Source organism: Ctenopharyngodon idella, chromosome 24 (assembly GCF_019924925.1).
Source record: "Ctenopharyngodon idella isolate HZGC_01 chromosome 24, HZGC01, whole genome shotgun sequence".
Classification (NCBI taxonomy): Eukaryota; Metazoa; Chordata; class Actinopteri; order Cypriniformes; family Xenocyprididae; genus Ctenopharyngodon; species Ctenopharyngodon idella.
Genome location: NC_067243.1, coordinates 20,435,615 through 20,721,570, shown reverse-complemented (window position 1 = coordinate 20,721,570; position 285,956 = coordinate 20,435,615). Strand labels below are relative to the sequence as shown.

The 285,956-nt window shown below is 37.6% G+C and overlaps 7 protein-coding genes across 20 annotated transcripts in view; 2 read left to right on the top strand and 5 right to left on the bottom strand.

Annotated features, from left to right (window-relative positions):
• The first annotated feature begins 48,372 nt into the window (after window positions 1-48,372).
• On the top strand, window positions 48,373-172,495 carry tjp1b (tight junction protein 1b). Of its 7 annotated transcripts, XM_051885082.1 has the most exons (31): window positions 48,373-48,899; window positions 60,987-61,028; window positions 61,137-61,296; window positions 130,645-130,701; window positions 133,036-133,160; window positions 134,893-134,995; window positions 135,250-135,583; window positions 137,251-137,357; window positions 137,542-137,710; window positions 139,136-139,280; window positions 139,991-140,026; window positions 146,422-146,549; window positions 146,784-146,889; window positions 146,975-147,125; window positions 148,794-148,902; window positions 150,369-150,588; window positions 150,683-150,867; window positions 151,018-151,113; window positions 151,204-151,286; window positions 151,394-151,604; window positions 151,945-152,045; window positions 153,988-154,341; window positions 155,069-155,299; window positions 159,962-160,882; window positions 162,118-162,209; window positions 162,752-162,973; window positions 163,068-163,207; window positions 164,143-164,566; window positions 164,657-164,874; window positions 166,791-166,934; window positions 170,639-172,495. In XM_051885082.1, exons 1-31 carry the CDS (start codon window positions 48,802-48,804, stop codon window positions 170,731-170,733), a joined length of 5,607 nt encoding a protein of 1,868 aa, XP_051741042.1. In that variant the 5' UTR covers window positions 48,373-48,801; the 3' UTR covers window positions 170,734-172,495. The 7 variants fall into 7 exon arrangements, with proteins under 7 accessions (XP_051741042.1, XP_051741048.1, XP_051741047.1 ...); XM_051885088.1 differs by lacking the exon at window positions 139,991-140,026 and having other exon boundaries at window positions 48,374-48,899; window positions 137,254-137,357; window positions 166,791-166,874; XM_051885087.1 differs by lacking the exon at window positions 139,991-140,026 and having other exon boundaries at window positions 48,374-48,899; window positions 137,254-137,357; window positions 166,791-166,895.
• A 2,319-nt stretch (window positions 172,496-174,814) lies between these two features.
• zgc:101540 (hsFATP2a_ACSVL_like domain-containing protein) lies at window positions 174,815-183,904 on the bottom strand. Its single transcript, XM_051885089.1, has 10 exons — window positions 183,278-183,904; window positions 182,599-182,808; window positions 182,254-182,412; window positions 182,046-182,170; window positions 178,347-178,541; window positions 178,174-178,264; window positions 177,755-177,953; window positions 177,571-177,668; window positions 175,364-175,494; window positions 174,815-175,253 (listed from the first exon to the last, which is right to left on the bottom strand). Exons 1-10 carry the CDS (start codon window positions 183,753-183,755, stop codon window positions 175,077-175,079), a joined length of 1,863 nt encoding a protein of 620 aa, XP_051741049.1. The 5' UTR covers window positions 183,756-183,904; the 3' UTR covers window positions 174,815-175,076.
• A 2,518-nt stretch (window positions 183,905-186,422) lies between these two features.
• On the bottom strand, window positions 186,423-200,235 carry slc27a2b (solute carrier family 27 member 2b). The gene is made up of 10 exons (XM_051885090.1): window positions 199,713-200,235; window positions 194,126-194,335; window positions 193,811-193,969; window positions 193,496-193,620; window positions 189,044-189,238; window positions 188,829-188,919; window positions 188,542-188,740; window positions 188,325-188,422; window positions 188,086-188,216; window positions 186,423-187,960 (listed from the first exon to the last, which is right to left on the bottom strand). Exons 1-10 carry the CDS (start codon window positions 200,176-200,178, stop codon window positions 187,784-187,786), a joined length of 1,851 nt encoding a protein of 616 aa, XP_051741050.1. The 5' UTR covers window positions 200,179-200,235; the 3' UTR covers window positions 186,423-187,783.
• A 2,472-nt stretch (window positions 200,236-202,707) lies between these two features.
• Window positions 202,708-230,005, bottom strand: cep152 (centrosomal protein 152). The gene is made up of 28 exons (XM_051885091.1): window positions 229,910-230,005; window positions 221,909-222,018; window positions 221,224-221,281; window positions 220,818-221,135; window positions 220,577-220,739; window positions 219,936-220,076; window positions 217,478-217,617; window positions 217,148-217,348; window positions 216,814-216,961; window positions 215,106-215,197; window positions 214,841-215,004; window positions 214,556-214,748; window positions 214,362-214,475; window positions 212,706-212,836; window positions 212,484-212,612; window positions 212,248-212,383; window positions 211,919-212,104; window positions 211,387-211,659; window positions 209,194-209,334; window positions 208,752-209,107; window positions 207,615-207,816; window positions 207,370-207,433; window positions 207,135-207,290; window positions 205,918-206,011; window positions 205,732-205,814; window positions 205,186-205,342; window positions 205,005-205,111; window positions 202,708-203,694 (listed from the first exon to the last, which is right to left on the bottom strand). Exons 1-28 carry the CDS (start codon window positions 229,994-229,996, stop codon window positions 202,901-202,903), a joined length of 4,938 nt encoding a protein of 1,645 aa, XP_051741051.1. The 5' UTR covers window positions 229,997-230,005; the 3' UTR covers window positions 202,708-202,900.
• A 1,681-nt stretch (window positions 230,006-231,686) lies between these two features.
• cops2 (COP9 signalosome subunit 2) lies at window positions 231,687-237,777 on the bottom strand. 2 transcript variants are annotated; one of them, XM_051884827.1, is made up of 14 exons: window positions 237,557-237,777; window positions 236,901-237,014; window positions 236,751-236,828; window positions 236,482-236,607; window positions 235,539-235,592; window positions 235,316-235,405; window positions 235,014-235,091; window positions 234,749-234,923; window positions 233,676-233,854; window positions 233,340-233,392; window positions 233,120-233,217; window positions 232,921-233,003; window positions 232,767-232,825; window positions 231,687-232,414 (listed from the first exon to the last, which is right to left on the bottom strand). In XM_051884827.1, exons 1-14 carry the CDS (start codon window positions 237,608-237,610, stop codon window positions 232,270-232,272), a joined length of 1,386 nt encoding a protein of 461 aa, XP_051740787.1. In that variant the 5' UTR covers window positions 237,611-237,777; the 3' UTR covers window positions 231,687-232,269. The 2 variants fall into 2 exon arrangements, with proteins under 2 accessions (XP_051740787.1, XP_051740788.1); XM_051884828.1 differs by lacking the exon at window positions 235,539-235,592.
• galk2 (galactokinase 2) lies at window positions 237,722-245,999 on the top strand. Its single transcript, XM_051884829.1, has 10 exons — window positions 237,722-237,929; window positions 238,099-238,187; window positions 238,271-238,394; window positions 239,724-239,814; window positions 239,901-240,047; window positions 240,131-240,229; window positions 241,261-241,413; window positions 243,233-243,443; window positions 244,861-245,062; window positions 245,472-245,999. Exons 1-10 carry the CDS (start codon window positions 237,880-237,882, stop codon window positions 245,677-245,679), a joined length of 1,374 nt encoding a protein of 457 aa, XP_051740789.1. The 5' UTR covers window positions 237,722-237,879; the 3' UTR covers window positions 245,680-245,999.
• A 1,926-nt stretch (window positions 246,000-247,925) lies between these two features.
• Window positions 247,926-285,956, bottom strand: part of atp8b4 (ATPase phospholipid transporting 8B4) — a 44,313-nt gene continuing 6,282 nt past the window's right edge. For 2 of the 7 annotated variants that reach the window (XM_051884818.1, XM_051884821.1), the window contains exons 3-28: window positions 276,952-277,010; window positions 273,692-273,805; window positions 273,161-273,259; window positions 272,963-273,024; window positions 272,735-272,807; window positions 268,679-268,749; window positions 268,444-268,526; window positions 266,534-266,692; window positions 266,230-266,318; window positions 265,532-265,728; window positions 262,133-262,341; window positions 262,013-262,056; window positions 261,737-261,902; window positions 261,422-261,610; window positions 261,035-261,150; window positions 258,276-258,440; window positions 256,787-256,898; window positions 256,579-256,684; window positions 256,219-256,366; window positions 255,178-255,361; window positions 253,690-253,913; window positions 253,519-253,602; window positions 253,178-253,423; window positions 251,545-251,683; window positions 251,083-251,213; window positions 247,926-249,674 (exon numbers count right to left, since the gene is read on the bottom strand). In XM_051884818.1, the coding sequence (XP_051740778.1) occupies window positions 249,345-249,674; window positions 251,083-251,213; window positions 251,545-251,683; window positions 253,178-253,423; window positions 253,519-253,602; window positions 253,690-253,913; window positions 255,178-255,361; window positions 256,219-256,366; window positions 256,579-256,684; window positions 256,787-256,898; window positions 258,276-258,440; window positions 261,035-261,150; window positions 261,422-261,610; window positions 261,737-261,902; window positions 262,013-262,056; window positions 262,133-262,341; window positions 265,532-265,728; window positions 266,230-266,318; window positions 266,534-266,692; window positions 268,444-268,526; window positions 268,679-268,749; window positions 272,735-272,807; window positions 272,963-273,024; window positions 273,161-273,259; window positions 273,692-273,805; window positions 276,952-277,010 (3,599 nt within the window). In that variant the 3' untranslated portion in view covers window positions 247,926-249,344. Of the gene's footprint in view, window positions 249,675-251,082; window positions 251,214-251,544; window positions 251,684-253,177; window positions 253,424-253,518; window positions 253,603-253,689; window positions 253,914-255,177; window positions 255,362-256,218; window positions 256,367-256,578; window positions 256,685-256,786; window positions 256,899-258,275; window positions 258,441-261,034; window positions 261,151-261,421; window positions 261,611-261,736; window positions 261,903-262,012; window positions 262,057-262,132; window positions 262,342-265,531; window positions 265,729-266,229; window positions 266,319-266,533; window positions 266,693-268,443; window positions 268,527-268,678; window positions 268,750-272,734; window positions 272,810-272,962; window positions 273,025-273,160; window positions 273,260-273,691; window positions 273,806-276,951; window positions 277,011-277,458; window positions 277,555-282,394; window positions 282,802-285,347; window positions 285,687-285,956 lie in introns of those variants that run through there. The other 5 variants (XM_051884819.1, XM_051884824.1, XM_051884820.1 and 2 more) reach the window with 5 other exon arrangements.

Genomic DNA, 285,956 nt, shown 5'->3' with positions numbered 1-285,956 from the left:
GTGTCAAAAGCAGCAGCGAGATCCAGCAATATGAGTACTGATGATAGGCTGCTTTTGCCAGTAAGTAACTGAGAGCAAGGCAGTCTCAGTTGAGTGGCCGCTTTTGAAACCAGACTGGCTGTTGTCCAGGGGTGTGTTTCCCATACAACGACATAACTCGTTGCTTCAATAGTACGATGCATCGTTGAACAAATCAAGTAGCCAGTCACGACTGTTTCCCGAAACCTGTTGTTCAGCCACATTGGTGAATGATGTCGCGCAGGTGGTGGAGTAATAACTTCTTTTTAATGCTAGATTTCCGCTATAAATTACGGACATGGCATCTGAGGACTAATTCTCATTTTTCTCAGTTATTTTGTTTTATTTCCAGATTCAAACATAGGCTTGTTGTTATGTACCAGAGCACGTACGCACATGCGCACTCTTCAAAAACGGTGGTTTAAATCTCTTGACAAACTAAAATATGTACATGACATTTGTATATATTCAAAATAAAAGATATACATTGTACTTCATATCAGCTTATTTTGCTCAAGATAACAATTTTAAGTCCACATGTCATAAAAACAAGAAACTATGCTTCCAACCACAGCTCGAGAGCTGTCGCTCCAACCACACAAGTTTGCGATGCAGTTTGCGAATGTTCGTTTGAATTATGGTTTCAGGAAACACCAAATCGTTGAACTATGTTAGTAACGACAAAACTTGCGATGCTTTTGAGAAATGCAACCCAGGAGGTTGTTCTGTGTAAGAAAGGTAGAGACTTGGTTGAACATGACTTGTTTAAGTGTCTTAGAAATGAATGGAAGAAGGGATACTAGTCCGTAGTTTTCTGAAAGTTCTGGATTTAGAGTGGGTTTCTTAAGCAGTGGGGTTATCAAAGCCTGCTTAAATGCTGGAAAGGTACCAGTGTGAAGAGAGGTGTTTATTATGTGAGTGAGTGCAGGTAAAACTGAAGAAGAAATGGCTTGAAGGGGATGAGTGGGGATAGGATCAAGTGGACACTTAGTGGGGTGATAGGAAAGGATAAGTTTCTGCCTCCGAGGAGGAGAGAATGTATGTGTTTGCCATTAAGATGTGTTTGTCAGTATGTGGTGAGAAGAATTGGCTGCTGATGGTTGTTGTTTTACTTATGGAATCAGAGGTAGAGTTGTGTGTCATCAGCATAGCAGTGATAGGAAAAAACATGTTTTTGAATGAACGATCCTAGTAATGAAATTTAGATGGAGAAGAGAAGTGGTCCAAGCACGGAGCCCTGAGGTACCCCAGTAGCAAGATGTTGTGACTTAAGGCTGATTTATAATTCTGCGTCGAGTGTACGCCGTAGCTACAGCGTAGGCTGTGTGTAGCACGCGTAGCCTATGACGTAGCCTGACGTGCACCTCTTCAAAAATGTAACAACGCGTCAATTCTACGCGGACCGCAAGCACTGTGATTGGTCTGCTAGAACCCCTCCCTCAGGTCAAAAAACTGGCGTGGAGCAATCGGAGAAGAGCGAGCGTTTTCAACTTCCATATGAATAAAAAAACACTGTTTCAGGAGACACATTCAGTCAAACTGCAACAAAAGTTGGTACCTATTTCCTGCTCTATTTGTAAGCTTCTCTGACAACATACATGACAAGCTGCTTCTTCTTCGGCTTTTGCCTTGATCCTCAACATGACCGCGGACACTGCCTCTTAGTGGTCTGCATGCACGTCGACGCGGACAACAACGCAGAAGTATAAATGAAAATAGACGCATAGCCTACGGCGCAAAGAATTTGAAATTTATATCTAGTGGAACATCAGTGGAACTTGAATAGAAGATTTTATTTAGTATTTTATTAAAAAAAAAAAAATTAAACAATATAGTTAAACCTGGGTAAGGTATTTATCTGACAAAATAATTTGGCAAAAAAAAGGCAAACTACAGCTAAAGGTTTTATTTCACTATGCAAAAAAGCTCAAAGGAAAAAGCATACATTGACTACAACATAATCAGTTATTCATATTTCATTGGCTCTCTCTTGTTTTTGCATGTGGTCATAATTTCTTTGTATGACAACCTGGCCAAAAATGATGTCCGTACAATTTGACGTTTCATTGTGTTATGACAAAGTGACTCATTTCCATAAAAAGTGTCTCGATTTACGGGAAGAGCAAGCGGCAGACGTGCAGCAATGAACGTGTGACTGTACACAAGGCCTTTGACATGGTAATAAAATATGACAAGATCTCATAGTTAAACTGTGTCAGAAAAAATTTATCTCAATTATGTCAGATAACACTTAGGCAAAACATGGTCAGGTCACAGTGTCTGAATAATTTTTGGTTCCAAATTTTTATTAATTTTACTGGTAGTCCACTGTATGAAGAATTCTTGTGTATAAATACCACAGTTTACTTTATTTTGCTATCCACACTTACATAAATTAACTGTAGTTTCCTGCACCCACTAGTAAAAATATATCAAAAATATAATTTTTGGTTTGACCGTATATATATATATATATATATACACACACACACACACACACACACATTTGAATGTAACAAATACACAACTTTTGCAATAAAAAAACATAAAAAAAAAAAAATATATTAAAATAAAACCATTCATACTGTAACCATTCATAAAAGCTTGAAGTTTAATGCCAATCATGAAAGACATATTAAAACTAATCAATTCAAGCATTAATCATAAACCAAGACTTTCGAAAAGTCAATAGTTATACTGGTAATGATGTAACAATAAATAATTTACAGCGGCAATAACTCAAGCCTGATAGTGACACTGTAAAGGTGAACAAATTTTCCTGAAGAAACTTCCTGATCTGTAATAAAGGAGGCATATTACTGAAAATCAAACATTTTAGTGAAACACCTTTTTTATTATTGTCTGGAACTGATATCTCAGGGTTGGGTCGGACACGTATGCATCCTGGAACATTATTCAGTGAAATATTACCCAGTTGATTCACTTTCCACTGCAGTGGAAATCAATGCAGCATCAATGTGAAATACCCATAATTTTTCACTCTTAAATGATGGTATCATGAAGCTTTTATAATGTGTGATAACCAGCCTGTTGTCTGTTAGTACTGAGCACTTCATAATAGCATAGTCAGGGTTGGTCTTATTTTTGTACCATTACATTCAGTATTGTTGCTTTCAATTTTGCACACATAACACATTTGCCTAAATTAGTGCCTAAAGAAATTGTAAATAATTGTGAAATTGCTATAGACCTACTGTATTGTGTGACATTATTTAGTGTTTACTGGAACTGAATATCTGAGTCAGAGCGACAGCATGAGGTTTATATAAAAGGGAGGATTCAGTGAGATACATGCTAAAATAATACAGATAAGATCAAGTTATCAGGGAGCCTGATGTCCCAGATGTTTTTTGTTATGTTTCATGAAGTGAGTCATGTTATTTTTATTTAATTATTCCGATAACACTTTACAATGAGGTTTCATTTGTAAACATTAGTTAACTATGAAAAATACGTCTTTAACTAACTTTACTAACGGGACCAACCTTTATTGTGAACTGTTGCCGATTTAATGCATTTGTCTTTTTTTTTTTTTTTTTCTGTTGTTTCTGTAGTTTATTTATTTTCTGTGCTTTTATGTGACCTGATTGAAAATGAATCAATTAAAATGAAAAATCAATAATAATGGAGCATGTTTTGTGAGTGTGATATTCTTTTTATATGGCCGTAACGATTCTGAACTGTAAAAAGCCTTCCCATGCTTGTAGAACTTGTAGTTTACAATGTGTAAACTCGTAATTTTCGGAGAGTTACAACCTTTTACCATGTGCATAAGCCAAATGTTCCTAACAAAGCTCTATTAACAAATGCTTTGATAAAATCATTAAACACACAAAAACTGATCAGGTAACATAAGAAAAAATAATAGGCTACATAAATAATGACCATTTTCAAAGTCATAAGTTAACACAGTTTAACACATTCTTATAGGGTGAATGCAAGTAAAGTGGGCCACTTTTTGTTAAACGTGTAATTTAGATACCTAGGCGTTTTTTCTTATCACTTTTGTTAACTTTAAAGGTGAAATATGTAAAATTTAGGAGGATCTATTGACAGAAATGCAATATAATATACATAACTATGTTTTCAGTGGTGTATAAAGACCTTACATAGTAAACCGTTATGTTGTATTACCTTAGAATGAGCCATTTCAATCTACAAACATGACAGGTCCCCTTACATGTTGAGTCGCCATTTTGCGCCGGCATGTTTCTATAGTAGCCCTAAATGCACAAACTTCTCTACAGAGCGCGTTTTGTCACTATGTTGTTTTTCTTCTTATCTTTGGTGTTTTTAGAGGCAGCTTGCATCGTCACTACTTTGAGTAGTGACTCAAGTGACTCATTTCTATAAAAAGCATCTCAATTTACAGGAAGAACAAGTGGCAGACGTGCAGCAATGAACGTGCGACTGGACACAGCCTTTGACGTCAACAACAAAAGATGTGGGAAAGGTTTTCTCCAGATATCTTGAAATGTAATATATACAGTATCTCACAGAAGTGAGTACACCCCTCACATTTTTGTAAATCTTTTCATGTGACAACACTGAAGAAATGACACTTTGCTACAATGTAAAGTAGTGAGTGTTCAGCTTGTATAACAGTGTAAATTTGCTGTCCCCTCAAAATATCTCAACACACAGCCATTAATGTCTAAACCGCTGGCTACAAAAGTGAGTACACCCCTAAGTGAAAATGTCCAAATTGGGCCCAATTAGCCATTTTCTCTCCCCGGTGTCATGTGACTCGTTAGTGTTACAAGGTCTCAGGTGTGAATGGGGAGCAGGTGTGTTAAATTTGGTGTTATCGCTCTCACTATCTCATACTGGTCACTGGAAGTTCAACATGGCACCTCATGGCAAAGAACTCTCTGAGCATCTGAAAAAAAGAATTGTTGCTCTACATAAAGATGGCGTAGGCTATAAGAAGATTGCCAAGACCCTGAAACTGAGCTGCAGCACGGTGGCCAAGACCATACAGCGGTTTAACAGGACAGGTTCCACTCAGAACAGGCCTCGCCATGGTCGACCAAAGAAGTTGAGTGCACGTGCTTAGTGTCATATCCAGAGGTTGTGTTTGGGAAATAGACGTATGAGTGCTGCCAGCATTGCTGCAGAGGTTGAAGGGGTGGGGGGTCAGCCTGTCAGTGCTCAGACCATACGCCGCATACTGCATCAAATTGGTCTGCGTGGCTGTCATCCCAGAAGGAAGCCTCTTCTAAAAATGATGCACAAGAAAGCCCGTAAACAGTTTGCTGAGGACAAGCAGACTAAGGACATGGATTACTGGAACCATGTCCTGTGGTCTGATGAGACCAAGATAAACTTATTTGGTTCAGATGGTGTCAAGCGTGTGTGGCGGCAACCAGGTGAGGAGTACAAAGACAAGTGTGTCTTGCCTACAGTCAAGTATGGTGGTGGAGTGTCATGGTCTGGGGCTGCATGAGTGCTGCCGGCACTGGGGAGCTACAGGTCATTGAGGGAACCATGAACGCCAACATGTACTGTGACATACTGAAGCAGAGCATGATCCCCTCCCTTCAGAGACTGGGCCTTAGGGCAGCATTCCAACATGATAAGGACCCCAAACACACCTCTAAGATGACCACTGCCTTGCTAAAGAAGCTGAGGGTACCTAAACCCTATTGAGCATCTGTGGGGCATCCTCAAACGGAAGGTGGAGGAGCACAAGGTCTCTAACATCCACCAGCTCCGTGATGTCGTCATGGAGGAGTGGAAGAGGACTCCAGTGGCAACCTGTGAAGCTCTGGTGAACTCCATGCCCAAGAGGGTTAAGGCAGTGCTGGAAAATAATGGTGGCCTGTCACGGTTCATGGGTTCACTGACTCGCCCTCGTGTGGTTGTTTTAGGATGTGCGTGAGTATGTGTGTGGGCGTTACCTTGTTTATGACTGATTGTCATCTGTGTCAGCTGTGTCTTGTTTCGGCGTCCTATTTAATGTGTGTGCCAACGTGTCGTGTTTGTCAGATCATTGCAGGCTGTCCTGGTGTGTTCACCTCTCCCTGGTTTTTCTTCCCGGACTCTGGATTCTATGGACTGTTCGTGTTTTGCCCTGCTTTCTGGGTTGGATTATCCCTCGGTATCTGGTACTCATTGCAGCCCTGCGTCACCCAGCACACCACCTGCGCCTCATCGCCTGCCTGCATTCTCTTGCTTATTGTTCAGTGTTAATCTGTCAATAAATCCGGATCTTCTGTCCTTTTGTCACGAGACCTGACAGAACGATCTGACCCCGATGGATCCAGCGAGATCGTCCGATTTACAGGAGTATCTGAGCAAGAATGCCTAGCGCATGGACCAGCAAGATGAACAGGTGCTGGCCACTGCTAGAGCTGTACAGGTTTTGGTGACGCAGGTGGCCGAGTTATCTACCCAAGTTCAACATCTATCATCACCCACTGCTCCAGCCCCACCGTCTGTTCCCCACCCACCAGTGAACATTGACAACTAACACACACCACAGGATCTTTGACAGTCATCACGTCCGGTAATCACACTGAACAGATTTATTTTTTCATCTCCAGGTCTCCGCTCATGCCAGTTGTTTTGGGTCATCCGTGGCTGGTCAAGCACAGACCCAAGATCAATTGGGGCCAGGGTTCGGTGGCGGAATGGAGTGATCACTGTCATGCGTCTTGTTTGTTGTCTGCTTGTTCTTCTGTGTCTCGTTCTGTGTTACAGGAGGAGTCTGTCAAACGTGCCAGAGAACTACCTCGACCTGAAGGAAGTGTTCAGTAAGTCCCGGGCTGCTTCTCTCCCTCCGCATCGTCCCTATGACTGTGCTATAGAGTTATTGCCAGGGACTTCTCCGCCTAAAGGCAAGTTATATTCACTTTCTAATCCGGAAAGGGAGATCATGGAGAAATACATTTCTGATTCTTTGGCAGCTGGGATCATCCGCCCTTCCTCGTCTCCCGCGGGGGCAGGTTTTTTTTTTGTGGGTAAGAAGGATGGGTCGCTGTGGCCGTGCATTGATTACAGAGGACTGAACAACATCACGGTAAAGAATACTTATCCTTTGCTGTTGATGTCTTCTGCCTTTGAATGGTTGCAGGAAGCGTCTCTTTTCACGAAATTAGACCTGCGCAACGCTTATCATTTGGTTCGCATAAGGGAGGGGGATGAGTGGAAAACGGCATTTAATACCCCCAGAGGGCACTCTGAATACTTGGTTATGCCCTTCAGCCTTTCCAACTCGCCTGCCGTTTTCCAAGCACTCGTCAACGATATGTTGAGAGACATGGTCGACCAGTTCATTTATGTCTACCTGGACGACATATTGATATTTTCTTCTTCTCTCTTTCTTCTATTTTCGACTCCTCTCCAGGAACATGTGCAACACGTCAGACGAGTGCTCCAGAGGCTGTTGGAGAATGGGCTTTTTGTCAAGGCGGAGAAGTGCGTATTTCATGCACAGTCAGTTCCGTTTTTGGGTTATATCGTTTCGTCCGAGGGGGTATGCATGGATCCTGACAAGGTTAAGGCTGTGGTGGATTGGCCAGTCCCAGATTCCCGTAAGGCCCTGCAGAGGTTTTTGGGATTCGGCAATTTTTACCTGCGTTTTATTCGCAATTTCAGCCAACTAGCCGCTCCTCTGACCGTCTTGACCTCCACCGCGACTACGTTCAGGTTCAGCTGCATTTTGCAGCTGCATTTTCCAACCTCAAGAGCCGCTGTGTTTCAGCTCCCATTCTTGTAGCCCCTGATCCGTCAAGTCAGTTTGTGGTGGAGGTTGATGCGTCAGAGGTGGGGGTAGGCGCAGTTCTCTCCCAGCGCACCGCCGCGGACGACAAGATGCAAGATTTTTTTCTCATCGTTTATTCGCTGCCGAACGCAATTATGACATTGGTAACAGAGAGTTGCTGGCAGTCAAGTTAGCATTGGAGGAGTGGCGTCACTGGTTGGAGGGGTCGGGGGTACCGTTTATCGTCTGGACCAATCACAAGAATCTGGAATACATCAGGTCCACTAAACAACTTAACTCTAGGCAGGCTCGGTGGGCTCTTTTTTTCGGTCGTTTCGATTTTTCCCTATCATATCGTCCCGGGTCTAAGAACATCAAACCTGATGCGTTATCTCATATTTTTGATCGTTCCGAATGCCCGTCTACTCCCGAGTGCATTTTACCTGAGAGACTTATTGTCTCTTCACTCACATGGGAGGTTGAATCGAAGGTCCTCACGGCCTTAGAAGGGGTAACGCCTCCGCCCGGGTGCCCACCGAGTCGTTTATTTGTGCCAGAGAGGTTGCGGTCAGACGTTATCCAGTGGGGTCATGATTCCAATCTGGCTTGTCATCCAGGAGTCAGTCGTACCAGTTTTTTGGTTAAACAACAATTTTGGTGGCCCTGCATGGCTCGTGACATTTGCAGTTTTGTTTTGGCTTGCTCAGTCTGTGCTCGTGGTAAGACTTCCAATCGTCCCCCTGATGGGCTTCTTCAACCGCTGTCTGTCCCTTCGAGACCCTGGTCCCACATAGCGCTAGATTTCGTCACAGGCCTCCCTCCTTCACAGGGTAATACAGTAATTTTAACCGTAGTGGACCGGTTCTCGAAGGCGGCACACTTTATTCCCTTGCCCAAATTACCTTCAGCCAAGGAGACAGCGGTTACTGTCATAGATCATGTTTTCCGTATTCATGGCCTCCCGGTAGACGTGGTCTCTGACAGGGGATCTCAGTTTACCTCCAAATTTTGGAAGGAATTTTGTCATTTACTGGGAGCGACTGTCAGTTTATCATCTGGGTTCCATCCCCAGAGTAACAGGCAAGCTGAGAGAGCCAACCAGGACTTGGAGAGAATGTTACGATGTCGGGTTGCTCAGAATCCTTCCTCCTGGAGCCAGCAGCTCTCATGGGTGAAGTACGCCTACAATTCGGTACCAGTGTCTGCCACGGGCCTGTCGCCTTTTCAGTGTAGTTTAGGGTACCAGAGCCACCTATTTTTCCTAGTCTGGAATCCGAAGTCGCAGTCCTCTCCGCCCACGCCTTTGTCCAGAGGTGTCGTCACACATGGAGAAGAGCCCGTGAGACTCTTCTTCAGGTGGGAGCGCGCACCAAGGCTCAGGAATGTTCTAAGAACATTCCTCTTCGCTCCGTTTGTAATAAACTTGCACCCAAATTCATTGGCCCGTTTCCTGTCACTAAGATCCTTAGTCCAGTGACAGTCTGCCTTAAATTTCCTCCGGCGTACAGGAGAATCCATCCCGTGTTCCACGTTTCCAAAATCAAACCTGTTTTTCATTCCCACATTAATCCGCCGGTTCCAGTTCCCCCCTGCCGCGTCTCGTAGATGGGGAACCTGCTTATTCGGTTCATCGTATTTTGGACACTAGACGGAGGGGACGCGGATTTCAGTACTCGGTGGACTGGGAAGGTTACGGTCCGGATGAGAGAAGTTGGGTCCCTGCCAGGGACATCCTGGATCACTCTCTGATTGATGATTACAATCAACAGGTAGGTTCTCCTGGGAATGCCAGGAGGCATTCCTAGGAGAGGGGGTACTGTCACGGTTCATGGGTTTACTGACTCGCCCTCGTGTGGTTGTTTTAGGATGTGCGTGAGTATGTGTGTGGGCGTTACCTTGTTTATGACTGATTGTCATCTGTGTCAGCTGTGTCTTGTTTCAGCGTCCTATTTAATGTGTGTGCCAACGTGTAGTGTTTGTCAGATCGTTGCAGGCTGTCCTGGTGTGTTCACCTCTCCCTGGTTTTTCTTTCCGGACTCTGGATTCTATGGACTGTTCGTGTTTTGCCCTGCTTTCTGGGTTGGATTATCCCTCGGTATCTGGTACTCATTGCAGCCCTGCGTCACCCAGCACACCACCTGCGCCTCATCGCCTGCCTGCATTCTCTTGCTTATTGTTCAGTGTTAATCTGTCAATAAATCTGTGTTTACTTGCATTTGGATCTTCTGTCCTTGTGTCACGAGACCTGACATGGCCACACAAAATATTGACACTTTGGGCCCAATTTGGACATTTTCACTTAGGGGTGTACTCACTTTTGTGGCCAGCGGTTTAGACATTAATGGCTGTGTGTTGAGTTATTTTGAGGGGACAGCAAATTTACACTGTTATATAAACTCTACACTCACTATATACATATATATATATATATATATACACACACACACACACACACACACAAACAAACACATTTGAATTAACAAATACACAAGTTTGGTATTAAAAACAAAAAATGGTAACACTTTACAATAAGGTTCATTAGTTAAACATTGGTTAATGTATTAACTAACATGAACTAACCATGAACAATACTGTATTTACTAATCTTCGTTAACGTTAATTAATGAAAATAAAGTTGTTCATTGTTTGTTCATGTTAGTTCAGTGCATTAACTAATGCATTAACAAGATTTTAATAATGTATTAGTAAATGTTGAAATTAAATTTAACAAAGATCAATAAATGCTGTATAAGTGCAGTTCATTATTAGTTCATGCTAATGTAGTTAACTAATGTTAACTAATGAACCTTATTGTAAAGTGTTACCCAAAAATATATATATAAAATTAAAATAAATCACACTGTAACCATTCATAAAAGCAGCTTGCGTCGTCACTATTTGAGTATGCATGAAGAAGAAGAAGAAGATGAAGTAGTAGTAGTCGTCTGGTTTATTAGAAGCAGAGACCGTACTTTGTTAGAAGTAAGAAGAAACCTCATTGCTTGACTGGCCACTATCTGCGGTCTCAGATGACGACATCTTTGTCCTGTGTCCGTAGCTTCTCTACGTGTTTCGAAAGGGAGGGGTGAGCAGTGGACTGAGCAATTCGCAACCTCACCGCTAGATGCCGCTAAAACTGACACACTGCACCTTTAAGGTCTAGCTTTATTATTTCAATTTGAATACAGTTGATATAATGTGCTATCATATATCAAAATATCCTGTATCTTAAATAAAAACACATGATTTATTAACACATATTATCAAACAAACATATTCAACAACATATTTAAAGGGTTAGTTCACCCAAAAATGAAAATTCTGTCAATAAGATATTTTTGATAAAATCCGATGGCTCAGTGAGGCCTCCATTGACAGCAAGATAATTAACACTTTCAATGCCCAGAAAGGTACTAATGACATATTTAAAACAGTTCATGTGACTACAGTGGTTCATGAAGCGGCCAGAATACTTTTTGTGCACCAAAAAAACAAAATAACGACTTTATTCAACAATATCTAGTGATGGGCGATTTCAAAACACTGCTTCATGAAGCTTCGAAGCTTTACAAATCTTTTGTTTCGAATCAGTGGTTCGAAGCATGTATCAAACAGACAGCTGCCTTCTAACAATCAATATCCTTACAAACGCTTTGAACAACTCAGAACGTCACTGGAGAAAGGCATATATAGTTCATCATAACATCGTAATATACATCATACACCGACATATTGCTAAATCTACCCGATTTTTCATATGAACAGTTCCTGTGAAAAACTGTTCCAGTGGTGGAGTATACATGAATATTCCTGATATTTTCCCTGTTGTGGGCGTGGCCTTGAGACAACGTGCAATCAAAAGAAACTGAAAATATTAGTGCTCAAATCGCAACTCGTTTAATGGATTATTTCAAAAAGGTAATGAAGTTTCAGTGTTAAGCACTAACTGCAACAGTTCACATGTTCAAAACAATGAATAGTTTGTGTAATATGATAAATCGTCTGTGCTGTTTTGCCTGATTGATTACAGACATTCAGATAAATAGGCAAGGACACGGCAGAGCAAACAATGAGCGTATAACCTATGCTCGTCTAGGCTAGTACAGTTTATTACTTGTGCCCTATTAAAATGTTTATAAGCTAGCCTGTTGTGAGTCATCTGTAATTTCTTGTTTATTTTGTATATAGCCAGTGTTTCTGTTAACTAAATAAACAACATACCAGAGGAAAATGTTTTATTAATCTTGTAGTCATCATAAACATTGCAAGTTGTACTTTATTACATAATACAGTGCATAAACCTTTAAAGCATTGTTCTGATGGCCCACTTTTCTTAGATATAGGCCAGCAAAACATCAAATAGTAATAAAATGTACTAGCCTAGACGAGCATAGGTTATACGCTCATTGTTTGCTCTGCCGTGTCCTTGCCTATTTATCTGAATGTCTGTAATCAATCAGGCAAAACAGCATAGACGATTTATCATATTACACAAACTATTCATTGTTTTGAACATGTGAACTGTTGCAGGTAATGCTTAACACTGAAACTTCATTACCTTTTCGAAATAATCCATTAAACGAGTTGCGATTTGAGCAGTAATATTTTCAGTTCCTTTCGTTTGTGCGTTTCTCAGAAGTGGAAGTTGTCGTAGTTGGGTAAAATTTTATAGCAGTGAATGAGAGACTTCGTTAAGGGGGGGGGGGGGGGGGGGGGGGGAATAATGAATTAATGAAATCACTACATTCGTGTTGTTTACATTATATGCACTTAGGCGCCTATTGCCAACAAATCAGACATTTGAAGCCGTTTTACTCACCACCTGCAGTTCCGACTCATGACCGGGATCATTATCGCTGTGACTGTTCAATCTTTCAGTTTCAAACGATCTGTAAATCCAGCGTAGAACTGGGCCTTGTTTATGAAACCATAAGCACCGCCAATCCTGAGGGCTCGAGCAGCCACGGAAAAACACAAGATATTCTCCATTCATTTTAACCAATAAAAAAGTGATTGCAACTATCAGTTTCTATGGTTATTTTAATAACAAATATCGAGAGCGCATTAATGTAATGCGTGAGCACAAAACTCTCAGCTCAACTTAACGCTGGATTCTTTGGGAAACAAGGTTATCTTTCCCTCACAACCAAAAACACACTTCTTTGGTGACATTGTTGATTTCGTGAAGTCCTGTGACCTGTGCAGCGCTGCCGACGACTTCCGTAAAGCCGAACACACGTTGATGGGCGTGCTCTTGCTCTCTGGTCGATGTGTGAGTGTCTTCCGGGAGAAGTGCCTGTACAAGGAATTCCGACCTTTCTGATGTCACACAGCCCCATACTCGAAAAAAGACCGCGAACTTTATGAGGATTTGGAAGAATATTTTTGGCACAGAAATACTCCGTCATACGTCCAACTCGTGTTTTAAAACTTGTTTAGCATGAGAATCCAACTCTTTAACAGTGTAAATAAGTCAGAACACATGAAATAGCATTATACCCCACCTTTAAATCTTTTTTTTTGCGTTTCTATTTGCACAAATAGCATAAGAAAAACTCCATAATAGTGTTTTTACAACTTTCAAAAAGAGGAAAAAAATAGAGAGCAACTGATAACGGCAGTCAGAAGAGAGATGTAATTTTTACTGTCACTTCCATAGCCACTGTATTAGAAACACCCTCACAGCAGTGTTAACTAGTCTTTTGTAATTTGATGCAAATGTAATATAGTACTAAGTATAGTGTTATAAATGTACATACATTTAAAAAAAAAAAATGAAAATATAATAAACTTTGCAGGATTTACGATATTGATGACCATTAACCCTTTCACACGTAAGTTTAAAATATTCTGGCTGACCCCCCCAGCGTGACTTTTTTAAGGTTAATTAGAACGTATCTTTATTTTTCCATGGTGACGCGTCATTGCTTGTCACGTAACACACCACAGCGTTGTATCTGCTTTTATTTAAGTTTTCCTTTTTTATTCAAAATATTCACAAATTTGTTAACTATAGCATGAAATATCTGATATTCCGATTATCAAATATGTGCAAGTGGATGTGTTTTGCTGTTTGAACACCTTTATAACGATCGCGTTAGTTGAGATACATGCGCGATGGGCACCGCCATGTTAGTTTGCGCAGCAGTACAAAGAATCGGATCTGTTGGATTTACAACATGTGAATTCATCCACTTCTCCTGAAATACATGAAAGTAAGTGAGTTGGTGAAATGGGGAAGAATAGAGTAAGCTTTAAAGTTACTTTCACAATGTGTATCTGATATGAATGAAACGTGTCGCCTAATTATAATGGAAAGGGTTATTTCTGCTTCTGTATCATTGTGTATTATACAAACTCTAAATATATTGTTTTGTTAGTACTCATGTGTATTTAAATGTCTGAAACCTAAAATAAACATTTGGTTGAAAACACTGCATATATGTGATATATGAAAAGCACTGCGCGCGTCCGTCTCTGGTTTAGCGCCAGCCAAAGCGCGCAAGCACATTTGAATTTGGCAGTTGATCACGTGATGCACTGAACGTTCTGTGATCGTACGCTCCAGGGACCAGCCAACACTGATCACACCGGTGTGATCGTACGTGTCAAAGGGTTAAAATGTGTTATCACAGTCTGTGAAAAGGGTCTATTATACAACACCGACACGTTGATGTGATTGGTTACAAGGTAGTTCCCTTTCGATACTACACTCGTACTGCGTCGTAGGCCGTTAAGGCTAAGACGCATTGGGGGAAACTCCTTTTCTCCGATTTCTGAAGCCTTTTTCAATCATACAGTGAAACTGCACAGCCACTGGTTCGTGAAGTTGAATAGAAACGAACCAATGACGGCGTGGCAGAGCTGCGCGAGCCTATGGCGAGCGAGCTCGAGCCCGCCACAAGGGGCGGGGTATCAGGCTATATAAGCGGGCGTCTCACCTAGGCAGACTGATTAATTCTCCTTCAGCGACGACGATCTCTTCTCCTCGCTGGATCTCGAGACTTGAAGCTGCTGACAAGTCGTTGCTTGTCACGTAACACACCACAGCGCTGTATGACTGATGAATGACTGTATGACTGCAGGAGCAAGCTGATCAGCTCGCCGCTCTGCAGCAGCCGGATCAACCCGCTTCTCCTCTGCTTGCAGCCCTCTGCTCGCCGCTCTCAAGCAGCTCTGATCAGCGTGCCGCTTCTCAGCAGCTGAAACAGTCGCCGCTTTCTAGCAGCCCCGGTCAGCGTTTCGCTCACGAGCCGCCTGCAGGGTCGAGAGCGCTTGTGTCAGTGCTTCCCCTGCCACGGTCTGGCGAATATAACAGCGCCTGCTCTTCCTCAGTTGATCGCGCCGCTCACGAGCTGCCTTCATCGTCCTCGAGTACCTGTTTCAGCTCATCCAACCTGCCGTCTTCCATCAGGTGAGCATATAGAGCTTAATTTTACTAAGGCATATTCTCACTGGCGTTTGTTTTAAAATGCCAAGCCTCTGTGCGCGTCTTTTGCCGGTTCTGCCCTGCAAGCCGCATTCACTGAGGACGAGTGCTCTCACTACTATCAGTGCTCAGCTGAATATGACATGATGTGCTTTCCTAACTCAGGCAAGACTCATGGTATATTTTCACTCTGAAAGAGCATATTTCTCCGGCGTTTGTTGCAAAATGCCGAATCTCTGAGCGTGTTGCTTGCCGGTCCTGCCCCCACAAGCCACGTTCATTGAGAACGAGCGCTCTCACTATGAGGGCGCGAGAGCAAACTCAATGTTGACAGCGCTCAGCTGAATATGACATGATGCTCTCCCCTGACTCAGGTGAGACTCATGATATATATTCAATCTGAAAGAGCATATTTCTCTAGCGTTTGTTGTAAAACGCCCAATCTCTTAGCGTGTCGCTTGCCGGCCACGCCCCCGCAAGCCGCGCTCATTGAGGCCGTGTGTTCTCACTACGAGGGCACGAGAACAGGCTCAATGCTGACGCCGCTCAGTTGAATATGACATGACGCTCTCCCCTGTCTCAGGTGAGACTCATTGAATATATTAACTCTGAAAACATATTTCTCTGGTGTTTGTAATTAAATGCCGAACCTCTGAGCATTTCGCTTGCCGGCCCCGCCCTTGCAAGCCGCGTTTATTGAGAACGAGCGCTCTCACTATGAGAGCGCGAGCTGAGTGCGTCACTTGCCGGCCCCGTCCCCGCAAGCCGCCTCCATTGAAGATGGACTCTCTCACCATGAGAGCGTGAGTCTTGCCTCGCTGCGTTCACAGACCGCTTCTCTGAAGACGGCTCTTCCTCTTGATCTCCACTGTTCTTTTTACCTCTGGCTTAAGACAAAAGAACAATGCAATCACAAAAATAATTGAATGGGGTTAAGTGAGCTCACGCCGGTCTATTCCCGCGTGTCTCATCCTCCCGGCAGCAAGGGGATTCCCCAGCTCTATGCACGCTGCGAGAGCAAGCACAGCACTGACAGCACTCAGCTGAATGCAGTGCTAACAGCTTGTTACTGTATGATGTTCTCCCTTATGACTAAGTGGAGACTCATACAGTATAACTATTTTCTCTAAAGAGCTATCTTCATGATTTTTTATGCCACCTAACACCCCGTTCAGTTCCGGGTGCTGGAGACAATGTGTTTGTTAGCACTGGGCCCGCTCAAGTTCCCACGCCCATGCAACTAATTGCTGTTATAGCGACAAGATAAATCAAACATATCAGGAGCGTCGGGTCCCCTCGCAGTGACCCATCGCCCGAACCAATTTAACCCCTTGCCACATGGGTCGAGGCCTGGCTGGCCGTCCCCGGAGTGTCAAAATGGGTATTGGGTATAATAAAACGAGGTTATGTACTCCAGCTCGCTCAAAGGGCCCTGTTATTCAACAGCGTGGTCCTCACCTCCATGAAGAACAAGGACTTTAACGTCCTGCACTCCGAGATGAACACTATGCTGGCAAAAAGAGCCAAAGAAACGGTTCCTCCAGCTCAGAGCGAGTCAGGCTTCTACAGCCGTTACTTCCTTATCCCAAAGAAGGACGGTTGTCTCAGACCTATCCTCGACCTCAGACATCTGAACCAGGCCCTAATAAAGCGCTCATTCAGAATGCTTACTGTGAAACAGATCCTCTCGCAAATGCGGCCAGGGGACTGGTTCTTTCTCGCTGAGAGCAGCGCATGTACAGGCGTTTTGAACAAAGGGGCGGACATGCTGTCTCGGAGTAACCTCCCTTCAGAGGAATGGACGTTCCACCCCCATACAGTTCAGAAAATTTGGGACATCTTCGCCTCCGAAGACAACTATCATTGACTATCACCCAACCTATTTCTCAAAGAACAGAGATGTTCTGGCCTACGACTGGCCCAGTCTTCTCCTTTATGCTTTTCCCCCGATCACTCTGATCCCCCAGGTCATCAGACGAGTCAGTGAGGGTGCTCACATGGTCCTCCTGGTGGCCCCTATGTGGAGGAGCCAACCATGGTTCTCAGACCTGTCTCAGCTGTCGTCAGCGGAGCCATGGCCGATTTCCTTGAGATGGGATCTCCTCTCTCAAGTGAACGGAACGATATGGCATCCCAGACCCGAGCTGTGGGCTCTACATGTATGGCCTCTTGATGAGAGCCTGCAGGCCTCCCCAAGAGCATCCTGAATACCATCTCACAGGCTAGAGCTCCGTCCACGAGACGTCTCTACACCCTTAAGTGGTCAGTCTTCACTGCCTGGTGCACAGCCCGGGGTGAAGACCCATTCACTTGTGACATATCTCAGATATTGTCTTTACTCCAAGACTTAATGGATAGGGGCCGTACTCCATCTACCCTTAAGGTCTATGTCACAGCTATAGCAACCTCTCATGCTCCTTTGGCCGGGCAGTCTATGGGTAAGAACAACCTCATTGTCCGTTTCCTGAAGGGGTCCAGGAGGCTGAACCCTCCTCGCCCCTTCACGGTCCCTACTTGGGACCTATCCACGGTTCTTAGAGGCCTCAAAGGCCCCCCTTTTGAGCCGCTTCAGACTGCTGACTTACGCCCCCTGTCACTAAAAACCGCCCTGCTATTGGCTTTTGCATCAGTTAAGCGAGTGGGAGACTTACAGGCGCTCTCTGTGAGCCCCTCTTGTCTTGAGTTCGGGCCTAACGACTCCAAAGTCGTCCTGAAACCAGGACACGGATACGTCCCTAAGGTTCTCTCTACTCCATTCGGGGTGCAGGTTGTCATTCTCTCCGCACTTCCTCCTTCTCAGGATGATCAGAAGTTGAACTTACTTTGTCCTGTCAGAACCCTAAGGACCTACATTGACTGTTCCGCCTTGTTTCATCAGTCGGAACAGCTCTTTGTTTGCTTCGGAGGCTGCACCAAAGGTCACTCGGTCACGAAGCCCAAACTATCCAGATGGATAGTTGATGCGATAGCACTCGTCTACTCCTCTTTAGGGCTGCAATGTCCTATAGGTGATAGAGTGCATTTTTACGAGATGCATGGCCTCCTCTTGGGCATGGTCCAGTGGTGTGTCTATCGCAGAAATTTGTGCGGTGGCTGGCTGGGCCTCGCCGTCCACATTTGTCAGGTTTTATAACCTGGATGTCCCTGCGTTACAGACGCAGGTCCTTTTTGCATAAGCCTCACCATGATGATCGGCTTTTCGTAGACTCCCACCTAAGATCCCGACTACGTCTGGGCCCTTGGCTCTAACTTTGTTTTTCTCTACGCACCCTCGGCCCCCTTGGCGCTTGGGCCATATGAGGTCATTGGGATGACTGTTGTAACCTCTACCGTCCCCGACTCGGTCCAGGTCATCTTTTGTCCTATACGTATTCGTTACAAGCCCCTTTTAGTGCTCTGGACGAATACTCGGTCATCCCTCCTTCATAGCACGGCATGAATGTATTGTCCCCAATGCGTCTTAGCCTTAACGGCTTACGACGCAGTACGAGTGTAGTATCGAAAGGGAACGTACTCGGTTACTAATGTAACCTCGGTTCCCTTAGATACGGAACGAGTACTGCGTACTTTGCCGTGCTATTCGCAGGACGCCTCATGTCATCACTTCAGTCGAATTAAATCAGTCTGCCTAGTTGAGACACCCGCTTATATAGCCTGATACACCTTTTGGTGGGCTCAGGCGAGCTCGCGCACCATAGGCTCACGCGGCTCTGCTGTGCCGTCATTGGTTCGTTTCTATTCAACTCCACGAACCAATGGCTGTGCAGTTTTACTGCGCGATTGAAAAAGGCTTCAGAAAGGGAACCGAGGTTACGTTAGTAACCGAGTAAGTTTATTACCTTGGTATTTTATTACCAAGGTAGAACGTCATAGACACCAGCGATTTCAAACCGCGGGTTTGAGACTTTTTGAGTCATATTAAAAAATATAAATATAAAAAAAGCATGTTAAAAAACACCACATAGACATATAAACAACGTTAAAAAGGGGTCTTTAAAAGACCCTAAAATAAAGTGTTACCAAAACTTAAAACTGACTTTATTTCAGCTAGTTGCCAAGGCAACATTTCTCATTTTCTTTTAGTTTAACTTGATGTAATAAAATAACTAAAACTGAAATAAAATGTGAATAAAAACTATAGACATATTAAAAAAAACGAATAAAAATGACAAAAACACCAAAAAATTAACTAAAATGAAAATGAAAATGCAAAATAGGAAATAAAAACAAATTCAAAATATCAAAGTATCTCAAAGATACTAAAATATCCTGGTTCAGTGTTTTATCTTGGACAAATGAACAGCAGAACCAGCAGTCAAGACTGAGACTGCACCGCCCTCTACTGGTAGAGTCTACTACTGCACACATGATATTTTCTGACTATAGTACATACACTGTATATCCAGTAAACATAAGATGAAGTGTGTTAATTAGGCTAAAACTATACAAAAAAACTATACAAATTCAAATGTCACATTTCATATACATTTATGTTTTCCAAACTAGCGATAGACAGAGCAACCTACCCTAACCTCGTCTGCTTAACACCAAGCTAATCCTATTACTGTCTGTAAGTACCAAGCACGTATTTTGTGTCTGTCCAGATTGTCCTGCTGTTCCAGACACTTTGGGTGTCATAACAAATGCTATATTTACAAGGGGAGAACACAAAGGCATGATCGTGTATTGGTTGTAAAAATATGCACTTTCCTTTCTTTGATGGAACTGCTCAAGATGTCTTAGTGGGAATCCTCAATGTAAAGATGTTTGGAAGTGGCACTAAGAAGTGGTTTATCAAGAAGAATAAAAAACAGAGGGTTAAAGGAAGAAAACCTGTCAACAGGAGGAGAAAGAAATGGGTCGCCAAGGTCCTGAAACAGCACAGGGAGATGATTCTGAAGGAACTGGATGTCAACAAGGTGCTGCCGTACCTGGTGTATGACAAAGTGTTTTCTCTTGGGGAATACAAAGAGATATTGGGTCAAGACTCCAGCAAGAAACGAGCTGAGCTGTTCTTGGATCAGCTGTCCCAGAAGGGCCCGTGTGCCTTCAACGCCTTCTGCTCCGTGCTGGAGGAAGTGTGTCCTCACCTGCTTACCTGCTTTCTGCTGGATTGTGAAGGTAAATCAGACTTTCAGAAACTATTAGCTGACTATTTAGATCACAGGTGGACAAATCTCATGAAAACATCTTTACTCAGGTCTCATTTCACTCCTAAAAAACTAACTAACTAACTAACTATTGAATTTGATAACACATTAGTTAATGTATTAACTAACATGAACTAACCATGAGCAATAAGCTACATTTGTTACTGTATTTACTAATCTTTGCTAATGTTAGTTAATGAAAATACAGTTGTTCATTGTTTGTTCATGTTAGTTCACAGTGCATTAACTAATGTCAACAAGATTTTAATAATGTGTTAGTGCATGTTGAAATTAACAAATATTAATAAATGCTGTATAATTGCAGTTCAATATTAGTTCATGTTAACTAATGTAGTTAACTAATGTAAACTAATGAACCTTATTGTAAAGTGTTACCTTGAATTTTTTTAAATAAATAAATATTTGTTTATTGGTTTAAATGAATTAACAAATATTATTTATTTATAAATAAGTAAATATAGAAATGATTATTTATTTTAAAAATAAATAAACAAATAAAACAAATTTTAAATAGTTTAAACATTTTTATAAATAAATAAATAATGAAAGAAAGGAAAACTATTTTTAAATATTTATTTATTTATTTAAACAATGTAATTAATAAAAATAAAAATTAAATAATATACTTACTATAGTAATATGCTTATTAGTATAATATATAATGTGTATATAATGTTTAAATAAATAAATAAATGTATTCATTTTTAAAGAAAGAATCAAAATTATAATATTATAAATATTATAAGAAGGGAAAACTATTTTGAAATATTTATTTATTTATTTATTTATTTAAATAATGTAATTAATAAAAATAAAAATTAAATAATATACTTACTATAATAATATACTTATTAGTATAATATATAATGTATAATATATATTATTTAAATAAATGCATAAATATTTTATTTATTTATTTTTAGAAAAAAGAAAGAAAATTTATTTTTTAAATATTTATTTAAACAATATAATTAATAAATATAAAAATAAATAATATACTTACTATAGTAATATGCTTATTAGTATAATATATAATGTGTATATAATGTTTAAAAAATAAATAAATGTATTCATTTTTAAAGAAAGAAACAAAATTCTTTCTAGAAAAAAAGTCTTTTTATTAGTAATTTTTTCTTAAATATATATATATACATATGTTCCATTGTTCTCAATGATGGTTCTTATATGATTTTTAATAATAATGAAAATATATCTTTTTTGATGTTGTTTTGAATTACAACAATGAGAGTGAGAGTTGTTTTTTTTTTTTTGTTTTTTTTTGCAATACAGTAATGGAAAATTTGAAGAAACCGCAAACAAAATCATGTTCATGTTCAGTCAAATCATATACTTTGATTTGACTTTTAATTCATATACTTTACTTTTTATGATTTATTTTGTCACATTACAGTAATGAGAATGCTATTTTTGCATTATGGTAATGACAATATTGAGAGAAATGGGCTTATAGTTTTTTTGTTTGTTTGTTATGTTTTTTTTACAATCACTACGACCCATTTATTAGTTCACTTTATTTTATTTATTGAGCACAACATCAGTATATGTGGGCTAAACTGTGGATCATTTATCATTGCGTTCAATGACTATATCTTTCAAATGGCAGGAATTCAGTCAAACACAACCACCTCAAAACTACATGTACCTACAGGCTTTGCATACTTTTTTCAAAACTGTTAAACTTAGTTTTTCTCAGTCGCTTTGGTGCATTTCTCAGATCACAACTGAAACTCACAAAACTACTTGTTCTAGTCACTTCTGTAGATCATAAACGCAGTTTCTCATTATTTTGAACGAATTGCAAATGCTTTGGTACATACAACTGTCTGCTGTTTCCTACATTATCAATTGCTAATGTCATGTTGATTAAAATATATTATACTGGTTCTCTGTTGAATAGTCTTACCCTTCAAAACATCTAGGCATTTGTTAATCACGTAAGTCATTAAATGCAGAATGGTTGAACACGTTTCTACTGAAATAAGCCCGCTATTGTGGACTGTGTTCTCAATATTGACCTTACAATGGCCAAGGCGGGTTAAAAGGTACAGCCGAATGCTGGGAGAACGACCGTTTCCTCAATAATTCAAACGTTTTTAGACAGAACAGGTATGTATTTCAACAAAGTGCACTGTACTCTAATACTACTTCAGTGCTTTATATTACAGTACCATTTTTACACTTACATCAGCATATTACACTTTCATTTTACAGTATATAGTAAATACACTGTATATATGTATATAGTATCTGTATAAAGTTTATGTATAAGTAGGCTTGTCTTTTATATATTGCAATGACATTGTAATTTGTTGACAGACTAACAGTAAAAGTGTAACTGTGAATCCTGCAGTCTCTTGTCCAGTAATGTGTCAATTTGTACTGTTAAAACTGATAAATGCCTTACAGATAAAGTGCAGTCTTGTGCATTTTCAGTCATTGTCATCAAAATCGTCGCCATAGTTTACATGGTAATACTGTCAGAGTACACTGTTATATTGACAACATGACTAAGCATTTTGACTATCTTGTTTGTAAACAATGACACAAAGACTTGTCATTTTGATGGCACAGATATGTTCACTTGATTTTGAGAGATGAACTAAGGATTCTGAGCAAGTTACAGGCTTTTGCAGGTAATCCATTGTGTGGTGCTGTTTGTACGAGTTGTTTTGAGAAATGCACTGACTGGTTTGCAAATTTTAAGGGTGATTCGAGAAATGGACCAAAGCGACTGAGAAAAACTGTAAGTTCAATACCTAACAGGATACCAAACTGAATAGGACATCAATTTGCTACATTTCTCCAGTATTAATGCCATATTGAAATATATTCAGAATCTAAAATTGTAAATACTATCAAAACAATTAGATGCAGCAGAATAGTTAGTCTTTCAATTTCATTACCATCTGTACAAAAGGCGAAACTTAAGAGGAATGTAATGTAAACATGAATCATGTGACATGCAGTCAGTTCTAAAGAGTAGAGAGTGTCATTCTTGTTTTGTATTGTGTCATGTTGTATAATGCTGCCTGTTGTTAGTGTTTTTAGGTCATTGTTTTATGAGTGGCAAAGTGTGTTTGTTGGGTGAAAACCTTTGCTAGCGTTATGGAAGAATGAGTTGATTTGAGACATTGAATGAAGTGTTTTAGTTGTTTTAGTGCAGTTTGAAATTCACTGCTCTGTGCCAAACAGAAAGTTGATTAGGAAAACTATGTGAAAAGTTTGGAAAAAGTGCCCTAAGTATTGAGAAATGGGTCCTAGTGACTGTTTAAAAATAATGTCATAAAATGATTAATAATTCAAAAATAATACAATTATTTATAAAATACAAAAGTTATAAATAATCCTATAGGTTAATAATGTAGGTTTCATTTTCATTAGACAGACAACAGACAAATCAAAATAGATCAATAGATAGATAGATAGGTCAATAGATAGATAGATAGACAGACAGACAGACAGACAAACAGACAGACTGATCGATAGATAGACAGATAGATAGACAGACAGACAGACAGACAGACAGATAGATAGATAGATAGATAGATAGATAGATAGATAGATAGACAGACAGACCACCTGACTGACCGACCGACCAACCAACAGACAGACAGGTAGACCGATTGATGGATAGATAGAGAGACAGACAGATAGACAGATCGATTGATCGATCGATCGATAGACAGATCGATAGATTGATAGATATAAAGATAAACCGACCGACCGACCAACCAACAGATAGATAGATAGATAGATAGATCGATTGATCGACAGACAGACAGACCAATCGATCGAGATAGATATAAAGATATCTTATCCATTTCTTTATTTCTTCACCATTCTCCCATGTATGATCAACTGTCCAGTCAAGGATAACCTATGCCATATCAAGGGGTGTCAGAAATCATAGGGAAATGCATTAATTTTTTTTTTTTTTTTTAAGTAAACATACAGTAAATTAGGTTAATTGCATAAATGCCTCAGTACCTTCACAAACACCTTTGCAAATCGCTGAGGTCTGTTATCTTAATCTAATCTTAAAGTGTAGTTAAAGCCCATGCTGACTACCATAGAAGTAGACACCAACCCAGTCTGTAAGGCACAGAAATATCAGTTTAAGCCACTGCGTCCCACTAAGAGCTGGCAGAAAATAGCCCGCTTAAATCCGCCCCTCTGAGGAGATTACCGGCTAGCCTGGGCTACAAACAGTGACGGGCAAAACCCAGCATATGGCCTCAAACTAAACAGTCTAGGTTAAGCTTGTCAGCTAATTTAACTTAATCTTGCATTTTAATGAATGGAGATTAATGTGAGGATGATAAACAGGCCAAAATATCAGGATAGCTCAGCTATTACTCAAAGATAGGGGTCTTATGATTTATTCATGCAATTAGTCTACAGTCTTTACCCTTACAGAAGACCTTGGTACAACGTTTTTAGCAATTTAACTCTCAATCTTGTGTTACAGACTTCGTTAAAGACAGGCTTCGTGATTTTATATTAACGGTAGCAGTTTGATTTGGCACCTGAAGGAGGCGCTCTATATGTTTGGTATAAAGACCTGCTGTATATTTTCTTACAGCCTCGGATTTAGAAACAATTAGTGATGTAAAAACGTGATGTAATGTTATATCATAAACTTATTTAATTTCTTTACTTACCTTTTTTATTAGGCCTACTGGTAAACATTTGACTTGAATGAGTCTGCTAACAGCCGTTCACCTAAAAATAACACATAATTTTGACATTATAAAGACTTTTGCCAACATTTCACAATAACTTTAATTAATAACATTAACAAACTATATTATATATTATCTAATGCTTTAGTCAAAACCTTAGAAATGTAAATGTAAACATAATGAACTAGCGATATATTCATATTAAGTGTGTTTGCTTATGTGTTTTATATAGCTAATAATGCTAACTTCTTTAAATGATTGGATTATCCTTTGATTTGGCAGACCAAAGTTGTTCAAATATTAATAAGCAAATTAATGTATTTTTTTGAATAAACTAGATTTTGTTTGATATCTTTTGCCAGCAGGCTAAACGACGCTGATCCAGAAACATGTCTGATCTTCACTAAATGATTCCAAAATACTTCCGTTCAGAGTAGAAAATGAATCATTACATTACTATTCAGATACTGAAGTCAAAGTAAACTTTTCAAAGGTGTCTGAAAGATTTTTGTCTCCTAAAAGTCCACTGTTTCTCTCTGACGTTTCTCGCTCACAGATGGCTCAGCTGGAGGAAACAAGAAGCAAGGACAAACTAAACCAGCTCACGGCCAAGAGAACGATCTGTCCAAGGGACAAGACACGGGTTGTTTTCTACCTATGTACACAGACCCACTTTTTGACACGAGGTAAGATATCCCATCGCCTGTGCTGTAATTGCCGCAATCTGTCCGCTCCAGCTCCCTCGGGGTTGTTTTGCATAATGAATGAATGAATGAGAGCCTGAAAGGGCCTATACTCCAGTTCTATGTAGAGCACAATGTCAGACTTTTAACTGCTGGTTTAATGTAAGTCACTTCTCCTTTTATGTCATTTGACTTTAAGTTGCGGTAACGCCATTTTGTAATTACGTTCTACTCGGAGCTGTTCATGTCGGTCTCGGGAATTATGCGTTTCTATCAACGTCAAAATGAATCTTAGATATTCGGTAAGTTAACTTGCTTTCTGGAATAGGCTACACCTCAGGTCTCCTCTGGCAGACCCTTTTCGTTTTAACGGTCATCAGCATCGTAAATCTCGCAAAGTTTTTTATATTTTCATTTTTTTTTTAAATGTATGTACATTTATAACACTATACTTGGTATTATATTACATTTTCATAAAATTACAAAAAAATTAAGTTAACGCTGCTGTGAGGGTGTTTCTAATACAGCAGCGATGGGAGACGGTAAAGTTGACATCTTTCTCTTTTCTGACGGCCGTTATCAATCTCTCTATTTTTTTTTTTCATCTTTTTGAAAGTTCTGAAAACAGTGTTGTTGAGTTTTGCTATTTGAGAACATGGGAACACAAAATAATGTAATATAATATAATAATGCAACTATAGGCCTTACTTCCTCTTCTGAGAAGCCCAGAAATGTGAAAAGGGTCTTTGGTAGAATTGGCTAGGTGGGACAAAAACACTAGGGTCCTAGAACAGCGGTCCTGAAACTGCAGATGTAGGATTATAGTATTGCCTTTATTGGCCACAGTCTGTCAATGGAGGGCGTCGTGGTGGCTGTTGGAAAAAACTATGAATAAAGCGAGATCAGGCAAATGGCTTTTTGCTTGGCATCAACACAATTGGATAGATAGGCAGAGATGCTGAGGATGCTGCTGTTTGTCTCTTGATGTGTGAATCCTTCTCATCAGTCTTCCGTATTTCTGGAGTCTCTGGAGACATTGACCTTTTCTGTTCAGGATGCTTATCAGGCCTGAAGGAATGTCCGCATTTCTGTGCCCTTTCAGTGGCATTTCTTTATTTGTTTAACTGCAGATACTGTACATGTAGTAATTAATGCAACGTGTATCAGTTGCTGTAAGCGCGTAAAACTAATTATAAAATGACACATAAAAATTCAATTAAAATGAAATCTGATATAAAACTACACAAAAATAAAGCCCATGTACTGTGTTAATATGAAAGTTAATATGAATATGATAGTTTCCATATTGATTTTTCACTGGTGTTTTACCTGTGTTTTGACGCAATGCATTGCATCGTAAGGAAATGTCCGTAAACTTTTCTGCCAGGACATTAACCATTTTTCAGCATTTTTTAATTGTAAAAGCTAATTTAAAATATTAATAAATACTATATGCATGATACTAAAATAACACTGTTTGTAACATAAATACCAAGTTCTGTCATGAAACTCTAGATGGCGCAGGCTGATGAACACAACCTGCTGACAATTACATCGTTAACTACACGGCACAAGCGGATTGGTTCCCGGTGCTTCTGCAGCCAATGGGCTTGCTGCTCAACATTTAAATAGTTGGTCAGTGTTTGCTGTAGCAGTTTGCAGCACGCTTTCAGAGTTGCTCTGAAACCGTCCACCTTCCCCAGCTCCACCTGTATTGATCTGCTACGGGTAATTTCATATATGCTATTTGTGTCTCTGTACTTGCTCTGCAGAAGCAGCAGCAGCAATAATCAACAGCAGCAGCAAAAGCAGCTTAGCCAAGACCAAATATATTAATATTGTTATGTCCATTACCATGCTAAACTCTTCCGAGAGTTGTCATGATAGAAATGAAGTTAAATACTTAGGGTTGAGGGTTGCATTGGGATCCTTTGGGATTGGTTCCAAATTGTGAAGTACAAATCAATATGTACAATTATGTTTCATTCCCTGAATTCCAACACAATGTTTGAATAAATTATGTGTTCAAACTAACTCTTTATTAAAAATCACTGGACTACATAAAAAGGAATGACAAGACATTTTGGTGTTCATCCAAACATCATCCTCAGTTGTAAAAGCACAGGAAGTAACTTGATTGTACTCTTGATTGTTTCATCCCTCTTTTGTATGGGTTTTAATAAATGCCCAATCTGGATAACCACAGTCCTTCAGTGCATGTTTAATGTAGTTATTTTCTTGTTCCCTGGCCTCGGGATACGTGGATACGTGGATGTTGCAAAGTATAAATCACACCACCAACGGGTGGTGTGAATCAAACAGAAGATACTAGTCTGCATTGGTGGGCTTCCCATTTTCCTTCACTTTTATGGCACAGTCTAAAAATGGAAGTTTGTTCTCACACATCTCTTTAGTGAACTTGATGTGAAACAGGGGGTGAAACAACCAAAAAGGGTATATATTGTCCAGAAATATCATGTGGTTATCAGTGTTAGGGAAAGTTACTTTTAAAAGTAATGTGTTTCAATATTGCGTTACTCCCTTAAAAAGTAACTAATTGTGTTACTTAGTTACTTTTTATGGAAAGTAATGCGTTACTTTCTTTTTGTCACCTGAGCAGGGCTAGTTTGTTTGTTTTTAATAACAAAACAAGTTATATTTTTGGCAAATGTAAAGGTCCTTTCACACCAAAAGTGAAATAAATAATCCTCAAGTTGAAGGCAATGCAAATTCACACCTGTACAGTAGAGTGCGCAGCTGAAACAAAACTTTCAGCTGTGCTGCCATTCTGGATCGCAGAAGAATAGGATGCAGGAGTAAACATTTCAACCTTCTGGCTACGTCCAAAATCTTGTTGCATCTGACTTTTTGCCTCGCTGCCTTATCAGGCAGTGACTTTGCATATGAAGGCACCTCACGAAACTGATTTAGGACAGACTTCTGATGTAGTGTAACAGTTAATGATCTAAGTTAAAGGGTTGGGTGATTATGATTTCACTTTTTAACGTTAGTTAGTGTGTAATGTTGCTGTTTGAGCATAAAAAACGTCTGCAAAGTTACAACCCGAACTCCATAAAAGTTGGGAGGTTTTTTAAATTTGAATAAAATGAAAACTAAAAGACTTTCAAATCACATGAGCCAATATTTTATTCACAATAGAACATAGATAACATAACAAATGTTTAAACTGTGAAATTTTACAATTTTATGCATAAATTACAAATTTGATGCCTGCTACAGGTCTCAAAATAGTTGGCATAATTACCATGGTGTAGCATCTCCTCTTCTTTACAAAACAGTTTGAAGACTTCTGGGCATCAAGGTTATGAGTTTCTGGAGTTTTGGTGTTGGAATTTGGTACCATTCTTGCCTGATATAGGTTTCCAGCTGCTGAAGAGTTCGTCGTCGTCTTTGACGTATTTTTCATTTAATGTTGCTCTAAAACCTTTTATATACCTTTCAGCATTTATAATGCCTTCCAAAACATGCAAGCTGCCCATACAGTATGCACTTATGTACCCCCATACCATCAGAGATGCTGGCTTTTGAACTGAACGCTGATAACACGCTGGAAGGTCTCCCTCCTCTTTAGCCCGGAGGACACAGCGTCCATGATTTCCAACAAGAATGTCAAATTTGGACTCGTCTGACCATAGAACAATTTTCCACTTTGAAACAGTCCATTTTAAATGAGCCTTGGTCCACAGGACACGACGGCGCTTCTGGATCATGTTCACATATGGGTTCCTTTTTGCATGATAGAGCTTTAGTTGGCATCTGCAGATGGCACGGCGGATTGTGTTTACTGACAGTGGTTTCTGGAAGTATTCCTGAGCCCATTTAGTAATGTCACTGACACAATCATGCCGATAAGTGATGCAGTGTCGTCTGAGGGCCTGAAGACCACGCTCATCCAATAAAGGTCTTCGGCCTTGTCCCTTACGCACAGAGATTTCTCCAGTTTCTCTGCATCTTTTGATGATGTTATGCACTGTAGATGATGAGATTTGCAAAACCTTTGCAATTTGACGTTGAGGAACATTGTTTTTAAAGTATTCCACAATCTTTTTACACACTCTTTCACAGATTGCCCATCTTTACTTCTGAGAGACTCTGCCTCTCTAAGACATCCCTTTTATAGCTAATCATGTTACAGACCTGATATCAATTAACTTAATTAGCTGCTAGATGTTCTCCCATCTGAATCTTTTCAAAATTTCTTGCTTTTTCAGCCATTTGTTGCCCCCGTGCCAACTTTTTTGAGACCTGTAGCAGGCATCAAATTTGAAATTAGCTCATTTAGTGGATAAAAGTGTAAAATTTCTCCATTTAAACATTTATGTTATCTATGTTCTATTGTGAATAAAACATTGGCTCATGTGATTTGAAAGTCTTTTAGTTTTCATTTTATTCAAATTTAAAAAAATATCCCAACATTTCCGGAATTCGGGTTGTATTTTCTTTTAAAGAATTCTCTGTTTAAGGACTACAACAAACGGCTGGTAGGGACTACAACAAGCTTCTTCCTGGGTTAGTGACATCACTAACCTTAACATTTACATAAACCCTGCCCCCGAGAACACGCAACAAAGGGGGCGAGGCCATGTTGGGCTGCTTTAGAGAAGAGGAAGAGTTGTTGTAGTAGAGTGTTGTTACCATGCAGTTATTTTATGCCGGACTGCTTCACAAACGAGGGTCAATTCAACGCTGGATTTGCACAAAAGATTAACATGACGGCACATGCTAGTCGATGAGTTGAATCAACTCCACAGCAACTACATAAATTTATCCAATAACCATAAGGCTGAACACCATTACTGACAATCGTCATTTTGGCTGCGTGAGATTCTCCACCTTTGTTGTTGTTGAGCAACCGAAGCGCGAGCTGTTAAAGCTCCGCCCTCTTCTGGAAAGGGGGCCGGGAGCAGCAGCTCATTTGCATTTAAAGGGACACACACAAAAACGATAACAGAAACCAATGACTACATTGAGACAACGTTTGGTTAGGTGTTAGCTGTATATTTGTTATAGTTACTTCCTGTGTTTTACAACTGAGGATGGTGTTTGGATGAACACCGAAACATCTTGTTATTCCTTTTATGCAGTCCATTGATTTTTAGTAAAGAGTTTGTTTGAACATTTTATTACCTAGATGTTTTAGGAAATCATGAATTTACATATTTCAAATTAGGTCTATATTTTGTTATACCTGCAGTGTGGAGTGTCCTGTTGCCACGTATATCAAAATTTTTGCCTTTGACTGTGAATAATTGCTGACATCACTGTTACAAGTTTGCTTATCTCATCTCCCTTATGTAAACCGACTTCACCTGTCTGTGTAATAGGAAGACAGTGCATCTGTTTGTTACTTGTATACAGCCATAATTGGACACTTCGCCTCAACCTTGTCTTTTAAACATGAAGAATTTTGACAAGCACCAATACATTATTTTAAGGCTAAGGAAAGTGTGCTGAGACTCCAGATGTAGTATGCATGAGACAGAGAGTAAAGCTCGCCAGAGGCTCCGGCAGTCGTGCGTTTGAAGCTGCTTTATTTGTGGTGTCAGCGCGCTGTTTGATCAGGGAGACTAATAGCTGACAGTGATTGTGAGTGTGTGCTGTGTATATTAGTGAGTGGGATGTGACATGAACAGCCTGCAGGGCCAATAGGAGAGGAAGGTGTGCGTATTTCAGGTGTCTGTACATGGTGTGATGGAAGATGAGGTAAAAATAGGAAATGGGGCCTTCGCCCAGCAAGTGTTGTGTGCACTTCTGAATTAAATGGAGAACTCTTTTTAAATCTGGTGTGCAGGATGGTCATTTGAATTTAAGGAATTAGAATTAGAATGTAATGAAATTTGAAGAAATGCTGTAAGTGCCGTTATTCATTTAATGTTTTTTTAATCTTTTTAATTTATATTCAATTATAATTAAATATATTTATTTAAATGTATATATATATGAGATAAATATATAGGCTAAATATATTTGTTTTAAATAAATATAAATGTATTTAAAAAATAAATTACATTAAATTAAAAATCTGTTTCATTTTATTATATATGATATAATATTTTAATTATATATTAATTTTGGACTGCAATTGTAAAATCTTTTTAATTTGTAAAATTATATATATATATATATATATATATATATATATATATATATATATATACACATGGGATAAATATATAAATATGTTTTGAATAAATATAAATGTATTTAAAAATAAATTACATTAAATTAAAAATGTTTCATTTTATTATATACAATACAATACAATAATTAGGATATGTAAATTAACTGTCTTTTAATTAAATATATGTTAGATAAATACATAAATATATTTGCTTTAAATAAATATAAATATTTAAAAAAAATACATTAAATTACAAAATTTATTTATTTCATTTTATTATATATATGATATAATATTTTAATTATAGAATAATTTTGGACCGCGATTGTAAAATCTTTTTAATTTGTAAAATAATATACTATATAAATATATAATTTCAATATGTATATAAAATAATTATATATAAATATATAATTAGAATATGTAAATTAACTGTCTTTTAATTATAATGAAATATATTTAAATATATATGAGATAAATATATAAATATATTTGTTTTAAATAAATATAAATACGTTTAAAAATTAATCTATTTAATTTTATTATATAATAATATTTAATTATAGATTAATTTGGACATTGTAAAATCTTTTTAATTTGTAAAATTAAATGTATTGAATTAAATATATGTGAAAGATAAATGTACAAATGTGTTTATATTATATTATTTTTTCATTTTATTTTTTATATATAATATTTTAATTATAAAAATAAATTTTGGATTGTGACTGTAGAATCTTATATAATATATAAAATATAATTAGAATATTTAATATATTGAATATATAATATTTTAATCATGAAATAAATATACAGTCTTTAAATTGTAAATAAAATGCAAAATTTGTGATTTTTTTTTTTTTTTTTTTTTAAATTGCAATTCAAATCTCACTTCCATTTCAACTTCCAATTTACCTAATAGATTGAAAGGCCCCTAATTCTTATATTCTGAATTTAAATTTGACCTGGTTAATGCACAGATAGTTTTGGCCCTGTGAAATCAGGCTAGATCCAATCTGGGCTTGAAATAGAGGACGTGGGCTCACAGTGGGGGAGGACAGACATCGCAAAGATGAATCTCTGTGAGGTGAAGGCACACTCAGGCGTATTGTTCGCTAAAGTAGGCCTCCTTCATGTCTGACTGACAGCAAAGTCATGTTGGAGACGACAGCGCCACTGGTTTGACCCAGAGCTGGAACACACATCAAACACACAGTCACTGACGTGGCAATATGACAAAATCATTTTGGGTCACACAAGTTACAGACAGACACACAAAGGAGCTGGACGGTTTGAAAACCGCAGACACGGTAACAGCACAGAGCAGAGAGGCATGATCACGGACACCATGACGGGAACGCAGCGTTATGGCCACTGTATGTAAGTACGCGGTTTAAGACAATGAAGATGTTTCAGGTGCGAAAGGTCAAGGGAGAGGTCAAGGCTCGTTTGAAATGTGTAGGAAAAAGAAGAACGCATGAGAACGATGTTGAATATGTATGAGGAGTACAGAATGCAAGAACATCTAATTCGTTATGATATTTTCCATTTACATATATACATATTTATAAGGTAAAGTTATATAACCTATCGTACATGCTATGAGTGAGTCTCTAAGTTGACTTTGATTCAGATAGATAAAAATAGATGAAGTGAGCCACAATCTGAGCAGACGTCTCTATGATGATGCATTAGTGCCTGGGGATTGTCACGTTTTATGAAAACTTGTGTTTTTCAAATAAAGAGTAAACAGAGCTTTTAGCTAAACAATGTCTTTAGAAATGTTGGCGAGTGAGGCTAACTGGGCAATTTGTGTGTTTGAGTTGCCGTTCTTTGTGGAAGTAGGACACATCCTGCCTCTAGCTGGGCTTCATGACATTTGAATACAAACATAACTAGTGTGTAGATTTTTTCCCCGTCTTGTTTGCCTGTAATGGGCGCGTGTTTGTATGTGGCTCATGGTAAAAAAGAACCATTTTTTCTAAGAGTGAAGAACTTTTGAATCTAAAAAAAAAAAAAAAATGGAATGTGCAATGGAATGTTTCCATAGATGTTAAAAGTTCTTCATGGAACTATTGATGCCAATAAAGAACCTTTGTTCATAAGAGTGTAATAAGAAAAGTGCTGCAGTCTGTAATTTCAAACGGCTTACAGTAAAAAGCACAAGGGTCAATGATGATGCTCATTTTTTTGTTTGGAATCTATTCATTTATTCAAAAATACATTAAAATGCAATTCATACACACAATGATTTGATTGAGCATGTTTTTTAAAATTCATTTTGATATTTTTGGGGGGAATCAGAGTTATGTGTTGGACCAACAATGTGCAGATCTTCATTATGGTGTCAATAAGCCTCTTAAAATGTCAGATAATTTGTTAAAATGTCGTTCAGTTTGTCTCACCAAAAAGATAATGATATCTATGAATTAAGTAAGCAATAAGGTACAAGAGGCTGTGCTGTATCGTGAATAAGTCACGGCTGAAGGGCGTTTAGGCACGACGCAAAGCCGTGACTTATTCACAATACAGCCTCGAGTACCTTATTGCTTTTATAAAACGGTTACCACACAATACAAATATTAAAGCTAAAAATATGTATCAATGCAACTTTCATGAAGCAACTGTCACTAAAAGCCTTCCTTCCGCCGGAAAAAATAGTCCCTGACCGTGAACAGCAACAGAAATTACATTATTATGCCATTAGATGGCGGCAAAGACTGTCTTTATGAGTGTGTCAGTCAGTAGCGAAGACTTTTATATTGAAAAGACTGAATTGTTGTGAACACGAAACAAGACGCAACTGACAAATGCTTTGACTGGCGCTGTCAGTCACGGGAAAACCCCTTAATTGTTAAAAGGACAAGATAATACATCGGACATTTAAACAGATTTGTTTATTATGAACATAGGACTGACCTGAAGGAAAATGCTAAATCTGAATGCAGGTAATAAACTCGTTCACTCGATCTCTTTCTCACAATACTCTTCTACATAATACAGTAAGCTTCAATGAACAATATCAATTGAGAACATACAGTTTACGTTGCTAAGAGTGGTTGCTAAGGGTGTTGTGTAGTGATACACAGAACCGTTGGGTGAAGTGGTCATAGCCGTGTTTTATCGTGAATAAAACACAGCTATTGACCAATCAGAATCAAGTACAGGAACTAACCATTTTATAATGTTTTATAATACACTAAGGTGCAAATAGTATCTGCCACCATTTGCACTAAGTATAAATAGCACCTAACTATGGCAAGCCGTTTTGACTTTTATTCATTCTCAGGATATGAATTCTTGATATCAGGAATTTAATTTCCACTAGTAACAATGTTAATTCTTGATATCAGTAATTCAATTCTTGATATCAACAATTCCAATTCTTGATATCTGTAATTGTATTTTCACTAGTGAAATGTCTCCATAGGCTGCCATTCAAATTCAATTGCTGATATCAAGAATTGATTTCTTACTAGTTGAAATTCCAATTTCACATATCAGAAATACAATTTTTACTAGTAAAAATCATAATTTTTGATATCATTAATTACTTTGTTAGTAGTGCAAATATCTATTCTTGATATCAACAATTGAATTGCTACTAGTTAATTTATTTTCATAAATTAACATTGTTAAGTTATGAAATTTGGCACACAGTTAAAGGACCATCTGAAATGTCACCATAGCAATTTTCCGTCATGAAAATTTTTCCGCCAATTTCAATTTTCCAAAAAAAAAAAAAAAACTTTTTCGAACTCCTCCTAGGCCGTTGCTCCAATTTTCACCAAAATTGAACCAGATCATCTTCAGACCATGCAGACAAAAAAAGCTATAGAATTCAAGTCCATTTTGTCAAACCGTTTTCGAATAACGTGCAAACGAATTTTAAGTAGCGCTTGCGAAAATAGACGTAAGGCTGTACATGTCATCAGAAGCATGGCCTGAGGTTACATGCTGCGTTTCGGCGCAGTGCCACCTACTGGTCTGGAGATATGAAAAATGGCTATTTTTGCTTATAACTTGAAAGGTTTGAACGGGTTAAATGTGAAAGCTTTGCCCAAACATTATAAAAGTGGTCTCGTTAGATTCGGGGCATCATGTCAAGTCGAATGATATCCAATTTTCCCATATCGGCCATTTTGGGAGTCGGCCACTTTGAATTTTGTCGTAAAATGTTGTATTTTATGAACGCATTACTGTATCATTACAAAACTCGCTATGTGTCTTCTGCACCATGCCCTGACAGTACTCAAAAAGTTTCAGGGCAGTGCCACCTTGTGTTCAAAGTTATAATGAAAGTTCCAAAAATGCTAATAGCTTTTGATTAAATTAGCCTATTGTAATGAAATTGGTCTTAATAGATTCATGGTCATGCCGAGAACATAGATACCAATTTCTGCCATATTTGGCCAAACTTCCTGTCCGCCATTTTGATTTTCTTTCAAAACCTAGTTTTTTAAACTCCTCCTAGACTGTTTGTCCGATTTTCACCTAAATCGAATCGTATCACCTTCAGACTGTGCCGACAAAAAGTTATGGATTCCGTGTTGATAGACGCAACCGTTTTTGTATACCGCAGCAACAAATTTTAGGCATGATGCCAAAATGACTCTTGAGGCTGTATCTCTGCAATGCTTTAACATAGTTTTTAGCAAGTTTGACACCAAACTTTGCATGTGTCGTTGTCACCTCTCTCTGACCACACCACATCAATTTGGTCACAATGCCACCTATTGGTTAAAAGTGATAATTCATTAAATCAAATTATTAGTGACTGTATTTGCTTTTTCAGTCATTTTGCCTAAAATGATCTTAACATGTCTTTAATTGCTCATTGTTGCAGTCAGTCTGATACTCCCAGCCGTGCTGGCATGATTTGTCATGCCTTCTTTGTGCTTGGCCCCTTAATTGCTGCTTGCAGCTATAGTTATATTTGTTGTCTTCATTTATGTCTGTAGAATTGTATAACTGTGTATTACCAACTATGACGACTTCTGCTTCTGAGAACCCCGGAAATGTCAAGTCCATTCTTGAAATAAAATGGCATAAAAGTTTTTCAAAACCATGTGAAACCACCATAAATATGAAGAGTACATTGGCACGTTTTAAACTAGATTTTTAAAGATTTTCTTTATCGCCTTTATAAGACTTTCTTTATCGTGGACACTCCTATTTGTCACTGACCCACAAATCTCATACGCACACACACGGGCTCTTGCTGAATAGAAACCCAATTGATTGATCACCAGATTAAGTTCTGGTGTTGTACCAGAGGATATGGTATTTATCTGTTGAGCTCTCACTTTGTCTGTGTCCGTCTAATAGTTTTCAGTTTCTTGCTGACTTCGAGCAAACGCTCCATTCTAAATCATAGGCCAAAGCCGATCTCCACTGGACCGTGCGACCATAAAAGGACCGGGTCTGGCTGGGCTGATCCTTGACCATCAACGTTAACTACTATAATGATTTCCAATTATAGAGTTCTGTTGTGGAGCTAATGCATTAAATTAGGTATGCAGTTAGATTAGGTTTTTGCTAGCGTCGTGTTTTTGTATCACCGCATGTGAGTTAAAAGTTAGCAAACGTATAACTTAATATTCAATGCCTGTGAGGCAACTGCAGTTGGAAATAGAGATACAGTATTACACAACGTAATCAAAAATGTAACCGTCTTCTCACGTGCCCTTTGCAGATGCTTTGATCCAAGCGGTCACTTCAGGCCCCTTTTTGAGGCATTAAAAGCACTGTAAACAAAATAAAGTGAAAGTAAAGTGAAATTTTTGTTGAAAGAAAAAGATTTTGCTCATTTATAAGCTAATGGCTGAAGTAACCATCTTATGAACTCTCACATGCACTTTGAAGATACTCTGATCAAAAGGTCTGCTTTCAGTTACGATTTCATGCTACATTTCACTCCAAGGCTCTTTTTGAGGTGTTAAAACCGCCATAAGAAAGGCAAAGATTTTGCTTGTTTTGTAGGATAATGCTTAAAGTAGTAATTGTCTAACAAACTCTCATGTCTACTGTGCACGTTTTGATCAAAACGGTCTGCATACGGTTGGTAAGGAGCATCTCATGCTATGTTTCACTTAAAGCCTCTAATAAAACCACCATCAGCAAAATTAAATGAAATTAAATTGAAATATGCTTGTTGAAAGAGACAGAATAGGCTAATAGCTAAAGTAGAAACCACCTAGCAAACCTGCATGCAGTGTTATTGTAGTGTTATTAAAGTAATTATTAACATTTTGATTATCTTTAAGTTAATATTTTCATTTTTCATTTAAATTTTAGAACTTTTATGTGCTTTTGTCATTTTTATTAATTTTTGTATAATTCTATTTAACCTTTCATTTATTTTTATTTCATTTTTAGTTTAAGTAATTTTAGTACTTCAATTTATTTTATTTCAGTTACTTGCCAAGACAAAATTTCTCATTTTCGAAGTTGCGCTAGTCTTTTCTTCCCTTTTGTGATGTTCTGTTTATCTGAGTGAAACAGCTTCTTGAACAAGAATAAATGTAGGGAGGGACTTGATTTTGTCTGTCAGGAATTGATTGGATGGTTGTGTTTGCTATTGGTCGATCTCATGTGAGTGACAGGTTGCCCCGCCCTCGCGCCAGGAAACACGTCATCAAAAATTTTTCAGACAGCTGTGTTTAACCAGTTAAGAGTTTTGGGGAATTCTGTTGGTCTAATATGGGCTTTTATGTAGTTTGAAGTAATTCATAATTCTGAGTAGTTGTGACTCAAAGAGCCTCGCAAATTGGTAACTTTTTGAAGTTTTGCTGGGTTCAGACTACACAGTATCAACCCGATTTTGACATGATCCATTTGACGTAGGGTGTCGTGGTGATTCGTAAACAACAATGGGCTTTGGGAAGCAAGATTTGATTGTTTTTTGATTGCCTCACAACGTCCCTACAGAAAGACTAAGGTCCTCCACAACAGGTTCCGTCAAATATGTGACGGAAGCTCTTCCATACACAGCTTTCAAACATGACGAAATGAAAAAGATTCAATGGTATTTGTATATACTCCCACCTTTATGATGTTTCCTCAAGAGACGTTTACCACGACAGGGTGAAAAAATGATAAATGCTGGTGAATGATAGTGAAGGCGCTTCAGCAACACGGTGAGTACATTTATTTTGATTTTACTACTGGTTAAAAAAATAAATAAATAACTAAATTTTAGCTCAAGTTCGCTTTGGAGGATTGACAGCCCATCTTCATACAATCCAGGAACGTGTCCACTGTTAGGTTTTCTTTGTTTTTGTGGGGCTTTTCTGACACCAAGACACTAAGCTAGTGCTACTTCGGTAGCCATTGTTTGTTTACACTCACAACACCAGTTTTCAGTTGATAGTTCTCGATGACATCACACACGTCGTTGAAGACGGCAAGCGATGATTGGTCGGAAAGCAACGTGTAGTCTGACATGTTTCTTGTCCACAACACAACAACAATTTAGGAGTCAAAATCACATAATCTGACACAGTGACTATCATAACAGACAAAAATATTGTGTAGCCTGAACCTGAATAGCATATACGGAGCCCCTAAAGAGACATGGTGGTGGGGGAAAAAATGTGATTGGAGGAAAAATAGTCAAAGTCAATGTTTTTGTCATGATCACCGTCTGTTCCTGTCAGTTCCTGGACTCCATTTCCCATAATCCTCCCTTCCAATCACATGCACACTCCACACCAATCACCAATTGCCACACACACCTGCAGATCATTACCTGGACTATTTAAGTCACACACACACACTCTCTCACCGCGAAGTCTTGATTTGCCCCGGTGATCATTTCTAAGCATTTTCTGCGGATTGTTATACTGTTGCCGTTTGGACTGTTTACTTCTTGTGATTCTCTGCTGCCTGCCTTGATCCTTGCCTGCTTACTGGACTGTGTTTGTTTGCCGCCTGCCCTGATCTCTGCCTGCTTCCTGATACCGTTTGTCTGCCGCCTGCCTCGACCATTGCCTGTCCCCGTTTACGTCTCTGCCTCTGCCCTTACCTGTGTATATACTATTCTTAATAAAAGCTGCAAATGGATCCCCGCTCTGCCGACCCTTCATTACAGCTTTTGAGTTCTCTCGCAAATTTTTTGCGTTCCCCTGAGAAACTTTGCGTTCTCTCGCAAATGTTTTGTGTTGCCCCTGAGAAACTTTGCGTTCAAACTCTTTGCGAGTGAACGCAAAGTTTCTTGGGGCAACACAAAACATTTGCGAGAGAAAGCAAAAGCACTGACAAATAATATTTCCTCCATCTCATATTTTTTCCTTCACTATGTCCCTTTAGGGGCTCTGTAAGCATTAACAACTGGCTAAAGTAGCAAACATGTCTCCGTACTTTAAGTGAATACGTTTCTGTGTAGTAATGAAGGAACATTTCATGTTATGTTTCACTTCAAGCCTTTTTCTTGAAGTTGTTAAAGCAATATTTTGGTTAGAAAAGACATTTTGCTTGTTTTGTCGAGTAACCAGCAAACGTGTTATGTGATATATAATTGAACATGTAGCCGTTTTCTCTCACATGTACTTTGCTGATGCTATGATCAAATTGCTAAACTAATGTAATGCTAGGCTAAGTTTTGCTTCAAAAAAGCAAGATAAGCTAAATATAGTGAAATATGTTTGTTGAATTGTGCTTGTTTAGCAATCTAACCAATAAATATCTTAACTTGTGGCAGAAAATACCATGAAACGTGAGATTTTAGTGTCTTGATTTTTCTCTGGCAGAACTGCTCCTACATCCCAGCCATGGAGAATTCAGCTCATTATTGGTTAAAAATAACCAGAATGAAATCCTAGTCTGTCAGGTTAGCAAAGAAAAGAAGAGGAGAGAGAGGAAGATTAAAGTGGCTGGGTTACGCTACAGCCGACGGATGACTCACCTCACAGCACACAGGGAAAAAACACTGCGACAGCACTGAAGAGTGACTTGAAGTGTGTGTTTAAAGAGGAAAAAAGAGTTTATGTGTTACTTTATGCATGCATAAGTGTTGTTGCTGTGTTAGCATTGTTTGAGTTGAATGTGTTTAGCTGTGTATGTTGGGATAGGCGAATCACACGCTCCCATGTGCATATGTTGGAACCTCCCTCTCTTGTGTCTCTAAGTGTGTCCTCTCTCCTGGTGCAGTGAGCTCATGTGTGAAGGAACGCCTTCTTTTTTTTTTTTTTTTTACCTCATTTCTCCTCTTTGTTCGCTTGCGAAAAGTCATAAATCAAGCCGCCCCAGCTAAAGAGGGTTCTTGCAGCGCGGGTCCAACTCTCCCTCCTTGGGGAACGAGCTTTGAATCTTATAACCCATTCCTGGACCCACATTTTTCTGTTTGTGGAAGACCAAAGAAGGAGGGCACTCCTAACTTGTCCTATTTCACGGATGCACACTCCACATCACACTGGTGTAGTTAACGGCCACGCTGGGCTTGGGGAAGAAAGGTCCTTGACCAACTTAGATTGGTGGGCGTCCTGAAATAGATCTGTGAATGTTTGAATTTGTGTCCTATATAGAAGGAAGGAGACGATGTCCCGTACAAATGTGTGTTGAGAGAAGGGCTGGGTGATATATTGAACATCATGTTACATTTGGCTGACCAAATACAATTAAGCAGCATTGTGAATATTGCAAGATGTTGTGTTAAAGGCCAAGGATGTCACGATCACACCAATATAACAATATCTATAAAGTTTTAATAATTGTTTATGAGAAAAGTCTATGAGAATAGGAGAGTCAACACCACAGCTACACTCTTAGGCCCTGTTTACACCTGGTATTAATATGCGTTTTGGTCGATCGGATCACAAGTAGACATTCCTGTTCACACCTGGTGTTTTAATCCGTCTCTTTTGTCCACTTTCGACCACTTTTGTCCTGAATTCTTCAAGGGGAGGGTCTATGGGCAGGTAAATATATTGAGTTTTTCAGATCTTTCGATCTAATGGATGAAATGAGCTCACGGCATTTACATATAAGTGTGATTAGAGAGGACAGAAAAACATACAGAGAGCATGAGCTTTCGTTTTTTGCTCTGACAGCCGCAAGACCAGCTGAACGCAGTGAGTGAGTGTTAGAAATCAGGAATGGTGAGAGAACATTGTGCTTGGTACATTTTTCATCTTCAAACCAAACTTGGGTCTTCAGTCGACAAAGTTTAAATCCCGTCCCATAATGTTTACGCATTAGTTCAGTAGGCGGAGAGCAGGTGGTCTTTAGCGGCTGTCCAAACACATTAGCGTCTACGCTACGAAAGAAATGCATTTTCAACTACCTCTGGAAGTGGTCGAAAGTGGACAAGCTCAAAACATTTTAGACCCCGTTTACACTTGTATTTAGCGTCGACCACTTGTGATCCAATCGACCAAAACGCTTCTTAATACCAGGTTGTAAACAGTCTTAGGCCCAGTTTCCACCTGGTATTAAAGGGTTTGTTCACCCAAAAATGAAATTTCTCATGTCGTCCCAAACCTGTAAGACCTTCGTTCATCTTCGGAACACAAATTAAGAAATTTTTGATGAAATCCGACAACAGCTGACAAGAGTCTACATCCGAACGGCGACTCATTTTTCATATATTTAAATATATTAGTAAAAGTGGTAGGTTTAGGGTTAGGGGATAATTATACAGATTGTACAGTATAAAAATCATTATATCTATGGAATGTCCCTATAAAACATGGAAACCCAACATGTGTGTGTGAGACTCATGGGATTATTGCGAGATGCAGGTGAGTGTGAAATGATGGTGCTGCAGTAAAAAGTGTGCCATGCTCAAGATGCATTAGGCCGCCAGACTGTAGAAACAGTTTTGCATATCCTTTTAGCCATCAGTAGCACCAATGCAGAAATTTTTTACATTATATCATTCTGTTCTGCGATATAATAGTAGATCTGTTGCACTAACACAAACACCCCACATTGTGATCCGATACGTTTGCTAACTTCCTTTGCACTCTGCTGATATACACCAATCAGGCATAACATTATGACCACCTTCCTAATATTGTGTTGATCTCCCTTTTGCTGCCAAAACAGCCCTGACCCATCGAGGCATGGACTCCGCTAGACCCCTGAAGGTGTGCTGTTGTATCTGGCACCAAGATGTTAGCAGCAGATCCTTTAAGTCCAGTAAGTTGCGAGGTGGGACCTCCATGGATCGGACTTGTTTGTTCAGCACATCCCACAGATGCTCGATTGATTGAGATCTGGGGAATCTGGAGACCAAGTCAACACCTCAAACTCGTTGTTGTGCTCCTCAAATCATTCCTGAACCATTTTTGCTTTGTGGCAGGGTGCATTATCCTGCTGAAAGAGGCCACAGCCACCAGGGAATACCGTTTCCATGAAAGGGTGTACATGGTCTGCAACAATGCTTAGGTAGGTGGTACATGTTAAAGTAACATCCACATTGATGGCAGGACCCAAGGTTTCCCAGCAGAACATTGCCCAAAGTATCACACTGCCTCCGCCGGCTTGCCTTCTTCCCATAGTGCATCCAGGTGCCACGTGTTCCCCAGGTAAGGTATCCACGTGATGTAAATGAAAATGTGATTCATCAGACCAGGCCACCTTCTTCCATTGCTCCGTGGTCCAGTTCTGATGCTCACATGCCCACTGTTGGCACTTTTGGCGGTGGACAGGGGTCAGCATGGGCACCCTGACTGATCTGCGGCTATGCAGCCCCATACGCAACAAACTGTGATACACTGTGTATTCTGACACCTTTCTATCAAAACCAGCATTAACTTCTTGAGCAATTTGAGCTACAGTAGCTCGTCTGTTGGATCGGACCACACGGGCCAGCCTTCACTCCCCACGTGTATCAATGAGCCTTGGCTGCCCATGACCCTGTCGCCGGTTCACCACTGTTCCTTCCTTCGACCACTTTTCATAGATACTGACCACTGTAGATCGGGAACACCCCACAAGAGCTGCAGCTTTGGAGATGCTCTGACCCAGTTGTCTAGCCATCACAATTTGGCCCTTGTCAAACTCGCTTAAATCCTTACGCTTGCTCATTTTTCCTGCTTCTAACACATCAACTTTGAGGACAAAATGTTCACTTGCTGCTTAAAATATCCCACCCACTAACAGGTGCCGTAATGAAGAAATAATCAGTGTTATTCACTTCACCTGTCAGTGGTCATAATGTTATGCCTGATCGGTGTATACACCATATATCATTTTATATACACTATATTGCCAAAAGTATTGGGACACCCCTCCAAATCATTGAATTCAGCTGTTCCAATCACATCCATGGCCACAGGTGTAAAATCAAGCATCTAGACATGCAGACTGCTTCTACAAACATTTGTGAAAGAATGGGTCGCTCTCAGGAGCTCAGTGAATTTGAGCGTGGTACTGTGATAGGTTGCCACCTGTGCAATAAGTCCATTTGTGAAATTTCCTCACTACTAAATATTCCACGGTCAACTGTTAGTGGTATCATAACAAAGTGGAAGCAATTGGGAACAACAGCAACTCAGCCGCGAAGTGGTAGGCCACGTAAAATCACAGAGCGGGGTCAGCGCATGCTGAGGCACACAGTGCGCAGAAGTTGCCAACTTTCTGCAGAGTCAAAAACTACAGACCTCCAAACTCCGTGTGGCCTTCAGATTAGTTCAAGAACAGTGCGTAGCTTCATGGAGTGGGTTTCCATGGCCGAGCAGCTGCATCCAAGCCTTACATCACCAAGTGCAATGCAAAGCGTTGGATGCAGTGGTGTAAAGCTCACCGCCACTGGACTCTAGAACAGTGGACACGTGTTCTCTGGAGTGACGAATCACGCTTCTCTGTCTGGGAATCTGATGGACGAGTCTGGGTTTGGTGGTTGCCAGGAGAACAGTACTTACCTGACTGCTTTGTACCAAGTGTAAAGTTTGGTGGAGGGGGGATTATGGTGTGGGGTTGTTTTTCAGGGGTTGGGCTTGGCCCCTTAGTTCCAGTGAAAGGAACACTTACTGCTTCAGCATACCAAGACATTTTGGACAATTTCATGCTCCCAATGTTGTGGGAACAGTTTGGGGATGGCCCCTTCCAACTCCATATTAAACCCTACGGATTAAGAATGGGATGTCATTTAAGTTCATGTGCACGTAAAGGCAGGCATCCCAAAACTTTTGGCAATATAGTGTATTTTCTGGAGCTCTGCAACCTGAGTCAAGCACAGCTTTAAAGGTTTCAAGTATGAATTCCAGTCCAAATAATTTGTGATGAAAGAATTTTTCTCATGCAAACAAGCCGTCAACATCTCTTTTATGAATTTCAGTCACTAAAGAGCACAGAGCTGTAAAAAACGTAGTTTGCCATCTATTTATTCTTCTATTCGGATGTCATTGTTTGAATGCAAGCCCATTTTCTGCATGTCACAGACAAAAAAAAAAAAAGTAATTACCCTTTGATAATTGGAGATGAAACACTGGTGCACGATTCAGTGGGTTGACAGCGCTAGTGACGTCACGACCATAATTACAACCTGCACAAGATTCAGCACCAACTCTTTGTGTTCTATCTAGCCCATTATTCTGCACATATCTAGCACAATCATCATTGCACATTACATCAAAAAAATTTGCTTAAAGAACTGGGTGATCTAACTCATGTGTGGAACGCTGTCTTGATACTGACAGTAAGAATCATTGCAGCCATGTCCAAGAATAGATCCTGAGTAACTGAAAATGGGAATCACTGCAAATTAGCTCTGCACCACCAGCCCAGTCTGAGGCTGTCTGAAAAGTAAATTATTCCCCAAACAACACGAGTTGGCTAAATTGAATGTCCCACATTGAAATCAAATGAAGCAGGCTGCAGTTTTGAGCTACAGTATGAATGGATGTTGCATGGGTGTTTATTAAAGTGTCACGGCTGTTCTCCAGTTATGCATTTATAGATTCCTTTGCATTTGCCTAATTAATAAGGGAAATCTTTATCTGACAAATGCTTTCATTAACTCCATTTAGACATTTTATTTTCATGAATGAGGCGCTGCAGCTATTGGCCCTGCCTGGCACGTTGTTAGCCCTGGCTCACACTGGCCAACAGTGTAAGACATGGTCTCGGCTTTATTAAACCCTACTCTCTTTGACCACTATGAGAGAGCATTTCATTTCTGTCATAGTGGGATAGTCCATTTAAGCACCATTACACAGTTTTGTGAAGGTCATTGTGCACATATTATGTTATATACATTTATATAGGGCACATATGAAAATAATTTTTTGTAATACATCTAAATAATAGATGTGTAAAAACTATTTGAAAGGTGGTGGACGCAAATAATGCTTGCTTAAAAGTTGCTTAATGCTTAATACATTTTTACTCAACCTCGTTTACTTCCATTTTAAAGTGAAATATTCCTCTAGACAATTTCATATAGCCATGAAGAAATGTGTTATTAGTGTTATAAGGGTTAGTTCACCCAAAAATGAAATTTCCTCATGTCGTTCCACACCCATAAGACCTTCGTTCATCTTTGGAACACAAATTAAGATATTTTGTATGAAATCCGAGAGGTTTCTGACCCCTCCATAGACAGCAATGTCGTAGAACCTGGAAGCACTGCACAATGTTAACAGCGTAGGAGACTGACAAGGAAAAGAAGAAATTGTTGAATAAAGTCGTTATTTTTGTTTTGGTTTCGCATACAAAAAGTATTCTCGGTGCTTCATAACATTAAGGATGAACCACTGTAGTCGCATGGACTATTTTAACCATGTCTTTAGTACCTTTCTGGGCCTTGAAAGTTGCAGTGACATTGCTGCCTATGGGTGGTTCAGGAACCTCTCGGATTTCATCGAAAATATCTTAATTTGTGTTCCGAAGATGAACGAAGGTCTTACGGGTGTAGAACGACATGAGTCCTTAATGACAGATATTTCATTTTTGGGTGAACTAACCCTTTAACTGTATCTTATTTAACATGTAATAGGTATAATACACCCATATTCGGGGAAAAAAATCATTTGTCCTCAAGCCATTTCAAACCCATATTGACTTTCTGTCTGGTGTGGGACACAAGCAAACAAATGTCTTTGTTGTACAGTATGTAATGAAAATGAATGACGACTGAAGGTGTCAAGCCTCAAAAGGACAAACAGTGGTCTGTACAATATGTTTGTGAACTATATATAAGTCTTCTAAAGCCATATGATAGCTTTGTGCGAAGAACAGGCAAAAATTTTAATAATTAATTATTGAGATCAGTCCAAATCATTCATTGGTTTGTTTCCCCAAAGCATCATTAGCCAACTATGGTTGCAAGTTCTGTCATTATCCCATAACCTTCCATATATATATATATATATTATATTATATTGATATATTATATTATATTGATATATTATATTTATAAATCCCATTATATTGATAAACCAACATGGTTTGAACAATGGATGTGCAAAAAAGTTACTACAGTTTCAGGAAACTATTTCTCCAATGATGGTAGTTAAGCAGCATATTATGTTGTTGTACAAAACAAAATCAGCCCAGATCAGTATTGTGAAGTAGAGAAAATGATTCATTAAAATGATTCATTCACAAGTAAAAATATTGCATGAACAAAGGAGAGAATGGATAACGAAAATTTTTGGTGAATAACAACTTAAAGTTTACACATATGGACTACTTTTATGGCGATTTTTGCATTGCTTTTGAAGCTTTAAAGTACAAGTCCCCATTCATTGTTATTGTATGGAAAAGAGTGACTAGCACATTATTCAAAACTTCTCCTTCGCAGAAAAACTAAAGTCTTACGTTTATTTGTAAAACAACATGAGGGTAAATGGCTATGTTTCCTTCCAAAGTTGCTAATTTAACTATATGCGCAACATTGGGATATCGCATAAAACATTTGCGAATAAAGCACTGTATATGACACACAAAAAAACACAGTCATGTTATCTGTCATGTCATGTTATAGTTCTGGGAGGTACTTAACAACTTCTTTTTCAAAAATGATGTTTAAAATGTTCGGACCTCGTCGTCCATCCAAACATACCTCTCGCTTTCTGCCATTTTTGTGATCACATGATCTGTTGAGGCACAGTCATATTACTTTTTTGTTGCACATCGAGTGATTTACAACAAGTTTGGTTCAACGTAGCATGTTGAGGCCATGACATATTAACTCGTGATATGTAGTGGCCATAAGATCATATTGTTGAGGGAACAACATCCTTTTCTCGTGGCCGTGCGTAAACAAAACTGCGTAGCAACCTGGGATTATCAAAAAATGGATAGTATAAGAACCATAAGAGACCCTTTCCGGTCACCGTACATAAGTTTCCTCTATTCATTTTTGGATTTTACACACTTCTTGGCATTTACATCTAGTGTTTTTTATGCGGTATTCAAAAATTTGCATAGAAATAGGTGAATGGAAACGGCTAATGATGACAGGATTTTAATTTTTGGGTGAGCTGTCCCTTTAAATCACCCCCTCCAGTCCAAACTCCACACACATACACACACACCACACACACACACCTACACAGACTCCCCTAGCTACCTCACGCACGGACGCGTGGACGCTGCAGCGCGCGAGAGAGAGAGACAGGAGAGAGAGAGAGCGCGCGTTCTAAGCAAAGTGGCAGCACGCGCGAGTGGCGGGAAAAGAATGCCCATCTCGTGACTAATAACGAATGGATTGGCGCGCTTTCCGTTCTTAGAGGTAATACGAGCAGACTGTCATTGTAGTGATGGGTGGCAGCGGCGTGCTCCCTCGCGGGGAGTGTTTTCCCTGTCAGTGCTGCTACTGCTGCTGCTGGAAATGGCGCTGTGATGTCCAACAAGGAAGACGCAGTTGAAGCCGATGCCAGGGAGTAGGAGGAGAAGGAGGAGAGAATAAATTGTTATTATTAGTAGTACCTGCGCTTCTGGTGCGGATTTTTGTGTTTCAAAAAAGCGGTGAACAGTACCATGGTGAATTACCAGAAATACATTACTGTAATGCAGCTGGCTCTAGGGGTGACTGCCATCAACAGAGAGCGTAGCCTGCCTCCCAGAAAACATATGTGGTGAGTATATATACATATGGATGTGTGAGGGGCTATTCGGCACTGCAGCTTGCTGGGAAGAAAGACTGTCGTGACCATTTACTTTATAACCATGTACATTTTTACATTTTAATATTTAAATCTTGTTGACCGACTGCAGGCTGCGTGAGCAAAGTTTGTGTTCATAAAGCTATCCTGTTATCCTTTTCACTCGTGTGTCATTTCATTCATGATTCACTCTACTACAAACCCAAGCATGTCACATAATTCATATGCGTATGTCTACTATGTGCACTTTAAAATTAAATAAAAAGTTAAGGCATGGACGTGTGTTTCTTTGCATTGATTTGTGTGTGTTTTCTGTCATTGTCACTGTGTGTGTTTTTTTTTATTTTTTTTTATTTGGTAAGTTTCTCATTCATTTCCATTCATAGTGCCTCCTCCAGCACTTCTTCTCAGTGTGCTTCTATAATGACTACAGGATTACACTTCGAGTTGAATAGACGACACAGCCGTTAATTAACTTGTATTGGTGGCTATCTCCATTTTCATGTGAGATAAGCATGAATGTCACCTCTACACTCACGTCAGGTCAGTAGGTTTTCGGCTTTCACAAGGTCAACATAGAAACAACCAACGTACGCCGATGCTTGTTTTCTCTCCATAGGTTTTCAATAAGATTCAGACCTTGATTATTGATTGGAGATTTTCATTAACCTCAAACCTCTTTCAGTGTGCATCTTTGGACCACAGTGATTTTATTTTTCTGTGTGTCAGAACTGGATGTATTCACATTTCATTCTCATAATTACCATATTCCACAACGTCATAACCTTTTGACATCATCTCATCCTCATACTCCTTTTTATTACTTTGCAGTCTTGAAATAAAAAGGAAATTGGAGCGTATTGTGGCGAGCCTCACAGTATATGTCATTTTTAGTTGAGGAATGTCGGTTTGTCGTTAGGACTGAGGGTTTTTCAGTGTGTTCTCTGGGCTCAGCAGGTCTGTAGGCCTCGCAATGTATAGCAGACTTACTCAGCTGCTACTACAATCTTGAAAATAAAGGCTCCTTATTGGCATTTATGGTTCCATGAAGGACTTTTGACATCCTGGGAACCTTTCCATTGCACAGATGGCTCTTTAGATTATTAAAATGTTCTTCACAGACGTTCACTCTAAAAAGGGGTTCTTTTAAGAACTGTTTACTGAAAAATGATTTGGGTAACCAAAATGGTTTTTCTAGGGCATAATTGCGAAACCTCCCTTTTGGAACCTTAATTTTTAAGCATGTATGGGGTTAATGAGGCGAAAAGATTCTCAAAGGCCACTGAAATTACACGCTGAAAAATCAAAGAAAATATAGTGAGAGAACCAAAATGTTTTGAAGGATTAGTTCACTTCAGAATTAAAATCTCCTGATAATTTACTCACCCCCATGTCATCCAAGATGTTCATGTCTTTCTTTCTTCAGTCGAAAAGAAATTAAGGTTTTTGAGGAAAACATTCCTGGATTTTTCTCCATATAGTGGACTTCAAATTGCAGTTTCAATAGAGCTTCAAAGGGCTCTACACGATCCCAGACGAGGAATAAGGGTCTTGTCTAGCGCAACCATTGGTCATTTTCAAAAATAAACAATTATATCCTTTTTAACCACAAATGCACGTCTTGCACTAGCTCTACAATCCGTCACGCATTACGTAATCACGGAAAGGTCACACGTGACGTAGGCAGAAGTACCGATTGAGTGTCTACAAAGCGAACGTGCAAAAACTAAAAGTCAAAACAGTCTTTACAAAAAAAAAGGTAAAACAACAATGTCGGACAATTTTGAAGTAGGAGAAAATGAGATTGAGTTTTTCGCCCTACCGTGGTACTTCCGCCTATGTCACGCGTGACCTTTCCAAAGTGATTACGCTATGTGTGGCGCATCGCAGAGCAGTGCAAGATGAGTATTTGTGGTCAAAAAGTATATCAATTTTAATTTTTTTTTAGAAAATGACCGATCATTTTGCTAAATAAGACCCTTATTCCTCGGCTGGGATCGTGTAGAGCCCTTTGAAGCTGCATTGAAACTGCAATTTGGACCTTCAACCCGTTGGTAACCGTTGAAGTCCACTATATGGAGAAAAATCCTGGAATATTTTCCTTAAAAACCTTAATTTCTTTTTGGCTGAAGAAAGAAAGACATAAACATCTTGGATGACGTGGGGGTGAGTAAATTATCAGGAAATTTTAATTCTGAAGTGAACTAATCCTTTAATGTTCATGTAAAGTAAAACACGTAATTGGCATAACAAACCTTAGGTCTTTGTTGTAATAGCATTGAAAAAAGATCTAAAAATGTCAAATGTTGTCCTTAAAGTGCTTTTATAAATTAAAGTTCTGTTTGCAGATGGTCGGCCTGTAATGATTCAACAGCCGTAGGCATTTTGTGCCCCTTGGGGTCAGTAAAGGTTGCTAATTTGAGTGTTGCATGCTGGGTAATTCATTTGTAACTAATTAGGAGCTAGTTGTGAGTACCCAGATTTTTCATCTCGTTTTCATTGTCATTAAACATACCCCTGGCTCTTGTAGCAGCCTGCTCACTCCTTTAGGTTTATTTTGTAAGATTTTCCCCTTAAATTGAGGTCAGCTTGTTTTACTTCATGTCAGCAGTATACCGCAATAGTTGACGCTTAAAGGAGAATCAAAGCCATTACAAGGAGCCACGTGTGCTACATCAGAGCGACAAATCAACCAAGCAAGTGAATGTAATTTACTATCGAGATTAGGTACTTAACACAACCAGCTCCATATAACTATAAAACTTGCCAAATCCACATAAATCCAGAATGATGATGAGGCACCTTAAACCCTGAGAGACGTCCTTGAGATGGTTGGATGTTGGTACTCAGCTTGTTTGAGTAATGGTTAATTATTCATGGATTTTGAAACTTGATATCACTCCTGTTTACAGAAACGTTCTCACCTCACAGCTGTAGTGGGATTTGTGTCACATGTAAACAAAAGTGGCATCACAGTAAATTAAACAAATTGAGATTAAATATTTAAGTCTAGAACATTTCCTGGTCACATTTAACCCCAATTTTTTTTTCCCCCCAAATATCATTACTCTAATGCATGTCTTTAATTATGATCATGAGAACTAGGAAAGAATCATAATGCAATGCAAGCATTTTAATGGTACTGAAGCTTCATTTCCGTTTTTGTGAGATAAGTGTGAATGTCTTCAAATCCTTGTTTTTTCTTTTGATTTCGGCGTAAAATGCGACCCAGACACAGACCCAGAACAGCTTGACAGTGATTAGTTGCTGGGAGAATTGTGGATATCCTTATTATAAAGGATTCTCATTACTGATAAACAGTAACTTTTACCTTATTGCTTAAATATTGTAATACAATATGCTTTTTTTGTTTTAAATTTAAATCTGACATTTAATGCATTTAAATATCATATAATTGTTTTATGGGGTTTGTTTTTTGCATTAGGTTAATGAGAATTTTTTTTTTTTTTTTTTTTTTTGCCTTAAGATGAGAGCTAAGGAGGGAAATTTACCTCAATTTAGGCCTACCTAAAAATAATGTCACAATGTAATACATCTGCCAGCTTTGGTTGCAACAAAGATGAAAAACGCCAGGAACTAATTGCAGCACTTTTATTAAACTTAAACTCAAAACAAAATACTAGAAATACTCAGACTAGAAACCCACGAACAGAACAACAGGAGGAAAGCACTGAGAGCTGAACAAAACAGGGCATAAATACCGAAGCAAACTAATCAACAAAATGAACAACAGGTGCACATCATAATCACATCAATGATAAAACATACAAACAAACCCAGGGGCCAATTGTATAAAAGTAATGTGATCAGATTTTGGCTATCGGATTGGCTCAAATCTTGAAAATGGGTAGTTCAAAAGGAAAAACAGGATACTGAAATCAGATTATATCACAAAATCCAATCTTGGTATTGATCTGGATAAAATCATCAGTTTGTGGTGTTGAAAACTTTTTAGTAAGATTGGGATATCTTTGATCCAAAAATTCTGGATTATATTGATCCCATCAGAAGGGTGGATTTCAAATAAAACTGGTCAAAAAATAAAAACATTTTTATCATGTAATATACATGCACACATTTTTTATTTTGCTCTTGATTAGTTTAACTATTAAAGTAATAAATTAAAAGTAGACATTAGGCTACATATTTAGCCTTTCGGTAGCCTACTATAAAGTAAAAAAGAGATTTTGGTGCCATAAAATATTCCCCAAACAGCTGTAAATATCAAAAATATATTTAATTCAAAAAACCCCTATCTCATTTTCTTTCTATCAACATGTCCCTTTAGGGGCTCCGTAGAGCACTAGTAATCCAGATTTGGTAATGTGAAAAAGTGTGTATCTGGATCAGGGTGATCCAATCTAATTTTGCTTTGAAAAACCAGCACAAAAGTAAAATGGATTACCTGATCCTAGACAGCAAAATATGGGATTTCCAAATCCAGATCATTCTGATCCAGATTAAACTTTTTGAACAACTGGCCCCAGGAAAAAGAACTAAAACCAACCCAAAACAGACATAAAACATGGGCTGTGTTTGAAATCGCCCCCTACTGTATACCCTCATTCACTATTCCCTACATTAGTCCACTAATATAGTCCACTTGAAGGAGTGAATGAAAACGAGTGAATTCAGACACTGAGTGCGCCAGAAGGGCTGCCACTTTCGCATAGTTTGTGTTTGCTGTTTAATAATCATTTGCAAATTAGTGAACTAGCAGCTCCAGTAGTAATGAAAAGATTTGTTTTGAACTCTGCCATGGAAACTAGCATGTATAAACCTTAATTAAACAATTTAATAATCAATTACAAATTAATTTATACCTGTATTATATTACGCTCTACCCACATTGGACCAGCGGTTTGGAAAATGGATGGATGAATGATTCAGCTGCGGGTACAATCTTCTGGCGAGAAGTGGGAATTCATTGGGTGCGACCCTCACAGTGCATTATGGGTATTCTCTAGCTGTTGAGTTATTGTGGTGCATTATGGGATTGAATGAGTGCACTCGATAACATCCACTATGGTTTTGAGTTCCCTCAAACAGTGCCCTATTTAACAGTATAGGGGGTGATTTCGGACACAGCCATGATCACCCGTAACAATATCAAAATGGTACTAAAAATAGGCTTCACGTACATTAAGAAAAATTGAATTCCTTTTGATTTTGGGGTGAAATGTTACCCAGATATGTTCTTAACAGTCATTAATTGAAAAATTGTGGATCTCACATTTTGCATACTTAGTATGAAAGAGCATTCACAATACTAGAGACTCTGACCAGAGATTGCTTAAGAATTTCTCGTCTTTGAGAGTTGCTACATTCGATTTGTTTCTAGGTGAGCCTCCCTGCCTGTGGTTAAAAATCTGTCCACTTTCACCCAGAAGACTTCAGGATCAATCCAGGAAAAGAGGTAATAGGAGAAACATAGTGGAGATGAGTTCTCATGAGGCAAGTGAAGATTGCTATAAAGGGCCCTTGTGGATGATAATGGACAGGCAACATGCTTCGGTTTTTGCTGTATATGATATCAAAAGATTGACTCAAATATGAAACATGGCTGCGTAAATATCTAGTAACTTGATCAGTTGACTCTGTGGGATGTGACTGTAATAAGCCACGTCTAATTTGTCTTTGATCAAAGAAAATGTCAGATGCCTCTACAGTCATAAAGACAGGGCTGTTCATTTCTGACCACCCTTAGTGTTCATTACCAGAGAATTAATGGAAATGACATTTCTAAACCCTCAGTATTGCCCGTAATGAGTGGGAAAAGAGAAGTTCAGAGAATGATGTCTGTTCCGAGTCCTGGAAACACAGCAGATGGTCTTCTTCCCCCGCAGTCGCACAAACTATTCCAGAGCTTAGCTTTAACCTGGCGTAATGAAATAGGCGGCAGTTGCCCACCCCGAGGCCTTTTTACACGTGCTTTTTAGCATTTACACACTCTTTTAAATGTGAGCAAAGTGCACATTTGACTGATGGGAAGCCACAGAGTTCAGAAGAAGCATCTCGAGCACGTTTCATGCTAATCTCTGGGTTTCCCCACACAATTTTCGCCCCTCCTTTCCAATAAAAATAAAAAAAAATACTGATTGAAACTCTTTGTAAGTACCTCTCCTCCATGAAGCCAAATAAATGTCTTCGCCTTCCACTTTCATCCCCATCCAGAGTGATTATTTCCTTCATTAACGGTTGACGGTTGTAAACCAAGAGCATGCTAATAGGAAACCCTCTCTAGTAGCCTCGGCAGGACCCACACGACTGCATTTGTTCCTGGCTCTCGCTGTGGTGCCCTTGGGCCATACTGTGCTGGATGAAAAGAAAATCATATTAACGTTTGTGATAAAGGCAGCAAAGATCATTTTGATGTCATTCGTAGTGGTCAGCATTGTCTATTTGTGTCTAAACTGTTCTACTGACTTGAGGCCCAATGCTAACATAGATATTGACTTGCTGATCAAGCAGTATCTTTGCTTCTATATCTAATTGTGCCTGATAGCTTTATGAGGCACACAGGAAGGGGTTGGGGGACAGCAAAAACTAGCCAAGTTGATTATAGACCTTTTTGTTGGCTTTTGTTTGTGGCTGTAAAAGCGCTAAGCATCTTATTTGGACATCAAAATTAGTGTATTAGTATATGGCTGCATATGAAAGCTTAGACAGCTGCTCTATCAGGCAATGACTAAAGTAAGTACCATTTTTATTTTTTAACTTAACTGTCACAGAATCAAATGCACAGGATTGTGGGATATCATAAGCAGCGAAGGATACATCTATGCTGCTTTCAAAAATCAATCAGATGAAGGGACTAAACAGGATGTGACACAAGCCTTGGATTCAGATGTGCCTAGTTGCCTTTCTACCTCCTTATGCTGCCAGCGGAGGCAGCATTTTTCAGCTTTCGGATGCAGCTTTTGGTGCTGGCATCATAAATGCGTATTGCTAATCACTTTCAATCGAAGTTGTCTTTTCAAAAATGCACTTTGGTCTGAAACTTTGAAAGTACATAAAAACAAGTACTTATAGTAATGCTTGTATTCTCAGTGTTGCCGCAAGTTAGCAAGAATAGTAGGAATTTTTAGTAGTAGTATATTTAGGATTTTTTTTTCTTCTACACCCAGTTTCTCTTTCAGATGAATTACTTTCATGGTGGATAAACAGTGTAAAGAAAATCTTGCTGCACGTTAGCTATAGCTACTTAATAGTCTCGCGTAACCAGACCTTCAGACTTGACAGCAGTAGGTCTGGACTCTATCGCAGCTTTCATTGGCCAAGGACCGCCCAAGAGGACATTTGACTGACATGTAACACAACCAATCACAGATGACTTTGAAAATCTTGTGTTACTCACCGTCATGCCGTTCCACACCCGTAAGACCTTCGTTCATCTTCGGAACACAAATTAAGATATTTTTGTTGAAATCCGATGGCTCAGTGAGGCCTGCATAGCCAGCAATGACATTTCCTCTTCATTAAGCTTCCGAGCGTTATGAATCTTTTGTGTCGAATCATGATTCGGATCGCGTCAAACCGCCAAACTGCTGAAATCACGTGACTTTGGCGCTCCGAACCGCTGATTCGACACAAAAGATTCATAACTCTCCGAAGCTTCATGAAGCAGTGTTTTGAAATCGGCCAAGTCGTTATTTTGTTTTTTTGGCGCACCAAAAATATTCTCGTCGCTTTATAATATTAATATTGAACCACTGTACTCACATGAACTGATTTAAATATGTTTTTAGTACATTAATGGATCTTGAGAGAGGAAATGTCATTGCTGGCTATGCAGGCCTCACTGAGCCATCGGATTTCAACAAAAATATCTTAATTTGTGTTCCGAAGATTAACGAAGGTCTTATGGGTCTGGAACAGCATGACGGTGAGTAATAAATGACAGAATTTTCATTTTTGGGTGAACTAACCATTTAAGTGTACCATATGCATCAGACGTTCAGCCAACGGTCTGGTGGGCATGGCATCTGAAGCTGAGACTACTTAATTAATAACACTTTTGGTTTAATGGTTTAAAGATAACTCTATCGCCCTCTTGAGTATTGGAGTCTGCTCAAGGTTTGGCTGGCTAAGCCCAAAGTATACTTCAGTTTTGACATGAATGTTTAGCTCAGTTTAACTCTAACCCTAATGAAGCAGCTAATCAATCAGATAATCAAGCTCTTCAGTATTACTAAAAACTTCCAGGCAGGTGTTTTGGAGCTAGTTGGAGCTACACTCTGCAGGACAGTGACCCTCCAGGAACTGAGTTTGACACCCCTGGCTTAAATGCCTGGTATAGAGCCCTTTCAGTTAGTAAACATTGTGATATTTTTTTGTAAGCAGAGCTTAGGTGGAGGCAGAACGATTCCCCAGACCACTTCGCTAATGCTAGCTAGCTAGTTTTGTCAGCTTGATTTTTAACAATGACTGGAGAAAACCTGATTTTATCTGAATACGTAAGGTCACTCATGTCCGGGTCCGCGATTGTTATTTGAAAAAGTTAACTTTAACAGACTGAACCAGACTGGCCGACCCGTACACACTTACTCAATGGATGAACGAGCATTTTTGATGATCGTTTCTGTCCAGTCCGCATGTTTTATTGCGTTTAACCACAGCTGTCGTCGTTTTTTTGTCTGGCAGTGGTAGCAGATAAGCAATAAAATTTCAAATTGGAGCCTGTACTCTATCGATTCTGGCACTCATCAACACAACAAGATGACATTTTAAGCTCTTTATGTAGCCGCGACTGTACTGGCTTGGCTTGCAAACTCAGTTTTCCCTTTGTTTTGCCTCCAGCTAACACTGTGGTCTACACTTCATTTTCCACATTCCGCTCCATCTCGTGGACAGTTGAGTGCACAAGACTTTCAAAGTATACTCCTTGGCTGTGAGCATAGAAAGACGTGTTCGACACATGCACACTATCTAGTGGACTCAATTCGGGAGTGGTCAATTCGCTCGCACGTGCGTCGTTGTACGCAAAAATTGTCCAGTACATGGACGGTGTGCGCGGATGTCCACGGACCCTCTTGATGGCAAAAATTACGTCATGCGGACCATTGATAGTGTGCATGAACGCTGGTGCTCAACACGTACACTAGAAAGTTTCATACTTGTCCAATATTTCTTACTAGAAATTATGAGCAATTAAAAATGTGTCTTGTACACGTTTAAACTAGAGTTGCATTCGTCTCCCCTTGTACAAGCGCATATCAACATGAGCATCTATTGTTGCTGCGTCTTTGGTAGTTTGATGTTGTTGCTGTTGCTTCATTTTCGATTGCGAAACAATGGCAAGTGTTGCCACCTTGTGGACTGACTAATTAGTGCAAAAACACAAAGCACACATTGTTAGAAATGTACGTACATTGTTAGTGCAACTGAAGTACGTACATTTCTATGTGTAGCATATGCATAAAAAAGTATACTTGAGGCTTTAGATGGTACCCCTGATGGTAGATTTGGTTGTTTCACGTCACAGTTTAGAGGAAAGTCACTAGTGTAGCTCTGAATGTTTTTCAGCCAATTAGCACTGTCAAAATGTCAATTGCTTGTGGCTCAAGAATGATTAGCATTTACAGCCCAGGAGATTAACTGAAAAACATGAGCAAAAATGGCAGAATTCGAATCGCGTATTTGCAATGGATGGAAGTACTAACAGATAGCTTTGCGTACTTGAATATTGTATGTTTCTTTTTATGGTACACTCTGTATATGTGCACACATACCAGAAACTTTGTCCTTGAACTCGTTCCCAGGTGATTTAAATGTATTTGACTTAAAAAGGTTAACTGAAGGTGAGACCTCACTCGGTTTCCTCAGGCCAACATCAACCTCATTGTCACGTTAATGTCTTTGTCCTCTCATTAGTCTTCTCTGCCGCTCTCGTTTAACACTCTAAATTACAAATGTTTTAGACACTTCTTTAATTCTTGTTCATTTTCTGCTATTCTTGAAAACCAGTAGCTATCAGCAGCCCAGGAGGCTTCCTTAATCTACCACTTAATATGGAAATGAGGTCTCCTTTTCATCAGTGCCCCATCCAGCGCGTTGAAACAGAAGATTTGCCGTATTGAATTTCGTTTTGCAGGGTTTTCCAGCAAATCCTACTCACAAACATGGTGCGAACGCTACGGTACGAGGTATGCCTCTCCTACTGTACAGGGACTGTCTTACATACAACCACAGCTACTGTAAACCATGTGCTCTAGGAATATTATATAACCTCCCCCCAACCTCTGCAAGGTCAGGTCTTTCCTTTTTTATGTTAAGGTGAACAATGTAAACTGAAAATAAACAGATTTTTAGGTTCCATATAGAAACTTACCATACTATATATATATATATATATATATATATATATAATTGCACTGAGGGTTTGTCTTTTACATGATCTATGGTTTGTTTGGTGCAGTGCTTTCATGTCTTGAAATATAACTGCATTAAATGACATGATCATATGAGTCTTCATGAATAATATATATATCCTCTGGATGGAAGATACTTTAGGATTCTGACAGAGCAGATGGGGCACTAATAATTAATAAAATGATTTAAATATAAAATGTGGGTGGTATCATGACTATTCTGACCATGGCGATCATTATATTTGGATTATTGATATCAAACACTGGATTTTGTCTTTGTACACTGTAAAAAAAAATATTTTCATGATTTGTCAAATCAACTTAGATAATTAATGTGGTTCGGATAACATAATATTTTGAGTTTCTGTTGATTAAACCAATCGCCTTCATTGTATTAACTCAAATTTTGAATTTCAATGAACTCAAAATTTTAAGGCAACCAGGTAACTTACTTTTTTAAGTTAAACCAACAGTTCTTTTTACAGTGTAGGGTTTGTTGAACTGTTGGTTTTGTGTGCTGTGGGTGTATTGATGGTTACTGGGACATTTTTCATCAAATATCCTGTTTTGCTTCGATGTACGTCACACCTCTAGAGTTCATTTATCTAGTGAACTAACATGATGTGGACATTAAATGACTTGCCTGAGGTAAATGTGATGCTATGTGAGATATTATCCTTAAGCTGTTTTATTGATGTCTTTCTGCAGTTAAAACATTGGTTGAGAGGTACGATATGTCTAATATGGACGAACGACTGGATATGTGCCATAATAGCATTTGTTTTTCATCGAATATCCTGTTTTTCTTTGAAGTACGTCACATTACATGTCGTTTCATGTTGAGTTTAAACATGATTTGTTCAGTAAAAGCGGATCCCCAGTCAGTAAAATGTTTATTTTTACATTACACATACTGCAGAATGTAAATTTGCCTCGCTTAAATGTTTCACGTTTAAACCTACAAAGCCAACAGCATTTTCGGTTTCCCAGAACTTCTTATTATGCATTGAAATACAGTAAAGCCCAATGGGCAAAATGAAAGCCTCTGCAACTATTTTTTCCTTAGTTTCAATCTTTAATATCTCTCTTTTTTTGTCTTTGATTAATCTTAGTACTGCAAAGATACATGGCATATTGTCCTAACAATATACATCATATGAATGTATGGTGCAGCATGACATTTCATATGCTTTTTAGCTCAAGCAATTGAATATTTAAACATTGTCGCGTTGGACGTCTTTATGTAGTTTATGCAAATGTCTTATATTTGATGATCCTGCATGTATGTATTTCAAGGTGAAATGTGTAATTTCTATCCTAAAAGTTTGCCATCAAACGTAACTACAAAAAAATAATGGTTTGGAAAAGTATTTAACATTGAGAAAATGATACAGTTCACCCAAAAAATGAGATTTCTGTCATCATTTACTCACCCTAATGTAGTTTCTTATTTTTTTCTGTGCAACAGATGATAATAAAAGGACAAAACCATTTTTCAAGACCTGAAACTTTCTTCAAAATATCTTTTTATGTGTTCCTCAGAAGAATAACAGAATTTCCCATTTTTAGACGAACTATCTCTTTAAATGTGTCTCTTTTCATTGTTTTTCATTGTCATTTTTGGCTGAAAATTAATATTCTCTCTCTTTCTCTTGTGCTTTAATCTCAGGGTCTTCCCCAAGCACGACAAAGACAAATACGGGCCTGCAGTGTAAGCATTTTAAACCCTTTTCACTCCATTTCACTAACGAAACTCATCTTTTTAATGGAGATTAAATTCACACCACAGTCTAACACACACTGTCTGTCACTTTCTTAGTTACTATCCCAAGATCCACGCCTTCGTCCCCACCCCAGAAACTATCTCCCTGCTGGATGAATCTGAGGGATCGGCCCACGGCAAACCATCCCTGCGCAGAATCAAGGGCCGAATCCACCGCAGCAAGAGCCTGGACAGCATCGACCTGCTGGACTCCAACGTGAGTTAAAGACTGCATCCACTGCAGTAATGCTTCCGTGTGTGGTGGGGTGGGGGTGGGGAATGTGTGGGGGTGTGTGTGTGAGATTGCGCCCCTAGATGTTGTGTGTCAGCGCTCGGTGCGCACGTATGCATGTATATGAAAAGCGATTCCATCGCTGTGTGTGTGTAAGTGTGCGTGTTTGTTTATGAAAATGCTCATGTACCAGTATGTCTGCATTGCTGCTCTAGGGAATTTCTGCAAGAGTGAACATGACATGCACAATTGTATAAGTCCACTTATTCACAATTATTGCATACATTATTAACAAACACACAGATGGAGTTAATTAGTAAGTGTTCATAAAAGCATTACAAGAGTCAATGGAGATGGAAGAAGATCTTTTAAAGGGACAGTTCACTCATACATATTAAAATTGTAATCATTTACTCACCTTCATGTCATTCTAAAGCCATTAGGGGTGTAACGGTACACAAACATGACGGTTCGGTACGTACCTCGGTATTGAGGTCACGGTTCGGTATGGCGGGGGGAAGAAAACTAAAATCTAAAAAACTAAAATCTAAAAATCTAAGTAATCTATCTTTCTCTAGTGAACTAACATGCTGCGGACACTAAATGACTTGCCTGAGGTAAATGTGATGCTACGTGAGATATTATTCTAGCTGTCTTTCCGCGGTTGAAACGCCAGTTGAGAGATTACACATAAACATATCTATACATAGATCATCTGTTCTTCTTCTTCTGTGCTTTTTCCTGTTGTCGCGGTTAGCAAACAGCGTTGCATTACGGCGCGCGCCCCCTTCTGGATTGGAGTGTGGATCGCCTGTGACCGACTGTATTTGTCGTCTGACTGTATGCACCAAACCGTGATGTCCATACCGTGACAGTTCGGGATGAATACATGTACCGTTACACCCCTAAAATCCATAATTGGGACTTTTTTCAATTTTTGTTAAGATTCTTTTAGATTTTCTTCCATTGAACCTTTCTTTAGGAGAGTGTTCAAGCTGTTCTTTTCCATATAATGGAAGTAGATCGGGACTGGGGCTGTTGAGATCTAAAAATGATGAAAAACAACCATGAAAGTAATCCTTACAATTCCTGTATTATATTGCATGTCTTCTGAAGCTATATAATAGCATTGTGTGCATAAAAAGATTGAAATTTAGTAGTTATTCACAGAAAATCTTGCAAATAAAGGGAACATTTTCAGCATGTAATGGCTTACGTTTAGGTTTGTTCCTAACAAAAAGCTACCATATAGCTTCAGAACACTTGAAATATCATGCAAAAGTTGTATATTTTTGGTACTTTTCTGACATTTTTGGAGCTCAACAGCCCCAGTCCCCATTCACTTCCATTGTATGGTAAACATTTTGCTAAACACCTACGTTTGTGTTCCATGGAAAAAATAAAGTTTAGTACTACATGAGGGTGATTAAATGATGAAAGACTTTACAATTTTTGGGTGAACTATTCCTTGCATTCTGTGTATCTCTCATCCAACAAATCTCTAATCTAAAATCTCTTCTTTTGAAAATTACATTTCCGACCATGAATGTTACATGAGGCTGTCATGTTCACACTGTGTAGACTGTCTGAATGCCTCATAGATACTTCATGGGCTCATACTTAATGCAACACCTTACTGAATCTGATTCCTGCGCTGGGATACCCCGGAGTGGGTTTCTGTTTGCATATATAACACTTGGGATTTGAAGTACATCAGGATGTCTCACAAATTGCTTCGCCTCCTCCGAGGAAATGCACTCTAACACGATTATTATTCTAATGAGCTTTGAGTAGGACTTCTGTGAGTAAATTCCACTTGTTTGAGTCCCTCGCACTTTGCAATTATGGAAGAAATTATGTCTTTCTGGTTGAACATGTTTTTCTAAAGGGAAATCCTCAGTTGTCGGATGTTTTTTTTTTTCAGTTCATAATAAAAATGCTCCATTTGGATTAAGTTTGAATAGGCTTGTTTATACTTGAAACATACTTGTAGTGATAGACGTGTGGGAGTTTTTTAAGCAAAGTTAATGATGAATATCATCTTAGCCTCTCAGACTTGTCAGTTACATAATGGTACCATGCAATGCAATCAGTTAACTCAGATTGTACATTATGTATTCATTGATGTCTTCATATTATTTTAAAATTAAGCCACAACACTTATATGTTACTTTATTATACGTCATTAATCATTTATGACTATCTTAACTGAAATTAATACAAATGTTTAGTGTATTTTCTTGTTTACTAACAAATGATTGTGATAATTCCGTCTTGCTTATTCGCTTTGGTCTAGTTCTACACTGTAAAAAAATTTTTTCACGATTTGTTATCACAACATTTTTTCTTTTGTCAAATCAACTTAGATAATTAATGTGGTTCAGATAACATAATATTTTGAGCTTCTGTTGATTAAACCAATTGCCTTCATTATATTAACTCAATTTTTTTATTTAAATGAACTCAAAATTTTAAGGCAACTTACTTTTTTAAGTTAAACCAACAATTCTTTTTTACAATGTACTCTAAAATTATGGCGCTTTGCTTGTCCATTGCATAAACTGGGGATCTGTTTGGAAACCTAGTGGGTTGCCTATTTAGGCTGAATTTCTGGGGATCAAACACACTTTATTATTTGAATCAAATGTTCAAACTCTCGAATGATGCCCCAAAATGGTGTCTAGATTAGATTATGTGAATTCAAACGCTTATAAAGCTCACAAATTAAAACTAAAGAAGAATTCACACTGACAGCAATTAAATCGCTGGAGGTCAACAAGTCAAAAAAGATGTCTTTACAAAGCCAAGTTAAGGCTGAACTCTGCCTGCTAAAAATTCAGACATAAAAGCCAAACTAAATTATGCCTGCTCTGACCCACCTGATCCCCTAGTATCAAAGTATAAAGTTGATATTGCTGTGTAAATGCATTCATGCCACCTCTGAGCAGCATTGAACAGTCTGTGAAAAGGCATTTTGTCAAGTTAGACGCGTTCCTGGGTCAACATATTTTGATTATTATTATGTGTCAACATACTCATAAGCTAAAATCAGAGTGAAATGATAGGTGAATAACACTGATGTAGAAGCACCTAACCATGGTTGTAAGCCTAAACTTGACATAAACTTTAAACTTGTCCCTCAAATCTGATTGGTTGATTGGAATGTTGTTCCAGGATCAACAAAGATGTTGATTCAGGAACATGTTGTACTTGGTGAAATCAGGTTCTGCCTGCAAATGCTGGCTTAAAAAGGGTTGTTTTGACCCAACAGTTGGGTTAAATGTTTGTTAAATGTAATTTATTAAACATATTAATAAAATGTTAATTTCCAACCTATTTTGGGTTCATTTTAGGCGAGCAATATAGTAATTTTTAAACAATAGTTGAGTTAAATAAAACTATCCAGCAGGTTGGGTCAAACATTTAGCCCAACCGCTGGGTCAAAACAACCCAATCGCTGGGTTTGTCCATTTTTAACCCAAATTGGGTTATTTTTAACCCAGCATTTTTTAGTGTGTGTGAAAAGACAACTAAATGCCAGTTCAGAGGCACTTCTGTGCCACCTTTGCGATGTACACTCTAAACAATGCTGGGTTAAAACAACCTAATTTGGGTTAAAAATGGACAAACCCAGCGATTGGGTTGTTTTAACCCAGTGGTTGGGTTAAATGTTTTCCCAGCATGCTGGGCAGTTTTATTTAACCCAACTATTGTCTTAAAATGAACCCAAAATAGGTTGGAAATTAAAAATCAAACACATAATTACTAGTGGCAACAATAATAATTAAAAGGTGAACATTTATTAATAAGCAATTTAATAAATGTTTATTGTTTTATTATTATTCATTAAACTTATTAATAAATGTTAATTTCCAACATACTTTGGGTTCATTTTAACCAGAAAAACAGAAGTTGAGTTAAATAATAGTTAAATAAAACATTTAACCCAACCACTGGTTTAAAATTGCTGGGTTTGTCCATTTTCAGCCCAACTTGGGTTGTTTTTAACCCAGCATTTTTTAGAGTGTAAATTTGTTTGTTCTGCTGGGATGGTTCACTGAAGAAAAAAAAAGAAAAGAAAATTTTGTCATCATTTACTCACCCTAATATCTTTTTAAATCTGTATGACTTTATTTTGTGGAACACTGAAGAAAATATGTTAAGAAATATATATTTTTTACACAATGAAAGTCAGTGGGGTATATAGTATATAATATATAAAATTAAAAGTTTATAAATAATACTAAAATAACACTGGTTCACATGAGCTCCACTGTCTGCGCTCCCATTGGTGGTCGCTGAATTGTGTCACTGCTCATTTGCATAAAGTTGCATTGTTGGACACTCATTGGCCACTCATGTAATCTCAATCTGACAATTCTCATTCGAAACGAATGACTTGTGAATGAGTTTCACAAATTGCATTCAGCCCCCATTCTCCCCTTTAGAAATAACATTAAATTCAAACAAATCTGGGTCTAAAAAGATGCTGTCTAGGTAGGGAGCTCAAACACAGCCTGGATGCTGATATCACAGAGGCACAGACGCGATTGAAAGGCTAAAAGAGGCCGGGTTAGTTCAGTGCCAAGTGACTGAGCAAATGTGCATTTCAACAAAGCTTCCTCTACAAAGGCTGTCGGCTTTAGTGGACCGGTTCATTAAACCTCTTTAAAACGCTGTTGCTCTGCCTGTGCTGAAAATGTCTCACCTATCCAGAGCATCTCAGTGAAATAAGGGGGTACCACCGTCCTGGTCCCTGCTCTTTAATACTGTACATATTTCTCCTTTAACAGAGCACACACACACGCACACACACACATACACAGGCCGGAGGAAAGTTGCTGACTGGGCCCGAATGCCAGCCGCAGCTGATGAGAGTAACGTTCCGGCTCACAGTGAGTGATGATGCCGCAGCAATGCTTGAGTGAAGACCTCTCTACTGCTGCCACTCCATCTACTGAAAGACAGAACAGAGAAAAGCCACCCACTGCAGAGGGCTTAATAAATACAAACTCATTGCTACAATGCTAAGGTGTTGCTAGGCTGTTGCTATATGGTTGATAAGGTGCCCGAGGTTGTTGCTAGAGCTTTGCTTGGTTGTTTTTGAAGGTTTGGTTCCTGATTGGTTGTTTGCTGGACCAGTCTCCATTTTGTCATCCGCCAGACTAAATTCTTATACCTGATTGGTTTGAAACAGTAATAGCACATAATCTGAGGAATCATTCACATTGGTCACATGGTGCGAGGTGAGTTATGCGCCAACTTTTACTAAGTTGCAACAGGCCTGTAACTAAACAGGCACTAAAACGCTGTTGCTTTGTCAGTTCATCGCGATCTCACAAAGTTCCGTTATAATCAATGGAGCTGCGCACAATGCACAATAAATCTCTTACTTACATCGTGTCTACACTTTGTTTGTTAATGAGAAGTTTCGCGAGCCTGCATAACTGAATAAAATTGAGGGGTGAGTGGATTCTGACTAACTTAAACACCTCTGATTGGCCATTGCGTTCAAGAGATCAACAGCTATGTCTGTGATCGGCTACATTGCTCACCTCTGCAAAAACATGTTGTAAATAGAAAGCTTTGACGTTCTCCAGAGCGCAAACACAAATAAGCTCTGAAGTGTTTGCCAAATCTGTTTCGCTAATATATTATTACAGTATCAACTGAGGGTGCTCTTGCTTGAGTTTGAGGGTGCTTAGCACCCTATAGACCTGGGTATACCTCGTACGCGCACAGTTGAACACACAGCCTTGCAAAGTATACTTCATTTGACTCGTACGCGTACACAGGCGTTCGACGCATACACAGTTTTGAACAATCTCTTGCCACGAGTTACAGCCCATGAAAATATATTTGTATTCTTTTATGCTAGAGTTGTACAAATGAGGGCACTTTCTAACCTCTTCGCACAATCTCTCATCTATGTAGGCCTCCATTGTCGCTGTAGCTTGCATGCGTTCCGATCCGTTCTGTTTATGCAGGTTTTCTTCGACTACCTTGTGAATCGATGCCCCTCAGGGCAGGGTTGCCACCTTGTAGATAAACTAATTATTGCAAAAAAAATTAAATGCGCATGTGTGACCAGCGCGTACAGAGTATGCGCGGTTACAAAAATCTGGAGGTGTGTGTACACTACGCGCATACATACTGATGATGAAATTCGCATCACGCACACTGTACGCTGACCCTCACGTACGCGTTAAGTATACTTTGGGCTTACTGTTACTGTTGTCCAACAAGCCATGGCGCACTCACACCACACCTTTTCACAGTGTGAAAAATACATTGCGGAGAAAAGAGGACAAAGACAAGACAGAGAAGGTTACTTTTGGTTTGAAACAAAGTCTCAGCTTTTTTTAAAGAAATTCAAACATTAAAGCGTCTGTGATAGCGTCTCAGCTCAAGCGGCACGTGAATCGATCATCTCTTTCTACTAGTAATAAACATGAATTAACATTAGAAGGTATGTTGTTTCAGCCACAGAAAGACATCAATACACACCATTTTTTAAGTTCAAGTCCACCGACTTTAATTTATTAACTCTCCTGTCTGGTTCATCTATCCGACAAAATGACAGATTCAGTGTCATGATTGGTCAGATCGCCTGTCAATCAAATTCCCAGTGAAGGGTAAATTACATTTCAATGCTTTGTGCTTTCTTTTGCAAAACTTTTGTGTTCCCAGAGAAACATTGCATTCATTTTGTGTTTGCTTGGAAAGCTTTTGAGTTCCTGCAGAAAAATTGAGTTTGCTCGTAAAACATGATATATGGGGGGGGGGAATATGTATATCATGGCCACGAATTAACAATTTGTTCCCACGAATTACTAATACGTCAGCACGTTTTATTAACTTGTTCCCTTGTTTTATGTAAATCGTGCACACAATATAATAGTTTGTTCCCTCAATTTACTAATTCATGACCACGTTGTAATAATCCCTTGTTTTAGTTAAGTCAAAACGATGGGACAAATTAGTTCAACATGGCCATGATTTACTAAAACAAATTGAAATATACGAAATATAATTTCATATTTTTGTCCCCTTATGGACTCCATACAAATCTGTGCAGGTTGAGATCTCTTCTGAAACTCTAGAGGAGACATAATTAATTAACTCATTGCAGAGAAAACTGTGGCTTTTTTCCCAGGAGAAATATCTTACTCTCTATTTAATCTTATTGTTGTCTAGGAAGAACAATTTAAATATTACCATGCATGTCATCATAACATAAATGTAACATAATTTTTTATTATTATTAGGCTATTATTTAAACATCATTTAATCAACAGGAGTAGAAAATGTAGGGCAGGACTTTAATCTTATCAGTCTGTAATTGATTGCATAATGAAAAGAAAATACATAATATTGTGCAGAATAAGCAGCGTTTGAAGCATGGATGTTTTGATTCCGATTTATGCATGTGCATGCAATAAAATTGGAGTGTTTGAAGTCACGTTATTTGGCAGAGAGCCCAATCCTGCTGTCATTTGTGTTGGCGAGTGCCAGTCTCTCTCTCATGGAGAGCATGAATCAGTTGTTAGTGCATAGGCTGCAGAAAACTGCATAGCGAGAGGAGGGGGGGGGGGCAAAGGAGAAATGCAGCACCGTGAAATGCATCACATAACTCTGGTCAAGTGAGACTCTCTCTCTCTCTTCCAATCTTTCCTTCTTTCCATCTCTTCATCTCATGGATGGTCTCGTTTTTGCCGATATCAGCTCTCCACCTCTCATCTCCATTCAATCACTCCATTCATTTTTTTTCATTCACCTTGAAAGCCAATATTAAAGGCACGGGAGCAGAAATTATTATATGACGTAAATTGATATCACTACCATTTTGCCTCGCTTCAGTAACTCCTCTGAGGCTTTCCGCGCTTTTTTTAGGGTAACTGTAAAACACATTAGCCATTTTCACAATGCATAATCATTCATCCTCCTGAATTTGTGCGAATAAAAGGGTTATATCTTTTTAAAAGGGGATAGTTCACAAACACAAAAACAAATTCTGTCATTATCTACTCACTCACATGTTGTTCCAGATGAAATGATAGTATGTCTTTTGTGAAATGCTAATTTTTGAAGAATATTCTGGTCACTATTTTTATATAATAATTGGGGACTGGGGCTGACAAGATTCAAAATGACAAAAAGCTATGTCATCTGCCATGTTTTTATGTGTTTAATGAGTAAATTTGTTACTGATTGGCTTTACACAACAACAACGTACTAAAAACAGAAAAGTTTTTCCTTTCCGTTTTTCATGAACGATTCCCGTTCACACGGATCCGCAAAAACAACTAAAAACACTGTATTATTCATGCCAGGCCAGTAGATGGCGATGTCACTTTTTAAAGAAACACAACGCGCCTATAGACTGAACATGTAATCCGACGTCACCGTTTTCACGAATTCACTTTTTTGTAGTTTACACAGAGATGATAACGTATTTAAAAAGCTTGCACTGTGCTAAAACGCATACAAAGTTTTTCATTTTTAGTTGAAAATGGTGTCGTATAAACGGCCCCTTAGAATATAAGGAATTTAGCACACAAGTTGTATGTGTCAGGTTTCTGTTTAGTTTCATTGCGTTTTTGTTCATGTGTTTAGGTTTCTTGTATATCATGTATCCTTTCCCTAGTTAGTTTCCTTGGTTACTCATTAGTTAATGATTAAGTTCACCTGTTTAATGTTTAGTTCCCTTGTTCACTATGGTTGCATCCAAAATCGTTTACTCTCTTGAGTAGGTACTTATTTTGAATAAGTAAGTACTTCATGGGCGCTAAAAAGGTATGTTCTATATAATATGAGTGTGAATATGTGTGTATAACTGTAATCTTGATGTCCTACATTCTACAATAGTACAAAAATACAATAGTACTACAATATTAGTTAAAAACTATCAAGCTTAAAAATGTATGTTTTATAAAATTAATCAGTAAGATTATTTTTTACACAGGTTTTTAAAGGTTTTTTCTGTTGTTGTTTTTTTAGTGTTTTTTATTATTATTTGAGTTTTTCTTAACTATTTCAGATATACCCATTACTACTAGACATGTAAAAACAGGGCATTTGGAGACTGGACAGATTGGGAAATAATAATCAAAATATTGTAATGAATTACAATGTAAATTTGGGATTGTCCTTTATGCAAGGTATCGTATGGCTTCAGATGTCTTGGAATTCAGCGCACAAGTCATATCAAAGACTATAGAATAGCATAAGATGCGTAACTGGTATTGTTTTGATTGGGAGAAAGTGCAACGTGCAAAATGGTGGAATAAGTCCCGCCTTCTAAATAAGAGCCAATCGCTGATTGGTAAAGTCATCGCATCACTGCAGCGGCTGTTAGAAGCTCCGGTTCCTATAGAAACAGTCAGACGCGCACTTAGGACTGTGCATGCACATTAGCTTGATCCAGCCTAAAAAATACAATTTTTTTGTCATGATTCGAGCACTTAGAAACAGCATTTATGAGACAGTTGTTGTCAGATTTCATTGGTGATTTCAAATATGAAATTTAATCGAAAGCTTGGCAAACAGCTTTGGAGAATTTTAAGTTTCCCCAATCAAAGAGAATGGGCATTTCAAAGATGACCGCCGAGTTGAAATTACTTGTCTTAAAGCGACTTTGGTCATATGAAAGACTTTTATTGTGCATTTTTTAAATCATAACAGTCCCCTTCACTTCCATTATATGAAAAGCGGTGCTCAAGACATTTGTCAAAACTTTTTTGTGATACACAGAACACAGAAAATCATATGGATTTGGAACAACATGAAGGTGAGTGTATGATGACACAATTTAATTTTTTTTTTGGTGAACTGTACCTTTAAATTTTGCTTGCTAGTTGTTACAGTCATAATCTCAGGGACATGATTACAAAGGGACACGTACGCGATATATATTTTTATACAGCATTTTTCTGGCTCTCTCAGCTGTTCTGCAGTCTGAAAAAGTGTTTTGCTGCAAAAGCCACATGGACATAGCTGCAAACAAAGCTAATGCTAATCTTAAAGCTAATCCAAATAGTGCTATTGAATCCAGAATGATTTTGCTAAATACTAAAGTTGCTAACCTAGTGCTCACAAGAACTGATGTAAAATTTATTAGGCTACATCTTAATCAGTTACATGTTAATCTGTTGTTAGCATGCTAATCTGACCTTTTAGAACTAAAACATCAAATAGCGGCACACATTTAGGCTGCAGTATATGAACAGGAGCGCTTGCTGTCCTCGCCAAAAAACACCAGCGTAAGCACTTAGCGCCCAGCTCAGTGTGGCAAAAGTGCTGCAGCTGCAATTGCAGCGGAGATGAGACTGCAGTTGAATTAACCAATCTGCATATTCAGAGATCTATTTGAGAGACAGAGAGAGTGAGAGGGCTGAGAAAGGTAATACAGGAATGGGGACAGAGGTGTCCCAGCACGTGAGGGGTGAGGAGAGGGGGGCTACCCTTGAATGAGGTGCATATGGTGAGAAGGGGTGGATGCAGGGGTAGAAAAGACACAAAGAGAAGGAGGAGCAGGAGGGAGGGAGGTATATCTCACCTATATGTCATAGAGACAGTAGAGGAGGGGAATGAGTACAGGAGAAGGTGTTTTTTTCTCTTCGGATTGGGGTGACGTTACCTTGAGTGTCGCTGGATGCTCAACACTATGGCGTGAGGATCCCTAGAGCATGATGGGATAGAGAGAGAGAGTGGGAGGAGAACATTTTGTTCTGTGCGGCATTAGAAGGGGACTGTGTGCGTGCATATGTATAGAGAGTGTGTGTTGTGTTTGATCAGTGAAAGATGAGATAGAGCGTGTTTACTGTGTCATCAGGTCATTCTATGAAACAGGTGCTGTGTTCCTCACACGTTTGTGTAAAAAAAAAAAAGATTAACAATAAAAATCATAATACTAGGCTGTTTTTTATGTTTTTCTCTTTTTTTTCATCGCAAAGAAGCCGTTTTTGGCCTGTTTCCACGCTGTATTTCCAAATTCTCGATCTATATTAGCAAATGTAAATGCTTTGATGAAACACAATATATGGAAATATTTATACTGTAAATATAGTTAGATTTTAGTTGGTATAATGTGCTATTAAAAACCTTTGAAGTTCCAAGTTGTGTGTCAACCCTGTTACTATCATATTTTCCCCTTTTTTAAAGCCATTAACTGTTTCATAAATTGAAAAAAAAAAAGTTTCATAATGGCATCAACATTTCAAGAAGTAAACCTTTCAAGGACGTTGAAGTGTCCTGTTTTTATCAATTTGTTCAAATTTGTATTAAAATGTCAACCCTGTTACCTTGATTTTATATAACAAAAACATTTCACAAGTTCACATATCCATATAATTAAATAGAGTAAAGTTATGCGTATTTGGCGTGCTGTCCAGGGAGAGGGCTCCGAGCTCGGAATTTTGGCCCAAACCCAGAGTACTCCCCCGGTGTGGTAAAAGTAAATAGAACTAGAAGTGAGGAGATGGGGTGGAGGAGGGATGCTGATAAACTCTCAGATGAACAGAAGTCTGCTGAATTTATACCTCTTGACATTGGTTGAGTTGATTAACTGAATGCTCTCCACCTGTGCTAATTAGGTTAATTATCTGAACTTGTTAATAACTTTGTTAATAAAACATCATTTGATGATTAAAAAGTGGATTTTTTCAATAAAAACAGCATTAAATTCTCTCTAATAAGCACCTTGTATGACATTTTGAACAAAACTTGTAATCTCAAATTAAACTGTCAACCCTGTTAGCTTTTATGAGAACATAGTTATATCTAACCTGTATCAGATTGTATGAATTTAAATTAATCTGTCATCTCAAGCTAAATTCATTTGAATTTATGAGACATAATTATGTCCCTTAGAAAAAAGAAACAGGGTTGACAGTTAACACATTAAAACTTTGTCATAATGACATCAACATTTCAAGAAGTAAACCTTTCAAGGAAGTTGAAGTATTCTCTTTTTATCACTTTTTGCAAGTTTGTCAGTATGAGACAATATTACAATGTCAACCCTGTTACCTTTGAGGAAAGCTCTAGCTAAATTCCTAGAGTCATAATTACATGCTTAAAAAAGGAACAGGGTTGACAGACAGTTGACACATTTTCTGATGGACTGTATAAAATATTACAAAGGGTTGCTTTAAAAATCAGAAAAAAATTGGAAACAATATATTTTAAGATTTTATATTTCTAACCTATCAGACATGTTTGTGTGTGTATTCTGATAAGTGAATAAATACCAGACATGGTGACCCTGAACATGTTTGAACGTGCATTTCAAAGACATTGTGAACAAACCTTGTAATCTCAAATAAATATGTAAAACTGTCATCCCTGTTATCTTGCTAGGAAGAACATAATAATATCCTAACATTTAATAAAATGTAAAAGTTTAAATTGAGCTGGCATCTCAAACTAAATTAATTTAAATTTATGTCAAGACATAAGCCTCAGAAATGTAACAGAGTTGAAAGACAGTTTTCTGACAGACTGTATAAAATCTTACAAAAGTTTACTTTAAGAAATCAAGTCAAAACTCGAAATGACATCCATTTCATAAATTTAGCCCATTGCCAATGTAATTTTCCACCCTATCAGATGTGTGTGTGTATTCTGATAAATAAATACCAGACATGGTGACCCTGAACGTGCTTGAATGTGTATTTCAGAGCATGCCTGTGTGCAGAAATGGAATGTCAGGGGACATTTGTAATGCACTTATAGTGCATATTGGCCTCCCTACTGTGAAAACCCATTTACAGAAGTGTGCAGTGTGTGTGTGTGTGTGTGTGTGTATGAGTGTATGTGTTCTGTGCTGTGTGGTAAAAAAAAAATGACATCATCATTTTGAATAAGTAAACCTTTCAAAGGCAAGTTCAAGTATCCTCTTTTTATCACTTTTTTCATGTTCGCCAGTACTTAAAATGCCAACCCTGTTACCTTGAATTTGTATAGCAAACATCCGATAATTGAAAAGTGGATATTTGCAGAAACATCAGCATTAAATTTTCTTTCTAACAAACTTATACAGTAGTTCCATGACATTGTAAACACACCTTGTAATCTCAAATTAACTTTCAACCCTGTTACCTTTCTAAGAACATAATAATATCCTAAAATATATTAAAATGTATGAATTTAAATTGACCTGTGCCATCTCAAGCTAAATTAAATTTAATTTGCTGAGACATAAGCCTCAAAAAAGTAACAGGGTTGACAGGGTTAGCACACGGACTGTAAAACATTTTACAAACATTTACTTTAAAAGTCAACATTCCAAGCTATATTCACCCCATTGCTAATATAATATTTTCACCCTATCAGATGTTTTCGTGTGTGTATTCTGAAAAGTGAGTAACTACCAGACACGGTGAACCTGAACGTGCATTTCAGAACATGCATGTGTGCAGAAATGGTATGTTAGAGGACATTTGTAATACAGGCCTCCCTACTGTGAAAACCCATTTACAGAAGTGTGCAGTGTGTGTCAGTATGTATGTGTGTTTTGTGATGTGCATGTTGGATGTCCATATGTTCAGTGTTAGTATGCAGTACTGAATTCATGTGTTTCTGGTGTGTTAATGTTGTGTGTATGCACGTGGTTTACTAGAGCCCTGCTGAGAGCGATCCAGCTGTCAGGTCAGAGTCTGAAAATCAGAAGGTCCATGTGACCACGTGTGTCCCCCCAAGCTTCCACAAACCTCAACATATGGCGCAGCGCTTCAAGAAATCTGTCTGCAGATAATACACACACTTCTAGTAACAGTCCACACATGCTTGCTATTGCAGTTGTGAAATTTTGTATCATCTATTCCGTGAGGTCATTGTTTTTAATCACCTGTGGTTACTCTGCTAGTCAAACAACTGTAGGAACTTGGGGGGAACTGACTTCATAAATCTACTAAAATTACTGACACCAGTTTAAAGGGTGGTTGATTATGATTTCACTTTTTTAACTTTAGTTAGTGTGTAATGTTGCTGTTTCAGCATAAACAACATCTGCAAAGTTATGACACTCAATGTTCAATGCAAAGGGAAATATTTTCTTTTAAAGAATTCGCTGTTTAAGGACTACAACAAACAGCTAGTAGGGACTACAATGAGTGACATCACTAACCCTAAAATTTACATAAACCCTGCCCCCGAGAACATGCAAGAAAGTGGGAGAGGCCATGTTGGGCTGCTTTAAGGCCGGAACACACCAAGCCGACGCCGATGAACTAGTGGCGACGAAAGCAGACTGCGGGGTTGGCTCACGTCGGCAGTGTCTGTGTCCAAAGTTGCCCTGACACACCAAACCGACGCTCGACACCCGACGGCCAAGTAGCACGTCATTCTGCGCCTGCGCAAGATGAAATGCATTTCCATACCAGCAGGTGGCAGTAGCTGAACGGCCAATCAGAATGATCAGATGGCCCGACGGACCGACGAGCTCCGACGCCGTTTCAACCTTTCGAATCGGCCAAAAAAAGCAGATGGTGCGGAACACACTGAGAAAACTTAGTCGGCCGACGAACAAAAACTGCCCGACGGCCGATCGTCGGCTTGGTGTGTTCCGGCCTTTAGAGAAGAAGAAGTTGTTGTAGAAGAGTGTTGTTACCATGCCGTCATTTGACGCCAGACTGCTTCACAAACGAGGGTCAATTCAATGCTGGATTTGCACAAAAGATTAACATGACAGCACACGCTAGTCGATGAGTTGAATCAACTCCACAGCAACTACATAAATTTATCCACTAACCGTTCAGAAACGTCCAGTTTCATTCTAAAAGTTGTAACTTCTTCCTGAGTCTCTCCATCAGTGTCCGACTCCGGTTTGAACAATGTAAGGCTGAACACCGTTGCTGACAATCGTCATTTTGGCTGCGTGAGATTCTCCTGCTTTGTTGTTGTTGAGCAACCGAAGCTCGAGCTGTTAAAGCTCCGCCCTCTTCTGGAAAGCGGGCCGGGAGCAGCAGCTCATTTGCGTTTAAAGGGACACACACAAAAACGGTGTGTTTTTGCTCACACCCAAATAGGGGTGAATTTGACAAGCTATAATAAATGATCTGTGGGGTATTTTGAGCTGAAACTTCACAGACACATTCTGGAGACACCAGAGACTTATATTACATCTTGTAAAAGGGGCATTATAGGTCCCCTTTAAAAATCATTACCAAAGTAGCTCAGCAAATGTGATGCACTAGGAAAAGATACTCGAGCGGACCAGTTTCATTGCACAGCATCTCAAATGTTGGTTTGCTTGAGCCAAAGTCTGTCATCAAAATGGTTTGGTATAATTACCTCCCAGAAGCGTCTCTCACGAGTTTACAGCGTTTCATCTGCGCGCTCTGAGGCGCAAGTAATTTATGATGTCCAAAAAAGAGCCACAGTTTCTTCCCTGATTGCAGCAACTTCTATTTATATTACAGATATTTTGCACCAATTTCCCAGGAAGTGACGATTTTGTTCTCTTGAACACATGGGATGGAAATTTTGCGCATAAGTTAACAACTTTGACATTGACAACTTTGGAAGGAAACATAGCTAGTGTCTAGAGTTTTACTGGTGATAGAATTCCTTGTGTGTTTTTATTCATGATATAGCCTGCAGTCTGACAGCTCTTTAATACGATCTTGCTGACTAGACTGTCAGTTCTTATTTATGTCACCATCAATACTGTATATATTGGCCCATTTTTACATCAACTGTTAAGATTATGTAAGATTACAGCTCACACTAACAAAGAAACTCCTACTAAGGGAATTTTCTGCTTCATAGCACATGGTTGTGTAAGATTTATTTGATTCAGTTGCTGTTTTAGCATCATCATACATTATCAAAACTTTATTTAAGTTTACTTTATATCTCATACTGCCAATTTTCAAATAAAATAGACCTATGACACCGGATAATAGCGCTGGGAAATCAGTGTAATTTCCGTTGAAAGTAAATTCTGTTTATGATTTATCAATTTATCGATTTATTTTTTAGTGAATCTGTCTTTCAGTGAACCAGTTAAAAAATTATTCATTTGAGTTATCATTTAAAGATACTACTGAAGTTCCAGCAGCCTACGCATGATCTTACTTGTCAAAATTGTTGATTTGTTGTTCCCAAACTAAACCCAAACATCTGAGTGATTTACGAACGATCTGTGAGTCGGTTTGACCCAATCATTTAAAGGAATTGGCTCAACAGAGAGAAATGGACATTAAGAAAGTACACACATTAGTCAGTTCACAGGTCAACAAGATTTCAAGGACAAATGTAAGTAGTTTTTATTGATACTGAAGGATCTTATTGACACCAATTATCTACTCACCTCCCTCTGTGGCAGCTAGTGAGGTACAGAAACCGGCATTGCAGTACAAGCCATCTAAATAACCGAGGAATAATTCTAGTAAGAAAACTGTTACATGCCAAACACATCAGCTTGTGTTCTGTAATGGCATTCTTTGTTAGAGCTTATTCCGTGCCTCAGAGTTTTAAATGTCTTATTTTAGACGTTCAGATTCCTTTTAAACAACACATTGTATTGTCTACAATCAATTTCACTTAACAGAAAAAGGGAGTGAATTGATTCCTGATGATAAAATCTAGAGATCCAGTCCTTGTCCTCCAGGTTTGCTAGAACGGCACGTGTGAAGGTCATCTGCTTCCATTTATCGCTCTACCATGAAAGCACACATCAATACATACATTACAATATGTGGAGGACAAAACCTGTTAAAAAAAAAAATAATAATAAACAAAAATAAAAAATGAATAAATGAGGAAATGAACATGATAAATTATATGAAATAAATAAAAGCAGAAATTATATTATATATATAGAAATTAAATTTTAAATTACATAATAAATTAAAATAATACGTGGAAATGTGAATTATATATATATATATATATATATATATATATATATAAAACCAAAAAGTATTCAGACATTTTTTATATTTTTGGTATATTTTTACTAGTGGGTGCAGGACACTATAGGTCATTTATGTAAGTGAGGATAGCAAAATAAAGTAAACTGTGACATATTATACCCAAAAATTCTTCATACAGTGGACTACCAGTAAAATTGATAAAAAATTTGGAACCAAAAATTATTCAGACACTTTGACCTGAACATGTTTTGATTAAGTGTTATCTGACATAATTAAGATTTTTTCTGATACAGTTTAACTCTGAGATCTTGTCATATTTTATTAACATTTTTTAAACTATAGTGAATAAACTGTATTAATGAATTAAATGTTCAAGATGTGTCAGAATAAATTTTGGTTTGACTGTGTATATATATATATATATATATATATATATATATATATATATATATATATATTTTTTTTTTTTTTTTTTCACTTGTTTTTGTGTTTCAGCATTAATTTATGAATGTACATAAATTGATGTGTTACTGTGTTCTGTAATTTTGTATTTATTTATTTATGCAGGTTTCATTCCCAATAAACACTGCAATTTATTTTCTAAAATGGTTATCTAAGAGCTGAATAATCATACAAAGAAAAGAAAAAATTTTTGGTTTAAAGTTATGAAGAGTTTTTAATCAGGGTTATTGTCATTAAACTAAAACTAAAACCATAAAAAGACATTTTCGTTACACTGTGTAAAAAAAAAAAAAAAAAAACAGTCAAATGACTGGCAGCTATGGCTGCCAAACAAAAAAATGTAAAATTAAAGTAAAATATCTTAATTCAAAAAAGTGCAAAAACAATAATTTTACCAAAATTTTCATTAAAAGTTTTAGTGAAAACAATGTTATTTTACAGATTTTTCCGTGTTTAAATTAAGATATTTTACTTTAATTTTACAGTTTTTGTTTGGCAGCCATCGCTGCCAGTAATTTGATCGTTTTTTTATGATTTTTTTATTTTTTTTTTACAGTGTAATTAAAACAAAGTCGACGTTAACTGAAATATATACATAGTTCAGCCATGAAACTCTATATGGCACAGGCTGATGATAATTACAGCGTTAACGACTGGCACAAGCTGATTGGTCCATGTCACATCTGCAGCCAATGAGCTTGTTGCTCACACATTTAAATGGCTGGTTACATTCACTGTAGCAGTTTGCAGCGCGCTACAGAGTTCTTGTAAAACCCTCCACCTTCCCCAGCTCCACCTGTATAGATCTGCTATGGGTCATTGATATATGCTATTTGTGCAGCAGCACTATGTTTTACTCCCAGCAGCGTATCGGCATATGTATTGGCAGTAATTGGCAATAATCTACAACAACAGCTATAATCTACAGCAGCAGCAGCATAGCAGATATATTCCGCCAAGACCGGAATACATTAACATTCCCACATTGCTCTCTGTGACAAACTTGTAAACATAAGAGGTCAGATGTAAATCCTAGTGATGATATTGGCATCCATGCTGGATTTATGGAATTTAGGGCAGTTTAGGGCAAAGGATCAGCTGGGTTGCAGTCAACGCTTTGCAAACGTAGACTGGTCCAAAAAAAAAATCAAATCAAGCTTGTGGGTTTGATTTTTACTTCAGCGTGCGCAAGAAAACAAATCAATCTAAAACCTCTGGTGTGTCGTCAGATGACTCATGCTATTGATCTGTTATTGATCAGCGGTCAGAACTGAGCACAGATTAGATTCAAACGCAAATGAACCTTCTTTTAACTTCTTCTCAGGTATATTGTTCAAGGTCCGTGTGTAGTGAGTGAGGTAGCAGGTACGTCACTGTAGCGATCTGCTAACATCAGTTTTATTTGATGAGCAGATTTTGGTGAGCGTTCAGTTAAATGTTTACTGCTGACCCCCCACCAGCCCGTGTTGTTGTTAATTTGGTCTAATGGAAGGGATTCTGCTTCCTCAGCTGAATAGTATTAAGCCCCCTGGAGATCTCAGACACAAAGGCTCAGACTGAGCAATGCTTTCCCACCATATACTGTACCAGTGCGTCTCTTTTCTCTCTTTTTAATTGAACATGCTTGTCTTTGTGTGAACGTTCACCTCTGATGTCATTGGACCTCGTTCATGAAACACGAGCAGAATAATTTCTGAGTATATCCATTTTTTACCCAATTTTTACACATTTAATTCAATCTGACAATATATGTACAGTAAGCATGGTTTTATGAATAATTTACAAAGAAATGAATTCTCGTATTCTGAATATATATATATATATATATATATATTCAGAATACAGCATATTATCAAACATTTTGCAAGCACTATACGAGAATTCATTTATTTATTTATATATATATATATATATATATTAATTTAAAATAATACTAATTTAAATACATTAATATTTAAATGTTGTATAATAATATTTATATGTAATATGTATATATAAAATTATATTTTTAAATTATTTATTTAAATTAGTATATATTAATATATATGCTAATTTATATATATTAATTTAATACAATTCTAATTCATATATTATATTATATTATAATATAATATAATATAATATAATATAATATCAGTAAAGAGCCAAAGCATAGTAATAAGTTATTTAATACTATTATATATTTAATTATTTTTAAATAATAATTATATTATATTATATTATATTATATTATCAGTAAAGAGCCAAAGCATAGTAATAAGTTATTTAATACTATTATATATTTAATTATTTTTAAATAATAATTATATTATATTATATTATATTATATTATCAGTAAAGAGCCAAAGCATAATAATAAATTATTTAACAATAATAGTAAATATTTAATTATTTTTAAATAATCATTAATAATAATAATAATATTATTATATAATATTTTGATATAATATGAATAATAATATTTATTATATTATATTATACTATATTATATTATCAGTAAAGAGTCAAAGCATAATAATAAATTATTTAATAATAATTAATTATATTTAAATAATCATTATTACTAATATTATTATACAATATTAATAATAATATTAAATATTTACTCATTTTTAAATAATCATTAATAATAATATTATATTTTAAAATATTATTATTATTATTATTATTATTATTATATATTAATAATAATATGTATTATATTATATTATTATATGATAATATTTCAGTGATATCTCCATAGCATGTTAAAAAAAAAACTTATGGTAAAAAATAAATGCTTTTTAAAATATTTATATGTGAATTTTAAGTTAATTTAAAATAATAATGTATTAATAGTTTGATAATTAAAGTACAATTAAAATTTAAATAATAATAATAATAATAATTTAATTTGTGCATTTGATTTCAGCAATTTTATCTATATATAATTTCCTAACAGTAAGCTGTATTTTGGCATTATTTCTGCCATCCCACCCTCTAGATATTGGCAGTGGTCATTTAAAACCCTTTGCTGGTCGACTACTACTAACAAGAGTACTGGCATGAGAATTGAGACGAGCATTTGGACTGGAATCACCCCAGAATTCATCATTTGGTGCACTGCAATTTAGCCTGAGGACTGTGTGTGTGTGTGGCCAAAAATCTGTTGGACTTTAGCCACGGCCACATTTGTTTCATTCACTACATTCTTAATGTCTTTGTTTATTTGATGTTCTGTCATTTTAGCCTTTACTTTAGTCTCTGTGTTTGTGTGTGTCAGGCTGGGCTTGTTTATGCCGTGTTTCATGTGTGAGATCTAAATGAAGCTCCCGCTGAGGCGCCATATGCTGCTGAGACCATAGCGTCTCCTCATCCAGGCAAACCCGTGGGTTACAGCGAACGACTGCACACTCAAAAACACACTCATGCTTCATGTTGAACGAGATTTGATTTCTTCCCCTCCTTTTTTGATCCTGCCCAGTGCGTTCCCAGGCAGTTTGTCTTTTTGAAGGACATATAGGGTGTGCGGAAGCATTTGCCTCAAGGTAAAACTCTCATTTTTCTTTACAATGTGCTTTTAAATGTCTCGTTTTAAGCTTATTTTTCTGCTAGTATTTTTTAAATTCAATAATAACCATCATAACCAATTTAGACATAAATTGCAATATTATATAATAAAAACACAGTAGTAATTGTTATTATGATGCTTTGATGAGGGAATGACCTCTCTGCACCCTCTAAAGCTCATTTCTGTGTGAATGGCTTTGTGTTTGTGGAGTGAGGTCATACAGCCTTCCTCCTGTAGAGGGCAGAGTTTTACTGTGTGACTGTGACCTCACTGCTCAAGCTGCTCTCTGAGGGATGCTGGCTTATACAAAAGCATTAGTCTCACCTTCCTACAGCAAGTTACATAACAGAGCTTCTTCTGTCATGGCGTATCAAGCTTTGAAAGAGCACTGCGCACTGTCATACAGGGAGAATATCAGGAGATGGGTTCTTCTTTAAAAAGTATAGCGCTGTATAATTATGAGGAAGAGTTTGTTTGCCACTGTAAAGGGCTGTAAGTGGATTCATTCATTAAAAAGTGGATTCTGGCTGGTTGCTAGGATGTTCTGGGTAATTGCTATGGTGTTGCTAGCTGCTTGCTACAGTGTTCTGGGTGGTTACTAGGGCCTTCTGGATTATTGCTAAGTTGTTGCTACCTGGTTACTAGGGAGTTCTGGGTGGGTGGTTGCTAAGATGTTGCTATGTGGTTCCCTTACAAAAAAAAAGAAGTTTATTTAAGTGTGCTATTAGCATACTTCTTTTAAACTAAAAATAAGAAAGTATACTTTCAGTCTACTTTTTATATACTTCTCAGAAATATACTTAAAATTGCACTTAAGTATACTTGATAAAATTAACTTGAAGTATACATTTTTTTCGTAAGGGTTGCTAGGATGTTCTGGGTGGTTACTCCTTGCTAGGGTGATTCTATCTGGTTGTTAGGGTGTTCTGGGTGGTTGCTAGGGCGTTGCTAACTGGTTACTAGGGAGTTCTGGGTGGTTGGTTGCTAAGATGTTCCTATGTAGTTGCTAAGGTGTTCTTGCTGGTTTTTAAGGTGTTCTGGGTGGTTACTACTTGCTAGGGTGTTTCTAGCTGGTTGTTAGGGTGTTCTGAGTGGTTGCTAGGGTTTTGCTAGCTGGTTACTTGGGAGTTCTGGGTGGGTGGTTGCTAAGATGTTGCTATGTAGTTGCTAGGGTGTTCTGGCTGGTTTTTAAGGTATTATGGGTGGTTACTTCTTGCTAGGGTGATTCTGTCTGGTTGTTAGGGTGTTCTGGATGGTTGCTAGGCTGTTACTAGCTGGTTACTTGGGAGTTCTGGGTAGGTGGTTGCTAAGATGTTGCTAGGGTGTTCTGGTTGGTTTCTAAGGTATTATGGGTGGTTACTTCTTGATAGGGTGATTCTATCTGGTTTTTAGGGTGTTCTGGGTGGTTGCTAGGATGTTGCTAGCTGGTTACTAGCGAGTTCTGGTTGGGCGGTTGCTAAAATGTTGCTATGTAGTTGCTAGGCTGTTCTTGCTGGTTTTTAATATGTTCTGGGTGGTTACTACTTGCCAGGGTGTTTCTATTTGGTTGTTAAAGTGTTCTGGGTGGTTACTAGGGTGTTGCTAGCTAGTTACTAGGGAGTTCTGGGTGGGTGGTTGCTAAGATGTTGCTATGTAGTTGCTAGGGTGTTCTGGCTGGTTTTTAAGGTGTTCTGGGTGGTTACTTCTTGCTAGGGTGATTCTATCTGGTTGTTAGGGTGTTCTGGGTGGGTGGTTGCTAAAATGTTGCTATGTAGTTGCTAGGCTGTTCTTGCTGGTTTTTAATATGTTCTGGGTGGTTACTACTTGCCAGGGTGTTTCTATTTGGTTGTTAAGGTGTTCTGGGTGGTTGCTAGGGTGTTGCTAGCTAGTTACTAGGGAGTTCTGGGTGGGTGGTTGCTAAGATGTTGCTATGTAGTTGCTAGGGTGTTCTGGCTGGTTTTTAAGGTGTTCTGGGTGGTTACTTCTTGCTAGGGTGATTCTATCTGGTTGTTAGGGTGTTCTGGGTGGTTGCTAGGGTGTTCTGGGTGGGTGGTTGCTAAGATGTTTCTATGTAGTCACTAAGGTGTTCTTGCTGGCTTTTAAGGTATTCTGGGTGGTTACTACTTGCTAAGGTGTTTCTAGCTAGTTGTTAGGGTGTTCTGGGGGGTTGCTAGGGTGTTGCTAGCTGGTTACTAGGGAGTTCTGGGTGGGTGGTTGTTAAGATGTTGCTATGTAGTTGCCTGGGTGTTCTGGCTAGTTTTTAAGGTGTTTTGGGTGGTTACATCTTGCTAGGGTGATTCTATCTCGTTGTTAGGGTGTTCTGGGTGGTTGCTAAGGTGTTCTTGCTGGTTTTTAAGGTGTTCTGGGTGGTTACTACTTGCTAAGGTGTTACTAGCTGGTTGTTAAGGTGTTCTGGGGGTTGCTAGTGTGTTGCCACCTGGTTACTTGGGAGTTCTGTGTGGGTGGTTGCCAAGATGTTGCTATGTAGTTGCTAAGGGTGTTCTTGGTAATTGCTCCAATATAGTTTTCTGGCTGTTTGTTAGGGTGGCTGGTTGCTAGGGCCTTCTGGATGATTGCTAGGGTATTGCTAGCTGGTTGCTAAGGTGTTCTGGGTGGCTGCTATAGGTGATTTCTTACGGGCTCAAGTCAAAAGAGCCCACTCTCAAGTCTCTGTCATATTCTGGTCTCTAGATACGACTTCAATGTCAGTGAGATTTTCTTCATCACATATTTTTATATGACATCAGGCCTTTTTATGTTTTCCACGTGTGTCATTCCAGAAAAGGCAAGGTTGTCCTTTACTGTCACTCCGATGGATGTTCATATGAAGGACATTCATGGCCATACAGGAAAACATCATTCATGTTTATGGGATTGAAGAAAACAACTTAAAGTGATTGTCGACATGTTCCGTGTAATTGCTTCAGGTCGATTTAATCCTAGAAATTCATTTTCCCATCTGAAATTCCAGATGATGTATGGAATGAAGTGTTTTTAAGCACTTGATTACGTAATTTGTGAGTAAGGGCATGACAGGAGGTCTTTTCTTGGAATGGGATGTGGACAGGAAGAGGCATTTTTAATGCACCTGTCACTCTTTGAGGAATGACTCACTCTGTGTTTACCGCTGCCCTCTGGTGACTAATGTAACCCAACTGCTTGGACACACACAAACACACACATTTACTTGGATTCCCATCTCTACTTTCTCTTTACTTCATCTGGATGGAGACTGAAACATCTAGACCTTCTCTTAAACACAATCCTTCCATGGGAATCACGTGGGAATTCATGGAATTGATTCGCGACGAGGAAGAGATTTATTGCATTGTGTATTTTTGCGCAGTGCGGTAGATTAACTCCCAGCTGATTTCTCTTCCCTCACCTCTGCGCTTTTACCCCCAACTACCCCCCTTCCGCCGACCAATAGGAGCGCCTTACTCTGCCATGTTTGTTAATTGCTTTCCCTCAGCGCTTAAACACAGTCCTCTTAATGGCACTTGGAGTTTGCGTCAAACAAGACATTGTAAAATCCATCTTTACTTCATTTACAGCATGAGAAATTTGTCGAGAGGATAAATGTGTTGAGTGATTTAGAGGCTGCTGTTGAAAAGACCAGCTTGATGTGTTTCGGATGCTGGCAGGGGCCCATTTGTTGGGGGGCAGGCAACACAAACTTTAGCCCCATAAAAACAACAACAAAAAACATCCACAAGTGCAATAGAGACACATCTGCCGAAACCAGTCAACAATTTAAGTGACCTTAAAACACTGTATACAATATGGGGGAAAAAATCTAATTAGAAATGTGAAAAATGTTCTTAATATAATGTAAAAAATAATGGCACTATTAAAATGAACACACACACACATATGTGGGTCAATGACATGACGGGTCATTTTTTTGTCCAAAGGCCTTAATAATAATAAAAAAACAAAGACATGACATCCAAAGGTAGTACAACTAGATCTCTTTTATTGAATCCAAAAGGTTTTAATTATATTTTGCTACATATAAAGGTATTTTAAAGATTTTGAAGTGTCAAAAGGTCATTCGGTTTAACCATCCAAAAGCCAATACAGCCATTTCATTTGTGATTAAATTATATATTAAAATGTAATAAATGTATATATTTTTTTATTCTGACATGATTTTATAACATCATATATCAACATAGTGCAAAATGGTATTAAAATTATGTGTAGAAGTCGTTGCTTTGTTATGAGAAAGAATGTCCGGAAAAATGAATTTCATTGATGTCATTCGGAGTAACCAATATAAAGGGACCATTTTGGATCAAGTCATGCGGTCAATATCATGTGACAGGACATGACATCATTCACCTGCAAAGGACGACATGGTCGTGAAGCAAAGTAACTACCTCTCTCTTAACTATTTGAAAAATTCATGTTTTCACTTGCTCATACGCATGTCCCGAAACATCAGGTCATTCGGTACAACCGCTATAAAACATGGAAAATGTTGTAATATTTTAAAAACTTGTACTAAATATAAAAATGTTTAATTGTCCTTTTGCTTGCTAGCTAGATATCAGCATGTTAGCATTGTCCGAAAATATTGTCATTCAGTATAACCAAAAGTGTTATACTAGCGCTCCAGTACAGGATTTAAGTTAAATATAGCCTAAATATAAAGTTATAAAATTAAATTTTCCCCTTAACCCAAATCTTTTTGCTCTGGAACAAGTAATAGATTGATAAGACAAAGATTGCTTGTTTAATATACCCCAAATGAATTATTTTTTAACCACTATCTACATAAGAGCCAGCAGCAAATACCCGAAGCACTGGCCGAGATGAAGCTGTTCTCAGTGGGTACACGAGCACTGAACAGCCGCTGACGGCCTGGAGCTCACATCTGTGAAAGCGTCAAAACAAATAGTAAAATAGGCACTGTTTATATGTCACATATTTGAGGTCTAAATAACTACATTCTCACCTAAAAACTCTTTAAACTACATTTCGTGACATAACAACAGTAGTATTTATAAAAGATATGGTGGATTTGCTTGACCGCCATGACAGTCGCCGCAAGCGAAGTGATAAAAATGGTGAAGCGGTACCAGTGCTGATACTGGGAGAATATCGCACGGCTCTCAGCCAATCAGATTCGAGAACCAGAAAGAACTGTTGTATATAATATAATATATTTATTATGTTTATAATACTATAAATTATTATATATAATTTTATATATAATAACAATATTAATTATTATATTATCATCTCTATATTATTCTGGTCTATATAAAACTTATAATACAAATATTAAAATATTTTTTCCCTTCCTGCTGGATTTTTTGTAGTCCAGTATGTATATACTGTTGCATATGAGTTGTATAGACTGACCGAAGTTCATGAAAGTTCATGATGTCTAATAGTTAGTGTCTTATAGTTATAGAAAAAAAAGTTTTTCAAAGAATTCAAATAGCCGGGAAGTGCAAAGTTTGCCAACAAATCCCTTGAGCACAATTGTATATTCTGCTTCGTTTTCAATGTTATGTCTTTAAAATATTCAGTACTTATTGCATATGGATGGAGGGAAGCTCGGACTAAAGTCGGCACACTTTCTTCAATGTCTGCAGAACAGAAAGCTGCGAGAATTTAAATGAGCTTCCACTTTGTTGCAGAATAAGCTACAGGCATCTAGTTGGGATGTGATGATATTCATGTATGTTGTGCATACAAGCTCATTTAAAAATATTTTTCTTTCTTTCTGGTTATTATTCAGGTTTTATAGCATGCAAAAATATTATTTTGGTGCCCCCTTACATGTGGCTCCCCCTTCAGCTTCAACCTAGCATCTTCACCAGAAAGTCCACACTGGTTGACCGACTTAGTTTTTCAGCACCTACTAAAACTAACTAGCTTCAAGCAGCATGGAAATGAATTATTTCCCACCACATCACAGTGTCTGTTATCAGAATCACCAAGAGGGAGCTAGAGACTGCGTTTTAGCCGTATATCCTTTCTCTAGATCCTTTCATGCCAACTTTATCCCCAACATCCATTGTTTCTCATCTCCTTATCATTTAGGAATAGCTATTGTGTTTACCCAGATATCCCAGGCTGCCTTGAAGCCAGAGTGAAGTGAACGGTATCTCTGAAGGATTATTATTGGTTGGAGGATATGATCTGAACAATGTACGTTCAAATCGTTTGGCCCCAAGCTCATGAGGCTAATTAAAAGTGCTTAATTAATCTACTGTCTCCCTCTGATGAATTTGAGTCTCTAGCTAACACTGCTAACTCTAACACTGTGTTTAACACGGAATGCCATGTTTTAAAACATTAAAACAAGAATTATTTTAGTATTGTGTATATTATAGTTTTTATTAATATTAATATTAGAGTATAGTTTGATTTTGTTATGTGCTTTTGTCTTTTTTTTTTTTTTTTTTAAATATTACTATTTAGGTTTGTTTTATTTATTTTTTATGTCAGTGTTAGTTTTAGTTTTTATTTATTTCCAGTTAGTCATTTTGGTGCTTAAACTTGACAATGCAAGAGTTTTAATTTTCATTTCCAAATTTGAGTTTGTCATCAAATATTTATTTTATTTTAGCTTTATTTGTTTTTATTAGTTTTAGTTTTAGTTAACAATAATAACTCTGATTAAAATTACATATTTGTGTTTGTGTCATACTTGGACATAATACGTATCTGACGTACTGCTTTTGGTTCACAATATAGTAGGGAAGTAGTGCATTCCATTTGTCCTCGGATATGGGAAATTCCTTGTTCCTAGTAGGAACTTTTAATTGGAATGCCCCCTCAAGTCAGAGATGGGGGAAGGGCAACAACCCCCACTTCAGAATCCAATATGGCTGCTCAGCGCATCTGCCATAGTGAAACATAACTGTGAAACATAACTGACTGTGTTTACGTGAATACTCACCAAGACCAGCATTTTGACATTATTTTGTGTGTATTTGACTGGTTAAGTGCAATAAGCAGCGAAAAACAACTTAATTTAGTACTGAGAGGCGACTTAATGTGTGTGCACTTTAGGTGTGAACACAAAATGTGCGGGAATGAGTCAAATTATTCGCAATACGTGCAATCTCACACCGAAATTCAAGCCCTGTAACACCAACAATATTTATCCGGAGCAAATTAAACTAGTGAGTGAGGGGAGGCGGGTTTGTGTGCCAACTCGCTGTCTGAGAGATTTGAGTGCGAGAAAATTTAAAACAAAATATCTAAGTTACTTTTTCAAATAAGTAATGCAAGTTTAGAAATAAGATTTAGAAATAAGAGTGTTGAACTTCCTTCTCCTGTATCCTATTCTTCTTTAATCCAGAATGGCAACACAGCTGAAAGGTTTGTTTTAGCTGCGCCCTCTACTGTACAGGCGTAAATTTGCTTTTCCTTCAGCCTGAGGCTTATTTATTTCACTTTTGGTGTGAAAGGGCCTTAATATTTGCCAAAAATATAACTATTTTTGTTGTTATTAAAAAACCAAACAAGCAAGCCCAGCCCAGGTGAAAAAAGTAACGCAAAAGTAATGTAATGCATTACTTTTCATAAAAGTAACTAACGCAATTAGTTACTTTTTTAGGGAGTAACGCAATATTGTAACCAATATAAAGGGACCATTTTGGATCAAGTCATGCGGCCAATATCATGTGACAGGATGTGACACCATTCAGACACCTGCAAAGGACCATATGGTCATGAAGCAAAGTAACTAACTCTCTCTTAACTATTTGAAAAATTCATGTTTTCTCTTGCTCATACGCATGTCCCGAAACATCAGGTCATTTGGTACAACCACTATAAAACATGGAAAATGTTGTAATATTTCAAAAACTTGTACTAAATATAAAATGTTTGTTTGTCCTTTTGCTAGCTAGCTAGATATCAGCCTGTTAGTATTGTTTGAAAATATCGTCATTTGGTATAACCAAAAGTGTCATTCGGTAAAACCGATATTTTGGTTAAACGGAATGACTTTTTTGGTGACAAATGTTGTCCATCTTGTAAAAAATGAAAAAAAGGGGTGTTAATTGATTATAAAAAACACAATCTCATTGTTAACACTTAAAACTTCAAAATTAATGATATCTCCATTATGTTTTTTTACACTTTTAAAAACCTTATTTGTCAATGACCCATATACAGCATGGAAATCCAATTCGCTATATTCCCACTCGATTTCAACCTGACCTGACTCTTGTGCGCTCCTATCCTTCAAACTTTCCATCAAAGCTTTCTGTAGTGTGTAAGCTTTTAAAATCGATATAGTTCAACCTCCAACATTCATATCGTTTGGATTTCAATGCCGGCCTCCCCAAAGTCAGAGTAAGTTTGCTCTCCTCTCAGTCTTTCGGACTGCGTAACCCCCAAACCGCTGCTCCCTGGTGGTTTGGAGTCTAGATGTGGATTTTGATGATGGATACGAAGGCAGAAGAAGGTGGAGGATGAAGCAGAGATTCCTCTTCTCAGACACAAGCAAATGTCTGCTTTAAAAGCTGGATACATCATACATCGTTGAAAGTGATGATATCAAATAATGTCATCAAGCTTGTTGAGAACTTCAGCCTGCTTCTACCGACAACATCTCTTGAGCCGTTAGCCCAGTTTTGATTGGACTTTGTGAAAATCGGTGCACCTAAATTAGAACATCCGGCGTCATCCCAACAATCAATATACAACAGCAGAATCATCCAGCATTTATTTCCTGTAGATCGTGTGTGTAAGATAAGCTGTTGGAAAGAAGATCCCTAGTTGAATTGGGGCTAAAAATAATAATAATGACTAAATCATTCCCCTTTGAGCTATCGACAGGCCAGTAAGCACAAAATGAGTCTTCTCCAGATCAATTGCTTAATTGCTTTACAGAGTAGCTGCCATATAAGAGCTGACGGGACAGAATCCCGTCCAGTAAGACCTGCTTGTCCAATACTGGTGAAAACAAAATCGAAAAGGGGCAAAATATCAAGTGCATAAACTTCATTAGTTACCCTCTGCTTTGACTAGATGTTTCTAAAATATTGACCTTTCCATGAGACGTCTTAATGAATGGACTAAAATGAGTGAATAAACCACAGATGACAACGCACACATACACGCAAAGAGATTTTTCGGTTACACTTTACAATAAGGTTTCATTTGTTAACAGTTAAAATGAGCTAAGAATAATTCTACAGCATTTATTAATCTTAGGTAATGCTCATTTCTACATTTACTAATACATTATTAAAATCTAAAGTATTTTTGCTGTATGATTTTTTTTTACTGTACTAAAGCATAAAAATACCATAATATATTTGCAGATATTTAGTTCACATACTTGTTTCTCTGAAAAACAATGCTACAGCCAGTTATTCTACTTTGAAATGTGTGTTCCATGTCAAAATGTCTGTTTTTGTTTTGGTGTGTGTGATCCCACCCACTGCCAATTTACCCAATGGTATTTCGACACCCCGGGTTGCCAGTTGGCTAAAAAACAGCATGTAAGCCAGCGAACGAACTGGGTCAGAGATTGCAGATTCTATCTGAACTAAAAAGCCTCTGCATCCATCTAAAATCTCTATTAACAGGAGCTTATTAAAACGCGGATAAATCAACTCATCAGTTTACAGTGTGTAAGTCTCCTCGCCTTCCGTTTTCACGCTCGTTCCTGTTGCGTTTCTTTAATCTGGCAACCCACGTGAGAGTCAAGTCTGAAGACTGATTTATACTTCTGCATCGAACCTATATGCTGTATGCTACGCGTCGGTTTTCATTTATACTTCTGCGTCGTTGTCCGCATCGATTTTTTTCTTTGACCCGAGGGAGGGGTTCTAGCAGACCAATCACAGCGCTTGTGGTGAGCGTAGAATTGACGCGTTGTTACATTTTTGGAGAGGTGCACGTCAGGAACACAGCGTAGGTTCGATGCAGAAGTATAAATCAGCCTTGACGTGCACCTCTAATTGTCAATTCTGAGCGGATCCCAAGCTCTGTGATTGGTCTGCTAGAACCCTCCCTCAGATCAAAAAGAAAAATCGATGCGGACAACGACGCAGAAGTATAAATGAAAACTGACGTGTAGCATACGGCATAGAGGCTACGGCGTAGGTTTGACGCAAAAGTATAAATCAGCCTTGAGGAGGAGGGGGTGGGGAAACAACGCTCTCCAATATTTTGAATTTGGACTGCAGTACCTATTTCAACCACTAGCTGTAAATATTATGTACTGCACCTTTAATGAGCAGTGTTGCCAAGTCTGTGGATTTCCCGCGGAATTGTGCTACTTTATCACTGTTGCCGCAGGTTGTTTTTCATGTCCCTATTTAGCCCCTTGAATGCGAATTTTACCAGAGGAACCCTGCCAAAAACGTGGATTTACCACCAGGAACGTGATACCAGGGGACCTTAACCCATTTACTTTTGACCGTGAAAATTCGGCAAGCAACCATATTGTGGCCACACCTTCATTTTTAAATGTGTGATGTTCCAAAGTAAGTCACTATTCAGGGTCTATTTTGTTTAAAGGGATAGTTCACCCAAAAATGAAATTTCTGTCATCATATACTCACCCTCAACACCCCCAAACCTGTATGAATTTCTTTCTTCTGTTGAACACAAAAGAAGATATTTTGTTCCAAACAGTTAATGGGTCCTATTGACTTCCATAGTATTTTTTTCCATACTACAGAAGTCAATGGGGTCCTGGGCCTGTTTGGTTACCCATATTCTTCAAAATATCTTCTTTTCTGTTCAGCAAAAGAAAGAAATGATGACAGAATTTTCATTTTTGGGTGAACTATCCCTTTAACATGCTGCCTTATAAGAAAGCTACGTATATAAGAAAGTTATGTAGACAGTAGACAGCAAGGTAGTTTTTGGTTTTGGAACAGACATATTAGCTCATTATAGCCTAGAGTGTAAATTTTAAAAGTGTATATATGCTAATGGTTCATTTTGAATCATTGGACTTTTAGGAGCACATTAGCATATGTAGCTTCAAAGCTAATGCACATGTGGCCTAAAAGCCAAACCCTTGTTGTTAGAGCATATGTAACGGAGGCCAGCTAGTAGTCGCTGTGCAAGTAAAACCTCACTCCTCTGATCTTAAGAGATGCTCTAGCGACTGACGCTAGAGGTTGTATCCTTTAGCCTCCTCGTTAGAGCGTCCGACTCCCATGCCAGAGACCCAGGTTCGAGGCCCATGCAGAGCGGGGCGAGTAGGACCTGGGTAGAGGGGTTACACATATATCTTGAGTGATGAGTTTATTAATAAGTTTATCCTATTAGCAAATTCTTTCTTGTGTTTCAAAAAATTTAGTGATTAAAACAAGAAGAATTTACAAATTGGATAAAAATCCGTCATTTAAGATATATTCTTTGAAATCAGCTTGTATTATCTCACACAATTTTATTTCTTAAGTAAATATTTGCTTTAAGAACATTATTTTTTACTAGAAAACAAGACAAAAAAGTGTTTTTTATCATGTTCTGGTATGTTAATTCAGTCACAAACAAAATATATCAGTTTGACTAGCTGTCTGACCTTAAACGTTATTCAACAATAGACAAAATGAGAGCTGATGTTCTCCTGGAATAACCTGATTTCAGTTGTATTTGTCATTTCGCTCAAGCTGCCTTTAGGTACACACATGGCAAGGCTGCGCTTTACAAATTCTGGCTTCCTTTTCCCAAACACTCCGTCAGAGACTTTTGCTTACTCGTCTGTTTTGCGGTTCTGTTTGGTGATTCAGAGCAGCTCAGGGCCGAGTGCTGTAATAGACTCGAGGAGCGCACAACAAATGTGACTCACTTTCCATCATGTTATTGACTCATTTAGTGCCTCTTAAATGTGTTCTTTTCAATTTTGTTAACGTATTGAAGGATATTTTGCTTTTGTGGTTGTATTGCACTGATATATCCACATATTTGAGCCTGATATCATACAATATCCTTTGAAAATCTGTGAGGAAAACTTTTCTCTTTCACAAAAACCCTTTAATAAAATGCCAAAGGCATCAAATTAAATTAAATAACATCATAAATGTTGTCTATAATGCTACCCTGTAGGAAAGGCTGTGACAGCCACTGTGTGCTTTATTGCTCTCAAGCTTCACTGAACAATATCATCATCTAGACACTTAACTTCAAACGGGTCGTATAGCAGACAGTGCACATTTCTGGCATACACAGGCTGGATATATGGTGTACAAACCGTCCTAAAGTGCTATAATGCCTGAGGACTTGAAAATACGTGAAAATATAGGTGATAATTCACACCACAGGACACAAAGAAAACAATTCCTGCTCACGTGGTTTAATTGTTTAATTACAGCGTATCACAGCGCTATAGTTGTTCATTGTGTTCATGTGACCTTGTCCCACCCTGATAAAAGTCAAGCCCACCCCTCCCTCGCTCGAACTCTCTGTCCTCTGGTGTAAACCGCATGAAGTCTTCTACTCTCAGCAGCTTTGTGCTGGTCACAGGAGATAGAGATTCATCAGTGGCCGAGAAAAGAGGTGACACTGCAGGCCATCAGGGATTTCTAAGGGTCACAACCGTGCTAAAAATGCTTACATTAATGAAGGTTGAATGCAAGATTGCATTTATGAACATTTGGCCACTGTAACTCATTTATAGTGCTGCAAAGTATTCATTGTTTTGAATCTAAAATATGTAATTTACATGATTAGTCTAAGTAAGTCTAAGTATTAGTCAACTAATTACATTATTAGTTGTTAACATTAACAATTTGAGAACAAAGTATAACAGTAATAATAATTTGCACGGTTTGACGTGATCCGAGCTAAGCGATTGTTAGATCACCATTGGCAGCGTGATTTATTGAAATGCTTTTTTCCTCAGTTGGTCAGAACAAAAGTCGCAGACATGTTACTTACTTGTTCAGATGACATTTTCCGGGGAAAATTCTTATTTTGGTCATACTTCCAAGAGGTAGAATATGTGATTCCGAAGTACAGTATCCGCACCGATGTGGTGACTGACAGCAAATATTAGATTCATCCGCGCTGAGGAGCCGTGCCGAAGCACAACCCACGTAAAGACGATAATTCCGCAAATAACTGCAATTGCATGTTTCAAACAGAGATGGCGACAAAGAGGCAAAACTTACGGACTGCAGCTTTAATTTAAATAATGTTAAAGGAACACTCCACTTTTTTTGAAACATTTTCCAACTCCCCTAGAGTTAAACAGTTGAGTTTTACCGTTTTCGAATCCATTCAGCTGATCTCCGGGTCTGGCGGTACCACTTTTAGCATAACTTAGCATAGTGCATTGAATCTGATTAGACTGTTAGCATCTCGCTCAAAAATGACCAAAGAGTTTCGATATTTTTCCTATTTAAAACTTGACTCTTCTGTAGTTACATTGTGAACTAAGACCGACGGAAAATGAAAAGCCCTCTAGCCCTGTAGTGGTTAAAAAAAAACAAAACCTCATGCATTTTGCGGAAGAACATTGTTTTGGTTGTGCTTCGGCTCTGCATGACTGTGTGGATGAATATGGTTATCCTACTGCTCATTCACTATAGCTTTAAGAGATTTAACTAGTTTAGATGGAAAGGATCTCAAGCTGACTAGCTGAAGACATTACTGTAGCTGTACCCATTAATATACACGGTACTTCCTTAAAAAAAAAAAAAATTCCAGCACAGCACTACAACAATCATAATAAAATGACTCTCGCCATTGTAGAAAAGCCAAGCCAATGTTGATTCTTGTTTTATTACGAGCTCTGTTGCGTTCTCTTTTTGAAAGCAGAAGCTCCTCTGTTCGGCATTTGTTTAAAACAGGTGATTCCTCGAAGTTTGTTACAACAAGTTTTCTCACTTGTTGTGACAACTAATCTATGCCAAGTGTCAAAGTAGCCGGAGCAACTTTTCTCTATTTACGGACATGACGAAATGCGCTTGGGTTGTGCGCAAAATATTTTTGTTATAATACATAATGTACATATGTTTATTACGTTTATATTATGTATATTACATTATGTATTTTAATAGTGTTGTTCAATAAAACCAAGTGATTACTTTCTTTTGATACTTTATTTGAACCAATTATGATTGCCTCATTATGCATTTTAAGTCATTTTAAAGGCTATAGATTAGAAATGCACCTGCATTGTTTTGCATTTTGTATAAAAACTTTTTTTCCAGTCATATTTCATCATTAAAGATTTCTTAAAAATAGTGTTAACATATCACCTCGTCTCCTTCTCGTGAACCCAATATCTTGTATTGTCTCGTCTTGTGAGCTAAGTGTATCATCACACTCCTAATAAAACGTAATTTCCCAACAACAAAATTGTGGCCAGTGAAATGCTAAATGGTAACATTTGAAAAACCACTAGCCACATTGGCTGGTGAGCAAAAATGTTAATGTCAGGCCCTGGAGAGAACAAATACATTTTAACAGCCACTTGTCGCCACCTACTGGCATAACAGAGTAATAGATACAATCTTGTAACATTAGCGCGTTTGAATGGAGATCGCGGTCTTTTAATGTTTAATCATGCATAAATATGGGCCTATAGCCTATGTAATATTATATGTCATATATGTACCAGACCTCAAAAGTAAACCGGAACCAGGAAGCCCCACTGTTTTTGCATATCTTTGTATCAACTGTCTGTACTATTTTAGACATCTCTGTTTGACTAGCACATGTCACAACCCTTAGGAGACACTCTGGATGGCAGGTTAGGTAATAAGCGCTCTTCTCATTCTCTTGATTAACTGAGTGTCCTTCACAGTCTCCTCCTGGCCGTTCCGCCTGTTCTGCGGTCTCGCGCTGTTTCTGCTGAGGGCTTGCGCTACGGAGGACGTTCGTGATTACAGGTTACGTCACTTTTTCTTGTGTATGCAGTTAATGATAATGACGTGTCAATTGATTTAAATATAGTATTAGATTTTCATCAGAAGCAAATAATATTTACCAATCATGTTTTATTAGTCATATTCATTATTTTATGATGCTACAAATCCATCTCTCTGCGTGGAGGATACAGCAGCTGAATTCTGCTTTCTGGAGAGCTGACTGTGGTGCCACACAGAGGCACAGGTGTCAAGGGCAATTTATCTTGCTTCCTTGCATTGTTTTTGCAGAGATGTGTCAGGCGGGCTGACTGGGCATCGCTGCCATTTGGAGCCCAGCGTGAATGAATGTGTGAGGTTTGTCTCTAAAACTGCAGATGCAGAATAGCAGTGGACAATGGGGAGCCGTAGGGGGCGCTGTCCACAACTGACCGCGCTGGAATGTAATAGAAAAATCTTCAGTTTGTGCTGAGGAAATAACTTAAACATCCAAAATGAATGGCTACGTTGCCTGGTTTAACAGTAAATTCTGACTGACTGTAAATCTACTCAGTACGGGAATAAAAGAAAACAAATAGAACCTGAAGAGGAAGTAGAGAAAGTGAACCAACAATCTATTGACTATTTAAGATAAGTAAAGGTAAAAACTGTATTTGTACCCCTCCTTTACTGTCTGAATTTCTCTCTGCTTGGTTTTCTGCCTCTGTTGCAGATAATATCTAAAGTGGAGGGCCGCGCTGTGAGAGCAGAAAGAATCAGAGGAAGTTGTCAGCGTAATGCAGGCAGAGTGAGGTTTTCCTGTGGGAGTCATGTGGTCTCAAAGAGACGCAGAGTCAGATTTACTCTACAATTTTACAGATTTACAATTAAACTAAATCTTTTACAATGTAAAAGTATTCAATTAAAAGATTATCTATCTATCTATCTGTCCGTCCATCTATCTATCTATCTATCTGTCTGTCTGTCTGTCTATCTATCTATCTGTCTGTCTGTCTGTCTATCTATCTATCTATCTATCTATCTATCTATCTATCTATCTAACATCTGTCTGTCTGTCTATCTATCTGTCTGTCTATCTATCATCTGTCTGTTTGTCTGTCTATCTATCTATCTATCTATCTATCTATCTATCTATCTATCTATCTATATATCTATCCGTCTGTCTGTCTATCGATCTGTCTGTCTGTCCATCTGTCTATCGTCTATCTGTCTATGTCCATCTATCCGTCTATCTATCTATCTATCTATCGTCTGTCTGTTTGTCTGTCTATCTATCTATTTATCTATCTATCTAACATCTATCTATCCGTCTGTCTGTCTATCTATCTATCTATTTGTCTGTCTGTCTATCATCTGTCTGTTTGTCTATCTATCTATCTATCTATCTATCTATCTATCTATCCATCTGTCTATCTATCTATCTATTGATCTGTCTGTCCATCTATCTGTCTATCGTCTATCTGTCTATCTATGTCCATCTATCTATCTATCTATCTATCTATCTATCTATCTATCTATCTATCTGTCTGTCTGTCTGTCTGTCTATCCTTCCATCCATAATTTACCACATTAACCATAGTTTTCTTCTATGATCTATCTCTCTATGTACATCTAATACACAATTAAATCTGAACAGTAAAAAGTCTTTCGCTTCTGTTCGATTTTGTTGGGTTTACATAAAATGTTGTGCCCTAATAATCCCCAATTCATTCACAATACTCAGTTTATAAAACCACCCTCACCTCAATGCCTTTAAATAACAACATGGCAAAGTGGAACATCCCAGATAGGGATGCTGCTGCTCTGCTCTCTCATGTTCCCACCCCTGGAGAGATGCAATGGAAATGTCCAGCCAGTCAGACATGTCACTGCTGTGCTGTGGGAAAGAGAGCAGAGCAGAGCTCATCTCATCCTCCTCCTGCTGCTGCTGCTGCCATTGCAGTGAGTCTGTGCTGCACAGGGCTAAAGCACGACATCCCGCCCTCTGCTTCCCCGCAGGTGTGCCAACACACCTCCGAACGGATATTATACATCAGGACTGCTTTGAATACACCCGATTCGTGCGGGATAGACGTGTCACATTCAGAGAATTTGAGAAATGTATTCGCTTCATCAGCAATAAGAGGAGATCACTGGTGGTACATGGCGAACTTTGGGCTTATCTGACATGTTGCTGCTCATCCTTATAAGAAACCACAACACACTTTAGCCCGACACACGGGCCAGAGGCGAAGAAAACACGGATTTTATATCTCCTGGGCTGATCAAGCCCATATAACCTATTTTTTATTTATTTCTTTGAGGCGACAACATTTAGCCTCAACTTGCTTCAGCGCGAGCAGCTAAAGGAACAAAATGTCTGCCCGGGCTTCCTCTAATAAGGTTTGTGATCATTTAATAACGTTTCTTATACAATGTCAGCAGTTGTTAGAGCTAAAATATTAAATATAATTGAACCAGAGCTTAAAATGTGTGTAATCGATGCCTGAGGTCATAAATGTGGGTGCGCGTTTAGCCTCAGCTAACGGAGATTCCTCAACTTATGCTAACACGCTAAGGCTAGCCGATCTGTGCGGTAGTTTTACAGCTTTAATTTAACACATGACGCTTTAGTTTTGTATCTAACCTTTCTTTTTTAAATATCAATACTGTGCTTTTGTTATTTAACGTTTTGTTTTTAGATGTATCGCTTTTGTTTGTGTGATAGTGACACAAATAAGTGCTTAGCTGAAGTGTTTTCAAAGTCTGTCGGCTTCATAAAGCTTTTGTTACATTTTAACGTTTTTAAATGTTATAATGCTAATTTTGTCTGTCATCTCAACTTTTGAACAAACAAGCTGACAAAGCATTACAATGACAATATCATAAGTTATCTAAAAATATGTCAGAGAAGGGAAAGTGCTTATGTAAAATCCCTTTAAGCTGTTCTAAAAAGTGTTATGTAAAATTTCGCTGTATTTCAGGATTTAGATATTTCACTGTATTTTGTAATTGTTAAATAAGTGTATGTGTGAGAGCTGACATTCATAGATGAGCAAACAGACAATGATGACAGGAATGATAAATATGAAACTCCTCAGCTGCAGTTGGCAGGATGTTTTTGCTTGTATTTGAGTTAAGTTAACTTCTCCATCAATTTAAAGCCCATAGAAACTTTAGGATGTGAGATGTAAATGAGATAAGCTGTCACACCGATACAGTTTCTGTTGGGCGGGTCTTTCCATTGACACCTGTTGAAGCCCCTCCCACAACAGGTGAGCTTCATGAAACAGGTGGAACCATCTCAGGAATGTGACTCTTCCGCCGCCCTTTCTCGCTGTCATGAGTCACGGGTTGCTTTGCTGTCAGTGATGTTTGGTTAAGCCAGGTAACCTGTTTGACCAGACCAGCTGACAGAGCATGATTTACTTGAGTTGCATTCATGATGGATGACATGAGTTATGATTTGACATTGGTTATTTATTTGTCATGTATTAATGTTAAGTGTTACTACTAGTAAGCAGGACAAAAAAATACGTTTTATCCTTCAATCTACACTGTAAAAAAGAATTGTTGGTTAACTTAAAAAAAGTAAGAGTTCATTGAAATTAAAAATTTGAGTTAATACAATGAAGGCGATTGGTTTAATCAACAGAAACTCAAAATATTATGTTATCTGAATTACATTATCTATGTTGATTTGACAAAAGAAAAAATTGTTGTGATAACAAATCAGGAAAATAATTCTCAACCGTGTAATAGTTTTGCTTTGTTGGACATAGCAAATGATAAAATAAACACGTTAAACAAGATAGATTAGTCGCAAAAGGGTGCGGTTAATCGCAATTAAAGATTGTAATCTATATTGACAGCCTATATATATATATATATCTATCAGTAGTGAAGAATTTACATCGAAAAGACTGAATTGTTGTGAACACGGAACAAGACACAACTGACAAATGCTTTGACTAGTGCTGTCAGTCACGGGAAAACCCCTCAACTGTTAAAATGACAAGATATTGCAGCGGACATTTAAACAGATTTTTTATTATGAACATAGGACTGACCTGAAGGAAAATGCTAAATCTGAATGCAAGTAATAAACGCGCTCAATCGATCTCTTTATTGCCCCATTTCTGTTAAACGGCCAATCAGCACAGTTTTAGGCCGATGATGTTCATCTCTAAATGGCCAAATATTGGCAGATTAATTAGCCTGTGCAATATATCGATCTCTCACTACCTGCCAAATTGAAGTTGGCTCTACCAGCCGTAGTCCTAATGGTTTTATACTATCCCTAAAACTGTATTTGGCATGATTACATTTAAATAAATTTTTATTGTCTGAAATTATATTGAAAATGTAGCTGTTTCCCCCCCCATTTTCCTAACTAAAAATCTGTAATTATTATTAACTAAAAATCATTAATTTTCCATAGAGGTTAAAGTCATTTATTAGCTCCATTAAAGTCACTGAACTCTTGTTTTATAAATTTTGTTTGCATTTTGTTTGATTTGCTCACATTAGCGAGAGTCAGACTATCGTTATTGTGTTGCGAATTAAACTAAAAAAAAGTTACTTGCTTGTCCATTATTCCCTCGCCAAAGGCGCATAGAGTGTTAATTTTTGACTGTGGTTGTAAGACTTGTTTTGTAAGTTATTAACAGCACTTATTTGTAGACAAAATGCGGGGCAAATGCACTTTAGTTTGCATTGTTTTGTAATAGTTATTATCCCTTTCATGGTCTGTGACTTTGGGCCGGTGGCAGTGTTGCCAAGTCCACAGTTTCCCTGTGGAATTGGGCTACTTTTACACTGTTGCCTCTGGTTATTTTTTTTAGTCCATGGGTTGAAGCGACACCCCACCGGAATGTGATTTTTACCCCCTGGAATGCAATTTTTATTGGTTAGCAATTGTGCTGGTTTTGTTGTGCAGACCTGGCAACCCTGGCCAGTCGTTTCACTGGTCAAGTCTCAGTAATCCTGTTGGTCTAATCTCTTCATGAGATCAAAGGCAGAACCACAACACGATTTCCCGTCTAGCCTAAATGGAGGATTTTGTTTGTGCCTCGCTCCGTGCCCTTTCTTGGTAAAAACCCTGGCCTTAGTCTCCCGCCCTACATTACAACTTAAATGAAGCTTTAGATGTTGACTTGTTAGGGTAATGCAGTTTGGCACGTAGAAGCCTGGACACTGACTTCTTTACGAGTCGCTCAAGGTAACTGGCTGAACGCTAGACAACTTTACTGTGGCCATGATTTCTGTCTTCGATAAAAATCTGTTTTTAGGAAAATAAATCCACTTCCTTCCTTCATTATAATAATTAAAGCCAGAGATTTTAATCTTTGTTTAATGTATACAGTTCTTCTGGCTGTTTATTTTCCCAGTGCCATCTTCATCTTCCCTGTAGTTTTACTTGGGTGGCTGAGAAAGTTTTGGGTTTTGTAGTGTTTTATTAAATAAAACCAGTCATAATAAAATCACTTGGGTTCACATACAAATAAGTGCTTTGTCAGCGAAAAAAATGTGTGAATATTGTGTACTTCTTTTGACCAATATTTATGAATGAACTGCAATACTATAATATTTTACTAATAATAATATGTATTTACTTATTTTAACAATTTCCTTTGATGATGTCATGACCTCAAATGATATTTGTATTATTACAAATTAATTTTGAATAAATAAAAATATTTTTATTTTGAATCATATACATACATTTATATTATTAAAATATTTTTTTTAGTAATATTTGTACTAATAATTTTTTTTTTTCCATATTGTTGTAATAATTGATTTTTGCTTTAGTACTTGTAATATCAACATGAATGCCAACTAGTTTTTTTTTTAAATTAATAATTAGCTGCCTTTATATTTTATCATTTTGCAAGGGGATTGTTTTTGTGGGTTCTTGGAATCAAAAAGTTTAAAAACCGCTTGTTTTTTTTCCTTATTATTTTCTTCAAAAGATATTATCATTGTTCCATGTCCAAAACACATGGTAATGCCATGGTACATTTTAGTACCTTTTTATTAGTGATTTTGCTTTTTATTTCTTTTTTTTTTAAATTATTTCTTGGGAAGGTTCTCGAAAGCTCATAGTGTGCAAAAGTGAAAGATGAAATGTCTCCAGAACAGTGTTTAACTCCTGTTTCAGCTGTTTGTTTGTTAGGTATTTTATCGTAAGTCCTTCAGCTACAGTGTGAGTTTCGGGAGTTGGCATGGTGATTTCTCCCCCCAGCACCCTTTAGTCGTTTGTTTAATCTTGTAAAAGAATGCGAGAGCCGCCCTTCACAGCGGCGGTGGGCAAATCTAGGACTTAGCCAAGGATACAGACAGAAATCGCTCCCCAACAAAGTTTCCCAAACACTCCCCCTGTCTGCCATTGGTCAACAAACTGATATTCCCACCCCAAACTCATGCCATTGGCTGAGACACAAATTACACGCTTCAGCTTTAACAATAGCAAATAAGTAGAGATGCACCGATACCGATAGCCAATTATTCAGAGTGGTATCTGCCGATAACGACACCGATAGTTTGGGGGTTCTGCCTTTTATACGTTCTTTTAAATTAATGATAATTTCATTATAATTAAAAATATACCGATTATTGGCCGATATATCGGTGTATCTCTACAAATAAGTCATACACAAGATTTCTGAATTTAAATGAACACACAATATTTTCTTAGAATTCACTATAGAGCTTCTTTCTGTTAATCGGCCAATCAGAAACTAGAGCTGCACAATTAATCATTGAAAGAACGCACCTCGATTCAAACCCCACACTATCTTATTCCTAAATGACAATGATTCAGCTATGTCTTTTAAACCATTGACAAGTGCGATCACAGCGAACATTCAGATCTGCGTTGGCTCTGCCGCCGAGCCAGAGAGAGCCGTTGTCATGTATAGGTATAAAACAGCTTTACAAAAAGTCTTTTCAGCCACACAGTATCATTATTTCTGTGTTACAATAATTCATATTATCACAAAGGTACTGGGATAAAAGTTTATAGTTCGGATATATACACTGCTGTCTACGGTAGCGATCAAAATAGAGTAAATCACCAATCAAAAATTGAATCAATTACATTGTTACACCAGTAGGTGGCGACAAGTGACTTAATAATGTGTTTGTCATTGAATCATTCATTCAAGATATTCATTCAAAAACGCTGATTCATCTAGTAAAGTCTTTATGAGTGAGTCATTGAATCATTCGTTCAATTCAGACCATTCAAATTAAATATATTTTTTTAAATAGACTGCAGCAATTAACATTTTGTCAGAGCCTCTAGTAAATTACATGTTGTCTATTCAGACTCGTGGGAGAATTGTGATCTATATTTAAAAAAAAAGAAAAAAAAAAAAGGTTGTTCTCAATTTATCCAGAATCGAGCAGCTCTGTCAGAAACCATTATAGGTCAATGCAGATAATCTCAAAATTGCTAATTAAGTGTTCAGTTGTTGAATGAAGAAATTCGATTTGTTTTCATTAGGTTGTCGAGTGTTTCTGGTGTGTTTGTGGTGTTTAGCTTGGCTGTCCTGTATAATGATGCATTTGATACATAAGAATGAGGGGATCAAGGACACAGATACAGGCCAGAGCGCTGTATCTCTCTCTCGTAGGGTCTCTCTCTTCTGTGTCAGGTGACCTGCTATTCTGTGAAACTTGGCCCTGTATTCTCTCTCGTGGATCAAGGGATTATTTTATGCTTTTGGGTCGGACACTGACCCAGTACTTCTGCGTGTAAGAATGTGGTCCACGTGAGACATACGTGGCAGTTTTTTAGTGTAGTGAAAATCATGAGCAGGATATTACTAGCACTGCATTTAGTAGTGCAATTCTTGTTGTAAATAGGAAAGAAATGGTAGCTTAAGTTGAAAGTAATGTTTGATGAATAATTAATAAGTCTATTGGGCAGAATAGAGATGTTAAGAGGAAAATGGTACACACGGGACACATTCTTGCATTCCTTCTGCACTTAATAACAAATAATCAGCATCTTGCGGCATGAATTTTCCATTTAAGATGGTGTGTGAAATTAAAAATACTGCAGCTTTTGTTATGCAGTGCATCATGTTAATTTTAAAGGGGTAATGACATGGATTTTTTTATTATTTTAATATGTTCCTTGAGGTTCACTTATAATGTTAACAAAGTTTTTTGCACAAAAAACTTAATATATATGTAAAAAAAATGATTGACTCTGACCCTGAAATGATCTGTTTTTAATGGACGGCTCCTTTAAGGCTTGTCAGTAAACGGCCACTGTTATGATTGGCTAACGTTATTGCATAGGAAACAGTATCAATGCCCACTTGCTATTGCACGCGAGTAAGTGTTTTGAAAACATTATCCATTTGCAGACTAAGCATTATGAAATCATTTGTGATGCAGCTGCTGTCAGATCCAATACAGTTTGCTGCTTAATCATTCAACAAAAGTTTCTTTGCGAACTCTCCATTACACTGTGCCTCATTTACCAAACAAAATGCTCTGAACAAACATATAACCCTGCAACGTGATCCAAGACACCATTAAAATAAACCATTAACTTGTTTCCGATGCTGGGATACTTCTCAGAGTCAGAAAGTCAGATTAGCTTTGCCATTTCAGCTCTATACAGCCGGTACACAGCAAAAATCTGAATGGATCTTCTGAAGTGGGTGGAGCCCATGGTGTGATGTTGTATAACTATTGGTCGATGTCTTGCTCAGGAGGCAGGCATATGCAAATGTATTTGCCCATGTGATGTCACAGATCCTACAATAACGAGCCATTTTTGAAGCTTGATTAAATGCTTTTCGCAAAGCTATGAATGGTACAAAGGCATCTGATATGTCAAAAGATCTTGGCAAATTTGATTATTCATGTCATGACCCCCTTAAAATATATATTTTTTTCATATCCGCTTACAATAGCAAGTTACAGATGTTGTATTCAAGTAAAAAAAATGGGACTTTATAATGTCTTCAACAGCATTCAACGTATGTACAAGAAATTAAGTATTTGTAGATAAAATAATTGGTTTTTGTATTGTCATTATATTGTTTTGCTTTATTATTTAAAATTTAAGTAATTAAAATATTACATATTATAAATATGTAATATAAATTACTGCTGTCAAAACGATTAATCGCGATTAATCACATCTAACATAAGCACTAATATAAATAAAATTACTTGACTGTAGTGTTGTCAAAAGTACCGACTTCGATACCAAGTCGGTACTGAAATTTAAAAAATGTGACGCTTTGAGCGCTGTTGAGCGGATTCATAAACACCTCTGATTGGCCATTGTGTTCACGAGCTCAACAGATACATCTGTGATTGGCTACAATGATCAACGCATCAAAAACATGTTGTAAATGGACATCAATGACACTCTTCATCGAGCGCTTACACAGATACACACAGGAGCGTTTGAAAGCAAGCATCTATCAGCAGACCGGTCCCGCTCCCGCTTTCAAAATGCTTCCATACACTTTTGTGTGCTTTCAAACGCTCCTGTGCGTTGATCATTGTAGCCAATCACAGACCTATCTGTTGAGCTCGTGAACACAATGGTCACTCAGAGGTGTTTACAAATTCTTGGTATCGAAAGTCGGTACTTTTGACAACACTAATTGATTGCATGTTGATAGTGTCTTAAGTAATTTAAGATGTACAAGTGATGAGTCTTTAAAATAAAGAAATAATAATAAAAAATAAATAAATAAAGATTTGTTTATTATTAAAAGCTGGGACTGTCAATATTAAAATAATTGGGATTAAACTCATGATTTCTGATCAATTTAAGAAATAAGTTGTCTTAATTTAGCATTTTGTAAAATATTTTTTGCTCAATTTTCCACGAACCCCCTAAAATATAGTTTATATAGCAGTTAATCTTAATAAAATCTTAATAATATTAATATATTAAAAAAATACAAATTAACTCGTAATAAGGTTTTGTGGTTTTGATACTCAAAAAACACTTTTTCTTTAGAGATAAACACTCAGAGAAGCAGGTGCCAAGTTTCCCGCGTCAGGCTACAAGCTTGAGTTTTATATGCTTGCATCCTTTCATAATTTTCTTAAAGGTCAAATAAACGGTCAGAACTGATGCATCTGTTGTCACATTCTTATCCATTAGAATTTACCAATCAAGACGTTGTTCACAGTTTCCTTTGAATGTTTTTAGTTTCAGAAGACTAAGAAATGCTGTACAGACAGTGGATATTGCCGAGTGTTTTTAAAAGCCTAGAGAATAAAACACGGTACTATCTCTCGAGCACAATATCATTACATTTTCACTCCAGCCAGAAATAGATGTGCTGAGACACCACATTTAAAAATAGCGCTGTCAGAACGTAGAGACTTCAACTGATTTTGCTAAACTGATTTTATATTGCGAGTGAAGAGTAAGTGTATTTGAAAGAAGCACCTCATGCGTGAATTTGTGGAGCACTTCGCATCGCCTCACAGTCTCTGATGAACCCGAACTATCGAAATCAGTCAGTTGTTTTGTTTGGTGTTAAACGTGAAGGAAGCTGTGCTGTGTGCTTGTGAAAGCATGTAAACAGTAGTGGGGGGGAAATTTTGTCATTTTTGCGCCCGTGGTTGATGATTCTGGCTGCAGTCTCAGTCGACTGATCTTTCTGCCTTGAGCTCTTTGGCCGTAAGCTTGAAGCGCTGAAGCCCTTTATCTAGATCCAATCATCTAGATTCAATAAAACGCTGTCAGTGCGGGGCTGTAAAGTTCGAGCATTTTACTCACATCTCTTTCCTGAACAAATTAATTGAACCTGCTCACGGACGATTGAAGCGTCTAGTTTTGTGAACAAAAACATCTTGATTTGAACAAAGCAATTGAATGAACAAAGCATTTTGTTTGTGAATGAACAAGCACATTTTTTTTTTTTTTCAACAAACCATCTAGTTTTTGAAACAACTGAACAGACTGTGCCATATCGTTAAATCATGGACAAACTAAAGAAATTAAGCATCTCGTTCTTGAATGAACTGAGGCGTCTTGTTTATGAGCAAATGAAGCATACAGTTTGTGAACGAATTGGTTGAACAAAGCATTTCATTCCTGAATCAACTACTCATTTTGTTGGTGAACAAACTTGTTTATGAATGAACTGAGCAAACGAATCATCTTGTTCTTGGACAAACTGAACAATTGAAGCAGCTTGTTTGTAAATGAACTTGAGCGAACAATGTGTCTTGTTTGTGAATGAACTAAACAAATTAGACATCTCATTCTTGAATGAACTGGGACATCTTGTCTGTGAATGAATTAAATGAACAAATCATCTCAGTTGTGAAACAACCAAACAAACTAAGCATTTTGTTTGTGAACAAACTAAATAAATCAGTACATCTTGTTCATGAATGAACTAAACGAACAGTATCTCGCTTTTGGACAAACTAAACAAATGTAGCAGCTTGTTTGTAAACAAACAAAACGAATGAGGCATCTCGTTCTTGAATAAAATGGGACAGTTTGTTAACAAATTAAATGAACAAAGCATGTCAGTAGTGAAACAAACTAATTCTAAGCATTTTGTTTGTAAACGAATTGAAGGAATCAATACACCTTTTTCTTAAACTAAATGAAGTGTCTCGTTCTTGGATAAAGTGACAGCAAAGCATCTCATTCATAAAACATCTTAACAGACTGGGACAACACCTTCATGAATGAACAAAGCATCTTGTTCTTAGACAAACTGAACAATTGAAGCAGCTTGTTTGTGAATGACCTTGAGCGAACAATGTGTCTTGTTTGTGAATCAACTAAACGAATTAGGCATCTCATTCTTGAATGAACTGGGACATCTTGTCTGTGAATGAATTAAAACGAACAAATCATCAAATCACTAAGAGTTTTGTTTGTGAACAAACTGAATAAATCAGTACATCTTATTGATGAACTGAATGAACAAAGTATCTCACTTTTGGACAAACTAAACAAATGTAGCTTGTTTGTGAACAAACTAAACAAATGAGGCATCTCATTTTTGAATGAACTGGGACAGTTTTTCAACAAATTAAATGAACAAAGCATCTCAATAGTGAAACAACTGAATGAACTAAGCATTTTGTTTGTAAACAAACTGAATGAATCAATACATCTCTTCTTAAATTAACTAAACGAAGCGTCTCGTTCTTGAACAAAATGAGTGAGCAAAGCATCTCGTTCATGACACAACTGAACGAATTAGGCATCTCATTCATGAATGAATGAGATGCCTAATTCGTTAGGCTTCTTGTTTGTGAATGAATCTGAACAAATAGTTTTGGTGAATGGATTTAAAAGATAAGTCTCTTAAATGGTCTTATTAGTATAAATAATTTTTCTGAATTCTTAATTCACTTTTGCCTGCTTATCGGCTTTGCCTGTCCACCTTATACATTTTAACTTATAGGCATGAGTGTTCCTAAGAAAAATAATAAAATAAGTGTAGAGTCCTGAAGCAAAACTGGTCCCAAACATCAAAGGGTGGGATTTAAAATTCATCCTGCATGCTGAGAGGTGACAGTCAGAAACTGCCTGTTGTTTCACTCTCATCCCTCTCATTCTGAAACTAGCTTGCGTAACAAAGGGAAAGTTGACGCATCTCATTTTGCCCAAGCTCTAGTGTAGTCAGATTATATAAGGGTGTGTTCCGTAGTAATTTGTTTGTTTGTATAACTCTGGCATCCTCTTCTTTTTAGTGGCGGCATGAGGGTTCAAAGGTCAGCCGTGACACCGGGGTTAACGAGGCTTTGGTTTCCTGCTGTCTGGTGTAGTATTTCTCACCACGGTATCACCTGGACATGAGCCAGATGCTGTAATGCAAACAGTGATACACACACAGACATGGTGAGAGTGCAAGGGTACGCGTCATATCTGACATACCTGTTCGTTGAGATTGTTTCGTTCTAGTGAGCTGTCATACTGGTTTCGGCAAAACAAGTTGTGTAGTGATACGGGCCAAGGCCATCCGGTCTCAAACATTCTCTCTTTGTTGATGTTGGTGACTGAGAAATGTTTAAAGTCCCCATGAAATCAAAATTTAATTTTTTGGCATTTAGTATGAATATGTTAGCCTTACTGTTATCTATAAGCTAGTGTGCTCAAAATAATTGACAAATTTTAGAAGATATAAGCGTTCAAAATGTACAGTCTCTCACTTCTGCCAATATGGATAAGTGATTTTCATGACATCACCGCGGACTTCAGCTTCTCATCAGATTTTCTGTCCAATCAAATGCTGTCTAGAATCTGAAGTGTCCCGCCCCCTACACTATAAGTAGACGCAGAAGCTGCGGCTGAAATCTGTCACTTGTTCACACAGTTACTATTTTCTATATGGTGCACTATATAGGGCGATAGGGGACGATGCAGTGTAAATATGCTTTCCATTGGGGTGAATGAAGTCTGGTTTTGCATTAGTGTCACGTGAGTCACAATAGCACAGAGCAGATTATACTTGCGAGTCGGCAGTTTCTAGAAAACATATCGGACACATTTGAATTTTGCACAGAATGCTATTTAAAGCGATATGGAGGAGATTAGGAGGAGAAACGATTAGATAGCTGACGGCATTAGAAACAGCACTGACGAGTAGAAGAGATATATTACATAAATTACACACTTTTCAAACTACACATCCTCAGCATAATTATCTTCACTGTTTTGCTTTAGTAACAGTTTCATATTGAATCTAAAAGGGGAATCTATTAGTCTGTAACTGTCATAAGCTGTCAAATGAGGCTTTGCCAAGTTCAATGGCTCTGTCCGAGCTGTGATATAAACGAAAAAGGGGAGGAGCTGCTCTATGTCCTGCCCTGTCTTCCTGTTTCAGTGGAAATTACCTCAACACATTGAATGAATAATGCGTAGTTCAAGGCATTCAGTGGGCCTTTAATAGTTTTCTTCCAATAATCTCTTGAAGCTTTCATTACATTTGTAATGCCAAAATTGACTTGTAGCATTTAAAATAATTGATTTTTATTTTGAAATGGTTTTATTTTGTTATATTTCGACAAATTAGATTGTAATTTTAATGTAGGTTGTCAGCCATAACATTAAAATAATTATCTGCTTATCAGTATTGGACAGATTTTTAATGCTGTTGCAAATCAACCCTTATGCTTTACAAGCGTTTGGACACTTCTTATTCTCTGGAAAGCTTATGGTCAGTGGCTGAATACAGACTTGGCTGCTTACAGATGCATGAACAGGCTCGTTTTCGTTTGGCCACTTTAATTTTGCCTCTGTCAATTTTTAGATGCAGCGTCCCGAGACGCGCCTATTTATACGACTCCAGTAGAAGCGCACAATTATTCTGCTTCCCTAAATGAGGCCATTTTTTACTCTTTGGGATTCATTAAAATAGCATTTCAGCTGTAAACGGTCCAAAAGATGTGCATGTATGATGTATTTGTAATTGCGTGCTTTCATTAGAGGCTGTTTGCACGAGTTTGTCTGTCGGTTCGAAGCACAACTGTAATCAGTCGTCTGTCCTTGTTAATATTCTGAATTGATTATGTGAAATGCGAGTCTGATGTTCATATATCACTGGAGCCAACCCTCCTGCTTTTGTTCACCATGGGAGAAGGTGTGTGTTTGTCGTGGGGGTCGAATCTTTGTCAGGGACAACTGTTATCAGAGCATTCCCGGTCCTCTCTGGGCTCCGCGGAGGTCTCTGATAACTCCCAGCATGCACTCTGGTGTGAGTGGAGTCTGTTTCAGTAGGCTGGATTTAGAGTCACTGTCTCTGATTATTGATACGCTGATAGGATTTGTTTCCTTCTGAGTATCTGCTGATAAATTTTAAGGGAATCTTTTAGGGTTGCACTGATGGTTATTTTTCCCTGATCCCACCCCTTTAAATTTGATAATAGGGTTTGGTCCAATATCCACAATTATTTCTAAACATTCAATTTTGGGTTTTCTCATCTTGTATTGGTCTTGATATCTTTTGACCCATCCTTCACTTAATCACGATTTTGATTTTTAATTTTCCACACCACACCAAAGGGGTCTCTTTATAATTCTTTAATTATAATTATTCAGCCAATTTTATTAATTCGTGAAACGGAATATTCCCATCAACACTTGGTTTTTAGATCTAAACTGATCTATCCATCAGAGCGGATCTGCACGGATATTCCTCGGGCCGGAGGGATAACCAAATTATTTGTCAGTTAGCTGTCCGTTTAAACACTACCCTTAAATCTTCCTGGACTAACTCTCTGAGCTACATGCAAGAATAACACTACCTATTATGAGATCATTCAATCCTACCACCACAGGGAATCATTAAAAACAACTTACCTTTGATGGAGGATGACTTGTTTCTCAGTCCTGTGTTTCTTGGGTATATCCCGGACGAGCCCCCAGCTATTTTCACATTATTGCTGATAACCGATGCAATGAACGATACTATAAATCTTAAAGGATTAGTTCACTTCAGAATTAAAATTTCCTGATAATTTACTCACCCCCATGTCATCCAAGATGTTTATGTTGTTCTTTCTTCAGTTGAAAAGAAATTAAGGTTTTTGAGGAAAACTTTCCAGGATTTTTCTCCATATAGTGGACTTCAACAGCTACAAACGGGTTGAAGGTCCAAATTGCAGTTTCAATGCAGTTTCAATGCAGCTTCAATGCAGCTTCAAAGGGCTCTACATGATCCCAGACGAGGAGTAAGGGTCTTATCTAGTGAAACGATTGGAAACATTGAAATGATTGGAAACATTGAAACTGCAATTTGGACCTTCAACCCGTTGGTAGCTGCTGAATTCCACCATATGGAGAAAAATCCTGGAATGTTTTCCTCAAAAACCATAAATTTCTTTTCGACTGAAGAAAGAAAGACATAAACATCTTGAATGACATGGGGGTGAGTAAATTACCAGGAAATTTTAATTCTGAATTGAACTAATCCTTTAACTCTTTCCTCGCCAGTGATTTAAAAAAATAAATAAATAAATAAAAATAAAAATAAATTGCCAGCCATTGCCAGCATTTTTGATAATTTTCGCAAAACTTTCATGGCCCCCAGAATACAGAACCTCTGCTTTTAAATGTCAACAACAACAACAAAAAAAAGTTTTATTCTAGCTTCATGCATTCTTTTATCAACAACTGAATGAGGATAAGTTTCATAAAAACATTTTGACCAATTTTTTTTTTTTTTTTTTTTTTTTTTTTTTAACAGAATACAATGTGCATAAGCAATGCTTTTATGGCTTGTTTCTGCTCCTTTTTTGCCTGTGTTTTGATCAGGAGATTCTGTACTCTTTCAGAAGATGTGTAATAGTGCCCCCTACCGCATAATAGTGAAAAAAAAATTCCGTCAGTGGCAGGGAAGCGTTGTCTCTTAAATGACGGAAAATTGCGTCAATGGTGGGGAAAGAGTTAATAATTAAAAAACCATTTCTATATGATCAGAAGCTGAATATATGTTGCATATTAGGAAAGCACAATATATCATTACCATACCAATATTGGCTGTGTGTTTATTTTATATATTTTTATGTGTATTGGTTTTGGCAGATAATCAATAAATTCTGCAAAAAAAAAAAAAAAAGTGCATTGTTAGTTTATGATGCCTAATATTAAAAATATTAAATGTTCATGCGTATTTTCCATATTTTTATCACTCAGTTAACTCTTAATGGAATCACATGCTTTGACTCACCTATTGTGAGTCAAAGCATGTGATTCCATTAAGAGAGTGATCTAAAGTTAGCCGTGTCACAGTGGAATGACAGGAAGTGAGTGATCCCTGATGTGACCCTTCAAGCACAAGTGTGACGTTGCCGGTGGTCTGGCCATCATCAGAGATTCCCCATCCTCCCCTCTGATACCAGCTGAGAACCTAAAATAACATGCCGGCAGATAACGTCCCCTACATGAGATCCGGCACACTTCAGGTGCATCAGTCTTAAAGGGAGAGTTCACACAAAATGTCATTTCTGTCATTTACTCACCCTCGTTTTGTTCTAAACACATATGAATTTCTTTTCATGCACTTTTTCATGGTGGACACAGCTTATAAATAATGTCCTTGAGAAATCAAGGCTACTATAGCAACATCCTTTACCATCATTTAGACATTGTTCTTTCCTATTGCATGCTTTTCACAGCTTTCTTTTTGTTAGTTATTTTTGGGCTTGGTTTGAATAATACATTGAATATATGTTTTTATGTTCATATAGAATATAGAAATCCATACACATGCACATTTTCTCCAAGCTATTTGAAAGTCACTCGTGGAGGTCATTGGATGGAAATGAACTACAGCATCCATCCATCCATATGTGTCCCCTCGCTCCTGCTGAAATCCGAGCCCTAATCATTACCTATGGGCTCTTTATAATACTGTAGAGTCAGCAGCCTTGAGCTATTTATAGCCTTTTCGATACAGTGGAGTCGCTTCACTGCTGTGATTTTTTTTTTTTTTTTTTTTTTTTTTTTTTTTTTTTTCTCTCTCTCTTTTTTCGCCCCCAAAGAAGTCCTTCAATGGATGCAGAAGATGTGGTCTTACATGCTGCTTTGGGATCAGTTCATACTAATGTAATGGCATCAGTTCCCAGTTAGTCAGAATTTGGATAGTTTGGATTGTCAGACGATTTTAGATTCTCTCTTGCATTAACTCGGACTAGTTCAAACAAACCTGATGTCAACGGCACTTAAAAGCTTTATCAGCAGCTTTACTATGAAATATCCAACATTACGGTTTGTCGATGGGAAGCAATTTGTCAAGCTCAGAAAACAGCTGCCAAGATGGCCATTGAACGGCAATGATCGGATCCTAACCTTTGCTTAATCAGATACGTAACATTTTATCATTATTATCTTATTCTACCTAATTAAAAGAGCATTTCTTTAAGCAGGCTAAGCTGTTAGCTTGCACTGCACCTTTTTTTGCTGTTCATCCAGCTATGTAGTTTCCAAAATAGATTTTTTTTTTTGTGTTTATCTTTAAATTAACAGATTGTTGGCTTTACGTTACATGAATATAGTACAATAAAGCTTTATCTGTTACTTTTTCATTGACTTTTTTCAATGGTGTGACGATGTATGAAGCTCAGCTCACAAAGAAGTCACTTTCAGTGTTGGGGGTAACGCAAGTTACGTAATCAGATTACTTTTTTCAAGTTACTATTAAAGTAATGCATTACTTTTACTCTTTACATTTGCCAAAAATCTTAACTTTTTTGTTATTAAAAAACAAGCAAGCCCAGCCCAGAAGAGAAAAAAATAACACAAAAGTAACGCATTACTTTCCATAAAAAGTAACTGAGTAATACAATTAGTTACTTTTTAGAGAGTAACGCAATATTGCAATGGAATACTTTTCTGGTCACTTTCTAACCAAGCAGATTTCTGTTGGTCAATGCGGCGAATCCATGTGACCAACTTTAAATCTCTGCAAAATCTGGGAAAATATTTTGCCCTTCAGCGATATTCCCAATCGCGTGGATTCCTGTTAAAAAATAATTGCATTTCGGCCATGAAAATGAACCGAACAACGTTAAATACGCGTTGTCTTTGCATTTTCTTTCATTCCACTGCCCTACGCCTTGTTTTTAATTTCAAAAATGCTTTCTGTGTGAACATGTCAGACAGATTAGTGAGTCTGATTTTTAACTATCTGCAGTTATTTAAAAGCATCTTCTCAGAACAGTGTGATTTAATAGTGTAGTCATTTTTCAGCATATCTACTATTCATTGCTCTAGTGTAGACATATTTGTCACAATGCTGCCGAATGGCTTTCCAAACATGATGCAGCAAGCTGGCAGAATGGAGATGGCTGACAAAACTCTGCTTATGTTCGCCAGGCTGTCTAGTCCTGTTGCTGAACTGAGGAAGATGCTATTTCTTCCCTGACCTCAGTCAAACATCACTGTGGAATCGAAAGAAAATTTAATCAAATATCCAAATATTTTTATAAGTAACATAAACCTGTAGGACATAACAGTGCTTATGCTTTGGCGAGTTAAATGCTGACACAACCTGTATCCTATGAGAACAAAACTAGTTGGTTGGGCTTCAAATGGCACTGATTCAGCAGAAAGACCTGTTTATTAATTGGTCACCTTTATCAGCACCTCACATACTGAATTTAAAGAGCAGTAAACATGTTTAGTAGTATGTAGCATTGTCAGCATGGTTGGTCTAAACAGCCATTTATTTATGAACTCTGGTCAGCACACTATTTTTCTGCTGCCTCTATTGATAGCAAAGTAATCCCATATTTTAGCTGTGCTAAAGAGTGTGAAGGAGTGAGGAAAGGAAAACGTGCGTGGAATCTGCCGTTACTTCGGGCTCGTACATTCCAGCCTGACAGCCTGTTGAAGGAGCTACACATGTAGACTGCGTTTCCAACATTTTTAGGGAGTATGAAGTCTGGCATTTACACAGTGGGTTTCAAGTTAAATGGAGGAAGCATTGGTGACACGAAGACATTCGACTGTTTTATATTTACTTCAAACATAACTTATCCAGTTTTTTAAGTATTACGTTTTTGAGTCTTTTTAACTTGACTGTTTCATAATATAAAATTATTCTTACTGATGCCAAACTTGTTCTTTTGTTAAAGAGATTAGTTCACCCAAATCATAAAGGGTTAGTTCACCCAAAAATGAAAATGATCCCATGATTTACTCACCCTCATGCCGTCCTAGGTGTATATGACTACCTTCTTTCAGACGAACACAATCGGAGATGTATTTAAAAATATTATTGCTCCTCAAAGCTTTATTTATAATGTTTTTGAAGGGGGGCCACATTTTGAAGCAAAAAACAAAACAAAACAATGCATTCATCCATAATAAAAGTAACTGCTCCAGTGGGTTAATAAAGGCGTTCTGAAGTGAAGCGATGGGTTTTTGTACGAAAAATATTAGCCGTGCGCATTGGTTTGCGCAGAAGAGTAGGGGATAGAGCAAAACAAAACACCGGTCACAAATTAGAAGTAAAAAGAGAAATTTTAAATAGAAATATCGGAAGAATTTGATATAAGAGAAGAGGAGCTTGAGTTTGTTGCACAGACCTATTTGTTTGAACTGTGAGAGGCCTCTAAGCTTACGCTACTCCTACATCCTATGTCATACATCGCGTCGGGGGTTACTCATTTGCCGCAAGTCGACTTGCGCAGTATGCGGTCCGCCGGAAGCTAGTTATTTGAATTCATAAAGTTTTAAATATTGATATTTGTCTTACAAAAATGTATCGCTTTGCTTCAAAAGGCCTTTATTAACCCAATGGAGCCGTATGGATTACTTTTATTATGGATGGATGACTTTTTTGGGGGGGTGGGGGGGGGACTTCAAAATGTGGCCCCTCCTTCACAACCATTATAAAGTTTGGAGGAGCAATAATATTTTTAAATATATCTCCGATTGTGTTCGTCTGAAAGAAGATAGTCATTTACACCTAGGACGGCTTGAGGATGAGTAAATCATGGGATAATTTTCATTTTTGGTTGAACTATCTCTTTAACTTTGGTTATGATTGACCAAATTCATGAATATTTCTTTAAAACTACCTCAAAAGTGTATCTATGCCTTAGCAGTGAGAAGAACCGATTGTATAATGAAGACTTCCAGCGTTGCATTTCTGTACTCTGCTTTACCATTCACATTTACCTGCAGGCTTCATAGCCTGAGTACTAGAGGGATTTTGAAGCGTTGTCCCCCCAGTGGCACTGAAAGGGTTAAGACCGATACAGCACTTTCTACTGCAGATGGATCTGTGCTCCTACTGAGCAGAGCAGTTCTACAGTGAAGCACTGCTGCAGCTCAGTACACATACTTACTCCGTTGAATGTTGCCAAGCCACGGGGATTTACTTCAATGGCGCACGTTTGGTGTGAAGTAAAGCAAGAGCTCGGCGAGAATAAAAGACCATTTGAATGGAGCGATGCAACTTTACTGGAAGTGCTCAGAGTACTTTTTAAAAGAGCCTGAGCTGCTCAGCAAATCGATGCGGTCGGCGGATGTGCCTCATTTCTTTTGCGAAGTGATTGAACAGTGACTTTCTGTTCTTGACTGGCCACTGCTTGATACATCGGGGCAGGGTTGGGACTCTCTCTTTTTGTGTGTACCTCTCTCTCCCTCCCTTCCCCCTCTCTCTGCACTATCTTCCTCCCTCCCCCGCCTCGTGCCGATTGAATCGGGGATCACGGTGTGATCAGGCAGGATCAGTATGAGGGCTGGAGCCTTGCCGGCATGCGCACGGGTCTGCGGGACCTTGGTTTTGGAGAATACATATGACTGAAGAAAGCTGCAGATATGTTTCTGGTTCTTCTGAGGTGATCTAACAGCTGTAAGTAATGTTTATGCTCATTGCGGTTCTTGTTATTTTTGTGATAATGGTAGATTTCTAACTTAAACTCAAGTTGAACCAGATTTGGGTCTGAAATGCTAAGCACATTAGACCTTTGGCAGTGGTGCGTTTTAGTTTCTTAATACTTTGGCGGAGTACAACAAGTGCTCCAACAGTTGCGCAAATTGACGTTAGCGATTAGTTTCCGTTTAGCTGCAGTGATCGGTGTGCCTTTAGCGCTGTAAATCTGCAGCGGTGGTGACGTTGCTGTGATGCATATGTGCAGGATGTCGCTACGTCCTCTGAGGACCACCTCCCCTTGCTGTGAGCTTTCCTGCTTCTTCGTTTGAATAGCGGGATCACATGCTCCTGGACTGGGGCTTTTAGCCATCGTCAGCACTTTGAGACACATCTTTCTCCATTTCTGAAGTCATCAGTCATCAGCTCCTACGTGTTGCAGTCTGATGCCAGATCCAAAGGTGGTGTGTGTGTTTAAGAGGGACATTTGGATGTTTTTCCACCCTCCTCATCTTCTTTTGGCTGCCAGTCAACATACGCAATGTTCTCTGGAAGCTTTTGTTTGCACTGTCCAATGCAGCTTCTTGCTCTGTCTGGCTGTGTTAACATTTAACTCTGGTCTGATTGTACAATTTTCTGTGGTATTGTGGTAAAGGATGTCGATAATTATGACTTAAAGGGTTAGTTCACACAAAAATTAAAATTGCCCCATAATTCACTTACCCTCAAGCCATCCTAGGTGTATATGACTTTTGTCTTTCAGTCAAACACAATCAGAGTGATATTAAAAATATCCTGGCTCGTCCAAGCTTTATAATGGTAGTGATTGGAGGATGAGATTTTGAAGTCCAAAAAAGTGCATCCATCAATCATAAAACGTACTTCACATGGCTCCGGGGGGTTAATAAAGGCCTTCTGAAGTGAATTGATGTGCTTGTTTAAGACAAATATCCTTATTTAAAACTTTATAAAGTAAAATAACGAGCTTCCGGCGCGACAGCCTAAAAAGCGTTAACTTCCGCGACGTAGTACACAATGACGTTCTGCGCTACGCCATGACGTACTATGCTATATTCTACGTTATAACGCGTAGTAGGTCATGTCATTGTGTACTACGTCGCAGAAGTTAACGCTTTTTAGACATAAGTCGAATGCATATGGCTGTCGCACCAGAATCTCGTTATTTTACTATATTATACTTGTTATTTTTCTATTAATATAAGTTTTTAAATATAGATTTCAGTGTAAAAATAATGCTTTTTACATAGATTTTTCATTCATAGATATTATGTTTTTGTGGGGTTGTACCACACAACATTTTACAACCTGAACTAACCCTGTCATGTCACAAAAAGTCCGTCCGTCCAAGTCATGAGGGTCTAGCGGGTTCCTCTCTATGATATCATTTCCTCTTTTGTTTTTTGTTTTCTGCCCCATGTATCTGCCCGTTGGTTGCACCACATGATTCTTGGCAGACAAGTTTTCAAATATTCTTCATAACTTCTTCAGTTCATTTTTATCCCTAAAAATGTACAAAACATTGTCAAACTGATGTTTTTTCCCCCGAAAAATTAAGTTACATTTTGTCCATAAACTAGATCCATCCCTAGTTAGTGCTACTGTAGATGATGGTGAAAAGTAATATAAAATCCTTAAAAAATAGATGGAAATGAGCATACACGGACAAGGTTGACCGATAACAATAAAAAAGTACTAATATCAGCTGATACTGATATGTTCCCCAAATATTGTGCATCCTTACTTTCTTTATATCATGAAGAATTCTTCTTGTAGCACAGAGAGAAAAATAGGTCATTTATCCACAACTTTGTGAGTAAAACTTCCTTTTTTTTCCGTGGCCAACATAGTATCTAATTTGGGTACAGTGTGGCACCTCTGCATTCATTTGTGAATTAGCGCCGTATCATCTCAAACCTGCACATACACTCACACAACTTCGTAAAAATTGCCTAATAGCACTTGTCGACACTGAATTAGCTTAATCCAGCTGCATGTCTCGTAGCAGCACGCCACCGCTACCGTCTCCCCTGAACGCCATCTTCATGTCATCCGCATCACAGCCCCACTAGTTCCCTGCATCTGAACCCAACGGTGACAACGAGAGAGCTATTTTTAGTTTCTCCCTCTTGCTCCCTTCGTTTCACTCTCTCGATTTCACTCTCCTGTGGTGAGGGATAATGTGCTGCATATCCAGATTTAAAAAGACACTAAATCCCTGCCTCTCAGTTCACACTAGCATAGTAATGACTGTTAGCAGTTAAGATGAGCTTGACACTTACTATTCGCAATGTCTCAGTCACACATTACAAAGAGGAGACTTGGTGGTAAGCAGAAAATCACTCACACAACTCCGTCACTTTCCCACCCTAATGATGCAGATATCTTTTTCAGTTTTAATGGGGTAACTCGGGTCTAGGCGTTATCTCTGAAGGTGTCTCCAGAGACTATTAGAAGGCCAAGTGTGAACTTGTGCAAGAATTTCATGGATTGTTTGCATGCCGCTTGCAAGCCAATTATCCTAGGCCCAAGTTTTATCATCCTCCCTGTCAGATCGCCCCCATCCAGTTGTCGTTACGTAAAAACCACATATACGCACACCATCTGTGCATCTTACTATAATTGACTTTATTCCAGCTCTGTTAGGATTGATAACCCCTTCCACCCCCTCAAAACAGGTCCTGTATCATTAATTAAAAATTACTTGGGTAGCTTCCTGTCAGAATAGTTTGGCCCTGACCACTCGTTACGGCTGTGTTCAGCTGTCCGATCCATCTGTGAGAGGGTCCATAGCTGCCCTTGCTTCCAGACCTCTGACAGTTTAGAGCATTGGCTGCCAGTCAAGCCAGGATTCTTCCTGCAATATGAAAAGTTGATTGACCAAGGCGTAGGTGAATGTGCAACCGGTCCATCTGGGAATGCAATATTTAGTGTGATGATGTGTGCAAACAGTATGACTTACACTACACTTATTAGGCCCTGTTTACTCCTGGTATTAAGATGCGTTTTGGTCAATCGGATCACAAGTGGATGACGTTAAATACAGGTGTAAACGTGGTCTAAAACGTTCTGAGCTTTCGACCACTTCCAGAGGTAGTCGAAAACGCATTCGACCAGATTGCTTTCGTGGTGTAGACACTCATGTAGTCGGATGTGTTCAAAAGACCAACTACTCTCCGCCTACTGACCTAACATGTAAACAATAGCCTAGATGGGATTTAAACTTTGTCAGCTGAAGACCCAAGTTTGGTTTGAAGATGAAAAATGTACCAAGCATAATGTTCTCTCACCATTCCTTTTTTTTGGTCTTGCGGCTATCAGTGCAGAAATGAAAGCTGATGATCTCCTTGTGTTGTTCTGTTGTCTCTGGACACGTTCATATGTAAATTGTGAAAGCTTATTTCGATCTATTAGATTAAAAGATGTGAAAAAATACCCCATACATTTACCCGCCCATAAACCCTCCCCTCGAAGAAATCAGGACAGAAGTGGTTGAAAGTGGACTAAAGAGGCTGTTTAAAACACTAGGTTTAAACTAGAATGTGTTTCCCTCATCTACTTGTGATCCAATCAACCAAAACGCATCTTAATACCAGGTGTAAACAGGGCCTTACATTGATAGTGTCCTTGGAGCAACCAGGGGAGCGCATGATGTCGGGAGCTCATGGAAAACCCCATGTGGGATTCGAACTTACAACCTTTCCGTTACTAGACAGTCCAGATTTGAAATTCCTTTTCATCACTAATTCCAGCTCATTAATTGAAATTCTTCAATCCTGATATTTACAGTTTACTACTACAAACAAAACCTTTATTTACATAAAAAGACTTGTCCTCCAAACTTTAGGTAAGCTAACCGTTTGACTGCATGGAAAGTACAACGTCTAAGATAATACTCTAAAACATCTTAAAATCCATTCAAAGTGGTGTTGTCTTCAACAAATGACTTGTTTCGTAACCTTGCAGTCATGACTTTCCTCAGACGAGCAATTCGCTACTTGAGCAGGTTGATGAATTGATGCAATGAAGTTTTATCTCTAGCGTGGGAATCTCTTGATTGAGGAAATCTGTCACAATGAATCTGGAGCACTCTGGGCTCTCACACGTTTATATAGCAGCATTAGGGTGATCGTTACAGTGATTCCCATCACACAGGAATATTTTTATGACACGTTTGACATCAGGCGTTTGATTACAGCCTGTGGGCATCCAGAAATTTGTGACAGTATATGGAGTTATAGGGAGTGAAGGTGATGTCAGCTGTGTTCATTGTGTACTTGAAAGTCATTTTATAGTATGGTGAGAAACAGAGTGGGACTTTAAAAGCAGAAGTCTATTCTGATGTATCATGTTTTGCTTTATCTAGAACAACTTGTTATACTAATTGTGAGGACGGTCCCCTTGGAAGAACCTTTAGTCACATGCTAATTGCACAGAGACCATACTAAAGCAGAATTGTGATCTCAGTAACTTCGAATGGGACTTGACTTGCAAATATGGAATTTGATGTTAGCATTTGATCTAGCAACTATATAGCTATATGTTAGAACACCTTAGCGACCATGTGGCAATGGCTTGGCAACCACACACAACACCACTCCATATGGTAGGCTCGACATTCAATTAATTTTAGTTTCACATTAGCATGTTGCTAAGCTAACAGCACCATACTTTAAGGGCTGGGTCACACAGAATGCATTTTTGCTTTGAAAAACGCAAGACCTAGGCAGTGTAATGGGGGAAAAAATACCTTGAGCACCGCATTTTTATAACTTAGTGTGACGCTGCAAAATACGTAAGATGCGAGCGCAACAATCAAACACATCCGTCTAGTGCACGTTTACATAGAAAAATAATGAAAAAGTAGCACAGTGGAATAGAGAATTGTGTTCTGTGTGAACAGCCCTTAATTAACTTGAACAAAAAATGAATATCATAGAGACTTGGGGGTGGGCCAGTAAATAACCACCTAGCAACTACCCAGAATACAGTAATTTGAAAAAAAAGACTCAGAACATCTTAGCAACCAACATTTTGGCTACCACTCACTGCTCTGTACAGGAGACTTACCACGCAGTTAATTTTAATAAAGTTTCATGTTAACATGATGGGCAGAAAATGTGAAAGTCATTAATTATTAACATTCCATCTCGCATATCTCTCAAGATTAATTTTGCCTAGAAGTTACTGGAAGAAGATTGATTGACAAATCATTGGTGGGAGACACACCAGTCAATTAGAAAATGAGAAAACCTTCCCTTTCTCTCTCACTGTATCGCTCCATCCTTGCTGCTCTCAAGACCAATTAGTGCAAATAGCTACAGTGCTACAAATCTTTACATTTACAAACACAACCTCACAATGCTGCCTCATCAGAAAAAAAATGTTTTTGCCTCCTTTTTGCTGTTAGCTAAAGTAAAGTGGGCCGCCTTTGCAGCAAAAGTAATGTTGTCATGCTTAGCTTGAAAATACAGAATCAGAGTTTGTTGTGAATATATGTGTTTCTTTGAATTTCGAAACTAGAGAACCAAACAAAAGTCATAAACGTGCAGCTTTTCTGTGCCTTCGGGTCAGTTTTGAACGGGTTGCTAAAAGTCAGGAACTGTATTGCCCAGTCATGTTCTGCCTTTGTAGTGCAATAAAAGACGACCGTCAAGCTCTCTAAAGAGCTCTTTCACTGTGTGTAAACTTAGCAAAACTTCAGAAGAAACTGTGAAATAAGATTTACTGTCAACAGGAATCAAGTGGCCCCTTTGTTAGATTTTCGACTGGCCGATGAAAACCACCCATAAATTCTGGCAAAATGGTGCAGGGTATGTTGCATCAGCGTTTTTACGGCGCCGATCAGGCTTAAGATGGGCATAAATCCTCCCAACCCTCCTTTGGCTCTCCAGAGTGCAAACTTTTCCCAGCCGGGCTTCAGTCGCCCTGCGTTTTCCATACTTCTGTTTATGAATATTTAAGTACCATATTGTTTCCCCTCAAGTGGGATTTCTGCTTGTCAGTTGCTGCAAAAAATCCTTGTATACATATATTTCTTTGTATTTTCTTCACATTTTCTTATATATTTTTAAAGCTGTCTGTGTTAAGGCAACAAATCGTTTGTACCCCCTCTTAGTGCTGTGTAATTCCTGGGTAAGTTTCTTTCCATACCCTCCAACTCTGGAGCCGTCTGGCAGCTTGCCTAGACCCTCAGGAGGAACTGAAGGATGAGTAATGTTGTGTTTAACAGGATAAATCCAAAGCTCTGTTTCAAAGCCTAGTGAGCTACCAAATTGTCTACTGCCTACATAGTTAGCTGACTTCTAAGGTGTCATCCTATCCTCCGCAGAACCTCACAAGTGACCGATTTGGAATGCTGCAACGACAATCGAGACGTGACTTGCAATTGATTAAGTTGGTTTGAGTTGGATATTAGCATGATGCTACGTTAAATTCTCAGTTAATAAGCATATTTTTTTCCACTGAACTCATCGCAATGCATTCTGAGATTGTTTGATGGTGGCCGACACAGGACAAAGATGTCGTCGACAGCAGAGAGTAGCCAATCAAGCAAACGCGCTCTGTATAGCAGTTTGTCCATTTAGGGCTACTGTAGAGACATGGTGGCGCAAAATGGCGAATTCGTTGTAGGGGGACCCGTGGTATGTGTAAATAGAAATGGCTCATTCTAAGGTAATAAAAACATAATGGTTTGCCCTTTCATTGCATGGTCAGGAAAACCCACTTACACATTTCTTAAAATACCTTCTTTTGTGCTGTACAGAACAACATGAGTAAATGTTGGGTGAGCTATCTCTTTAAAATGCTGTCTCATAGTATGTAATGCATCTCCAAGAAGACAAATAAACAGTTCATGTGAATCATCTTTCAAGGACGTTCTCTTGCGGTCTTACAGTAGCTCTCGAGGCTTTAACTTGCTGGATTACGGTCTTCCTGTGCTCTTTGGTTTCTTGTTCGGAAGATTTCTATGATTCAGCCTGTTGTTCCAGAGAGTGAATGTCTAATGCCCTGGATGGCAAATCTGACAGATCAGAAGTGTGCTCGTTCAAAGCAAGTAGCATTAGTTACAGAACACTAGGAATCGGCCATCTCTGTTGGATGCACTGAACATTTACACCACTTCTCATGCATTTCCTTTTTTCACATTCAGCAAGGGAGAGAGGACTAGGTTGTACAAGAGGCAGATTGAATTTCTAATCCACTTCCTTCCACGTGATGTAATGAGCTTGTTAGCTGCGGAGGGAATGAACGCAATGATTTGGAGTCACTGACTAAATCTGAGTGACTTCCCAGTGGGCAGTGGGCAGTGGGCAGAAAAGACGAGGACACGGGTTTGATTTCAGCTTACATCATGTCCTTTTAGTTAAATGACTAGTTGGCGTTATTTTTTTTTTTTATTTTATTTTATTTTTTTTATAAGTATAGCCTTTTCTAGCTTACGTTTTCTTACAATACGCCATGAAAAGGCCAGCACGACTATCCCTCTGAGAGTAGCTGTGGCTTTAACAAGCCTTGCAAAGATGCAGGATATGTTAATAGCACCAAATCGATCCAAACAGATCCTCATTGCCATGCAGGGCACAGGTGAAGGGTTGAGCTTGCAGTAATTGTCCCCTAGGTCAGCACATTTCCCACAAGGCACTGCCCTTGTATTCGCTCTCCTTCCTCCTTCCCTATTATTTCTTTCCCGGCATCTGCTCTGGGTTTTATTTGAATTCATAGTCCGTCAGTCATGTTTAATTAAGCTATAATCTTGAATTGTAGCTTGTTTGGCTGATGTTACTGCCGTTGTATTGCCGTTGTATTTAGCCTGTCCCGATTGGCAGAATAAATTGTATTAAAAACAATAAAAAACATTACTTTTCACATTTTACATTGTTGCAGCACCTCTTTTCCCAGTCTGTCAGTAACACTTTGTTTCTTTATGAAGCCCCTGCTTCCGAAAAGTGCGATGCGCTCTGATTGGTCTGCTTGACCAGTGTGTTGTGATTGGTCAACAGTAGGCTTGCTGCAATAGTCGGTGTTACCGGTGTTACATCACTTGCCCACCTCGGCACTGCCCCCCACTGTCGTTTTTTAAATTTTAAATAATAATAAAAATCATTTAGTTCAGTTAGAGATCAGACTCTACAATTAAAAACTGAACACGTCTGCTCAATTGACCCTTCGCCAGGAGTTTGATTGACCAACGATTTAACCAATCATAACGCCGAATCCGCCATTTTGTCCGACAAAGCAGTCAGGAGTTATAAGATTAACCTCGGTGGGCTTGAACTTGAAAAATGGTGTGTACTGACGTCTTTCTGCGTTTGAAACAACATTCCTTCTGATGTTCATTCATGTTCATTTGATGCTATAAATTAACTAGTAGGAAGACGAGTAGGTTCACGAGCCGCTTGAGCTGAGGCGCTACAGCAATCTGTCACGACACATTAAAGAGCTACAAAACGTTTTTTATTGTTTGAATTTCTTAAAAAATTACACAATTTGAAAGCTGGGACTTTGTTTCATATCATAAGTAACCTGTTCTGTCTTGTCTGTCGACGTGTTGTCAGTGTCCTCTTTGCTCTGCAATGTATTTTTCACTCTGTGTGGCATGACAGCGCCATGGCTTGTCAGACAAAGCAACAGTAACTAAGGGGGGCGGGTCTTTGCGAAGGGTCAATTCAGCGTGAGCCGAACAAGAGTTGCAGCACACATGAGCAGTAGGAGTCAGTTTTCACCTCACTTCGCCCATTTCGCCTCACTCGACTGACAAGACGATGGCGGATGATTTGGTTTCAAACCGAAATGTAAAAGTGCCTATTTAAGCGAGTTTGTCATTATATTGTTTTGTTGTTGTTGCTTTTCATTAAGAATAATATTGAACTATTCAAGCAATTGCCGCCCCAGATTTGCTGCTAATTTGAAAACGCGCATTCATAATGGTGCGTGTTCACTGGCGCGAAGCAAAACGAGCGTTTTCAGTTCATTCCTGTGGACGTGGAGTCATGGACACGCACCGTAAGCGATTTAAAAGGTGGAAAAAGTGGTAAAAATTCCAATGTGTTGTCACACATTTATTAACGGTTCAAAATTTCCTCACGTCACATACCTAGTCAACATTTTCAAGTGTGTTTCAGAAGTGTCACGCCCCTTACCATAACCACAAGTTTCAACACACTACCAACGCAATTCAACCAGTTTTTTGGTATTTTTTGCATATGTCTTGGGTGGAAATTCCGGGAACGAGTTCAGAAACAGTGCTTACTGATATAAAGAATAACTCCCTTTGGAGTGAAATTGTGCTTTTTAACTTTACAGACCTTTTTTCATGCTCAAACAGCAACATTATACACTAAAGAAAGTTGGAAAAGAAGCATTATAGGTCCTCTTTAATTGTGCTCACGATTTTTGCATTTCTCAATTAATGAAGCATAATATTTGCCTGCTGGTTATTTATCCTGAAAAGGTTTAATTTTCATTTGACATTTGCGTTATCTTGCGTTGGTAACAAGCTTTCATGCTTTCGGTTGCCAGATGTCAAGAGTTTAATCCCCCAATCAGAGCTTTTCTCTTAAATGGATACATTTTCTGTTTGGTGTCTTACTTATTCTTCCTAACCTGCCAACTATGCACATGCGTGTTCACTATTAATAATTATGATTTTTGAGTAAAATAATCATGATTATCAGTTTAATCTAGTGAATGAAAGACCACAAAGTATAACGCTCGACCGTGAAAAGATAGCAGAGGTTGGACTAATGAGTCCCTCTTGTCGACAGACTTCATTTGGTCAGATTAGCGTGCTAGTCGAACCAAAACTGCTTGATCTTCAGAATTCACGGGCTCTTTATAAAACGCAGTTGAGATTAAAGGGATCAGACCGCAGGCGATTCGTAGCCTTGGCAAGAGACCGATAACCATAACTCTTGCTGTCAGATTGTAGTAGATCTATTTAACTAGCTGCACGCTAACAAGATGTAGTGTGCGGTTTGAGACGGGCCCAACGTGACGGGAAGTCAGAGCTGTGAAGCGAACGAGACCTGAGTTATTATCTGCGAGGTCAAAGGCACTGGAAGGATGGACTGAGACTTGATCTCTCAGCTCGTGAAGATGTGACACGGGGACGTCATTCATCCTTCCTCTATCGCCGTGAGGTCAGGAGGCAATCGCTTGTACTTCACACAGAAGGCCATCAACCTCTCATCACGGTTTCCATTTGTTACAGAAAGCTCCATTTACACATCCAAAGCTCTTCATTCGAACATACCGTACCTGTGGATTTGCACACATACGCTTCCTGTTGCGTTGAAGATTTCTGTTTTGGAATGTCCCATTGGAATTTGGGATCATTTAACCCTGAAAAGCCTGAATTATAGTCAGATTTTTTTTTATTTTTTATTATTATTATTATTATTTAAACCGTCTATTGAACCTTTAGGCAAAATATGTACTTTTTTTTTTTTTTTGCTATGTTTTTTTGGTCTCATATTTGATATTTCATACTTTTATGGCAATTTATTGTTAACAAGAAAAGTATTTTTTAAATATTGCCGCAAAATTACTGTAAATGTAATACAGTTGTGTTAGTAATTAAAACTATTACTAATTGTTTTTGGTTACTGAAATAAAGCTAAAATAAAATATAAATATTAGATGACTATATAAAAAAAACTATATAAAAATTATATAAATAATAAATTATATATAATTATTTAATAATTTATACATAAAAAGACTATATAAATTAGGAAAGTTGCCTTAACAACTAACTTTTTTTGTAATTTAAAGTAAGAAATTACTAAAACTGAAATAAAAAATTAAAGCTAAATAGAAATGTATAAAAACAAAAACTAATAAAATTGACAAAACCACATAACAAAATTACTAAAACTTAAAATAAAATTAAAATAAAAGCTAATTAAGAATATTAAAAAGTGCTATATTAGTATATAAATTATACTAAAGTAACAGATTTTATATTAGGCAATATAAATAATAAAAAATATTAAATCAATTTTAAACTTATTTTTAATGATTATTAAAATAATTATATATTATATAACTTTTTTTAATTTATTAAATATATATTTAATAGTTTAATTTATTTTTCCTTGTTTATTCAATGATTGAATATTTAGATTTTTAGTATTTATTTCATGATTTTTTTTTTTTTTTTTCTTTTTACATTTTGAATCTAATTGGCTACAGTTAACATCGAAATATATATTAGATGTCTTGAAAATGATGAAAAATATTGCTTATTTTCTAGCTTGCGTAGCTCCAATGCGGACACTCAATGTTTTTATCCATCCCACTGTCTTGCGTACAATAAATAATTCACATCTTAGTGATTTTAGGTCAAAGTTTTAGCAGTTGTTCAGGGATCTTATATGTGGTTTTGTTTTGTAAGACAGATTCCCTCTTTAGTGAGACGAAAAATCTTATACAACTCGTATGAGGAGAGAGTGAAGAATTGCTGTTAATAGATATATGTTTGAGTGTGTGTGTGTGTGTGTGTGTGTGTGTGTGTGTGTGTGTGTGTGTGTGTGTGTGTGTGTGTGTGTGTGTGTGCGCGCGCGCGTGTACGTGAAGTCGTGGATATCCTGTCAGGTGCTGCCTCCGGTCCTGACACTGCTGACATTCCTCATCCTTCATGGATTTCCTCACTTGAGGTCTTGCCACAGACGTGATTGAGTGGGCAGCACAGTTGCCCTCATGGAACATTTCTAGAGCTACAACCCACGATCCTTCAAGCTCACAGTTGAAACCCTCTGCATCACCCTCTTGGTGTTTATTTTGCCGCACATTATCAGCACTTACAACTACATAAAATCATTCTCTAAATGTTTGATTAGATTAAGACTGTTTTCTTCGAAGGATCTGATGATCTATAGGAGCACAGTTGTGCAGCACAGGCGTTGTGCGAAGCTGCTGTTCGAGGTGACTGCATTGCAGAAGCCATGGAGAAATAAGTGAATAAATCAATGTTTGAGCACCTCAGGTGGCTTTGCTGTATGTCAGCAGTCCTTTCTGTTCCTCAATCCTTTGTTGTTTCCTTGTCTGTTGTGTTACATAATTTCCGAGTCTGCTACATAACCTGTAGGAAGATCATTTAGACTCTATGGAGGATTTCTAAACGTATTTACGGATGTTCTGAAACGCTTTCAAAGACATTTCCGAATGTGTAACTCGCTTGGTTTTAATGAATGCATCTGCATCCGTGTGGGAATGTAACCAATTAAAGTTGTTGATGTTAATCTAACGATTTGTGTTTCTCTATTAATCTCTTTCTCTCTGCTTTTTTGTTTCTCTCAATACAGAGTGCAGCAATGGAGGAGACTGTAATATGGGAACAGCACACTGTAACTCTGCACAGGGTGAGAATCTAATCCTCTCTTTTGATTTGTGTCTGGAATCCAAGTATGGATACTTCTCAAGTCATGTGTGATCTGTGTAATAAAATAAAAACTTTTAGAAATTTGGTAGAATCACATTTTTGTTTTGTTTTACTTGTTAAAGAACATTACATTCAGCTGACAGATTTATTTTGACTTGTTTTAAAGACCACATGAAGTCAAACCTCTGACTAGGTTGGTCATGGTTGTAACTGTAATCTATTGGCTAATTTAAAAAAGTCCTGCCCAGACTTCCTCTTTCAATAGGAAATACCTCAAAACAGGAAAGAAACAGGTTTATGGGTATTTAAGCAAGAGCAAGTGGAAAAAAGAATACAAAATATATTTATTTTCAAGAATTATAACCAAAATTTTTTAGGGGAAAACAAAAACATTTTTGGTGTTACATTAAATAATGTTACATTATTGGGTTACTTAATAAAAGTACAAAATACGTGCTATCGGGATTATCGTAAATGCGAGTTTCCTAGTGGGAAATCGAACCTGAACTAGCTCTCAAGTCGCATTTACTACTGGGAAACTCAGAGATAAATTTGAAGCCTGAGTTTCCGAGTTGGGCGGGCCATAAAATGTAAACATGGAGAAACAGGGGAGAACGATTGCTGGTTTATTCAAAATTAAATCTTTAATACATTTTGGCTTTCCCTCAAGAAATAGGCAAGAATAAACCTGGCGTCCTCCATGATTTTTCTTCTTTCTGACAACAATGCACTTGAATGCGACGAGCTCTAGAGCTGTCAAATTAAGGTTACAATTTCAAATATTCATCGAATTTAAAATAAAAATCCACCTTCAAATGCAAAAACGGTGCATTGGAATTTTAGGTGTGCGTCAGGTGGTGAACGAGATGCGATGATAATGTAAGAATTGTTACGTTTTAATGTTTTTCGTAGCCTATCCAGTTGAACCCACTTGATGCGGTGCTGTTGCGTTGTTCATTCAGAACATTGCAGAAATAGAGAAGCTCAATGCGGGGAAGATCTTGGTTACGTCAAAACCGTGACCAAGCCATTCACGCAAAACTCATTTTCTGCACTGCTTTTCCATTGTTTTCAATGTAAACAAGTGCTAGACGGACATCTTTAACCGTTTGCGAAATTATATTTGATTTTTAAATGTTAGTTTAAACGTAATGCACTTTTTTTTTTTGTGCAGACAGTCATGTTATTTCATTGCTTTGAATAAACAATTTAATTGTAATATTTTGCTCATTGCGCCCTCTTGTGGAGAGACAAGCCAAAAGCTTTTTCCCTCTAACTGAAATTATGCCTTTTAAATTCGAATATATTTTGAATATTAGTAATGGTTAAGTATAAAATTCAAATGTAGTTTTTTTTTGACAGCCCTAACAAGCTCATAATCACGACTTCAGAAGTATGAAATAGGAAATTTCAGATAGGACCTATAAGTCACGTATAAAGCACAAAATATAGTTCACTTTTTACGCGTACGCGACAGTAAGTGTACAGTGCGTGTGACGCAAATTTCATCATCAAAGGAGTATGTACGCGCACCATTGTAACTCGTGGCGAGAGATTTTTCAAAACTGTGCATGCGTCGAACGCCTGTGTACGTGTACGAGTCATACTTTCCAAGACTGTGCGTTTGACACTGCGCGCACACTAGCATACGCGTACAAATGAAGGGCTTAAGGCAGCATAAGTTAACTTTGTGTTGTAGTTTTGTTACATTACTTGCATACAATGAACACTTGGTGTCACATGCACTACATAAGGCCAGAAACATCTGTGAAGGTACGTAGATGCTCATGCTTGGCCAACACATTGCAGTTATGCTAGCTAGCTATGCTAGTTAGCAGCTAACACTGACTACAAACTGTTGATCCGCCATGACGGTAGATGATCTGATAAAGGCAACTTAATATAGAAGGCGGCAGTCTAAACTAATGTCCAATATATCAGTTATGTGCGTTAAAGTTTAGCAACATGTTACTTTGTTACTTCAATATGTTTTACTGCACATTACTTGTAACTGTTACAGCCAAAACTGTTCAAGTCAACAATTTATGAACTGTTGCAGAATTCAGTTTTATCGTATTGTTTCTCTCCTCTTTATATCAGTGATAAGGTCTTTCTATCTCTCTGCCCTTCTCTGCCCTCTCTCTGTATCTCTCTGACCATCACACCCCCTCATTTATCTTCCCTTTCCATACTTCCGATCTTATCTTTTCATTCTCTCTATCCTATTCTGTCCCTCTCTAGCTCTTCCACTGTGATGTGAATGTTTTAGTGTCCCTCTCACCTGTTGGATAACATGTAAATGTGTGTCTCACAGGCACCAGGGTTTGGCTTTGGGATCGCTATCTCAGGCGGAAGGGATAACCCTCACTTTCAGAGCGGGGAGACGTCGATCGTCATCTCTGATGTGCTGAAGGGAGGCCCAGCCGAGGGCTTGCTGCAGTAAGGCTGATCTCTTACCCTCTTTGCCAGGGCTGTTTACCAGAATGCCAATTCACTTCCAGTTTAATTCCTGAATTTGATTTGAAGTAGATGAGTTTGATAAAATAGAATGAAATGTCAATAATATAAACATTGAGTTTTTAATAAAACACAAACAGTAGTGGCTAGTATTGGGGTAAGTTACTTTTAAAAGTAATGCATTACAATATTGCGTTACTCCCTAAAAAAAGTAACTAATTGTGTTACTTTTAATGGAAAGTAATGCGTTATGTTACTTTTGAGTTACTTTTTATCATCTGGGCTGGACTATTTGTTTGTTTGCTTTTATAACAACAAAAAAAGTTCTATTCTGGCAAATGTAAAGGCCCTTACACACAAAAAGTGAAATGAATGAGCTTCAGGCTGAAGGAAATGCAAATTCATGCCTGTACAGCAGAAGGCGCAGCTCAAACGAACAAGCCTTTCAGCTGTGCTGCCATTCTGGAGTAAAGAAGAATAGGACGCAGGAGAAGCAAATGCATGTTCGCATTTAGTGTAGAATTACAATAACCATTGTGTTTACACAGCGCCTATGTACTTGCTCCTGATTTCTCTCAACATGAGGACAGTCAGTCAATAAATGTGAAAACAAAGTAACTTGCGTTACTTATTTGAAAAAGTAACTCAGATATTTTGTTGTAAATTTAAAAGTAATGCGTTACTTTACTAGTTACTTGAAAAAAGTAATCTGATTACGTAACTTGCTTTACTTGTAACGCCCCAACACTTGGTAGTGGCCAAAAGTGTCCAGGCTAGGAAAACTTTATTCAAATATTATATAAAAGATTTTGTAAGCATATTGCATAGTTGTGCTTGGAGTCAATTGTTTTATTTGTGAAAACGCAATGAAACATGGCAAATTTGGCGGACATAATTTTTGGCCAGACTGTCATACAAAGAAATGATGTTTTTGCATGTGTTCAAGAGAGAACAATGAAATATTATTAACTGATTATGTTGTAGTCAGTGTATACTTTTTCCTGTGAGCTTTTTGTTTTTCTATGCATTTTTTGTCTTTTTTCCAGATAATTGTCAATTGGAATACCTTGACCAATTGTAGTATTGTGTTCTTCTGTCATATTTAAAAAATATCACATTTTTTCCTCATATTTTGATGGCTTAATCAAACTTGTAGGGTCATTTCCCTTTGGACATGTTTTGGTCACTACTGTATATTTTTATGAATTACTCCTGAACACATTATGGACTATTTCCAGAAATATCTGATGATGTTAGAATGCCACCTAAAGATTTTTTTTTATTGATTAAATATAATTTATATATACTCATTACTAAAATTATATAAATTTGTAATGATAACATTTGCATTAAATTAGAAAAGTGCAAATTAAAAGCATTTTCACTAGTTCTCAGACAGTACAGTTGGACTCATTGTACATTTAGTTTTATTATCAAATATATTTATTTTAAATGTATTAATTTTATGGACCATGGTGAAAGATTTTCTTTTCCAGAATGCTCTGATTACTCAAAGTAATCAGTTGATTATATAATATATTATATCATTTGTTTATTTAATTTTTTTTTATTATCTGAAAACTGCTCTTCACCCTCATGGAGAATCTTAACATGTAAACGCATGAGCGCACAGGACTGCTGATCAAGCTCTGCGCTGAGATCAGTTGGAGTGGCACTTTTGCTTACTGCTCTGTGCTCTTTTTGCCCCCGGCAGGGAGAATGACAGAGTGGTGATGGTCAACGCCGTCTCCATGGATAACGTGGATCACGCATATGCAGTGCAGCAACTTCGGAAAAGTGGGAAGAATGCAAAAATAGTATGTATCCCACTTTTATTTATATATTACATAAATATAATATAAATATATATATTATATTTATATAGATATTTATATGTAGAATTTACTTGTTTGTTTGTCAAAAGTAGTCTCCCACTTTTGGACCACCTTTTATTAATTTATTTTGCACTAAAATCCATAAGAGAATGTTTTAAAGATGTATTGGAGATGAAAAATGTGCCCAGAAAGTGAGACTGTTGTGAATAATCTTGTCTGTTTCTCCTTCTGTCCAGACCATCAGGAGAAAGAGGAAGGTGCAGATCCCGATGGGGCGCCCGGGTGAACGCGAGACCATGTCAGAGCACGACGAGGACGATGACAGCTACGAAGAAGAGATCTACGAGTCACGGAGCGGACGGAGCGGACCCAGCGCCTACAGTGGGGGTGGGGCCGCAGGCCGGAGGAGTGGCAGGGGTGACCGGCTGGGCGGGAGGAGGGACCGAGACAGAGAGCGCAGCGGCTCTAGAGAGAGGAGTCTGTCCCCACACTCGGACCGCCACTCTGTGTCCTCCAACCTCCCCCCACGCCCAGCCAAGGTCACCCTCATCAAGTCCCGCAAAAATGAAGGTGAACATGGCCGCTTCGACCCTGCCGACCAACGTCGTCCAATCACTTTGTCTTTACCAGTTATAACAGTGTTGTTCCTGACATGGCACAAGTTTCCAGCTGGTCTGTCCACAATTAAATTGAAAATGCTGCACGAAACAGCATAATCACATCCAGTCAGAACGTATTTGAAGTTTAACGTTTAGGCCCAATGACATTTTGCTATGTCAACTCTCTACGCACACCGTGGCAATCATTTTTAAGTCATCTCCTTTTAGACTCTCTCTCGCTCTCTCATATGTGTATATATATATAAAATTAGGGGTGTAACGGTACACAAACATGACGGTTCAGTACGTACCTCGGTATTGAAGTCACGGTTCGGTACGGGTTCAGTACAGCAGGGGGGAGAAAACTAAACATTAAATTGCTTCTTTTTTATTAAGCAGTGGTTTATTGAACAAATTGTGTCTCTCTCTTTAAATAAATTCAATTATAATTAACATTTTCTTAAGGATAAAAAAATCTATCTCAGTTATTGCTGTAAACTATATACAGGGAAACCTTTCTTGCACATTACTATAATAAAGGTTACAATTGACAACAGAGCCCAAACTATTAAATTCAGCTGCTATTTATTTTTAGATATAATAACACTAAAAAAAAAAAAACATGTAAATTGCACATAAGGCAGGTTTTGCATTAACTTCTACATGTAAATTATTAAAAAAAAAAATTTGTTATTTTTCTACTCCAATTCATTTTTGAAATATAATCATTTACATAGGTGCTGTCATAACTTGTTTTTATGACAAATGTATTTAAACATATATTAAATAAGACATTACTAACAGTTAAAGTAAATATAATGAATATATAAGTGAATATAGTGCATATATTTAGTGAAATGCTCCCCTCTAGAGTTCGTTTCTCTTGTGAACTAACATGCTGTGGACACTAAATGACTTGCCTGAGGTAAATGTAATGCTACGTGAGATATTGTTCTCAAGCTGTTATATTGATGAAACACTGGTTGAGAGATTACGTGTAGACATATCTATGCATAGATCATCTGTTCTTCTACTTTTTTTGCTGTTGTCACAGTTAGCAAACGGCGTTGCATTACTGTGCGCTGCACAGCCCCTTCTGGATTGGAGTGTGGATCGCCTGTGACTGACTTAAGATTTACATAAGATTTAGAATGTGCTTCTATTCACAAAATGACAGCTTTTTACAAAGATACATTCATATGTGAACTAAACTAGCGTGAACATCAGTCAATCAAGCATTTTTTATTTTTATGGTAAAACTAATGCTAAAAACTAATAAAAATACTAATGAAATAATACTACTACTACAAATTCTACTACTAGTCAACTACTAATAATATAAAATGCGCTGCCTGGCTCATGAATATTGATTACATTATCTGCATTCACTTGAACTGATTTGCTGAAATCAAAACATGGACAGTAGTAAGTGAACACTAGCCAATGAGATTGCCACTTGCCGGTTATTCCCGCCCACCACTGAAGGAACCTTCCTGTAGTGGCTACTGCTTAGTCTTAAAGGCTGAAAAACTTACATGAAAAAAGGGTTGTGTGTGCAGGTTTCCATCAGGAAAAGAGTGACTTTATAGCTAACATATGCTAACATGGTGTATGTGCTTTTTCGGTTTACTCTGTAAGCAGAATACGGGCTTCGCCTGGCCAGCCACATCTTCGTAAAGGACATTTCCCCCGAGAGCTTGGCAGCCCGAGACGGAAACATACAGGAGGGAGACGTGGTGCTCAAGGTAAGATAAATTACCACCTGTAGGGGAGGGAAAACAGATGGAGGGAGAGAAGGGAGTGTATTAAGTGATGAGCGTGACCGAAGTGACGCATTTTGGTGAGGAATTATGAAAGAATGCAGACATTTGCTAATGGAGATTAATGACCTTGTTCACATCTTTTTTTTAATATGTACTCTGCTTCTAGATTAATGGTACGGTGACTGAGAATCTTTCCCTGATCGATGCTAAGAAGCTGATCGAGAGGTCAAAAGGCAAGCTGAAGATGGTAGTGCAGAGAGACGAGAGGGCGACCTTGCTCAATATCCCCGACATGGATGACAGCATACCTTCAGCTAATGCCTCTGACAGAGATGGTGAGAGAGTCTCTGTACAGCACACACACCTACCAGTCAAAGTGGATTCGATTTATTATTTTCAATTCTACCTGCTAATGATGCTTTTATGTGACCCTGGACCACAAAACCAGTCATAAGGGTCAATTTTTTTTAAATTGAGGTCTATACATCATCTGAAAGCTGAATAAATAAGCTTCCCATAGATGTATGGTTGTTAGGATATGACAATATTTGGCCGAGATACAACTATTTGAAAATCTGGAATCTGAGGGTGCAAAAAAAATCAAAATATTGAGAAAATCGCCTTTAAAGTTGTCCAAATGAAGTCCTTAGCAACACATATTACTTACAAAAATAATTTTTTTGATATATCTACGGTAGAAAATTTACTAAATATCTTCATGGAACATGATCTTTACTTGATATCCTAATGATTTTTGGCATAAAAGAAAAATCGATAATTTTGACCCATACAATGTATTGTTGTCTATTGCTACAAATATACCCGTGTGACTTACGACTGGTTTTGTGGTCCAGGGTCACATATATATATATATATATATATATATATATATATATTAGTTAAAATGCTGTAACTTTGATTCTCAAAGCAGTTCCTCCTTAATAAATTCATTTTTATATTTACCCTTTAGAATATCAGTTTATCCACCCAAGTTTTGAAATTTAGTTATAAATACATTTTGTTTTACAGTAAAACATCTAAACAAAGCAAGCTAATTATTGTTTTCAGTAAATTTATCTTCATCCTATTGACAACTATTATTATTTTGTTGTTTTAAGCATAAACCTCACTAAACTTTGTTAGATAAAACAATTTATACTTAAAACCGTATTTTAGTATTATTTATATGTCATTATAGTATTTATTAATATATTGTGTTAGCGTTTAGTTTTATATTTTCAGTTTTCATTTTAATTTTGGTTTAAATTTTATTAACCAAATATGTAATATTTTTTCTTACGCCATTAGTAAATATTTTTTCTTGTTTTAAGCAGTGTTGTTGCTGTTAACTAAAACTGAAACTTCAAAAATTAAGAATAAAGCTAAAATAAAATAATTTATAAATATTGGATAAAAAACTTAAACTTGAAAAACTTAAACAGAATTTAGAAATATTCACTTGGCAACTAAAATAAAACAAGTTGAAGTACTACAATTAAAACTAAAACTAAGTTTAAGCTAAAAATAAATATTAAAAAAATGACTCAAACCAATTCCAAAATTTGTATTTTTAAGACTTTTTAAACAAGACAAGGCAAAACAAAAAAAAACAGATTTTTTATATGTAATTCTTAGCTGATTCTTATTTGATTCCATTAGGATATTTTGGGGAAAAATAGAATATCCCAATAGCGACACTTTAGATGGTATACTGTAACAAACACCTGTAATGGTGTGAAATCATTCGATCTTTGTGTTAGATATTTCAGACATCCACTCGGTGGCCTCCGATCATTCCAACCGATCCCACGACAGGAAGAGAAGCAGCCGATCTCGATCTCCGGACCGCCGCTCAGAGCCCTCGGACCACTCTAGACACTCTCCGCCACAGATCAGCAATGGCAGGTCCGATCCTCTTTCTGTTTTTCTCACTTTCCTTGGTTGCTGCCACACAAGATGTTTTGGTACAAATGAAATCAGAGATCTGATTCATGTGATGTATTGGAGCCAAATCATCTCCAAATAGTCTTTTTGGCTTTCTGTTTTTTCCCCCTCATGATTAAAGTTTTCCTGTTTTTATAAGATTCAACAGATTTGAACTTTAAGAGCTGAAGTTTCAGGTCTGCTCACCGCTGATATGAGAACAGCCTTGTGACAGGCATATGAGAAAAGCCTCTGTCAGACGGTACTGCAGCTCTTGACAAAACGCTCCTTTGGATGTGTCCTAGATAGATAAACCAGGGTGTGACAGCGGTAGAGGATGAGAGGAATTTCATCTTCCTGCAAATGTGCCATCCTCCTTAAATTTAAAGGTGAAGTGTGTAATTTTTTATATGGTAAAATACTTGGAAGCATCAGTAGGTCGACTTATGAGGAGAGGAAACTCTCTGGCACTATGAAAATATGCTCTGTTTGTTTCTTTGAGCAGCCCGATATTCAACTTAAGGCTCCAACCGGTTGGCTGGCTTTTGTTTTTCAAACAATCCAGATTGGCAGAAGTTTTTTAGAATAAATTACACACTTCACACAAGCCAATATTGACCACTTGCCATGTTTACAGACCTTCAGGTTTGTAGGTATTCATGAAGTTTCTTCTGATTCTTGTTTTGAATCAGGGCCGCAGGGCCGACGGCTCAGAGAACCCGACCACTGTAAGTTTTTTGGGTCCGGTTAACGCAGCGTCCCGAACATAGCTAACCAAACTAACGCTTTTGTGAGCTTTGCACTAAAGCATGTGACGTGGGCGCTTCACAAAGTGGTGTAACCCAACGTGTGTGTAGTGTGCTGAAATGTGTTCTTTTATGCCAACGACTTGACGTGTTCATTTCATCATTCCAACGTCATTCAACCCTGGCTAAGGGAATGAAGCTCAACAAACCAACTTGGGTACAGGAAATTCATTGGTTTGTGTGCCCGATCCCAGCATGCGTCTGTGACATCAAACATATCCCTCCATTCATTCTCATTTCTTATTCAATTTCACAGATATGGTCTCAGCTGTGTTATCCCTTTCCTGCTGAGTGCAAACAAAAATAGGCGCTGTCGGTAACGAACATATACACACATACTCCGAAGGGCTGTTGCTGTCAGTTTCGCAGTGTAGGCGAAAACATGCTGCTTTTAACATCGTTTGTAGTAGTAGTTCTCTGCCTCAGAGAGTTCTTGGTATTACAGGCACATCTGCTCTGCCAACCATCCTTGAAAGTCGTCCAATAGGATTGAAGCGCCACCTGCACCATGTGTGTAAAGTCAGAAAAATTTGGAATCTGTGAAAACAGAGGCCATGTTCAGAAAATGTCCTTTTTGCCTCTCAATCTGGATTGTTGTTGCTTTTACCCCTTTTCCAATTAAGGCATTTTGAGCGCTGGTTCAGAGCCTAGTTTCAAATCAGTTCTTTGTCTTTCGACACCCAAAGCACCAGCTCTGAACCAGGAAAAGTGGTTCGTAAGTAGCACCAAAACTGGTCTAGAAGGAAGAACTGCTCACGTCAGGGACTGAGGTTACTGTGACCAACAAGATGAACAGAAACTTGTGACCGCAATGTAGGTTTGCACAGCCATGAGCGTTAATAGTAACGCAACGTCCACCATTATTGATGGAAGGTTTGTTCGAGATGCATCGGCCAATCGGCGTGTAATATCGGAGTGCCATGGGAGCATTTGTAGAGCACACGACTCCTTGTGCTTTTGGATCACTCTCAAGGTACTTTGATGTCATGCGTCGATCAGTCTGCGAGAAGCCGAAGCATCTCGAACAACCTTGGTGTGTTTGGTGCTGCCACACTAACGTTGCTGGGAAAGATGAGGCATATACGGTGACGTAAAACCTGGCTCTGTGCTGGCTCTCTAGCCCGTGTAAGGGCAAACCGGTTCTTAGAAGGCTCGTCAGTCGAACCAATACTGAAACGACAATAGCACTAATTCTGAACTAGAACCCGCTTCATGCTGGTGGAAAAGGGGTATTTGTAAACTGGTTCTAGAACCAATAGGTTTAAAGGACTGGAACCATTAAAGGGTTAGTTCACCCAAAAATGAAATTTCTGTCATTTATTACTCACCCTAGTGCCGTTCCACACCCGTAAGACCTTCGTTAATCTTTGGAACACAAATTAAGATATTTTTGTTGAAATCCGATGGCTCAGTGAGGCCTCCATAGCCAGCAATGACATTTCCTCTCTCAAGATCCATTAATGTACTAAAAACATATTTAAATCAGTTCATGTGAGTACAGTTCAATATTAATATTATAAAGCGACGAGAATACTTTTGGTGCACCAAAAAAAAACAAAATAACGACTTATTTAGTGATGGCTGATTTCAAAACACTACTTCATGAAGCTTCGGAGCGTTATGAATCAGCGGTTCGGAGCGCCAAAGCGGCGGTTTGACACGCAATCCGAATCATGATTCGACACGCTGATTCATAACGCTCCAAATCTTAATGAAGCAGTGTTTTGAAATCGGCCATCACTATATAAGTCGTTATTTTGTTTTTTGGTGCACCAAAAGTATTCTTGTCATTTTATAATATTAATATTGAACCACTGTACTCACATGAACTGATTTAAATATGTTTTTAGTACATTAATGGATCTTGAGAGAAGAAATGTCATTGCTGGCAATGGAGGCCTCACTGAGCCATCGGATTTCAACAAAAATATCTTAATTTGTGTTCCGAAGATTAACGAACATCTTACGGGTGTAGAACGGCATGAGGTTGAGTAATAAATGATGTTATTTTCATTTTTGGGTGAACTAACCCTTTAAGGAGCCAATTTTTTTCATTCGAGAACCACCTTTTCTTTGGTGGAAACATGGAATGGTACCAGAATAGGCATGGCACCGTGTTGGCGAAAAGGTTTCAACTAACAAATATATTCTAAGAACGTGTCCTAACATTCTCATTAAGTTATTAAAATGTTATTTCTCAGTGTTCTCTGAACATTCGAAATGTCCAGTTTTTTTCTTAGTTACTGGAATGTTATTACATTTTATCATTTTGCAAACATTATGGGAAGACCAGATAACTTTGAAAGAATGTTCTATTAATGTTACTGGACCTTTGTGCATATCTTTTAGAGAAGCGTGCCAGAACATTAGCCCAAGTTCTGAGAACCTTCGCTGTTATCTGGGATGTTTGAGAACATCAAGCAGAACTTCCTGTCCCTCTGAGAACATCAGATAAGACACATACATCAAAATCAAAATGGATTTATATTTTTGCCTATCTGCTACCTTTTATGTCTCAAATACCCCTTTTCCACCAAGGCGGTTTGAGTGCTGGTTCAGAGCCAGAGCCTAGTTTCAAATCATTTCTTTGGCTTTCGACACCTAAAGCACCAGCTCTGAACCAGAAAAAGAGCTTCGTAAGTAGAACCAAAACATTGCTGTTCTAGAAGTAAGAACCGCTTGCGTGAGGGGCTGGGGGTGGGGTTACCGTAACCAACAAGACAAACGTTAATAATAAATATGTTATTTACCTATCATTATTCTCGATTTTAATCTCCGTCTATACAAATTACGGTGAGCTACACGAGCACACTGGATTCGCCGTGTTTGGATGCCGATGTAGGTTCGCAAAGCCATGAGCATCAATAGTAACGCAATGTCCACCATTGTTGGTGTGTTTGGCCAGTGGAAGGGCAAACCAGTTCTTAGAAGGCTCACCAGTTGAACCAACTCCGAACAGGCAATAGCACTAGCTCAGAACTACCACCCAGTTCATGCTGGTGGAAAAGGGGTAAACGTTGAGTCTGTGGACGTCCTTGTGGTTCCATCAGCCAGTCAGAATAATCATGATGGTTTTAGAGTGATTAGTCACATGGCATTTGCTGAACAACTGCCATTGGTTTGAACCTTGTGTACAAATGAGATCCAACATTTTTCCTCTTGCTTTCATGGTTGATTTTACCAGCCAGGTTCCAGATTGTCAATCTGTTAACAAAGAGGAAAGAGAGTGTGTTAAGACGTCCTGCCAAGTTCTTACCTCCACTTTCTCTTTCAGTTAAAAACTAGAGAATTACACCAGTGTTTTGCAATTGGTGCGTCACAAAAATAAATAGGATTATCAACTTTTTAGAAAAAGTTGAATGGTATGTTGATGTCAAAGTCTCTACAATGTCCAGTCAGACGATATTTTGACACAAATTCGTTGGGCACTTGGTAGACGCTAGCCAAATCAGGCAGATGCCAACATGGACATTTTTGTTCACTTTTGTACCATTAAAAAAAATTGTTGGGTCGTCACTTAATATCAAAATTTAGGTCAGATGCAAAACCAGTTAAGGAAGTACTGAATTACACTAATAATTTCCTGTTGACCAAATGAATTTATCACATCACCGCATCAGAATGCGATACTTTTTCAAAATAGAGCGCAAACTGCAACGCAGGTGCCACCCCCACAACACTGAGCTTTTTTCTCGTAGTTAGTTTTATGGATTATAAAAACTGTAAAGACCCTCGGGTGCACAATGACGGCATTAATACTTATCCTCTTTGCCATCAGCCAATGCTTTTTATTGAGCCACACTGTAATTGCTGGGAAAGATATTCATCATTGTCATGAATAAAACAGGACCACATGTGGCGACCTGGCCCTGCAGAGATGGAGAGTTTCAGCAATCCGTGGATGTCGCCCGCTGTTGTTTACCGTGACAGTAAAGGTCACGGGCAGGACCCGTCATCTTTGGCCATGTGCCGATTTTTGGAGTGCCTCAATGGCGGTGGTGCACCTGGAGTCCTTTTCTCTTTGCCGTCTCTTTCTCTTTCTCTGTCTCCTCCATTACTCCAGATCAGATGGTCTGCGCTAAATATAGTCCAACAAAGGAGCTGCAAAACACAGCTGTGACCTTCAAGACTACCTAGCTGCCCTAGCCACACAACGTCCTCCCTCTCTCCCCATCTACCTCGCTCTCATCTGCCATTTGTCTTTCAGTGTAAACAGTGTTTTATGGGTTGTGTGCTTAGGCTTGATAGTGTGGAAAAAGCGGTGTTGTTTTTGGTTGTCCTGCGGAGAGCAGAGCATGCATTAATCATCAAAGGCTTTAACCGAACAGCACAAAGCTCATCTCATTCCACACTGTACCGTATATTTTCAGTGTCCTGGTATACAGGTGTGTTATTGATGTACAGTCACTTATGGCCTGAAACATACTCTACCAAGTACGTGAACGCAAACACTTTGCATTCTCAGCGTTGCCACAAGTGGCGCTATAGTGGACATTCGCGTAACCTCTCAGTTCTTTCAGGTCGACTACTGTCATAGTGGAGCAACAATTTGAGAATCTTGTCGAGCAAGTTAGTTAAAGTAAGTTCAATGCTTGACCTCTGGTTTAATAGCACAGATATGTATCGCCCCCTGGAATACTGAGGTCAGTTACCGCCACAACAACACAAGATTGTGTGTTAAAGGGTTAGTTTACCCAAAATTAAAATTGCCCCTATGATTTACTCACCCTCAAGCCATCCTAGGTGTATATGACTATCTTATTTCAGTCAAACACAATCAGAGTTATATTAAAAATATCCTGGCTCGTCCAAGCTTTATAACGAATTGATGTGTTTGTGTAAGGCAAATATCCTTATTTAAAACTGTATAAAGTAAAATAACAAGCTTCCGGCGTGAAACGTCCAAAAAGCGTTAACTTCCGCGCCATAGTACACAGTGACGATGCACTACATGTTATAATGAAGGACATAGCGTAGTACGTCATGCCATTGTGTACTACATCGTGGAAGTTAATGCCTTTTAGTCGTTCGATTTGCTTCAGAAGGCCTTTATTAAGTAAAGTGAGTAAATTATGGGACTATTTTCATTTTTGGGTGAGCTATCCCTTTAACATACTTCGTTGGCCAAGCGTTCACATCTGCGTTTGGGTACTTGTGTTGAGAATGTTTGTGGCCTTTGGAGAAAAGATGTTTAGTGAATTTGATATGTCTGTTTCATTTGAGCACATTTTATTTAAACTGTTTCAATGAATCAGTAAAAAAAAAAGAAATAAAAACTGAGTTTGACGTGTTAGTTAGATGAAATGTTTCCAGATGCGAGGCATTTTATGTGTCCTTTAAGAAGTCTATATTTAATCTGATATTTATATCTGTATTATCAGATATTTGTATATGGATACCAGTCAGTAAAGTTGATTTTGGGAGGTCTGATTCATTTTAGTGATTTGGTTGGTTTGGACTATTCATAACTGATTTGTTTCAGTCATTCATAAAATTAGTTTTTGAAAGAAAATAAGTATTGAGTTAATCAATAATAATGGTAAATAGTCATATTTTAAGTTTTATTCAATGCATAACAGTTAGTGAAATCAATTTGGGAAGTCAGTTTTATGTTAGAGATTTGGTTCATTTAGACTCTTTCAATGAATTCAAAAGCCTGATTCACTGATCATCATTCAAAACTGATTCATCATTCAAAAGTGACAAGTCAATATTATGGTCAATAAGTTTTACAAATCAGTGTTGTTTAGTTGTACATCATGTAAATGTAGTTGTTTGAGTTTGTCATCACTCTAGTTGAAATCTTAATGAGTTGTTTCAAAAGACTGATTCACCAATCATCATTTAAAACTTGATTCCTCATTAAGCACTGGCAAAAGTCAATATTATTGTTGATCAGTTTTACAAATCAATGTTTTTTTTAGTTGTACATCATGTAAATGTAGATGTTAGAGTTAGATGTGTCCCTCTTATTGTATTTGTTCCAGATAAACCTATTTTTAAGGCTAAGTCAAAGAAGAATCATTCTGAGAATTGATTCCTCCAAGCTTTGCATTGCTTATGGTTCAAACATATCACTCCCTTTGTTTTACTTCCAAAACAACTTGTTACATACAATCCACTGATTTAAACTGCTTGTCATATCAGTTTGACCAAATCATTAAAAAGAAACCTCTTCAAAAAATGATTCATCCACAGATATTTACTACAGTAAGTCGTGACATTACTCATTAAAGACCAATGTATGATAACATTTTCTGTTTCTAACAGCTTTGCTTTTGTTGTCTTTTTTTTTTTTTTTTTTTTTACACCCACAGTCACAGGAGCCGTGATGAAGACAGGATCTCAAAGGCTGGGCCGCTCCCCTTACCTGCTAAGATGGTGGAGGAGATGCCGAAAGAGCAGAGCGCAGCCAGAGAAGAGAAACAGCTCCCCCCTCTGCCAGGTCAGAGGTCATTACACATGGATACACTGTGATCAAACATTCTCAGCCTGTGCATGTGGGCTTGTGCGCAGGCAGTGATGAGCAGCGGGAGTTTGTCAGCTGTGACAGTGCCTTCCCACCTGCTCCGTCCCGCTGGGTGTCTCTGTGACCTCCCAGTGCGCAACACTCTCCTGTGGTGACATTTTTCTGTGTGTGTGCTTTACTCAGCTACTCATTGTGCTTTGATCTCCTCAGAGCCCAAGCCTGTGTACGCTCAACCTGGCCAGCCTGACGTGGACCTGCCTGTTAGTCCGGCAGACGCCCCCGTGCCCAGCGTCACGCATGATGACAGCATTTTACGGTGCGTCTCACCAGCTTGCCCAAAACTGTTTTAGAGATGTTGAGAATGAAACGTCCTAGATGCATGTTTGTGTGTCCACCCTCAGGCCGAGCATGAAGTTGGTGAAGTTTAAGAAAGGCGAGAGTGTCGGGTTGAGACTCGCTGGTGGGAATGACGTCGGGATATTTGTGGCGGGAGTTCTGGAGGACAGTCCTGCTGCTAAAGAGGGCCTGGAGGAGGGAGACCAGATTCTCAGGGTGAGTTCACTGATTAATCACTGCAAAAACTTCAGTCTACAAAAGCTGTCTACATGGGCAGCTACTTCTAAAGGTCATCAGGTTGCTGTACTTTTGGTTGCTAGTGAGCCACCAATCGGAGTAGTCAGCGTTACTATGGCAGAGGAACTCAACTGTAACCGCCCACTCCCATGAAGCATTGCGAATGATGTGAAAGAGTTGGTCTCTTTTCACTCTCACACAACTTATGTATATATGTGTACAAAGTATATTTATACATACACTACCGTTCAAAATATTGGGTTCTGTAATATTTCGAAAGAAGTCCCTTATGCTGACACTAAAGCTGCATCTATTTTATGAAAAATACAGTAATATTGTAAAATATTATTACACTTTATAGGGTTAGTTCACCCAAAATGAAAATTCTGTCATAATTTACTCACCCTCATGTCGTTCCACACCTGTAAGACCTTCGTTCATCTTCAGAACACAAATTAAGATATTTTTCATAAAATCCGATGGCTCAGTGAGGCCTCCATTGACAGCAAGTTAATTTACACTTTCAATGCCCAGAAAGCTACTAAAAACATATTTAAAACAGTTCATGTGACTACAGTGGTTCAACCTTAATGTTATAAAGCAATGAGAATACTTTTTGTGTGCCAAAAAAACAAAATTACGACTTTACTCAACAATATCTAGTGATGGGCAATTTCAAAACACTGCTTCATGAAGCTTCAAAGCTTTACGAATCTTTTGTTTCGAATCAGTGGTTCAGAGCTTGTATCAAACTGCCAAAGTCACGTGATTTCAGTAAACGAGTCTTCGTTACGTCATAAGTGTTTCGAAACGTTTCGAAATTTAAATGGTTCACGTGACTTTGGCAGTTTGATACACAATGGATGTGCGTGTTAGAAATCAGGAATGTTGAGAGAACATTGTGCTTGGTACATTTTTTTGTCTTCAAACCAAACTTGGGTCTTCAGACAACAACGTTAAAATCCTTAAAAAGCTCAAAGCGTTTTAGACCTCGTTTACACCTGTATTTAGTTTCGTCCACTTCGACCAAAACGCTTCTTAATACCAGGTATAAACAGGGCTTGTGTTTGCACATGCATTTCTATCTGATTTTGATACCTGCTTGGTTTGTGCTCAAGCCATTGCATCTCTTACAGTTTCTCAGCAGTTCAGCCCGAAGATGTTTGCGGTGGCATTTAGCTCTTGTGATGAATAACTCGACTGGGACTCTTAAAGGCCTGTGGCTGAAGGGAGATTTGGTGTCCCAGCTTTTATAACCTTGTGTTTACGGGCTCTTTAATGGCCATCTTAGTTTTATGGTGGTTTCCCCTTCTAAAATGTCCCTCTCGTGCTGTATAGCTGGCATTAAACCTCAGTGTGTGAAGATGCTTGCCTTCTCTCAGGATGGTTTCCCCGGTGACGTTGGTTTCCTTCACCTCGCTGCCAAACGCAGCCTCTTTCTTTTCCTCGCTGGCTTTTTCCAACATGCTTATTCTTTATTCAGAACATTTGTCACTTTCTCTTTTCTTGCAAACCTCACCACCCACCTTACAATCGCACTTTTTCAAAAACCTGTCTCAAGACTTGAAACTTTCTGCTCATTCTTTTGTCCCCTTTAGAGAGGAGGTTTTTTTTGTTCTAATTAGCTTTTCTTCGAACCCTTCCCAGGTAAACAATGTGGATTTTGCAAACATCATCCGTGAGGAGGCAGTGCTGTTTCTGCTGGACCTGCCCAAAGGAGAGGAGGTCACCATCCTGGCCCAGAAAAAGAAAGATGGTGAGGATGTGATCTGCCAGGTCTTGGTATACGTGACTTGATTTAGGGCGGGCTTGATTTTATCCATCAGGAATTGATTAGAAAAGTTGGTGTCCTGTTCCAGAATGTACCAAGACTTATTTGGGTTTGTTACAACAATGCCTAAATAGCTTTTTGGTAGTGACCTTGGCAGAAAATGAAAGTAGCAATAGAGGACAAGCATGTTAATGTATTTTCATTGAAGATTACAAAGACAAAATAATTTACCCAATAATATCATAACCTAGCTTGATTACATCCAATCAAATCTTCATGGTTAAAGCCTAAATGCCTATATGTGCAAAAATGAGTATGTTATTTTAATGTTTCATAACCAGTTATGCTAAGCTAGTTGGCCAAGTTGTCAATGCCTGATCAAAAACAAACATGTTATCATGATATCTTATTCTGGCTAATCAAAAGAAGTTCTTTTTTTAACCAGTAACCGTTATGTTTAGCTAGTAGGCCAAGTTGTTACCTTGCCCATGTCAATGTTTGATCAGAAATAATCATTTAATTCTAGCTAATCAAAACAGTTTTTCCAAAGTCCCTTTCAAGGAAAGTCTGTTCATTTGGCTGCCATATTTGCAACACCGCCGGGCAGCTATTAGGGCATCCAAGACCAGGTCCCATCTATTTGAATGGGGGAATCCTGAAATCTGAACTAAACTGTCCCATAAATGTTGTTTTTTATGTTAAAATAACATTAAAAAGCTTATTTTTCAGGATAGACGAGCCAATGCGCATGTGCAGTCCTAAGCGCGAGTCTCAGGTTTCTATACCGGAGCTTCTAACAGCAGTTGCAGTGACGCGATGATTTTATCAATCATCGATTGGCTCTTTTACTGAGAAGGCGGGACATAGTCCGCCATATTGCGCGTTGCAGTTACTCCCATTCATAACTAATAGCAGTGAACCGTCTTTCTGTATCTATAGTCTTTGGTTTTTCTTAACCAGTTAGCACTATGCTAAGCTAGTAGGTTAATCGGTTTGCTTTCCTCAATCTCAATGGATGATCAGAATCTAACTAATCAAAACAGCTTTTTTAACCAGTTAACACTGTTCTAAGCTAGGTTGTTAGCTTGTTAACCGAAAGTTAACTAACACAAAGTAAAAGAAATGTTTAATTTTACTATTTTGGCTTTGGTAATATGGTGTCCAAGGGCAAAAAGATTCTGTGGCGGGATGAAATCTTTTATGAAATTAAATAATCATCCTACTGAAGAAAACAGCTTAAACCAGCTAACATGATTTGCTGATCCACCAAGCTGGTTTTCACTGGTCAGGCTGCACTGTTTTTTTTTTTTTTTTTGTTTTGTTTTGTTTTTTTTAGGAATTTTGGGCACTTGCTAGACTGGCCAGCAAAACCACCTTAAACTGGTTCAAGCTTTTTAGCAGGACTGCTAAATTTTAATAATAATAATAATATAAATATCTTTGCTTCCCAGTGTACCGGCGCATTGTAGAGTCCGACGTAGGTGACTCGTTCTACATCAGGACCCATTTTGAGTACGAAAAGGAGTCGCCCTACGGCTTGAGCTTCAACAAGGGCGAGGTCTTTAGAGTGGTTGACACCCTTTACAATGGCAAACTGGGCTCCTGGCTCGCCATCCGCATTGGCAAGAACCACCAGGAGGTGGAGCGGGGCATCATCCCCAACAAGAATAGGTACTGAAGCCATTTGTATTGGTTTGCATTCAGTCATGCGTGTTTGATGTGTTGAGTCGCTCAAGTTTGGACTGATGTTTCGTGTCGTCTGCAGGGCTGAGCAGCTATCGAGTGTCCAGTACACTCTCCCAAAGACTCCAGGAGGTGATCGGGCCGACTTCTGGAGGTTCAGAGGCCTCCGTAGCTCCAAACGAAACCTGAGGAAGAGCAGAGAGGACCTTTCTGCTCAGCCCGTCCAAACAAAGTTCCCTGCTTATGAAAGAGTAGTGCTTAGAGAAGGTACGGTTTTAGTTAATCAGTATTAGTAATAGTACTAATCAGTATTAGTTTGTCTGTTGATGTTCAGAGAAAATAATCTGATAGATTTACATTGAAGGACAGCATTTTTGTATAAATCTAGTTAACCTGTTGTTTCTCCTGCATAAAAAGCTGGTTTCTTGAGGCCAGTGGTCATTTTTGGGCCTATTGCGGATGTCGCAAGAGAGAAACTGTCGAGAGAGGAGCCTGACCTCTTTGAACTTGCAAGTAAGTTCGTGTAATGAGATTTTCCATCATCTTTTCTTCAATATTCAGAAGGTAAATCTGTATAAACCTGTCGTCTTCCCCTCCTCTCAGAGAGTGAACCCAGAGACGCAGGGACAGACCAGCGCAGCTCTGGAATCATCCGTCTCCATACCATTAAACAGATCATTGACCGAGTGAGTATGGACTCGGATAATTTAGTTAACTGCCATCCTGCTTTCCATCTGCTCTGCTCGCGAGCAAAGACCCGGCTGGTGTCTCATGATTCTGTTTGTGCTGCTAGGACAAGCATGCCGTGCTGGACATCACCCCCAACGCGGTGGATCGTCTGAACTATGCTCAGTGGTACCCTATCGTGGTGTTCCTGAATCCAGACAGCAAGCAGGGTGTCAAGAACATGAGGACCAGGCTCTGTCCTGAGTCCAGGAAGAGCGCCCGGAAGCTGTATGAGCGTGCTCTCAAACTGAGAAAGAACAACCATCATCTCTTCACCAGTGAGTAGACCCAAACATCAAAATAATGTCTTTAGTCTCATGTTGTTGCAAACTTGTGTGACTTTCCTTAGTCCGTGGAACATAAAAGGAGAAATTTTGAAGCATGTACGAGACACTCTTGTCCATATAATGAAAGTGAATAAGGTCTGGGACTTTTGTTAGCTTCAAAAAGAATGCAGATGGACCATAAACATAGTGTAAAGTAGCTTTGTGTAAGTAACAGACTGAAATTTAAGTCATAGGTCACCACTTACTTACTTGTAAGCGCTACTTTTGGTTAGTTATTAGCATAATATTGTGATCATCTTCCAGAATTAACTGTGACTCTACTTCCTTATAGCCACCATCAACTTGAACAACATGAATGACGGGTGGTACGGCGCTTTGAAAGAGACCATCCAGCAGCAGCAGAACCAGTTGGTTTGGGTCTCAGAGGGCAAGGTAAGTTTCTCTACAGTTCTGTGTACAGTACTTCTTTAGGGGCTTTCGCACCGGAGGAACCTTTTCATAGTTCCTAGAACTATTGGCTGAAGTACCCGGATTTTGCCATGTTTGCACCGCAGGAACGATTTTAGTTCTAGGAACTCCTAGAACTGAACTGGGGGAACTAAATTAGCTCCTACTTCAGAGTAGGATCTAAACCAGCACTATAGGAACTATCAGTGACCTTAGTGTACGTTGATTGGTCAAACGCATGTCAAACACCGGCACCCGGTGCTGCGTAAACATATTTACTTCACGAACATGAAAAACAGTGATAACGGCATTTACCTGTTGTCTGCAGGATTGTGTTCTTTTCTCCACCTCGATGATATATAATACTGAAAGTTGTCATAGGAGAGTTCGTCTCTTAGCCCCACTTTTTGCTATTTCAGTCGCATAAATTATGTTTACTTTCCATCTCCATTATCACGAAACCCACGACACACAACAAACAGCTCCGATCACGGCATCCTCCATCCACCAGTTTTTAGCGTTTGTAAATGCCGCCGCTGTCGGCCACTTCAGAGTTCCTATTGCCGGTGCGAATGCAACCAGGATCATGGCCCAGCGGAGAAATTAGTTCTCGGGGAACTCTCAAAGTGGCTAGTTCCTATAACTGAGTTCATAGAACTACCCGGTGCGAAAGCCCCTTTTGTCTAGAGTCCCCGACCCAAACACCTTAGCTGAGGGGTCAGCAACCGTATCAACTCAACCCCACCCCCATTTGTGTGTCTTATGCAATACATTACTGGACTGCCGTCTGGAATACTTGATTCTGAATGGTCAGTCGTGGTCATTCTCTGGTTAATTTTCTGTAGATACACTGTATAATTGAATAAATAATAATTATATATCTGTAATTATAATTATGTGTCTTTAAAGTTTTAGCTCAAAATACCCCACAGATCATTTATTATAGCTTGTCAAATTTGCCCCTATTTGGGTGTGAGCAAAAACACGCCATTTTTGTGTGTCCCTTTAAATGCAAATGAGCTGCTGCTCCCGGGCCCCTTTCCAGAAGAGGGCGGAGCTTTAACAGCTCACGCTTTGGTTGCTCAACAACAACAAAGCTGGAGAATCTCACGCAGCCAAATTGACGATTCATCTGAGCGGCTCGTTTTTCCACATGCTTTCAGAGAAAAGCTTGCCAAAACAGTTATTGGGTTGTCCTTTTTCACGTTTTCTAGGTTGGTAGATGCACCGGGGACCCAATTATAGCACTTAATGTTTAAGTTTTCTGTTTGATTAATACATGTTGGAAATGGGACTTCTTTTTTGATGTTGTTAAAACCGCCAACACCTGAATAAATAATAATTATAAAACTGTAATTGTAAATATTGGTTGACCCATATATCAACAAGGCCATTTTACATTTTTTAATACTCGGCATTGGCCTTTAAGTTTTTCTGTTTGGCTGATAAGTGTCAGAATGGGGACTTTTACTTTGACAGCTGTAAAAATGGCAGCACCTGAATAAAAACATTTTAATAATTTTTAATTATAATTAGTGGTTGACCTATCGCCAAGTCTGATATATTGACCGATATTTTGCTTTTTTTTTTTCTGTGTGGCTGATAATTGTCAGAACTTTTATTTTGACAGCACTAAAACCACCAACATCTGAATACGTTTTAATTAGATTTAATTAGAATTTAATAAATCTGAATACAAGTATCAGCTGAAATATATCTGATATGATTAAAAAAAAGTCTATTTATTATAGTGAAAAAAAAAAAAAAAAAAAAAAAAAAACTTTTAAGAGCAAAAAGCAGAGATGAGATGATTATTCCTGCTTTTTCTGCATTGGTTTCCGCTCTCACCCATCCATCATTTCACTTCCACTGCTGTGGGTCATCAAACTCATCCTAAACATCCCTCCCTCCCCCTCTCCGCCTGCAGGCAGATGGTGCTCCTGACGATGACCTTGACATCCACGACGACCGCCTCTCTTACCTCTCGGCACCGGGCAGCGAGTACAGCATGTACAGCACCGACAGCCGCCACACTTCCGACTACGAAGACACCGATACGGAGGGTGGCGCCTACACCGACCAGGAGCTGGATGAGACTATGAACGATGAGGTGGGCCTGCCCAGCGAGCCTGCCATCACGCGCTCATCCGAACCTGTCCGAGAGGACCCGCCGGTCATCCAGGACGCAGCCGGGTACCCGAGCTACCAGCATGCTGTACCGCAACCAGAGCCGGTTAACCGCATCGACCCGGCCGGGTTTAAGATGGCAGCGCCTCAGCAGGTACGGAATCGGAGTACCATTATGTATGCGTGTGTGTTGGTTACTTTGTTAATTTCAGTGGGTTTCTGTAAGTTTTAGCTTAACATTGGTCATTTCTGTTATGCAGTGCTTTTTGAACTCTCTAACTTTTAAAAAATGAATTACTCAGGCACTTAATTAAAAAACTTATTCACACACTGACAAGAAAATTAACAGGAAGTAAATTGACAGAATGGAGGGAAATAATGATCTAAAATTAGCCATTGCTTAGTGAAGAGAGCTAGCTTACATAAGAATGTCAGCTTGGTTATTATTTGTTTAGCTTACATAGGGGTGTTTTTATATATATGAAAAATCGAATATAATAATAAATATGTGTGAGTATATATGATCAGAACTATTTACTGCATAATAGAAATGACCCATAGAATACAACAACAGCCATTTACCTTCCTTTGGGACGTTATCTGAAATGTAAACCTGAAATGTAAAAATATACATTTTTTGCCCAAAAATATTTTAAACTGCATATGCAGCAGGACTGGACCACTACCTATTTTTCTGCTTCCTGTAAAGCTAAAGGCACTTATTTTTTTAATTCTGATACACGCTTCATGTGAGCTAGTTTGTATGACCAGATGACAAACTTTGTTCATTAGTCATGGATGTTTTGGTGGTCATAGCTGCTAGTTTTAGCTGGTTCTGTTGGCGGCGTGTGTCTGTAACCTCTTTGCCCCGTACTCCACAGCAAGCTGAGGCCGCTCTGGCCTCTCCGCCCCCTCCCTCTGCAGCGGCAGCAGCGTCCCCTGCTGTCGACCCCACCGCAACACTAGCGGGTACGAACCCAGAGGAGCCGCCTGGCACCCCTCAGGCCGACTCCCTTAACAGCCCCGTCCCCGACCCCCAGCCCGAACCTGAGCTCGCTCAGCCCCCAACACACGACCCCCACCAGTTGCTTCCTCCTGGCCCAGATCCAAAGGTACCAGCACATCCGGAAGCTGGACCCGCTCCCGGCCTGTTTCGGCCCGGTTCAGCCCAGCTCTCTCTTTTTCAACCTTGCCTGTGTCTATCACTCTTTTCTTTGACTCCTCCCACTCCACTGTCTGCATGAATGCTCCGCCCACCCCACGCGTGTGCTGCGTGTGTTCCTCTGACACTACGCCAGAGACTGTGTAACTGGTACACATGCACCACAGGAGGACGAGGGCCCGTTGCATAAGTAGATGTGCAGTCTCCTCCCATGGTGCCTCGTACTTCCTCTTGCATGGCTCCTAATTTATGATGTTTCTTGCAGCTTGTTCTGTTTGTAGTAGGGCTGGGCGATATATTGAATATTCATGTTATATTTGTGATGGCAATTTAAAACTTTCTGAATGTGTGGCGATGATTTTAATTCGCTTTTTATTCAGCCAATACGTTTCCTGAAGATTGTTATTAAAGGATGAGTTCCCTCATAATTTACTCACCCCCATGTCATCCAAGATGTTTATGTTGTTCTTTCTTCAGTTGAAAAGAAATTAAGGTTTTTGAGGAAAACATTCCAGGATTTTTCTCCATATAGTGGACTTCAACAGGGTTCAACGGGTTGAAGGTCCAAATTGCAGTTTCAATGCAGCTTCAAAGGACTCTACACAATCCCAGCTGAGGAATAAGGGTCTTGTCTAGCGAAACGATTGGTCATTTTCTAAAAAAAAAAAAAAAAAAAAAAAAAATTAATATACTTTTTAACCACAAATGCACGTCTTGCACTGCTCTGCGATGCGCCACGCATGACGTAATCACGTTGGAAAGGTCACGGTAGGCGGTAGTACCGACCCAGTGTCTACAAAGTGAACGTGCAAAGACGAAGTCAGATGCTCTTCACAAAAAAAAAAAAGGTAAAACAACGATGTCGGACGATTTTGAAGTTGGAGGAGAAAATGAGTTGGAGTTTTTCACCCTACTGTGGTACTTCTGCATGACCTTTCTAACGTGATTACGTCATGCGTGGCGGATCGCAGAGCTAGTGCAAAACGAGCATTTGTGGTTAAAAAGTATATCATTTTTTGTTTTGTTTTTTTAGAAAATTACCGATCCTTTCGCTAGACAAGACCCTTATTCCTCGTCTGGGATCATGTAGAGTCCTTCGAAGCTCCATTGAAACTGCAATTTGGACCCGTTGGTAGCTGTTGAAGTCCACTTTATGGAGAAAAATCCTGGAATGTTTTCCTCAATTTCTTTTTGACTGAAGAAAGAAAGTCATAAACATCTTGGATGACATGGGGGTGAGTAAATTATCAGGAAATTTGAATTCTGAAGTGAACTAATCCTTTAAGGTGCGGTCACATTAGCGAAATTTCATGGGCAAAAATGAATGAAGCAGCTCACACAGGCGTCGTTTTAAGTTGGTCAATGCAACAAATCTTTTGCCTTCACACAGAATTCCCCGTTGTGTGGATTGAAATGATAAATGTGACCACAACTTTAGACTAGTTTCCGTCCTTGTCTTGTGACCCATGAGAGCGTTTTTATACCATCTTTGATTTAAATGTAACTAGCAAAACACCCTTAAAGTTTTACGATAATTAGATTTGAATTAATTAAGTTTTAAAAATGTAAGAATTTGAGTCTTTTTCAAATTTGAATCATTTCCTTGAATCAGTACACAATGTCCACTACAAGGAGTCAATTCATGTGATTCAACGATTCATTTAATAAGCTGCGTTCACGCTATGTCGTAATTACCGTAATTAAGAGATGGCAACCCGTGACGTTCTACTAGGAGCTGTTCACGTCCTCGGACTCAGAATTATGTGTTTCTATGGTAACACTATCAATGCCAAAATGAAACTTGCAGTGGTCATGTGGTACAAGTTGGAGCTCTCCGAAAATTTCGAGTTTACAAGTTGTAATTATGAGTTCTACAAGTCCGAAGCTCGTAATTACAGTAATTCTGACATGGCGTGAGGAAACCTAAAAAAGTTTTTAGTTTTCACAAGTCTTTTTGTGATGTTTTAAAATGCTTTAGCAAAACTATTATACATATTATACAATAATTGTATTTTATTTTGCTATTGTTTGCGTCAGCACTAATATTTTCATGCAAGTAATTTTTTCCATATTAAAGGTCTTATGTTAATATAATTTTTTAGATTAATTTTCTTATGTATTTTTATATGCATATAATATATATGCATATAATTGCTTTCATATAATTAGTGAAAAGCTGTGTAAAACATGATTGTTGAAATAATTTTTACTGCATTTTGAATGTACTTTGCTGTTTAATTTAAACAATGGTTCCTCTGTTTCAGAGCAAATGCATAAATATTGTGATATTTAACAGCGTCAAAAGACTGAAAATAAATTATTATTATTATTATTATTTTTTTTTTTTTTTTTGCTATATCGCCTGGCCCTAATCTGTAGTGATAGCTGTAACTATAGCGTTTGGCTTTGACCTGAATCACACCTGTACGGACGGCCGCTAGATGCACTGTAGACGTGTCACTAAATTGCAAACGGACCTTTCCCTGATTTGCAAGAATGGACTTCTGTAGTTGCATGTTCATTTAACCTGCAGACAGTACTTACAGCAATGTAAAAGGAAAAAAAACTGAACTAATTCTGCATAATGTCTTCATAACCAGTGTTTCTTTTCATAGATGAAGACGTTATGTAAGAGCTATTGTAATTTTCTCTGTTAAATTGTCTTATAGGAGGCGTTGGACCTTTTACAGCTCTACTGTCTTCAGGCTATACTTTAAAAACTTGAGAAGGAGCCTTTCAAGACATAAGACATCTTTATAGCTCCACTTGGTCATATTATAAATTTATTTGATTTCAGTAAAGATGAGGAATCAGTGTAACTAAGTGGAGGTGTTGTACATTTTGAAGGGCTTCTTATCAAACTGTAGAAATGTAGAGCTGGGTAATAAACTGATAAGATGCTTGTTTTATTGCATAAGGAATTAAACCGATATTAATGTTTTGTTTTTTTCTGATCAGGTGTGAGTTTAATTTCAGTGCTTGCAAGGCACAACTGTGTTTATACTTATCAAACATCCATATAAATGTGTGTGTGTGTGTGTATATATATATATATATATATATATATATATATATATATATATTATATACACGCACACGCACACGCTCACGCTACCGGTCAAAAGTGTAGAAACATTACTATTTTTAATGTTTTTGAACAAAGTCTCTTATGCTCATTAAGGCTGCATTTATTTCATAATAAATACAGAAAAAAACAATAATATTGTGAAATATTATTACAATTTAAAATGATGGTTAAAATGATGGTTCTATTTTATTTAATATACTTTAAAATATAATTTATTTCTGTGACGCAAAGCTGAATTGTCAGCATCATTACTCCAGTCTTCAGTGTCACATGATCCTTCAGAAATCATTGTAATATGCTGATTTATTATCAATGTTAGAAACAGTTGTGCTGCTTAATATTATTTTATAACCTGTGATACTTTTTCAGGATTCTTTGATGAATAAAAAGTTAAAATATCAGCATTTATTTAAAATAGAAATCTTTTGTAACAATATACACTACCGTTCAAAAGTTTGGGGTCAGTAATTTTTTTTCTTTCTTTTTTAGGAAGAAATTAATACTTTTATTCAGCACGGATGTGTTAAATTGATAAAAAGTGATAAAGATTTATATTGTTAGAAAAGATTTATATTTTGAATAAATGCTGTTCTTTTTAACCTTTTATTCATCAATGAATCCTTAAAGAATCACAGGTTCCAACAAAATATTAAGCAACACAACTGTTCTCAACATTGATCATAACTGAATATCAAATCAGCGTATTAGAATGATTTCTGAAGGATCATGTGACACTGAAGACTGGAGTAATGATGCTGAAAATTCAGCTTTGCATCACAGAAATAAATTATATTTTAAAGTATATTAAAATAGAAAACCATAATTTTAAATTGTAATAATATTTCACAATATTATTATTTTTTTCTGTATTTTATTATGCAATAAATGCAGCCTTAATGAGCATAAGAGACTTCGTTAAAAAAAACATTAAAAATAGTAATGTTTCCAAACTTTTAACCAGTAGTGTATATATAAATTTTATTCATTACATATTTAAATTAAAAATTTAATTTTAATATTTCTTGTCTAGCCTTCTAATATTAATGTTTTGTTTCTAACCATATGCAGTTGTTCTGCAATTGTAAAATAAAGAATTTTTGATTAACTATTTATTAAGTTGCTTTTATTTATTTTATTATCAACTGATTTTGTTTATTTATTTTTGTTCATATCTGTGAACATTCTAAGATGACTATTTAATGCCGCTTTTACACTCGAAAAATGGCTTTGCAATGCGTTGATTTCTTGCACACAGCAACCAAAGCCTAAAACCTCTCCTAAAACATTTTTTACTACCTTGCAAGCACTTGTATTTCCAGGAGGAAATGCTAATCTAGTGTTTTTATATTTCATTGCAGTTGATTTTAAATCCTTTGCCTGTTTTTCACCTTTAAAAATATTCTTATCTTGGATCTGTTTTTATTTCCTCTAACGGCTGAGGTTCTTTTTGCGCTAAATACTCATCTCCAGTCTGAAATTTTTCTATCAACCAGGTTCTGACAGTTGACATTTAATCCCTCACAGATGTACAAAAAGGATCTGTACAGCATAGACGAGGCGGTGCGAGTGAACCACGGTGTGAAGCCTCCCCCTCCCCAGCAGCAGCCTTTAGGCCCCCCCACCTCGCTATCCTACAGCCACCAGCCTGTCTACCAGGACCAACAGCCATACCGCCAGTACGACCACCCGCCTTATGGCTATGACGGTGGCGGCTACGCACAACCAAAGCCTCACAATTACGACCCGCACCTGCACTACGACAACCGCGTGCCTCACTACAATGAGCAGTGGCCCCCTTACGACCAGCAGCAGACTTCACCCCAACCGCCACCTGCGTCCGGCTACCCTCAGGGCCACCAGCCGCCTCCTCCACCTCTGGGGTACGAACCCCGCTCTCCGTACGAGGACGGCCCCACCCGGGATTTCAGCCCCCCTCAGTCTCAATATGATGGTGTGCCCCAAATGGGCTATGATAACCGGCCACGGCACTCTAAACCTGCACCGGTGCGCTACGAAGAGCCGCCGCCGCCTCTGCCCCCACCGGCCTCCTACGATGCCCGCTCACCTTTCGAGCCCGAGCCACATGGCTTCCCAGGCAATGCGCATCGCTCCCCTGATCCGCCAAAGCAGTATTACGGTGACGCTGCAATGAGACCCTCGTACAACCCTGGACCTCCAAACCGAGCGTATAAAGCAGCCCAGCACGAGCCTGTGATGAACTCGGAACCTCCCGCTCCTCCTCCCAAACCCGAGGCCGTGTTGTCTCCAGGGGAACCGCCTCACCCGGCAGCTTCCAAACAATTGCCGCCTCCTCCCAGGGACGATGATGATGAAGACCCTGCCATGAAGCCCCAGTCTGTGCTCAACAGGGTCAAAATGTTCGAGAACAAGCGCTCTGTGTCCGTAGACCGAGCCAAGGACACAGCGGATGTAGCTGGAATTAGGGTATGTTTCTGTCCTCTTGATGTTGAACCTACACTTTTCCATTGAGCACTTTGTTGTTAAATAACAACATATTGTTTATTTACCGCACAGCAACAAGTGTAACGCCTTAGCCTTAAGCTTAATATTGTGGTGATGACTTTAAAGTGCCCCTATAATGCTTTTTCACATATTACCTTTCATGTATTGTGTAATACAGCTGTTTGTGAATGTAAAAGGTCTGCAAAGTTTTAAAGATCAAAGTCCAGATAAATGGAGTAATTGTTTCCCAAAAGAAAGAACTGATTCTGAACTGCCTGAAAGAATAACAGTAGTCGTCAATAATTTGTAACAAATTGGCATAATGGCAGCCTATGGCCTTCATTGCCTACCCGCAAACAACGTCTACTCTGACCCGCCCTCAAATTGAAAAGGTAAAACTGACGCCATTGTTGCTGTTCATATCACTGTGTATCAAGCGCTAATGAAGCCTCCAGGCTGAAATTCAGATATGGTAATGGCCGTTTCGTTTCCCACACACACTGTAAGCGATAGACCAATCGTAACAAACTGGGCCATCTGACCAATCAGAGCAGAGTAGACCAATCGCAACAGACTGGGCCAATCAGAGCAGAGTAGACCAATCGCAACAGACTGGGCCACCTGACCAATCAGAGCAAAGTAGACCAATCGCAACAGACTGGGCCAATCAGAGTAGACCAATCGCAACAGACTGGGCCAATCAGAGCAGAGTAGACCAGTCACACCAGACTGGGCCACCTGACCAATCAGAGCAGAGTAGACCAATCGCAACAGACTGGGCCATCTGACCAATCAGAGCAGAGTAGACCAATCGCAGCAGACTGGGCCAATCAGAGCAGAGTAGACCAATCGCAACCGACTGGGCCAATCAGAGCAGAGTAGACCAATCGCAACAGACTGGGCCATCTGACCAATCAGAGCAAAGTAGAACAATCACACCAGACTGGGCCAATCAGAGCAGAGTAGACCAATCACACCAGACTGGGCCATCTGACCAATCAGAGCAGAGTAGGCTCTCAGAAAGGAGGGTTTTAGAGAGACTGAATCTTTTATCGATGAGAAAATGAAAGTGTTTTTTGACCTTGAATGCATGTAAATCTATTATAGGAGACCTCTAAAACAACATTAGAACCTTTAAAATAACATAATGGGGCACTTTAAGAATGTAGTTTGTGAATGACATTGTGTTGATAGAACGGATGTACTTTCTTCTTCAGCCCACAGATCTCCCGAAACCTGTGAGCACCCCTGGTCCTGTGCTCAAGGCCAACTCTCTCAGCAACCTAGAGCAGGAGAAACCCTCTTACAGGTACAAACACATACTGACACTGCCAGTCTAAAGTTTGGAGTCAGTAAGATTTAAATTTTTTTGAAAGAAGTCTCTAATGCTCACCAAGGCTGCATTAATTTGATTATAAATACAGTAAATAGTGAAATATTATTACGGTTTAATGTACATGTACACCTACAACCGTCAACCAATGCTTTATTTAAAATAAAAGCTTTCTGAATTGACTGGAAAAGTCATTATCCAGACAGTGTGGAGTAAACCAGAAGTAATATCAGCTATTTGATTGGATAGCCACAAGTTACCACATTCTTATACAGACTTGGATTCAGAATGCAAAATAATTATTTATTTTATTGTTTAAAAGGTTTGGTTTCAAATTGCATTGTGTTTCACACACTGTCTTCATACAGTAGTAGGTGGCAGACGTGTTGTTGTGAAGTATGCAAATGTAGTCCTATAGTGCCCTCTGCTGGTTGATCTTCCATTCTGGAAATCACCATTAGATGTTACATAATATGAAGTTGCACTCTTTCATTTTGATTATTTTCTTCCGCTCCTAGAGCTCCAGAGCCCCAGAAACCTCAGACGCGTGTAGGGGACGACGTGGTCCGCCCCAACCACTATGACCCCGATGAAGATGAAGAGTATTATAGGAAGCAGCTGTCGTACTTTGACCGCCGCAGCTTTGACAACAAAGCCGTGAGTCAACCCAACACTGGAGTCAATCGCTTCCACGAGCCGGCCAAAACATCTCAGCCACAGATAGGATATCCTTTCGCCAGGTACCGTATAATGCTAGAAAGACAGTAGTTATTCTTGTATTGGCAGTGTTCTTCTGTATGTCATACACACTCTTCCACACACTTTCCGCTTCAGGACGGAGTCTGTGGAGAAGGTGAGTCCTGTGGACAAGAGGTACGAGCCTCCGCCACCCGTCAACCCATCGCCTGCTCCATACAGCCAGCCCACACCTGCTGCTCCACCCACATCCCTGCCCAAACTCAGCAACATAGAGGGTGAGAATGAGTCTTGAATGTTTCTTCAGATGTGCTGTAACTAATAATGTTTCTAACAGGAAAGTTCTGCCATTTTTTTTTCTTACAATCATGAATATTCTAACCACAGTGTCTTTCCCTTTCTCATCTCAAATGATGTATAGAGGTTAACAGCATTGTATATATATAATTTCACACCATAAATGATATAATTAAATGTTTTAAACATTTTTGGAATAATATATCCCACTCATAGCTAGCATTTTATATAAAATACACCTAATGCATACAAAATACACACAAATAATATCTTCCCACTTATAGCATAATTTTACAAAATTACAGAATGACTGAAAATAATGCGCTATAAAATACCTTTGTCTGTTTGGGAAACCCAAACCCAACAGACTTTATTAATGAACTATTAATTTTTGAAAAACTGTTATTATTATTTTTAATTATAGAGTGATTTCACACCATAAATAATGGTTAATTTCACTTTAATGTAATAAATCATTAAAAAAAAAATCATAATTCATACTATAATGGATTTTCATAATTTAAGTTAAATTAAATATCCAAATTAAAAATCCATGAATATGATTTCTGCCCAAGTCCCATCGGATTCTTCTCTGTAGACGTGAAGACAACACCTCCCATGATTTCGCGAAATCAAGGCGTCATCAGGCGCTTTGTTTTGAATAAGCGACCTCTAGTGGTGTAAAATTACATATTGTGCCTTTAAATGTGACTCTCATATCACAAAAATAAAAAGATGAAGTCTATTAATAAAAATAAGCAGCACTCTCTTACGGAGTGAATGGCCATATTGTCACTGTTGTTATATTGCCAAAATTTCAGAAATCAATGCCAATACCAATGAAATTTAGTGATTTTTGATACCACAGCAAAAACTGAATGCATTGATTTTAAAATGTGTATCATCTAATCTCCAGTGAACTCGATGCCAGATCCTCACAGCTCCCCCAAAGCCAAACCGGACCTGTCGGCTCTCAGAGCTCCCACCCGGGACGATCCCATCCAGACCAGTTACCTGCCCCCGAAGTCCTCTATCAACGGCACGGACGCCCCTCCCAAAACACTAGGCGTCCCTACCAGCTACAACCGCTACGTCCCCAAGCCTTACACCAGCACCGCCCGACCCTTTGAGCGCAAGTTCGAGAGCCCCAAATTCAACCACAACCTGCTTCCCAACGACACACAGTCCAAGCCTAGCGTGAACAACAACCTGAAACCTCAAATCTCACCCCAACCCCAGGACACCGACAGCGGGGTCGACACGTTCACGCGCACCATGGACAACAGGCCCAAATATCAGCACAACAACATCAACGCCATACCCAAGGCCATCCCCGTCAGGTAAGATGATGAAAGCCAGTCCAGTACATCAGCCAGAGCCGTATTTACTTCCTCTGTTTACTAAATGACTCCCTGTCATCTGTTTTCTAGCCCTAGTGCACTGGATGACGACGATGAAGATGAAGGTCACACGGTGGTTGCCACGGCACGGGGCATCTTCAATTGTAACGGTGGGGTGTTGAGCTCCATTGAGACAGGAGTCAGCATCATTATCCCGCAAGGAGCCATCCCAGATAGTGTGGAGCAGGAGATCTACTTCAAAGTGTGCAGGGACAACAGCATTCTGCCCCCTCTGGACAAAGAGAAAGGTCTGAATCCTTCAGAGTAGATCATTATGACTTTTGTTTGTTGCGTTTTGTTTCAGTATGTTTTTTGTTGTTGTTGTTCGCTTGATTTTCCTTTTAAGTATTGTAGGGTTTCTTAGCTTTGATGTGGAACACACATTAGGAAAAACACATTTGGACAAAAACTATCTTAGAAAAAGATGAAGACTAGCTACAAAGACAAAGAAAACATTGACTGCTAGTAACATTTGCTACAGTGTGTTTCGTTCAAGGCCGGTTCACATCAAGTTCAGTGCATGACAAAATGTTAGCAAAATGTTAACTTTTTTTGTTTCCATAAACATTGACTTTTTGTCGTTCTTTAGAGAAAAAAAGTTTGCATACATGACTGAATTGTTCAGCATGCAAACTAACCTGTTTACACAAGATATACAAAGTATAAAATATTAGCAAACAAATGTTTTGCGCACAAGCTATTTTCACTGAACATGACGTTGCAATTTCGGTGCTCTATGAAAACGTTTCAGATAATTTAATTTTTTAGTCAGCATCCAAATTAAAAATGATCTACATTACCATTCAAAAATTTAGGGTCATCAAGTTTTTTTCTTTTTTCTTTTAAAGAAATTAATACTTTTATTTTAAATTTCGAAAAGGATGCGTTAAATTGATCTCAAGTGACAGTAAAGACATTTGCAATGTTAGATTTCTATTTCAAATAAATGCTGTTCTTTTGAACTTTTATATTCGTTAAAAAAAAAAGGTAACACTTTAATATGGGGAACAATTCTCACTTTTAACTAGTTGCTTATTAGCTGTTTATTAGTACTTATAAAGCACATATTAATGCCTTATTCTGCATGACCGTATTCTACATCCCTTAATCCTAACCCATACCTAAACTTAAAGGATTAGTTCACTTTCAAATGAAAATTAGCCCAGCTTTACTCACCTTCAAGTCATCCTAGATGTATATGATTTTCTTCTTTCTAATGAACACAATCAGAGTTATATTAATAAATATCCTGACGCATCCGAGCTTTATAATGTCAGTGAGCGATACCAACGAGTATGAGCTGAAGAAAGTGCTTCTATCCATCATAAACATACTCCACACAGCTCCAGGGGGTTAATAAAGGCCTTCTGAAGCGAAGCGATGCGTTTGTGTAAAAAAAATCCATATTTAACAATTTATGACGTAAAATATCTAGCTTCCGCCAGACCGCCTTCTGTATTCAACTTAAGAAGAAAGTGTGAAACTCTCGCAGTTCAAAAAGCTTACGCTACGTCCTATGCCTTACCTATTCAACTTATGGAAAAAGCTTAACTGACGTGACGCCAGTTTACACTTTCTTCCTAAGTTGAATATGGAAGGCAGTCTGGCGGAAGCTAGATATTTTACTTCATAAGTTGTTAAATATGGATTTTTTTTTTTTTAACACGAACGCATCACTTCGCTTCAGAAGGACTTTAATAACTCCCTAGAGCCGTGTGGAATACGTTTATAATGGATGGATGTGAATGGAGGCACTTTCTTCAGCTCATACTCGTAACCCCTGTTCACTACCATTATAAAGCTCGGATGCGTCAAGATATTTATTAAAATATATATGATTGTGTTCATCAGAAAGAAGAAAGCCTTATACACCTAGGATGGCTTGAGGGTGAGTAAAGCTTGGGGTAATTTTCATCTGAAAGTGAACTAATCCTTTAAACGCTACAACTGCCTTACTAACTATTAATAAGCAGTAAATTAAGAGTTTATTGAGGCAAAAGTCATAGTTAATAGTGAATATGTGTTCCACATACCAAAGTGTTACCAAATCTTTATCAACCAAAATCTTTGGGGTAAACGGTAGTGTAGGTTTTGAAAAAATGACACACTGTTGCTCTTGAATTGTTTGCCTGTGAAGCTTATTTTACCATGTATTCTTTGACAGGTGAAACTCTACTCAGTCCCCTGGTGATGTGCGGCCCTCACGGTCTGAAGTTCCTGAAGCCCGTGGAACTGCGTCTACCACACTGTGCGTCTATGACCCCTGATGGTTGGTCTTTTGCTCTAAAATCCTCCGACTCCTCGTCGGGTACGCTGTCCTTTCTCTCTGTCCTTTGATGGGTCTTTTGGGATCGGGATTGAAGCGATCTTGGAAGAGGCTTATTCATCTTTAGGTTTTGTTTCTTTTTCTGGGTTCTCTGAATTAACATCTCACACAGCCATCCTGATCACATGACGCTTTCACTGTACAATCTGTGTGCTTGCTTTTTATCGTTTTATCACTGGTCACAATCATAAATGTCTTTTCAGCTCTTATTCATCCACAGTTAATCCATGAAATATTGTTTAATGTGACTGGATCGGACCACATCTTTTGGGGAAAGACATCCGGGAGTGAATCCCTCTAAATTATCATTCTGTGTGGATGAATACAAGAATTGCTTCTGATCTTGTGATGGTTAACATGGGTATAATGTGGCTGTAAACAAGAAATATTATAATATGCTATTTTTATCCCTTTTTTGTTTAACCAAATACCTTTATGACACCCATAAATAACTAAACTCTGTGTGTGTACAGAACTAGATTAAGTGCTCAAAAGAGGAGTGACAACTGATTTTAGCTGCAGTGTGAAAATGGCATGCCTAAATGGTGTTATTGGGTTCAGTCTGGCCAGGTTTTGGGAAAATTTTGCAAATGACAACCATATTTATTTCAGTTGATCACCTAAATTATTGTGTACGAATACAGGCGTCACTCCTAATCTTGGCATGTTGATAATGTGGTTGTGGCTGTAAACAAGAAATGTGGATACCAACAAATTAACCTGTTTTACATTTGATAATTTGAGTGAATTTGGTTGTCACACCATAAATAACTGAATTCAAGTGTGTACAGAACTGGATTAAGTGCTCAAAAGGAGAGTGACTACTGAATTTAGCTGCAGTGTGAAAAGGGCAAGTCGAAACAGAGTAATTAGGTTCAGTGTTACATTTTGGGAATAACCACATTAATTTAGGGGATTTAGTCTTGCAAATAAAATAATTGTTCTGTCTGTATGAATACAGGAGTCACTCTTGATCTCGTGATGATAAGGGGGCAGTAAAAGAGAGATGTGGATGCTAACAAATTAACCTGTTCGCTATTTTGGATTAAAGTCTTCCCAGGAGCAAATTCAGTTGCCATTCCTGTTAATAATTGAACTGTGTGTACAGAATTAAGCACCCAAAAAGGAGTGACAACTGAATTTAGCTGCAGTGTGAAATAGGGCTGCACGATTAATCATCATTAAACATAAATCTACTTTATTAAATACATGCTTTGTGTGTTTCGGAGTGAAGTGTGGCACTGTGTTCTGTTACACATGAGCAGGTCAAATTATTATAATATTAACGTTTTTCAATAAGGTCCCATTAGTTAAGGTTGGTTAATGCATTAACTAAGGCTACGTTTACACAACAACGATGTACTAAAAACTGTTAAGTTTTTTCTTTGCATTTTTCACGTACAGGCATCAACATTGTCAAAACAATCCCCGTTCACACGGATCCGCGAAAACGACTAAAAACGCTGTATTATTCATGCCAGGCCAGTAGTTTTCGATGTCATTTTGTAAAGAAACACGACGCACCTATTGACTGAACATGACATGCCCATGATGTCACCACTTTCACAAATTCACGTATTTGTGGTTTACACTGAGACGATAATGGTATTGTTTTCAAAAACTTGACTTTGAAAGGTGTTTTCAAAGATTTGCGTTTTCAGGCCCCCAAAACACCGTTGTTGTGTAAAAGAATGACCAAAACGCATAAATTTTCAGTTTTTAGTTGAAAACGGTGTCGTGTAAACGGCCCCCGACATTAACAATGAACACATTTTTTTTTTTTTTTTTTTACAGTATATATTTATTAGCTAAAGTTCATGAAATACTAACAGATACAACTTTTGATTTTAATAATGTATTAATGTTAAATTTAACATTAAGATTAATACATGCTTTAGAAGTGTTGTTCATTGTTAGTTCATGTTAATTAATGTTAACAAATCTTCAGGGATGTGATTTTTCCGTATTTATACGAATTTCCGTATTTTCCGCCCTGTAAAGAATGATCCATGTGAATTGTGTAAATCTGGGGGAAAAAAATGGTTTTGGGGGGTGGAGGTAATGCTGGTTACTGATGATTGAAATTGCAAAATGGCCTTAAACAATTACTAAATAAATGTTACATTTTCTAATACATTTATTTAATGCACAGATTGCTTCTAACAGCACTGCACGTCTCCATGAGCTTGCAGGACGCTATTAGCATGTTAGCCAGGGTTCAATATATGGGGTTGGGGGTGTGGCCAGGTTTTCCTTCTTTTTTGTCTTTAGCTGATCACATGGCTGAACCTGTTAAAGGGTTAGTTCACCCAAAAATTTAATTTCTGTCATTAATTACTCACCCTCATGTCGTTCCACACCCGTAAGATCTTCGTTCATCTTCAGAACACAAATCCGATGGCTCAGTGAGGCCTCCATTGCCAGCAAGATAATTAACACTTTTAAAAACCCAATAAGCTACTAAAGACATATTTAAAACAGTTCATGTGACTACAGTGGTTCAACCTTAATGTTATGAAGCGACGAGAATACTTTTTGTGTGCCAAAAAAAACATAATAACGACTTTATTCAACAAAACCTAGGGATGGGCGATTTCAAAACACTGCTTCATGAAGCTTTTGTTTCGAATCAGTGGTTCGGAGCGCCAAAATCACGTGATTTCAGTAAACGAGGCTTCGTTACATCATAATGAATGTTTCGAAATTTCAATGGTTCACCACTGGGGGGGGCGTGACTTTGGCAGTTTGATACACTCTCTGAACCACTGATTCGAAACAAAAGATTCGTAAAGCTTCGAAGCTTCAAGAAGCAGTGTTTTGAAATCGCCCATCACTAGATATTGTTGAACAAAGTCATTATTTTGTTTTTTTGCCGCACAAAAAGTATTCTCGTCACTTCATAACATTAAGGTGACATCCGAAGATGAACGAAGGTCTTACGGGTGTGGAACAACATGAGGGTGAGTAATTAATGACATTATTTTCATTTTTGGGTGAACTAACCCTTTAAATGTTACCATTAAGATCATTTAAATTATTGTTACTTTCTTTAATTTTTTTTTTTTTATTTTACAATGAAATATTACAACAGTGATATTTCTTATTTTGTTTAATATTTTTAGAAATAATAATACTATTATATTACTGTATCTTTTGGCAACACTTTACAATAAGGTCCCATTAGTTAATGCATCAACTAACAATGTGCAATACATTTGTCAGTATTTATTAATCTTTGTTAGTTAATAAAAATAAAACTGTTCATTGTTAGTTCATGTTATCTGAGGTGCATGAAATAATATTAACGGATACAACTTTTGATTTTAATGATGTATTTGTAAATGTTGAAAATAACATTAAGCAAGATTACTAAATGTTTTAGAAGTATTGTTCATTCTTAGTTCAATGTAGTGAACTAATGATAACAAATGAAACCTTATTGTAAAGTGTACTATAAAATTTTTTTGGTCAAATTGCGCAGCTTTACAAACAAGCACAACAAACCTGGAACTTTTTACATATTTTCTTTTTTAGATTGCAATTTTTATCAGAAAAATCACAATTCAATCCCCCCCCCCACAAATCGTGCAGTCCTAGTGTTAACAGAAAAATCATCTGAAACTTCTGGTAATTATGTTGTCTACACAGTGTTCCTCATGATGTTTCTCCTGTGAATATATCCACAGGTGACCCCAAATGCTGGCAAAACAAGTGTCTACCAGGAGACCCCAATTACCTGGTGGGCGCCAACTGTGTGTCGGTGCTGATCGACCACTTCTGAAGAGAGCAACAGCTGGTCTGTTACTGAACGTGAGCGCATGGACCCTTCTCCCAGTTCCTTTGCTCAGGAGGAGGGATTTGCACCACTTTATGAAGTATTAATTCTTTCCACTTTCCTTTGATGGGCTGAATCGTCGTTCCCAAAAAACATCTTGGAAGATGGCGTTGACGGCACAGTTGTTACGGAGCGCTCTTTATCCTATTTTGTTTGGTTTTGCCTTTTTCTTTACCTTTTGGTGCTTGAAGACTTGCAAAAAATAACTGAATAAATAAATTAATGAAGAAATCTAATGGAATGCATGACCTGTGCCACAGACAGTTGGAAAAATCCCTTTTTGACATTTGTAGCCTCTTTTTCTCCAAATAATTAGAAAAGTCTTGAACGGAACCGGAAAAAAATAGATGGAAAAATTAATTAGTTTTAGATAATACAAGTGAATCCTACTATTGTGCTCCCAAACAGAAACAGAAAAGTTGATGTATGTAGAGCTTTTTTGTTTGCGAGGTCATGCGTTTTTTTCGTGGAACGCTGTAACGGATTGTCGCGGATCTGGAAAGCATGTCGGTTTCTAGAAAATGAAGAACAATTGAGACTTTTTGAAGTGAAGGAATGTGACTGTTGCACTCATCTGCTCATGGACTTCCCTCTCTGGCTAAAAAACAGAAACAAAAAAAAAAAAAATGGGCTCTTTCTCTCTCTCTACGTTTTGAACCAATCTTTTCTAGCGATGTTTTACCGTAGATAAACATTGACTGTGGTTTTCCGAAACTCCTGCTGTCTAGAGATCTATGCATGTGCTATGACTCAGGTCCAAACGCCTGCTACTAAGTTGAGTACACAAACCTACCCATCATACACTGCAAGCAGTGATGCCTTATCTGCATTTTTTTGTTGTTACTTTGACCCGAAAGACTAGCAAACGTCGAATTTCTGTTACAGGAGGAAGTTACGAAGGATACGAGACTCTCACGCCGTAATGAAGTGGGATATTTAGCACACCAATAATGAAGTCTGATCAACAGGTCTGCTTTTTCACTGCTATGCATATGAAGTCAAAGAATATACCAGAACACTAGGATATGTTTCAATTACAGCTGTAAATATTGTGCTAGCATATGGCCTTGGTTCGCTGTAAATGACCTTTTGTACATCTTTGTTATTTTGTATAAAATCGTAACATGGAAAAAAAGGTTTCTTAACAAAAAAAAAGAAAAAAAAAAAAGAGGAAAACTATAACATTGGTTATGTTTGTATTCCGGTTATACTTCTGAGCCTTGGAAATTTAACTTAGCAGTACGGAGAAAATTTAAAGGAATAAAAGAAAAAATTAAATAATAAATGCAACGAAAAAGGACGTTATCTTTTATACCAACAACATATATACAAACACTACGTAATGGCATTTTTAACAGTTACAGATACATTTTTATTATTTACAAACTAGAAAAGTGCTCGGTTGAAATAATTTAACGACTCTGTACTTCTTCAGAAGGGTCTGCTTTGGTGGGCGGACCCTGACTTTATTTGTGATACTGGATGCTGTATTGTGTGCCCTGAAATGTATTTTTCTACTAATAGACAGTTTATTAAGGCACATCAGTACGACTTTGTTTTGATATGACGACGCAGCTTCATCCCGGGTTTAGTTTCTTCTCTTTGTGTGGCGACATTTTTTTTTATTTTGTTATTTTCTCGTTTTCTTTGCAGCACATTTCTAAGTATACAACTGTATTAATAAATAAATTCATTTTGAAAGTAAAAATTGTGACTCGTGATCTAATGTGTGTTATTGCGTAATCTTGACGATTGTGAAATGAAAACGAGGTTAATGACCCCTGTATTGGGTACAGAAGGAAACTGGTTCATTTGGGTTTGTGGTGTTTAGAAATGTTTATTTTTTTAGCTCAGAGGTTGATGGGAAGGGAGGTCATGAATTTAGTGCACTTGCCCTTTCACCTACTTAAAACAGATACTGCAGCTGATTACAGAGGCAAACACTTGACCGGCTGACTTGAGACCACTGAGAAAACCAGCAGCCTGCTCTCTTAAAAGCCATTGGGTCAGCAGAATGAGTTTTCAACACATAAAGCAGCGACTCTCAACTGCTGCTTTTTACATTGGACAAGTGGAAACTCAGAAGCACAATTATTGTACTAAAGTAAATTAAAATGTCATTAACTTTACGAATCTTTTGTTTCGAATCAGTGGTTCAGAGCGTGTATCAAACTGCCAAAGTCATGTGAACTATTGAACCACTGATTCGAAACAAAAGATTCGTAAAGCTTAATGTAGCAGTGTTTTGAAACCACCCATCACTAGATATTGCTGAATAAAGTTTTTTTTTTGGTGCACAAAAAGTATTCTCGCCCCTTTATAATATTAAGGTTGAACCAATGTAGTCACATGAACTGTTTTAAATACGTCTTTAGTAGCTTTCTGGGCATCTGAAAGTGTTAATTATCTTGCTGTCAATGGAGGCCTCACTGAGCCATCGAATTTCATCAAAAATATCTTAATTTGTGTTCTGAAGATGAACGAAGGTCTTGTGGGTGTGGAACGACATGAGGGTGAGTAATTAATGACAGAATTTTCATTTTTGGGTGAACTAACCCTTTAACTCTTTCCCCGTCAGTGACAGAATTTTTTTTTTTTTTTTTTAAAGAAACGTAACCCACATTTAAGTGTTAATAAAAAAAATAAAAAAAAACGCATGAAGCTAGAATAAAAAAAGTATTTTTGTGAAAATGATCAAAAATGCTGGCGGTGGCTGGCAACGCTGGTATGGAAAGAGTTAAAATAAAATTAATGGTGTTAAATTTGTACCAAAACACTTGATTGGACACATTTGTTGACGTTAGCAAAATACACGGGACACCTTTTGTATCTTAAAAGCTTATAGAGTGCATTAGTTCCCGCCCACTTTTTCTAGTTCCGCAAGTATTTTTCCCATTAATTTTCCCCATAGAGATTTTTAAAAAGTCTTCATTAAAGAGTTTGAAGTTATGAAGCAATTCAATCAGCTACGAGGTGAATCACAACACTACAAACTTTGATTTGCGAGCAAAAAAGTATTTGAAGATCAGAGAAAAACACAAAGATACAAGACTGAGTACTTAACGGCTATAGTGAGGGAGAGAACTACAATCCCATGATAATATATTATAAACAATATATTTCAAGTAGAGATGCACCGATATATACTGTCAATCAAAAGAGGGCAGGCAAATGCACTGAATTTGTGCTTTGTGTAAAGAAAATGCAAAGAAACAACTTTGATGTTCAATATTAATAGTAACTATATGAATTAATAACATTCAGAAAGTTAAGAAATATTAATTTAATCTTCAGAATTTAGTTAATGTGTGTTAATTTTAAAGTAACGTGTTTGTTTATAACTGATACCAGTTACTCTGAAACAAGTTGATGAAATGGAGAAAATAAAGTTTTAAAAATATAATGATTAATTATTAATTATAATGAAATTATCATTAATTTTAAAGAAGGTATAAAAGGAAGAACTCCCAAAGTATCAGTATCAGCAGATATCACTTTGAATAATAGGCTATCGGTGGAGAAATTTAGTATCGGTGCATCTCTAATTTCAAGTTTATTGCAAATTACACATATATTTATATAAATTTAAGTATTTGAGGGCGTAGAGAGAGACTACTTAATTCACAGTCGTTCATGGGAGTGGGCGGAGCTAATGAGACTAATAGCTGGTTTTGAATCTGAGTGGTGGAATTTTCTGTACAGCATCACGGCTAATGTAGTTTTTCCAAAACAAATTCTGCTGTTATTTTCTGTTATAAGCTGAAATAATATGGGCCGACGTCTTCAACAGAAGCAAATACCATCGATTAACAACCTCGTAGCTCACAGTAAGTCTGTCTTTTATCGTTCAAAATCGACTTCCCAGTGGAGAAAATGAAAGAATTTTCACTAATAATTGTAATTTTTTTACTTCTGGAACCTGACTGTTGTACTCTATTTTGCTACTCAATGCAAAATTATACAGTTCCATTTCACATTTTTCTCTAGCGTTCATGACGTTGAGAATCGCTGACTAAAGTTGTGAATATTTAGTGTAACACAATCTTATTAGATACTAATTAACTTTTATTACATGTTAGCAGACATTTATAAATGTACATTATTAACAAGGTTAAGAGATAAGGCACATTTATGCATTTTATGAAGTAAACTAATGTAAAACAGTTGACTGTGCTGGTCTGTAAAGGTTAAAATCATTCACCGTAATCACTTGTTTTCCCTGAGATTAGTGGGCAACTACTGGTTAGTAGATTTCAAAATGGTACCGTTAGCTTATTTTATGGTTATTATTACAGCTTAATGTCATGCGACATGATCGAGTTATAAATTTCCTGAGAGAATGGAATGTATTTCTTTTGCGTCAGATCCAGGAAATAGAGAGGATCTTGTATTAAGGTTGGGTCAAAGCCTTCCTCCACCAGCTTCACCTTTTTCATCTTGAAAGTTCCTGTGATTTCCAAGGAATTCTGAAAGATAAATTTGCCTTTGCTGAGTATCACAGAGCGAAGTCGAGACTGGAGAGGACGGCGTCTACTAGCAGATCCGTGGGAATATACATATAGGTAAGATGTCGTACCTGAATTCGGATGAATCGAGGTCTGGCGTACACTGGAAGATAATTCGCCAAAACACTGCAAGTGGTGACGCAGTCAAACTCTTTACCCTCTTTCAGTTTCACAGCTGCCATTCCAATCCTTCCTTCATGGCCTGAAGATACGATAGATTTTAATATGGATGAGAATTGTTAGGATTTTAATGACTCATCATCACTTGACACCATCATCAATGATAATCACTCAACTACCATCAATGGAATTAAGCATCATGAAATCCATTCGATCCCTAACCCTTTTCATTTCAAATCATGGTTTTGAAATGTTTTGATTATCCCACGATTCTGAATATAGGCTACAACTAAACAAAATAACGTAATTTACTAGACTCTAATTGCTGGAAAAATGTTTAATTAATTTGATTGACTTATTAATGAATTCAATGACTCATTAAAGGGTTAGTTCACCCAAAAATGAAAATTCTGTCATTAATTACTCACCCTCATGTCGTTCCACACCCGTAAGATCTTCGTTCATCTTCAGAATACAAATTAAGATATCCCCCATAGAAAGCAACTAAATTATCACATTCAAGGTCCAGAAAGCTACTAAAGACAGTTCGTGTGACTACAGTGGTTCAACCTTAATTTTATGAAGTGACGAGAGAACTTTTTGTGTGGCAAAACAAAAAATAATGACTTTATTCAACAATATCTCTCTCCTGTGTCATTCTTTTATGCTGTTTACGTTCAGTGCTTCCAGGTTCGGGTTATTTTTTTGTTTTGGCGCACAAAAAGTATTCTCATCACTTCATAACATTAAGGTTAAACCACTGTAGTCACGTTGACTATTTTAACAATGTCTTTAGTACTTTTCTGGACCTTGAATGTGGTAATTACATTGCTTTCTATGGGGGATAAAAATAAAAATAAAAAACTCGGATTTCATCAAAAATATCTTAATTTGTGTTCTGAAGATGAGCGAAGCTCTTATGTGGCATTCACACCAGATGTGACTTGCGCGAATAAATCGCGCTATTCGCGTGTAGTTGGACGCTTGAACATTTTGAGTTTACTCGCTTCATTCGCGCGTGAAATTCACTTCACAACAGACGCGAATTCGCGCCATGAGAGGCACTTCTGCCAGGCGGCTCGTCTCGTTTCTGCACACTTCCTCTAAATAAACACATCAACTCGTCAGCGGGAAAGTAGTTGTAAAATACAGCAAATAAGCTCAATTAGCCGGCTTTAGCTAGCTTGTAGTCTCAATATGTGTGTATATATATATATAGCTCAAATTGAGTAAAGAGCGTTTTTTACAACTTACCAGATTGTCCGACCTCCTCACTCACTTTCTTCCAAGCAAGATCCTTTTTATTCCTGTTTCTATAAAAGTACAAAGATGTATTGTACAGCGACGATGATTTTGTCCTCCATTGTTGTTTCGGATTTCTGCCTCCGTTCGCTACGTCGTAATCACGTCACTACTAGAGCAAGCTCCTGATTGGTTAACGCGGCGCGAATATTCGCCAAAGTTCAGATTTTTCAACTCGGGCGATTCGCGCGAATCACGGGTTACGCGCGTCAAACGCTCAATTCGCACGAAACGCGTCATTCGCGCCGCAGGATGTCTATTCGCGTCTTTGCATTGACTTAACATGTAAACCACTCGCGCTTAACGCTTCATTCGCGTCTGGTGTGAACGCACCATTACGGGTGTGGAACGACACACGGGTGAGTAATTAATGACAGAAATTTCATATTTGGGTGAACTAACCCTTTAATACTTGTTTCATTACTGGATGAATCAGTGTTTTTGAACGAATCTTTTGAATAAATGACTCAATGACAAATACATTTTTTTAACAGTAACTTGTCGCCACCTAGTGGCGTAAGATGTAATTGATACAACCGTTATTTGAAGCACCAAGTTAGTTTCAAAAGGTGGACATCAGTGTTTATATCCAAAATTTAAACCTTTATCTCAATACTTCTGTGATAATTTGAATATTTGTAACACAGAAATAACTACAGTGTAGTTAAAAACTGCTCTCTCTGGCTTATTCAAACACAGATTTGAATGTTCCAGTGTGATTTTGTCAAAGGTTTAATAGACACTGGCGAATTGTTGTCATTAACAATATAAGATAACGTGGGTGTTTGGATCGAGATCGCAATCTTTTTACGATTAATCATGCAGCTCTAGGTTATATGCAAATGATAACATTTACCTTCAACTTTGACTCCATACACATTGGCCTCCTCGATGCAGTCCACCATTGTGAGAATATCTGCCACCTCAGTTGTAGCCACATTCTCGCCTTTCCACCTGCAATAACAAATGTCAAGGCAATGCTTGAAACTCCAAGAAGTGTGCAAATGTACTTCACAGATGCTTCAGCTCAAGCTCGCCACCTGAACGTGTCTCCAACTCGATCCTGAAAGTACACAAAGTTTTCATGGTCGATCCTCAGCAGATCTCCGCTGTTGAAATACAGATCTCCTTTCACAAACACATCACTGAGTCTCTTCTTCTCGGTCTGCTGCTTGTTCCCAGCGTAGCCGACAAAAGGGGTGTGTTTCGTGATTTTCCCGACCAGAAGGCCCACCTCATCTATGAAAAATTTAATATCAACAACTGTAGAGTTAAAGATGCACATGTAACATGTTAAACATTAACTTTTTATGACAATGTTATTCCTAACAAAAGGTCAATGGAAGTCTCAAAAGCTCAAATACTAGACTAAACAAACATATTGTACTATTTTTACTGACGCCACATGGCAATAAAATGAATTATACCACAAAAACCACAAAACTAGCACCTGACCTACCTCTTTCGACCGGGATACATAGACCCTCAGCGTTCCTCACGGGTTCTTCCTTCTCAATGTCAAACTTGATGAGGGCAAAGGGGAAAAACACCTGTGGAAAACAATGGCAATCAAGCTGACTTTGCACAAAGATTCCTTTGTCAATGCTAAGAAACACGTGTTGCCACTTTTACCTTGCTGAGAATATTGATACGACCAACCACTCCCACTTTATCGGTGTAATTGATGAAGCCGACATTTCCCTCTGTAGCAGCATAGAGCTCCCCAATATGAATGCGTCCGAAACGGTTCAGGAACTCTTTCCAGACGTCTGCTCGTACACCATTACCAATGGCGATCTTCACCTTGTGGTCTCGGTCATTGTCTTTCTGCGAAGCGGAAACACAGAACAACCTAGTTTGTGGTTTAATCTTTGCACTGCCTCAAAGCTTTCCAACACAATAGCTCTGTCCAAAACCAAGGGAGTTGAATTTGAACACTTTACCTATGTACCAGAGCACACAAACAGTGCTCCAATACACTGGAAGTTCCTTCCTGTAGCTCAAAGAGTACAGCATGATGCTAACAACACCAAGGACATGAGTTCGATTCCCAGGGAATGCACTGATAAAATGCACTATATACCTTGGAAGTCACTTTGGATAAAAGCTTCCGCCGAATTCATGAGTGTAAATGTAGGAAACTCCATCCGCAATTGATTCCTTGAGTAAATCCATGTGATCTGGAATTTCGCCAGCAGATTTTACTATGGGTTCACTTGAATTTGCCACAATGACCAACAGAAAGCTTTTTGGTTTGAAACTGTGCTTCATACACTGCTACACTATTGGCAATGGACTTTTTTTTTTGTGATTTTTGGTGAAATTCTGCTAATGTGAATGTACCTTAATGAGTATACAAATACATAGCTTTTAGTATATTTGTTTTTATCAGTATTATTCAGTATTAAATGAAACATTTATAATCGTCATTTTTCCTCCTCTCTGTCCACCATCTTGGATGACTGGAAATTCGACGATTGGCAGTTGGTTAGCATGTTGCTAAGATAACAACTTGATACTCTAACAAGCATAAAATACAGAGTTTACACAAATACTGAATAAAATAGTCAATTTTAAATTATGTTGTTTCTCTAACTAGGAGTTTTGGTGGCAATGCATTCTGGTGCAGTCACAATGTCATTGTTCAAAGGGTTCCAGTTGGTCATATGCATTTGAAGTAAGTTAGGGGTGTAAAGGATCGCGGTGATCCGTACGAACCAGGCCCCACGGTTCGGAACGCATGTGATTCGCGGATTAACTGCATTTAGCCACTATATAGTGATTATTTGCACGTGTTTGTAACACACACGCGTTTTTAAACAATTCAACTGCAAGAAGAGGCAAATTTCGCAATCGCACGTTGTTTTCTGTGCGCACGCGCGCTCACAGAGGCGCCTTTCAGATGGCGCGCGAACACATAATCGAGCTCTGTTTCGCGACTCCTCGAGCTTGAACGGACACATACACAAAAAAAGATCTCAAAATCCCCGTCTCGACAAGTATTCTTGTATACTATCGGTTATAAAGTCTTAAGTGAACCTAAAACAGTTGAGATAACTTGAGAAAGAAATCGGATGTGTTTCATCATATTGGTTCCGTGTATTCGTCGTGCATCGTACATTGGTTCCATTTAGTGACAGTAGCCTAAAAATAACTCATTATTTGTCAAACAATTTTAACAATGATTAATGTATATTTAGGTTGTACAGTGAACACTATGCATGCAGTGCAATTACAATTATATTATTACATTTCTGTACATGAATACTACTCTTAGACCTAACTTTATTTGTAACTGTTCTATAGTATTTATCTATATTTTAATTCGTGCAGGGTGAATTCAGGTTGAATGGCAAAAAGTGTCCCAATCACCCTGAATTCACCTTATTCTTATATTTACTGTCTGTTCACTTGTTTTTAATGATGTTTGAACTTTATTAGTTAGGAGTTTTTGCTGTGGTATCAAAGTACTTAAAGTGATTTTTAAGTTAAATGTTAAGCAAAGTTACATTTGTCTTAAAACCCCCCATTTTTATTTGTATTTTATTTATTTATTTTTTGCTGATTCGAAAAATGATCTGATCCGTGACTCGAAAACCGTAATATGATCCGAACCATGAGTTTTGTGATCCGTTACACTACTAATTTGAAGGCTTGGTTTGAAAGTGAATTCTGTGAGCTGTGCTTCATACACCTCTACAATATTGACAAGAGACAATCAAAGCCGGCCTTTGCAATTCGGAAGACTGTTTCAAAGAAACAGTCAGACTTAATAAGTAAAGGCCGGAACACACCAAGCCGACGGTCGGCCGTCGGGCAGTTTTTGTTCATCGGCCGACTAAGTTTTCTCAGTGTGTTCCGCACCGTTGGCTGAAGTTGGTCCTCGACGGCTTTTTTTCGGCTGATTCGACATGTTGAATCGGAGTCGGAGCTCGTCGGTCCATCGGGCCATCGGATCATTCTGATTGGTTGTTCAGCTACTGTCACCTGCTGGTACAGCTCTTCTTTCGCAGGTGCAGAACGGACGTGCTACTTGGCCGTCAGGTGTAGAGTATTGGTTTGGTGTGTCAGGCCAACTTTGGCCCCAGACTCTGCCGACGTGAGCTAACCCCGCAGTCTGCTTTCGTCGCCACTAGTTCGTCAGCGTCAGCTTGGTGTGTTCCGGGCTTTGGTCATTGAATCATTCAGTCAAACGATTCATTCAAAATGGCTGATTCATTCAGGGACATCGCAGAAGCAAAGTCCCTTTCGAGGAAAGTCTGTTCACTCGGCGGCCATATTTGAAAGTCTCCAGGCAGCTATTTCGGGCATCCAAGACAAAGTCCTATCAATTTGAATGGGGGAATCCTGAAATCTCAAAAACTGCTTGGCAAACTCACTATTAAATAACATATTTCAAATCAGCAACAAAATCTGACATGAAATGTCGTTTATATGCTCAAATAGCGTTAAAGGTTTCTATGGGAACCGGAGCATCTAACAGCAGCTAGTGACGCAATGACTTTATCAATCAGCGATTGGCTCTTTTACTTTGAAGGCGGGACGTATTCCGCCATATTGCGCATTCCTATTTATAACTAATAGGAGTGAACCGTCTTTCAATATCTATAGTCTTTGGCAGAAGTGAGTGGATGCTTCTCAATACTCAAATTGATGCATCCTCATTTCTTCGCTCCTCCGTCCTCTAGCACGTGACCCGGACACCAATCGAACTCAGCCATCTTTATGGGCATCTCAATTCTCGCATCCTAAGGGGGTGGAGCTAAGATGCGAGGAAAGGAAACGAGGATGCACAAATAAGAAACGAGAAGCACCCAGTGAGTCGTCAAGTCATTCATTGGAATGATTCGCTCAAAAACACGGATTCATTCAGTAATGAAACTGAAACTGTGTTGCTCAGAGATGTGCAATGGCTCTACTGTTTAGAACTATTTTAGTTGGCAAAATATAGGAAAAACAGACAATATTAAGTCTAAAATGTAAGTCAACTAATAGCCTTTGACGTATTGTTTATTGAATTGTATACAATTTGCAAATGTGCTGATATTCAGGAAAACAGAACTTTTGTTCATGTGATATTGCTTATAAATATTAAAAACAAAACTTTTTTGCATCATATCTTGGTTTTTGGGAGCATTTTTATTCATTTTGGTGGCATTTTTGTCCCAAGCCCCCATTAATTTCCCAACCTGGTGTGTGTGCGCTGCATGATGGAGGGGGGCAAGGCTCTTTTTCGAGTGCAAGTGATGAAAATGGGTGAAACGTAGCAAAGGCCGCTATTGCAGACAATGGATAAAACACACTTATAAAACATGATACACGTGTTTTTACCTTTGGCGTATTGCAGAGGTAGCGCAGTGTTTCACCAATATACTGCATCACAGTTATGTTGTACTTCCTGCAGTCATCCCAGAACTGAGAGGCGGAAAACTTTCTCCGCAAAACAACAGTGTTTCCTGGAAAAATTTTGAATTTGTAATATAAAACCAGATGAGCGTTTCTAAATATATAATGTAGCATATCAAATAATATATTATACCTCTTTCAATGGATCCAATGAGTCCGATGAGGAACCCAGCGCTGTGATACAAAGGCAGATTGATGTAGAATATGTCCTCAGACGTCACTCCACAAACACCCTGGATGAATGACGAAGCCCAGACCCTCTCATGGGTCACATATGCTGCCTTAGGAAGACCTACATGGACCAGAATACCAGTGTTATTTAGGGACGCATATCATTTTTACAGCACATAGAGAGTCATATATCCGTGACATAGCATATCACCTAATTTTAGCATTTTTTTATGAGCAGTATCGGCCTGATTTGGTAATCTATTGAATTGAATATAACAATAAATATTACATAACCCTTGACAGATACCTGTAGTGCCAGAAGTGTAGATATACAGTGCTGTACTCCTGATATGGATATTGGACCTGAGAGACGGGGACAGAGGTTTGTCTGAAGCCTTAGCGATCGCCTGACCAATACACTGAATGCCGTCGGTAGTGCACTCATCTGACAGGAGGTACACAGTTATCCCCTTTTCTTTCAGTGCCGGCAAAATCTCCTCAACAGCATCACGAAGCTCTGCAAAAGAAACAAACTGAAAAACTCAACACAAGCACGATTGCGAATATACTTCCAAATATCTGTTCCCAAAGAAGCTGGCCTGTTTTCACATGCACAGCTTGAATCCTCCAGTGTTTCTCAAACTTTTGTCTCATGTACCCTTAACCCCATTAAGTAGGGCTCAAGTACCACTTCATTAATGTGCTCATTTTAACTCATATTATCCACCTTATTTTTCAACATGGAAGTACTGTGAATGTTCGAGACATTTGAGTCATAACTTCTGTTTTATATGTTTAAAAAAACAAAGTACTTCTCATAAGTAGGTAAACATTTAGAGAACGGTTGGGAATCAGTGCCAAGGCTTCGCAACATGACATTCCACTGCTACAGTAGCCCTGTATATCTATACTATACGTATATATAGACTATACATCCATGTATAGGCACTCTACTGACAAGTGTATACTGTATATATATATCTCACCAGCAGCTGCTATGAGCACGTTCGCGCCGCAGCAGGAGAAGCAGTGAAGGAGTGATTTGGATCTGATATTAAAGTTCAGGAGTGCAGCGGGACAGCCCAGCTTGGCCAGGCCGAGCCAGGTCCACACGAAACAGGGCTCGTTCCCCAGGAAAAGCGCGACCGTGTCCCCTTCTTTGAGCGCAGCCACCGAGCGAAGCGCATCCGCGACTTTGTTACTCTCCTTATCCACCTCCTCATAAGAGTAAGTCTTCCCCTCGAAATGAATAAACGCTTTCCGCGGGTGTTTCTTCACTGCTTCCAAAAAACAGTCCACAATACTATAGAATGGAGTTTTAATTTTGTATATGTTTAGTCGGATCCCAAATCCAAGCGCTCTGTACATATACACGCAGTCCTGGAAAAAATATGGGAAGAAAGTTTTCAGCAGCGCGGGGAGAAGAAGAGCCAAGCCCGCGAGGAGAGTTATCCACACATACATGTTTACTAGAGTTTGTACAATACTAGGTTTTGAGATTAACTATATGCCATAGCCTGACACTACTTCCACAGTCTTTAAATTCATGGGCCACATTCTCTAAATGCAAGTTCAGCCCTTTTGGGGCTCCAGAGAGAGATTATATTATTCTGATCCACCCCCGACTCGAGAGGCTCGTCGGGTTGCCAGATCCTTCATTAACTCGGTGCATTAAAGGTGCAATATGTAAGAATTTTGCAGTAAAATATCCGAAAACCACTAGGCCAGTGTTATATTTTTTTTTTCACCTGAGTACTTACAATATCCCAAATGTTTCCAACTATTTGTAAATCGTGGGAAAATTGCAATTTTAACCAAGGCTCCGGGACGTGTGAGGAGTCGCCTGTCAGTTGCGTCATACCCGTGTTTGCCTCGGTTTCCGGTTTTATTTTGGAGAAACCATGGAAACACCAAAGAGGCTTTAATATATTACATGTTTTAATAGACAAGGGAACAACTGTTTGGTTACAGACGGAAAACTAATTATTGTTATATAGCTCAACACGTTTAATCTTATTGTTTAAATCTAATTTTCTTGATTTTTTGCGAGTACCATGCTTTACCATGCCTCAGAGAAAAACACTATTTTGTGAAGTAGCTAACATAGCATAATCAGCTTTATTTTTAGTAACAGTAATACAGAATTTTCTCCATCATACAATACGTTTTAAAATTAATTGCATGCCATTTATCAACACAAGCCATCCAGCATTTAATATGATATTCTAAAATCGATCTATCTTACTGCAGTGTGTAACAAGTGTCTCACAGCAGCCGCCGAGCGAACGCACAGAGTAACGTTATAACATCATTTTCAACACACTTAAATGTATCTAATAAACAGCGCTGTGTTACCTCATACTCATGACCGGAAAAGCGGAAGCAGCGCCGGCGACTGTGGCATAATAAAAGTTCCGCTCCTCGCGGTGTGTGTTGTGCATTCGCTCCAGCGGCCTCGTTCAGCTCCCACAACACTCGGTCCTGCTCTACTTCATACTACAGTAATGTTAATAATCGCATCCATGAACATGATTTCTTCCCAAGTCCTATCCCGATTATTTTCCACCGGCAGTGATGTGAAGACCACATGTCCCAAGATTCCACACTCAAACTTGGTGTCATCAAGCTACGCCTTTGTTTTGAATAGGCCTCTAGCGACCTCTAGCGGACAGAAAATCATACATATTGCACCTTTAATGATTAACACTGGCATTTAGATAACAAATGGGGTTGTTTCCGCACGTTTTAATAAAATAGACTAGGTCAATACATTAAAATATGCCTAATTAATCGCAATTAAAAGTTTTTGTAGTTAATTTGTTAAATTAGTTTGAAAACAAAATATGTAACATACATTTTTTTTTTCTTGATGCCACATACATTTTCCAGATGTAGAAATTGTTGCTGCAGAGACATTCATCGTACAGTGTACAGTGTGTACAGGCAAATTTCTTATTCCCAGAATCTGTTTACAAACATAAATAATAATAATAATAAAGAATTTTTCAAACTATATTTTAGTTCAGCTGACAATTTTCTTGAGGGGACAAATTTAAAATGTGTTAATTTTGTTAGCCAAGGTTGTATGCAAAATTGCACTCGATTCTAGATTTTTCTCCAGAGTAACAAATATAATGTCACATTATTTTATTTCATTTATTTTTCTAGCAGATTTAGTCATTTTTTAATTATATAAAATAAATTATTATATTGAAAAAGACATTTTGAGGTATAGAATGCTATAGAGTGCTTTAGTGCCCGCTTACTTTTTCAGCGACATTGGCTCCAGTGTTGTGACAAATTGGTTCCCCTTCGAAATATGGGTCTCCATTAGGACCCCATGCGATCCCATTAGTTCAAATTGCTTTTAATAGGTACTCTCTTTAGCGCCTGTTTACAATTCCTACAAAATCATGTTATGATAAATGCTGTTTCAACTATGTTATGAGTATTTATGTCTGTATTAGTTAGCTTATGCACTAGTATATAGCATACAGATTCCCAATTAGCCTGATAGTTTAGTTTATACACATACAGTGTTATGCGAAAGTTTGTGAACCCATTGCAGAATCTGTGTAAATGTGAAAAATTTTAACAAGATAAGAGAGATCATACAAAATGCATGTTATTTTTTTATTTAGTACTGGTTCTATAAACTTTTAATAATGGTTCATAAACTTTTGAACGGGGTTATTTTAATAAATTCAGCTATTTTTTTTGTCTTTGGACTATATGTAAACATCTTTTATGTAAAATATCTTACTCAGGACAGTACTAAATAAAAAATAAATAAAATTATTTTGTTAAAATTATTCACATTTTCACAGATTCTGCAAGGGGTTCCCAAACTTTCACATAACACTGTATTTGCACTTATTTTAAATTAATATAATTCGTATATACTTAGAATAATCATTAACTGACAGTTTGGGGAGACCTGATTTCGAGGGAGGACCCAATTTGTAATGACAAGTTTTTTTCCAGTCATTTCTCCCATAGGGATTTCAAAAAAGTCTTTGTTAAAGCATTATAAGCCATGAACCAGTTCAATCAGCTACGAGGTGAATAACAACACTACAACCTTTGATTGGAAGCAAAAAAGTTTTTGAAAATCAGACAAAAACACAAAGGTACAAGACTGAGTACTTAACAGCTTTAGTAAGGAAAAGAACTACAATTCCATGAAGCATTGCGAACAGCATAATCAAATTAAAAATGATGGAGAAATATAAAAAAAAGTTGTTCATTGCAAAATATGTATATATATAGAAATATTTAATTATTTTGAGAGCATAGAGAGACTTAATTTGCAGTGCTTGATGGGGGTGTGCAGAGCTCTTTTGGTGCGTTTTCTGTACAGCATCATGGGTAATGTAGTTTTTCACCACAAATTCCGCTGTTAAAGACTACTAAAGTTGAAATTATGCGGGCTGACGGCTTCAACAGAAGCAAATGCTATTGATTAACAACCTCTTAAAAGGTTTATAACATATTGTTAAAAATCAATTTCTATATGGAGAAAATTAATACTTCTGTTAACCAACTGTTGTACTCTATAGTGGGCCCTGGGCCCCAGTTAAGAAACACTTGCTTATCTAGCTCCCCACATTACATAGTGAAATCTTGTTGTTTTTGTTGAAAAAAATAAGTATCAATGAAAAAGTGCGTAATTTCACGCAGTTCCACTAAATAATTACATATTAAGTAGGTAATTATATTATAGAAACTTATTATGTGTGCTTATATTCAAATTATTCAAAGACCATGACTTTGTCTGTGGTATTATGGAGTTTCTGAGTATTTAGATGAATTTCAATATTGTTTGTTCAAATACTACACATAAATACACATAATAAACCAAATGAATCAAACAAAATAAATCAAATATTGTACAAATAAATATTGATAATTGCATTTAAAATGGAACCTAGAAAAAGGTTGAAACAACAGGTATAAAATACTGAAACATTTGTCAAATTATTTATTTTTTTCTAATTCAACTTTCCACTCAAAATGCAATACATGCGGGAGTATTTTAAACTCACAATTTGGCAACCCTCATCCAATTCAGCCTTTGAGACATGAGTGCAGGAGGGTTTCTGTGGGAACCAATCATCTTACAGCAGCAAACTCTTACGAAACTATTTGTTCACTGCAGACTAGAGGGGAAAGTATCAAATTCTTAGAAAGACACTTTTCAGACTGACAATGAGGTAGTTTTTAAAATTGTATTATATTTTTAAACAATATTGTCAGAATAGTGTGATATAAAATGAAAGCATATGTGAAAGCTTCTTCAGGAGTTTTCAAATAAGCAAAATAATTTGTCTTAACATTGCCATTGTACATACAAAACTACAATATAATTGCAACATTTTTTGTGTTAATTGTGATCTCTAAGTGTAAATGTAGATTTAGGGGTCTGAACAAATAAAAGATTTGATTTCTCTCAATATAATTTATAACATATCATAAAGAGCAAATCCTGCTCTTCACAATCTGAAGTGACCGTCCAATATTGACTGATATATGTCATGTGTCAGAGGTCTGTAGCTTGTCACCGTCTCATCTAAAATAAACAGAGGGTCGGTGATTGCAGCAGGGTTGAAGCCCTCCTCTACCAACTTCCCTTTCAGCTGTTTGAAGGTGCAAGTTACAGCCAAACTGTCCTGCAATGAGAAACACATTGACTTGGATTGTGGTGCATTTGGAAATATGAAATAGTACATAAATATATTGACAATACCTAAAGAGAAAGAGCTTATTTGAAGCATGCTTTGCATTATGATGTTACCTGGATCCTTATGAAACGTGGTCTGGCATAAGAGGGGAGGTAAGTGGTCACGTGACTAAAAATGCCATTGCACTCAAACTGATGGTCTTTCTTCAAAGTGATGGTAGCCATTCCTATCCTCCCTTCATACCCTTCGAATTCAACAAAAGATCAAGCGTGTCAGGTTATAAGAAATATTAACCTATATTATGACTGTCATCTGGATGATTTCTGGTTTATGAAGTGGAATAGCATTAAACCTGGAACTGTAATGCCGTATACATTTGCTTCCTCAATACTCGTCGCCATAGTCAAGATGTCCGACACTTCATTTGTGGAAACGTTCTCACCTTTCCATCTGAGAACAACACAACCATGCATTTAATTTCAATTCGGCCTTTTGATCATGTAACTTTAAAGTATAAACTAGTTTTAAAGTACATAAAAAAAAAAACTTTATTTATAGCGTTTATTCACCTAAAAGTGTCGCCCACCCGATCCTGGAAGTAGATGAAGTTTTCATGATCTGTCCTGAACAGATCTCCAGAGTTGAAGTAAATGTCTCCCTTCTCAAACACATTGTAGAGTTTCTTCTTCTCTGTCTGTTTCGGATCCCTGGCATATCCAGAAAACTGGGCCTTCTGGGTAATCTGTGATACTAGTAGACCTGTCTCACCTGTATTACAGCTTAGAGTCAATGACGCATTCTTTACAAACATGCTTCTTCAGAAGAATTGTTCATTAAAATGAACTATTTTACTTGCCTTTAGCTACTTCTACGCAAAATCCATTTGCATTTCTTACAGGTTCCTCTTGTTCCTGGTCAAACTTAACCAATGAATATGGAAACACTTTCTGAAACAACATTCAGACAAATGTTAGAAAAGCTAATTTCTCTACAAAATGAGAAATGAAAAGCCAACTTGATGAATTGCTAGTAAAAGAGTAAAGAGGGCATTGACTGACTAGTTAAGTCTACCTTCTGAAAAGAATTCACTCTACCGACGGCCCCAATTTTTCCAGCGTAGTTCAAAAAGCCCAAGTTTCCTTCGGTTGAGCCGTAGAATTCTTTGATGTCAACATGACCGAATCTGCTTATGAACGTCCTCCAGACCTCTGGCCTGATCCCATTCCCAATGGCCATTCTAACATTGTGTACATGGTCACTAACACGCTTGTGAGAACAAAGATGAGAAACAGACCATTATGCACAGCAAACAGAGCACTGCAGACAGTGGAGCGGAGGGTGGGGTAAAATGCGCCACCAACATTTTTGCAACTGTCTTACATTTTTGCAACAAGTCTTTAGGGGCTTTTGCAACAAATAGTTCTAGGAACTAGCCACTAGGATACTAGGAATTGATTTCTCCCCAGGGCCATGTTCCTGGTTGAATTCGCTCTGGGAATAGTAACTCTGAAGTTGCATCTTTAAGCGCGGCATTTACAAATGATAAAAAACGGTGGATGGAGGATGCCGTGATCGAAGCTGTGTTTGTTGTGTGTCGTGGGTTTCGTGATAACGGAGATTTAAGCGACTGAAAAAGCAAAAAGTGGGGTTAGAGACGATATCTCCTATGACAACTTTCAGTGTTACATATCATCGAGGTGGAGAAAAGAACACAACTCACAACAACAGGTAAATGCCGTTATCGCTGTTTTCCATGTTTGTGAAGAAAATATGTTTACGCGGCTTTTTAAAAATGCCGGGTGCCGGTGTTTGACATGCATTTGACCAATCAACATACACTTACGTCACTGATAGTTCCTATAGTGCTGGTTTAGACCCTACTCTGAAGTAGGAGCTAATTTAGTTCCTCCAAAAGGAGTTCCTAGAACTAAAATCGTTCCTTGTTCCTGCGGTGTGAACACGGCAAAATCCGGGTACTTCAGCCAATAGTTCTAGGAACTATGAAAAGGCTCCTCCGGTGCGAAATGTATCTTAATACATTTTATGTATTTTTTTTTTTTTTTTTTTAGAAAGATCAAGATGTTGAAAATTGACAGAAATAAATATTTTTTTAAAAATTTAAAACGTTTTTAAAGTTCATATTTTTATTTGAAGTAAATTGTTCACTTATTCCTTGTGGTAATGATTCATCACACTACTGTCCAAAATCGGTAAGATTTAAGAAATAATTTTTGATCAAAAAAATTGATACAGTAAAAACTATTTGACAAAAGTATTGGGGCACACCTCTTAATTACTGACACCTAGCCATGCAGCCTGCATTTACAAACATTTGTGAAAAAATTATATCATTCTGCAGAGCTCAGTGAATTCAAGTGTGGTACTGTGATTGCAATAAGTCAGTTCACGAAATTTCATCCCTGCTACATATTCCATGGTCAGTGTTGGAGGAAAGTTACTTTTAAAAGTAATGCATTACAATATTGCGTTACTCTGTAAAAAAGTAACTGCAAGTTACTTAGTTACTTTTTATGGAAAGTAATGTTACGTTACTTTTGCGTTACTTTTTCTCACCTGGGCTGGGCTTGATTGATTGTTTTTATAATAATAAAAAACAAGTTCTATTTTTGGCAAATGTCGAGCCCCTTTCACACCAAAAGTGAACTGAATACGCCTCAGGCTGAAGGAAATACATATTTACTCCTGTACAGTAGAGGGCGCAGCTCAAACAAACCTTTCAGCTGTGCTGGCAGTCTGGATTAAAGGGGTGGTTCATTGTGATTTCACTTTCTTAACTTTAGTTAGTGTGGAATGTTGCTGCTTGAGCATAAACAGTATCTGCAAAGTTACAGCACTGTAAGTTCAATGCAAACTGAGATATTGTCTTTTAAAGTTATGGCAGTTTAATGCCTACAAAAACAACCGGTTTGAACTACAACGAGCTTCTTCCCGGGTTGGTGACATCATAAACCCTGCAATTAACATAAACACTGTCCCCGGGAACACGCAAAAAAAGTGGAAGAGGCCATGTCACGTGCATACAAGTCTTCTTCTTAGGGACGCTGGACTTCAGGAACAATGTTTAAAATGTATGTTTAATTCTGTTCCTGACAATTATTATGCTAATTTAGCTGCACATTTTACGGAAGACAGCTTCCAGAATCGAGTTCAATGCTGGATTTACACAAAGGCTATTACTGAAAGATGAAGCAGTTCCCACTTTAAAAGCAGAAGCTGCTGTTTATGGGCCCCAAACTGTACGTATGTTTTATTTTTTTTATAAAGTTATATTGTTTCTGGGACGTAAACAAAGACCAACGCGGTTTGGCTTCGCTAGCCATTTAGCTAAATTCTATTTCATACTTCAACAAACGCCTACAAACACCAACAAACTTCTATGTAATCACACCAGCGAACTTCTGTTGGTGTTTCTGTTATCAGCTTTTATTCGGCTTTTATGTTGTGTTTACCCACATGCTCGTTCATGCTATAAATTAAACAATACCTTTACAAAAATGCTATAAAAATATATTCAGCTACAGTAAAGCTTTAATCAGAACACTATGGGGCAGCAGTAACATTTACAAGTGACAGCATATCTAAACACTGACACAAAAATACTTAACATCCATTAAAAGCCGTGCTTGCAGAGGTTCTGCTTGACCCTCTTCATCATTACTGCTATCTGGGTCTGATTCGGGCTCAAATTGATAGGGCAAAATTGATGGAATTATTTACATTTCCACCGAAGCAAAGACTGGACTTTGACTGAAGCACATGCAACGTTTGCCCGTAATGGTAAGGGGCGTGGCGTTTCCGGACAACGTGGATCGTGACAACGTATTCCGGACAGCGAATCACAATACACGGGGCCAGCTAACCAATCTTAGTCCATTGCAGTCCATTTCTGAGGGAGGTTCTTCATAAAACCAGGAACTCAACAGAGCATTTTTAGGAGAAGGGAAACAGCGGTGTAGAATAAAGGTAAAATATATGAAAAATACAGCGTTTTTTTTAAAAACAAAGCATTAAGACATGTTAAACTGTGACCCATAAACACAAGCTTAGAAAAAAAAACAGTGAACCACCCCTTTAAAGAAGAATAGGATACAGGAGAAGAAATTTCAACACTCAATCAATAAAGTAAAAAAATAAAAAAAGAGGGGGAAAAAATATTTAACTAAAGTCATTTTTGCTTATTGGTATGGTTTAATTAGATCATCGGAGGTCAGCAACCAAGACATTGATTAATAAAGTGAGATTAAATACATAAAGTGTATTAAATACATAAAGTGTATAAAGTGTAGACCAAAACCATGCATATACTCCAAATGATTCAAGAACAGCATGCAATTTAATTTGGGTATGGGTTTTTTTTTTTTTTTTTTTTTTTTTTTTTTAGGCATTTTAGGCAAATTCTACATGAATGCTAAGGGGTTAACATATTTAATTATTGCAGGTTTGCATAATATTCTGAATTTGCATTTCACTGTTTTTATTCACTGTGAGAAACACTGAATCTGTTTGTACAAGTGAGATGAGTAAATGCATGCTCACATTTAGTCTAGAACTACAATAACCATCATGTCTACTCAGACAACACATCTACACTTTATTTCTCTCAACATGGAAACAGGAGAGGAGTCAGTCAATAAATGTGAAAACAAAGTAACTTGCGTTACTTATTTGAAAAAGTAACTCAGATATTTTTTGTACATTTAAAGATAATGCATTACTTTCCTAGTTAGAACTAGTAGAACACAAATGATGATTTTTAACTCCAACCGTTATGGTCTGTCAGTCGTATAATACATGTCAATGGGAACTCCATCTATAAGAGTCAAAAAAACATGCACAGACAAATCCAAATTAAACCCTGCGGCTCGTGACGACACATTGATGTCCTAAGACACGAAACGATCGGTTTGTGCGAGAAACCGAACAGTATTTATATAATTTTTTACCTCTAATACACCACTATGTCCAACTGCCTTGAGCATCCGGTGTGTGAGGTCTGAAAACGCGCTCTGACAACGGAAGTGATCTCTCACACTCATTGAAGTATAAGCGCGAGACATCACTTCTGATATAAAAAATGATATAAATACTGTTCGGTTTCTCGCACAAACCGATCATTTCGTGTCTTAGGACATCAATGTGTCGTCACGAGCCCCAGGGTTTAATTTGGATTTGTCTGTGCATGTTTTTTTGACTCTTATAGATGGTGTTCCCATTGACATGCATTGTATGACTGACAGACCGCAACGGTTGGAGTTAAAAATCATAATTTGTGTTCTACTGAAGAAACAAAGTCACCTACATCTTGGATGCCCTGGAGGTAAGCAGATAAACATCAAATTTTCATTTTTGGGTGAACTATCCCTTTAAATATAAAGTGGCACAGCTTACCCCACTCTAGCCTACATACATCAGTGTGCGAACCAGCACATCTTCCTTTCAAAGTACTGTAGATGACGCTTCTGTTATCATGTGTGCTATTTGGCTTCTTAAATGCTTGAATACCTTTGGTGTATTGCAGAGGTAGCGTATTGTTTCTCCAATATACTGTATCACAGTGATATTATACTTTCTGCAGTCATCCCAGAACTGGGAGGAAGAAAATTTGCTCTTCAGGACAACAGTGGCTCCTAAATACAAAACCAAAAAAAAGTAAGGCAAAACAAAACAAAAGCACACACACATATACATTTATCTCTAAAGACATCCAGTTGCATTTGTCACAAAACACTGGAATACTGTATTGTTTTTATCTTATCAATGATGAGGTATCTGGATTACCAACACAAATTATAAAAGCAAAAAATAAGAATTTCATACCTCTTTCAATAGCACCTCCAAACCCAACGCCAAAGCCAGCACTGTGATACAAGGGAAGGCAGACGTACACCACATCATCAGACTTCACACCACAAATGAACTGGAAGAAGGCTATGGCCCACAACCTCCGATGAGTGATCACTGCTGCCTTTGGAAGACCTGCAGGGGATACGGCTCATTAAATCCACTGCTTCACTCATTTATTAATTCCCGGTTTTGTCATATTACTGACACTTTTATCCATTCTCTGGGAAAAAATCATCTTCATTCAAAAATAGAGTACAATAATGCGCCGGCCATTGACTCCAGTCTTACCTGTCGTGCCTGACGTATAGATGTACACCGCTGGGCTGTTGAAGTTAATATTGGCCCTCAGGTCTGCAGGAACAGGCTCATCTGAGGCCAGCTTGATCTTGTCTGTAAGACTTTTCATTCCCTCGGAGGTCACATGATCAGTCAGTATATAGACAGAGATCCCCTGCTCTCTCAGTGCGGGCAGCACCTCCTCAACAGCATCCTGCAGTTCTGCATGAGTGTTTATATATTCAGTTTGATTCATTTGGTCAGTTCACACAGCACTGAGTGTTTTATCACACCATAGTGGGATACTTTACATGTCAGAAAACAAATATAGCACTGGATGATAATTAACAGTAAATAAGCTCCTCTCTAGTGTTTTTTTTTTTTTATTATAGATAACTAAGGAACTGTGAACATTGGAAAACATTCCTGAGGTAAATGTGAAGTGACACATTGTTCACAAGCTGTTTTATTGACGTCTTTCTGCGGTTGAAACACAGATTAAGTGATTAAATAAGGCATGATACATTCCGGTAAGTTGTATTGTATCTTTCAACATACCTTTTGATGTTCATGTATGTTTTTTGAGATATAACTTGTATTAATGTGGAAGAAAAGACTCTGCTGCTTGAACTGAGGCGCTATCTGTCACGTCACATTTAAGAGCGTCAAAATGGCATTTATTGTTTGATTTAGCTGATAAAATGGACAGAATTTGAAAACTGAGACTTTCAGACTTTCAGAAGTAACAAAGCACAAAGCTCTTTGTGATTATTGGATGGGAGGCGCTATAAAATGTTTGATGTAGCAAAAACAAAACAAAAAAACAAGAAAAAACGCAGACCTGGCAACCTGGGCTTGAACTATGGGTGATTCATAGACTCAAATAGAACCTGCGTTAACGTCGCTATTTTTTTTAACTGTTAATGAGTTATTGTCGCGTTAACTAAATTCAACACTAGAGATTTTCTTCTCACACAGTATGAGTTGCAGTCTGAACCTAGCATGCCACACAAGTCCTGAAAAGTGAAGCCAAAGCGTCTCCATCACCTCCAGGTGGCTGGATGCAGTATAAGTCATAAACCCCGCCCTCTCCATAAAACGCGTCAGTCAAATTACACTTCAAATATTTTTTTTTCCAGAGATGCTTTCTGTCATTTCAGGCAGTTTTTAATCATGCTGCTGTTATTTAAAGTGTTTGTTTTTAGTTAGTTATTTGATGCTATAAAAACACGGGTTTTGACGTCATGATTGACAGCTGAGATTGACAGCTTCTCTGAGCGAAGTAGTCACTGAAGCTCCAGGGGACTTTTTTCTGGATCTTTGGGAGGAGATTAGAGATTTAACTTTAATTTCTACATTTCCAGAACTGTTTATTTCACGCCGACATAAGTTGTTCTGCAGTATTAACCGATTCTGCAAGGTTCTGGACGGGACCTTGATATTGCGGCTCCACTTTGTTCACTATGCGCAGACTCAAGAATCAAGATGTCACAAAGTCGCACAAGGTTGTAACAAATTGGGGGCTCGTCCTTGTTTTTCATTAAGTATGATCATTTAATTGGTTTGGGGCACACAAATAAGAGCAGGCGCAAACCCATCTAGAATTTGCGAGGGATTTAAGAAAGAATTTTAATTGCTTTGATGCACAGCAGCCGATATTAAAACACTGGAAGTTTTGGGTAATTTGATGGTGTTGGAACAATTTAAGAATTCAGTTCCGAGTCGTGTAGCTACATACATACATACAAGCATAATGTAAAGACTCCAGAAGAAGCAGCTGTGCTGGCTGATGATTTTGTACTGACACACAAGTCCACTTTTGTTGATTTGAGTATTCTACTTTTGTAAGTTCCCTACCTAAACCTGATCGTGTGTTCATGGGAAAATTTGACCCGAGTAAAACGTGCAATTACTGTCGTGAGAAAGGCCACTGGAAACTGGATTGTCCGGTCCATATGTGTTCCCCTGTTAAGCCGTCTGTTCCTGCAGCTCCGGTTCTGTCTGAAAGTAGAGACACTGAACAAAAAAATCTGTTGACTTTCTCTCTTCTTGTTCTCCTTTTATTACAGAGGGGTGTGTATCTTTGGTTGGAGGAAAAGAGGAGATTCCTGTTAAAATTTCACGAGACAGGATTAATTAAAAAAATCATCAGTTTAAAAAATTCTGAATCACTGCACAATTTGGAGAGCACTCTTGGTCACTCTCCTGTGAAATGTCAGGAGTTATGTAAGCGCTTACGTAGTTTTCCTGCACTGTTTAGAGATGCACCTTCTCGTACCGAATTGGTGACACCTGATATTGATGTGGGGGTCACAAAGCCTATTAAATAGAGTTTTTATCGTGTTGCGCCTGGGAAAAGCAAGTTTATTTGGTCTTCACTTTCCGCACTCACGGCCAAAGGAGTATACATTAAAAGGCTTGTGTAGCCGGCGAGGTGATTACGACTATTAAAGGGCGTGGCCAAGTAGGTAATTGGTGGGTTTTTAAGCAGGCACCTAGAAGGGTACCTGGAGATGGGGTCCGATCTTTTGTGTGGAAGCGTGTTGCCTCGTAGTGGTGTTTGTGCACGGATATGGTCTGAATGAGTAGGTAGGCTAAGTGGATCTTAACTTTGTTTTATGTTCACAAAGCCTTGCTTTATTAAATCGGGGCGCTATGTTTTAAATGCAGGTGTAAACATTGTGCTGCCTGGTACCGCTTCCGTGTTGGTTTGTGTATGGACACTGTTTGGGGGAATAGGTAGGCTAAATGAATATCTATGTTTATTTCTACAAAGTGGTGTTTTACTAAAGGGTGTGATGTTTTTAATGTAGGTGTAAACATCATGGATTTAGCAGCTGCTGGTCACGCCCGTCCTCGTTTGATCTCGGATATTAGTCCGTGGTTCGTGGCTGTGTTGCAGGTAATCAGAGAGGGTATTTATAATATTTAAGTGGTTTGATTTTATTATTTTTAATGATATTAAAGAAAAATGTGATTATGTGCAGTATTGTTAACTGTGTTTTTGTTTATTTTCATATTAGGTTTAGTTGATCGCTGTTCCTCCTAGGTTTGTTTTTGTTTTGTTTTTCTCGCTAGCCCGTCCTTGCATGTGCGCGCTGTATGCCTCCAGCGCAATTAAAGTTTATGATTCTTGTATGAACTGGACTGGCTAGCGGGGTTTTTTTTGTATTTTTTATTTTTTTTCCTCTTTGTTTGTATCACTTCCCAGCCTCGTGTTGCCAGCCAACCTTTATATTCCCTAAATCAGATTGATGCTCTACAACACATGAACTATTCTTTTGCATGAGGTTTATGTTTGCAGTGTAATTATTTGAGTGTTGTATTTATTTAATATGATTTTTGGAGTTGTTTATGTAATTTACTTTATTCTTTCTTTCAAATCGTTCTGTGTAAAGAAGCTGGTTTGTGTTGGGATCCAGAGAGGGTTGGCTGGTTAATATCTTTTTTGCGGGGGGAAGGAACTTTTGTCACATGTATCTTGTTGTATTTATTGCTTCATTTGTATAAATAAATGATCTTTTTTGTGATTTATGAAGTTTCTTCTCCCTGATTATATTAGTTAGTTTTTTTTGGTCACCCTTGTTGGAAGTAAAAGTGGACTAGTTACACTTGCGTGCTCAAAACGGAAGGAAGAAAACGAAGTATACCCGGGCCTTTAACATGACATTCGCACGCAGCGGCCATTGTATGTCCACAAGACCACAAGTGCACATATAGTGACATATTTTCCCGCGGAATTTGGCTACTTTTACACTGTTGCCGCGGGTTGAAGCGACCCCAAATAACATGATATTTAGCCCCTGAAATGCCAGGGGAACCCCGCAAAAAAATGGATTTTACCCCCTAGAACAGGTACGCGATTGGGCTAGTTTTGAGTAGCAATTGGGCAGGTTTTGTTGTGAAAACCTGGCTACCATGGCCCAAGTCATGTGAAGACGTGTTACCAATAGAAGATTGATACGCCACAACTTGACCTTTCATCTGAATTGACCGTTCGCAAAGACCCGTCCCCTTTAGTTACTGTTGCTATATCCGACAAGCCATGCCGATCTCACGCCACACATCATGTTCTCATGCAGTGAAAAATACAACGCGGAGCAAACAGGTCGACAGACGAGACAGAGCAGGTTACTTTTGATATGAAACAAAGTCTCAAATTTAAAATTTTGTCATTTTTTAAAGAAATTTAAACAACAAATACCGTTTTGTGGCTCTTTAATGTGTCATGACAGATCGCCATAGCTCCTCAGTTCATGTGGCTCCTGAGCCGATCATCTCTTCCTACTAGTTCATTTATAGCATCAAATAAACATGAATGAACATCAGAAGGAATGTTGTTTCAATCGCGGAAAGACGTCAGTACACACCATTTTTCAAGTTCAAGTCCACCAACGTTAATCTGCTAACTCCCCTGACCGCTTTGTCAGACAAAATGGCGGATTCGGCATTATGATTAGTTAGATCGCCTGTCAATCAAACTCCTGGTGAAGGGTCAATTAAAATAACGCAATCTTATATCTGCAGGATTGCAGCGTTGCAGTAAAGGAGTGTATATAGCATATTTTTACATTTTTGATACATTCCATTTTCCAGACATTCCAACGGGAATCTGCATGATTGGGAGTTTCGCGTGAGGACGAAAAGTTCCAAGGTACGTCCCAATTTGCATACTTATGCACTATTCTATGCCTTTTTGTAATATAAACAGTGTGAGTAGTGTGTTCACAATGAAAATTACAAAAAGTTTGAAAGTTTACGAAATATGAATGTTGCACACTTCACACTTGGCTGTGTCCGAATTCACATACTTCCCTACTATATAGTAGGCGAAAAAGAGTTTATGACAAAAGAAGTATGTCTGAATTCACAGTACTTATAAAATAGTAGGCAAAAAGTACCTGGATGACCTAATACTTCCGGTGAGATTCTGAAGCGCGCATACAATGGACACTTCACTATCCCATGAGGCCACGGGAGCGACGCAACTGACACTGGTAGGTCATATGATAATGACAACATGGTTAATGTAGTATGTCCAGATTACATTCATACTTCACACATTCATACGATATAAAACGTATTATTCAAAATAAGTACCCACTCAAAAAGAGTATGCGATTTCAGACGCAGCCACTCATCTGTCGCAGCTTTCCTTAAATAGTGGAGGGGGAGGGGCTAACAGACTCCAATGTTGAATGACAAAATAACCTTATAAAATTCATACACTACACAATTGAGTACATACACAGTGCATATTATAATGTGCATAGTGTATAGTGCATCATTTGGGACACAACTCGTGTTGTTGGACTGTCTCTCCGCTCACCCAATCATATTTGAGGACTTGATGTACTGTTAAAAATGCATCTCAGGATGCACCACATTAAACTGGTTGAGAAAAAACACAAATGTTTATTTGGTTAACAGTTTTGGGTCACTAAATAATTTGGCATACTTCCATTTGTGTACATAAAAGTGAATAATAGTGTCACCAACAGTTGAGACAGAAAAAGGGCATTGCAGAGTCAACAGCTTAGTACATCAAGCACCGATTGCATTTGACAAATAAAACTTTGAACTGGAAGAGTTACAGTACCTGCAGCAGCTATCAACACATTGGCCCCACAGCAGGTGAAACAGTGCAGCAGTGATTTGGACCGGATGTTATGATTGAGAAGAGCAGTAGAACATCCGATCTTGGCCAAAGCCAACCATATCCATAAGAACATGGGCTCATTTCCAAACAGCAGCGCAACTGTATCTCCTTCATGAAGATCTGCGTGTTTTAAAAAAGTCCTCGCGATTTTATTACTCTGTTTATCCGACTGCTCATACGAGTATGTTTTATCCTGAAACCGAATGAACGCTTTGTGTGGGTTCTTCTGAACCGAATCCAGAAATCGATCCACTAAGGTATAGAAAGGTTTGGATTTGATGTATTTTGTCATACGATATCCAACTAATGCCAATCGATAGATGTAGTTTGCCTCTTTGATAAAGTAAGGATAACGGTATTTCAATGCAAATAAAAGTAAAACAGCACTTACAAAAAACCAAAACATTGTAGTGTGATCCGATTCCTTTCCCTTAGACCTACTTTCTAATAGGGCGCAACATTTAGATAAGTTCAGTGTAGGCGGTGCTTTTGTTTTCGAGGGATGGACATGTACTGGAGCAGATAGTTATGAAATGAAGCAATTCATAATGACAAACAGCCACAAAATTTACATGATTCGCGACGCGACAAACTGCAACGCTTCCATTATCAGCGAAGACCTCCACATTGTAAACGCGTAAACAACCCTGTTACCATATTATTCCTCTTTTAAAGTAATGAACAATTATATAAATTCTATTCTTTGTCATTAAAACAATTTAATCCCAAGAAATCAACCCTTTAAATACAAGCTAGGCTAATTTATCTCTTTTTATCGCCTTATCCTACATTAAGTTTTTGGTGACGATCTGAAAATTGCCTTTCTTTTCTCCTCGTGTTGTTCCAATCCTTCAAGACTATTTTTCTTCCCAGGAGAACAAACGAAAATGTAAGTCGGAATATTACTGTCTGACACCATTTAACATGCTGGAACGACATGAGTCAATAAATTACTACTTAAATGTCAATTTTCCCTTTAATATGTCAACCCTGTTACCACGATACTGTATATATAAATAATTGATAGCTGAAACGTGGATATTAGCATAATTCTCTACGAAGCACATTGTAATTTTCAAAAAAACTGTCTGTTACCTGAGCCTACGTATATAAAATGATAATTTAGTTTGAGATATTGTAATATACAAATCATTAACACTTATATACATTATTTGACAGATATTAAATATGATATAGTGATATATATGATATAGTGTATTTGTAAATAATTTAAAGATTTGATTTCTTATGCATCCTTGTTACAATCACATTTTTCCTCTTTTAAAGTAATTAACTTTTCTAGAAATTATATTCTTTTCATAACTATATTTTTCCAAGAAGTTAACTATTTAAAGAAAGGTTAAAGTCGTCTCTTTTAATCACTTTATCCTATGTTGTTTTTAGTGTCATTGTTACACGTGAAATACTTAATATAGTAAGTAATAATAATAACAGATAATAACATAATTACAAGAAACAAACCTTAAAAACCAAACCCTAATTCTAAGTTACAATTAATATCACAGCGTGTCATTTCAACATTCTTCAGGAATGTTCCACAGAACAAAAGTCACAGGCTTAGAATGAAATGAGTGTGAATAAACTACGACTCGATTGCCCAATTTCCCTTAAAATGTCAACCCTGTTACCATGATTTTGTTTATTATTTAAAAAAGGTGCAATGTGTAAAATTTGGGAGGATCTATTGACAGAAATGCATTATAATATACATAACTATGTTTTCAGTGGTACATAAAGACCTTACATAATGAACCGTTATGTTTTTAATTACCTTGGAATGAACCATTTCTATCACATTCACCATGGGTCCCCCTCCATCACAAGTCACCATTATGCGCCAGTATGTTTCTACAGCAGCCCTAAACGTTAGTTGCAGTTAGTTGCAGTTCACAACCTCACCTCTAGATGGTGCTAATATTTACACACCATACCTTTAAAGGAACACTCCACTTTTTTTGAAAATAGGCTCATTTTCCAACTCCCCTAGAGTTAAACAGTTGAGTTTTACCGTTTTCGAATCCATTCAGCCGATCTCGGGGTCTGGCGGTACCACTTTTAGCATAGCTTAGCATAGTTCATTGAATCTGATTAGACCGTTAGCATCTCGCTCAAAAATGACCAAAGAGTTTAGATATTTTTATCTATTTAAAACTTGACTCTTCTGTAGTTACATCGTGTACTATGACTGACAGAAAATGAAAAGTTGCGATTTTCTAGGCCGATGAACTAAGCTATGCTAAAAGTGGTACCGCCAGACCCAGAGATCGGCTGAATGAACTTGAAAACTGTAAAACTCAACTGTTTAACTCTAGGGGAGTTGGAAAATTAGCCTATTTTCAAAAAAAGTGGAGTGTTCCTTTAAGTAAAAATATAAATATATATATATATATATATATATATTTAAAAATATATTAGCATTAAAATTCTCCAAATGTTTCGAATCTTTTCACTGTGAACTGTCAACCCTGTTACCTTTATCCCAGCCATATAAAATGTATTAATTTAGCGACGATGTTAATGAATACAATTTATTAGCACTTAAAGGCATTATTTGCCTGATATTTCATGATTTATAGTATAGTATATATGTCAGTGTATATTTGATAATTGTCTAATATTTAACATCTTGCAAAAAAATAATAATTACATCATCTAACCGAAAAAGGCTAACTAACCATTTCACAGAATGACCCAGATGATGTTTAACAATATGTGCTCTATATCTTTGAGCTCATCTTATCTGACACTGGACTTTGATTGGAGGCTTAAGGATCAGCCTTCTTAAGGATAAACTGCAGTCCGGTGTAAGGAATATAAAATAACAATATATTGTCACTATTTGAGCCTTTTATGCAGCATGTTGGAAATTCTGAGTTTGTTTGTTCAGTGTGAAAGAAGATAAGAACAAAAATAATCAGTTTAATTAATGCAAAACTAGGTTGCTTTATTAAGTTAAAAGGTAAAAGTTCATGCACTGACAGCACAACTGTTAAGACGAGTACAAAAGACATTTGGCTCAAACAAGTAAAAAACACATTGCACAAGGTTAACTCTTAAACTCTTTCATATACAAAGAATGTTTGCACAGGCACAAACAAATCGAAATTTCATTTCTGAAGCAGTGCCAACGGGCTGTCGAACCCACTGTCCTGCTGATGCACTTTCATCTCTGAAAATAAGCTCTTTGGACACATTTTCCTGACACCATGTCCCTCAGATCCAGGGACTGGCTCTCTGTGTTTATTTGTTCTTCTGTCCACACACACGCTGGGTTTCGAGTAAGACTCAGGTTGAACAATCTCCTTGTATATCGTAACATCAGAGTTATCACCGATGGAGCTTCCAAAGTCCAACCCACCCAAGGAGGGGCCGTACATTGAGAACGGCTTCCCAGGCTCGGGATAGGAGGATGTCAGGTGAATGTTGTTCATGAAGTTGGAGCCGTTACTGGTTAAACTCCAGTCACTCTGACCTTCATCCCGAACAGGCGCTTCTTCAATCAGGAATGATTGGACGGCTGATGGTTCTGCTCTTCCGGACTCAAAGCCTTCCATGAACATTTCCCTGCTCTGCTTTCTCAGTGTGACATTAGGGGTCCTGACATCTCTGTTAAAAACACTATCATGTGCAAAGTGTGTGTGTTTCTGAGTTACCTGACCAACCGTAAGAGGGTCTTTAGATCCACTGATCACTGCTGATTTCAGGGAATCCGGTTCCAAGCCTTTAGGTTTGATACCTTTCTGTTTAGCTGTCATGGATGTATAATTTGTGTCCGTTAGGCTGCAGATCTGATGGATCCGTTTGTCCTTACCATCCTTGTGGGCTTCAGCTCCGTGTGACGCAGCACCCAACACTTTAGCAGGAGAACCATTGGTTTCAATGTCTGTTTTGTCTGATCCACCTAAGCAAAAATCAATTTTCACAGTATGAAGTACGATAAAAGTGCCATATCATGCTAAAACTTAAGACTTAAAGGTTAGTTATGTGAGATTTTTTGTTAAAATATGTTCTCTTAAAGCAGTGGTTCCCAAACACATCTTGGAGTCTCGACTAATGAGCTGATGATCTGAATCAGGTGCGTTTGATTAAGGAGACATGGAAAACATGCAATGTTGTGGAGGCTCCAGGAATGTGTTTGTGAACCCTTGCCTTAAAGGGATAGTTCACCCAAAAATGAAAATGTTGTCATCATTTACTTACCCTCAAGCTGTTCCAAACCTGTACGAGTTTCTTTCTCCCGTTGAACACAAAAGGTGATATTTTACAGAATGTTGGTAACCATAGACTTCCATAGCCATTGACTTCCATAATAGGAAAAAAATACTATCATCAGCTGTTTGATTACCAACATTCTTCAAAAAAACAAAAAATCATCTTTTGTGTTCAACAGGAGAAAGAAACTCATACAGGTTTGGAACAACTTGAGGGTGAGTAAATGATGACAACATTTTCATTTTTGGGTGAACTATCCCTTTAACCCAGTTTGTTGTTCATTGACTACTATTAGTATACCATTCACAGGTTTATCGCCCCCAAAAGTGTAAACATTAAGCCTTCCAGTTAACATCAAAACATTCACTCTAATTCACTCAGTTATGAGGCTATCAATCTCTTTCCATCTCAACCTATAGCGAGAGTTTGGGGGCGTGGCTACTGTAGCAGGCGGAGCCTGAGGCTGTTTAGCCGCAGTGGGACCATGACTGACACGTTGCATGGGAAAAGACATTCAGCTCCAGTTACCAAAATTAACTGCATTTAGACTTTCAAAGATTAAGCAGCTACAATGGACGATTCAGTACAGCACCCATTCAGAAAGATGTTCCACTTTATAACGTTTACTTTAATGGGTCCAGTGTAGACAGCCTCAAACACTTTTGGTGTGTCATTTCAAAAAATGAGCCCAGTGCAGCTACGTTGGATGGGTTTACTATAAGCGAGATACTCGTGTTCAGAATGTTACTCAGTTGCTTACTCATGTTACATAGCAACACAGCAAGAAGTATTTCCAATATGTTGGACCTTTTATTGAATGTAACCTGTTGAGACATGCCTTCACAAGCACCTGTAAGAGCTGTTTGTGCTGTTTGTTCGGGGGGGGTGCAACACACCAGAGGGGCGTTTGCAAAATATGCTTTATTTTTGTAATTCCGCTTGGTGCCACTAGTGTCACAGAAACAACATACATCACCTTTAACAGAGTTGAAAGTTTACCTTGAGAGTTCTGTGTTCTTGAAAGCTTGCGTTTGGCCACCGGTGTCTCGAGGACTTTGGCCATGGCGGCCAGTTTGCTAGCAGCATTTATGATTTTCTTCTCTGCTCTGGAGAAAGAAAAAGTGCAGAATGAAGAACAGACCAGAGAAAGAGAGAGGAGATCATCTGTGCGTCTCCATACCCTGCGGCCTGGCCTCCGTCTTCCAGCAGCTCCTGCAGACAGGTAAGGTAGTACCTGCGCATTCGTCTGGCCGTGTCCTGCCTTTCCCTCAGGACCTCAGTCCTGATCAGCTCTGCCGCCCGTTCTTTACTCTCCTGCAGGTAACGCAGCATGTCGCCTACAATCACACCGAAAAATTACGAAATAAAATCTGAGTTGAGGGAGCTAGTTTGTTAACCGTTAGCTTCAGTTTCAAAGTAATTAAACTGAAGACAAGCCCTTTTCTGAAGTAGTTAGCTACACTACAAGTACTTAAGAGTGCAAATATAATAGTAAAAATATCTGCATCATTTCTTATATAACAATTAATAAAATAAATATAATTTATCTAAACATCTTTTACTGTAAAATCTAGACCATTTTGAAAATAATTTAGTTGCATTGCTACAGTACTTTTTAAAATTTTTGTTGCTCCCCAACACTGGTCTTATTGAAGAACGTGGTTTTTAATTAAGAATAAAATGTGACGAGTTCTGTGAAAGATCTTTATAGAGGCCTTGCGCTCACCTCTGATTTTCTCCACTGCTTTCATGTATTGCTCCTTCATCTCCTCAAGACCTGCTTGAAGGTTCTGCTGGCTGACTGAACCGCTGAAACATTGATGAAGACTGTTACTGTCTAAGAGCCACTGTGCTTGTAGTCAATGATGTGCACTTATGAAAGAAATCAAACAAACTTGAAGTGTTTACAAACCTTGAAAGTGCTTCTGCATTCGAGGTTTGTTTCAGTTCCTCAAGGGCTTTGAGATGAGCCTGCTGCTCCTTCTGCAGGGCTGCCTCGTGCTCATCTGATTTGACAAGAAAAACAATGATTAAAAAAAAAAAGTCTTCTTGCTTCCTATGGGGGTCCATTTGTGCCAATCATAATATTATATTTTCCTCTTTTTCTCTCCTTCGCTCCCTGTCATTCTTACCCCTATTGACTGCTATTGGCCTGAGCAGCTGTCAATCATCATTAACCTGCGTGATGTACATCATTAACCACTGCTAATTAAGTTTCTTGCCAGAGTGAACAAGTGCTAGTCATCTTTAACTCTGACCTTGTTAGCTTTCGCTGTTGCTCGTTTAATCTAGACTAACTGGGACTAGTCACAACATGTGCATATTGTTGCCCTTTTGTTGGTTTGCCTGCTTCTACTGTTCTCCTCATTTGTTGGTTCTGTATATCACTACACAACACCCTTAGCAACCACTCTTAGCAACGTAAACATATGTTAGTTCTCATTGAAGCTTACTGTATTATGTAGAAGAGTATTGTGAGAAAGTTTGTAACCTGCATTCAGATTTAGCATTTTCCTTCAGGTCAGTCCTATGTTCATAATAAAAATCTGTTTACATGTCCGATGTATTATCTTGTCCTTTTAACAGTTAAGGGGTTTTCCCATGACTGACAGCGCTATCAAAGCATTTGTCAGTTGCGTCTTGTTCCGTGTTCACAACAATTCAGTCTTTTCAATATAAAAGTCTTCGCTACTGACTGACTGACACACTCGTAAAGACAGTCTTTGCCACCATCTAATGGCGTAATAATATAACTTCCGTTGCTGTTCACAATCAGGGACTATTTTTTTCCGGCGGAAGGAAGGCTTTTAGTAATTTTACTGCATGAAAGTTGTATTGATACATATTTTTTGGCTTTAATATTTGTATTGTGTGGTAACCGTTTTATAAAAGCAATAAGGTACTCGAGGCTAGTGCTGTATCGTGAATAATTCACGGCTGAAGGGGTTCACTCTGCTTCGCGTTGTGCCTAATTCACGATACAGCACAGCCTCTCGTGCCTTATTGCTTACTTATAATTTATAATTAATAATACCTGATTAATTGACCCAATTAATTAATTGTTATCTCAAAATGTTTAGCGAGAGGCATGTGTCCCCATAGTTTCTAACATTGAGAATCTCTTAGCACCTTTGATCTTCTGCAGGGTGCTTTTGTGCTCTCGTACAGTCTTCTGGAGCTGGCGGCAGGCCTTTTCTAGATGTCTCTGGAGCTCTTGATTCTTCTTCTGGAGTTTGGCCAGAGACTCAGAGCATTCCCCCTGCTTCCTCTGGGCCGTCAGACCTGCTGCAGGGTGAGGAACCGGTAAGGAGGGAAGAGGTGGTGACTCCAGCAGTGTGTGAGGTGTGTGAGCTGAGGGCCTTACCGATCTCTGCCTCGTGACACTCCTGGGTTTCCTTCAGCACACGTCTCAGCTTTTCTTCGCTGCTCTGAGGTGTGAGAGAAACAAAACATTTAATGCGTTTCTCTGGGTGGAGACTGATGATACAGAGACTGCATAAATATGGTTACTGTTTATGAGTAATAAAGACCAGGGAACCCTCTGGGTGTGGCCGTGTTCATTACAGTGATTTTGCATGATGGAATTTTTCTCACAAAGCAGCCATGCACCTTCTTCCACTCCTGCTTGGCTTGGTTGACACCTTGATTGAGTGATTCTCTGCAGATCTCCCAGACTCTGGACCGAATGGTTCCTGGCACACGGCTGAGCTTGTGTTCATCTGGACTGCCTCTCCTCTCCACTCCCTCCTGCAGCACCTCCTTTAGATCCACCAGCACCTCCTCCAGCACCCGCTGCCTCTCCTCCTGCAGTCTGCAAAACAACAGTCCTTTAAAATACAGTGTATACTCATAAGCTCATATTTGGAAGGTTTGTGTTCAGGAGTCGGATTTATCCCTTTATGCTCCAAGATTTTGCTTCTATTGATTAAAATAATTTTATAAAATAGCAGTAACAGTTTATATTTCAGTTTACATTCATGTACATCATTATTAAATTATTATAGAAATAAAAATGTATTTACATACACATTTCTGTTCAATTGTATTACAAATGTTATATAAATCCATTTCAAAATTAAGAATCTAAAAAGTATTGTAATATCAACGAACAGCAACATTAAATAAACAAATATTAAAGCCAACATTAAATTAAATATATATAAATAATATATATATAAAAAATTTTCATTCAACAGTTCTGCTCTGGCTTTATAGGTAATATTTTCATTGGAAAAACTGAGCAAAAGCAGACAATAATGTGTGTAAAATATAATGCAATATTAACTTCTTTATTTAACTTTTGTGTAAAATCAACATCACATTTGCACTCGTGCTGTTCAGGACAAAAACAGCACTTGTGTGATATTGTTACTTGTGTGATATTGCTTAACTATATCCTATGATATGAGACAAAAACTCATATGGGGCATTGTCCTGATATCTTGTATTTTAGGGTCATAAAACTGCATTCTATAGGCTCCATCATGCAGTGAGCTGTTGTCCTGCATCATGTTCTTTATCAATCAACTGTATAAAATGTAAGATGACCTGTAGGTCTGGACAGGGGTGGGTGCGTTTTTTAATGCATTATTTTTTCCCATAACTAATTAATTGAATTAACGCATTAAATCGACAGGGTGTTCTAGTTTGTTGCTCATTGGCTCATGTCAAAAGAGACTCACTTGAACAGCAATCTGTCCAAGCTTGCCTTAGCAAACCCTCGCTATTATGATGATAATTATGAACCTGATCTCTTGTCGACGCCTCCACTCCTGCTCCTTTTCCCTGAGGGTTTTCTGTAGCTCTGTGTCAGTTTGCTCCAGGTTCTGCTCTAGGACGGCTTGTAGTTTCTGCTTCTGCTCTCTCTGGAGCTGCGCCCTGAGGCGGGACATCTCCTCCTGCTTGTCCTCGATCCAAACGTCTCGGGCTGCAGCCAGCTCTGCTTTGATTAGAGCGCCCTGCTCCTGGGACAAGCGCTCCAGTCTGGTGCTGAGGGTGAGTGCTTCCTCCTGGAGCTCCCCGATTCTCCTGTTACACTGCTCCAGCTCAGTGCATTTGGTGCGGAGCGTGTCCTGCCACCTTTCCTCCACTGCCTTCACAGGCTGAAGACACCTGGGATTAGGAGGTGAGTGTTGAGCAACTCAGAGCAAAATTAAATATGAAGAAATCATTTTAGAATAATCACTACAACAAATACCTGTTCCTGGACATGCTGCTGTTGAAGTCGCTCCCATTCCTCTTTCTCCGTCTGCAGGCTGCTTTTGTATTCTGGGAGGGAAGTCAGGTCCTGGAGCCATCGAGAACGAGCCCTTGATAATGCACCTTCAACCTAGGAGAGGCAGAAAGGAAAAATTTTTTTTTTTTAAAGAAACAGTTTATTGAACCATTAGACAAAATCTAAAAGAAAGTTTGCATGTGTTTTTGATACATCAGGCTTTTATGGCTCATATAGTATGATATAGTGAGAATATCAAGCTCATACTCGAGGAGGGGAAAAACACCTCATCAGGCCTAAAAGGAGCAAAAATATGCAATTTGGTGCAGATTCTGATATTTATTAGGGCTGGGACAATAAATCGATGCATCGCGAATTGAGAAATGCTTCTGGATCAATTCTGAGATTTTCCGAATGCATCGCGATTCTCTCTCGAATCAATTCTGAGCTTAGTTTTTTACAGATGGCGGCACTGCGTGCTTTAGAAACAGCCGTACTCTGCTTGCCTCCAATTCCTTACACACACCGCTTGACCCTTTATAAAATAATCATTCATAAAGTTTGAAAAGGTCGAAGCGAATTACAAGGGTGTTTGCAGTGGGCTGTTTACATTAATCTCACATCATAAAAGCATTCTGAGGTCCAAGTACTTTCTCAGACTCTGCCGAATGCACAAGCGGTCTTCTTCATGAGCATTTGAGTGTGCGGTTAAAAATTAGCCTAGAGCGCCATCTGCTGTTAAAAACTAAGCTCAGAATTGATTCGAGAATCGCGATGCATTCGGAAAATCTCAGAATCGAGATGCACCAATTTATAATCCCAGCCCTAATATTTATACGGCAAAAGTAAGATGAAATTCTGATAGCTTGTAATGTAAATCAGTGAGATCTTTATAACAGTATAGCAGACAACTTCCATAAAATGCATATAAATATCAGTTGTCACTCCATATCTGCCAATAATATGTATTAGGATGATATTTAAAGTTAGTTTTATGATCAAAGCTCTGTAGTTTTTATTGTGGGGCCAAAAAAATATAATGCAATACAACACAACAATGATGGACAAATAAAAGTTCATCAAAAGCCTGATGTGTATATTTGATACTCACATTTTAACATGATTTTTCTAAAAATTATAAACCATCAATAAGATGACAGAAGGCATATAGAGGATTAATTTAGAGGCCTTATATATATTAGTATCATATTTGATACAAAAATGTCTATGTATATATATATATATTTTATATATATATAAAAAAAATCAGGGCTTGACATTAACGTTTTTGCTCACCAGCCACTGCAGCTAGTGGTTTTCGAAAATTACTATCCACTCAGCATTTTCACTGGCCACAATTTTGACATCAATATCATGGGGAAAAACTGTTAATTTTTATCATCTCATAATTTGGCAGCAGGTATATTAGGCTGCTGTCAATTTAAGACCTGACGCACAGATCCATTATACACTCTTTCTAAACTGTTTACGTTCACTTAAAACATAACTTAATGTGTTTACATAAATACTCGCCAAGACTGGCATTTTGACATTATTTTGTGTATTTGACTGTTTTAGTGCAATAAGCAGCGAAAAATAACTCAATTTAGTACTGAGTGGTGGCTTTATGTGTGCGCACATTGGGTGTAAACACAAAATCTGTGGGAATGAGTAAAATTATGCGCAATACGCGCAATCCCACACCGAAATTCAAGCCCTGTAACACCAACAATATTCATCCAGAGCAAATGAAACTAGTGAGTGAGGGGAGGCGGGTTTGTGTGTCAACTCACTGTTGGAGAGATGAGAGAGAGAGAAAGAGCAGCTGGTATCGTGTGTCTATTCTGTGGAAAATGAGTATTGAAGCATTTCAGATATTTCAGTATCAATATGTATCGAAAAATCTGTATTTTTGACAACTCTACATTGCACTTAGTTTATTATTTCAGATGCCTTTTTAAAAGACTACATTTGAAAAATGTATATTTAGGTTATACATACAGTAAATAAAAATTTTACCCGCCAAAGTGGCTAGTAGGAGTGACTGCATTACACGCCACTGCTGAAATCCACCCGCATTTGGCGGGTGTTAATGTCAAGCCCTGTATATATATAATATATGCAAATGTTAGTATTTTTATGTTAAGAGCTGGAAATGCGTCACACCTGGAGCGCCATGTCATCAGTGTGCTTTTGCTGCAGCTCTCTCTGAGCATGTCGTACTGCTTCCTCCACGGCTCTGGCCTGGGCGGACGCAGCCTCCTGCTGCAGGCTCTCTCTCTGAGCGCTGAGCCGGACCTCCAGGTCCTCTGCTGAAATCAGCCGCCCCGCCATCTCAGACGAGCTGGTCTGACATGCTCCCTCACGGGTGTCTGACTGTCTGGCCTTCCTGACTTCTTCCTCAGCTTCCTGTAACCTCTGAGCCCAGGACTTCTCCAACTAACAAAGACAGACAGATGGACAAACAAACAAAAACACACAAAAAAGAGACAGGTGAAACAAGTACAGCCAGATGAAATAAAAAGAAACAAATCAAATACGCAACAAAAGAGACAGATATGCAGAGAGGACAGACAAAGAGAAAATATAAGAGCATTTGTCCTGCATCTGAATGGCACAACAGTGGTATTTAGTAAGATCATGCTGGCTTGGCACAGAGTAGAAAGAACACTGATGTAAACAGCCAATCATCACTAACCGTCTCCTGCTCCTGCTGCCAGCTCTTCCTGGCCTCTTCCAGCTGCTCTCTGACCTGCAGCTCAATCTCAGCCTGTGTGTCTGTCTTCCACTGGGCTTTGAGCCGAGACACGTCCTCCTGATGCTGACACTCCAGTTCAGCCCTCAGTCTCTCCAGAACACCCTCACTCTCCTCTCGCTTCCTTAACTGGAACACCAACAAACATGATCAAATAATAACGTCTCACACTGACAGACTTTTGACTCTCAGAAGAGACTAATATAATAAATAACCAAATAAATAGATTCATAAATAAATACATACATACATATTCAGCATCTAGTGCTCACCTCAATTTCTTTCAATCTCTTCTCTTCTTCAAGCTTGTTTTGGAGATTTTCCTCCAGCTTGTCCTTCTCTTTGCAAACAGAAATGTAGCACTCCTGCACAGCTAACACCTCCTGACTGAGATCAGCCAGCTTTGACCTGTGGATGGAGCCAGTGTTAATGAAAGTCAGCGCTTGTGCTACTGAGGGATGAAGTAATAGACTCGTTCTAGGTTAAAGGTGAAGGTGTAGTGCAGTACTGGAGCTGCTGGATGTGCTGCTGATGCTGGCTGGCGAGTTGCTCCATGTGAGCCGTGTGCTCTTGCGTGAGCTCCGCACGGACACGATTCACCACGTCATCCCTGTACTGCTGCTGCGTCCGCTCAGCCCTGCACACACAACACATTTCAGCCATGAACCAATGAGTCAAATTAACTTGATTCAGCACCGACCCCTCTTTGCAAAGTGAATGAATGTGTGACCTCTCTGCTGCTTCCTGTTTCTCCTGGTCCAGCTCCTGGATCATCTCTCTCATCTTGGTGCAGAGCTCAGAATTGGCTGCCTTCACCTTCTCTTCACTCTGCTTCAGCTCCTGATTCCTCTTCTCCAGAGCCTGCAGTTCACAATAGGGATCGGTCAGGATGGTGACTAGTCGTCCAACAACTAGTTAATTAAATAATGACTTCTTTTAGAACAATTACATCCAGACCAGTGTTACTGTAGTATTTTTTAAACTAGTATAGTCCTTATTAATATTTAGAATTAGATTTAATTTTTATTTTCAGTTTGCACATTAATTTTAATTTGAGTTTTAGTAATTTTTGTTTTTTTAGGTTTAATTTTTTTTTTAATTTCAGTTTTACTTTTAATGTCAGTACTTCAACAAACCTATTTTTGTTAGTTGCCAAGGCAACAATTCTAATTTTCATTTGTTTTTTTTTATTTAAATTTGTCATCTAATATTTGTTTTATATTATTTTTTTAAATTAACAAAAATGTTTTTAATAGTAGTTAAAGTTTTTGATTATTTTATACATTTTATCTACCATTAGAAGTTTGTTTTCTAAATAAATTTTTTATTGGATTTGATTTTTTTCCCTTAATTTAATTGATTATCATATTTTATATTTAATAAATATTTTTTATATATTTTTTTATATTTCTACTTAACTTCAATTTATTTTTTATCTAAATATTATCTAAACTTTTTTTTTATTAGATTTGATTTCTCAGTTCATTTATTTGATTTATTTTATTATTAATTTCTCACATTATTACTGATTATTTTTTATAAAATTAAATTTAGATTAAATTTATTATTTCAGTTTTAATATTTTTCATTCTTGAACTTAAACTAGAAAATTAGAAATGTTGCCATGGCAACTAACTGAAATAAAATTCATTTTAAATTCAAAATAGTAGTCTATAATATAGATGTTACCTATAATATACGATATTATCTGAAAATATAATATTATCTAAAATATATTATAGATAATATATTAAATATAATGTAAAATATATAAATATAATAAAATATAATACATTAATATAATATATTATCTATTATATAATATAAAATAATATAAAATATATGTTCATAATATATTATAGATAATATATTAAATATAATATAATATATAAATATAATTAAATATATAATATATTAACATAATATATTATCTGAAAACTTAAACAAGAAAATTAGAAATGTTGCCTTGGCAACTAACTGAAATAAAATTAATTTTAAGTTCAAAATGTTCATCTATAATATAATATATTATCTGAAAATATATTAAATATAATTTAAAATATATAAATATAATAAAGTATAACATGTAATATATAAATATAATATATTTACAATATATTATAGATATCTTAAATATAGTACAATATAATATAATATAATATAATATAATATAATCTGAAAACTTAATCTTGAAAATTAGAAATGTTGCCTTGGCAACTAACTAAAATAAAATTATTTTTTAAGTTCATCTATAATATAGATGTTATCAATAATAACATCTATTAAATTCAATAAATTATTTCAGTTATCAAAAGTTATTTTTAAGAGTTTTAGTTAACAATAACAGCAATGATCCAGACAGGAAAGTCCCCAAATGAACTCTGACCTCCACTCTCTCCTGCAGGACCTGCCGCTCCTCCTGCAGTCTGATGAGGTCTTTGTGAGGGGCGGCAGTCACGTGAGAGGCTTCCAGGTGTTTCTCCAAGCTGCTCTCCCTCACCTGTAGTAAACGCAGAAGGTGTGAGTTTAGGATCTTCCACAGCAGACCGAGCACAGAGTTTGATTTGCTGTAGGTCAGACCTTCGAGTCTCGTGCGATCTTCTCAGCCTGCTCTAGCTGCGTCTGCAGCTGCTCTGCTCTGGTCTGGGAGCGTCGCAGCTCCTCCTGCAGCTCAGAGATCTTCAGCCGCTTGGCCTTCAGGTGACTGAGGCAGCGCTGCAACTCGCTCTTCAGCTCTCGGTTGGAGTCTCCTGCTTCTGCAATGTGAGGTGTGCTGGAAAGTGTGTAGCAAAGTAATGATTATCAGAAGTTTGAAATTATGAACATGTTACAATGCAGCAACGCAGTTTGGATTATTATCGTTACTTGTGGATGCGTCCATTTCTCCACTTGGACTTCTTGATCCCCAGGTCCATGTAGGACTCAGACAGATGGTTCTCCCAGTCTCCATTAGGCTCTAATGAAAGGGCTCCATGTTTAATGGCAGACTCGTACAGATTTATCTGTTCCTTTAGTTCAGTCAGCTCGTCCTGTTGAGAGAAGAAACACATGGGCTCTGTTTGAAGCCGTATCAAGGACAGCTTTAATGTTTCCTGTTGAAATCCTGTCAAACAGCAGTGGACTGACTGACCTGCAGGGCTTTGTTGATGTCTTCACTGATGGTGCGAGCAGACTGGGACTGCTGAAGCTTCATCTGTAGCTGGCTCATCTCTTGTACAGAGCCTGCAGAGGACAAAAGAAGATTTGAGAAAATGGTAACCAGCACAAAGGACACAAATCTTCATCAGTGCATTCATTAAGGGGACATTGAAAATATGATTTTATTTCTTCATTTAAAACAAAAGCTTCATGAAACCTTCTAAAATGATTTCTGTGGAAAAATAAAATGGCACAGCAGTACAGAAAATATGGACCCTTTGAAAATAAGAAGTAAAAATAAATAAATATAAAAAGAATTTAGATAAAATTAAAGAAATTAACTGTTTAATTATATTATAATACTTATTTTTAAATATAATATTTGCAATAAAATATTTTACTTGACAAATTAAATAGCAACAACACAAACATAATATTTCAAATACTTGATATTTAAAAAAATATTTAAGTAGAAACATAAGTAAAAAACAAAAAATGAAATAAGTAAAGATCAAAAATAAAAAAAATGATAACATGTATATTTACAATATAATACTTTAATTATAATAGTATTATAGTATAATATAATACTATAATTGTAATAATGATCATTTTAAAATATAAAATATAAAAATACTTATTATTAAACAACAGCAATAATAATAGTAATAATAATAATAATAATTATATAATAAAATATTTCAAATTATTTTTAAGGGTAACATAAGAAAAGTTAAATAAATGTATTAAGATGCATATATTTTAATTGTAATACTTATTTTTAAATATAATCACATTTGTTTTTTATTCTTAAATAATAATAATAATAATAATATAAAATATTTCAAATATGTATTTTTTAAAGAGAACATAAGAGGACAAATATATATCAAAGTAAAAGAAAAACTATATTGTTTATTTTTTGTACTTGAATTATCATTTTAAAATATAAAGTATAATAGTTGTAATAAAACTTTATACTTGATTTTTTATTATAAAATATTATTTTAAATAATTATTTTAAGGGTAACATAAGAAAAGTTAAAATAAATGTAAAAAGTAATAGATTTAATGTATTAAAATGTGTATATCTTAATTACAATACTTATTTTTAAATATAATAATTGCATTAAAACTTTATTCTTAAATAATAATAATAATATAAAATATTTCAAATATGTATATTTTTAAAAAAGAACATAAGAGGAAGATAATATATATATCAAAGTAAAAGAAAAAAATAGATAAATTGTTTAATTTTTAGTTTAATATACTTGAATTATCATTTTAAAATATAAGAAAATAATATTTGTAATACAATATTATACTTGATTTTATTATTATAAATAATAATAGTAATAATTATTATTATTATTATGTAGGATTATTTAATTGTAATAATAATGCATATGTAATGATAATAATAATAATAATAATAATAATAATAATAATAAATAGGATTTTATGTAATCATAAGACAATTTGAAGAAACCCAACCAAAGAGCACCTTCTGGTAAGTTAAATAAATGAAAGTGAAGGTTCGCAGATTCTCAATGTGTATTTGAGTCATTGTAGTTTAGCTGTAAGGCTTAAACTGTTTTAAATGCAAGAGAAAAAGATTACCGGCCCATACGATTACCCATGAGACTCCAGCAATCCCAACAGTCAACATAAACAGAAGCACGTGGGATGCCACATACCAGTGTGGAGTAGTTTGGCACACTGCTGCTGGCTCTCCTCCAGGCGCTGAGTGAGGGTGTTGATAACAGCGGCTCTGTCCACCTGATCCTCTTCCCTCTGACGCTCCAGCTGCCGGACCTGATCCAGCAAACGCTGGCCTGCCTCAGCCTGATAAACACACAAACACAGTCACACACACACACACAGTCACACACACACACAGTCACACACACACAGTCACACACAGTCAAAAAAACACAGTGACAAACACAGGCCTGTACTGCCCTCTGTTGAATACCGCCTGTAAGGGGTTAATTTGAGCTCAGGAATAATTCATATCTACATATCCCTGACCTGCTCATTCAGACTCTGTGATTGTGCATCTAGTTTCTGCTGAAGAGTGAGCAGTCTGGCTTCATACTGCTCCCGGATGGCGGTTGTGTCCCTATCGTGCTGCTCACGTGTTCGCGTCAGAGTGTCCGAGCGACACAGCTCCATCATCTGCTGCTTCATGCTGTCCATCGCCGCCTCGGCCACACGCTGCTGCTTTACGCTCTGTGTACGCACACATTTCCTCTCTTACAAGGGTTATCACACAGCGTTTTACTGCTCTGCACTATTTTAACAAGCCCCAAATGCACGATTTTACTTTGACTTACTCATCCTGAAATCATGAACTCGTACCTCTTGCTCTCTGTCTGTGAGAGACTGAATCTGTTTCTCCAGAGATCTGATTCTCCCCTGCAGTTGAGCTTCTCTCTCTTTCGCCTCCTCTACCAGAGCGCTGGACTCCTTCAGTGACACCGTCAGTCCGTCCTTCTCATCTTGATGAAAAGAAACAGTATTAAAATGAGATGAGACCCACACTTATAACACATTCTAGGAACCAAACTTTGGTAATATGTTAAGACTTTCAAAACTTTCACATTAAGACTATCAAATTTTTTATTTTTTTTCCCTACATTTTTAGTCACCATGAAATCAAAATTTAAACTTCTTGTTTTTGTATGGAATATTGCAGCATTTGTTATAAATGATTTATCCGTGGACATCATTATTTTTTTTAATTCATGTGTCCTCACAATCTTCAATCAAAATAACTTCCCCTCCCTCTTGCAGCATCATCTCTTCTCTTCTCTGATGACGTGTTTACTGGCGTGAGGGCGGGGCAACCTGTCACTCACATGAGATCTACCAATAGCAAACCACAACCATCCAATCAACTCCTGACAGATAGAATCAAGTCCCGCCCTACATTATTCTTGTTCGAGAAGCTGGTTTCATTCAGATATACGTAACAATAGCAAAGAATATAGAAGTTGACCGATACATCGGTTTTGCAGATTCATCGGCACCAATAACCAATTTTTTTAATCTATTGGTTATCAGCAATAATCCACACCGATAACCAATTTTTGAATCTATCGGTTATCGGAAATAATCCACACTGATAACCGATAGATTAAAAAAAATTGTTATCGGCAATAATCCACACCGATAACCAATTTTTTTAATCTATCCGTTATAGGCAATAATCCACACCGATAACCAATTTTTTTTTAATCTATCGGTTATAGGCAATAATCCACAGCGATAACCAATTTTTTTTAACTATCGGTTAACAATAGTTTTTCCCAGTTGCGTCCCTTGCAGGAGCGGCTGAGAAGGGTCCGCTGTCATTATACAGTACGAGAGCGGCCTCTAGAAGTGAAATACAAAAAACATCTCTGACGCCTTGTGGTGTAAATGTAAATGATGTAAATCAGATGTAAATTTACAACAACAATGAAAAGGTATGGATACAGTACACAACAGAATGTCATATTTTAAAATAATTAATTTGTTGACTAGATGTTGCATTAGTAAAGACTGAGAGGACGTTAACATTAGAAGCAATTAGAACAATGTGACAAAAATACACACAAATCCAAAACAAATGTTTAAATGTCATGATTATTACGGTCTATTTGCATTAGTTTATATCCAGCTGGACACGTTTATGCATTCGTTAGCCAGCTAAGTTGCATATTTAAAGCAAGTGATGTGTGAATGCCAATTAATATGTTCATATGCAGAAAAGAGAAACATAAATCAGGAAGGCATCTGATTCCAATTACATTTTTTATCCTCAATCAATGTAATACATATTTTGTTATTTTGACTAGAGCAAGAAGAACTGTATATATACATACAATTTCAAAGCAATGGTTCTAGTCAGGCCTGGTTCTACGTGCTAAGCACCCTCCAAAAGCAAGAGCACCCTCAGTTGATAATGTAATAATATTATATTGGCAAAACAGATTTGGCAAAAGCTCCAGTGCTTATTTGTGTTTGCGCTCTGGACAGCATCAAAGGTTTCTATTTACAACGTGTTTTTGCAGCAATGAGCAAAGAAGCCAATCACAGACATATTAGTTGATCCCTTGAATGCAACAGTCAATTGGAGGTGTTTAAAGGGTTAGTTCACCCAAAAATGAAAATTATCCCACAATTTACTCACCCTCAAGCCAACCTAGGTGTATAAGACTTTCTTCTTACAGCCAAACACAATTAGAGTTAGAGTTATATTAAAAAAATATCCTGGCTCTTCACAGCTTTGTAATGGCATCGAATAGCCCCCGAGTTTTTGAAGCTCTAAAAAGCACATCCATCCATCATAAAAATAATCCATACGGCTCCAGGGGTTAATAAAGGCCTTCTGAAGTGAAGCAATAGGTTTTTGTAAGAAAAATATCCATATTTATAACTTTATAAACTAGAATCACTGGCTTCCGGCAACAGGCGTACTCTGGTTCATGAGAGAGTTGAGTTCCAGCGGAAGGGTGACATCTGACCCGACGTATGATGTTGGACGTAAGCTTTTTCATACAGACAGTATTAGAGAAGTTGAGCGGTGGTGTGACTGTGTGAACAGGATATCCCGAAACTCAAATTCTCAAAACTGGCCATGGCAGAAAACAAAAAACAAAACTATGTCTATCGACAGTGACGTTCATTTTTATTCGGGTAGCAGGGCCTACTGTGATCCTGTAGCCCAGGGGCCTCTGGTTATCTAAAGGCGCAGCTGATTATAATGGCTAATACCTTTTTGAAACTAACATTTCAGAGCTGAATTTAAAACAGTTAATCTTATTAATCTGACCTTTGACGATGGCGAACTGGTGCTCCAGATATCTCATCCTCCTCCTGCAGTCCTCTAGTTTCTGTTCCAGCTCCTCGATCTGTCTGGATTGAGCTCGGTTTAAAATCTGTAGCTGCGCCATCTGCTGACCTTCTGCTGTATCTGAACAACATTCATACAACACACTTCAATATCCTAAAATACTACTAACATACTCATTACAAATATGTTTTCAATCAATTTTAGATTATATCAATTATACTACAGGTTAAAAAGTTTGGGGTCAGTAAGATTATTTAAAAGAAATTAATGCTGTAATTCATCAAAAGTGATAGTAAAGACATTAACATTGTTACAAAAGATTTCTATCTCAAATAAATCGGTTTCCACAAAAAAACTAAGCAGCAAAAATGGTTTTCAACATGTGCCTTGAGCAGCAAATAAGCATATTAGAATGAATTCTGAAGGATCATGTGACACTGAAGACTGGAGAAATGATGCTGAAAATTCAGATTTGACATAACAGTAATAATATTTCACAATATTGCTGTTTTTACTGTATCAAATAAATGAAGCCTTGGCAAGCAGAAGAGGCTTCTTTCAAAAACATTACATCTTACCGACCCCAAACTTTTGAATGGTAGTGTATAACAGTATCTCACTCTGTGTTGAGTCCAGGAAGTCCCTCTGAAGCTGGTCAAAGTGTCCATTCTGACCGGTCACTTGAGGACTGAACATCTTCGGCTGATTTGAAGGTTGATGTGGTTGGTAACTGGCCTTGTAGTGGTCAGTGGGTTTGTTCCCAGCTCCTCCATTATCAAAAACCTTCAACAAATGTGCAAAATTATTAAATAGGCATACAATTTTTAATAAATGAAGTAAAGATAGGCTGCAGACATTCACCTGAAAGTGGTTTCTGTTGGTATGGGCCTCGTCTCCATGGTAACCTGCCCCATGATGAAGAGCATTATGGGTGTACGCATCCTGCTCCGCCCCATCCCCAGTGGAGAAGTCAGTGCCGTGGGACTCGTCCGTGCCTGCAGATGAGTGTGCGTAGTCTCCACTCTGGTACTGGTAAATCTGTCCGTTCTGCGGGTCCCAGCCGGAGGGTAAATGTTCTGTCCCGGGCTGGAGGTGATGAGGGTGACCATTGGTCTGAGACGTGTGACTCCTATAACTGTAGTCCTCATGATAAGATCCTTGATCATACTCTTCATATTGCTGTAACACAAGCAAGAAAAACGAACTTGTTATAGTATATTAAATGCACCAGCCGTAATTTAGTTTTAAATGAAACAGATGAACTCACTTCCTCATGGGAAGGTCTTGGAGGCTCCCATTGTGGCACATTCCAGGCTTGCTGTGGTCTGAAAGACAAACAGACAACCAAATACATTTATGTATTAATCAGTGTACACGTGTTTTTATTCAGGCTACACACAAGAAGATCTAACAGTTTGAACTGCCAAAGTTTATGTGGTTTGTTTCAGTAAATGTTTATATATTAAAAATGTGTGTTTTCTGAATGCCGAAAGTTATACTTTTAATTATTAGACAGAACTGTTAAGGTGATGATACACAGGGCAACTTTTTGAGCAATGTTGCGGGGCAATTTTGCCAAGCGATGTTGTTGTCAGCACTTTACTATTATGAATGGGCAACAAATTTCTCTCTAGATATCCAGATAGAAATTTGTTGCCCATTCTCAATGGGAAAGTGCCCAAGCAACATCTTTCGGCAACATTGCCCAGCAACATTGCTCAAAAAGTTGCCCTGTGTATCATCACCTTTACACAACAACAGTAAACTAATGAAGACGGAGAATGGGAGCTCTTGTGTGTCTGCGCTCAGCCGCTGGAACAAAATAAAAGTCCTGCTTCCGACACGTATCGGCCAAACTGAAAAATGTATTGGCCGATGCTGATAATTTAAAAAAATAATATCAGCCTTGGTGATATATCAGTGAAGCACTAGTTTTGGTATGTATAGTGTACCTGTTGTTGTCTTCTGGGTGACTGCAGGTGGAGCGCTCGAGCTCAGGTGAGGGGCAGTCGCCACTGTCATCCAGCATATCATCAGGGAGATCAGTCAGGAGCTTGTGGAGCTAAAACAAGTAACCAATCATTCAGAACCATAGCCACCCCAAACTTTTTCTCCTCTGCCAGGCTGTTAAGGCACAAGATCTTCTTGGGTCTACTTGGATGTGAAAACCCAAGGACTGACCAGGATATTAGTATGATATTGCTATTAGTAGCTTTGAAAATAACTGATAATGACTTGCAGACACCTGAATTCTTTTAAAATATATTAACTTTCCTTTATTCGTTTAACAATATTTCATTATTTAACTGGAGTGTCTATTTGCACTAAGTGTACATAGCCTGTCTTGTTGGCAAAGGCTATTTACAGTAACTCTGTCCACCAAAGTCTGTTTGGGCCATACAAGATTTAAAAAGACGCACGCCACTCAGCGTCTTCAGTGGCGTAGACCGTAGGGAGTGTGTCTTGTGGAAGTAGCTTTTGACACAATCGACCAGAGTTCAAATCCGCCTGTTGCCGAACTCGTTTTTCTCCCTTTTCCCCCCATCACATATCAGATCGGAAAGGCATTTATTTTCAATAAAAATGTGTGCCTAACAATTGTTTATTGGGTAGGGTTAGGGGTGTAGGGAGGGCTTTATTGTCCCAATAAGGTGGCATCTATTTAATAATTTTAATAAATATAATCATTTACACTATGTTATTATTGCATCCTGTTAATGTACAACAATACTGAGGTGTAAATAATATCTGCCACTATTTAAAAGCATAAATAGCATCTAACAATTATTTGCACTTATCGCAAAGAACTGCTATTTTTATATTGTATAAATAGAATATATCGCTATTGTCACTTAGTGTAAATAGCATCTGTTGCACTTAATGCAAATAGCCGCTGCCTTATTTAAAACCAAATACACATCAATAACTCTATGACAATGTAATTATGCCCCTTCATCTCGTCGTTTGGTCCAGATAAATTGTTTATTAAACTGTTGTGTAAAATCAATATTGCATTTGCAATCGTGCTGATATTTGGATAAAAAAGAAACCCTGCACACTTTGTGTGATTGCTTAACTATATCATATGATATAAATATAGCCTAAAAGACAAATAGTCATACAGGGGCATTTTTACTGCACTCTAAATGCGCACACGCAACAGTCTAACCTAAACCGGTACGGCTACATCATGCAGTGTATGAAACACATTTTAGCCTCAGTTTACACAAATTAACAATCAGGAATAAATAAATAAAACAGTAAGTAAATATTATATAAACAAATATTTTAATATGCTGATTTGATACTCAGTTATTGTTGGAAACAGTTGTGCTGCTTAACATTTTTTTGGAACCTGCGATACTTTTTTCAGGATTCATTGATGAATAAAAAGTTAAAAAGAACAGCATTTATTCAAAATAAAAATCTTTTCTAACAATATCACTTTAATATCACTTTTTATCAATTTCACACATCCTTGCTGAATAAAAGCATTAATTTCTTTCAAAAATTATATATTGTTACAAAAGATTTCTATTTTAAATAAATGCTGTTCTTTACATTTTTTATTCAAAGAATTCTGAAAAAAAAGTATCACAGGTTATAAAAAATATTAAGCAGCACAACTGTTTCCAACACTGATAATTGAGCATCAAAGAAATTAGCATCTTAGAATGATTTCTGAAGGATCATGTGACACTGAAGACTGAAGTAATGATGCTGACAATTCAGCTTTGCATCGCAGAAATAAATTATATTTTAACGTATATTAAAATAGAAAGCCATTATTTTATATTGTGGTTATATTTCACAATATTATTGTTTTTTCTGTATTTTTGATCAAATGTGTATGTTATGGACTGGGGGAATGCACAGTGCATGCAGGGGGTGTGGCCTCAATAGCCCTGCAGTAAGTAGTGTGCTGTGTGAATGTCAGGGTAAAAATTCAACTGAAATTGCATTAAATCTGGTTGTTTTAACCAAAATTATGCTGCAAGATGTTTTTTTTCAACTACATTTAAAGTACCCTGTTATAGGCTAACCTGCAACTTTGCAAATTCCCTGTTTATTCCCATTAATTCCCATATATTCCCGTTAATTCCTCCAAAGGCAGCATTTTCCAGTTTTCGGACGCAACCAAGGTCTTACTAGACATACTAGAAACTAATGAGCGTCACCTGTGCGCCACACCTGGTCTCGAGTCCCACGGAGGCGCTCCGGAAGGATAAAAGGAGGAGTGAGGACAGTGAAGGACAAGAGAGGTCCAGGCCTGGGACATTATGTTGTTGTTTTGTTTTAGTTTAAGCAATGTTTGTGTTTATTTCATCATTAAAATTACGTTGAACGTTCGCTGGTTCCCGCCTCTTTCTTCCATGAACTTTAAACATTGCTACAGTCAATTACATTTCCTATTAATTATATTTTATTAATGTTAAACTCAAAGTGTAAAATAAGGGCTTGATTGAAGCTCTCTCATTTGATCATTAATCATTAAGCTGTAATAAGGACAAATAATAAAATTCTGACCAATTAATTATTTTCATGTTATGGCTGATAATAAATTTTTTTTTCTTTTTCTGCATCTCTAAAAAAAGTTGTCAACAACTAATACACAAGACTATATTAAGCCCATCTCTTGGGGAATGTAATTTTAAACATTATCATTTTCCTCAATTCAACATTGAGTTTAAAGGGAAACACACTGAAACTATGAGAAATGAAACAATCATGTTCAAGCAACCGATTCACTGCAGGTCCCGTAGCAACCGTTTACAAAAACACACCCGCCCGGTTACAGACATGCTGAACTCTCACACAAACACCAACACATGGCCCTGAGGTATCTTAAAGGAGCCTCGCACGCTTAACTTTCAGCAACTCCAATATCATTCACTTCATGATAAAACAGATCAGAGGACAGACAGTCAAACTCACCCTCCATAACTCCTGCTGGATGACTCTCACATCCCGAAACGTTCCCTCGGAAACAAAACTTTCCAGCATTTACACTCCTCTTGGACTCAGAGACATACTGAAGGACTATTGTGTGCAATGCTGGATTTCAGCAGCGTGAGTCATAGGAGTAAAGAAAGCAGAAAATGAGGAACTAAGCAATCCTCATTTGTCCAGGCTGAGGTCGGCCCATTGTGGGGGTCAGAATATACGTTTCAGTTAACTGGAGCAGAAACATTCCTCCTCTGACGGACCAAAAAGACAAACAGCCTGTGAAAATGACAGTGCATGTGATGCACATCAAAATGGTCACCATTCACCTCATACTGTTATTTTATGATTCTAGTCCATATGGAAAGTGCCTACAATTGATCGCTCCATTCAGAGCAAACGTTTACCCAGAGATAGACTCATTTGAAGATCTAATGATCTCTCAGTAAAGAGCTGTGAGTATGTAGGGCAGTGGAAACACAAACACACCTGACTGCATTGCACTTGCACCAATGACAGCCAATGTTCATTCATACAGCTGATAGCTGTAAGGTGAGTCAGAACACATACGTTTCTGATTGGAGAAGACCTGCCTTTTAAAAACAAACACACTTACTGCATGTGACCGAAAACAGAAGAATCTTTAACTACTAATATGAATAACCATGACAAAGTCTTATTCAACAAATGTGAGTGACTTGACCACATGTACAGGTAAAAGTCTGCTGTAAGGTCCTATTTTTTGCTAACGCTGAGAAAAAAAAAAAAAAAAAAAAAACATTCACAAGAAAAACACTAAAACTAAATGTTCCATTTCTTACAGCACTTATTAATGGTTACAGTGCATGCAGGCCATATCACAGAAGGACTTGATTAGTAATCACCATTATAGTTCCCAATATTCAAGACACACGAAAATTCTTAAATATCTGTTAGCTTTGAGGTTTTTTCTAAAAGCTGACAAAAGAACTTTTAACAGATATAAAAATGAATAATGTGTTTGCATTCCAGAAACTAAGGTATTCATGACATCGTATTGTGTTCAGGGGCATTTGTCTAATAAGATTTCAGTCTATTACAAAGACTTCAGATTTTGGCCTAGGATCAGTGGAATCTTTTAGGATTCTCAAAAAGTAGTTGAAGCACAGCATGTGCAATCAATACTTTACATGTGAAGTACAGACAGACATTAACAGACTGAAAGATGAACTGTTTATTAATCCCATGTGGAATCACAGGCAGGGTTCCCGCTCTTTCATGAATACCAGATTCAAGGACTTTTTAAAGTACCGTTTATTTTATATCAAGCACCTATCAGATTCACACCTCAACATATGGAGCGTCATGAAAGATGTCTTACAGTACTTAACATTTTAAACTTCAATTATTTTATTTTATATATAACAATTTATATTTTAACAATTATTCCACACTAGTTTTGGTTTTCAGTTTTTATGAATCATTACATGAATAATAATAATAATATAGAGAGAATATTATAAAAATAAATTTTGCAACTGAGTAAAAAAAAAAAAAAGAAAAAAAAAAGGGATTATATGGATTGTAATTGTGGCTCATAAAGTCAGTATACAATATGATATAGATATAAACTTGCAATTCTGAGAAAAAAAAAATCAGAATTGCAATTTATATCTCACAATTCTGACTTTATAAGTCACAATTGTGGCTTTATATCATGCAAGTTTGACTTTGTTACTCGCAATTTAGGGTAGAGTAGCTTGTTAAAGCTACTGTATTAAAGAAATTGAAAAAAAAAAAAAAAAAAAGGAAATTCTGTTATCATTTACTCACCGTAGTTGTTTTAAACCTAAATACATTTCTTTCTTCTGTTAAACATACAAGATTTTTTTGAAGAATGTGGGTAACCAAACAGTTGCTGGTCCTCAGTGAGTTCCAAAGTAGGAAAGAAAATACTATGGATGTCAATGGGTACTAGCAAATGTTTGGTTACCCACATTCTTCAAAATATGTTCTTTTGTGTTCAGCACAAGACAGAAATTAATACAGGTTTGGAACAACTGTAGAGTGAGTAAATAAAGACAGTTTTCATTTTTGGTTAAACTATAGGCCTACCTTTAAGGACAAGTCGCAGCATGTGCCCTTTAGGTTCATGCACGCCTCTAATTTATTGACACTCATTCGATTTTCTCTCAACTGATTACTTTTACTTTACACTTAACCGACGGTGTAAACCTTGTGTGTATTTGACAGTATTAACAGAGTAAGATGCGAATGATAACTTTGTCCAGTAAATGCAGTGTTTGACAGAGTGTGCGCGCTTCGGGTGTACCCGCTCAGAAAAGCGCGTCACTGTCAGACCAGCACGCGGATAAAACGTTTAACCGGAAAGGCTTTAAAACGCATGCAAATAATAAACTTTTGTGACTGAATAACTGCAGTGTTCCGTGGACCGTGAGTATAACTCTATTGCTGTGTTAACATGTGATGTGAATGTATGTCACTTTGTACTTCACAGAGACAGAGGTGCCAGGACTGCAACTGACAGAAAACACTATAGCACGATAAAACGATATTTCTTCAAAAGCAGATCGTAGAGATCTTTTAATCGTCCACGATCAAAATCGCACACCCCTAAGAATGTTCATTTCGTACACAGCAAGTGTCACAGCTCAATTGTCCAAACCCCGCCTAAAAAAGCAAGGGGAAGTACCACAATGGAAAACACTCGGACACCGATTGTAAAATAATATTCCAAAACAAATATAGTAGGACTAAGGAGGACATGTTATAATTTTCCCAAAATTTATTTCAAATTTAATTTAAGCACTTTCAAGGACCAATATCTGTTTTCAAGTACTTGAATTCATGTGTCTGAAATTCAAGCACTTTCAAGTACTTTCAAGGCGCGTGGGAACCCTGCACAGGAGTCTTTTTTCTGATTATTTTCTGAAAACAAAAAGTGAGTTGGACAGATAAAAGAAATAGACAAATGTTGGCACTTTTTAAAGGAACACTCCACTTTTTTTGAAAATAGGCTTAATTTCCAACTCCCCTAGAGTTAAACAGTTGAGTTTTACCGTTTTCGAATCCATTCAGCCGATCTCCGGGTCTGGCAGTATTACTTTTAGCATAGCTTAGCATAGATCATTGAATCTGATTAGACCGTTAGCATCTTGCTCAAAAATGACCAAAGAGTTGAGCCATAGCTCCTAGCCATATCGGCCTAGAAAATTGCAACTTTTCATTTTCTGTCGGTCTTAGTACACGATGTAACTACAGAAGAGACAAGTTTTAAATAGAAAAAATATTGAAACTCTTTGGTCATTTTTGAACGAGATGCTAACGGTCTAATCAGATTCAATGAACTATGCTAAGCTATGCTAAAAGTGGTACCGCCAGACCTGGAGATCGGCTGAATGGATTCGAAAACGGTGTTCCTTTAAATTGTTCATGCTTTTGTAAATCTTAATTATAACATAAAATGTTGAAGTTATGACACTAACTCTGCATCCGAAATCATGTACTGTCTGAGTATTGAACAGCCCCACGCCTTTTTTAAATAGCCAATAGAGTTTCATTTATATCACAGCTCGGCCAGAGCTGTTAAACTCAGTAAAACCTCTGTTTCCTTTTAATATCTAACCGCTTATCCTCCTAATCTCCTCTATATCACTTTAAAATATAGCATTCTTTGCAGAATTTAAATGGGTCTGATACCTTTCGTGGTCTGAGCCGACTCACGCACATGTACCGCTCTGTGCTCTCCTGTCCCTGGGCCAGAGCAGACTGTGCTCGCGCTGCGGCGGTTCTACTAAAGCTAAAATGGACTTCATTCGCGTCAATGGAAAGCATATTTACACTGTCTGAATTGTTCCCTGTTCTCTATATAGTGCACTATGTGCTATTCACCATGCAGAAACTAGTGAATGTGTGAACAAATGACTGATTTCAGCCGCAGCTTCAGTGTCTGTTGATAGTGTAGGAGGGGGCGGGACTTCAGATTCTAGAGAGCATTTGATTGGACAGAAGATTTGACGAGAAGCTGAAGTGCGATGTGATGTCATGAAAATCCGTGATTCATTTTAGCGGAAGTGAGAGACTGTAAGTTTTGAATGGTTATGTCTCCTAAATGCGAATTTTGTCATTGTTTTGGAACACACCAGCTTATTCATAACATTAAGGCTAACATATTCATACTAAAAGCTAAAAAACTTAAGTTTTGATTTCAGGGGGACTTTAAAATGAAAGCAGAACAAACATAAACAGAAATGTTTGGTCTGAGCTTGTTCAGTTTGTTTATGATCTGATGTCACTTTTATATTTTTAAGCTCTAAACAACAACAACAACGATAATAAAAATAAAAAGAATTACTTCAAGGTCACACACACATTTCTATATATATATATATATATATAATATATATATATATACACACATACATACATAATAACATTTAATATATATATATAAAATATATATATTAAATGTTATTTTATATATATATATATATATATATATATATATATATATATGTGTGTGTGACCTTGAAGTAATCAGATTACATTACTTTCATATTGTGGTACTTGGATTACATTACTGAATACTTTTTTTATGAAGTAATTTGTAATTGTAACGGAATACATTTTTAAAGTAACCCTCCCAAGCCTGTATATAGGTAGGGAAGTATTCGATTTCTGACACAGCATATTTATGAGACATAAAGACGAAACTATGACAGAAAAAGTCAGTTTCGACAGTAAGTCATAATTCCAACTTTATCTCATAATTTCACATGTTTATGGTGGAAATGGGCCTCACTGACAGGCTTAATTTCAAACTGTTAGACTTAGACTAATCTAATAGATTAAAATAATAAGTCTTTGATATTCCTGCATACATTTTATCTGATCTTTTTTTTTTTTGTCCAAGTATGCAGAGCAGCAGATGTGGTTTCACTACAGATGACAGATGCCAGTCTGGTGGGTGTGTTTGTGTATTTCTGTGAAATAACTAACTGGACAGATACCTCTTGTTCTCTGGCGTAGTCTTCCTGATCATACTCCTCTTCCTCCTGCTGGGTCTGTAAAGCAGCACTGTCAAAATCAATGGACATCCTGCTGACCTGAGAGGAGAAACAACACAGCTGAGACAGGAAATGACCAGCAATCGTATCCACCTACACCTCATTTAACCATACTTACTGATAAAAACGAGACCAACTGCTCTGTAAATATATTTGCTAGTACGTATGTAGCATCATAAAACATTGTTAATCCTATATACATACCGTTTCTCTGCAACCCATAACACATTATCCGCAATTTCGCAGGAGTAGCTCGTTCATTTAGCACTAGTTCACGAACTTCAGTATACAAACGGTATGAGTTTAAATAGTCTCTGCTTACCTTTGAAGCCTTTATAAAGTCGCCACAGTGCTACATTAACACAATAATCCAACATGAAATGCCTCTATGAGGAACATTACAGTGTCCCGGTGACTCGCAAGCTCATATCACAACAATATTGATATGAAATGACACGAGTATGATAAATAACCTGTCAGTGAATGTCTGTTCAGCCGTTACAGGTGGTAAAACTCGTTTAACGCTGCCTAAAACCGATATTACAGCAAATGTTTTGATGAAAGTGTATGTCCATTGAAACATGGCGCTCTAAACAGCGGCAAAAGTCCTGGATTCTGATTGGCTGACGGGAGGGGCGACGTCATATGAACGTTACAGCCGGCATATCATGTGTCAACCAAAATTATTCCTCTTTTTGACAGAAATGTATTTTCTCAATCGTGGAAATGTATTATTAATAATAAAAGTAATAATAATAACATTACTATTTATTTTTGTTTATACATAAAGGACTTAAGTTGTGTGTTTATAATATTTAGGTAATGCTACAATACGTTTTCATTAGCTAAGTAGATAAGTTAACGTGAAATAATAAAGAACAATACTTCACAGCATTTACAAATATTAATGTTAATCATTTACTAAAACAAAAAAGTTTTATTTGTTATCATTAGTTAACGCACTACTAACACGAACATTTTTATTAACAACTGCGGTAAAATATTTATATCTCGTTGTTAGTTCATGTTAGTTAATGCATTAACTAATGTTAAAGGGATAGTTCACCCAAAAATGAAAATTCTGTCATCATTTACTCACCCTCGGGTTGTTCCAAACCTGTATAAATTTCTTTGTTCTGTTGAACACAAAGGAAGATATTTTGAAGAATGTGGGAAACTGAACAGTTCTGGGGCACCATAGTATTTTTTTTTCCTACTATGGAAGTCAATGGTGCCCCAAAGCAACCTAGTTACAAACTTTCTTCAAAATACCTTCGTGTTCAACAGAACAAAGAAATGTATACAGATTTGGAACAACTTGAGGGTGAGTAAATGATGACAGAATTTTCATTTTTGGGTGAACTATCCCTTTAACAAATGAGACCTTATTATAAAGCGTTACCAATATTTATAATATAAAATTAAGTTCCAAAACATGCTAAAGTATGTGTAATCCTATTGTAATTAATGTATTTGGCTATTCCACCGATTTTTGTGAAGCTTTTTGGCTGTATAATGTATGTATGATACATATTTACATTTTCTGTGGTCTGATTAAGAAACATTTAATCATTTTGCCTCCTTTTGTCTGTACATCCAGCTATTAGTTTTTTGTAATCAGATGAAATATTGCCCATACATGAAGGCTGTATAATGTTGTTCTGTGTTCTTGAGATAAACTTCATTGCTCATCACACATAAAATCATAAACCATTACACATTATTCGCTGAAGCAACAAATGCATTCTTTATTTTTGTTGTTGAAAAGTGAAACAGAAGAGCTCAGATGGCATTAAGTAATGTTCAGACAGATCTGTAATGTTTGGTGAGGGATTCGAGCAATGACTGCACTTTCAATACGCATGTGCTGCGGTGCAACTGCATAAAACACATCAACTGAATCTTATGCAAACCAAGTAAAACATGCTGACTCTAACAAGAGAGACAGTTCAACAGATAAATGATTCAATTTCACACAGTACGTCCTCACGCTCTCCATTTAAGAGCCTTTTAAATGTCTGCCAAGTGCCAATATGTGTTATTAAAGTTTAGATGATGCAAACATATTCATATTAGAGACCTAACAATTCAGTACAGCAGACATCCTGCTTTGTTAAGGACATTTAAAACTGACTTAAGTGACTACAGCTGTAAAAATACAAACTAGCCAAATTGCGCTCCCCCTTCATGTCAAACTGTGATCGGGGGAGTAAAGGGCTTGAAAGTAGTTAATGTCACTGACAGCCTCCAATCGACCGGCTGCCTGATGGGTGAATTTGTTTTCCAGGATCGTCAGTGTCAAATCAAGCCAGTTTGCTCACAATGGCCTGGTTGAGAGAGTTCAGCTGATTGGTCCATTTGTCCAGAGCGGTGTATCGGGCTCCGCCTCTTTTCTGGTGATCGAGCTCCAACAGCTGATTGACCTGGTCAATTCTACCATCGATTGTGCTGAAAGACGGACATACAACATTAGACAAAAATAACACTTCGCAGTCTTCAATGCATAAATTAGAAATTAAATCTAGATTAATTTGTATTAAAGCTACAGAAGTTATTCAGTCAAGAGCAGTGAGTGATTTTCTCTTTGATTAACATTAATGACAGCAGCAGGTTTATTAGACTGCTGTCACTTTAAGACCTGACACGACCTGGAAATTAATCGCATGCATAAACGCGTTAATTTCGTTAATTTATTATATGTATATATACACACTTTTAGCAAAGAAAGAATATAAAAATACCATTAAAAAGCATTAAAAAAAATGTAAAAATCCATATAAAAACACTGGGTTAAACTTACTTGTCTAAAATACACTGCACAAGCAAGCTTTCCACGTCTGCAACATCAATATTCAATTCCTAAAGAAAAATATGGATATGAAAGCATGTTATAATTAATAACATTGCATAATATAGTACAATACTATATACTATAATATAAAAAAAGGGTTTACTTTTGAAATAAATGGTATGTGTATCCTAGTGTAAGGCTTAATCAATTTGATGAGCACTTGCGTTCTTATGTTCCGTAACAATTCTGAAGGGAAAAGCAAAAAGGAAAATTAATATGTACTTATTTCATAAATCTTATACATCAAATGTGGAGCCTATAAGTAGAATATGCACAAGGAAGCCAAAGCCACCCAAACTGACCCTCAATATGTTCTCTGATGAAGGGGTCATCCATTATGTTGCTGTGATTCGTCTTTAGGATTTTCTCAAATTCTGTGATGTCATTGTTCTGGTAGGCACTAGAAACAAGTAATAAGCAATTAATACCATAAAATGAATCCACTCGGTCCATAAAAATGTAGTTAAAATAGAACAGGACCGGATAAAAGAAGAAATGAAAGGTGGTATTGTGCACACTTACCTTACCAGGTTTGTCATTGCTAGGATTTCTGGATCATTTTTGTAAGGTTTTGCCTAGTCACAGAGCCAAATAGAAAGAATCAGTTTTTTGTTATATTATAGACCACAAAATTGTACTATCTATGACCAGGCCCAGATAGAATCTGCAGTGTTGTGCTTTTCTGCACTGATTCTGGGGGAAAATAAGTTGCTTATCAGGTTTTCAAATTATGTGTGTTAAGCGAAACTGAAAGTACAACATGCTTATTGGTCAATGAATTCTGTAATTGATGGTTCTGCTGAACTTTCTGATTGCCTTAGATTCCATGTGGGCCTGTGCATGACCACCTCATTATACCTCTTGAGAATCAAATGGGTTTATTCCAGACTTCATCAGCATGTTGGCCAAGACCAGGTACTTCAGACAAGTGGTTCGTCTGGGGCTTCCAGACTCATCATAGTTTTTGAATGCCTCGAAAAAGTCTGTGTGTGCCTTCTCGAACTCGCCCTCCCTCAGGTGCATTTTACCACCACATTCTAATGAGAACAGGTCACAAGTCAGAGAAAATTAGTGGACTTTAGTGTACATAGAACAAGAAAACTAAAACATAAAAACAAATCAAACAAACAAACAAATTCTTATTATACACAAAACAAAAACCAAACAATACACACACAAAAAAACAACTTTCTAACTGTACACAACAAAAACAAACCAAACAAACTTTCTTCTTACACACAAAACAAAAACCAAACCAAGGTTTTTTTTGTGTATAAAAATAACATTTTCTAACCGTACAAACAAAAACAAACCAAACATTCTTATTTTACACAAAACAAAAAACCAAACCAAACAAACTTTCTTCTTACACACAAAAAAACACAAATCAAACATTCTCATTATATACAAAACAAAAACCAAACAAATGTTCTTTTTATACACAAAAAACTTTCTAACTGTACAAAAAACAAAAACAAACCAAACACTTATTTTACACATAACAAAAACTTTCCAACTGTACACAAAACAAAAACAAAAAACAAAACCAAACAAACTCTTATTATACACAAAACAAAAACCAAAACAAACATTCTTATTATAAACAAAACCAAACATTCCTTGTATACGCAAAACAAAAATAAAACACACAAAACAAAAAAACAAATCAAACACTCATTATATACAATAAAAACCAACCAAAAAAAAAACAAAACAAAAAAAAAACTTAACTGTACAAAAAACAAAAACAAACCATTCTTATTTTACACAAAACAAAAAAACAAAACAAACATTCTTATTATATTCAAAACAAAAACCAAACCAATACATAAACTTTCCAATTGTACACAAAATAACAAATATTATTTCCATGTCTTTATCTTTACAACTACATCTTTGTAATAAAAATAGAGTAGGAATGTGTGAAATACCTCTGATGACTCCCATGATGAGTGGGTGTGGGATGGCTGATTTAATGTGTAATGACTGCTCATACAGGGCTTTCAGCTTCTTGTTGTTTTTCTGTGCCGTATACATCTGGATCTCCAAAGCATAGATCTCCAGCAGCTGAGTGCCCTTCTTCAAGTCGTCCTCTCCGTCATCCGTCTAATTAAGAACATCAATCAGTTTCAGAACAGCACTTAAGACATTCGAAGCAGGTTTTCTTATTTATGCGACAATAATCATTTACTCTACCTGACATGACTGGTGCAATTGCCTGAGGATTTTCTGGAGCTTTCCAAACTCTTCTCTTTCCAGGTACAACTTTCCCAACTACATGAAACAGAGGAGCAGATGTTAACAATATTCTTGAATTACTTAAGTATACACATACACACACTTTCTGGACTTTAATTATTAACGTGCATTGCATTAGCAGAATTATTATCATAGTACAGTGATTGATACAGATATTATTGTTCCTGATATATTAGTGTGCAGGTAACATCTGTAACATAAAATCATTGAAATACACAATGCGCTGCCACAGCACAAACCTTGGTGTTAGTTTTAAACCAAAGTCTGTCATTTTTGGCATCTTTTAAAGCTTCCAGTGTGGTTTCATAAAACTCTTGTAGCAAGTCCATCTGGAAATAAACATGAATAGATAAATATTACTTTATTATCTGTAAAAACAAAATGATCTTTATTTAAAAATAAATAAATATGTATATATTTTAGGGGTGTAACGGTACACAAACATGACAGTTTGGTACATACCTCGGTTTTGAAGTCACGGTTCGGTACGGGTTCGGTACAGCAGGGGGAAGAAAACTAAACATAAAATTGCTTTTTTATTATTATTAAACTGTTTTTTTTTTTAACAAATGTGTCTCTGTGTTTAAATAAATTCAATTATAATTAAAATTTTCTTAAGGATAAAAAAAAAATGTATCTCTGCTAATGCTGTAAACTATGTACAGGGAGCCCTTTCTTGCACATTACTACAATGTTAAAGATTACAATTAACAGCAGAGCACAAATTATTAAATTTGGTTGCTATTTATTTTTAGATATAATCATCAACACTCAAAAAAAAAAAAAAAAAAAAACATGTAAATTACACATAAGACAGGTTTTGCATTAACTTATAAATCCAATTATAACGTTAATTTTCTACTCCAATTCATTTTTAAAAATCATAATCATTTACACAATTACTGCATAACTTGTTTTCATGACAAATTTATTTAAACATGTATTAAATAATCATGACATTACTAACAGGTAAAGTAAATATAATGAATATATAAGCTAATATAGTGCATATATTATTAAGTGAAATACTCCCCTCTAGAGTTCATTTCTCTAGTGAACTAACATGCTGTGGACACTAAATGACTTGCCTGAGGTAAATGTAATGCTATGTGAGATATTATTCTAGCTGTTTTAATGACGTCCTTCCGCGGTTGAAACGCTGGTTGATAGATTACACGTAAACATATCTATGCATAGATTTTCTGTTCTTCTTCTGTGCTTTTTCCTGTTGTATTGCATTGCATTAACGCGCACGCCCCCTTCTGGATTGGAGTGTGAATCGCCTGTGACTGACTGTATTCATCATGTGACTGCATGAACCGGGACGAATACATGTACCGTTACACCCCTTATATATATATATATATATATTAAATCGGACAACAGTTTAAAATATATGAAATACCTGTTTGGAGGTTGAGATATAATCTAGAATAGAGTTGATGGATTTCTCAGAGTAATTTCTGGTGACAGCACTCCTAATATATGTCAAAAGCTGTTTGTACCGGTTCATCATTTCAGGAAAATTTGTCTGTAAAAATAAGGAAAAATAATAATAATTTGTTAGACAATAAGGGAAAATAAGACAATTATTTATAAATATTATTTATTACATCTTAAATAATAATATAAATATTATGTTATATAATATAATCTGCTACTATTGTTACACACCAGTTTGAAGTTGATCTTAATCATCTGTTTCAGTGCTTTGAAGCCCCATTCTCCTTTCTCACCCTCCAGCTCCAGCACCTGCGAAACAGAAAATAGTGATTATACCTATTCAAAGTTACAGTACGGATCCAGATATTGAACGTGTCGAACCTTCTGAAAGCTGCTCAGGGCTGCTTTAGGATCATCTTCTTTGAGGGCTTTGGAGTTGTAATACTGGTTCTCCAAATCAACGTTCGGTTCAGAGTTGCTGTCCTCAGAGTATTCCTGAAATGAAAGCAAACAAATGGTATGTGTAATTTAACAAGTCTTTGCCTGAAGAAACATCTTGAAGGCTAATAGTGCACCAGCTTAATGGTGCATGATTATGTTATGATTATGACAACTGCATAACAATAATTATGTTAAGATTATTTACAACTGTACATCTCACACACGTAATAATCTATTTAATAGCAAACTGAAATCAGATATCATACAGTTTCATAACTAGCAGCTCATTAGCAATAATTTATTCAACTTCACATGAGTCTGCAAGTTAGATACATAAGAGCTTCTACATCAAGAATACGGTTTATAAATACATCGCTTTTCTTACAGAACTTCAAATAAAACTAACTTACTTAAAGAAGGCTGTCATATTTGTTGACTTAATCTTTGCAGTATTAGCAAACTAGCCACTTGCTAAACAACTCCATTGTGAAATTAACTCCCTATAAACACGCTAAACAAAATGTATTTATGTCACCACATTTGCTTAGCATTGAATTACATGCATTTACAGTTGCGTTTATTTTAGGCAGCCTTACCAAGTCATAATCCTCTTCATCATCGCACATGAAATCATCTTCCATGTCAGACATTTTGACCGGAGAGAGAGGCTGTTACCCACAATGCTCCCCGGCAAAGCGTTATAACATCACGCCGCGCGTTCTGTACGGTGCGCGCGCAGTCACGATTCCTTCCGAGTGCTTCCGAATCCAGTGAATGGCTTTGAGAGATTCGTGTCAGTTTCTTCCGTATTGTTTAGACGCATGATTCCGGGTATGACAGTCAGCTGACAGCACTTGTACGGCGTCAGTCCACTCCTGCATATTGTACTTATTGCAAAACAAAGATTAAAAACAGCATAATGGCCACAATTCCACCGAAAATCAAGGTGCTGCTCAGTGGAAATGAAAGGTAAGTTTCGACTGTACGGAAAACTTCGTGCAGCTATAAGGAAAACTTAAATTGTGTATGAATGGAGTCAACTCGTTACGTCGATAGATATACATTCTATTTTTTTAGTTTTAACTTTCGTGTTTTGTTTTTGTTTGCGTTAAACATACACTTTCCCTTCTTTTGTTAGGTTGCAGAAGCTGAAAGAAGCTTTTCATGGAAAATATGGACAAATGCCTCTCTTCTACGCTCGTGCTCCAGGGAGGGTGAATTTGATAGGTCGGTTGCAAGCTGTGCGTAATCATATCAAATACCATCAGCACTGCATTTTTATGTTTTATCATAAATCTTGTAATTTCCAGGTGAACATATTGATTATTGTGGCTATGCTGTCCTTCCAATGGCAATAGAGCAGAATATTCTTGCTGCAGTTTCTGTCAATGACTCCCAAACAATCCAGCTGGCCAACACTGACCCCAAATACAAGTGAGTAACAATGTGCTTCTTCCTCAGTTCTTCAAAATTTAACTGGTCACATGTTGTCAACAAATATTATTCATTCATTCACTTACTCATTCACTAATTTATTCACTCACTAATTCATTCATTCACTCACTAATTCATTCATTCACTCACTTATTCACTAATTCACTCACTTATTAGTTCACTCACTCACTAATTCATTCATTCTCACTCAATTGTTCATTCACTCACTTATTCATTCACTCACTCATTAATTCATTCACTCATTAATTCATTCACTCACTCATTAATTCATTCAATTACTCAATTTATTTGTTCACTTCGTTCATTCACTCGCTTATTTATTCACTCACTAATTCATTCATTCACTCACTCACTCACTCATTAATTCATTCATTCACTCACTCACTTATTCATTCACTCACTCACTCACTCATTAATTCATTCACTCACTAATTCATTTACTTACTAATTCATCCACTCAATCATTAATTCATTCACTAATTAATTCACTCACTTATTAGTTCACTCACTCACTAATTCATTCACCCAATCATTCAACTCATTCACTCACTCATTAATTCACTCACTCACTTATTCATTCACTCACTCATGAATTAATTCACTCACTCATTAATTCATTCAATCACTCAATTTATTTGTTCACTTCATTCACTCACTTATTTATTCACTCACTAATTCATTCACTCACTCACTTATTCATTCACTCAATTCATTCACTCACTCACTAATTCATTCAATTACTTATTCATTATTCACTCACTCACTTATTCACTTACTTATTATTCACTCATTCATCATTCACTCACTTATTCATTCACTCACGTATTCATTCTCTCACTCATTAATTCATTCACTTATTTATTCATTCATTCACTCATTCATTCATTCATTCTATTCACTCACTCACAATTCATTCATTCACTCATTCATTATTCACTCAAGTATTCATTCACTCATTTATTTACTTACTTAATTCATTCACTCATTCATTCACTCACTTAATTCATTCACTCACTCACTTAATTCATTCACTTAATTCATTCACTCATTCATTATTCACTCAATTATTCATTCATTCATTCACTCACTCATTTATTTACTTAATTCATTCACCTCACTCATTCATTCACTCACTCACTCTCTTAATTCATTCATTCACTTAATTCATTCATTCATTCACTTATTCACTATTCACTCACTCATTCATTCACTCACTCGTTTATTCACTCACTCATTCATTCACTCAATTGTTTATTCACTCATTTATTCATTCATTCACTTACTCAATTATTTCTTGATTTCTTTCAGAGATTTCACTGTGTCTGTTGATGGCATCACCATTGACAGAGAGAATCCTCAATGGCACTATTACTTCCTTTGTGGAGTAAGAGGAATCCAGGTGAGGTGTTTAATATCACATATAATGCATGCTTGCATTATTACATAATAATCATAGTCATTTGACCCTTGACCTTGTGCATGCAGGAGCACTTGAGCTTGTCTTCATTGGCAGGGATGTGTTGTGTGGTAGACGGGACTATCCCAGCCAGCTCAGGGCTTTCCAGCTCCAGTGCCCTGGTGTGCTGTGCCGGTCTGGTCACTATGGAGGCCAATCAGAAGTCTTTTTCTAAGGTAGTCCTTAATGTAAATCCTCTAACATGCATTACATACAACTGCTGCTTATCATAGATGCACTCACTTTGGTTTCATTTCAGGTGACTCTCGCGGAGACGTGTGCCAAGTGTGAGCGCTATATTGGCACTGAGGGCGGAGGGATGGATCAGTCCATTTCTTTCCTGGCGGAGGAGGGAACAGTAAGCCATGTGTTTCATATTTGTTCTAACAATACAGGCCTACATGGCATTTGAATTCATTTTAGGTATAAGGGTTGATGGTATGACACATTTATTCAAAAATACATTAAAAATGCAGTTCATACATACAATGACCAAACACACCTTTTCTATGATTAGTATTAAAATTCATAAAATTAATTTTGATATTTTTGGGGGGAATAGTCAAGTTGTCAGGGTGTTGCAATCTTGATATTATAATGAAGACAAAATGCCTCATTAAAACTATAGAGTTCCTTACTTATTTTTTTGTTTCCTTAAAATATTGTAAATATTTAAAAAACATATTGTCCATCAAATCAAAGTCATGTGGTGCAACCGTAGTGCAAACATTAAAACAGGAAATGAAATGAAATCATGGAGAAGACCTCTGCAGACCCTCTTGACTGTGTCATGGTCAGTAAGTCTCTTAAAATTAAAATGTAATTTAATTAAAAATATATATTTAATTTATGACAACATGGTAAGGTTAATTGGGGTTGTAAAATGTCATATAGTACAACCACCAACTAACTTGGCATTTATAAATTGAAAAATTCATGATATTTGTATAAAAATGACATTTTACTTTGAAAAAGAATGTATTTAAAACTTTTTAAAATGTGCACGCTTGCATATATTCAAAGAAGAAGAAAAAAAAAAAAAAATATATATATATATATATATATATATATAAAATTATTATTATTTTTTATTTTTATTATTTTTTTTTTTTTTGGTTACACCACATGACATTTTTCTTTTTTTTAAATGGTATACAAGTTCTTTTTAAAACCATATAAAACCAACATGAATACAAAGAGTACATTTCTAAGGCACAAGCTAGAATTTTAAAAGATTTTATTCTTTTCTTTATCTTGGGGCCTCCTATTTGTTATTGACCCATATGTCATCAGATTGTCAAAACTGTTTTTGTGTTTAACACTGTGCATCTACATTACAGATATATTTTTTATGGATGATTCAGCTTCATTTTACATTTTTTCCTCAAGGCAAAGTTGATCGAGTTTAATCCGCTGCGAGCCACAGATGTGAAGTTGCCCGACGGGGCGTTCTTTGTGATCGCCAACTGTTGTGTGGAGATGAACAAGGCGGCCTCATCTCACTTCAACATGAGGGTGGTGGAGTGCCGCATCGCCACAAAGGTCTGAATGTCAGGGATTCATCTAGAATGATAGTTTAATCTTTGTAATATAAGAATTATATTGCCAATTTACCAAAAAAGTACACTACAGTTTAAAAGTTTGGGGTCATTAAGATTTTTTTCATGTTTTTTTTTAAATAAGTCTCTTATCCTAGGTGAAAGAAAGTACACTTCCATAATGTACTTAAAGTGTTAGTTCACCCAAAAATGAAAATTATATAATTAATTACTCACCCTCATGTCGTTCCACACCTGTAAGACCTTAGTTGATCTTCGGAACACAAATTAAGATATTTTTGATGAAATTCGATGGCTCAGTGAGGCCTCCATTGGCAGCAAGATAATTAACACTTTCAGATGCCCAGAAAGCTACTAAAAACATTTTTAAAACAGTTCATGTGACAATAGTTGTTCAACCTTAATATTATAAAGTGACGAGAATACTTTTTGTGCGCCAAAAATAACAAAATAGCGAGTTTATTCAGCAATATCTAGAGATGGGCGATTTCAAAACACTGCTTCATGAAGCTTTGAATCTTTACGAATCATTTATTTCGAATCAGTGGTTCGGAGCGTGTATCAAACTGTGAAGTCACGTGAACTATTGAAGTTTCAGAACACTTAAGATGTAACAAAGCCTCATTTACTGAAATCATGTGACTTTGGCACTCCGAACCACTGATTCAAAACAAATGATTGTAAAGATTAGAAGCTTCATGAAGCAGTGTTTTGAAATCGCCCTTCACTAAATAATATGGAATAAACTCGCTATTTTGGTTTTTTTTGGAGCACAAAAAGTATTCTCGTCGCTTCATAACATTAAGGTTGAACCACTGTAGTCTATAAACTGAACCACTGTAAACATGAACTGTTTTAAATATATCTTTAGTAGCTTTCTGGGCATTTGAAAGTGTTAATTATCTTGCTGGCAATAGAGGCCTCATTGAGCCATCGGATTTTATCAGAAATATCTTAATTTGTGTTCCGAAGATGAACGAAACGTCTTATGGGTGTGGAACGACATGAGGGTGAGTAATTAATGACAGAATTTTCATTTTTGGGTGAACTAACCCTTTAAAGTTCTCTATTTTCGGGCACTCATTTTGTACTTAATATGCTAAAAAAAAAATTAGTTATTACTTGTACACTAAGGGTTCAAGTGTACTACAAGTGGTAACTAAATAAAAATTTTTAATACAGAGATAGTATGTTAAAAGCACAATTTAGTTCATATTCATGGTGTCTCAAAATAGCTCAGTTAAGTGCACTTAGATGTTCTTAAGTTTATGTTTAATATAATTTGTATATGGTATGTTACATTATAAATGCCTTAACTGTAACTTTTGATCAGTGTAATGAACCCTTTCTGACTCCAAACTTTTGAACAGTAGTGTATATACTGTAGTTTTAATCATTTTTTGTGAATACTTAAATTGTTTGGTCATAAGTGTTGAATTTAGGAGTAGTTCAAAGGCTGTAAGTACATTTAACATTATTTACAGTAGGTGGCGCTGCAACCAAATGTATGTGGTATTTTCAGGCCAATAATGAGAACAGTTTTGTGTTAATCTGCAGTTGCTGAGATGATGACTCATTTTTTGTTTGCCAAAAACTGGATCTGCCATCAAATTTGTTGAAATTGACCCCAAAATTGGCACCGCATATTTAAATCTACAGTTCTACAGATTTAATTCCAGAAGCACTTAAATAAAAATGAAGCTTTAGTGATTGGCCACTAATAATTATTGGTAATGTACCAAGAACTTTGCATTAGTATATTGATGTTAGAAGATGTGGATCTTGAATCCTTCGGTCTGCAGATACTGGCTAAAGCGCGAGGCGTGGACTGGCAGCATCTGCTGAAGCTGGGGGATCTGCAGAAGGAGCTGCAGGTGAGTCTGGAGAAGATGCTGGAGCTGCTGGAGGATGTGCTGCACCCTGAGCCCTACAGCAGAGAGGAGATCTGCACGACTCTGGGCATCAGCGCTGAACAGCTGTGTGAAAACATCCTCAGCGCCAACACACAACATGGTGAGAGACCAGATAAAGACAACAGGAGAACAAAGTCCACTCTGTTTACTTTCTTGATAAATGTTCTGATCTTACAGGAAAAATAATCTTACATTTCTATTTTTCATTTAATGCATTAACTAACATAAACTAACAATGAGCAAAATATTTTTACAGTATTTGTTAACCTTAAAAATGTTAGTTCATCGTGCATTAAATAATATTAACATACAACTTTTGATCTTAAAAATATACTAAATGTTGGAATTAACAATAACTAAGATTAATAATAAATGATAAAGAGGCGTTGTTCATTCCTAGTTCATGCTAATTACTGTAGTGAACTAATGTTAACAAATGAAACCTTTTTGTAAAGTGTTACCAGTTTTCTTAAGGGAAAAATGATATTTTATATTAGCTAATATTCTAATAATATTATGGTTACACTTTACAATAGAGTGCAACAGTCGGGTTTCGGAATTAGAAAATCCAATTAATTTTCTTCATTAGGAAATTGATTTTTAACGATAAACCGTTAAAGACAGGCCTGTTGTGAGTTCTGAGATTGTTAAAATTGTGTATGCTTTTGTTTAAGCCATCTGTTCACATAATTTGTGGTAGAAAAACTACATTACCCATGATTCTGCAAGGAAATTCCACCAATCAGAGAGTCTCGGTGAGAAAATTGGGCCAATGAAGCACTGTGAATTGACTATTCTTTGAAAATACTTAAATATTTGTATATATTTGCATATTTTGCAATACATTTAAATATATTGCTTCTATAGATATGATCAACTATAAATTAATAGTTTTATATTTCACCATCGTTTTTAATTTGATTGTAATTTGCAATGGTTCATGGGATTGTAGTTCTTACCCCTCACTAAAGCCGTTACAGTCTTGTACATTTTGTCTTATTTACAAATACTTTTTTGCTCAAATTAAAGTTTCTAATGTTGTGCTATATATAGTAGCTGGTTGTTTTGGTTCATGGCTTAAAACGCTTTAACAATCCCTATGGAAAAATTAATGGAAAAAACACTTCCGGAACCAGCGCCACTGAAAAAGTGGGCGGGCACTCTATAAGGTTACATTTGTTAACATTAGTTAACTGCATTCATTAACATGAACTAACAATGGAAAAATACTTTTATTAATCTTAGTTAATGTTAATTTGAGCTTTTACTAATAAATTATTAAAGTTGTATCTGTTAATATTATTTAATGGACCTGAGCTAATGTGAACGAACAATTAATAGCTGTATTTTTATTAACTAACATTAACAAAGATTAATAACTGTAACAAATGTAGTGCTCATTTTTAGCTAATATTAGTTAACTAATGGAACCTTATTGTAAAGTGTTACCAATATTATATATTATTCCTGACACAAACTGTCATTTTGCACTACAACCTCTTCCATTTCTTCCTCAGCGACTCACTTTAAACTGTACCAGCGTGCCAAACACGTGTACGGCGAGGCCGCTCGTGTGCTGCAGTTTAAGGCCGTGTGCGACTCTTCCCCTGCCAATGCCGTCGCTCAGCTGGGCGACCTGATGAACCGTAGCCACGCCAGCTGCAGAGACTTGTACGAGTGCAGCTGCCCCGAGCTGGACCAGCTGGTGGACATATGTCTGTGAGTGAGAGCGCAATCACACGATCATGTCATAATACACATTACACACTTATGGATACAGTCTCTTATTCTCACCAAGGCTGCATTTATTTGATCAAAAATCCAGTAAAAACAGTAATTTTGTGAAATATTATTACAATTTAAAACAACTGTTTTCTATTTTAATGTATTTTAAAATGTAATTTATTCCTGTGATGCAAAAATGCCATTACTGTCTTTCAAAAAACATTAAAAAATCTTAATCTTAGTTAATTAACTTTTGACCAGTAGTGTATTTCTTATGTGACGCCGAAATATTTTAAACTGAACGAGTCCCATCTCTGAGCTTCTGTGAACAACTAATGGAAATTGCCTGAGTCTGTCTAATGAACTGGAGTTTTAGCCAAACATCTTCCTCCTCTCTTCACAGGCAGGCGGGTGCCGTGGGGTCGAGGTTAACTGGAGCTGGATGGGGAGGTTGCACAGTTTCCATGGTACCCGGAGAAAGGATAGATTCTTTTCTCCAAACCGTGAGAGAACGTTATTACGTGCCGGACGCCCGTCGATCCGCTCTGGAAAAGCAGAGTTTATTCGTGACAAGGCCGGGAGGAGGGGCGGCAATTTTCATAGAGGAATGAAAAGTAGCGGGGCAATTTTCTCTCATTTTAGCAACACAATCAACCCTGTGGCCTCAGAAACAGGAGGTTGTACGTATAATGGAAAATCTGATGAAAGGATGAAACAGACTTTATAAAGTCTGAATGGGCATTTTCACTCTGTGCGTTTCAAAAGAATAAAGAAATCAGTGCTCTGTGATCATTTTATACCCAGTTCGAGGTTTTCAGGGCACTAGTAAAGTACCAAGAATTGCTCTATACATTCCTACTTCTGCTGCACTTTTTCTGTGCGTTCAAGGTCAATATTCAACCGGTTACATTCAATAAAACATCTCAATGTTTCCAAGCCTCATCTTTTACCTTTTTCATTTAATAATAAATGTCATTAGTAGTGTTTATTACGGTAAGTAATAAATATCACTATTACTGTTGCTCATGCTTATGTTTAGGGATTCAAACCAACTTAAAGGTGCCCTAGAATTTAAAATTCAATTTACCTTGGCGTAGTTGAATAATAAGAGTTCTGTACATGGAAATGACATACAGTGAGTCTCAAACACCATTGTTTCCTCCTTCATATGTAAATCTCGTGCGTGAAAAACACCACGGAAAAACAGGCGAATCTCAACATAACACCGACTGTGACGCAACAGTCGGGATCATTATTATATACATTTTTGCATATGCCAGCCCATGTTCTAGGCAGTATTAACGTTGTAGAGCTGCACAGCCGAATAATAACTGTTCATGATCCATGATATCATGATATATTTAGTGATATTTGTAAATTGTCTTTTTTTAAATGTTTCGTTAGCATGTTTGCTAATGTACTGTTAAATGTGGTTAAAGTTAGCATTGTTTCTTACTGTATTCACGGAGACCAGAGCCATGTCGTTATTTTCATTTTTAAACGCTTGCAGTCTGTAAAATTCATAAACGCATCTTCGTTCTTTATAAATCTCTCCAACAGTGAAGCTTTAGCCCCGTTAGCCGTGCAGCACACTATCAAACTCATTAAGAATCAAATGTAAACATCCATAAAAATAATTACCATACTTACGTGATCTGATATGCTGCATCACGAACACTTTGTAAAGATCCATTTTGAGAGTTATATTAGCTGTGTGAACTTATTCTGTTGTTTATGCAATGTATTATAGAGTTGCGAGTTTGGGGGCGGGGAGCACGAGCATTTAAAGGTGTACACGCACTGAATCGGTGCATTTTTAATTACACCCCAAAATAGGCAGTTAAAACCATAGACTGTAAAAATGTATGGACGTGGTGTTCTTGACGTCACCTGTTGATTTCTGAAGAGCATTTCTGAAGCGAAAATGAGGCCGCTGCCATCTTAGCAGTGCGTCACTCCAGGATAACTGAAAATGGGCAAAGAGCATGTTTTTTTCTGCTGTAAAGTTGGCCATTTTAACATGTGACTCAATGAGATTCTGATCTCTTTTGGAGCCCGTCCCTAGTGCCCAGTCGACGAATCGCAGTTTAAGTCACTTCCGTATTGGCTTCAAGAGAAACTTTTGTGAAATGGAGATTCTAGGGCAGGGGTTTTCAACCTTTTTGGACACGCGCCCCCCTATGTTTATCTAATTTAATTTATCTAATTAGCTTTTTATATCTGACAACTTTATTTAGGCTTCAAAATGTATAAATGTTGTGTTAACTTGTAAAGATTATCTTAATAGACAAAACGTGTCATAACCCTTTGTTAAACACAGAGCTTATTTTTTGCGATTTTCCAAAAGTCTATGGGAAAAATGCATAGGCTTTTGATCGAGGGAACCCGTGTGCCGCTAACTTCCGGGTTGGCCTACAAAAACACGTCATCCCTGAGGTACTCTATAGCCAACGATTAGCTGGGAGAATAGTCAAATTGCCCCCTGTAGTGGATGATTTAAGATTTGCTAATAAGATCTCACTTTTACAACTGTTTCACTCGAGAATTTCACTTTCACTTTTGAACTAACAGATGCTCACGCCCCCCTTAACGGATGCTGGTGCCCCCCTAGGGGGGCGTGCCCCACAGGTTGAAAACCCCTGTTCTAGGGCACCTTTAAAGGGTTAGTTGTGACCGCACCTTTAGTCGCATACTGCATCATATCAGAACATCATAGCAAACATCTAGAAACACCCTGGCAACCACTCAAAACACCTTGACAACACCTTGGCAACAACCCACAGCACTCAATTTTTCCTAATAAAACCCTAGTAAAAAAAAAAAAATTGTTACATGAAACATGAAGGCAAACAATCCATTTTTAAATAAATTAAACGATGGCCATTTAATGCATATCATATAAAAATTACAATGACTTGTATAAAAATCCATGCATTTAAATAAAAACAATAAACAATCTGCATGGTCTTTGTTGACAAAATAGCACAGCAGAAAAATCTTATACATTCATCATATATATATTTAACATAACATTAAATTAACGTCAACTGTACATTCATAAAAAGGAAATGTTGAACGACTCCCTTCGTCGAATAAATTATTGTAGAAAATCGTATCTACGTCAATGAAGGCAATGAACAGCTAATATGCCTGAAAAAAAGTGATACATTCAGAGAAAAAAAGACAGTGGTGACACATTCGACTCGACAAACAGAACTCAAAGTACTTCCTTTGATGAAAGTAAAACAAAAAGGCACAAAAATCCCTTCCGTAAAGGATCATTTGAAATAAATGCCCACTTTATAGACCTTTGTAGTAGATATATGTGGAATTCTAGAAGTTTAAACGTGTAAATGCTTCAGTCTATCGCTTGATGGAAGGCACGACTTTGCGTAAAAACTCAATATTCTCAGTTTGCTGAGCTGCATGCCAAAGCACTAACTACGGTATGATTTATGGAGAAGTATGTGATGTTTTTACATTTTCTTTGATGTTTTCTTTTTAAAAGAGGTATGTTTAAAACAAAATGTGCCATTTTTAAATCTTTTCAAACCCATTCAGTTGGTGAAAAAGCTAGAGCTTGCTTTGCAACGCCAAAGTAGGATTTACAGCCAACGCTTGTTCTCTGCGGCATCGATTTCGCACATTCCTAATTGTTACTACTCATCCAGTAGCGCGATGCATTTGGGTGCACTTTAGTAAACTGTGGGTATAGATGCAAGGTCTTTAAACATATCCATATTAAATATGCACTGCAGATGGTTGTATCAGTGTTTATAACAAAATAAGAGGTATTATTTCACACACTCCCTTATGCCTCATTAGTATTATTAGACCGATGTCATTTGTTGAACATGTTTAAACTTGTGCAGGTCATAGAACTCAGTGGATTTAATGTTTCAGATGCCTAAAACATTCGCAAATGCATAAAGACAAGTTCTTAGAACTCAAAATACAAAAACGGTGCCTGTCTGAGAAAACGTTTGAATCTGTGCCAGAAGTGGTGAGAATACAAAATGAATCTGAGGTTCATTTTTAAATTCAACGAGCCTTGTGAGGCGGCAACAGATTTGCATGAGTGAAAATTGGGTGAAGGAATTTAGTGTTATCTGTGCTTCATTGTGCTGGCTCTTTGGAGTCTCCTGTGCATGTGTAGCCGTGCCCGCGGGCATCTCTGGGAGCCCAGAGTGTGTCTGGCCAGAATCCATTATCATTTTCTCACATTAAAGAGGGGCGCAAATTCCTCTTCCTTCTGTAAAGGAAGAAAAACGGCCCTTTATCTGGCCTCCAAGTCTTCCACCGTTACCTCTTGATTTTGGTCACTTTTCCTCCTAAATCCAGAGGTGGTTGAGGTGGTCTCTGCCGCATTGGTGGTGTCGTTCGCCCCTCGGCTGGCGTCGGCGTGGCCTCTCACGGGTGAGGATAGTGGGTATGTTGAAGTAGAGGATGTGGGTACCTTCATGTTCTTGCCGGAGGTGATGAGTTCTCCGTATCCCTGCTGGTGGGCGAAAGCGTACGCCGAGCGCCGAGAACTCGTCCTGCGGACTCTCCTGAGGTTCTGCTCTTGAGGACCCTGCCGCCTAGTGGCCTGCTGAAGTAAACGCACCTGCGGGAGGGCAAATGGTTTCAACAGCTCATTATCATGAACACTACCACTCAAAAGTTTGGGGTCAGTAAGATTTTAGGTGCGTTCCAATTCGCGTACTTATGCACTATGACATTTTTAAGTACAAATAGTGCGAGTAGTGCGTTCACACAGAAAATTCCAAAAAGAAAAAATGCACTTTAAATACCCTTATGATGCACTAAATTAACGGAAAAAACGAAGTGTGGAATGTTGGACACTTCATGCACTCAACTGTCGCAGCTTTAATTACATTGCTGAGGGGGAAGGGGGATCAGACTCTGATGTTTAATGACAAAATAAGCTTATAAAATTCATACGTTACATGGATGAGTACACAGTGCATAAGTGCATAGTGTATAGTGCGTCATTTGGGATGCGACTTTTCTCTTTTTAAGAAAGAAATTAATACTTTTATTCAGAAAGATTGCATTAAATTGATCAAAAGTGACAACAAAGACATTTATAATGTATTATGGTTTCCAAAAAATATATTAGTCACCACAACTGTTTTCAACATTGATAATAATAAAAAAATGATTCAGCAAATCAGCAGAATGATTTCTGAAGGATCATGAGCAGTGTTGGGGGTAACGTATTACAAGTAACTTGAGTTACATAATCAGATTACTTTTTTTCAAGTAACTAGTAAAGTAACAAATTACTTTTAAATTTACAACAAAATAAAATATCGGAGTTAGGGGAAATGTACCCATTAACCCCACCAAAATCTAAATGTAGGTGTTTTTTTATGGATATTGACATGGTTTATAAGAAAAATAATTTGTTAAAATGCAAGATTTATCTCTCATTTGAAAATGTGTTAATTAGTTGATGTACATTTTAGAATATAAATTTAAGATGTTTTATGAATAATGTTAGAAGTCTGACATGGGCCTAATTGGTACTTTGGCACCATTGCAAAACAAACAAGCAAGCCCAGCTGAAGTGAGAAAACGTAACGCAAAAGTAATGTAGCACATTACTTTCCATAAAAAGTAACTAAGTAATGCAATTAGTTACTTTTTTAGGGAGTAACGCAATATTGTAAGGCATTACTTTTAAAAGAAACTTTTCCCAACACTGAGAGTCACTGAAGACTGGAGTAATGATGCTAAAAATTCAGCTTTGCCATCGCTAGAATAAACTGCATTTTAAAATATATTCAAATAGAAAACAGTTCTTTTAAATTGTACAAATATTTCACAATATTACTATTTTTATTGTATTTTTAATCAAATATATGTAGCCTTGGTGAGCAGAAAAGACTCAAAAACATTTAAAAGATCTTCACGACCCCAAGTTTTTGAACGGTAGTGTATTCACTCATTCATAAGGACATATTAATTATTTTTTCTCCGCACTGTATAAGGCATGTGTATATGTATACCTTGTCAGTCTGTGTGGGATAGAGGTCAGTTTTGATGAATCGGACCGCCACCATGGGCATTATACACACGACTGTGGTGAGGAGGATGACCAGCCACACAATCTTCTGATTCAGAGAGTTACGTGCGGTTCCTACAATCAAACATAAAAAATATTTAACTTCAGTAATATTAGTGACCTAGAAAAAGTTGTTTTAACAAGGATGGTACCCCTCATGGTGGCCACTACTCACTAATATCTTACAGTTTTGGTCACAGAATGATGCAATCATTGATAAATAAATGCCTGAGAATATAGATTTCACAATGGAATCTACAGCAAAAATGTGATGCTACACCAGTAGGTGTCAGTATGAAGTCCAAGACCAACTGCCCCTTGGTTGTTTAGGAATTCAAATGCAAATATATATGACTAAACAATAAAAAAATATTTAGTACCTTTCTAAATGCATTTAAATTCTTACCTATGAAAGGAAACTGGTTTGGGAATATGGTAAAAATGCCGTCACTGTGCATTGCAAAAAGGATTGCAAAGTAAACAGCTAGACTGCCCCATATAAAGAAATGGTTTACAGCGGTCCAGTAGTTGGTGTCAAGTCCAATCTGAAACAAAATGTAATATTTCAATATTGTTAACATAAATAATCAGTAACAATTTTTTTTTTTTTTTTTTTGCATTAGGGTAAATACACTATATTGCCAAAAGTTTTGGGATGCCTGCCTTTACGTGCACATGAACTTTAATGACATCCCATTCTTAATCCATAGGGTTTAATATGGAGTTGTCCCACCCTTTGCAGCTATAACAGCTTCAACTCTTCTGGGAAAGCTTTCCACAAGGTTAAGGAGTGTGTTTATGGGAATTTTTGACCATTCTTCTAGAAGCACATTTGTGAGGTCAGGCAGTGATGTTGGCGAGAAGGCCTGGCTCGCAGTCTCCGCTCTAATTCATCCCAAAGGTGTTCTATCGGGTTGAGGTCAGGACTCTGTGCAGGCCAGTCAAGTTCCTCCACACCAAACTCGCTCATCCATGTCTTTATGGACCTTGCTTTGTGCACTGGTGCGCAGTCATGTTGGAACAGGAAGGGGCCATCCCCAAATTGTTCCCACAAAGTTGGGAGCATGAAATTGTCCAAAATGTCTTGGTATGCTGAAGCAGTAAGTTTTCCTTTCACTGGAACTAAGGGGCCAAGCCCAAACCCTGAAAAACAACCCCACACCATAATCCCCCCTCCACCAAACTTTAAACTTGGCACAATGCAGTCAGGCAAGTACCGTTCTCCTGGCAACCACCAAACCCAGACTCGTCCATCGGATTGCCAGACAGAAGCGTGATTCGTCACTCCAGTGAACACGTCTCCACTGCTCTAGAGTCCAGTGGCGGTGAGCTTTACACCACTGCATCCAACGCTTTGCATTGCACTTGGTGATGTAAGGCTTGGATGCAGCTGCTCGGCCATAGAAACCCATTCCATGAAGCTCTCTACGCACTGTTCTTGAGCTAATCTGAAGGCCACATGAAGTTTGGAGGTCTGTAGCTATTGACTCTGCAGAAAGTTGGCAACTTCTGCGCACTGTGTGCCTCAGCATGCGCTGACCCCGCTCTGTGATTTTACGTGGCCTACCACTTCATGGCTGAGTTGCTGTTGTTCCCAATTGCTTCCACTTTGTTATGATACCACTAACAGTTGACCGTGGAATATTTAGCAGTGAGGAAATTTCACGAATGGACTTATTGCACAGGTGGCAACCTATCACAGTACCACGCTCAAATTCACTGAGCCCCTGAGAGCGACCCATTCTTTCACAAATGTTTGTAGAAGCAGTCTGCATGCCTAGGTACTTGATTTTATACACCTGTGGCAATGGAAGTGATTGGAACACCTGAATTCAATGATTTGGAGGGGTGTCCCAATACTTTTGGCAATATAGTGTATGTTTAGATGTCATGAAAATAATGCAAAACATTTTTATTATACAATTATTAAAGCACCTTTATTAAACAAAAACATACATTTTATTTCTTAAATCCATCTATATATATATTTAGGTTAAAATCTATCTTTTAGATTGCACAGCCAAGATGAACAGGCTCACCTGTACACTGACCACAATAACCAAAGAGGTTGCTATTGTGACGGCGAAAGCCTGCTGATCAGAGATGTGTGCGCCGTCATCCCGGACAGCGGTCATGAAGGCTCCATACGGGATGAAGAAGAGTATAAAAGAGGTGCAGACCCCCTGCAGCGTACAGGTGAAGAACTTCCTCTTGTTGAAGAGCTGGTTAAGCTGACCAGGTCTGTACAGGTTTGGATAGCGTAAACTGTACTGCTCATTCACATCCTGCAAAACCAACAAACTTGATGTTAAAAGGCAAAGATTGCAATTGTGTTTGGTGCCGCTACACAATGCCGTTTTCAAGACCAAAAACTGGTTACCTGGTCAAACAGGCCCATGGCCAGAACAGGAAGTGAGGTGTAGACAATGTTGAAGAGTGTGATGAACCACTGGTCATATACTGTCTACAATGACAAAAAGAAAAAAAAGGATTATTCACAATCTTCAATTGAAATCATATGCATATTTCATCCACAGGCTGAAATATTTACCTGGGCAGAGAATCCACAAAGGAATCCGTACCAGAAATGAACCAGTGTGAAGGCGAAGTTCTTGTAAAAGAAGTAACAGAGGAAGTTGCACATGCGGTGGTAGGACCAGCGCCCGTGGACGAGCAGGAGACGCTGCAGGTAGCGGAACTGGGCAAAGGAATAATCAGAGGCTAACACCGCCTGCATGCCCTCCTGTCCGCTGATTCCCACGCCAATGTGGGCCGCTGGGGAAGAGCAGAGACCATATACACACATCTTTACAGATCAAAAAGGCCAGCCTATTTCCATAGCAACCACTCTATTAGACCAGAAGTGCATCTACATCGAATATTTCAGTCGCATGGAATATATATGTCACAAGTACCTGATCATATTGAGCATTAAGAATCAGACAGACAGATAGATAGATAGATAGATAGATAATTACATAAGTAGATAGATAGACAGATAGATAGACAGATAGATAGATAATTACATAAGTAGATAGATAGACAGACAGACAGACAGACAGACAGATAGATAGATAGATAGATAGATAGACAGACAGATAGGCAAATCGATAGATAGATAGATAGATAGATAGATAGACAGACAGACAGACAGACAGACAGACAGACAGATAGATAGATAGATAGATAGATAGATAGGCAGGCAGGCAAATCGATAGATAGATAGATAGATAGATAGATAGATAGATAGATAGATAGGCAGGCAGACACACAGACAGACAGACAGACAGATAGATAGATAATTACATAAGTAGATAGATAGACATAGATAGAGAGACAGACAGATAGGCAAATCGATAGATAGATAAATAGATAGATAGGCAGACAGGCAGACATAGATAGATAGATAGATAGATAGATAGATAGATAGATAATTACATAAGTAGATAGATAGACAGATAGATAGATAGAGAGACAGATAGGCAAATCGATAGATAGATAGATAGATAGATAGATAGATAGATAGATAGGCAGATAGATAGATAGATAGATAGATAGACAGACAGACAGATAGGTAGATAGATAGGCAGGCAAGCAGACAGATAGATTGTCTGTCTGTCTGCCTATCTATCTACCTGTCTGTCTGTCTGTCCGTCTATCTATAGACAGACAGACAGACAGACAGATAGATAGATAGATAGATTGTCTGTCTGCCTATCTATCTATCTCTGTCTGTCTGCCTATCTATCTATCTATAGACAGACACACAGACAGATAGATAGGCAGACAGACAGACAGATAGATATAGATAGATAGATTGTCTGCCTGTCTGTCTGCCTATCTATCTATCTATCTATCTATCTATGCCTGTCTGCCTATGTATCTATCTATCTATTTATCTATCTGTCTGTCTGTCCGTCTATCTATCTATAGACAGACAGACAGACAGATAGATAGATAGATAGATAGATAGATAGATTGGATTGATTGATGTTCTGGATGTAATATGGCATTCATTAGCAGGCAAGTGACGTCTTACTCTTGATCATACTGACGTCATTGGCTCCGTCTCCGATGGCGAGAGTGACGGCTCTCTTGTGTCTCTTTATGAGCTCAACCACCAGAGCTTTCTGCAGAGGAGTGACCCGACAGCAGATGACTGTCTTACACAGACACGCCACGTCCACCAGGATCTGCTCCAGGTCTGCCTCCAGGGCATGAGCCTTCATGTTAGATCAGTACACACAAACCTCAAATTTAATGCCATGTATACTCTGTCAAAATTTGTTTCAATTAAGTGAGTTGATGTCATTGGGTTCAAAGACAGTTATCCAAACAAAACCAATTTCAGCCACTCTCTACCTTAAAAACTACATTTTTCAGGATAATGCTGAACCAAATGTTCTTTTTGAAGACAACGACCATCGTTAGGAGCTTAGTAACACATTATTACAGTTTTTCTCAGTTGCTTTGGTACATTTCTCAAATATCCTTAAAATTTGCAAAATAGTATGTTCATTTCTCGAAACAATTCGTACAAACAGCACAACATATTGGATTACCTGCAAAAGCCTGTAACTTGCTCAAAATCCTTGGTTCATCTCTCAAAAGCAAGTATTTATGTCAATGAACATATCAGTGCCATCAGAATGACAAGTCTTTGTGTCATTGTTCTCGAACAAGATAGTCAAAATGCTTAGCCATGTTGTCAATATAACAGTGATGAATATTTCAGATGTAAACTATGGCTACGGTTTTTATGACAGTGATTGAAACTGCACAATCACTTTGTCTGTATGGCATATATCAATTTTAACAGTACAAATGGACACTACTATATATGGGAGATTGATTGCAAAAGACTGGACAGGATTATCAGTTTTGTATTTACTGTTGGTCTGTCAACAAATTAGTGTAAAACTGCTTTTATGATGTGCACAAGTGACTAGATGATGTGGTGGTTGAACAAGTAGTCTTGAGAATTTCAGTTCTGATCTGAGAAATGTACCAAAGCGACTGAGAAAAACTGTAAGACAGCGATTAAGTCAAATCCTCTTCAGGACCCAGACTGAGACCTTACCAAACTGTGTCCGTTGATGATTAAAGCATACTCTGCGATGATGGTCTCTTCAAAGACAGAGTCACTTGAGTACAGTTCTGTCTTTTCCATGTCAAGGCCACTGCTGAATTTATCTTTGCTGGGTCCCACGATTCTCTCTTTAGCAGTCCTTTGCACAAAGCATCAGAAAATGACATTTTATTTTACAATCATGAACAATAGTTCAATTCAATGTGTCAAAACAGGCTTAAGACCTTTAGGCTTTGTTTAGAAAGGTAGCAAGAATAACTTTTTTTAGTGAATCTGACTCATTCAATGTATTATGTATTATCTAATATGTATTTGAATATATGAATAATTAACCATAGTGTGAAATGTCACCTGAGCTCCTGTTGAACCTCAAGCATGGTGTGACCTGAGATTATAAACACTTCGTTCATGTCGTCTCTGAGCATGTTACACGAGTAGCCGATGTTCATTGCCGTCTCTGCAATCACAATAGATTCTTCATTATGTTGTGTAAGACAGTGAGAATGTGTCTCAATTAAGTCTTCGGTGAATGCTATAGGTTCTCAGTAGCACTGGTTACCTAGTTTGTCTCCGGTGAGCACCCAGATCTTGATGTTGGCCAAGGTCAGACAGGCAATAGTCTCTGGAACTCCTTCTTGAAGTTTGTCCTCTATGGCTGTAGCACCAAGCAGCTTCAGGAAAATGAAAGACATTGTTTCAAAAGCAAAATGTAACATATAATGCAGTATGAAACCATTGTGAATGACTAAATGATTCATCTGGGATTTTTAACTTTCTACTGTAGATTAAAATGTGTCTTAATTTGCATACTAATGCTATGCAATTGAAAACTATGTAGTTCACTAATGATGGAAAATGTCATACCTTTAAGTGTGTGGTTAGACAGTGGTAGAACTGGGACATACTGTTGTGTTAAAAAAATGTTTGATACTTTGTTGTGTACTATTTGCATAGACTGTAAGCATTAGCATCTAGAAGAATCAATGGCTACATCTGAAAACTGCCTCCACAGGCAGTTTTCTTACAATCCTGTAGATTCCATTCAGTGACAGTTGAGCAACAAGTCACTGCCTAAGCTTTCAGACGCCACCAACATTACTTCATAACAACAGACAGACAGACAGACAGATAGATATATAGACAGACAGATAGATAGATAGATAGATAGATAGATAGACAGACAGATAGATAGACAGATAGATAGATAGACAAACAAGCAGACAGACAGATCGATAGACAGACAGACAGACGATAGATAGATAGATAGACAGACAGACAGACAGACAGACAGACAGACAGACAGACAGACGGACAGACAGACAGACAGACATATAGATAGATAGATAGATGGATAGACAGACAGAAAGACAGATAGATAAACAGACAGACAGAGATAGATAGACAGACATAGACAGACAGACGGACAGACAGACAGACATATAGATAGATCGATAGATAGATAGATAGATAGATAGACAGAAAGACAGATAGATAGACAGACAGACAGAGATAGATAGACAGACAGACATATAGATAGATAGATAGATAGACAGAGATAGATAGACAGACAGACAGACATAGTCAGACAGACAGACAGACAGACAGATAGACAGACAGAGATAGATAGACAGACAGACAGACAGACAGACAGACAGATAGATAGACAGACATATAGATAGATAGACAGACAGAGATAGACAGACAGACATATAGATAGATAGATAGATAGATAGATAGGCAGACAGATAGATAGACAGATAGACAGATAGATAGATAGACAGACAGACAGACAGACAGATAGATAGATAGATAGATAGGCAGACAGATAGATAGACAGATAGATAGATAGACAAACAAACAGACAGATAGATAGACAGAGATAGATAGACAGATAGACAAAGATAGTCAGACAGACAGACAGACAGACAGACATATAGATAGATAGATAGATAGATAGATAGATGATAGGTAGATAGACAGACAGACAGACAGACAGATAGATAGATAGATAGATAGATAATCACATTAGTTGGTACAGTCACATTTACCATCATGCCCTGCTCTATTTCTTCATATAGAGCCCCGAGTTTTTCTTCTCTGTTATCCAGGGTCGTGCTGGCGAACAGCAGTTTCTTCATCCATTCATCAAACACGTCTTCATCCAGGTCTTTGTACGCAAGCGCTAATGTTCTCAGACCCTCCCCGGCGAACTCCTACCGCACAGAAACAGAGGGCACTCATTTAGCAGAAGGATATATTTATCTCTCACCACGAAACTCAGTCAATTATAATTATATCAAATATTTCTTCAGTGAAAATAAGGAGCACGCTACGCAGTTCTTCCCATCTTTAATCTGATTTGATGTGTTTGCTATTGTTAAGCTTCTAAAAAGCATGCTATTTTTACCCCCTAGCATAGCTTCTCCTGTGACGTGAGTCTTATTGCTCTCTGAAGAACCGCAGAAAGCTGTAAATGAGACATGAATGATGGACAGCGTCTCATTATAGCCTGATAATAAGTACGGCCCATAGGCTGCTTTTAGACTGACCGGTCAAGCTCTAGACAATAGCATTATTGTTTCTTTGAATATGGTTTGTCTGCTAAAAACTACATTTTCTGAGGAAATTCATATGGTGTTTGCAATAGAAGTACCTTTTGTCAAAGTAGCTAATATCAATGGTAACAATAATGTGCAGGCAAGGACACTAATGAATCACAATTTTTGGAGACATCGGATGTGTTTGTATAAAGTGTTTTCCATCTGAAAAGCCTACAAGAAACTTAATGGAATTAATCTGAATAAAATAAAGCCCATCTCTACTAAGACCGAGCTTTCAGCCCTGGAGAAAATGAGCCTCTTTTGTATCGACTGTGCTGCTCTGACACTCACGGTGTGTATTTGTTGTAATTTGTCAAGCGGAACGGTGCGTCTACATCTCTAAGTGTCACGATTCTCAAGCGCTTCAATAGTCCAGACATTGAGTGGAGTAGAAATAAACACAGAATGAAATTACTTTAAAAATACAAGAATCTGCATATTCCGAAGCTTACAATTATTAGGTTTTTAGTGATGTCTGAATTAGGCCAAAGTTTGGTAATAGCATCAGTATCAGACGGTAATACTACGGTATTTCGATACCAAGGTTTACGTGGCACTCCTAGTACTTGCTTTACTCTAAAAGTACAAAGAATACCATGATATTACCATGGTAAATTAAATGGTAAAAGAACATGGAACATGAAATTATGGAACAAAGAAATGGTATTATCATGATAAAGGCCCAAAACATGGTTTTACCATGGTATCATATCTAAATAACATGGTATTACCATTGTAAATCCCCAACAACAAAGATTTTACTAAGGTATTGCATCCAAATGACATGGTATTACCATGGTAAATGTCCAATAACATGGTTTCACTAGGGTACTGCATCTAAATAACTTTGTTTTATCATGGTAAACACCCAACAACATGGTCTTACCATGGTATCGCATCAAAATAATATGGCAAATGCCCAACAAGATGCCCAAAAACATGGTATTTCCATGGTACTTGCCCCAAAACATGGTCTAACCATGGTGTTGTATCCAAATAAATGTCCCAGAACATAGTTTTACCACGGTATCATATCTAAATATCATGGTATTACCATTGTAAATCCCCAACAACAAGGCTTTACTATGGTATTGCATCCAAATAACATGGTATTGTCATGGTAAATGCCTCAAAACAAGGTCTTTCCATGTTACATCCAAAAAACATGGCATTAACATGGTAAATGCCAAACAACATGGTTTCACAATGGTACTGCATCCAAATAACATAGTATTACCAAAGACTAGAATAACACAAGACACGCAATATGGCGGAATAAGTCCCGCCTTCTAAATAAGAGCCAATCGCCGTTTGGTAAAGTCATCGCCTCACTGCAGCGGCTGTTAGAAGCTCCGGTTCCTTTAGAAACAGTCAGACGCGCGCCTCCAAAATGAGGCACAAGAGATATTAGCTTGATCCAGCCTGAAAAATACAGTTTTTTGTCATGATTCGAGCGTTTAGAAACAAAATTTATGAGACAGTTGTTGTCATATTTCATTGGTGATTTCAAATATAAAATTTATTCAAAAGCTTGGCAAACAGCTTTGGAGAATTTGATGTTTCCCCATTCAAAGAGATAGGAGCTGCACTTGAATGCCCGAGAGGCGTTTCAAAGATGGCCGCCGAGTAAAATGACTTGTCTTAAAGGGACTTTGGTATTACCACAGAACATGTGGAGGAAACAAGACATTTTCATGGCAAATGCCCCAAAACATGGTCTTACCATGGTATCACATCCAAAAAACATGGTATTATTATGGTAAATACTCAACAACATGGTTTTACAATGGTACTGCATCCAAATAACATGATATTATCACAGTACATGAGCAAAACATGGTTTTACAATGGTGCTGCATTCAAATAGCATGGTATTACAACAGCACATGCCCCAAAACAGTGGTATTTACCATGGTAAATGCCCCAAAACATAGTCTTACCATGGTATTGCATCTAACTGACATGGTATTACCATGTAAATGCCCCCAAAACATGGGTTTACCGTGTTATCGCATCCAAATAACATGGTACATTCACAGAAAAACATGTTATCACCACAATACATGCCCAAAAATGGGTGCCAAAAACAGTAATATAATGGTACTCTTTTTTGTTAGTGGCAGCACACCATAGTACTAGACTGGTGATCAGCATCCACAACATAGGGACCAGCTGATGTTTTCTACAGGAAAGCAATAGAGACTTACATTAAGGTGCTCTGAGGTAGTAAACATAAGCTCTTCAGTAGACGGGTCCAGCCTGTCGAAGAGTATTGTGTCGGCTCCTTTTGAGTAAAGCTTTAACTGCCCTTTTGGGTTCCTCACTGCGGAAGAGACAGGAAATGAGAGCGCCACTTATAAATGTCCAAGTATACAATAAAACAGTTTCAACAGACCAGCCAGCTATTGATTCCTCTATATGAATGGATGAATTATGCATACAGACCCATAAGAGAGAGAATTATGTGAGGGATGATTCATAGCTTTTGTGAAATATTAAAGGTATCAGACAAGATTGTGACTAAGATTACATCATTTATTTAAAAAAAAAAACATGCATGTCATTTATTCTTGAAGAATAAATGATGAACCAACCAATAACGCTCATTCTCTTCCGGACGTTATTGAAGTCTAAAATGGCCAGTAGCTGATAGGTGACCGCCTGACCCATCTCATATAAAGTGATGGTTTCTGGAGTTCGGGATCGAAATACGAAGCCAAAGTTGCGTGCAGCAGTAACCAGCGCTCCTTCATCTGGAGATTGTGCCTGATACACCAGCTCACCTTCAACAAGTCATAATTTCAGAGGCATTTCAATCAAATTCCACTCAAAATCTCTTCTGCTGCATATACAACAAATATGCTACTAGGATATGAAGATATATTTAAGGAGTCTGTGGTCCAGTTTACCCTCATTTCTCTCTTCTGGCATGACGGTGTGGCAGAGCGCTAACAGACGGAAGAATTCCTGCACCAGAGGCTCTTCCAGCTTGATGGCCTCGACCAAACTGCTGTCATGGAAACGGAATTTCCGGTCCATCAGTGGGTTGAAGGAGAAATCTACACATGGTGTTTTCTACAAGAGTCAGAGACAAGCGTGACTGCCAAATACTTCACCACACTGGATAATGTCTGTTTATATATTTTAATTTACAAATATTTTAAATCAACAATTGGTTTCATTACCTCTGTAATATCCACTTTATGCCCAAAATCATCATAAACATCACCTAGACAAACAGAATCACAGCTATCAATAAATATACCCACAAGTGTGGATGTATAACAGGAAGTGTTTAAGCGTACCGTAGGTCTTCCCATTGATGGAACACTTATTGAACACCATGATGTTCTGGGTCAGGGTGCCTGTTTTGTCTGAGAAGATAAACTCCACCTGGCCCAGCTCCTCATTGAGGGTGGTGGTCCGCGCCTCGGCGGGAGTGTCCTTACGGCTGTAGTACATTCGTCTGTCCCAGTTTATAAAGTAACTGTGGCCCAGCCGCAAAACTTCTACACTGTAATACAATAAGTTTCATGTTAATGACGAGGTCTGATTTCAGGTGGGAAAAAAGGTGAAAAAGTGTGTAATACTTGTGTTGTCTACCTCCCAATTATATATATTATATATATATACTTTATTTCTAATAATTTCTTTCTTTTTATAATTTATTTCTCTGTAAGATCTTGTTTTTGTCTGTACATTTTTTTCAATAAAATTTCGAAATTATGAGATATTTATGACATAAAAGTTGAAATTACGATTAAAAGTAAAAAATATGAGATAAAAAGTCAATAATTCTGGCATAAATTTATGATTTACCACAGCATGCTTTTTAAAAACACAATTATGAGATAAACAGTCAAAATTATGACATATACTAAGCCAGAATGTTTAGATAAAAAGTTAAAATTGCGATACTAAGTCTTAATTATAAGACAAAAAAAAATCTTTACATAGTAAGTCATAATTATGAGATAAAAAGTCAAAATTATGACAAAAAGTCATTGCGAAATAAAAAGCTGAATTTATGACATATACCCCCGGTTTCACAGACAAGGCATAAGCTAGTCCTAGACTAAAATGCATGTTTGAGCTGATTTAACTGAAAGCAACTTGTCCTGATATATCTTAAAATGTCAGTGCCATTGTTTTGTCTCAAGATGCACACCAGTAATGTTTTTTTTCTAGTGTACTTTTATAAAAACTACTTAAATATCCTAATTGAACTAAGGCCTAATCCTGGCTTAGGCTAAGCCCTGTCTGTGAAACCAGGCCATAGTTAGTCATAATTATGAGATAAAGTGAAAATTATGAAACCAAGACTTAATTATAAGATAAAAAAAATCTAAATCATTACATACTAAGTCATAATTATGAGATAAAAAAGTCAAAATTATGACATTGCGAAATAAAAAGCTGAATTTATGACATATAGTTAGTCATAATTATGAGATAAAGTGAACATTATGAGATACCAAGTCTTAATTATAAGATTAAAAACTCAAAATCATTACATACTAAGTCATAATTATGAGATAAAAAGTCAAAATTATGACAGTCATTGTACAATATAAAAAGCTGAATTTATGACATATAGTTAGTCATAATTATGGGATAAAGTGAAAATTATGAGATACCAAGTCTTAATTATAAGATTAAAAAATCAAAATCGTTACATACTAAGTCATAATTATGATAAATAGTCAAAATTATGGCAAAAAGTTAATTGCGAAATAAAAAGCTGAATTTATGACAAATAGTTAGTCATAATTATGAGATAAAGTGAAAATTATGAAACCAAGACTTAATTATAAGATAAAAAATCAAAATCATTACATACTAAGTCAAAATTATGAGTCATTGCGAAATAAAAAGCTGTATTTATGACATATAGTTAGTCATAATTATGAGATAAAGTGAACATTATGAGATACCAAGTCTTAATTATAAGATTAAAAACTCAAAATCATTACATACTAAGTCATAATTATGAGATAAAAAGTCAAAATTATGACAGTCATTGCGCAATATAAAAAGCTGAATTTATGACATATAGTTAGTCATAATTATGAGATAAAGTGAACATTATGAGATACCAAGTCTTAATTATAAGATAAAAATCAAAATCATTACATACTAAGTCATAATTATGAGATAAAAAGTCAAAATTATGACAAAAAGTCATTGTGAAATAAAAAGCTGAATTTATGACATAAAGTTAGTCATATAGTTAGTTAAATTATGAGTTATTGCGAAATAAAAAGCTGAATTTATGATATAGTCATAATTATGAGATAAAGTGAAAATGATGAGATACCAAGTCTTAATTATAAGATACAAATCAAAATCATTACATACTAAGTCATAATTATGAGATAAAAAGTCAAAATTATGACAAAAAGTCATTGTGAAATAAAAAGCTGAATTTATGACATATAGTTAGTCATAATTATGAGATAAAGTGAAAATTATGAAACCAAGACTTAATTATAAGATAAAAAAAATCTAAATCATTACATACTAAGTCATAATTATGAGATAAAAAGTCAAAATTATGAGTCATTGTACAATATAAAAAGCTGAATTTATGACATATAGTTAGTCATAATTATGGGATAAAGTGAAAATTATGAGATACCAAGTCTTAATTATAAGATTAAAAAATCAAAATCGTTACATACTAAGTCATAATTATGATAAATAGTCAAAATTATGGCAAAAAGTTAATTGCGAAATAAAAAGCTGAATTTATGACAAATAGTTAGTCATAATTATGAGATAAAGTGAAAATTATGAGATACCAAGTCTTAATTATAAGATTAAAAACTCAAAATCATTACATACTAAGTCATAATTATGAGATAAAAAGTCAAAATTATGACAGTCATTGCGCAATATAAAAAGCTGAATTTATGACATATAGTTAGTCATAATTATGAGATAAAGTGAACATTATGAGATACCAAGTCTTAATTATAAGATAAAAATCAAAATCATTACATACTAAGTCAAAATTATGACAAAAAGTCATTGTGAAATAAAAAGCTGAATTTATGACATAAAGTTAGTCATATAGTTAGTTAAATTATGAGTTATTGCGAAATAAAAAGCTGAATTTATGATATAGTCATAATTATGAGATAAAGTGAAAATGATGAGATACCAAGTCTTAATTATAAGATAAAAATCAAAATCATTACATACTAAGTCATAATTATGAGATAAAAAGTCAAAATTATGACAAAAAGTTATTGTGAAATAAAAAGCTGAATTTATGACATATAGTTAGTCATAATTATGAGATAAAGTGAAAATTATGAAACCAAGTGTTAATTATAAGATAAAAAATCATAAAGTCATAATTATGAGATAAAAAGTCAAAATTAAGACAAAAAGTCATAATTGCGAAATAAAAAGCTTTATGACAGTAATAATTGTGACATAAAAAGTGAAAATTATGAGATTAAAAGTCATAATTATGACATAAAAAGTCATACAACTTTCGACTTGTGTCATAATTATGATTTACCAAAGCATGATTTTTTTCCTCAAGTGGTGGAAATGGGCTTCCATACATAGCACATATACAATTTCACAATTTTGTCTGCTTTTTTTTTTTTTTTTTTACAGTACTGTGTTACTGTGTTGAAGTCTGGGTCCTGAAGCAAAACCAGTTTACCACCACATTGTATGATCTGACCTACCTAACATAAAGTGAGATGGGTACAACAGTGTTAAGGATGATAACGTAGGACCAGAAGGTCAGGAAGCCAGAGAAGACTGCATTGATCGTGAGTTCCTTCCACTGAAGATACGCCCAGAAGTTGCTGCCTACGCTCTGCTCCCAAATAGTGTTTCCGATGGCCAGGATGATCCCCATACAGATGAGAAACCCAAAGATCTGGAAAACCAGGAAATATGTCATCACGGAATCATTTTGGTCTTCGAAATGAAAATTCTGTCACCATTTACTCACCCTCAAGTCATTCCAAAGACTTTCATTCATCTTTGAAACACAAATGAAGATTTTTTTTAATGAAATCTGAGAACTTTCTGTCTGATGCTTCAAAAAGTTTATAAAATAAATCCATATGAATCAAGCGGTTTAATCCAAGTCTTCCGAAGAGACATGATTGCTTTATATGATGAACAGATTTAAGGACAGAAATCTCACAGAGAGAGATATTTCTGATATTTGCATTCTGAAGATGAACGGAAGTCTTATGGGTTTGGAATGACATGAGAGTGAGTGACAGAATTTTCATTTTTGGGTGAGCTATCACTTTAACGCATGCAAAGCGTTTTACAATAACAAATTGAACTGCCCTTTTAAAAGGCTGGCGGCATGAGTAAGTGAGATGCCACATGTCGATCAGTCCCAGCATGCAGCACACACACTCACCCACAGCACTAAGGTGTTCATCAGTTTATCGATGCTGGTCCTTTTGAACGTCGTCCTCCCACAGTTTTGCATGAGCTTGGTTTGGAGTCCTGACGGAGAAGCAGAAAACCCAGTTCATCTCAGGACAGATCATGGTGTGCGTTAGGAGCTAAACATAGCTAATAACATTAATTACAGATGAGGCAGAAGAACTAGGCAGTCAATATGTCTCTGAGGAACATCTACTCAAGATAGCTAATCAATCGTCCGTGAAAATGCCATCCGGCTACGACATTTAATGGAGGAATATTGAAGAGAAATGTACCGGCAAAGATAACCAAGCCGAAACACCACTCGGTGTTACGGAGCACACAGCCTCTCAAGAGCATTTTCTCGTTGTCCAGTGGGTACTTGTTATCTTTCCAGAATAGAGTCCCTGTGAACTTGTCCAGTTTGTTGTTGGGAGGCTCGCAGATGACTTCCCCTGGGAGACACGTTCAAGACAACATATAATTGGAGGATGAAGCTGGCTATTTTTGGTTTATCAATAGCTTCGACTTTTTGTCATATCTCACCTTTATTATTTGACATTTTCACCTATTGTGTACCAATCCAAAGACCGATGCGTACATAGCCTACACAAACCAGCTAGCAGATAACAACATGCTGCAGATTATCCGTGTGAAAGGTCATCGTTGTTTCGCCAAAAGGAACCACTTAGCATAGCAACTTTTCTATATTTTAAAAATATTATGTAAAAAATCCCCAACAGCATTATAACTACATTTTTAGACAGTGTTGTGGGTGGTCGCTATTTGAGGAAACAGCCATTTGTAGTGGTCTTTAGTACCTTCCTGGACCTTAAAGGGTTAGTTCATATAAGTCCACATAGTCCCATAAGACCTTCGTTCATCTTCGGAACACAAATTAAAATATTTTTGATAAAATTCGATGGCTCAGTGAGTTCTGCATTGCCAGCAAGACAATTAACACTTTCAATGCCCAGAAAGGTATAAAGTTATATTTAAAACAGTTCATGTGACAACAGTGGTTCAACCTTAATGTTATGAAGAGACGAGAATACTTTTTGTGAAAAAAAAAAAAAAAATAGCGACTTTATTCAACAATATCTAGTGGTGAGCGATTTCAAAACACTGCTTCATGAAGCCAACGAATCAGTGGTATGGAGCGTGTATCAAACTGCCAAAGTCACACCCCCCCCAGTGGTGAACCACTGAAATTTCGAAACACTTATGACATAACGAAGCCTCGTTTACTGAAATCATGTGACTTTGGCGCTCTGAACCACTGATTCGAAACAAAAGCTTCGTAAAGCTTCGTGAAGCAGTGTTTTGAAATCGACAATTATTAGATATTGTTGAATAAAGTCATTATTTCTTTTTTTTTTTTGGCGCACAAAAAGTATTCTCGTCTCTTCATAACATTAAGGTTGAACCACTGTGGTCACATGAACTGTTTTAAATATAACTTTATACCTTTCTGGGCGTTTGAAAGTGTAAATTAACTTGCTGTCAATGGAGGCCTCATTGATCCATCGGATTTTATCAAAAATATATTATATATATCTTATATATATATATATCTTATATCTTATATTTGTGTTCTGAAGATGAACAAAGTTCTTACGGGTGTGGAACGACATGAGGGTGAGTAATTAATGACAGAATTTTCATTTTTGGGTGAACTAACCCTTTAAATGTGGTGGTTAAATTGCTGTCTATGGGGAATAAAAAACCTCTTGGATTTCATCAAAAATATCTTAATTTGTGTTCCGAAGATGAATGAAGGTCTTACGGGTGTAGAACGACATGAGGGTGAGTAATAAAGTGAACTAACCCTTTAAAGCCATATTTTGAACTATCGTTTGTGTTCGTATTACAAACTATATGGAATGAGTGTGTTCAAATCTCTAATCATAATTAGAAGCGTTAGCGATACTGCTACAGCAACGACTGAAAAATATCATGTTTTCCATTGGCTACACTCTAGTTTAACTTTAATGGTATCCAAGCAAAAACACTACAAATCTTATTACAAACGCTCCTGACAGCTTCGAAAGATATACGCGAGCATACCAATGGCCCTGCAAAAGAAAGCCACAGAGATCAATCCAATCAATGTGACGGATGCAATAAGTGTTAATGTTTACCCGCGTTGACTCAAGTTCATTTCTGTTGATGGTGCACTAATCGTGTGTCTGAATAAAAGCTTTACCATTAAAGTCAGCAAGCTTTGCAACATCGTCCCCGAGGTCTGAGGTTACAGTCAAGGCTTGGCGCACCTTCAGGTTGGTTTCTCTGTTGGAAAGAGTCGATACAATGAAAGAAGCTCATGTTTGTTTGTGCTATACAGTCACAAAATCGAATTTGAGATGCTTGTGTTGGATGTTGAACACGTCCAAAGGGTGTATATAAGCATCACCATACACATTTCACAGAAAATCTCTCACCCATCTAGCTCTGCAGTCTCGATATAGCACAGTCCATAGGGCTCACTGCTAGAGAGGAGGAGAAGGTCAGCCTGTAGACAGAAGAGAGAGTGTGCAAAACTCATAAATCATGTGCTGGATGAGTCTACTCCACTCTTTACAATACAGTGCTATCACCCACTAAAGTCTGCAGATAATGCCAGACATGCTGGGATCATCAAAATCTTTTTCTGTCAGTTTGATGGTATAGCTGTTATATTTAGGTGCCAAGGTTAGTTAGGGTTTTTTATTCCGCTCTTAGCTGGATGTCTATGGCAGCCAATTGAAACATATGGTAAAAAGTGTACAGCGCCCCTAAAACATTGAAAGGAACCTGATGGAGGACACGCTCAGTCAGTCAGGCTGCGTGTCCACTGGAGCAGAAGCGACCAGAGCGTTTTTAGATTCATTACTACGGAAGTTGAGCGTCACACTTAACTTACGAGCGAACGTGAGGCTCAACTTCCATAGTAATGAACCGAAAACGCTTGCTCTGCGCCAACAGACACGCAGCGTCAGTCTCTCTCGCGCGCTCTCTCGCTGTTTAGTGCCGCTGACCGTCCTCGTCATCCTCAATAAATAAAGTTCTCACAGTAAAGTACGTGAGTGCGCTCGCATTGAGTCCGGTGGAGAGAAATCCCCCACTGACTGCAAACGGGCATTCAGATCTGCCTCCGTTTTGTTAGCAACGCCCAACTTCCAACGATCAAATCAGTTCCCAAAGGACGAAATCATGTCCCGCTCTCTCATTTCAGATGCTGTTTCAATTGGGTAGACGTTACAGTAAAGAAGAAAAGACAATCACAACTTCCGCTTCATGCCGACTTCAACAAAAATAAAGCCAAAATGGGGAAGCCATTTGTGACAAACTAAGTACACCCTATGATTCAGTTGCTTGTAGAGACACTTTTAGCATCAATAACTTGAAGCAATCATTTTCTGTATGACTCTATTAGTCTCTCAAATCATTCTGGAGGATTTTTTTTTTTTTTTTTTTTACAACGTTTCCTCATTTCATTGAGGTTTGTGGGCATTTGTTTATGCACAGTTTTCTTAAGGCCCTGCCACAGCATTTCAGTCTGGTTGAGGTCTGAACTTTGACTGGGCCATTGCAACACCTTGATTATTTTCTTGTTTAGCCATTCTGTTGTAGATTTGCTGGTGTTCTTGGGATCATTGTCCAGTTGCATGACCCAATTTCGACCAAGCTTTAGCTGTCAGACAGATGACTGACTCTAGAATACTTTGGAATACAGAGGAGTTCATGGTCGACTAAATGACTGCAAGGTGCCCAGGTCCTGTTAATGCAAAACAAGCCCAAATTATCACCCTCTACCACCTTGTTTGACCGTTGGTATGCTGTGTTTGTGCTGATATGCTGTGTTTGGTTTTCGCCAACCGTGGCACTGTGCGTTATGGCAAAACATCTCCACTTTGGTCTCATCTGTCTAAAGAACTTTGTTCCAGAAGTCTTGTGGTTTGTTCAGGTTTGTTCAGTCTCTGGGAAGACTGGCAACTGTCTTGAATGTTTTCCACTTGTGAATAATCTTCCTTACTGTAGAATAATTGTTTGGAAATGGCCTTGTAACCCTTCCCAGATTGATAGCAGCAACAACTGCTTCTCTAAGACCATTTCTGATGTCTTTCCTCCTTGGCATTGTGTTAACACACACCTGTATGCTCCAGACCTGCCAAAACTTCTGCTTTTATAGAGTTGGTCACACTTGCTGATGATCAATTAAAGGGATAGTTCACCCAAAAATGAAAATTTGATGTTTATCTGCTTACCCCCAGGGCATCCAAGATGTAGGTGACTTTGTTTCTTCAGTAGAACACAAATGATGATTTTTAACTCAAAACGTTGCGGTCTGTCAATCTTATAATGCATGGCAGTGGGCACTCTATCTACAAGAGTAAAAAAAACATCACCACTATGTCCAACTGCCTTGAGCATCCGGTGTGTGAGGTCTGAAAACGTGCTCTGATGCTGGACGCACTCATTGAAGTATACGCAGGAGAGATCACTTCCGGCATCAGAGCACGTTTTCAGACCTCACACACCGGATGCTCAAGGCAGTTGGACATAGTGGTGTATTAGAGGTAAAAAATGATATAAATACTGTTCAGTTTTTTTGCACAAACCGATCGTTTCGTGTCTTAGGACATCAATGTGTCGTCACGAGCCGCAGGGTTTAATTTGGATTTGTCTGTGCATGTTTTTTTGACTCTTATAGATGGTGTTCCCATTGACATGCATTATACGACTGACAGACCGCAACGGTTGGAGTTAAAAATCATCATTTGTGTTCTACTGAAGAAACAAATTCACCTACATCTTGGATGCCCTGGGGGTAAGCAGATAAACATAAAATTTTCATTTTTGGGTGAACTATCCCTTTAATAAAAGACATTTGATTAGCAGCGCCTGACTGCTACTTTCCCTCTTAATTCCTTTGGAAGCAGTAAGGGTGTACTTAATTTTTCACACATGGCTTCTCAGTTTTTGTTAAAGTCCCTCTGTAGTCAATAATTTTATCCCTTAAAACTCATCTTTGATCACCAAAATTACATATTTAAACGTTTTTTCCTGTGAAAAAAAATCTTAAAGCCTTAAAATAGCTTGAATGTAACTCTACACCCTTGCCTCATTTAATATACACGGATCTATGAATATGATAATTAGCCCCGCCCCCACTCACTCTCACAAGTTCAGACGAGATCCACTCGGTCAACTTACCGAGGTAAACGCTGCACAATGGTATCATTTTTTACAACGTCGGACATATAACGGCAATTAATATGATTAGCGTTTTGCTTGTCTACATTATCAAACAGCTAATAATGTGTTGCTAATGTTACACAAACCTGTTCCCGTTCGCCATGTCAGAGTCAGACAGCTGCCTTCTAACAATCAATATCCTTAGAAACGCTTTGAACAACTCAGAACGTCACTGGAGAAAGTTCATCATAACATCGTAATATGCATCATACACCCGCCATATTGCTAAATCTACTCGATTTTTCATATCAACAGAAAAATATACCGGGATAACCTTTTTTTGAGATTCCCTTGCGCGGTCAGTTAATGATATGCTAAAGCCCGTCGGCACGTTGATGTGATTGGTTACAAGGTAGTTTGTGACGTCAGAAACACCAGTTATTTCAAACCGCGGGTTTGAGACTGTCTTTGGTTTATTGAAGTTTTAAAGAGAAAATACTCAGCAATGGTGTTAACTTATAAATTTGCACATGGTTTGTCTTAAAGCATGTTAAAAACACCAGATAGACACACGAACAACATTAAAAACTTGATTATCACCACAGGAGAACTTCAAATAAATAATAACACTGTGTAATATGTCATGTGTTGTTGTTCATCTGAGGTTGTATTTACCTCTTTTTAAGACCTGCCAAGGACCAGATGATTTTTCCTGATACATAAAACCATATAATTCAATAGGATGTCTTTTCTTTTTCACATGACTATATGATATGATTGATACAAATTATTTTAGTTTTTACTGTTTTATTTTTATATATTGTGTTTTATTATTATTTATTTATATAGACAAAATAATATAAATAGAATACATTTTAATATTGGCCATTTCTCAGTTATAGGTCATAACATGAAAGCAATTATTAGCTTATTGCATCAGCCAGAATTCCTAATTATGTTTTTTAAGCAAAACTGACATATGATCTTCAGACCAGTTTTTATAATTATAATTAATTATTTAATTCCAAAGAAAAAAGAAAGAAACTAATGAATTTGACCTTAAAGACATGGAAGCGAGTCTGGATCTTGACAATGTTATTGACAACTTATTGAAATGAATCAGTATCAGAACAGTTTTTGACAATTAGGGTTAAATCTGCTCATAAGCTTTGAATCAATTGGCATAAAATAATATATCTGATGTTGTTTGAGTCTTTGGATCATGATTAGTACAACGTACATGATGTGATTGCCATATCTGCTATATTTTTTATATTTGCTGTTTGGCTGTAGTATATTAGCAAAAGATTCAAACTTACAGCAACAAACTGATTGTTCTCAAGTTTGATGATATCACCCACTCTTACATTCATCCACTTTTCATTCTGCAATCTGAAGGAGAGACATTTTCATGTGTTTGTTCTGCAACAAATCGTTATTCATTTCCTAAACATCTCTTAAAGCATTTACAGTTCAATAATTGTATAATAATCTCAACAGCAAGACATATAGCAGAAAATGCTGATATGTGGCATAAATGCACTTACTTTCCTTTGATGAGTACCTGAGACTGCCGGGTGTTGACTTGTTGATCACTTTTATGGCGGAACTAAAATCCAAAACAGATCAATCACAGCAAACATCAGTTTAGCTTATTTTAGGCAGCCCACAGACAGCAGACTGCCTTTGTAATTGCAGTATTCGCAGTCGTAAAGATAAACAGGACTGGAATAGATTCTTCTCACATAGTCATCAGTAGCATCTTTGACAGCTGTGATAGCCAACACCAACACCAAAGGCACAATGGTGGTGAACCATGAAAGAGATGAGATTTCTGGAATTAACTGGAACACACAACGGAGTATTAGTGATGTAAAACATTAAAGAGATAGTTCACCCCAAAATATAAATTCTCAAATGAACATGTCATTCCAAACCTGTATGACTTTCTTTCATCTGCAGAACACCAAAGAAGATATTTTGGACCATTTTAGTCCATACAGTGAAAGTCATTGGGTCCCAAACCAACAATGGACCACATTAACTTTCATTTTATGGAAAAAAAAGTAATTTTCTTTTGTGTTGTACAGAAGAAATAAAGTCATACCGGTTGGGATGACATTTTCAGTTTCTGTACGTAGAACAACCTTTTCAGTGTAATGTAGTACCAAATCCATGAAATCCAAATACAATCTGGTCATGTACATGCATTTTATAAATGAGACTCCAAATTTATCTTCAGTAATTTCATAAGTGACCTTAAAAGGCTGGCAAACCTGCAGTATCAGCAGAACTAGGAAGTAGGCGTTCGCAAAACGTTGAAACTGCTCGAACAAGTTAATGGGCAGGAAGGTGAAAACGTTGTATTTTGCTGTCTTGATGCGATTGTCCTGAGAAAGAATCATAGAAAAGGAAATCATTCAAACTTTGAATTTTAATTCTAACTGACAGTTACAAGAAAGGTTTCTTTCAATAGCACATTTTAAAACAACAGAAGTTGACCTAAGTGCTTTAAAGATACACTAATGTTCAAAGTTTTAGGGTGGTAGGATGTTTTTGAACATTTTGAACATTATAAGTCTCTTCTGCTCACCAAAACTACATTTCATTGACCCAAAATACAGCAAAAACAGTAATATTGTGAATTATTATTACCATTTAAAATAACTGTTTTCTGTTTCAGTATATTTTAAAATTTAAGTTATTCCTGTGATGTCAAAGCTTCATTTACACTGTTGCCGAGGGTTTTTTTTTATTTCCGCAGGTTGAAGCGACCCCAAATAACATGCTATTTAGCCCACTGAATGCAAATTTTACCAGGGGAACCCTGTCAAATACCCCCCAGAACGCGATTTTTACCATGAAACCCCTCCCTAAAACACGATTGGGCTAGTTTTGGGCTAGTTTTGAGTAGCAATTGGGCGAGTTATGTTGTGAAAACCTGGCTAACATTAACAATGAACTAACTTGAAAAGCATTTATTAATCTCAGTTAACGGTGCAGTAAGCAATTTCTAAAAAAACGCTATTGAAAGTGGATTGGACCAAGCAACACAACACACTTGTAGCCAATCAGCAGTAGGGGGCGTGTCCTCTCATGATGGGGGAGGAGAGAGAATGAGCAAGAGGGAGCTTTGAAGACAGACTGTAGAAAGAGAGATGGCTGAAAGACATTACAAAAGAGAAAAGGTCAGAGAAATATCACAGGAAAAAGAAGTGTTATGATCAGGCAAGAGCTTTATGACCCACATTAATATTAGAAAAGCTTTTCAGAGCTGGAGAGACTGAAGCGGAAAGGCCTGAAAACGGACGCCGAGGTTGTGTTGTTTCTGCTCCATATGTGAGTATCATTGGTTTTGCTATGTTTCACAGAACCAAGATATGCTGTTGTTGTAAAGTTAGCTATAGTAACAGGACAGTTTTGAGTGTCATTGTTTGTCTGGAGCTGTTGTGCTGCTGGCGACTAACAACCAAATCCAAAGTTCTGTCATGAAACTCTAGATGGCGCAGGCTAATAGGTCCTTTAACTCAACCTGCTCGTAATCACATCATTATCTATAGGGCACAGCTGATTGGTTCCTGCTGTATCAGTAGCCAATGAGCTTGCGTGTTCAACCTTCAAAATAATTGGGTAGCATTTGCCTTAGCAGTGCAGCATGCTTTCAGAAACCCTCCACCTTCCCCAGCTCCACCTGTATAGATCTGCTACAGGTAATTCATGTACGCTATATTGTACAGCAGCAGCATGTCTTACTTGCTCACAGCAGCGTGTCGTGTATGTATCAACAGTGTTTCTCAGAAATCGCTTACTGCACCTTTTAATGCTAATTTCAACATTTACTTAATACATTATCAAGATCAAAATTTGCATTTGTTAATATTATTTAATGGAATTGAGCTAACATGAACTCACAATGAATAGTTGTATTTTTATTAACTAACGTTAACAAAGATTAATAAATACTGTGACAGATGTATTGCACATTGTTAGTTAATGCATTAACTAATGTTAACTAATGGGACCTTATTGTAAAATGTTACCAATGAAAGACATATATAGACTTACAGCTAGTGTTGTCAAAAGTACCGGTACTTCGGTACCAAGTCGGTACTGAAATTTTGAAAATGTGACGATACCCGCATTTCTGTAGTACCGGTAGTACCGAGAATCGGGGTATATTCGGTACCCACTGATAGGGCTGTGGCAGTATTTACTTGAATATGACACGAGTGAAGCACAAAGCTTTGTTTACAAAAGAAATAATAGGTTAGCAATTAAATGTGACATCGCAGCCATGGAAACATTTTGGTTCATGCCGAATGAGAGAGGTACGTAAGTCCATACATTTAAGCTTTGTATTTTGTTTTGTGAATCGCGATCTGGTCACCCGATTAGCAGAGAATTTAACAATATACCATTAGTTTTTTCACTGAACATGGAATCTCTGTTTCTTTTCCCAAATCTTCACTCACAAAGGGGATTATAAACGTTTCTTTCTTTCATTCGCATTTAGGCCTATTATAGGCTATTCGAATTCTTTACTGTGGTAAAGTAGAAAAAACACTGTAGGACAGAAACCTTTTTTGCTTGCACGTCAATTTCTATTTAACACAGTTTGTGCTTGTTATTAGACTTTATAAGGTGCTTCAAGTTGATTTGTATTGTGCGTTTCACACAAGCTGGTGATTTTTACTTTCACTTTTTTCTGGCAGCGCAAAATTAAACATGTCTTGACCCTGAGGATAAAACTCGCTCCTCAGACTTTTTACAACAAGTGTCAGTTGCTTGTAACATCAGGAGATAACATGAGGATATTATTAAAGAAAAATGGTCTCTTTCCTGCTCGTGTCCCACATCCCTCTCAAAGCGCAGAGCGGTAGGCTATATGATGCATCTTTGTGTGGAAATAAAAAAACGAATGTTTTTAAATAATATTTAACTTTCTTATTATTTAGGTTACCATTATTTACCGATATTTATTTAATAGTTTTACAGGCTGTAGTGAGTTGTTTCACTGACGGAATAGCTAAAATAAACACGCACGTCTGTTACCCCTGTTGAAAAAACCAGCATATGCTGGTAAGGTAGGTTTTGAAGCTGGTATGCTGGTTTGAGCTGGTCCAGGACCAGCTTAGGACCAGCATGGACCAGCATAGGACCAGCTTAGGACCAGCACCAACATAGGACCAGCATGGACCTGAATAAACCAGCTCAATCCAGCATACCAGCTTCAAAACCTACCTTAACCAGCATATGCTGGTTTTTTCAACAGTACAAAATGGATGTTTGAGCATTTATTTATTTATTTTTTTTATATTTCAAAATTTATTTCATTGAGGTAGCCTATATATACACACAAAAACATACACTCATACTCCAAATCATATTTAATATGTTTTTAAAATAGGCTATATAAAATAGTATAATAGTTCCAACAGATTTTGCTGTGGTACCGAAATTGGTACCGACAACCGTTCAATTTTCATGGTATTGGTACCGACTACTGGAATTTTGGTACCGTGACAACACTACTTACAGCATAACTGAATCTCTCATTGTAGTCCCGATCGTTGGCTCGAACATGTCGTTCCTCCTCTAGAGTTAAACAGAGGTTTAGTTTAGTAAACTATTGGAAAGAAACACCCGAGGCACCATCAAGTACATTTCCATAGAAAGCTACAACAGACCTGAACTTTCAAAACAACATGCACTAACACCCAAAACCAAAATCCTTATGTGTATCTCAATGTCAGTCTGGATTAGTGTCCAGTTTTTCCACTAAAAAGATACTTCTCCTCTTACTTAGTTTCTGGAAGTGAGTGAGGAGCCACAAATGGGCTCAATATTTTCAAAAGCCACTAACAGCGATGTCAATGAGATCATCAGTAAATATCACTCAGCAAATGGGGGATGTAAAAATAGAAAGAGAGTAAGTGAGAACCTATCATTGATCCTTAGAAATCTAACATCTCCTGGAAGAAGTTTCCATAGACATGAGTTTATCATCTCGCCCTCCTAATCCCACAAGTCCTTGAAGCTCTACCTTGTCCGGGTGATTTCGAGCGTGGGTTCCAACCTCCTCTCCATGGTACTAACATCCATAGCCATCGCAGCGCCATTGCCTGTTTGCAATGTCATTCTTCGAGCGGCACAAACAAACGTTCAAGCATTAGATTAAACCCTAACTTCACTGCAAATCAAATTACAGGGTCATTAACAAGACATTCAAACCATGAAGTACTGCATAGTCTTAGGTGTCTGCTTTCTGTTGGGCAGCTAGTTCGCGGAATGTAGCAGAGGTTGCCTACACTTGTCTGTGAGTGTGCGAGATTGAGACATGTTTTCCTTAGTCCCGCCTGTGGAATTTCATCACCTGCAGGGCTTATGCTTATTAGCATAAAACTACTCCTAATCATTTACTAGAGGAGTTAGAGAGGCGTCTAGCATTATAAACACAGTTCTTGCCTTTGCAAGACCAAAAGGAATATTTTAATGCTCTGAAGTTGCTCTTTCATTTTTTGCTAATTAAAAATGTTTTAGACATAAAGGAATGAACAACACTGTTGAGAAATATCATTAAAGTCAGCATGAAATTGAAATGGTGATAGTCTTTTCTTCCCTATTGTAATGTATAACTGAGTGTAACGGCTTCTTAAAGGGTTAGTTCACCCAAAAATGAAAATTACGTCATTTATTACTCACCCTAATGTCGTTCTACACCCGTAAGACCTTCGTTCATCTTCAGAACACAAATTATGATATTTTTGATGAAATCCGATGGCTCAGTGAGGCCTCCATTGCCAGCAATGTCACCGAACCTCTCAAGCTCCAGAAAGGTACTCGAAACATATTTAAAACAGTTCATGTGACTACAGTGGTTCAATCTTAATGTTATAAAGCGACGAGAATACTTTTTGTGCGCCAAAAAAACAAAATAACGACTTTATTCCACAATATCTAGTGATGGGCGATTTCAAAACACTGCTTCATGAAGCTTCGAAGCTTTACGAATCTTTTGTTTCGAATCAGTGGTTCCGAGCAAAAAAGTCACGTGATTTCAGCAGTTTGGCAGTTTGATACGCGACCCGAACAACTGATTCGAAACAAAAGATTCGTAAAGCTTCGAAGCTTCATGAAGCAGTGTTTTGAAATCTGCAATTTTTTGGCGCACAAAAAGTATTCTCGACGCTTTATAATAGGTTCGGTGACATTGCTGGCAATAGAGGCCTCACTGAGCCATCGAATTTCATCAAAAATATCTTAATTTGTGTTACGAAGATGAATGAAGGTCTTACAGGTGTAGAACGACATGAGGGTGAGTAATAAATGACATTATTTTAATTTTTGGGTGAACTAACCCTTTAAACAAGAACAAAAATAGGGTGGGACTTGATTGGATGGTTGTGGTTAGCTATTGGTTGATCTCATATAAGTGACAGGTGGTCCCCCCTGTGCCAGTAAACACGTCATAAAATGATATTTCAGATTCAGACTCTAAATTCCATGTTATAAAACAGCTGATATGTCCAAGTTTGACTGAAGACATACACCAGGATATTCACATTGCAGCAATTGTAAACAACCAAACTCTGCTTAAGTTTTTCCTCCTCTTGACTTGTTTGGGACACGTCTTGCTCTGTACTTTTACATTACTCTGTGTTTCATCATCTCTCTCAAATATAAATAAGTTAAAAGAAGTTCTGCCCACTGCATGCCATGCAAGTATATGCGGTACATCAAAACCTCTACCAGTTGACACATTTCTACCATTACACAGGATATAATGTCATACCACACCAGTCCTACATATAGCACAAAGTAGCTTAGAAAATGTGGTTTTGGGGGAACTTGTTTGAGTTCATATGGAATCTTTAGACTTAACCTTGCCAAACCTAAGACTTTGTTCTGAAACTCTAGAGGCAAAACATATGAGATTACTAGGGTTTTTTTTCCTCATAAGAAACAACAGGAGACTAAGGCTACGTCTACATTAATCCAGATACATCTGAATTGTTTTTGTTTCAAAATGCTCTCCGTCCACACTAGCGTTTTCAAGCATTTCCAAAAGTTTCACATCCAAACGCTCATAAAACCTCATAAATGCTCAGAGATGATACAGATGGTTATATACAGATATAATAAAGTTCTCGTGCTGTTTATTTAGCAAAATATCTCACCATTCACCAGGTCGCACTCAGTCACCAATATATGTTTGGTCTAAAACGCAATTGCCCTCATGTTTTTGCCGCAGGATAGCAATTGCGAGTAAATTGTCTGTCATCTTTGCAGGACTGTGATATGAAAAGTGTAAAGAAATAGTCCGACTCTCTAACCATTAGGCCACAATTGCCCCAATTTGAAAAACAATATGCGATTTCCAGAATTTTCTAGAAAAAAAAAAGACACCAGAATATGCAATAGGCTAAAAAAAGAGGCTAAATTAAGCTGTCACATAGGAAGGTCATCAATGAACTTATTTTTTCTCCATTAAATTTAAGAAAAGAATTGGATTTGTTTTCCTTACAATAACATGGACATTCGCAGCACAACATAATCCATTCTCAACCTCAATCTTTTTTATAGCATCTCATATGTTTATAGTCTGTGACTCAATAGCTGGACTCTCTGAAGATGTTGGACCTACAGTTCTACCGCAGGAGTATTTACAATGTTCTTTGTGTTACTGTAACATCATGGTGCCATGTAACATAATCTATCCGAATCGATCGAAATTTTGGGATCTGGGCTGGAGTCCAGTTTATATTTTGCTGAGGTTCACATCATGTCATGGCCCGAACAAGCTGGCTGGAGTTGAATTGCAGTACAGTCACTCCAGACTTCCTCAAGTACCACTAAACGTCACGTTCACAGCCAGACGTGCTGAACAGGAACCGTTTGCAAATCAGTGAGTCTCTAAATCCCACACTGTTTGCGCTTCTGACATGAATAATGATCAAACTGACGATTTTTGCCTGGTGGACTATAAGACGAGGGGAAAATTCCTATTACATTGAAGAAGGAACCCAAGGCACAACTAGAGTAATGTAAATCCAAATTAAGTTGGCAAAACTCAAAAATATTGAGGCAATCAGTTGCCTCAAAATTTTTAAGTTCAAAAATTCAAAGTTTAAGCAAGGAGAATTGGCAGATTTTTGTTTTGTACACATACATTTTAATTATTCCTAACTTGAAATGTTTAAGTACACTAATTCATACATTTAACTTATCATGTAACCTCAGTGAAAAAATTTTTATTAGTGTAAACTTAGCTATAACAAGCTAATTCAGGAAATGCTAACTTGCTAGCTTGCTAACATGTTAACAGTAGCATGGTATAGCACTTGCTGAATGAGTACAGCAATATAAAGCATTTAACATACTTGCTCTCAAACCAAGCCTCATGCACCACTTGTCACCATGATGGTAACTCTCCAAAAACCCACATTAACAGAAACTCTTCTAAATTAGCATAACAAAACATTAATCACTACTAAATCTCCCACTTAACGTTAATCTTGCACAAAAAAAAAAAAACCCATTATATAACACTTAATTTTAGCATTCCCTTTTTGAGTGCTAAGAGCAAAGTATGCTGGGAAATAGAAATCCCAGCCCAGTTTCAGTTAAACTTAAGTTTGTCTAAATTAAAAGAAATAAGTTCATAAAACTCAAAACAATGAAACAGTTCAGTTTACTTAAAATATATCAGTTCTGTGAACTTGAAAGAAAAAGAAAGTGTTAAATACCCACAAAAGTTAATGTGACTGAACTAATTTGTTTAATTTAAGTTCCACTCAAGAACACAACCTGTCAACCTTTCAGCCAGCTGCAGACTGGAGTGAATTTCTGGAGGACTGATCATCCTGCAGTGGGCCACCCTTGTGGAGGGAGTATAGTGTTGAAAGGTTGAAACAAGGGCACACTACTGATGGTGTGTTCCGTGCCAAATTGACCCGAAACGGTACCCTGACCACACTGTAAAACCCGATAAGTTCAGAATACTCAATTTTTGTAGACACCGATTACCTCAAAAAATTTAAGTAAAGCAACTCAAATCTTTTAAGTAAACAATAATTATAAATAATTAAGTCAAACTGAATTTTTGTCATTTTAATTTTATTTATTTTATTTAATTTTCCACTGTACTTAAAACTATTGTTTACCATACGTAATGTTTATTATTTTTCAATTATTTTGATGCAGTGGTTGTAAAACCCATAAGTTCAGAATACTCAAAACATTTAAGTAAACAACTCAAAGATTATTTTAGTAGAACCTAAAAATACTATTTTATAAACAAATTCGGTAATTACAATTTAATTGAAATATTGATTAAACTAACACCTAACCTTTACGGTTAAGTGTTAGTTAGCAATAGCACACCAGCAAACACTAAAGTAACCATCAAAGAGACTATCACTATTTACATGCATGAACTGGTAATCAACATGCAGTATTTATAGCCCTGAAGTTTCACAGCCCATTCTTAACCTAACCACAGGCACTACTCTTCACCACTAAAAACTTCAACATCACAGAAACACATTTAAATACCAAAATAACAGAACATTAAACAATAACACATCTTTCCCTGTATTAATCTTGTGCAAAAACACACAAAATAACCCTCAATTTCAACATTTATTCTCCCTTACAGAGTGTGACGCAAAGCATGCTGGGAACTTGAAATCTGGTGCAACGTAGTTTAATGTTGAATGGATTCTTCTGATAACTACATCGGTATTGTCGGCAACTTCGTGACATATGGATGACGTCACTGTATATCGCTCAGTAAAATTTAAAAATAATAAGTATAAGGGTTAACTCAAATGTTGAGCTACACAAAAATAAAACTAAACTCCTCGTTCAGAAAAATTTAATTGTATTAAGTTGCGTCAATGATTTAACAGACTTTAACTGCAGCGTACTCAATCTTTATAAGTTAGTAGTACTGTTCGGGTTTACAGTGCAATATTTACCTCTCACATAACTCAGAGAATCCCCACCAGTTGATTGTCTATCATTCCCAGCAATAAGGTACATCTCAAAAAAGTGCTCACCAACTACTGGCACAAGAGACAGCTTCTAACATCTTGTCCTGTGTTTTTTGATTCTGTCCTACTCAAACCAATTAATTATTTTGAGCCTTAGGGTTTACAGTGAAACAACATGCAACACCCCACTGTACCAAAAAGTTTTACATTGGAAAAATCTAGTTCGTTTAATTTTACTCAGAATCAGACTAGCAGAAAACCACAGAATCCTTTTACACAACTTCAAGAAAATAACTTCTGCATTTCTTTTTGTTTGAAAAATTTGGAAATAGCTTTCTCAAAAAAACCTTAACGCTTTACCAGAATAGCCCGGTAAATCATTTCTGCATTAACATGAATTGGTTCATTGCCTGCTACAGCTTTGTGAAACATGAGAATCATTTCCTCATTTAGCTCAGGTGCTACAACCATCATCATTAATAATTGAACAGTTTCCACACCTAGATGAGATGAGCGTGAGAGATGAGCTTAAAACTAAAGGGGCTTCCATTGTTCAGGTAGAAAAAAAAAGAAACGCTGATTCATAACGCTCCGAAAGCTTCATGAAGCAGTGTTTTAAAATCGGCCATCACTATATAAGTTGCTATTTTGTTTTGTTTTTTGGCGCACCAAAAATATTCTCGTCGCTTTATAATATTAATATTGAACCACTGTACTCACATGAACTGATTTAAATACGTTTTTATTACATTAATGGATCTTGAGAGAGGAAATGTCATTGCTGGCTATGCAGGCCTCACTGAGCCATCTGATTTCATCAAAAATATCTTAATTTGTGTTCTGAAGATTAACGAAGGTCTTACGGGTGTGAAACGCCATGAGGGTGAGTAATAAATGACATTATTTTCATTTTTGGGTAAACTAACCCTTTAACCCCGGCATCCTGGCCAAATTTGCCCATTGGCCTGTCCTGATTGTCCTGTCCTGATTGGCTTCATCACCCTGTCTCCTTTCCACCAAGGGAGTTCTTGCTTAATATGGCTGCCGCCACATCGTCCAGGGATTGGTTGAGATTTCCCCTTCCACATGTAAAGCACTTCAAGTGCCAAGAACAATGCTATACAAATGTAATGAATTTTGATAAAATGTTGGATAAATGTAAGTGTAATGTAAGTAAACTAGGGTTGCAGGTAAACTATTGCAGGTGTTTTTCATTGCCAGATTTTTTTAAGTCCCCCTGTGGTAAAAAAAATCAGGTTTTTAATGTTGTTTTTATAGCTGGTGAATTATGTATGACGTATATTACGATGTTATACTGACGTTCTCAGTTGTTCAAAGCATTTAAGGATGCTGATTGGCAGCTGTCTGACTCTGAGATGGCGAACAGGAACATGGTTTGTGTAACATTAGCAACACATTATTAGCTGTTTGATAGTGTAGTCAAGCAAAAGGCTAATCATATAATTACCGTTACGTGTCCGGCGTTGTAGAGAGCGATACATAAAATGCATTACCATTCTGATACATCGACTTGTAGACAAGCCTGTATAATGCGCTCCTCCACTTCTTCTGAATCAATTTCTGGTTCAAACATATATGGCTGAATTAAACCAATATTTCCACTTGCCAATTGCCATTTGTTTACTACGGTAAAGTTGACAGAGTGGATCTCTGAGCTGGTGTGAGTGTGTGGAGGCGCCCCTGAGATGAGTCATCAATATTTTTGGTCCATTTTCCTGGAAGAACTTGTAACTTAACCCTCTGATGGTGTTGGGTCATTTTTGACAAAAAGATTTTACGTTTTGTTTTCCATCGGAATCGTATGAAACTTGGTAAAGGTTTTGGCACTTGCTGTGTGAACACACACACAAAAAATCATGGACATGATTTGAAAATTTAAATGGTCCTGAAAAAAATAGTCACACTTGTATTAGTCAAAAATGGCCGCATTGGAAATGAATGGGAGACGAATTTCATCTATTGGAATCGTTTGGTACTGCAGTCAAACAAAATCTTACTGAAAGCTCATATTTTGAGATATCAACCTCAAATTTGAAACACAACTTGTATAGATTTATGGCTTTGATTTTCTTACAGTTTTAGAGTAAAACATGTTTTTGAAAATATATATATTTCATACAAAAATTGAAAATTGTATTTTTGTGCATTTTTTATAACAATATAACTTCTTTCAATTTCACTTTTTTTAAAGTTTTTTTCACTTCAGCAATAATCTGTCAAGTGTCGTCTTTAAAAAGAGACCAAACTTAAGTCTGTGCTCCAAAGCATTCAAGATTTATGACAGTTTATGTTGGAAATTTCATTTTCAGGTCCATGCTCAAAAAGTGAATAAATGGATTATAACTACTGCATAAATATAATTCAGTACCATAAAATCCCCTAAAAATACAAATTATTAAATAAAAAAACATTATCGAACTAAAATATAGTACAATCATTTCATTGAAATAAAAAAATCTGTCATTTTTACCGAAACGCGAACAGCACCAAAGGGTTAAACGTGTACATCTGCCAAAAGTTTCTTTTTATGACTAGCGCAAAAGCTAGCAAAAAGCTAACATGCATGGTCTAAAGTCACAAAAATGTTAGTTTTAATTCATTTGTAAGAGTTCAGGATAAAGGTTCCCCCTCTTGAATTTGCATAAGGGCTCCCTGACAAGCATTTCAACAATTTTGGAAATTATAGAACGAGTGTGTTACAGTACACCAAGCAAGCATACACAAAATGTTTCAATGACCTCAGTGACTAATACATGGAGGCGTGTGTATTCTTCCTGTTTGTGTACTTGATCACTCACACACTGATGAAAACTAACGCAACATTCTTACAACACTGGCTTCCCAGCTTTCCACTTTCAGCATCAGCGTATTACAACAGCTAAGCTCAACACAAAAGTGAAAAACAAAAGGAAAATACCTGCAGGTCTCACGCTCATGTCCCCGCAGTTATGAGCACTAGCTTGTAAGTGATCTCCATCCAGACTGCCAGATCATGTTTTTATAAAGATAAAAAACTGAACTGCATCTGCCGCCCAAGGGCAAGAAACGATCTTCTGTGGTTTACAGAAGGTCAAGGCAAAACCTTGCGTCATTGGCAGATCCGTTTACCTTTTCCTACCCATAATCACACACACGGTCGCACATAAACGCGTAGTGCACTTCACGTCAGCATCCCTATAGCAGCAAAGCATCTGCTTTATCTCTGTGGACCAGCACACGAGAGAATAAAGGAGCAATGAGTGATGTCACAGGAAGAGAATACAAACTGTTCATTCTTTTAAAAGCACTAATTAACTATTTCTGAGGATTCAAATGAGTTTGGTTTGTTTGAGTGCAAGAGAAACCAAGAGCAGCAGCAACAATCACACAAGGGGGGTGTCATCAAGGTTTCTAGGCAACAAGACCTAAGAAGAGCAGAAGACCTCAGCTCAAACATGGCGTAGTTGAATTCTGTGGCTAACAATAAGCATATTAAATTCGGGAATTAATTATGGACTAAGAGAACAGTTCTTTTGTTCCACAGAAT

Excerpts from the sequence above, each read along its gene's own strand:
- tjp1b (XM_051885082.1), top strand. The coding sequence starts at position 48,802 with ATGGTGAATTACCAGAAATACATTACTGTAATGCAGCTGGCTCTAGGG. Across the intron at positions 148,903-150,368 it reads GGCCCAGAAAAAGAAAGATG|TGTACCGGCGCATTGTAGAG; the intron begins GTGAGGATGTGA and ends TTTGCTTCCCAG. Across the intron at positions 164,567-164,656 it reads CCCAAGGCCATCCCCGTCAG|CCCTAGTGCACTGGATGACG; the intron begins GTAAGATGATGA and ends TCTGTTTTCTAG.
- zgc:101540 (XM_051885089.1), bottom strand. The coding sequence starts at position 183,755 with ATGTATGTGTGGATAACTCTCCTCGCGGGCTTGGCTCTTCTTCTCCCC. Across the intron at positions 182,413-182,598 it reads CTACACTTCTGGCACTACAG|GTCTTCCTAAGGCAGCATAT; the intron begins GTATCTGTCAAG and ends TGGTCCATGTAG. Across the intron at positions 177,954-178,173 it reads ATGTATCCCGGTCGAAAGAG|ATGAGGTGGGCCTTCTGGTC; the intron begins GTAGGTCAGGTG and ends AATTTTTCATAG.
- slc27a2b (XM_051885090.1), bottom strand. The coding sequence starts at position 200,178 with ATGTTTTGGTTTTTTGTAAGTGCTGTTTTACTTTTATTTGCATTGAAA. Across the intron at positions 194,336-199,712 it reads TGTGTTGATAGCTGCTGCAG|AACTGCAGGATGCTGTTGAG; the intron begins GTACTGTAACTC and ends ACACTCATGCAG. Across the intron at positions 193,621-193,810 it reads TGGAGGTGCTATTGAAAGAG|GAGCCACTGTTGTCCTGAAG; the intron begins GTATGAAATTCT and ends TTTTGTATTTAG.
- cep152 (XM_051885091.1), bottom strand. The coding sequence starts at position 229,996 with ATGTCCATTGATTTTGACAGTGCTGCTTTACAGACCCAGCAGGAGGAA. Across the intron at positions 222,019-229,909 it reads ACTACGCCAGAGAACAAGAG|CTCCACAAGCTCCTGACTGA; the intron begins GTATCTGTCCAG and ends TACTTGTTTTAG. Across the intron at positions 205,112-205,185 it reads GACGGAGGCCAGGCCGCAGG|AGCAGAGAAGAAAATCATAA; the intron begins GTATGGAGACGC and ends TTCTTTCTCCAG.
- cops2 (XM_051884827.1), bottom strand. The coding sequence starts at position 237,610 with ATGTCTGACATGGAAGATGATTTCATGTGCGATGATGAAGAGGATTAT. Across the intron at positions 236,829-236,900 it reads CCCTGAGCAGCTTTCAGAAG|GTGCTGGAGCTGGAGGGTGA; the intron begins GTTCGACACGTT and ends TCTGTTTCGCAG. Across the intron at positions 233,393-233,675 it reads ACCCATTTGATTCTCAAGAG|GCAAAACCTTACAAAAATGA; the intron begins GTATAATGAGGT and ends CTCTGTGACTAG.
- galk2 (XM_051884829.1), top strand. The coding sequence starts at position 237,880 with ATGGCCACAATTCCACCGAAAATCAAGGTGCTGCTCAGTGGAAATGAA. Across the intron at positions 240,230-241,260 it reads TCCTGGCGGAGGAGGGAACA|GCAAAGTTGATCGAGTTTAA; the intron begins GTAAGCCATGTG and ends TTTTTCCTCAAG. Across the intron at positions 243,444-244,860 it reads CAGCGCCAACACACAACATG|CGACTCACTTTAAACTGTAC; the intron begins GTGAGAGACCAG and ends TTTCTTCCTCAG.